Raw genomic sequence first — 283,481 nt, 5'->3', positions numbered from 1 at the left:
TGTCTCCTATCTCTACTTGTGTACATTTTCTCTGTACCTACATTGGCTTGGTCATATCATAATATACAGAAAGTGTGCAGTGCATAGAAAACAGTAATTTCCTATCCATAAATGAACTGAATATAAAACCATGAAAGCAACCAGGCTGTAACAGCAAAGTGCATCAGCATGGCTGACATCATTCAGACGTTTCACAACATTCTGAGTGTTTTACATGGAGTTCTCTGACCTTCACAGACCTCCAGGAATATACAAACTTAGTGCATTGACTCCTGTCTGTGCCAGCACCACAGTCAGAGTGAGAGCTGTGTTGCAGAACATGGTCTGCTCGCGCTTCATAAAGAAAGTAAAATGTAGGGTTTTGGACAGTTTCCATTCCCGTTTTAGCCTAAACAGGACAGAAAAACGCATTAGGTTGTGGGAATTGGATGTCAGAAACTAGTGAAATGTCAAGTACTGTTGAGGAAAAAAAGTGCTGCTGTGGAATGGAAAATTTTCAACTTTTTCCAAATAGTTTTCTCTAGAGATTCTACTTTTGACATAGGAGATGACAAATTCATGCTGAAGTAAAGAAAGTTTTAATCTTTTTTTCCCTAAAATTGAGCTCAATTGGTTTTTGTTAATTCATCATCTTTAAATTACAGGTCCTTCCCGCTCCACAAATACTCTCTGTGTCCAAAATAACTTTCAGTATAAGAAAGAATGGACATGACACTGGTTCCAGAATGGGAGGAATTGTAGGAAAGAATGTATTGTCAGTAGGTTTCAAATTGATTTATAGGGACCCACGTTTCTGCAAAAAAACGAAAAAAGCACAGAGAGGCAAAAAAAAAGGACTTCTGCTCTACTTGTTTCTGCAATAGGCACTCTTCTTACATGTCCAAGTCCTATTTTTATGCCTTTGACACAACCCACTCCATCGGGGCTGAGTGTATGGTTTCAGTTAGCAAGTGTGGCCACCTACTGGGGAAAAAAACAAGGTAAAAATAAGTCAGCAATGCACAGAAGGTATAAAAATGATACCACCTTGAGCACAGGTAGAGAGCCATCTAGAAATACAACAAACACTAGGACAAAAATTCCATTTCCTGAATTTTATCCTGGGATAAAAAAACCCCAGTTTCCTGTGCCATATTATTACCATCTAATTTTTACATTACTGTACTTTGCTCTTCCTCTCTATAAATAGTTCTCCCTTCTGTCAACTTTACTAGATAGAAATTTAACCTTACAGATTAATGGATCACAAGGCAAGACATAACCAATCATTTTATTTATTAAACTACCAAAAATATTGCTTTGTTTTGCAGGAAAACTTCAAGCAACAACAAATATGATTGAAATATGAAAAGAACTGAACACACTAAGACTTTACAAGAGCTTCTTTAGTTCCCAAGTGGACATGGATGTTCCATACTAGGGCTGTGGTGCAGCCACATCTACAGCAGAAAAACACATAATATCTTTTGTAAAAGGGCATCAGCATTGCCACGGCTAGATCATAGTTGATGCTATACATTATGCTTCTTGCCTGGAGAAGACCAAGATACATTTGTATGTGCTGGAAATTCATGGATCATGGCACTGACAAGTACTGTTGGTGACTTGGACAGCTGGAGCACATCATTAGACAGCAGAGGCTGCCTGAGCCTCTCACCTTCCATTTGTAGGAAAGGAATTTAGTTTTAATTTAGCATCATTCATCTAAAGTCCTTACTAAACAAATGTTAGAGCAGAGAATAAAATGGTGACACCTGGTAATGCTTGATTAATTACAATTAAGGTCTGTGTATTTATCTAAAATTGGTTTTGCCATTGAAAGACTATAGAGAATGGATTAAGATGTGATTAAATTGAGATATTTGGCTGGGAAGAATATGATGGTTTGCTACATGTGATCTGAGAATAAAAGTCTTTGTAAGAACTGAGGGTCTGTTAAACAGTGGTGAAACTTGTTCAGTCTTACCCACGCTGCTTTTCTGAAATAATCCACATCTGTTTCTAAAAGGCAAATACAGTGGGTTAGATATACGAGGTGTTGACTCATTTAAGACAAACAGTGAGAGCACTCACGTGTCTGATACATGGGGTAGTGCTGACGGGCTTCTCTCTCCCACCTCCAAGCTGTGTGTGGGTGAGCTGCAATTTTCTCTAGAGGAACAGCCCCAATATTTTAATAGCATGTGACAACACTTGTGAAAGAGGCAGTATTTTATATTACAGTAATAAAGATTGAAAGTTTGATCAAATTTTTGACCATGTAAGACCTCATTTCAACCTCAAGAGTCAACCCACCTGTCTGAAAGCTGGTAGAGTTTCAAAGACTTTACAGTCAGTCTAAGGAATGTGCGACCTCTGCGGCTGGGCCTTAATTATTTTTCTAGATCATTACATTTACAAAACAGCCCAGTGCAATTTATTTCCTGACTTTTCACGAGGGGTGTGAGATGTAAGGGAGGTGGCGGGTGCTGAGGGCGGTGGAGGGAGGGTTGTGAGGGGAGAAGAGGTGGGCGCTACTGCGAGGGGATGGCGGAGCGCTGTGAGGGGCAGGACAGGGGGCGCTGGGTGCGAGGGGATGGCGGAGCTCTCTGAGGGGCAGGATGGAGTGCGGGGGTGCAAGGGCGCGGAGCTCTGTGAGGGGCAGGACGGGGGGTGCTGGGTGCGAGGGGATGGCGGAGCTCTCTGAGGGGCAGGATGGAGTGCGGTGGGTGCAAGGGCATGGCGGAGCTCTGTGAGGGGCAGGACGGGCGGTGCTGGGTGCGAGGGGATGGCGGAGCTCTCTGAGGGGCAGGATGGAGTGCGGTGGGTGCGAGCGGATGGCGGAGCTCTGTGAGCGCCGGCCGTACCGCGCATCTCGCACGAGGGCTGCCGGCGCCGCCGCCACCGCCGTTACCGAGCGAGCAGAGTAAGTGAGCGGTGGCCATGGCGGAGCAGCCACCGCCATGCCCCAAAGAGACGCTCCCCGAGGGGACTCCGGAGCTGCCGAATGTGAGTGCCTTCGCCAAAGGGGTCGCACCAATGGCCCAGGGCCGCGCCCCGCTTCTGTGCCTCGCTACTGTGCCTTTCTGGGCTGGAGTGTCCCCGAGGGAAGGGGCTGGAGGAGGGGAGCGTGTGGGCGGGGATGGCGCATCTCCCTGCGAGCTCCTTCTCTCCCAGAAATGAAGGTGTCTCCTTCCTACCCCCATCAAAACGGGGACAATTGGACAACGTCCCGTGCATAATGTCAGATCCCAGTTTGACTAGTTGTGTGTATTATTACGAGTTTCGTTATACGTTATTTATTTTTTGATTGCATTGTTTAGGCTGGAAAGTTGAGTCCAGCGGGCAACACGGTTGCGAGTTGTCTCAAAGAGACACCCAAGGTGAGTTGGTTTTGTAGCGGCTCCATTTTTTTTTTTTTTTCCTACATCCTTTCGCTTTTGAAACTACCGTTTATTTCAATGTTGTTTTTTATCCTGTGGAATTACAGAGACTAGCTGGCAAGACTGGAAAACACTTCTGGCTGTTCATTTTCATTCCACATGTTTTACAAAAGTCACTGTTCTTGCTTAGTTGGGACTAAATATAATTGTTTAGGCAGTTTTCCCCTCTGGTAATGCAATTGCAGTAATTTTTGGAAATTATTATTACTTCTGATGGAGGTTCTTCTTTACAAGGATGCCTGCCGGAATTGGGAATCCCACTGGCCCTTCCCCTTGGCCCTGAAGAGTCAGAGGCTACTGAGACACAAATGGATCCTGTAAATAGCAGGTCTCCCTTTAAATGATAATTAAAGAAACCCCAACAGTCTAGTTTAAATAATTTCCAAAATTGCTTCATTGATGGTGGAAATTTTGAATTGAGTTAAAGCTTTCTGAAATTTATAATTGTAACATCTAGTTTTCATCAAGAACATGTGAAGTAGCTGTTACCCAAATTAAAAAAAAAAGTAAAATATGGGAAGTGCTGAAACTTAACAGTGCTAGTTTGATAAAATTTATTCTGGGTTATGTTGACCTTACGCTCACAGTATCAGCATCTGCAGGAGTATGTGCATATACTGCAGCCCTAAAGCATCCTCATATTTTGTTCTTATATCTGGGATGACACAAACGTCTGCAGTACATTTTCTTTTCATTAACATTTTGTGAATGTCTGGTGTAAACTTGTTTTTGCTTTGCCTTACATATAGCCTGTTACTCCCACTGCTGTACGAAAGTTTCGAAATACAACAGATCCAGCTCCTGGTGCTAAAATAATATTCTACGGCAGTGCAGATGATCCCGACGTTGCAACTCACTTGACACATGGCATAAAGTCAACCTCCCAATGCAGTGTAAGAATGTGACTCCTTTACTCTTGTTTAAGAATGAACCTCTTAAGAGTGTTCTTAATAAAAGCAACTGATGTCTTCATAGTCAGGGATAAAGGTGAGTGATTTATACTGCAGCATTTCACAGCTGCTGTGAATGATCTGAGTTCTGTGGTCAAATCATAGGACTTAGTATTATTGAACCTGGAAAATATTTGAAGTTCAGTGACTGTTAGCAGTGATGTAACTTTTCATAATGACTACTAAATTGTTAATTTCATTTCAAGATTTAAGTTCATGAACAGTCTTCTGCCCACAAATTCTGCTGCTTACTTTTCCTTTTTTTTTTTCTTGTGGGTTACAGAGACAAAATCAGTTGAGCTCTTAGCAAAAGAGCTGTTATCTGCAAGTGTGTTTACAGTTTGGTGTAATTATTCTGTATGCTTTCATACCTTTGGCTAGAAACTGATTTTTTAGCCAAAAAGTGATGGTTTGCATATGTCAGCCTATTTTGTGTGTACTCTCTAGAAATGATTTTTGTAATCTGTAATCAAACAACTGATGAGATCATTGGTAGTTTTATCACACAGTTGGTGTTCCTGTCTCTAAAAATAGCAGTTGTGTTAGTAAAGTGTATTTTTAGGAAGGAAGTAAGTCCTAGTATTCTAGGATGTTGAGTAGGACATTTATTAGGCATATCCAAAATGAAGGACAACCAGGTTTTGGTGGCTTTCCTTAGAAGTTTTTTGTTGAATGGATTGATCTGTACTCAATTACTCTCTGTTGAAGACTTTGCATTATTAATTAAATATTATCTCTAGGAAGGGTTGGGAGCCTAATCAGTTTGCTAAGCATGGGTTTGGATCAATCGTATTTGCTACTAATCTTTTCAATATTTCTTTATATACTATTTAATGAGAGCCTAATAATAAATCTTCTCTAGAATCTTCTTTACTTTGATAGCCTGAAAAATCAAATCACTTTAGATTTGATCACATTATAATTTGACTATAATTTCTAATATGTGCTAAGAAAAGAAAGACTACAGTCAGAAAATGTATATATTAAAATGTGGAAAAGCTAGCAAAAAAATAAAAATATCTCACAATAAATATTTTATTTAGCTGGAAATGTAGCATAGCATTGGCTATTAGTGGTCTTCTCTCAAGATACAGTTTTGGTTTGCAACTCAATGGATAAAATTATGTCAGTGTAACCATGGAAGATCTCATTAGAATACTTATGAGCAAAATTTGTTTGTGTGGGTAGTCATAGTGATGTGTGAATGATCAAAGTTTGTTGGTTTTCCTGCCTCTGGTGTTGTTTGTGATGTCTTCAGGTAGCTTCATTGGTAAGTCCAGTTCCTAAAAGTGAATTGCAAGAAAAGATACAAGACATGAAAGAAGCAATTTACTCCAGTAATCGTGAAGCACCTTTGGGTAAATCACATGATCAATCTTTGAAGTTACCTGAGGGCTTGGATATAATTAAAACTACATTTGGAATTAAAATCTTCAAAGGTAGGAAAATGTGCCATTAAAACATATTTCTTGTAAATACAAGATAATTTGCAATTTAGTATCTAGCACATGCTCTGTGATTCCAACAACTCCATTTTAAGAGAAGAGGTATTAAATAACAACTACTAAAAGGCCTAAAAATTTTTCCATTTTGATAAGAAACAAGCAACTGAGAACATATGGTAACTACCAGGGCTTTTGGCTCTCTTCCTTTCTGTCTTTATAGATTTCCTGGGAAAACTGTAGGGTAGCTGTCAACTTACCTTCCTTTTCCCAACAACTCTAATAGTTCTCATGGAAGAAACTTCCTTGACATGTGTAGCTTTCCTCCATAGACTGGAGAAAATCACATCTGTGTTGCTGATGTAGCTTTACTGCAAAAGTTTTGTTCATCTGGGTTTCTGTGATTCTCTCCGTAGTCCCATGTCATTATGTGAATAATGAATTAGATATTTATTCATCTATTCATTAGATGAATATAGATTGACTAGCAATGTGGTAAGAAGGATCATCCTTCCACAGTATTAGCAACTTCTCTAACAAGGTATTGTTTACAATTAAGAATGAATGAAACAAGATATCCACCCCCCTTAGCTCCCCCAACCATACATTCTTTGTTTGTTTCCAGATTTAACAGCTGGAGAGCTTGTAAATCCACCAAAAACTTTTGAGGAAGTGGATAAAGAAGCGAGAGAAGGACATGATTTGTATGTTCTCTCACATGAGGATTATTACGCGGGTAAGGTAAAAGGCTCATAAGAAACCACATAAAAAGTTCCTCTTGTGTGTTCAGTGCCTACTGTATGCTATTTTTTGAGATAGAAACTATTAATTTTAACCACTGTATTAATACAATATATATTACTTTTAAAAATGATGTGAAAAAGCAAGGGAGAGAGCATGATCTCAGTTTATAGAACTGTCAATCACTTCAGGATGGGCATTTAACACAGTGTAAGAACTTCATGAAGGAGTTGGAAGCCTGATTTCTTTTGGGTGCTGTTTGAAAAGCAAAATATTTCCAGGGAACTAGAAACTCACAGATGTCCTGGTTGCTTACTGAGTTTGGCATTGTCTATGCCACTGAAAGCAATCTCAGATTCGAAGTCATACACTGTGAGCCCAACCCATTCCAGTACTTTTTCCTCTAGTTTCTGTCTTTCTTCAGGATCTGAACAGAATTTCAGAGCAGGCAGACTTTCTGATGAGGAGCTTAGCATTAAGATCTGGTTGCGAAGAATTTCAGGCTGCTGGGTGGCTCTCTGGAATGCAGGTTCCTCAGCCTACAGAATCCTCCCCGTGGATTTGTGAGCTGTGCCTGCATTGCTTCAGCCCCTGGGGGCTGTGCCTCTGTGATGTGGTCTGCTCAGGGATGGTTACCCTTTATTTCACAGGTCTGCACAGGAGCAGAGCAACAAATAGAACTCTAAAATGCAGTACTTTTTTTTTTTTGCAGCCACTTCTATTTTTCCCAGTTCCATGACTTTCACTTTGGCTGAAAATGTAAATTTTATGTGGAGACTATTACATAGATGTGAAATTATAATACTTTATTGTCTCACTGAGAAGTTATTCTATAGATAGTGTTGGTATAAATTGGCCAAACCTGTAACTTCATTTCCTCTCTTCTCTGCCTTTCTTGGGCATTTTAGTGAAATTATTCATTATCTGTTTCTGTCTCTCTTGTAACATCCATCCACCATGGAGAGGCCAAGTCAGAAGCAGACTGACAGAAAAAATGTCAGCTATTTGCCCCACCAATAGTGTAAAAAATGCGTGCTGCCATACAGCCATATGGAGCCCTTATTAGAAAACATGCAGTGAATAATATTTTTGAAAGTTCTAATTATAATTCTTTTTAAAAGGTGATTGAAAAGACCTTGAAGGAAAAGAATGACTGTTTTTTCTGTGACAAAAAGACATAGCAAGAGTATATCTGAAAATGCAACGTCAAAAACATTTTTTGCATTTTTTGAAAACAATAAATCAAATGGTACATATTTCTGCTCAAGTGTAGATATTATAAAGCAACGTTTGCTTGACCCTCACCACTTAGGCTACATGGTTTAATTTATTCTGTTGGGCTTGTCTTTAATCAGACATAAAAGAACATCCAACTGAAGCAGTTTTGCTTTTTATTTTGAGTTTTCACTTTTGACAATGAGATTGTTCCTAACTACTCAATAAACAGGGAGAATGCAAATTATTTATCTTTAATTGAACAAGTTTGTTAGTTATTTGCCTTTGTTTCTTCATCGTTTTGTCTTAAGAATGAAGATACTGGGTACAATTTTCTTCCTTAGATGTTTTACACAGGTTGAAATGCCTGTTTTTTCTGCAGGGGAATCAGTCAATAGGAAGTATAACTCACACTTTGACAAGTCTTTTGTTTATGGAATGGAAACCCCTCACTATGAAGATGGGCGAAATACAGCCAAGACCTTCAATTGGGTTTTGGACCTGGATTCGTAAGTTGCAATGAGTTAACTAATTAATTATTTAAAAAAGTATCAGGAAGAGTGGGTCTTCCTATTTGAAGAAAATTGTATATCTCACAGTGCTATCCTTAGCTGTACTGAACTGAATAGAAAATGCAAGATGTGATTTTCAGAACAGTTTATCCAGATAACTTTTACCATATAACAACTCTTGGCATGTCTTAAGCATTATGTAAAGCCCTTTGATTTTAAGTAGCAAGATAGTTTAATCACTAAGGTGAGAGGAGTTGCTGTTTTCTTTTAATATATATATAATATTTTAAAATATTATTGAAAAAAATATTGAGTATTTAAAAATATTGTGTATTTTAAAAAATATGAAGGAGTTATTTTTGTAATTTGTAGGAAGAGAGGACCACACCTTGTGTCAAAACGAAGTGACGATTTCAAGGAAAAATACCAGCCTCTGGTTGGAAAAGTTTTTGATCCGTAAGTAAGCAAAGATACCTTCTGTTACAAATAGATCAAGCACAAAATTCACTCACTTTTGCCATTTCTCCAGTATCTTTTTATGTCTTGGATAAGAAATATAACTGTGTGCTTAACGCTTCCAGTGCAGCACTCATTTAACAGAAGAGGACCTTCTACTTGCCCTAATTAGGCTGATAAGTACACAAGTTTCTAGTAAGGGCTGTACTGTGTCCATGTAGTGAAGTTAGGTCTTACTGTTTAACTGGTCAAACACTCTTTAAGACATTTTTTTCTCCCAGTATTTTGCAATTAGAAAGGTTTGAAAGGACTGACACATATCACCTAATGTTTTGGGATTTGTCCATTTTGCTTACTCTTACACTATTTTTGGTGGTCTTCGTTACGTCGTCTGTAATCTCACTGTATTACTTCCTTGGAAAAGGACATGGAACTAAATTTTATTACCTAGCAGCATTTACCAATCTCTGTTGAATCATTAGAATGACTGACATTTATGAAGCAATCTGGGACAGTTTGTAACTTTACAGAACAGCACTTATGAAGCACCACAGAAGTCATAAGGTACAGTGTGGTTAGGATCCAGGTGTGCTGCAGATCTAGGGCTCCTGAATGTATCTGAAGGGTGTCTTTGCAGATGCTCTAGATTTCTGCAAAAATATATCTGGAGGCTCACTAACACTGACTTTGGTGGCAACATATAATTTTGAACTCAAGATCCCAGGCTTAGGTTGATCTGGGGAAGTGTTCTCATAAATGCATGTGAGCAGTGAGCACAAATACAAGTCAGTTTCTTCTCTCCTTGTCACTGTGTCCCATCTTACTGTGAGACAGACTTGGAGCATGAGCAACACAAAGCAGTGTGATCAGTCAGGGATGGGCTGCACTGCCGGCTGAAACCCAGCACTAATATTACAAGACAGATATAGGTGAAACTTAATCTTATTTAATGAATTTTATGCCATCCACATCCTATGTGTGATATGAAAATGACAAAAGAAAAATATGCATAGTAGTTTTTAGATTGTGGTATTTCCATTTCTGTGTGTGGGTTTTTGTTTGTTTGTTTTGTGCTTTAGAACAAAGCACTCATAATCTTTTAAATTCTGATGGGGATTTTTAGTTCAGATAAGTGTTTTAATTATTTAAATATTAAAAATAAAATGAGCATTGTATATTTTTAAAATTAAAAAAAGGAAACAGTTCTTTAATGTCAAAAGGAAAATTTCACTTTTTGGAAAATAGAACTGAGAAAAGTTTTCCACATGGATATGGGCTTAGTTGCTGGTTTTGGTAGACAAAAAATTGCACATGGAAAAGCAGACATATGATTCAATTTTTCCACTTTATCCAAAAGTAGTTTATTTCAGACATTTCAGTTGGAGATTTTGTCTAAATATTCCCATTCTTTTACTACAAGGACTTTTCTTGCATGTTTCTATTATTTTCTTTGGAAAAATGGCATAGAGTGGTTTTCTTTTTAATGAGCATAAATGTTCAAAAAGTTAATGTTTGCATTTGGCTGTGTTATGTTACAAGCAGTGAATGTTCTAATCAGGTTGTAAAGCTTTGCTTTTCTGGTATGGTAATGTTGAAACAAAGTCCTGATAAACAAATTTCTATGAAACTATGAGTATCATCCCTATTATTAATCATTTTTTTTAACAGTAGCTGAGATTTTATTTTGGGTATTAATAAACTGTTTGGCAATTAACAAAAAATGTTCTTTTTGACAGCATAGCAGATACTATGAATGTTCCCCCAGACCATACGTTTGGATTGGCGATCCGTCCAGATGAATATGGTAAGCTCAAGAGCAGAATAAAATCTTACCTTGCTGATGAAACTCTGCTGAAGTAATAACTGTTGGTTGTATATACAATTTTCCTATAATTTTAAGAGGCAAGGTACAACAATTTGTTGACAGTAAATTTTTGAAATGTAAATTTGAGTGGATTTTAAGTTGCTAGTGGGAAAAAAGTAAATGTCAAAACTAAAGAAGTTTTAGGTTTGGGATTATCGTGCTGGGTTTTTTTTCCTTTTTAAAGCCTTTGTAGCTAAATGTAACAAAATGGGAAATGGCAGAAAATCCTTATTGACATCAAAGTGACAAACTAAAATGGCTATTTTAATCAATCATGCATATTCCCTCTCAATGATTTCTCAAGCACTTCTCTAAAGAGAGTAAAAATTACAAGCAATAAAGAGGAATAATAAGTTTTTGAAAGTTGCAAGGAGATAGAAAGTGGAGTGCAAAAAAACCTTTTTATTTTCATTATGACAAAATTTTGAAAGCTAATCAGCTCAAATAGTCAATGGGATTGATGATATTTTAACACTGTGTTTAATACTTAAAGAACACAGTCAATAATTTGGAAGAAAAAAAATGAAGTGGATCAAAGTCATACAGTTAATCTGGGCCAGAGAAAGTCTGTTCAAAGAGTGAATAATCTTTTACATGTTTTACTATGCAGTGTAATAAAGTTCATGCTATAAGGAAGAGCAGAAGGAACTGAACAAAAGAGTTCATAATTAACAAGTAGGAAATAATGCTTGTACACTGCTGTTAGAGGGGGATTAAGTGAGCTGCTCATGTTTGTTATTGTACTGTGAATGAAATTCTTGCACTCTAGAAAGTGACATTGGCACCATGGGAATTTGGATGAAGATTGTAACTCAGTGTGCTAAAGTGTTTAAAAATACTGATAAAGTTAAGATACATGAAAAATGGGAACAGTAACATAAAAATATTGCTTTGTCTTTCTAGAAACCTGTGATATATAATTACCCGAAATACTAAATTTTGGATAGTATATAGGTATATACTTATATCTCATAAGTATGTGGAATATGACAGAAGTGGTAGATCAATAATATATATTCTTTTTTTCTCAATTATCTGGACATTGAGTAAAAACTACTGCTTTTAGAAGCTTTTGGAAGCAGTGGATAGATTTGTGAATCTACATTATCACGTTCCAAAATTTTTGATATTTACTGTGTGTGAGTAAAGAAATAATGATGTGGACCATTTGATCTTGCAATTAAATGGCTGTATCAGCTGTGCAGCAGTGCTGAAAATCAGCATCTTGAAACTGAAATTCTCCTTTTCCTAATGAATGCAATCTTTTTTTTTTTTTTTGGTAAATGTCTGACTACTGTATATGCACAACTAATTGAGGAATTGTTCATTTTTATAGACGTTCATGATCTTCTTCATGTCCGAGTTCCATGTGAGTTCCTCCGTGGGAAGGACAGAGAAAGAGTTATCTTGATTGCAGTTCGAGAAAGTCTGAAGAAAGCTAACTACAAGAATTTTGATGTGTTACTAGAAGCATTAAGACATTTTGATAAGGTTAGTGCTCTCAAAAGGTATAAGTGTAAAGGAATGTGTGACATTAGCGCTCCTGTGCTATAGAGATACAGATGAGAAGAAACACAAGCATAACAAGGCAAATATTGATGAAGACTGTAGCTGTGAATATATCTTATGTCTCACTTACTGTGATATGCTATGGAATTAGACACAATAGTATTTGGAGCTTTTCGTAATGTTATTTGGAATATCCAGGTTAGAGAGAGCAAGGGACACACAAGCAGGAGTAATCTTAACAATTTTTGGGCTTCAAAATCTGGCATTCCTTTGTAAAGAGAAAACAATGGAAGGGGTTACGTTCATATTTTCTTCCAAGCTGTACTTTTTGACTGAGTTGCCAAGCCTCAGAATTTCAGGTATTTTCATTTTTTCTTTCTGGAAAAAAAATTGTAATTGACATTTCATATGTAACATTAATTGTAATGTATACAGAATGATTGATGTCTTACTTTTAAAGATATCTTGGCCTTTCCTCAACATTTATGATTAGATTGCTATCTTGTCACAATAGCCTGTCACACTTTTACTCTCAAATCACTGTATTATTTAAGTTGAAAATTACTTTTTGACACTTTTTAGATTTCTAAAATACTTAGGGTTTTTTTTTGTATTCAGCAATATTACTCTTCTTGAAATAGTGTGTCTGGTGCTATTTATATGTATATATAAATATATATACATACACCTATAAACACATGTATGTGTTTCTTTTGGTGAAGTTACTTTATGATGGCTGTTAGAGAATCATAGAATATAACAACTGTTTTGTTTTCTTTGTAATAGAATGGTGATGGAATGATACACAAGGACAAGCTACGACAGATCTTTTCTCAGCTGAATGTGAATCTGGATGATGAGCTCCTGGAATCCTTATTTGACTGCTGTGATTTGGATAAGGATGGTCTGATTAATTACCGGGACTTTGCAAACTTTCTGAACTGGAAAGATAAAATGGGTGTTAAAGAGTTTGAAGAAAAAATAATTACAAAAGGTAGATGCCTTAATACTGGGAAAATATGGGGATGATCTTGTTCTTAGGATAGCTGTTGAAAGGACACTGCTGTTGTAAACTAGGTGCTCCTTCAGAAGGGTAGGATTTAGAGACTGATTTAACTACCAGCATCTCAGGTACAGATGTGTTTCAGAATCCTGGAGTTCTGTGTTGCATGCTGAGATTGACACTGGGAAGTTTCCTTAGTAATACATATCAACAGAAAGTAAAACATCTCCTAGAAGCATTATCAGAAATGTAGATGAATTATGTTACCTCCTTTACAGTTATTCAAACAAAGTTTTTTGCCTCTTAGTCTATAATATGTTGATAATATATCTTGGCTGTCTCATAACTTTTTCCCTTTTGTAGGGAAAAAATTAGATGCCTATCTTCCCAAAGACACAAAGAAAGAGGATGAACCACTGCCAGAAAAGAAAGATCTTGAGTTAAAAGAACCAGAAAGCTCAGAAAAGATGCCAAAACCACTTACAAGATCAACAGACCATGTATATACCAATTATCAAACATCATCTTCTCAGTACAATGCTGTAGTTGGTGGTATCCCAACATCCTGTAAGTACAGTGGACTGTGCTGCTCACTTGTGAGCATTATTTAAGACAAAATCGGGAGCAAAGTTAAAAGTGTTGCTACAGGTTCTACTAATGTAAAATAGCAAATTAATTTATTTAAGCTAAGTTTTTTTTAAGATTAGGAGTTGGAAGGGATGGACTATTCAACATTGAAATTAATCTAGATGTCTTTGAGAAATTATGCTAGTAAATTTGGGAGAACCATATCTCCTTACGATCATGTAGGGGGATAGAATATAAGAAAATAAAGGTAGTATAGAAGGTAGTCTTACCCCCTAAAGAGTTGCAGCTGGGTTAATTATCAAAGATTAGGAGCAGGCCTGACTTTAACAGGCCACAGCTGTAGGCAATAAGAAGAATGTTATAAAAGAGTGGATTGGTTGGTTGAGGGGAACTGGAGCCAGTTGGCTACTGCAAGAAGAAGAAGAAAGTCAGTGCTTGGGGGAGCTGCCCGTGAGAAACATCAAGGAGATATGAAACCCTTACACTAAGGAGACAACAATGTGAAACCTTTGCAATATAATGATAACATAATCACCTAAAATAGTTTCAGCTGGGAATACTAAGTAAGTCAGTACTAGTATATTACTGCAAGGTTCCTTGTTTTTACACTTCGTGATATAGCTGAAGCCAGGATTTCTAAAAATCTGAAAAAGGATACAAGGAAGAAAATTAGGTTCAATAACAAGTTACATATGTCAAGCATCACATTTCTTCTTATTTCATACAAAATGTTTTCTCCTCCCTGGCACTATTTATCCATGCTACCTGTTGATTGATTTTCGCAGGTTATCCATTGTGTGGTGTTCCAAGTATTCGTACAGATATTCCTGCTCCTCAAGTTTGCCGGCTCAGTGACACGACTAATTATGGTGACCAGGGCAGTAGTTTTTCACTTCTGTACCCTTCTGTCTTCAGTCAAAAGGGAGTATATGAAAAACATCTTTTAAAAAAGAGACCAAAGGCAGAGGTATAGTGAATTTCTTCAGAATATTCTTCCAAGATAATGATTCTGCTAGCCATATGGGAGTGGGAAGTCATCAAGTAAACAGGTTGTAAAATTCATAGTGCAACATTACCATCTTACTTTACATCCATTCAGCTGTCTGAAAAATATGTACTCTTCACATTCTAAATTATTCATAAAGATGATAGATATTAATTTTACTGTGATCCAAGCTATTGAAATTTCTGAGCAAGGTCTCAAGCAACATGGTTTGATAGTAAAGTTAGCCCCGCTATGATTATGTGATTGGATGAATGGTCTCCAGAGATCTCTTCCAATCTAAGGTATTCCATGAAATGTCTTAAAAAGCCCCACAAGGAGATTTTTAAAGATGTATATGAATAATTTCTATCACATAGGGGTGTTTAATGGAAAATTTTATCAAAAGTGTCTCTCCTCAGACAAACGTGGCAGGTTTTGCTAATGACAAATGCAGCAAACCACTTGAGGGTACCTTTTAAGTGCTCTGCTGAGTCACAGTTGTAGGCTCAGGTCTACAAAGCATCTGTATAGTGATGGAGGACATTGGGAGTCACACAGCAATGCTGTGCTGTCTCATGATTCTGAAGACAAAGATGGGACATGAGACTCTAGGGACTTACTTGGGGACCCCATGATTTCTCTGATACATCTGCAGCCTCCTACCACTCTGTTTTCTCACAGACCAGAATTTCTCTCACATAAATACTAAAATAACTTTGCTGTTTCTTCTTCAGTATTGTTTACCGCTTTGTTTTTACATTTGTATACAATTCATAGGGAAAAAATATTAAGAGAGAACTTCATTACATGAAATACAGTTTATTAGACAATTGTGATGAAATGTGAAATTCCAATCTAAAATGAGAAAAGAAGCTGTGGCAACCTCTTCTTCATTACTTTAATGACCTCTACTCATTATATTAAATATTCAGCAGTCATGTTTGCAAGTGGATCTAGAAATTGAATATATATTTTACAAAAAATAGTGTTGCTGGTTGGTGACTGGGGGTAGAAGGTGTGGTGTCATGCTCATCAAACACCTTGTTAGAATGTTGTGTACATGTACCACTTTATAATCTAGCTCTGAAAGCAGGAAATGAGTGCATGCAGCAAATAGCTAATGGTAAATGGAATTCATGCTTCATTGAGAAGCCAATAACATCTGCCAATTACATCTGTCAGGCACTAGATAGAGCTGTTCTTTGAAGTTATAACATGTCCTGAGATGTCATACTCTATTGTAGACTATACCAGCTATATAGAATTCAGTGCAGAACCACGTCTGAGTCTGTTGAAACACCCTATGTTCATGAAATGGGATATTTGGCAATTTTATGATTATTGTTTTGATATGTATAATTAATATTTCCAAAAATTTCATGGTTAATGAAATTATTCTATGATTATATGATATTATTATTAGATGAAAGCTCAGAGTAATTTAATATTGTTTTTGTATAGTGTGGTAGAAATGAATGCAGATTCTGACTACGAAAGAGTTTCATGAGGTGACTCATCTTATTGTAAAAGAACAAAATAGTTCTTTGGCTTGCTGTTTTCTTCACTGAAATTCTCTCCAGTCTGTTGAAGAGAATAGAAGTTATGTAGTTGAGGAATAGTATGTGATTTGTATGCAGCATGTTGATCATAGGTGAGAGTGAGTTTTATCCTGTCTGCAGACAATAGTCTGTGGTTTGGTCAGTGGTGATTTTACAGCAGTTGATGAGTCAGGACAGAGCTCTCTCTTAACATGGTGAAGCCAAATTATGAGAACATGTAGTCCTTTATTCTTCCTGCTGTGGTGTCCTGTGAAGGAATATTGCTTTTAGTTTAATTTCTATATTTCACTAGCTTCTTGAAGACAATGGATCTGATCTGGTTTGTTTTACTTGTGGGTAGTAAAAAAAAATGATTGATGTAACTGAAACAACACTTATGCTTAAAGAAGCAAAATTCAGTCCCTTTTTTCCTCCTGCAATTTCATCTTGCACAAACTAAAGATTTTGCACAGACTAAAGATTTTCTCATAGATTTATTGGCTAAGATGAAGCTGAAGATTTGCTCTATTGGGGATCAGGCCTATATTTATACAAAAATATAAAAGACAGTATAACAAGGCTGATTTGACTGTATTAAAGGTCTTTATCAAAGTGTGCATAAAGTCTCCATAGCATAAATGTGTACAAACACATATATGATACAATTGAAGAAGCCAAATGTTTGCTGATACTAACAGAAGCACAGAGTGCATCAATATTCTTCTAAAGTTACCTTCCTCTAATGAGTCAATAGGTCAGTGTAATGGAGCATGCAGCAGGAAACATCCAAATGAGAAAGCATGGAAAAAAATCCCTTCTGCTGGATTATTTTGGTGTAAAATTATAGCAAGGCTCAAAGTTGATGTGAACCGTTTCATTTTAGTCACTTCACCCACTTATCTATACCAGCTGATGACCTTGTGTGTAGTACTGTTGCTGTGAAATGCAGATAATAGAATCTGATTTGTGTTGGTAACTGTAGACAGCAAAAATAGAGTGGATGAACAGAACTTAGGGCTTTTGAAAAACATTTACTTTTCCCTTACTCTTCTGTATTTGATTTTTGTCCCAGCATTGAAGCAGTGCATCAACATTACTGTATTCATTACAGACAATTTTGTACAGCTTTCATTGCAATAAGATTCAGATTTACTTAAATAGGAACTTCTTTCGTTAAGGATGCGGGATGTGGTCTGTAGTTTTAACTTAAGAGGGGGAAAATATTCTTTGGCAAATAAAGATTGCTAAATATGTCAAAGCCAGACACTGTAGAGTGTAACAAAATGCTGACTAGAATTACATTAATTGCATTATTTTGTATTATTTTTATAGATTAAACAAATTCTCCACAATATGGGCATGAATGCTTCAGATGAAAGGTTTGAAGAAATATGGAAGCAAGTGTGTACAAAACATGAGATAAAAGAGCTTTGTGATTGTGAAGAAAGTATGTGGAATATACTGAATAAGATACATGAATCAGGCATAGAATTCTAGTCTCTGGGCACTGCCTTTATTTAACATTAGTCATAATTCTGGTGCTGAATAAAAAAATAAACAACAAATATTTATATGTGTATTGTCTTTCTGAGTAGTGGGTTCACCACATATGTATGAATCATTGCATTTGGTAGGAACTGGTATCCATGCTTGTAAATGTAGTAAGAATATATCCCATTTTTCAATTTTTAAATTTATTTTTTTCTCTTATAAATGGAAAAACACTTCTGAAAGTGCTAAAAATAAATGTTTCAGATACTCAAGGCTTGTCAAAGATTACTATCATATCATGGCATTTTCCCTTTCTTCTCATGTTCCATAATTCTTGTCAACAGAGATCTGCTTGTGGCAAAGTATTTGAGATGTTTGAGCATTCGTGTGAGAAAGTGCTTTACAGTCAAATAGTAAGAAAGGTAAATAACAATAGGTGTGGGATCTAAAGTGCTGTCATGAAATAGACTCCATAAAAACCTATAGGTTAAGGAGTGTCAGAAATGAATGTCCAGTTTGTGGCAGAGGGCTCCTATTCTTTATGCAAGTTTATGACTATTACTTAATAGTATTCAGCTTTCACAATGAGCAAAAAAGTATGGATATTGAGAGGTGTTTATGTAATAACCATTACATTGCTGAGCAGTCACAAAAAGTTTGTGAGGGCTTTCAGAGAGCTAGCTGTTCGTTTGTGCTTGGAAAGAGGGAGAGTCATTAATAGAAAACTCTTAAAGATTATTATGCAAATCTCAATGGATAGATGTAAACTCCAATAAGAGTAAATAATGGAAAGAAAATAATATGAAAACATACAACTGTGAGTTGGAATGTTCACTCTTCTACTACAGTACTGAACTTTGATGTAAAACAGATGAAAATTGTTCACTATTAACAGGGAGAAATACTACTTTTAGACTTTCAAATTCAAATGAAAGATCCTTGCCCAATGTAATCTTAATATACAGGATTTCAAGAAGGATGCTATTTTGTCACCTATTAGTGTTTTAAATACCTTAGTAAGATTTGGAGAATGTTGCCAGCCAAAAGTGTTACTGAGTTTTACAATGAAAGTTTTGTTTTGTTAAATACTAGAAATGCACATGTAATGCCAGCTTAACATTGTAGCTCCTTCTTCTGTCGTGTTTAAGGTTTCTCTTTTGCCTATGTTCTAGGAGCTAGTCATTTACATGTAACTAGCTTGTTACATGAAATCTGCGAGCCAGACTCTTTTGCACATTATTTTTGTAGCATTAACAGTAGCTGTCTTAACAGTGGCTTCAAGTAAAAAGAATTTGCTTTGTGGTATCTCCAAGGAGCAGGGAGTGGAAATGCTGCTTGATGAAGGCAGTTTCTTTCCTGCTGTGAATGAATGTTCTGCACTGTTGCCACCTTGCCTCCCCATCCTTCTGGAACTCTCTGCATGCACTCAGAAGCATGCAGGAAGCAGACTGACTCTTCCAAGCGGAGCCATGAAAGAAAGATAGATGTACAGCTGTTTACAATTGAATTTACAATGTTAGAATTTTACCATCTTCAGTGAAACCCTCTAAGCCTTATTTTCTGCTCATATTATGTGGGAAGGAAGAATCCTTTACCTTTGTGGCAGCGAACTTTCAAAAGCACTGGAGAGAATTACTTTAGAATAAACAAAATATTTTTCCTCTTCAAGAGAAGATTTTAGATGAAATACTCAAGCTCATGTCAGGGGAAAATGAAAAAAACTTGCTGGATCTGGGTGTATGTATTTATGTGTATGTATGTGTATATATATGAGATCTGTTGTGTTTGTTCAGCAGCTTAAAATTCTGTGAACTCTTTTTTTATTTTATTCTACCATACAGACACTCACTTGCACTCCTCTTTCAGTAGAATCTTTTCCTTTGTCAATGAAATCGAATTAATGTTGTTCTTGGCTAGCCTGCTAAATAAGGTCTGAGTAAAGAAGACTGCTAAATCATGGTTTAATTTTTTGTGAGTATATTTGTAACCACAGACTAAAGATTTTCTTTCGGGTTTGGGTTTGAAATTACCCCTCTGAAGCTTGAAGAGATAAATTACTGAAAAGACTTGTAAATTCTGCTTGTAGGTGCTTGTTTTTCATCACCATGCTGATTAGGAAGACCCTGAAAGTTTTAATCGCTATGACACAGCAACTTCTCAGGAGTTCCCCAATTCTTTTGCTACCTTTCATGAAACAGTTTGTGTACACAGAGCTTTGGTGCAGGTTTTTCTGTTTCATGTCATCACTTCCCAATGTGAATTCAATGACATGTTTTTAGGCTTTAAAGTTGCAAGTTGTGTTCTGTAATTTTGGTGGGTCCCTCAATGTATTCCAAAAGACAGAAAATATAAGGTTTGCTTTCATCTATATTTCAGTGTGATTCTAGGTATGGAGCTGGTGTAACCAGGACAGCACACTACCTTGCACTAACCCAGGGGCTGTATCCAAGGTAAAGTTTTTGGGAAGAGATGTGAAAATAACTCAAAAGCCATGTCTTCTAAGAGTAAATGTATAAATTTAGTGCTTGAAGCAATTTATTCTGTTAACGGTTATATTAAAAAAATCACATGTTGACTGAGACGGTGGATAAAACTAATAAACAACAAATTGTAGCAAAGGTAAATATTTTGTCAAAAATTGGTTAGTTCTAGATATTTTGTGTCAAATTTTCTTAATAGAGTTTTCATAAAAAAGACACTGGATAAAAGACACAGCACATTCAGATACTTGTGTGTTATTTCTTCATTAATCTCTGTTTCACTGTGATGAGTATTCCAAAGAATAATGTACTCAATAGTGATGCATTTTTAATTGGTTCTGTCAAATGAACGAAGTTCATTTTGGAGCAGAGGTATTGGTTTTCAGGAGCTGAGCAGGGAGCTCTTCCTATATACAGAGATAGAGACCAGTGTTTGCTAGTCCCCAAAAGCCATGACAGGGAAACTGACTTTCAATACCTAAAGACACCTCTAAAAGATAAGGTTGAAGATCTGAATGTGCAAAATTACTTTTCATTCATTCTGTATTTCTGGTACTTTAGAATGTGAATATTGGCATATATAAGAATGTGAATGTACACAGCTAGTATGCCTTACTTGGCAGTGACTTGTGCTAAGTAAAGCAGATGTTAGACTAGATTACTCTGTAATTATTACTGTTATTATTTCAGTTCTCTAATGAAAAAAAAATCATCTGCGCAATGACTTTTGTTTGACATGCTGGAAGATCCAGCCCACTGTCTTACATAGAAATGTATGTACAAATAAATGTAGGCCTTTCCTTGGTATTATTACTAGATAACATTATTGTATCTGTCTTAAAAAGATTTAGTGTTTCTGTTCTGTACATCAAGAACTATTGTTTTTCAGTGATTTATCTGATCAAGTAAACTTCCTGGTCCTTGAACTCATTCCTTGAAGTGAATGGCCAGTTTTGTTTGTTTACTTGATTTGGTTTCTAAACAGCTGTATGTAATTATTTGTGAGCTAAATAGAATGCTAATAATCTTTTATACTAAGAAGAGTACTTCAAATGGATGCCTAAGCAGAAAAGGTACTGGGGGAAAGTGCCTAGAAAGATGGCTAAAGTCTGTGTTGCCAACAGATGGGAGCAGGTATGATGTTTTTTGGAACTACTTACACAGCCTAATTAGTTGATGCTTACCATTAGGATGCATTTCTCTGGACAGTAGTTATTTGCATTTGACAGTCTGTCACAGAGCACCATCTGCCTGAGTGGCTTCACCTTGCTGGATGGCCAGAGTGCTTTTCTAGCAGCTAGCTACAGGTTTAGGCGTGCCAATGCTGCCATTGTTAAATAGTTCCAATAGGATCTTTATTTCTTTACTACTCTTTAATACCCTACTAATTTTGGAGATGTCATCATAGATTATTCAAACCTGTAGGAAAGATTTTGAAATCTTTGATCAGGACTAATCTGCAAGGAGAAGGGTAGTTAAAACGGTTGCCAGTAGGTTCTGATTTCCTAAGACAGGTGCTTGCTGATTTCTGCCAAATGTATGTGGCTTCTCTGAGGCCTGGAGGATGTAGAGAACTTGTGCATCCTGGGTCCACATTCTTAGTTCCAAATGTGGAAATTGATATTCCTGGGGACACAGGTATGTGCAACTGTGTTGTGAGATTATTCCCTAAGAGATGAAGTGTTAAATTCTGTAATAAAACTAAAGAGTAAATCTGCTGTATTCTGTGTGTTTTCAAAGGTGACTTCTTATTCCAGGGCCTAGATATAGATGAAAATGGCAAAATTAAGACTTAATCTGAAAGAAAAAGAGATCCTGAGTACCACTGACAGGTTTTAGTCATGGCTTTTGTGAAGGCTCTCTTCTTCTAGTAATAAGGATCATATGTTCTGTATCCTAAAAAAATAATCCTGTGTGTGGTGTGTATTCACTAGATAAGGTTCTACCACGCAATCAGATCAAAAGTAGACAGAGGAGCTTAAAAACATGTACTTCTAGAAATAGCTTTCCTATAAACCTTGACATTTTCTGTAGATTCTAGAAATTGTCAAGTATTTCTTTGAATCTGGAGTGGTACAAAGGACTAAAATAAGAGTGAAGGGTTTTCAAATGGTACCAGTTAATCACAGGGTGATGACTTTTTTTTTCGGTAGTTGTCAACAGATTTCAAAGAGAGACATAGAGAATCCCAAATGATTGCTTTACTAAAAGTGTGTTCCTCAGTGTATGACAAAATGTAGAGTTTTCTGTTTGTGAGCAATGAATATAACATGAGAATGTAAAATGAGTATCTGCACAGTGCAGCCCAGGGTTTCTATCTAGCCCAGTGTGCCAACTGACAGCGGTCAAAAACATGTTTATGGAGAAGTAGCCCACGAGGGCAAATGCTTCAATGTTTGTCCAAGCAGTCTCACAGTGCTCCAACTACTTGAGCCTGAAGTGGTTGAAAGGAAGGAAGAACTCTTCTGAGAGGCATTCTTAACCTTCAATGATCTTAAACACGTTTCTCTTCATGAGCTTCCCTAGTGCAACCTTGAAACTTTGGGCTGCTCTACCTTCTGCAACATCTTTTGTCATGGATTTCCATAGTTTTAGCAATACATTGAACAGAAAACCTAGCTCCTTTGCTTATTTTTAACCTGCTTTCTAAGGTCTTAATATGATGTAAGATGATCAGAAACAACAAACAAATCAATTTCCAAATGCTGTCAGTCATACAGATGTTTATAAACCTTTGTCGCATCCTTCCTAAGTCTGGACTGGGAACTGCTTGCTTACCTGTTGCCTGCATAGAAATGATTCTGAAGTCTTCTTTTGATAGGTTGTCTTTTTCTGAGATATTTCTGATTCTGCTGCACATTTTCTGAGGTACCGTGAGCATGGATTTAAAAGTGGCAGACAGGAGCTTCCTCTGCGCTGTTAGTTGATTTCCCCCAGTAACAGTATTGGGAATAACTACTGTATTTCAAACATGGAAGCGGGGCAGTTTCAAAGGAGTGCAGTGATTTTGCACTGAGTCAGAGGTCATTGCTGAGGCCAGCAACCATGTAATATATGGGTGTATGCTTACTGCATACATAGTTCCCCATGACCTGCTTTGCTCTTATGTAGTGAGTCAAGTAGGTTTGATTCCAGGTTGCGTGTTGCTTGGAGAACAGAATTTGGTTCCCTTTATACACCTGGACAGTCTACATGATTTCTTTAATAAAATGCGTTGGAGGTGTAGGATGGAAGATGAAACCTAAACTTAAATGGCTTTGCTTCAATAAATACTCTGTTGTTGTCCAGTTGCAGTGGGAATATATACTAGTGCTATATCTGTATTTCTTGGTCTTATTCAAGTGGATTCATATCAATAACAAAATATCACTCATACAGTGTTTCACTCAAAGGATAGTCCAGTTGAAAGCCAAATGTAAATGGATTTCAGACTTCTGATGTTTCAATAAGAATGTCTTTTGAAGTCCTTATTTGCGCCAACTTTAGAAGAGAACGCATTACAAAGAATTTCTGAGAGATAAAACAAACTGGCGATTAATTACTTCATTGGAACTGGACTTAAATTGCAGTTAAAATAGTAACATGAATAATAGGGATGTAGGATTGGAGGGGTTTTTGTTGTTTTGGTTTTGTTTTTTTTTTAAGTCTTCTCCTGTGCTTATTCTACAGGTGGGGAAACAAAGACTCATATCACTATTTTTTTGAGAAGTGCTAGATGCATTTGTATCTGTGCAGCCATATAGTGAAGATAGTAGGCAATTGTCTCTGTGTACATGCAGGCATATAATTGTCTGTCACAGACCTGGTTTTCTTTTCTAATTTAATCATACAGGTGGCTAAGTCAAGCCTTGTTAAACCACTGTAAACCCTTATTAAACCACCATCATCAATGATTAATACATCCTTGCTTAAGAGAGTTCACTTCTTAAGTTGCTTTGATGTGAAACCTAATGCCAGTAGCAGAGATAAGATTGGGACCAAAAGCTTAGATATCATGCCAAGTATTTATCTTTTGAATAATAGCTGTTGTTCTTAAAATTGTATTTGTTTGCGTTGGGTTTGTTGTTGTTTTGTTATTTTGTATTGCTGGAAACAATATCAGTAGCCTGAGTATGTTGTCACAGAAAGTGCTGGTACTTTGTTACTGGCTCATTTTTTGCTTCATTTCCCACCATTTATTGTGTTTGTCAGCTTTTCTGTTCAGACAATTTACTTTGGGCTTGTGAGATTGACATTGCTGGAGCACACAGCATAATAGTGTTTGCAGGTGGTCAGAGATGTGCTAACAATGTTCCAGTGTCATGATTACTGGTCTTATTATTTGAGAACAAAATGAACTGAGAGATTATTCAGTAAAATTCTGCATAACAAACATTTGTAAAACTAGGCATGGTTCAGATGAGTGATGAGTGCTTCCCTTTCCACTGCTGCTTCACTAGAGAATTAGGGAAGCAGATTGCTATCCTGGAAAGAGCTTTACATGAATTGAAGATTTTCTGGCCCTGGGGCTTGAAAGATGTCAAGTGTCATGTCCAATTCTCCCTCCAGTTAAAAGTTAACAGATTTCATAGGGAAAACTGACTCTGTTTGGAATGAAAGGAAAAGAAATTAATGTATTTTATGCTCTTACACAGTTTTTGTGGGTTATTTCCTTCTTAAATGCAAAACCAAACCAACCAATCAAAAAGGAGTGTAGGGGAGAAGAGTGTCTCCTTTTTCATTTTGTTCTACTGAACAAGTGGAAAAAATATAGGAGAATATTGGGAAATTGGACATGAGTAACGTATGAAAAGGCCTGTTTTTCTTTTCAAGAAAGATGTGCATCAAAAGGAGTTTGCTTGTTTTTTTTTTTTTTTTTTAATAAGAAGAACAAAAGTATGAAAGTACTTTTTGGTCAACTCCATCCATTTCTGCCAAAGAGCCTACATGGAAGAAAGCTGTAATTCCCTAAAGGGAAATTCCTGAAAGGACATTGACCCTTTCTTGAAATATAGCAAGGGGTTTGAGAGAAAAACATACTGTAGCTGTCTGTAGAGTGGTAGCTGTTCTGCAGTATTAAAAGATGTTTTGAAACATTGAGAGGAATGTTGTGTATTGGATTGTATGACAGCAGTGTGCCAGTACAGTGTGTTCCTGATTCTTTATTTTGAATGACTCTATAAATATAATAATAAATCACCATTCCTCTCTAAGTTGTTAGTCATGCAATAGAAGTATAGTACTTTATTATTCTCTTTAATTTCCTTGGAAACTGTAGGAATATTGATAATTATCACGTTATTGAGTGACTGCTGTTGGGATGATGTAGAAAATATTCTTGCCTAAATATTTTGTAGTGTTTCATACAAGTGGGAGGATATGTTGTATTACTTCAAATCCATTTTCCTGTCAGAACTGAAAGCTGCAACCACTAAATTTCTGACAAGCAAGCCGTTTGTTTGAATTTCTAGATGTCATTCACATTTTTAATTCTAGGATTCCAGGTTAGTAATGATATTCTGGAATGGTGAATCATACAAAATGGTTTTACCCAGCATTTAATAATATATTTAATTTTAAACATAAATATTATGGTAATTGAGGTATGTATTTGTGAGATAGGGTCATTGGTGATATTAAGCACAAGATCTCTCTTTCTCCTTAACTTCAGGCAATCTATTGAAGCACCAACTTTCCTAAAGGTTCCTTCACATTAAACAGAAGGAAAGATGTGAGTTTTGTGGCAGTTGAGTTTCTCAAAGATTTTTCTCACTATTGAAAGACTAAGAGGAGATTTAGAATCTCTTGAAATCAAGCATGTGAGCTTGGTGAATGTTTGGGGCTGCTCAGTGTGAGGACTTCAGGGATACCTTAAAGCAGCCTCCCACTACTTAATGGGGGCTTACAAGAGCTGGAGAGGGACTTTTTACAAGTGCAGAAAACAAAAGGACAAGGGGTGGTGGCTATAAACTGAAAGAGGGTAGGTGTGGATCAGGTATTGGGAGGAAATTCTTTACTGTGAGGGTGTTGAGGCACTGGAACAGTTTGCCCAGCAAAGCTGTGGATTTCCCATCACTGGGAGTGTTTGAGACCAGGCTGTATGAGATTTTGAACAACCCGGTCTAGCGGATGATGTCCCATGGCAGGGGGGTTGGGACTGGATGCTCTTTAAAGTCTCTTCCAAGCCAAATCATGTTTCTATGATGTTTCTGGACTCAGCACTAGATTAACCTTCCTCAGTCCATAGGCTGCATTTGCGCCTTCCATTTCCATGTACATTATATTATCATGTGGAAGAGAGTATTTTTCCTTAAAATTATTTATGAGTTTGACCTACAACATTATTTAAAAAAAAAAATCTTCTCTTGTAGGACGATGCTGCCTCAGCATGTTCTTTTAGTGACTGATGCGATTTAAATCCATTGACTTATTTCTCGATGGCAGGGAAAGGAGCGGGAGGAACTCCTTGTCCTTGCGGGATGCAATTTAGCAGTTTCAGCTCTGTCGCGGCGGCAGCGGCCGTGCCAGCGGCAGGCGGCGCTCCAGGATTTGCAGAGCCGCGGCCGGGGAGCGCCGGACCCGCGGGGATGCGCGGCTGCTGCCCGGCAACAGGAATCGCCTGACGCCGTGTTTTCCAAAGCCAACACCGTCACACTGGGTTTCCCTCTCTGTCGAAGCCCGGAGTAAATGCCGCCCCTTCCTCCGCATTGAATTCTAAGGGTGGGGAGGGGGGAGACAGTAATTTGGGTCTATTTCATATTGCATGTTCACTCTGGTCTGTGTAACCTTCCCTGGGAGAAATGCGATTCAATAACACTGAAGAATTGTGATGTGTAAATAAATACCTTATCTTGCTTCCTCCCCTGCTATACATCTGTGTAAGTAATCAGGGTGGTTTTTGTAGTAGATATATGACAGGATTTCAACATAACAGGTTTATACAGGTAGAAGATTTTCAGTCAAGTTCAATAAGTATTAAACCAACACACAAATGTCCAGAATATTTTTATCTGTTAGGGTTAGCATAGCTACTCTCTGCAGCAGACTTTGTTCATAGCTCAGAGATCCTCCAGATACAACACATTTTGTCATTGATGCAAGCAACAATGCAAATTTTATAAAAATCTGTAAATATGTACTTTAGTATCTATGAAATATATAAGTTATGTGAAAAGTTATTATTCCTTTAATGGTAAGATTTTTATTTGATGTCTATAGCAACCACAGTGAATGACAATTAGAATGGGAAAAAGGAAAACTCCAGAAAAGATTCTTCAAAAGCAACTGCAGGTTTTATGGTGGTATTGCAATAATAATTTACAATAACCTAATAAAGATGGAGAAAGATTCATTAGTAAGTGCATGTATTAGGGAAATTCTTATGTCTTCAGTGTTAATATACAGGGTTTGATTATCAAAAGACAAAAAAAAGTGGTTTTTTTTTGGTTTTGTTGTTATTTTTTAAGCATTGATAATTTAAAATACTCTTGGAGTAAAATAATGGAAAAAGTACTTTAAAAATTGCTATTTCTACTTTATTAGTGATGTGACTGGTAACAAACATATTTTGAACTAAGCATTTGGCTGCGTAATGCTAAACATGGTGTTTTCAGTAGTGAATCATTCACTCTGTTGCTTGAACACACATTGGTAATGTGTTTTCTTTTTTATTCTCATATTTTCTCAATGTTAAACTTACTTCACGGTAAAATATACTCCAATTTGAACAGTAATAGGTTCACTCTAAACACCTGGCCCCAGGAACTGTTGCAGAGCATGGGAGCAGAACTGGGAAATGTCACATCTTCAGCTCTTGAAATTGAACTATATTAAAACCTATCAGTCTTTCTCTGTAGAAAGCAAAATGAAACCAAAACAAATTGAGCTGAAAATCAATGGAATTCTTCCTGTATTTAACAAATCTTGAGACTATACAACTTTTTTTCTCTTAAATCCTCATCTCACACTCCTTTTTCCAACAAACACCCAGACTCTAAGCCAAAAGATATCTTTCTGTAACATTAGAGAGAGATGGAGAAAGAAAACCCATCTGAGTTTAACAGGAGTTCTTTTACAAAGGGGTTTTTTAAGCACTGGAGATTTAACCTGCTTTAATTTTTTTTCTGGGACTACTTGAATTATTTTTAAGAGATCTGGTGTTTAAAATGATAGGCTACCAGTGTTTCATAAAACTAAAGGCCATTAAAATTCCTCACAGAGTAACAAGATATGCTGTCACTCATAGGCGGGAGACGTTACAAGCAAAGCAATATGTCATAATATTACTTCATCCAGAATCTTCCAGTGATTCATACCCTAAATTTGTAAAAGGCATCCTGAATTTAAATTCTGCTTTTAAAGAAGTGAATAGAAAGCAATAATCAAATTATGACACTTTTGTCTAATGACAGAGGAATTGAATCAACATCACAATTCTCTATTTGTGTATTAATAAATGATATAAATAATTTCGCAATTAATGTAGGGAAAAAATCAAGTCCTAGTCTTGATGTTGTCAGGTTACCTGATATTTTAATTTTTTTCCTTAAAGGTTGTTGAAAATTCTAAAATTTCAGCTGAAAGAGCAAACACAGCTGTAAGTGTATTTGGACTAAGTTTGAGTCTACCCTTAGGGGTGAATGGGAATCATGCTTTGCTTGCAAAAGCATATCCTCTCCAGTGCCATCCAGCAAAGCACAACACTGCCAGCAAATCCTTGTGGCCCTTGCAGAGAAGCGTCTGTGTTAGCAGGAGCTCTTGCCGCTGGCAGTGCTGCAGAAAGTGATGCCAGTGACACACAGGCTGCTGACAGGCTGACACTGTGCATTAGTCTGTGGGCAAAAGGTTCATGGTCAGACCAGTGTACAAGTCACTCCAGCCACGTCCCATCCTTTGTTCAATGTGTGGGCTTGTACGTGGAAGTGAAGGTATTTAATTAAGGGTTATACACCTGCCCACTGTTTTCTTAGGGTTGTTGAAAATTCAGATGCCTTCCTAAGTATAACTGATTGGGTTAAATGGAACTATTCTCTTGGAACTAGCAAAATGATGCTTTTCACTAATTTTTGCTGTTAATTATTTGCTACCAAGGCTGTCATCTTTAACCATAATCTTAGACTCCCAAACTGATGCTAAATTTTAGTTCTTCCCCTTTTCTGTAAACTCTTGATTTCTGACATCTATCCCAAAGCTATGGTCTCAGGATGAAGACTTGTCTTTACAAGTCTTCCCTCTCAAACTGCTCTTGTACTTTCACTTTGTTTTCTCTCCTGGGAGCACAAATGTACCAACTTACTAAGGACTTTTCTTCCTTCCTTGAGCCTGTCTTACATCACAGCCCTTTATATGGTCCTCAGAAAACATTCTAAAGCCTCTCTTCCACGCTTACTGTGGCTTTTGGACAAAACGTGATGAAGATGAATAAAATATGTTGAAATTTTGGGCTTAAACTGGTTACTTATAATGGAGTAATTAAGTAGTTGAGCTCATGCTTTTGTAGAGATTGCTGGAGTGACCAATGCCTCTCTGTCTAGAGGGTGAACTGTAGGACATGTGAGACCCTCACTGATCTTCCTTTGTGAAAAATGGGTCTGCTTTGTCTAATACTTAAATGCATATTTTGTATGTGTTTTGACAGACAGAAAGTGAATAAGTCAGGCATCTGTGCTCAAGAAAAGGAGGGAGAAAATTATTATGTTTCAAAATAATTTGTGGTTAGTTTCCCCAAAGAAAAAAATGCCAAAAACATAAAGAAACCTCAGAAACTCAGGGAAAGCTGCTGGATTTCTTTGTTTGTTTCATCTCCATTGAAATGCTTTAAAGCAACATTTGCTGTTGAGATCTCTGAATGTCACTTCCTTTAGGTTTTAACTACCCAGGCAGATGAAGCAGCATCGACAGATGCAGGGGACTAAGATTAGTATTAATTCACAGGTGTAAATATTGTAAATGTTAAGACTAATAAGAAGAAATTTCTATTTTAATTTCTTTAATACTAATTGTGTTTTACATGTGGCTTCTGCAATGCTTTTTAATTTATTATTTTCCTATCAACTTTTTCTAATTTTATTTTAGAAATCCATGGTAACTAAACTTATGCTCTAGGTGCAATATTTCATGCTGTGTCCAGCCACCTCTTTTTTTATTGTATTCACCTTATTTACTTTCACCGTTCTTCAGAACAACATGCTTTAGTTCAAATACAACATGGTTTTGTACTTGAATTACCCATCCACGAAATCCCTAGATAAGTTGAAATCATCAGTAAGTCTCTGTTAGTATGATTTCTGTATCCTTAAAGACAGATGTGATCCTTATATACCTTTGTAATTTTAAATGAGATCCAAAGCTATATTTTCTGTACTTACATCATTGTTTTAAAGACTGAAGAAAAATAGGTTTATTGATTTACATGGCTAGGCTTGATGTGTGCCTAAGAGGTGAAAAAAATCTTTAAAGTAAATAAAGAAATTTTACTACTTCAAATATACAAAGGTATTGTGGGTTCATGTTCTATTTAGTAAAATTTCATAAATATGGAATTTTAGAACAAAAATTAACAACATAGAGAAATCAGTAATTTTCAGCATGGTTAATAGAAATTATGACACACTTCTGCTGTTTTACTGCAGTCCTACTGAGTCTTCACTAAGACTCAGTTCCCTCATATTCCCCTGCAATCTGTTTTATTCTTTGTGCCAGGTATGTGTGCTTTAATTGCTCTGGGATGGGGTTTTAGTTTGAACAGCCTGCCCTCAGCCAGAAAGAGAATATGGTAATGTTTTTCACATGGGAAGAGTCACAGTATTAAATGTAAATAACACTCAGGTGAGAAGATGAAAACAAGAGAAAGGTTTTCTCTCCCCACAACCCCTTGTTTCTCCTCAATTAGGTGGTTGGGATCTTATTCAGCTGATGTTTCTTTTATCTCCTAGTCTTGTTCACGGAGGGGGAAAAGGTAGAGAATTCTCCATCTCTGTGGTATGGCAGAACTAGGCTTCTGCTTTCCCTTGGTCTGATGATTTTGCATTTTTGTGGTGGGATTCCAGCTAATGCTGCAATGCTTTCATGTTAGATGGAATGAAAAGAGGTATGTGATGGTCTTTTTGTTAATTCTTGTGGTATCTATGCAGTTTATTTGCTTTTGGTCAAGCGGCAGTTCTAGAGGTAAATGGAAGTTTTACGTCTGACAATTTTTTTTTATTTAAATAAAAGCATTTCAAATCCTTATAACTTGAAAGGATTACTGCAATGTGCTATATGAATACTGTATTGTAGAGCTATTTTCCTAAGACTAATTAATGTTGTTTTTATAAAATATGCTATGAAATGCATCAAATTCATACACAGGATCATGAAATATTCTGAGTTGGAAGGGTTTTAAAGTCATGCAAACAACCCCTGAAACTGGAACGTAGGTTTGGAACTTCAGGTTCAAGGATATATTTCCTTGTTTCTGCTTTCCCACTGGGACCCAAGAAGTTGCCTTAACAAATGTCAAAACAGACTTCATCAAAATTTATGTCTGTTCTTTCTCCTAAGCAGTTTTGTTTGTTTACTGTCAATGTTTCTGAAACTCTCAGCTGCCTATTCTCTGCAACCTCGCACCATAAGTGGCACTACAAAACACTGCCTCTGGATTTCAGAGGGCCTTCAAAACTGCTGACTTACAAATCCTCTGCACTTCAGTGCTGCTCGGGTCAAGAATTTGGTTCTGCCTCCAGCAATGCTGGTTATAAACTGGTTGCAAACTATATGAAGCTAGATAATTGAGGAACCTCTCAAAAATATGAGAGTAGGGCTAATCCTTAAGTCTAGCTAAGACCAAATGCATGATAAAAGTGGTGCAAATGCTGAGTGTGTCTTGATTGGTGCAGAACCAGACAGTGCTGGTGTCCTCAGTGGTGTCCTAGATGAGGAGTTCAGCTGCACAGAATGAGGACACTTTATGATTTTCAGCATGATCCTGGGAGACAGAGGATGCCCAACAACTCATTATTTAGTGCCTCTGAGCTCAGTGTCTGGTCTCCATATGTTTAGGAGATTTGAGCACTGGTTATTCAGTTTAAGAGAAGGGACTATAATTCTTTAACTGAATGGCTGCCCTGGCTTTTTATAAACTGCTGAAAACATTCATATCAGGAAAACAGTGAATCTGTTATGAATAAATGTAAAATGAACAGAAGGTGCTCAGACTTTTTTAGCCAGTAATGATGAGAAATCAGTAAACACATGAATAAAGTGATTGCAGAGCATTCTGTAGATGAGGTTGCAGAAACCCAGCTGACATGTTCCTGAAATGTTCCTTAATTATTTTAATTTTTTCCTATTACACCAGATATCTCTCACCAAGGGTAAATGCTTCAGTTAATGTCACTAATGGCCTTAGGTTTTAAATCCACATTTATGTAATATTTTCCCCTCTTTCTATCTAAAGACAAAAAAAAGTATGAATATTGGCCTTCTCTAGATAAGAAAAGTACAGAGGCATTATTTTTTGTGCCTCCTTCCCCTAAAGGAAGGGGGTGGAAAGAATGAAGTTGATTCCAAATACTCTGTCTGAAATGCTGCAACTGTTCTTGCAACAAGCTTCCTAAAATGAACTATTGTAGCTATAGCTTTTGTATACAGTTTTTCTCTCTCAGAAGAAAAAGATTAGGAGCCCTTTTATGTAATTTTGTTTTGTTTAGTTCTGTTCTCAAGGTTTTGCTATTACTATGGGTTTCTTGATGTTTCAGAGGGAGTGATGTCACACTGCTGTGATAAAAGGTGTGATTTGACAATTCTTCCCTTGTGCCCCATGAGGCAGAAGAGAACAGAATGAAAGTGCTTATTCCCATTTCATTGCACGTAGGTGCACAGGAAAGGCAGGCAGCCATTGCTTCCTGCAAAGCAATCTGCTGCACCTTGCCCATCCAGGAATCATCTCTGTATCCTCCTTGCAGGTTCTGCTGATGTTACTTATGCACAATGGCTCCTCAGCCTCCTGAATGTCTTTGTACCCAATTCAATGCCTAGACCCTTATGTTTCAAAAATATTTCCTGCATGAATGATACACGGTGACTACTTAATGTTTCCCTAGTACTTACATATACTTAAGTCCCTTAGGAAATTACCTCTGAGAAAACTAACCAAGGTTTATTCAATGAAAAGAACAAAAGGCACCGCTCTTCTAAAATAGAGATTGCATGGATGGGAAGCAGTGTTGATTAATTCACTGCTTAAATAGGATTGTGAGCTGTGCTCCTTTTTTTTTTCTTCACTAGATATGTTTTGGATATTTCTGAAACGATATTTACTGAACTTTTAACATTTCTTGAGGAATTTAACCTGTCTTATAGCCTGGAGTCAGAGGTGCAGGTATCTGTTGCCTACCTCTCTCTAGATCTTTATTCCCTTAGTGACTTCTAAGGGGTCTCACTGAATAATGGGTGATAACTTGGGGATTTCAGGCTGGGATCTTCTGAACTACAGGTCAGAGTCCAGCTTGCTGAACTATTTATCTTTCTGTAGTAAGAGGGGAATACTGAGAATAGTATTGAAACAGTCCTAAAATTAAAGGTCAATGTTTTAAGCTTCCTACTCAAAAAAGAAAATCTACCTGATATTTCAGAGGTGGAAATGGTTGGTGTTTTGGGTGTGCATGGTCAAGCTTTTGTAGCTGGAGGGGCTACAGGGGTAGCTTCTGTGGAAAGCTGCCACAACTTCCTTCATGGAACAGCTCTGCAGACTAAGGTCAGTGGAGGAGAAGGTACCCCAGGCACTGGAGCTGAGATTCCTCTGCAGGCTGTGGTGCACCTGTGCCCCTGCAATGCATGGAAGTCAGTGGGAGTGCAGAAATCCACCTGGAGCCCATGAGGAACCCATGCTAGAGCAGGTAGACGCCTGGAAGGAGGCTATGACCCCATGGGAAGGAAACCCATTCTGGACCAGGGTCCTGGCAGGGATCTGCAGACCTGTGGATAGACGAGCCCACACTTGAGCAGGCTTTCTGGAGGGACTGGTGACCCCATGGGGGCCCCATGCTGAAGCAGCCTGTGCCTAAAGAAAGGTCTGCACCCCATGGAAAAGGGAACCATGTTGGAGCAGTTTATGGGGGACTGTCTCCTGTGGGAGGGACCCCATGCTGAAGCAGGGGAAAGACTCCTCTCCCTGAGCAATGGGAAAAATGACATGGAATGGATTGACCATAATCCCCATTCCCCATCTCCCTGCTCTGCTGGAGGGGAGGAGGTAGAACTGGGAAGGAGCAGGGGGTGGGGGAGAAGGTGTTTTTAAGGGTTTATTTTACTTCTCATTATCCTGCTCTGATGTTGTCAGTACTAAATCCAGTTAATATTCCAAATTCAAGGGTGTTTTTCCTGTGGTGGCATTTGGTGGGTGGTCTTTCTTGGTCCTTAAGTCATGAATCTTTTATTTTCTCTTCTATTCTGCTATGGAGGAGAGTGAGAGAGGCTTTGGTGGGTCTGGCATCCAGCCAGGGTCAGCCCACTACAGTTGGAAAAGACCTTTAAGATCAGCAAATCTAGCTGGAAGACTAACTGCTTATCCAAGAGAATAAAGACGCTAGAAATCACAAAATATTAGTGAGAATGGGATTGTCTGTCTCTAGTTTATATTAAATTTTTCTTTCTTTCATCTAGTGTTATCTGTCACCGAGAAATAACTTGTACCAACAGAAGCAAATGAAATTTTTGCCAGAGTTTTCAGCAGCCTGCCACAAATTTTGTAAAAAAAAAAAAAAAAGGCAGCTGTAACAAAAGCATGTGCAAGCAATTTGCATTTGCTTAGTGATGCTCTTTTTCAAGGCTGAGAAGTTGTGTTTGGGTTCTTGAACACAAAATTCACCTGTAGTACTAATGAAATTATTTAAGTTACTCTAAGATTTTGGCATGTTAACTTGCCGGTTTTAATTCCTCAGGTCAATATGGGATATAGAAAAAAAAATTAAAATTCCCTGACTCTTTCATAATAATACTTTGACGCTCCAGTAAAGTCAAAACACAGACTTTAAATTTTATAATAGGAAAAAAAGTGTTTCACTGAAAACATTTGCAATAAGGCAAACCCAAATTAAAATATCCAGATCTAAACAGGAGCCAACTTGCAGAACAACTTTCAGGGAGCAAAAGGGGACCAAAAAGCTATTTGGCCAGCAGCTAGTATGTAGCAGCTAGTGGTTTCCAAACACCATTTCTCTATTAGGCCTCTTGCAAATGTCTCACAAAGTAAATATCTGTAGCAGTTGTGTTCCTCCAGCAATTCCCATGCCCTCTCCAGTGTAAGAGGAGAAACTTGTGTAGTTGTGACTCCAGGGTTGCACTCAGTGTAAATGGATGTGAACTGCCTAAGACAATATGCTGTGGACTGTGACAGCTGGGCTCTGGGTGCTGCTTCTGTTTTTTTGAGTTAACTCCTGCTATGAGGGCTGCAACTGCAAGGAGCAAAATACAGAATGAAGAGCTGCAGAGAGTAACACAACAAACTACTGCAACCATATTTACCAGTTTGGTGCACCTGTAATATATTTCTACTATTCAGGAGTAAGGGTAAATGCATGTTAATGTATATCAAACAGAGATATTTACAGGGCTGTGAGAACTTTTCCTTTACTATTGTTTAAAACCTTTCTGAATGTTCACAGAGAAGTTTTACTAAGAAGTGCAGCAAAAATTAATATTGGTTGCGATTTTCTTTTATATAAAAAGTCTTGCAAGTCTGGAGAATTTCCAGGAAATGGGAAGATCTCATCAGCACTTAAACAAAATAGACAAAATAACCTCGGTAACTGGGCTGGTTGCCTGGACACCGCCACTAGACAAGATGATTGAGACTGATATGGGAGGCAATCAGACAGTAATGTTAGCACAGCTAATGCCAATCAGCATGGTGCTATGGAAAGCAGGTTGCCTGTTGTATTTTCTGTTGAGTTGGATTGGAGGTGCTAAGTGAGACAGTCTTTGCTTACATTCACGTGTGAAATGGAGCTTGTATGCAATGTGAATTTATTGAAGCAACATATGTGCTGACAGCAGATATGAAACAGAATTATGTCAATGTATATAAAAATAAGATGTGGAAGCATCCAGTAATGTGGATATTTTTCATATTAGAGTTTTCAAGTAGGACTTGTTCCTTTAGTTTTAATGGGTATTTTGTTGTGGAAGCATAAAGTCATTGCTGGTTTAAAGGGGGCAGGGAGAAAATGACAAAAGCTGGCCTTGTGTGCTTCTGAAATGGACAGTGAAATGGACTTGAAAGCAGTGAGGTTTTGGAATGCAGTGTATTAGCAATAATAATTACTTAAGAGACTATTTTTGGAGACTAAATACATAAATGTGCTACACTGAAATAGAAGCCTCCAGGTACACCTATAAACACATTTATAAAAGCACCAGTGGCAAGCATTTGATCAAAGTTTCTCCTTATAAATACATCAATGCATTATTTCTGCATGCAATGTGATTTTCATTTTCCCATTTGTATGGGCAAGCAAGTCACAGAACACCAGCAGTATTAAGAATGACTATGTTCTTTAGACATTAATTAGTAGGTAACTCTTAACTTGCTCACACCTTCTCTCTAGTATGCTTTGTGGGCCAACCCAAGCTGGATGCCCAGAGGCTGTCAGACTCCAGAGACCTTGTTTCTAGCAGGCACACAAATATCCCTGTGGCTTTGTCTGCTTTGCACAGCTCCTTGCTGATGCTGGTGTGTGCTGGTGGCCTTGTACAGGTTGGGCTGATTCTTGTGGCCTGATTTCTCCAGTCATTCTAGATCCAATGGGACCATCAGTCTCTGGAGCTTATCAGTCTTTGGGAGATGGTCACACACTACCTTCCAGCAGAAGCCATGGAAACATGAGTTATTTGTTTTTCAGAGCCTTCAGTTGTACCATGTGTTTTGTCTCTTTCTGAAAACATAACATTATTTTTCAAGACAATTTTTATTGTGTTTAGAAAGACTCAAAAACAAGCACCTCTGCTGCCCGAAGCTTAACTGATGCTTTTCCAAAAAAACCCCCATAAAACTACAGTTTTGTTGTGATTTTTGCTAAACAACAAAAAAAATAATGTATGCTGCTGACAAATTGGAGATCTAATTTATATAGTTACGTTTGTGCAAGGAGGTACAAAAGCTTTCAGATATATTGAAGCCATAGTAGAGACATTTTTCCATTTCAGAGAATGAACAAAAATAACTTTGGAGAAAGAAAAGCTGTGTGCTTACTGAAAGAGTTGACTCATTCTTTAAGGGAAAACATCTCTGTTATAAGTTACCTGTCAGTCTTTCCATTCTGTGGTTTGTTGGTTTGGGGATTTTTTAATGTTTAAATTTTGCTTCAGATTCTCAGTCTCATCTCAAAATTGGGTTTTGAGTGGTTACTAGTTGTAGACTGCCAGATCATGATAATCCATCAAAAGCCATGGGGAAAAGGTTGGTAGCATCCTAAATGGGACTGCCTGAAACAAATCTCTTCAAATTCTACAGTAGCTGCTTCAAGTAGGAACAGCTTCCTCAGATCTTTGTGGACTGAATAAACCCACCCCAAAGGTGGTGTCATGACTGTCCATGAAGAGGTTATGAGTTCCTTTGTTCAAAACACATTGTCAGACATAGGGCACTGAAACCCTGGCCAGAAAGACACCTATAAGGAGATAGATAGATAGATAGATAGATAGATAGATAGATAGATAGATAATAGCACAGAGGAGCTACAGAAAACAAAATGTGCGGTCAAAACAAGAGCTATAGAAATGGCCGTTGGGGAAAAAAATTTAGGATGTCATTGGGGTAAGTGCTGTCTGGAAAGGTCCTTGGAGTAAGGAAAACTAAATTATAGTATGCCTCTTTTCCCTGAATGTGGAAGAATTTGGACTAGGGTAATTTTTTTTTTTTAATGAATGCAGTGAATGTAGGAAATGACTACATAAATATCTTCTTTTTGAGAGTGCTTTGAGGGAGCTAGGAATTATTTTCTGAAAACAATAGAAATAAATTGTTGCGTGGCTCTTAAATGGATCAGATATGCTGAAGCTTTTCAAAAATTGTGGAGAAAGGGTGAATGAGATTGTGTTGCATATCTGAATTTATTAATGATATAATGTCCATAAACATCTTCAACTAAGCATTGAAGTTTTAAGCTTTCATAGGGATCAGGGAAGTTTAATTATATATTTCTGAGATATGGAAACATGCTATAAAAGTGATCCACAAGAGTCAGCTTAAAATATAGACAGCTTGCAAAAAAAAAAGTGAATGTCACAAGGCATGATTTAACCTAGCTTGAAAATCCTTGCTTTGTTATAGCTTTAAGAAGATGGCAAACTTTAAAGGTTAAAAACTGGATCTTACAGAAAATAATTTTTCTGTAAAGCTGATGTGGAAAATTCTGGTATCAGTTATGGTTGGTTTAATACATCTTTGGTTATTTATGATTACTGTTATTATTAGCATCTTCAGAAGTATTTGCACGTGATATAGTTCATAACAATAAATTGCAGACACCAGTCTTCAGAGCAATGTGAAATCACTCCAACACTTGTAAAGGTTACTACAGCCTGGTTGAAGAAAATGATCCCAGGGCCCTTCATTGCCTTGAGAAAGGCTGTGCTCTGTTTGCTGGGTCTGTCACCTCTAAAGGAACTGTGGCCTTCAGATGGTAGCAAGAGCTGCTGCGGCCACAGTCACTGTGTCTTTCCACCCCCTTCTGGCCTAGTCCTGCAGCAAGAAAGAACACAACCCATCCCAGTGCCAGCTACTGCTGTGACAGAATGACAGCTGGCAGCCACAACCAGGGGACAAATGGGAGCTGCTACTTGTGAGCAGCGGCTCTCTGAGGCAGGTGGGGTGCAGCAGAAGACAGGCCTGCCCTAATATGAAACTTCCTAGAAAAAGGGTTTATGTCGCTTTTCCAAAATCAATCTCTAAAACAAAACAAAACAAAAAAAACCCCAAACAAATCAAAAAGCAAACCATTTAAAGGCAAACATCTGCCTTTACCAACTACTGTAACAAGACTGATTGTATTCTCTTCTACTGTTTGTTGTAGAAAGTGCTCAACTTTAAGCCTCTGTTCTCCTTTTTCCTGAACTTAACTTTAAACCTAAATGATGTTTTACTTCAGAAATGTGGTTCTAATCTGAATAGAATCTTTCGTAGAAACTGGTGAACAGGACCATATGTCTTCCTGTAGACAACTAAGTATTAGGTGTATAATTGAGAAAAATCCCTGGAATATCAGCTGCATTCAACTGCATTTCCAAAAGCAATCTCTAAACCCCTCAACATTTAGTGTGAATGTTTTGTTTCCTTTTGTGATTTTATTCTGCCTTTTTTTTTTTATAAAAAACTTAAAAAGTTTTTTAAGTTTTTTAAACTTAAAGAGTGGGATATTTTGAGGAAGGGATTTTTAAACACAAAGAGTGGGATATTTTGAGGAAGGGATTCATATCTAAGCGATGCCGAGGCAGATTAACTACCTACAGGAGTTCTTGCAGCTCGGGTTTTACACAAATAGCAGAGGTCAAACTTGTTGGAAGGATAAATGTGAGAGCTCCATGGCAATCACTTGGTTATCACATGGTTATCACTTGTAGTGTCCAGGATGGATTTAACTGCTACGTGTATGAAGGTAAGGCTCTGTTACCCCTTGTTATCCCACACGGGGGGCATTATTCATTCTGGGAAAAGTGGATGGCTTTAGATTTTTGATGAAATGAGGTGGGTGAGGGGACAGCTGTGGTTTGATTGTGGCACAGAAGCGTTCCTGCATCAAGCAGGACCAATGAGTAGGGGTGAGGGAAAGGGCCAGATCTATATTCCTCAGTAAATCCATGTCTGCATAAAAGAAATTCTCTGAAATCCCGTGGACTGGAACTGCTGCCAAGAGGCAAGAGCTGGTGATTAAAGAAAATAATCCTTGTCTTTTGATGGCTTGTTCAGAATTTGTGCAGAGGATGAAGCCGAACATCAAGTGCACCTAAAAGGCAAAATAGATATTTTCTGTTGGCTGACATTTATTCTTATTTTCTTTCATTAGAATGGCTTTAAACATCCATTTGCTCAGGATTTTGTGTGACATTATGTGTGTGCTTCACATGCCTGTAAAAAGAGAGGTAACCTTTAAATCCATCACTTTTGCACAATATTAACTCAGCAATGGCCTCATGGGGGTAAAGGCGCTGGAACTTGTAAATGAAAGGGTTGTTGTTGAAATTCCGTATGCTCTGACTTAATTCCTTCTGCATTGGAATTACACATGTTCCTAGCTTAAACCATGCTTTTCCAGTGGCTTAGAATGGCCTTGCTGATTTTAATAACTCATTGAACTGGGATGTGGATGTATAGCTAAAAAATTAGCAGTATAGTATAGACTATACTGTATAGTATAGTATAGACTTTTCCTATTTTTCTTTCCATTGGGAATGTGGCTATTTTCTACCATATTAGAAGTCGCTGTTACCTTACCTGAGGTGACACATTCTATGTTTAAAAAATGGTAGTTAGGTACTGAAAGAATCATTAATTTTTTGTATTTGCTTTTATGATATTTATAACCAGGGTGATTTTTGTCTGCCTTTTGCTCTTTGTAATTTGAAGGCAGTAGTGTAGGGTTAAGGCTCTCAGGCTACTGCTCCCTATAGATGTTAAGAAATCATTACTGGAGATACCCAATTCTGCTAAAGAATGCTGCTTCTCTTGCATTGGGCTGTGGTTCACTGAACGTCTGCTGTGATCCATGCCAGCCAGAAAACAAGCAGTCTCCGCGATATTGTGCTACAAGGCTTGGAGGGACGTGAGAGCATCTTTATTACCTGTCAACTGGCTTGGTAGGGAATCCACTCAAATTAGCAGATTGATTTTATGCAGAGGAAGATGGAAAAAATCTGGCTTTCTGTTCTGACATCCTGTACCCCTCAGGTGGGCTGAGTTGGCCCTACTTCATGTTTTGTTTTTCTCTGTGGCTTTGGGGGTATGGGAGTGTTTGTTGTTGTTGTTGTTTTGTTTTGGTTTTTTTTTTTTTTAATAGGATTTGGCTGTCTCCCAGCCCACACTCTGTGAGGACAGGGTAAAGAACACCCTACTTGCCATTTGAAAGATTTTTACTCTGTTCAGAAAATTTTTCAAGCTGAAAAGTTTCGCTGCAATGACAATGCATGAAACTCAAGAAGATGGTGGGCACAAATTGTACAGGACTGTTCCTGCATCCTGTTGCTGGTGATCTGAATCCTGCTGCACATCTCAGTCCAAACTGCATTTCAATCTCTTTTCAGAAGCTGCAGCATAAGCCTCAGCTGTCTCAGTAGGAGTTGAGCCCTGAAAGGACTCTGCCTCCTAAGATCAGGGTCCTGGGGAGCCTATTTGTAGTCAAAGGCTTTCTGCAACAAAGGCAGCTGATCTTTGCAAATGTGCAGTAGGACTCCCCTCCCCCGCCCCTCCTTTTGAGAATGATGATTGCCTACAATTAAAGGTCTTGCTTTCTGGTGTGCTTCAGAGAGCTAATGTTGATTTGTTTGGTTTTGTGTTAGGTTTGTTTGTTTGCTTTGTTTTTTCCTTGGTTTTGTTTTAAAATTCCACCTCCCCCACCCCCACCTGTTTCCTCAGTCTGGAAAATAAAAGAGTAGATGAATCATCATTTCAGCGTTCCAATTCTTGTTTTACCTGTGATTTTTACAGCTCCTAATAAGCTATAGGACTAAACTGTTGAGATTCCTAATAGGAGGACAAGACATTGGTATGACAAAGCAAATCAGTGGTACTGTCTCTCATGGGGAAGGTTTCACTGACTCTAACTCCCAGAATAAGCATCAGTAATTTTATTGATACTGGACATCAATAACTTAATTGGATTTAACTGCATACCAGTTAAATCCACTGCTATGTGCTTGCTGTTTTTCATAGTATGTCTTGTTCACAACAGCATCATTAGCTGTACAAATTTAATTTATATTAAATTATATTTCAGCCTTGTGGATAGTTGCCTACAGGAAATATCCAAGCAATTTTTTCCTTCTTTCTGTAAGAATGGAGTGGCAGTGTGGGTGCTAATGAATATTTAGAGGGCTTTTATTAAAAAAAGAACAAAAGAAACAGCACCACAACCAAACACACTTTTTGACAGCATTCATTAGAATTTAATTGGAATTTTATCAAGATGAATGTGGTTAAGCACTACATTGCACTAAAGGCAAGGGGGAGCTTCCAATGGACTGTGGAAACCATACCAAGAATGGATTTGACATGTTTTCCATATATTTACTTGAGGCTGTTTGGGGCAAGGATACTCAAGAGTTAAAGGCGTGACTTTAAGACAGCACAATGGAGAGAAAAGTACATCTGTGGTCCTTGTGACACTTTACAGAATTCTTAGGTTCCATTTTGCATTTGTTTTCTGAATACACATGTAAATAAGCGAGTTCTTTTCTGGAAGCATTTTACAGGCAAGGAAAACCTTAGAGCAGCTGTGAAGGGACTGCACATAACCCTGGAGCAGTACCATTTCTGTACCAAGAAATGCACTGTAGAGGAAGTGGTCTCCTAAGACTGTGAATCCATGGCAAAACTCCTTTGTGTTTAACCTTTGAAACAAATAATGGTTCCCCACGTAGCAATAATATGCTCAGCAAAATTTTGATTTACATTCACAACTTTTATTCTAACCTGTAAAGCCGTGGGAGCCTTGTGAGGGGTGTAAGTGACCTGATGAAAGGCTGGAACTCTTTAAACAAAGCAGATCCTGTTCTTGTCAAGCAGTATGGTCTCAAAGTAGGGCACTTGGCTGCAATGCAGACAAGTCTGGTTTCTTGCCATGCAGCAATTCTGTGATGTTTGGGAAATCTCTCCTTCCTGTATGGTTTATCTTTCTGAAAATTTGTAATGATCTCTCTTGTATGACCACAAGCCTCACAGCTTAAAATCTAGATAAAACAGGATATAATCTTCAGAAAACCTGCTTACAGGATTTCATGGAACAAGGGACTTTATGCATGACAGCCTGTTGCTTTGGAGACAGACAGACATGTTCTGAATCCTGCTCAGTTTCTTGACTTAGAAGAGTCAAATATTCTTATGATTAAGAATCAATATTGTACATGTTTGAGCAAAACACTCTGATCTAAGGCTTGCAGGCTGTATGGCTTGTCTAAAAATGTACTTTTAATGGTTTTAGACAGTTTCTTTTTGCCTTTTCTGGGACTCTGCTTCTTAAAGATGTGTTTTCTGACATCTCCTGAAATTTGATTCCCAATAAGAAGTTAACCTTTCATTTCAGAGCGTCACAAATCCTAATGTTTAGCAAGGCCACCTTCCTTCCTGTCTACCTAACCCTTAAAAGCCCTTGTTGTGCAAGTCCTTTTAGCATTGCCTTTACCATCCACTTATTTGAGGAGATCCCAGGGACACCTTATGTTCCCCTTCTCCAGCTAAGCCACCTGCTATTCTTTTTTGAGGCTGTCTTATCTTACCTCATTATCTGAAGCCTTCCTGAGCAAATGTTTAGTTAATGAGGCTCTGGCACTGCACAACAAAAAGGGGCTGCTTAAGTATTTTTAAACAAATGTTTAGGTTTTAGTAACTCCAGAAAAAAGCTAGTTTTCAGTGGAAGCAAATTCATACTTTTTTGAGGAGGAGAGAATTAAAATTTGACACTAAAACAAGTAAAAGTCCTTTATGACGTTACAGATGGACTGCAGCATCAGAATCCTAGAAACAGCAGTATGATTATTGCTAACTTATTTTTGTGCTAGATGCTACATGTGCCAGTAAACTTGTAAGCTTTTTAATCACATAGATATTGTCTGGATTACATCTGGAAGAAGGGTAGCAGGATGTTGATTCTTAGAGTTTACCTTATTTCCTGAAAAGTAACAACTCATATGGAAAAACTGTTGCAAAATTCAGGTTGTTCCCAGCTGAATTGCTCAGCTACCCTTTACTAGAATAAAGTCTCTCAGTCATGGCTGTCCTCGGGATTGTACTCAGCAGCTGTGTGAATATGTAATAGGTTGAGGAATTCCTCTGTCTTGAAAAGTCAAATTGCTCAATTTCTCATGAAACAGAATTAGTTCTGTGAGTTTTAAATAAAATGCAATGAATACACTCATACTGCAGTGGCAGTAGTGGTGTTGTACCCTCCCTTTTAGCCAGTGTTGGAGGACACTCAAGATTAAGAGCAGATCAGCTTGGTTCACAGATTTTTGTGGCCCGAGTCAGAACCCAGACCAAAATGCCGCTTTACTCAGATAAATGGGGACTAAACCCCCACGTTCTCTTCCTGAATTTGCCAAATATTTGGTTAAAAATGAACTAGAGGGAGTTCAACACAGGAATACCATGTGTTCTGTGGCAGGAATATGTGCTGAGCTAGAGAGAGATTAGTCAATTTCTCAGCTTAATTCTGTGAGTTTTGTAAGTGTTGCATGAAAGGATATCAGAAGGCATCTCCACAGCACTGCATTTCTATTCAACCAAACAATTCCTGAACTGGACTTGACAGTTCTTGCAAAAACTCTGGATCGGCCATTTGTCATTTTTAATGGATGAACTGTTTTCTAAAACAGGATGTCTATTCCTAGCTATCCTAATTTACAATCTAAACAGTTCTGTGCTAAGTACTAATGATTGTATAATGTTTTATCACAGTTGAACATGATTTTTTGTACTGACATCGCCATGACATTGTGATTGATCAAGTTGGTGATATTATAATTTTTTAAGCTTTTGTGAAGCTTGTGCTCTTTTTTCAAACTAATCAACTTTTCTCATTTTTTGAGCTCTCAAAAATACTTGCAACCACAATTGGATCCTTTTTATGATACTAATTTTGTATTGCAGAAAACTACTACTCTTTGATAAGGTCTAAGATTTACTGAAATATAATCCTACTGTAGAATCACACAGAATCAGATATTAATACTTCCTTGTTACATATTACTTCCAAAAATATGCCACTGGAGAAAAGAGAATGCTCTACTCTCTGAAAATGAACAGATTTGTGCTAGTTTAACACAGGCCAGAAATTAAATTTCAAATAAGCCATGTCTCTTTACCCTGCTCCGTCTGATAAGAGCGGGACAAAGGTAGAGACTACTGGTTGAGATAACAATTTGCCGAAAGTAAAGCAGCAATGGTGTAAGAACCACACTCTCTACCCCCTCTCTGCAACCAGGACAAGCTTGTAATACAGTTTCAGTCTTACATAGTGGCACAAAATCCCTCAAGGATAAGCCAACATCTCTTTATGTGGTCAGAGTCACCTAAGCAAGTTCACTGTTATCTCATTTTTCCATATTTTCTTGTCTCCCCTGGTTTAATAATGATTAAAACTGTGTGTTATAAAGCTCTTCACACATCATGTTATACATGGATAGATTCCTGTGAGGCAAAGCTACTTGGCCCATAAGATTAAAAAAAAAAAGAAAATAAAAAAATAGGAAATACCAAATCAAGGCTCTGGGAAATGCACATTCAGTGGTGATATCAAAATAACTGTAAAGGGAGACTATCAGAGTAAAATCTATTTATAGAAAGTACGTATCAAGAGCACAATGCACTGAATAGAAGAAGAAATCTTTGAGTTAGCAATGTGCACAGTGGCAGATATATATATATAGCAGTCTTCTGTGCCCTGCAGAGGTTTTGTGACTTTTTAAAAAATGAATTTATTTTTTGAGAAAGTTGGTATAATAACACCATTAGAAATAAAATTCCTTTGGCTACCTGCAAATGGGAAAGTATGAAGAAATGTCATGTTCAAGCTTTCTCTGTTAGTGCTTGTTAATCCTTTTTTAAAAGTGCAGTGTAACAGATGAAACCTTGTGAGTTTTACAATCATTTTACAATTCTAGAATTTCAGGGTGCCCACGGAGAATGTATTTGACCCAATGCTCTTCTATTTTCTTGGCTAGTGCCCATGGTTTTGGAGGAGGAGCATCTTAGAGCACTTATATTGGTGACTGAAGAGAACTTCAAATTTGAAGTTTGTGTGTAATGATTATAGTGCTGTGAAGTAAGCATCTAAACAACAAAAAGGTGTTAGAGGAATTGTGATGTCTCCAGTTTACCAGACGTAATCTTGCTTTTGAAGGTATTGGAAGGCTTAAAAAAAGCTTAATTTGATAATAAGTGTCTCTCCTCTTCCTCCAAAGGCCCTAATAAAAGAAAGGGGCAGAGTCACAATGTCCTGTCTCTAAAATAACTTGGAGGTATCCCCTCCTGAAATGTTGCTACAAAAGACTAGGTCTCAAAATATTTCGGTGCATTTACAAAATGAGTAGGAGTGATCAATCTGGGGTCCTGGAGTAGTGCACAGTCTGAACATTTCTGCTGGTTTGCCAAATTTCTTCAGACCCAAACCTAGTGGCTGTCACCTGTTAGGAATTGGATTATTTCTGAAACATTGTACTATGAAAACAGTTAAATTTGGCGTCAATGAAAAAAACCAGAACTTCTGCATTTAAAAGAAGCCACTGAGCATTTTTCTTTCACAGTTCTCTCCTCTTATGTGGACTACATCTTTGCATATTGGTTTGGTTACAAAATAAAATTCCTAGTTTTTCCTTTTTCTCTTTCAGCCAGGTTAGTGCTCATGTTTGTCTTTTTGCTGTGTTTATTTTTAACTACTGCAGTTGCATGAATTAGTCTTAACATTATATTTTTTTTACTATGCCTATTGTGATAAACTAGTACAGAGGTCAGTGCTCTGCACTACAGTTAATTTTGCAGCGGGTGGGTTTCAGCATCAGTAGTACATCTGCGCTCTAAAAGATAGCAGTGGTGTTGTTTTACAACTGCAATTGCCAATGAAGTATGAGACTAACTTGTGAAGGCATCTGATAACACCTGGATCCAGATGTTCATTTTCTGCTTTTTGCATCCTTCCCTTCAAAGATGAAGTTTCAGTGTCTGTAGTGCATGAACTGACACACTGTGTGGGAAGTTCTTGATCCAAACAGCTGCCTTTCTTCAAATTATTAATTAAAGTGGTCTTTACCCTACGAGTGTGGCAAAGTAGGGGATCTTTTCTCTCTCTTTTAATTAGCCCAAATGTAGTATTAACCCAATATGTTCTTAAATTTTATGTTCAGGATACTCATCAGCAATTGAAGGAATCAAAAGGCCGGTTCTTTGTCGCAAGTTCATTTGGAATGTTTACATTTCCATTGAGGAAAGTTGTTCCTGCACAAACATTTTCAGACAATCAGGAAAGATCAGTAAGTAGGACCATTAAGACAGCAGCTGAAGAAAGAACAGCCTCTAAAAGCCAGAGGAATAATTGAAAGTGGCTGAGCAAATCTCAATTTCAAGCCTATTGGTGACCAAGTCTTTTGAGATACCTTTTGAAAGGGAGAAAATGTAGCTGAGGAGCTTTAAGTCAAAAGCTCAGGTCTCTTGAGAGTCTAGGTGACTTAAAGTGCTGGCAGTAGAGCCCAGAACAAGGCACTCAAACTGACTTTCCACAAATGCAAGGAAGGCTTGATCTCCTTGGTTCCTCTTCCATAAACCACAAATATCCAGAATTTGAGAGGATAGTAGAGATGGGTACCTTAAAGTTGGATAATGTAATATGTATTTTCTATGAACGCTGTAGTTATAAACTAGAAATCTGGTGGAAATGGAACTGTAAGTCTGGCCTGGGACTGAAGTTGAATATGTGAAGTAAAGAAAATCTAGGGCTTCACATTAACCAAACAACAAGAGAACAAAATATTGCAATTAACAAGTGTCCATCTGTAGAACAGAATAATGTGTGGAGGTTGTAGGGAGAAAAGAGAACAATGTGGTTTTGCCAGACCCTGGAATTCAGAATTCCTTTCATTCTTGTGTTTCCCCAGTTCCCTTTCAGCTTCAGACTGTTTCTGAACATAATAAATTAAATTAATTTTTCTGGAATTGACACTGTTCAGTCTTCTGCTTTCAGAGGGAGGTCATTATATGAGGATAAAGGCTACAGCTCAGTTGTCATAAGGGATACACAGGTTCCCAGGATTCCTTGGTTTTGCACAGTTGAGTGAATTGTGCAGGTATTGTGGAAATATGTTTTGAAAGGAATTTGCAGCTCATCATCATCACGTGAGTCAACCAGGTAGTAAAACCTGATAAAAGGAGCCTGAACAGGAAAAGAGAGAATTTTCGAAGAGTGAGAATAAAATCCAAACTCCCTGCAAATAGGAGACAAATGTAAAGGAGTTTTTGAGAAGCTGATGAAGATAAACCAAAGGAGAGACGTACAGGAGGAGCAAGCTTTAGGTTAAATTTATCAGATAGTCAGAGAGTGCAGGTAAAGGGATCAGTACTAAGTAAGCAGGCACAAAGCTTGTCTGACACAATCAGAAGTAACACAAAAGCAACACAGAAAAAGGCATGAAGGGGAAAACAGGTCAATTTAATCATCAGGTACTTTTTATCACTGTCCAAATACCATTGCAGAATCCTTCACAAAGACATAATATGGTATAGCTTATAGTAATACTAAATTATATTATTTGAGTACCATTGGTCGTATTTGAATTGTGAAGTCAAAAATGGTAGAAATTGTTAAGTATCAGCACTGCTATAATATTTATATAGTGTTTATAATATTTATATAGTGTTTATATAGTGTTTAGTGACAATGTCAGGTCAGATATCATACAGGGCACTTGAAGTCACAAAAGGAAAAGCTTACATTTTTCTCTTCTTCCAACCCTCAGTTATCCTAAATGTTAAATGGTATTACAAAAGGGTTTTTTTGGTATCCATGCGGCAGGAGATTTAAGAGTTGGTCTTGGACAACAGCCTTGATGAACTGAGTCCCTTGGAATGAATAATTTCTTGCTCATGTTAATTTTCCTTGTGTATCATTTGTATGAGCAATGCATCTCTCTCATAAACTGGCAACTTTCTGACTGGTGAATTTAGAGGAAATGCTGGATTGGCAAGATGGGGAACAAGTGAGACAGAGTGGTGGGTAGGAGCCTTGAGCCCTGCTGGTAACAAATGTTTTCTACTATGTGTTTTTGGCTGTTGTCTGTCCTATCCTTTGTTCTTCCTTTCAGGCCAATGAAGCAGAAGTGAAAGAAAGAAATACATGTGCAGCTCAGAAAGGTCCATTAAAAATAAAGAGGTTGAAATGAAATAATGTTGAAGTTATCTCCTTTTTTATTTGCTGAACTAATAACTTTTCTTGAGCAAAGTTACTTGAATAACCAATATAAAAGATAGACATGAACACTAAATCCAAACTCCTATAAAAAACTGAAATGTTTAGTGACTGGAAAATATCTTTTGATTTACCTAGGCATTTTACTTCTATAAAATTCCTTACCTTCTCTGGTTTCCATGGGTGCTGGATTGTTTCACTCTTTTGTTTTTGTAGCTAACCTGACTTTTAAACTTCCATAAAGAGGAAATCAAAATTAATTCAAGCTTCCAGGTCTGATACTGTCCACTTGTTCTCATACAAGCCCTATAATTTATACATATCAAAGCAGTTCAGCTTATGGGTGAAAAAAATCAGATTACAGCTGCAGAGTGTTTTATCACAATATGGAAAACTCATTTTATTGCCATACCTTTTGGGTTTTTTTAAAACATTTTTTTGAAATTTAATTTCGGGTACTCTTTTTTCCTTTCCCTTGAAGAGAATGAAAGAGGTATTTGTCAACTTTTGATGCTGGCATTAGAAAAGCACAGACAATTGCATGTCTATCTCAGACCTCCATCTTCATCTGAATAAGAAATATTGATTGCATTAAAGTATTTATCTGTCTCATGTAAAGCACGATAAACTCCCTGGGGATCTGAGCTGTAGGATGTGGTATGAGACATGGGGAGCTATCTGCTCCTTTGCTCTTAAACAGCTTTTCTCCTCCAGTACATTGCTAGTTTCATATGGGAAATCTGCTTTAGGTGTTGATGAAATCTCAGGTGCTCAGGTGAGTGAGGATTCATTTTTGGCCAGTTCACAAGGAAATATGGATGTATACATATAGATGAGTCAAATTAGTCTCCTAAACAACTGTTGATGTAAGGTATGTACAATCAAACCACTATAAAATTGCTGATCCAGGTTAATGTGTTTCACATTTCTCTTCAATTTATAATGACTTTCTATCATACAATCAGGCAGACAGGAAACATGGTCATTTGGACTGGCAAAATCAAATGGGACTTTTCCTAACTATGAGTTAGAAAAATTTCTAGTTGTGAATTTCAGTAGGTTTTTGGTTTTGATCATATTAAATAGCATGTAGTGATAGCAAGGTAAAAGAATGTCTTAAATGGTTTATGAGTTTAGGGGTTAATTTTGTTTATTTAAAAGTGTGCTTCAATCATCCTATTCTCTTTCCTGGTGCCTCAGAAACTACACCTCCTGTGGCCTTCAAACTCTGATGCGGACAGTGACAAAAACCAGATAAAGTTTGTTGGCATTTGTTTCGTTTTATGGTTTTGGGGTTTTTTTAGAGTGACCAGGTAAAAAGTACTGAATTCTGAATAGAGTTGAGATCACAGCTTTCCCCATGGTGGGCCATGCATATGTTGCTTTTATGGGATGGTTGCTGTCAGACAGAGTTGGGATGTTCCTAGAGCAGGAGCTGGATTCCAGCAGAGAATTGCAAAGGTTCCTCTGGAGGAAAACATAGAGACACTGATGGTGGCCTGTGGGTGTTACACCAGCCAGTCAGTACCAGATCTCCCTTTCTGTGACTCTTGTAGGCTTTGCAGTGAGTGGGGAAAAATGAGATGGATGGGATAGGCACAGGCAGGAAAACCGTCTCCAGGGCTATCACACAGCATGCCTGGGTCTGCTGCTGACACACCAGACCTTTGATCTCCAGAATAAGGCTGCTTTGCTTTTCATTCTTCTTAGAACCATTCTTGAGCCTGAATATGGGTCAAATGCTTCTGATCTTACTTGGATAGAAGGGGATTAAATGGCATCCAGGCAAATGGTTTGGTTTTAGAGCCACATGTCTGTGTACTTCAGTATTTAAGCAGGTATTAGCTAAGTATTCTTCCAAAGCCCTGAGGCGGTGATGTACACTTTCCTAAATGTGTGCAGTTTTGGAATGTCACAATATTCTGTGTGGTCTGTTCAACTCTATATGTGCAGTGTGGGAGTGGTACAGATGGAAGTAGATAAAGATCTTGCTTTTTATTTTATGGGCTCTTCCATCTGAAACACACAACTTTATTTTTTTCTTCCTGTTTGTGCGAATTATTAAACTACTCTTAGAAAAGTTTGTTGATTTTTGACTTATGACATGACAGATTCTGTGTGTGTGTGTTTTTTGTTTCTTTTTTCCTTTCCTGAAATAAAAACCTGCTGTCAGAATTTTATATTCAGAAAAGTAATTTTGTACTTCTTAAGAACATAAATCTTTAGCTTCTTATTTTGTGAATTGTTCAGCTGAATGTATCAAATTCTTTTTGGGGTAAATCTTATATTTCAATGTGCAATCAGACTTCAACACAGAGTAAATAATCTGTTCTGATCTGTACTATGTGAGGCTTTTGCCACTAAAAAAATCTAGTTTTGTATATTTTTGGGAGGAAGTTAAAATATTTATGTTTTCTGAAAGAATACAATGTCTTTCAAGTATTTGCAGTTTTATTGCTAAAGTGTTCGAATAATACTAATGCAAATGGCTCAACAGGATTTATATTTTGAATCTGCTTCTAAGGTAGACATTGTATCCTTATTATTAATATTTCAGCCTTGTTTTTAAAAAGTTTCTTCTGAATTTTTTCCCTAAGAAGCATAAAATATTATTTTCATACTCTCAAAATATAAAAACCACCTCCCTCAAACCCTTTCAATCGTCAGAGTTTTTTATTTTATTTTTAATGTATTTCTTTGAATGCTTCTGAGGATAAAGAATTAAGAATAGATTTTTTCATTGCAAGGATTGTGAAGCTACCCAGCATTTTAACAAAGCAATTGTTAGTGCTTTGGAAAGGCTTTTCTTTAATCAGATATTTAATGCTGCAGCAATCAGAAATCAGGATAATAGCAAGTCTTTAGCAGCTTGGAAAATTGGGACAATGGCTATTGTAGTGTGTAGCAGTGGTCCTTAACTGTCTGTCTAACACAGCTAAACACCTATTGAGAGCAAAGGAAGATGTGTTTTTCTCCCATTTTGAAGAGTTTCCATCCTCTATTACTTTTTGATGTAATACATGACAAGAATTTACTTGTTATTGCAATGATGAATATCTTGTCTTGCTGTGATGGCTGAAATCTTTTCTATTTAATGGGGTAAAACATAGAAGGGCTGTGAAAATCACCAAATCCTTTTGTGACTTAGGACCATATGCCCTTTTTCTTTTAATAACTATATATTGAATGTCCTCTTCAAACTGCTTAGCTATTTGAATTACAGGTTGCAGTCTGACCCTAGAATTTTGCCAGGAAAATTTGGTTAAAGTGATTTCTACATTCTCTGATTTATGTAATATCTCCTTTGTTTGTAACTTAGGAAGTAACAGAGTACCGCCAAACTTTTTTCCTTCAACAAGCACATTACAGAAGATCTCTACTGAAATCATGTACTTTTGTCTGAAGTTTTAACTTTCTATGGCTCTATGAATAGCCACAGAAATAAGATGCCTGTGGCCATGAGGGACATAGTGAATACAGGTCTCTAAGTATTATTAACTGCATAGAAAGGAACAAATTAAAAACATGTTGTTGAAGGAGAATATCTTCTAGAATACCTTCAAGCCAAATCAGGACAAGAATTTCTTCTGAGAGCAGTAAATTAATTTTCAAAAGCTTAGGCTAAATAAAAATTTGGGGAGCTTATTTTGATTTTTAACTAGTAGTAAGTAATGGAAAGATTACATTTAATGGAAAGACATATTTAATTGATTTTTGTTTCCAAATTTGCTTCAGCATTTTTAATTGTCTCATTTAGAAATGCTGTAAGTAAAAGTGATGTTAGATTCACTTTTCATTTAGGCTAACAAAAATAACCAATGAAAAATCTCAATTCTTTTTGGAACTGAAAATGATTACACTGCTTGCAGACAATGCATTCCACTCTCTGCTACTGGGTTAAAGATCAACATAGATAAATATTCCAGCAATGAAAGTCGCTTATGCATCTCCTGCAAAAATTACAACTTACATGGCACTAGTTTGTTAAAGGGAAAAAATCTAACTAATGCTCTTGAATGACAGAAGAGAATTCAGTTTCATCTTTGCTACACCTTAAAGACCTAGGTGTGATCTACACGTATCGTATCATGTCTCCCTTTTCAACACTGGAACAAGGGAAAACAGTCAAGAACTTCAGACCAGTAACTAAGGAGGGAATTTTTTGCAAGTTTTTAACTTGCTTTATACCTTTATTAGCACTAGGATAAGTAAAAAGTCACATGCTTTGCAAATGGGAGACAAATATTATCCCAACTCTGATCCTCCCCTGTGGGAATAATTGAGCTTCCTCTGTATGAAGGCTTTCAGCTGTCATGTGGGATATTGGTTGGTCAGAGCAACATTCTAGTAAAACTAACTGGATCCTGTTGGAACAAGAACTGTAGAACAACAGCAGAATTTTCATATGCTGAATTGATGAGTTTCCCTGGCTGAGAGTGGAAACTTGATATTTAAGGAGAGATCCAGGTTTTAAATAAAAAGAGGGCTGACTGACATTGAACTCCTTCAGTTTTGTGTAAAAGTTTTCTTTTTTCAAACAGAATATCACCTTTTCTTCAATGAGACATTTGAGACATACTTTGTGTGTTCAACCGAGGATTCAAGTAGCTAGGGAAGTATCTATCAAATCACTAACAATGTTATAGGTAAGGTCAAAACCAGTGATTCACATGTTGAACTTAAAAGAAAGCATTGAGATGGTAGGAATCTGTCTATTAATGCTGTCTGTATGAACTTTTCAGTAATGGAAGCATTAATTCATCCTAAAACTTTGGCTACAGGAACAAGAAATCTGGTGTTTCTCCTTTGCCCATGCTTCTGAAATCTCAGAGTGAACAGCTCCCCTGCCATAGAGTATGTACTAGATTAGGTGGTTCCGTTAAAAAGAAGTGTGGAAAATGTCTTTATTACCTCTGGGGTGGGTTAGTGACTGTTACACATGAGAACAAATACTTATATGCAGGGTGCATATTATTAGTGCATATGTGCTGTAAACCACACACAGACAGTGGTGCAAAGGATCCTGTGAGTGGGCAGAATAGGTGTCTAAAGTGAGGTTATCAGGTGTTCCCTCCTCATTAAAGTACTGGGACACTTCACATCCAGAACATGCTGTCAAACCTCTGTTACTCCCTTTCCTGAACCAGTTGCATGTGGTCTTGAGCAAGCTTATAGGATTGCTCAAAGCAATTGCAACCCTAAAAATCCACAGAAGGAAGGATATTTAGACTAATGTTTTTTAAAGGAATGTCAAGTAAAGAAAATAGTTGTTTCAGTCTGGATGGACCAAAGAAGAGATTACTGCTCTTTAATGTAAGGTCTCTGAAAATCAGGCTAGTAAACACATTGTAAGATAACGCCATGACAGCTGGACAGCTGGGCTAGAGCATGAATAAAAAAGACTTAACCTCTAGATTTGTGCTTAGCTGAATCTAAAGAAAGCCTCAAAAGAAGGCAAAAAAGGCTTGCATTACTGTGCACATCAATTCTGTCCCTCTTTTGTGCAGGTTTGATGGGCCGTAATTGTCTTCCTGGCATTCAAAGTGAATCACATTAATTTTGCTCTTAACTCTTTTGAAATTCAATAGAAAAATATGCAAATTGTTCAGAAGGAAGCATGTAATTCAAAAGAGGTGTTATATGCTGGGTTTTTTTTTCTTAACTGAAAGAACAGAGACTTCATTGTCTTTTCAGGACTCCTTTATTTATCTTGATAAATCAGGAGTCTGTTTCCTCCACAAAATTTGAAATTAATTTTTACAGCTCCTGATTCTATTCTAGTGTTTCTAGTGTAGGAAGGAAGAAGGGGTTCTTGTTGCTGTTATTATGTAATTGCATACATTCCTCCATGACAAAATGGGTTGTTCCCTTATGGGTTTTTTTAAAAATGAAACCACCCCAGTGATATTAACTAATTTGGTTGGCAATGTAGAGACGAGATTAACTCTGCTCTTAGAGTCTCTTAGTGAATAAACTTGCTACTGTAACTTTGAGACGTCAGGGCTCCAGTGTGAGATGAAGTGCATCTTATGGAAGTAGGGTTTATGGAGAGTCACAGGCATAACAGAAAGATTACAACCCCTGAGCAGTGGGATGGTTTAACAATGCCCCCATAACTAACCATCAGATACACTCTCAGATAATTTCTGACAGTTTCTCTCACATATTGTCCCCCAGCAGTCCAGTACCCTCTGTTCAAATACTGATTCCAAACCCAAATGAGGACTTTCCCCCCTCCCCATTTTGAGCAGGATGGAATAGGAATGAGATAAGGAAGAGAAAAACACCCTACCAAACAAATCAACTCACCAAACCTTGTCCTATGCATGAATATTACCTTTGAAGGGGTGGTATGCATCTATTAAAACTCTTATGTTTAGCTTGATGGCAATGCCAATATATATTGAAATCCATTGCTTGCTGCTGACCTGCTGTGAGCAGGAGTTCAGGCCATACCGAAAGGCATTGGCCTCTCATCCTACATGAGCTCCTAGAAGTTACTCAGTCTTATATGGACACATTTGCTTTGATTTTCCAGCTTAATTCCAACAGCTGCCTTTGCCAGAATATCTTGTGAGCTGGAAAGTGAGAACAGTCTTACTGCTCCCCACTTCCTGCCAGGGAGTGTCCCCCTGGAACACTTGTGTGTTTTTCTCTTATGAAATGAAGCGAGGAAGGACGGTAAAGACACAGAAGCGGCGTAAATGGCTCTTGATAGTAATTTTAATATCTCAGCTTTGACCTAGGAGCAAGCCATTACCCATCAGCTGTACTGCAGTAAGGACAAAATAGAAACAAGAGGTTACTGTGGAGAAAACACCTTGTGCCGACTCTCCATCCTGTGGGAACTTCTGTTCCTAAAGCTTTGAGCAGAATGAAGCAATTAATGTCTGGGAGGCTAAAGTGGATATTGCTCATTAAGGTGTACTTCATGTGTATTTCTCCTGTTTGTATTTGTGACTAACATTGGCCCCTGGGGACTACCTGAGGGATAGTGTTGCTGCTTTAAGCACACTGCAGGGAAATGGCTGCTGTGGATGCCACAGGAAGCTGGTTATGAAGGGGAAGGTGGGCACTGAGTGGGGGAAAGGAAGGAGAGAAGAAGATGTGGGACAAATTGGCAATGTGCCTGCTAAATAGGCAGGGAAGCAATAGACATTTCTGCTCAGCAGGTGTGTTTGGTGTACCAAATCCCCCAGGCTGCCTCACCTAGAACCTTTTGTTTTAGCCCTGTTCCCACATTTGGAGTTGCTCTTACGAGAAAGGTGTGTCTGGTGTATTTGTGCTCCTGGGGATGGGTGTATCTTTCCGATAAACCTGCAAGTGAGGGGCGTGTGGGAAATACTGAAAAATTACTGATGCTTCTAAAAGGTTTTTAGCCTTAATGCTCTTTCAGGCTGTTTCTGCTCACCTAAGGTTCTGGGATTGGTGGTAGAAAAGGCCTAAGTGTTGTCTTTCTTACCCAGTCTGTGAAGATATACAAGAATAACAGGAGGGGTGCAGGGGGTCATATGTAAACTGAACTGAGTCAAATTTAGAAACTATTTAAAAATATTATTTTCATGCTGTGAAAAGAAGAGAGGCAATATATTACACCACTGACAAATTTGCTTCTGTTTTATTTGGGGAGTGGACAGTGAGCAGCAATACAAGGCTGACATCTCTCCAAGTTAGCATTCAAAACAAAACATTCCTGGAGCGACAGCTTACATTTGTTCTTTATTTGGGTGAGAAGCCTTTTTTGTTTATGCTGGAATTTTTAAGTGTATCACTACCTTCAGCCTTTCATGCTAACTACAAGTACATTCCTTTAAGCTTACTCTTGTGTGTTCACCCATTTGCATAAATACTTTGAAAAAATAAATTCATTGGCTTGCATCGTATGGTGGCTTATTAGTTCCTGCACGCTGCACCTATGCACAGGTGTATTTTCAAGTACATTTGTCTGAAAACTTAGATCCTGCAATTTTCCCATAGCTAAGATTGAAATTTAATGTTTGATACTTCAAAGGATTTTGGTTTTGTTTCATTTTTTAAAAAGCACTGATAAAGCCCAGGTGCATGTAACAGCTACAGTGCATAAAACTCTTTGTAATGCACAGTTATGTTCAGAGTCTTGCAGGTGGTATTTTAACATGGAAAGGTTTCTGAGAATACATTTCCAAATGTGACCAAGAAAGACAACAGCTTCAACTTTAATGTTGTAATTCAATGCATACAAGAGTGCAGAGCAGCAAAGGCAGCTCTCTGGCATCCTTATGGCCATTTTCATGCACATTTTTCTATCACAGCTATTAAAATGGAAAAATAACAGGATGAATGAAAATTGCAAAATTTTATTAAATATGTCAATCAACTTCTGCTTTTGGCAACCTGGCTTGTGGCTATCTGTGGAAGGTTTTTACACAACTGAACAGTTTGTGGAGCTGTACCGTGGTTGCCTTTTTATGTAAGCAGTGTAAAAACTGCAGATTAAGGCCACAGTTATTGTTTTGGTGAAGTCAAAGAAACCTTGAATGAGAGAAAGGTGGTAGCTTTTACCAGCGAGGAGTGGGGAGATGGGAAAGGATAGAAAAACTTCACAAACTGGGCTATTATTTTTCAGAAAAGCAACATGCTTGTGAATGGGATTTAAAAGCAGGAAGTTCACACCTGATTTAAGTGAAAGAGTGGAGTCAAACATTTGGCTCTATCCTTTCTTGGTGCATCCTTTTTCACTGGCTTTCCCTCTTTGCTCATTCTCATACATTCCTGTTTTCAATAGCCCATCTCAGGAAGGGGTTTCCTTTGGCATTCTCCTTTATTAAAATAGAAATCTAAGTTTCTAGGTTTACATAAATTTATTGTCAGCCTCCAGGCTTGTCTTGCTGCATCTATAGTTCAAAATTATTTGCTAGCACTACTAGCAGATTGAGAATACTCTTGTGTTTCATTTTTCTTTTATTATCTGCTGCAATATAGTCTGATAAAGAAATTTTGTATTTTCCATGCATAGTCATGGAAGTAAAAGAGGATTTGTCCATTCTCCTGACATGGAGGAAAGTCAGAGAGAGAAGAATGGAAGTGGAAAAACTGCTTTGGACCCCTGCAGAAACTGAAATTTTATGTCACTCATAAGTACATTCAAGCCCCCAGAAAAGGTACACTTGCTGAAGCTTTGGCATTCTGCAGTATAACAACATCCAGTGCAGGTTTCTCTTTACTTTTGTTCCTTCCAAGTATATCATTCACATTTGGTCTCTGCTTTGTAAGCAGTGTGAGTCAAGGCCACTGCCTATCCATTGGAATTCTTGCAGTGTTACTGAAAATCTCTTTACCTGATGGTGCCTTACCTGGGAGGAACATGAGCTAGAAAAATATATTCTATACCTAAAACAGAATGCAAATACATTGAACAGTGCATTGCACGGCAATGCAAATACCCCACAAGAACTAAAAGAAAAAACTCTCTGCAGTGTCAGTCTTGCTTTTGCTGTGTTTCAGCTGTGCTTGCTGGTTTTACCTGTGTGTGACAAACCCAGGGTTCAGTTTCTTTTACTTTGAGTGCAGTGTTGGTTATCAGGAGGACTTGGAAAGGTCCTTTCTATTTTTGCCTCAAGGGTTCAACGTTCCAAGTCTTTACATATACAAAATCCCTGTGTTGGTATAATTTAAGCCTGGTTCTTACTACCTCCCTTGTTTTATTTGTATGACAGGGAAAGGCCTCTGCCTATCCAGAAAATGTACCTACCAATACCAGAACATACCTGTAGCCTTTTTGTCTAGGTAATGCAGAGAAACCTATTTGCCAGTAATCTCCAGGTGAATTTCCCTGTTTACTGTTGTAAGAGGTGACCTTTTCCGATTTATAGGATTTTTTTTTAAACAAATTGGACATTTCACTGTTATTGATTTTGCTATTTCAGTCATTCACACACAAAGTACAGAATTTTGGAGCCTAGACATCATGGACTCAGTGCCCCAATGAGTTTTGTAGTGTTCTTTTTCCATTATTGTCCTCATTACAGCAGGTGGAACTATAACCTGTTGGTTGTCCACCATCCCTATTGATTCTTAGTGGGTTTTAATATATTCCGAGTTAGGTTCTTCTCTGCAAGTTCTCAATACTGAAAAAGTTGTTTCTGTACAAATAAAAAAAAAAAAAACCCAAAAGAACCCCTTTTCATTCCCCAGCAGTAATGTAACCAGAGGATCAGGTGAGGAAGGTTCCCCTGGACCCCTTCAGGGTGATTTTTCATCTTCATTAAAGGTCATGGGTTTGATTGCTTGAAGAACTGGGCTTAGGTTTCCTGTCTGACTTTCCCCAGCTTGGATACACTCCCTTTTCCAATGTTCTTTATTTGGCTGGATGCACAAGGGAATATCTCCTCTGAAATATCATGTCTGCTAAGTGCAGGAAAAAGGTCCTGTTTGGATATTTTACATGCATATTCATAGGTTTTTCTGAATACATTAACATATGTTCCCTACCCTCTGTGCATGTGTTCTTCTGCCCTGGGGATCTCTTTGGTTGTCCCTGGTGGTTGGTGACCCCAAAGTCATACCTGACTGCCTGGTGAAGTGGTAAAAAGCTGGCATAACTGGGCTGGTTGATTTCCAGTTCTTCCTATAGAATGAATATTGTGTGGCTCCATAGGCCAGTGGTTTTTGAAGAATAAGCATTGTATTAACCCACCAGGTGCAAATGATTTTTCATCTGGCAACAGCTGAGGAGTGGAAAAAATGTGCTCATAGAGGGAAACTTAAAAAGATGGATTGGATGTCCCTTATGTATTAACAGTCTGAAAGTAGATTGCTCCCCCTCAACTCTATAACATCCCATGAGTGTGTTTCCTAAACCAGTCTAGTGAATTTAGGTGAATTAATCTCAGTTCTTGAGCAGCTGGATTTATAATGTGATCTTGCAGAGGAATACATAGTCTAGTTTAATAATACAGAGCTGTCTGAATAGATGACATGGCTTTTACACAATTCTGCTTTTCCATGCGAGGAAGGCAGAGTCAGATGCTGTGTTCAGGAGCACAGCATGGGTATAACAAACCTGTACCCCTACACAGATCTACACCACAGGTCTGACAGCCTTCTCCTAAAATGGCTGTAAGTCTTCCTACTGTTCATCCAGCTCTAAATGCTTTTTTGACTCTGAAGAGGAAAGGGAGTTGTTTGTACTGCGAGATTTGATGTGTCTAACTGAGCCTTGGCTTTTAATTTACACACCTACATAATCCCTGCAGAGAAGGAGGTGCTCTGAGTTTTTTCCTGGGATGCTTATCTTCCTGTATTGACTGAGAGATGAGATGTGGAAAGAAAGGCAATCTTCCCTTATATTAAGTTGCAAAGACATTAATGTATCCCCTTCTCTCCCTCTACCCAGGCTGATGAATCTTGTATTCAAGCAAACTAATTTCCAGACCTGGAAAAAATATACGAGAAAGCATGTGGTGATTTAAAAGCCAAAAAAAGAGAGAAATGTCATGGAGAGCAGGCAAAATGTGTTGGTTGCAGCAGTAAAGCCCATGGAGAGAGCAGCAGGGACTAGAATTAAACAGCTTTGAAAGCCATTTCACTACTGGTGTGTAAGCTGCAAGGTGGAGTGAGATCCAATTCTCTTATCTCAACAGCATGAGCCTTACAATCAAAGCTGTCTGGGTTTTTAGTTGTCACCTGGACTGGTTTAGTGTTCTCACACAGAAAAGTGTTTGGATTTTTCTCCATGGTTGCATCTGGAGATAAAGGTTCTTATGCACATCTCTGATAGCAGGCTCCTCAGCAGTGCTCAGATGTGCTTCCGGAGGAATCATCAGGAATGCTTTGCACTCAAGAAAGTGCTTAATTTTTGTTTTGATTTCCACCTCCCACTTTTTAATCTTTACCAAGGCAACTGTTGATCTTCGAATCAAGAGGGATTTTTTAGCAGGACTTTTTGCTGGTATGATTGGAAAAAACAAACAACAACAACAACAACAACAACAAAACAACAACAAAAAAACACCCAAAAAAAAAAAAAAAAATTTGGTTCTAGAAATGGAAATCCAGGACCTGTAAATTTTCTTGAAAATTTAAATATTCCAGTTACACCAGAAGAATTAAGTCTTTAATTGCTTTATTGATTGATGTATGTGTGCTTTAGGAGAGCACACAGTATTAGCTCGGTGTTACTCTGGAATTTTGTGAAAAACAAAGAACTGACTATCTCAGAAAAAAAAAAAGTCTTCTCTCACTCTTTAATATTAATATCAGCCAACAATGGCTTCAGTAAAACTTTCTGATACAGTTAATATAAAAATCAATACTAAGTAATCCAGAGGACAATCAAGCCCATTATAAAAACAAGTTATAAATCTCCATGAGATCACTGATATCAATGGAACCTGTTGTTGATTTAAAAATTGGGTTAGTTTAGTGACTTTGAGTAGCAGAGGTGATACCTGTCAGGATAAAAGCTAGGGTCCACTGTGGTGAAGTGGTAGCATTCAGATTTCAAATAGCTTTTTTCTGTTTGAGAACATATATATTTTTCCTCTGCTCAAGAAAGAGTTGCATCCCCTAAAATCTGGACATTTTTGTTAAGATCACAGTTGTTTATGGGTACTTTTTAAAATTCTAAAGATCCTTGAGTTTAGTTCTATTAATCTCTGTCTTCCTACAGACTTTTTTCTTTCATGTGGTTGTTCGGGGCCATTTGAAAAACTGTTTAAAATGCAACATGGGTAAGGTGCTACCTCTATAATACCAAGAAAATGTCTTTAATTGCCTTTTAGATAAAAGCTAAAGGTCTTGATGTCATTTTTTCACAGGCATCTTATTAGCCTGTGTGACATGTGTGGGAAAATTCTGGCTTGTAACAGTCAATTTGTATTTGTTGAAAACAGTCATGTCAAACCAATCTAACTTCTTCCAGTGGCAAGGTAACTTGCTTTGCATAGAAAAGCAGATGTTTAATATCTTTAGTAAAGCTTTCTTGTTGATATGCACTATATTTCCACAAGCAAACTAGATTAATACATTTAATTGTAACCAGTAAAAAAGATTTTCAGTAGTCATGGGACAAAAAGACAAACTGGATGAGTAAGCAAAGTAGTATGCTTGAGGGATCCATCCTGTCTGAAATACAATTCAATGTTTTTATCAGTTACTATGATGAAAAAATTGAGGATGCTGCCTCCATTTTAACCTGAAGAACAGCTGTGCAGTTAAGAGTTCACTAAAAAATCTTGAGGTATTGTGGATCAGAACCTGAACAGAAACTGACAGTGTCACACAACTATCAGAAGGGAAAAGGCAAATGAAAGGGAAGAGTCGGGAAAAGTGTGAGATTCTGAACATTGGAATATGGTGGCAAGTTTTGGTTTAGAAGAGACTCATGGTGTATAATGCTAACAAGAACTACTATGCTGAGTTTCATCCAGCACAATGTAATATAGGGATAGTCCAGAGCACGAATCCTAGGAATGCACTGATTTCTTATCCTTGTTTTTACAAAACAGAGGTGACTGCTGGTTAGAATAGATATTTTTCTCTCACTCTTCACAGTTATAAAGTCAGAAAAATTACTTCAAATCACAGCAGCCTACAAAATAGTACAGTTTGGCTAAATAACACAGTAATTCAAAATAAATAGAACAATAATTCAAAATAATACAATCAAGAGTGTTCATTATCTAATATCCACTTAGGCTTCAGCAGCTCCAGAATTCTGGATTCTGCTGTTTTACTGAACTGAATGTTCAGGATAGAGGATGTGACTCCCCAACATTTATCTCTGCTCACTATAGGCAGGTTTTAAAGTATCCTAATGATTTTAACTCCAATACCTGTTAAGTAATGAGCACTGGAGGACTTAGTTTCCCCTGCTGGAGGAACCTGCTGTTCCTCCTTCCCTTAGGGCTACTGCTTGCCATGAAAACACCCACACTTCTAACTGTGTCACCAAAAAAATAGTGACTTGCCTTAAAAACTCTGACTTTAAACATCAGACATTTAGCACAGAGGGGAACTTGGGATATAGCAAAATAACCCCAAACAGTGGAAAATAATAGAAGATATTTGTGGTAACAGTCACTGAGGAATTCAGTGTTTGGGTCAGCAGAAGCCCAGCAGATGGATCTGTCTGTCACATGATGAGGGAAGTAAATGAAGTTAAACTTCCCAGTGCTCTGTGCCTCATCATTCCAATAGCCTGGCTAGCCCTCAGAGCTGCTTCTGATGTGAAACTGGAGGACTGGGCAGTCTACCAGCTGGATCAGGGAATCACTTGCACCAGGAATATGACTTTCATTTGTTGCCAAAGAGCAATGAAATTCTTCTTTCTTAGTGAGTGCCAGCAGCATTTGAACCTGCAGTGGGTAGCAGGTCCACAGGAGAGGATGTGCCAGGATTTCGCTGCTGCTCAGAAAGATGTGAATGATTAAAATTTTTTTTGTTGAGCAGCTTGCTTTCTTGTTTAGTAAACACCAAGCTAGCCAGGCTGTGCAGTACCACAGCTTACAGTTTAATTTTAGAGGAAACACCATGGGTGTGCTGTACCTGCACTAAGGGAAAGCAGCAACTAGCAAAGAAAAACAGTTGAGGCAGAGAAAAAAATTCTGGTAAAACAGAATAAGGAAAAGAGATAGCAAGGGACTGGAAGAAATTAAACTCAGAAATAAGCAAGATGTACTCAATGTTTTTCACCAGAGATTCTATGCCCAAGCTTTGGCTTGCCACCTTAAGTCTAGATGGCACTGCATGAGATTCTTGATTGATGTGGATAAATTAAAGCTGCTTTGCAATTTGGAGTATGGGAAGTCTCTCAGCACCTTTTGATACTTCTGAGTGTCGAAATGATGAAAAGTGAAGAACAGTCTTGAGTTCTCACCTCAGCCCCTGAAGAAGGGAGCTTGGGCAGCCTTGCTCACGCTGACCTTACATGACTGCCCATCAATGCCCTCAGTTGCTAGGCATCCAGAGCAGCATAACCTGTCTCCCCAGCTGTCAAACATACAAGAAGCTGCACTCACCTGTCCAGGTGCCTGGCTGAGGCAATCTTATGTTAGCGGTGCCACGTGAACTAAAATCTTTCTTTCCTTTGAGGCAGCAGCGACCACTGAGGAGAGACACCTGTTCTCATACTGTCTGAAAACACATTTGACTTTGCTAGTTCTTTCAGCTCTCATTGCTGGAAGGTCATTATGAAGGAAGATCATCATCTCTTTCACATTAATGTAATCCATGCTGTCACTGTCTTTACATTCTGTCAGGGCTCCAAGTCTGAATTGTAAGATGGGTTTTTCAAGGTGTCAGATGTATCTGCATCAAAAATGAGTTCCTTGCCTCTGTGTCTTCCTCTTCCTTAGCAAATTAAGAGAGAAGGTAAATAGATAAAGGTAAATAGGTAAAATATTTTACTTGTAGATACTTTATGGTATGAATCTGAGTTGTTATGGGATTTGAGCACAATTTCATGTGTTTCCTTTCCATACACACTCCCCAGGTTGTTTGAGTCTTTGAAGAATTGTGTGTCTGTATGTTAAAACACTTTTCAGCACCTGGGATCACATTTAGTTAAATTATGTGCTGTGTTGCTGTAAAGGCTGTCACAGTGTTTTGTGGACCAAGTATAAGTTCAGTCTGTAACTTTTACAGTGGTGTCTTCCTTCTGGGATTTGCAAATTACAATAATACTTCTTAAATTTTTCCTTTGCTCTTGGTGATGAGGAAAGACAATTATTCTTCCATCATTATTCGTCCAGTTATATCATTCAACTTTGTTTTCTGTGTCCTGTGTTATTCTGCCTACTACTCTCAGCATCCCTGCTCCTGCTGGTACAAGCTGTTGTCCCAGTCTGTTCCAGACGTTTAATCTGTGAATCTTGGTGTTTATTCTAAGTCCTCCTTTGCTACAGTGTCCCTGTGAGTGAGCTGCTATTGCCTTTTCTGCCCTCCCAATCCCCCAGATTAATTCTTTTCACTGCCATATTTCCATCTTTCTGCTGCTGCAAAGTAGTTTGTGTTCCTGGTACTATGCTTTTTAGTGAGTAACTTTATGCTTTTTATCAGTGAACCCCAGCATGGTTCCTGCTGCTTGATTGGATGCCTGTGCTGACCTAGTGCGCAGCAGCAATTTATTTCTCCCTCCTGCATTGCTATTTTTGTTTCTTGCCCTCTTGATAATTGCTAGGTTTGGGGTTTTTTTTTGAATCAGCTAATGCTCATTCATATAATTTTCTTTACCTCATCCCTGTCCAATAAACCTGCTACATTTGATTTGCTCTGCAATTTATTTGCCTCCTTTGGCTGTAAGTGTGCATATACACCTGTTTTATGTGGTCTTGTTTTCGCTTTTTCTCAAATGGCTTTTGCAAATATGGCCAATTGCAGCCATACTTTAGAGAAGTAAAGCTATCCAGGAAAATTAAGCTTCTACGCTTTCTGTGACAACTAGAACACTGGAATGGGCTCCTCAGGGAAGTGGTCACAGCACCAGCCTGTCAGAGTTCAAGAAGCATTTGGACAACACTCTCTGGCACGTGGTGTGATTCTTGGGAATGCTCCTGTGCAGGGAGAGGAGTTGGACTCAATGATCCTCATGGGTCCCTTCCAGCTTAGCAAATTCTGGGATTTGTTGTGATTCTGTTAGTGTAGCAGAAGGCACATTCTAAAGAAGTTTTTCTAATGTATGTCTCAGTTGCCAGTATATATGGAATTTGTGTACAATTGCTGTGAAAAATTATTCAAGTTTAATGATACACAGCTGTTTAAAAAAAATATATATGTTCTTTACCATATAAATATTTTTTTATTTTTCTGAAGGCTTGTTAAATTGACAGACTGGTCTTTCTGTCTTTTTTGCATGTATTTGGCAGCTGTTTTTGACACTCTTCTTGTTTTCTCCTTTATGGGCTTCACAGGCTGCTGTTGAACAATTTCCCATACTTAAGTATTCTGCATGACTTTTTTTAAACTGCTTTTATGATTTGAATTTATTTTTAACCCTTTTAATTTTTTCTCCTGTAAAAAATTGCTGGTTGAATGGAATCTCTCTTCTTTGGCTCCATCTTGCCAGAGATTATTCCGCTGAGACTGTCAGTGGAAATGCATGAAGCTGAAAAGTCTGCCACAGCAAAGTGTGGCTGTAATCCTTTAGTGTCATTCTAGAGTCAATGGGGTCTTTCAGGGCTAAAATAAGTTCACAGTTCAGGCTATAGCTATATATTATGTCTTATCCCTGGGAAACATTAAAAAATTACTTCTGTTTGAGTGCAGATTTCCTGGCATGGAGAATAGTGTTGGCATGGGTGACAGCATCTGTTTGGATGACTGTATTTCCAATTTCCAGAACTCTTCAGCAAAGCTCTGTTACTCCGAGAGTTTCTGCTACAGCAATTCTTATTTTGCTTTGCTCCATTCAAAGGTAATTTGCTTTATCATCCATTAATTTCAGTAGTGACTTTCTACATGGAAGCTGTAAGATCAGCAGTGGGGTTGTTTTAATTGAGTACAGTTGAATGAAATAAAACAAGAGGCATCAGGGTAAGGCTGTGCAAGGAAAGGTCTGTACAATATAGGCCCCTTGCAAATGGAGGTGAGGATGGTTGGCACAGGCTATAATGCTTATGAGGGGCAAACCTTATCTCTGCTACTAGATTTTTCCATTTTCAAATGGTCTGTCACATACGTCTTCCATCTCCTTGTCTGTGTTAACCTCAAATGTAGATACCTTTCACCCAAAATTTCCCACCAGTCATTTCAGGCAAGAGCGTACAACACGTTACCTGTGGGGACATGCTTAATTGTCATTCCCTGCCCAAGTTCTGTCAGGTACTTCCCTCAGCGCTGCCTCTGGTAAAAGATTATCCTTCATCACTCAAGGTAGGACTGTTCCAGATATTGTGAAATAGCAATTAGGTAATTCCTGTTGTCTGCATTGTCATAGAATTGCAAGGATTCTTTCCATCTGATGTTACGATGCTTTCTGAAACTAGACATTCACAAAATATGTTCTTCAAAATTATCATGTTGGAGAGAAATAAATTTCATTGAGTGACACTTGCCTAACTCATCTTTGCTATCTTTTGTCAGTGACGGAAAGGCTTGAAACCAAATATAACTGAAGTTAAGCTCTCTTTCTTTAGAAGAGTGAATAAATAAAAGAATGGAAATTTTTTGTATCTGGGAGTTTGACTTCAGAATCTCTGAGAGGGGTGTTTAAACACTTCCTTGCATGGTAATAATTTTTATCACTGCTGACTACTATGTTTCTTAAATTACCTCTAAATATGTCTACAGCAGTGCAAAACCATGCACATGCTTACAGAGCATTTCTTGCACAACCCAAAGGAGAATGGGGGAAGAGATCCAGGTCTAGGTTATCTAAGGAAGGAGGAAGAAGATGTTTTTAGCACCATATCCCAGAAAAGGATTACAAGAAAAATAAAATTTGATGTGTGAAAGTTGTAAAGATTTACATTGAACCTAGCTGCAATTTTAATATCCTGTTTTATCCAGATGAGCAGTCATATTGGCAGAGTACTATAGAGAGAAAAGATGTGAAAAAAAAAGGACTTAATGGCATGGGCGAGACTCATGTTTATGACAGCTTCTGAAAGCTCTGTTCCTGTACCCGGTCAAAATAAAATTTCCATGCTAAGTTGCCTGAGATACATTCACGTAAAATATAAATCTGAGATGGAGGGTGCCATAAATACAGAACAAGTTTGGCTTCTGTAGGAGAAAAATTCTTTAATCTGTAATGCAAATCTCAAAAGCTGTATAACGAACATAAAGAGCAATATAAGAAAATCATATAACTTAAAATTGCTTTGGAGAAAATTACTTTTAGAATGGTGCAAGTAGGAACAATTTAAAATTACTGCATAGTGCAAAAGATGCTTTTCCATAAGAGTTAACATTGTGGAATGCTTACATCACAGTTTCTGAGAGGAGAATAGAAAGAAAATCTGTCTAGTGATTCTCTGGAACAGGGATCTTGCCTTTCAGCAACCTTCTTAACCGCCATAGCAGAGATCTGAAGGGACTGATTATTTCAGGGACACCCTATAACACCTATCTCAGTCTCAGACAACTAACAAGAAACTCACAATTTTCCATTAACAGAGTCTAAATGAATCTGTCTGTTTTATAGCATGCCCTCTAGTAGTTAGCCTGTGAGAGCTTTCCTAAGGTAGTACAAGTAAAAGCAGCAATTTTTTTTTACAGTGATCAGCTATAGTGTGCTTTGTTTTTCCGTAAAGAATAGAAAAAAAATTTACAGATTATTATTATTATTATTATTATTATTATTATTATTATTATTTCGTTCAGCATTCCACTTTCCTGCTACTAAGTTATAGGGTAGGATCTAACAGACACCTTGATCACAATATGTCCTTTTCACCTAAATCATCATCTAGCTGCATCTAAGTTTTTGTTGTCACAACAGCTTCCACTGCTGATGCATTGTCATCCCCAGCAACTGATTTTGCACATGAAGCTCCACTGGTAGAAGCACTGGGAAGGGCAGTAACTCTGAGCCAAGCCAACAGGCTCATAGGCCACTTCCATGAGACTGACCACAGAGCTCCCATCCAGCTTTACTATAAGCATGAGCTCATTTATGCTGGGAATCACAGAGGGAAGAGTGCTTGGAGTATTAAGCAGCAGTAAAGACTGTTGATATTTCAACAGAGGATCTGTTGAAGGAGACCAACTGTGTGCCACAAGCACCCTGAACAAATTCCTGGCTTTGAGGGAATAATTTTTGTCCCATGCTTTAGTAAGTAAGATTTTGGTTTAGGTCCTGATGCAAGTTTTGCTGAGATTAAAATCGGCAGCATTGACCCAGCTGCATAGAATTTTTTCTGGCTCAGTGAAAGAAAGCAAGGATGCTGAGATATGGCAAATTGTCCCATGCCCTCCCATCAAGAGTACTAGAAGTGCTGGGAAGTTCTCAGGTATTTTCTCTGGGTGTTACTCTCTCAAAAAGGAGAGGACTGACTGCGTCTTTGGGTAAACCAAAGGAACATGTGGGAACCTAAGTTGTCAAATTACTGCTGGGAACTTTCAGATTAAAAAAAAATAGCTTAATACATATATTTTGAAAATTAGTCATTTTCAGGATTTTTACTACACTGCGATTTGGGAGACAACCAGATTGATAATTGAGGGAGAGATGCTATGTAGTTGCAAGGATGAGGATAGCAAGTAGATTTGACTGAAGTGTAGCAGCTCATGGGGTATGGAAGTACCCCTACAGCATGCAGCTGTCAACCCTTTTGACCTATGATGGACAGTTTTTGTGGCTGATACAAAAGGAAGTTAAATGATCTAATGGGGTCTTTAATTGGTAAATAAAACTCAAGTGAAATCTAAAGACTGATACCTAAACAAAATATATAGTGGTGGTTCAACAAAAATTTATTAATACAGAACAACTCTTTTGCCAAATGCAAGGTTGTCTAAAGTCACATTTTTTTCTCTTTACTATGATGCATACATGGGGAAGAACAGGTTCATGGATAATTGATTTGATGTGGCTGATATAATGCAGCTAACTCTTATTGTGTTTTCTAAGCCCTAACAGTCTTGTTCAAATATTATAGTTCAAATATTTCACTTGCATGTGTGACCTAAAAGATGGTCACACATTTTAGGCAAGTGTGTTAAATTATTTTAGGGGGGTGTATTAGTAGTTTGTAATATCTTTCCAACAATTTTGGTTTTGGCAAATGAATATTTTCTAACACTTTTCCCTTATTGTACCAAAAATAAAAGGAACCAAGGCCTAGAATATTTTGTCAAAAAGATCATGACCAAACCTATCTGACACCGTTTGTGTTTGGGAACTGATATGTATAAAAAAACATTGATTCCATGTCACTGATCTGTTTGAAAGCTGGCTCAACATCTGTTACTGTTTGGCAGAGGGGAACAGAATGTACAGATTTTTAAAGCCTTTTAAAATGCTTTCATATTTATTTAATGATTGATATTTCATTGCAATTAATAACATGATAAAATTCTTTATGAGAGGTAGGAGGATGAGAGAAGTTCACACACAAGCACATCTGTTAGTCTTTTGGAGATCCAAAAACTTTTTAAATGAGAATCAGACTTGGAACTCCTTTCGAGTCTATTTTCATCCTGAAATCTAGAGAGGATAGTAATGGGCTGAAAGGAAGCATGCTGTATTGCCATGGAATGTGCCCCAGAGGAGACTTTAAAATTGGTCTATCACCAGTTTCATTAGTCAAATGTTTTCACTGGAGAAATAATGGGAAGCTGGCTGTTTTCCTAGCAAGTGAACACCACCATAAATGACACTTCTATGCTTTAAAATATTCCATCTCACAAATGATAGTAATCATGTAGTCATAATCAGAGTGGAGAAAGACTTCTGAAAATACTGGTTAGAAATTCTGTGAGCAAGAAAGACATCGGATATATATGTATATGTATATATATCTATCATTAAATGGCAGAAAAGAGAAATTTTGAAATGAAGAAAGATAATAGTTGTTATCTTAAATGTTCAAGTGTTCTATTCAAGACATTTTTGTCTGCATTTGAGGTACATTGCCTTCAAATCAGATATTCAAACATTAATGTAATTGGACGTTATCCTCAATAAGTTTCGTAGTATTAAAATGTTCTGCAAATGATAAGTAGATATCCCCAGGCTGGTGTTAGAAGAACTCAAAACAGAGTGGTACAGTCACTCCACTGCTCTCATCCAGTTTGTAGCTTAGCCTGGCAGCAGCTGGTGGAGCTGAGATTGCAGCTGGAATCATTAGCAACATTTTGCAGTGTTCCATGGGTGACTGCCCGCTCTACCTGGGGGCAGGCTGAGATCCCCTGCAAGAAACACACAGCCCAGAGCTCCTACACTTCCCTGTGGAGCCTGCAGCAAAGGTGCTTTGTCTTTTCCAAGCCTAAACTGGCTGAACACGGCTAGATGTTGGCTGAACATCAGGTTCATGTCTCTGAATGGGGCACTTCACAGGGGTACACAGCTGTGTTCTTAGGCAACTGAATTTACAAAACTAGGGATTTAAACTTAGTTTCTCATTTAACTTAGCTAGAACTATAGCAGCCAGCGGTGAAAAAAAAAAGTGAAAAGATAAAGACAGCTGGCAAATCTTGAAAAGTACATGTGTAGGTAAAAAAAAAAAAAAAAAAGATGTTTTTATGATTATGTTTTAGAAAAAACCCTTAACTTTGCTATAATATAATGGTATGCAATTTAAGTTGACAAATTAAGCAGTGAGAATTGGAAAAGGCCAAGATTTAGGTTGCCTGTGAGCTCTCATGAGTATGCATCATGGCACAATATTTGCTCTCCATAAGTTCTCTCAGTCTCTATTACTCCCAGTATATTCTGTAGTGGTTTTGAGCTTGAATCATTGAGCAAGCAGCAGAGAGTGAGTTCTTATGGGTTTAATTTCTTTCACAGAACAAATGCAGGGGAAACTGTAACTGTTTGCACTAGAACAAGTCCAGTATAAAGAGAACTTATTGAGAACACATACACAACAGCCTCTGTTGATCATATGTGAAGTTATTTTTCTAGAATGCTAATAGTTGTAACTGTTTGAATCTGTTTAACTATTATGTGCATTTCCTCTGCTTTAAACAATAAAAATTTTACTCAGTTATGATAAAAAGCTTTCCAGTCTGAGAAAGCCATAGAAACATGGCTTCCCAATCTTGTTCTGGAAAAGGACAGAGCTTGTTTTATGGTATTTTCTTAAGTTAACAAATACTTTTTATTTGAAACACAAACAAGGCTTTGAAAATTTTGGCACTGACACAAATTTTTCTTAGATCAGTGAAAGAAAATGGGGGTGGATCCTACTACCAAATGATTGAATGGAACTTTTTCAGTAATGATATCCTCACTATTTCAACCCTTGAGTAAATTTGCTAGTAAAAAAGCTACTTAATCTGTCATTCCCTTCCACAATAAAATTTTTAGTAGAAGACAAATGAATGTTTACTAGATATTTGCAGTCTATAATGTAGAAAAAAAATTAAAATTAAATTGGAATATTTTGATTTCAAAAGCACAAACAGTTGACGCTAAAAAGTAAAAATCATCTTCCCCAAACATGGCACACATCAATTTAAGTTTAATTAAAAGTAACAGCATCAATACCATCTTGATGCTTGTCAGAATATTGAAGAGTTGTAGGCAGATGCTGGCAATACAGCAGTAAGTATGAATCTTTCCCTGTTGTACTATTTGATTTTTTAATGAAATCACACTGCTTATAGACTCTTCAGGTACATTCAGGCCCACAAGGTATTGTTTACACACAGCACAGCACAGCACAAGTCAACCTGTTTTCTTAGGTGAAATCTATGCAAGTCTAAAAATAACTCAATGAACATATGTGCTACAGTATTTTGAGGTAACCTTTGTTTTCTCACAACTTAATGTAATAAATCAAAACCATAGAGCCAAGCACATGCTGCTTCAGCTCTTCTTGCACAGCCATGCATCACTTCTCAGTGCAAAAGGAAACTTCTGATTTGTATATCGTATAAAATCTGTAGAAAGTACTTATGCTAGGGTTTTAAAAAGAAAGGGTGCTTGTAAAATACTTACCTCTTTAAAAAACCCACATGCTAACAAAAGGGGTGGTTGATAGGAGAGTATCTTTCTATTGAATTTTTTTACCACTTTAAGGGCTCTATACTTGTAGATCACCTGCTGGGTGGTCACTAACTGTTCATTATCTTGTGGTTTGTGTTAAATGACACCAAGGTCTGTTCACCACAAGTCTGTCTCAGAGAAACTTGAATAATACATGGGCCTTTCACATTCTTGTGGGTTTTCTTCATGGTCCAGTACTTAGCAACTGGAGCTGCTTTCATCTACTGAGGAATAAAGCAAATTGGTGTCGAAGATGAAGAAACATTGCTTTATTTTGGCAAGTCTAACATGTTCTCTCTTCTGTGGGAAAAAGTTTGTCAGGTTATCACTCACAATTATTAAATTGGCTCAAGCGTTTAAAACATGAAAGCAAATTGCTTGTGGAAAACCAACTAAGCTTGTGACTCTGACAAAACAAACAGCTGTTGTGCTTGACAATGAAAGGCTGTGGATGCCAAAGGGAGGCTGCTGCTCATCAGCCTGACAGAAGGACTGAAGGGAAGCAGGAAGACTCAAGGAAGATGATACTAATGTCAGCAGTACTGAGAAACATAGGAGGCAAAAGAGAGGGCTGTGTAGGGAAGAGTAATTCATTTGCAAAGTCGACAAAGGCACCACCTATGCCCCCAAAGGCCTCCATCTACCTAATTAATGAGTATTAACAGCTCTTAGAACAATAACAAATAGCGCAGGAAGGGTCCTTTGGTTTTCTGGTTTGTGTGCGTCTTGACACGGTGGAACAAAGTAGCAGGGTGGAGTTCAGCTGTTTAGTTGTTTCAGCAGGGTTTTGACTTTTTTTTGGAAGTACAGTTGGCTCATGCAATGTGCTTTCTTATGACACCATGCCTTTGTCAATTAAAAAGATCTAAATCTGCAATCTGATATTTGTCTGCAGGTGAGTGAAAGAGCAGTCATGTAATTTAGAGTTATGCCTTTTAGCTGGTTTTTCCTCAAACCAGCTGAATGAGATACTACAAATGCTCTTAAATTCTTGAAGACAGTTCTCAGTGTATTTTTTTTTCCAAAAAGGTATTTTTATATTACTGTTACGAATATGAACTGGTGTTAAAAGTATGCTTTATCCAGATAAAATGCATCAAATTCAGTTTCAGATAAAATTGCTGACAGTCAGCAATAAATTTAAATTAAGGCATGACTTACATACTTTGTAAAATGATCTGCTTGTAAGTTAAAAGTTTGGATTATGATGTGTAGATGAAAATAATGATATGGAGTTTTTGGTAGAAGACTGATTCAGCAGCTCATTGTGTGGGACTGACATTGTGCAGGTGTTTTTGACTTGTCTTCTAGTTAAGTTCTCTATTCTTTTTAGTTTTTCTCCACATTTGGCCTTCAAATATTCCTAATATCTGTGGAATGTGGTCTTTCATATGGTAGTAGCCTCTGTCTGTTGGTTTTCTCTTCCTTAGGGTGGATTCTGACCTTGATGTGTTCCCTGCAGCTGGAGTTTACTGCTAGTCTGAGTGATGAGGACAGCACCATGAGGCCAAGCCAGAACAAAACATGCCCATTTACATCTGGTTTAATGGGTGCACAAAAAGCAGAAATATTATTGTGTGAGGCTGACTTTTAGCTTTAACAGCTTTAACTGAAGAGTGTCAGGAGATTAGTCTTTTGCCTTACCAGGAACTCTGACTGGAAGTTTCAGTTTCTTCAGCAAAAGTACAACATTCCACTGGTCCTGGGACAATTTTTTTTCAGTAAGTCCTGGTCAGCGAGTAAATATTGAAGTTTGTGATATAATAAGGAAGGGAAGAAGGGGGGAATTCTTAGGTTTATTGCTCACTTGTTGGAAAAGAAGTGTTACTTGAAGGGAGATGAGAGCTAACCACCCTTGTGCGACCTCTTGGACAGCACTGGTGCTGGTCGCAGATGAGGAAGACAGGCCATCACTGTGGGGAGTGCCAAAGTTGGCAGATTTTTTTGTCTCCTATCAGAAGGTCACAACATAGTGGGGTGATGCATTACATACAAATGCCATATGGCACCTCCTGACAATACTGCTGTAGTTAAAAATAACACCTGAACACCATAAGACTACTGTGGATTTCAAGAATGTGTTTTTTTCAATCTATCCTATTAGCAAATTTTCCATTGCATTTAATCTGACTACATTCACTGAAAGGAGACAAGCTATGCTTTTTAAAACACGTTTTCTAAAGTAAGTCACTAGACATTCTTGAGTATAGTAGCTAAATAAACAAACACATCTGTTTTAAGACAGTCAGCAGTTGCTTTACTGCAAATGATGTCAAGTGTAGAAAGAGACAAGGTATTCCACTCAGAGTATTTAATCCCTTTCAAGATAACTTTCTTAGGTTAGCCTTAAATGCACCGTGTAAAATGTTAATGCAAGTAAGTCTGCTTTTGTTGTCCGTGAATAATTCAGATCTGACTATCTGCTAAGTGTGGTCTGAAAGTTCACAGAAGAATCTTGTCTAACTACTCTGACAGTCAATCATTAGAAGCTTTATAAGAAAGTATAACATGCTCAAGTACTGTAACTCAGCTGATTTGCATTAGCACAGCTCAAAGAGATAGATCTGTACTACAAAGATTATTAAGAAAAAGGTAGTTATATGTTATGAAGGTAGGTGTTTTCAAACCACAATTACATCCAGTAAAAAATTGTCATGCAAAAGTCAGTCTTCTCTAAGTTATAGTTGTCTTTGCCTCTGCTGAAATATGCCTCTTTTGAATGTCTTGCAGCTATAAAAACAACTCATCAATAAGTGGTCCATTAACAATTATTTAAAAATATTTAGATGCAGCACAAATTGATTAAAAATGTGTAATGATCCAAGACTTGGCTTGGCACACAAAAAAAGAATTGGTTGAGTGGAAACAGCAGTGAGGTGGTAGGGGTTAGACCTCTACTACTCTCCTAGGCAGTGCTTTTCACCTTTCCTGTCTTTTCACCTTTCCTGTCTTCTCACCTTCTCCTTTTGTCTGCTTGTCATTTTCCTCATGACAGAGATGACCTACATGACCTGCATGCGTGCTGCGGTACATGGTGTTGCACACTGGGCCTTGGGACAGGGGAAGTTTTAAGTCATGTCCCTGCAACATGAGAGCATAGAGTATGATGGCGATAATCAGGGTGCAGGAGGAGATGGGTGTCTTGATGGTTTTCTGGCTTTTTTCTTACCTCTTGTAACAGTCATTTGTGTAATGTGATAATGATATACTGATATATGTGATAATAATATAAAAATATTTCTGATAACAGAAATAATTTGGCATGTGGATTGCACGTGGGTGGATGTGTTTCTAGGAAAAAGATGTAAAGGAAAAAGAAAACACATGCGGAGGGTAATGTAGGAAGTTATAAAAAAGAGAGTGGATACAAGTCTGTATTTCCCACGGAAGGAAAAATGACCATGAAGTTTTTAAGGAAATTTACTTCAAAACTTTTTAATATCTTAACTCCTTATTAAAGATGGGAGAGTTGTCAGGGAAAGCAGTAGCAAGTTTGGCACAGAATTCAATAGGAAATAAATGTTTTGTTTCATTTCTGTGACTAGCATCCTAAGCTTTATTTTGAATGCAGCATTGCACATGGCACATTTATGAATGAGCGTCGTCATAATGACTTTTCTCAGAATAGGGAAGAAGCTTTTTGGGATATTTCCAGACATTCAGAGGTCTGTGTTCAAGGTACCCCAGCAGTCTGGTTGGGTGCTCCCTCAGTCCCACTCTGCATTCCAGCCTGCTGCAGTAAGCTCCACTCTAGCAGAGTTCACCTTAATATGAAGGCCAAATGCATTTACTTTTCAAACAAATGAAAACCTCAGTCTTTTCAAAAGGTATCAAACAATGCAAGCAGCTTCATGGCCTGCAACCAAGTCTGCCTCTGGTTCTTGGAAGCATTTTCATGTTTGCTGTATCTAAATACTGGTTCAGCCAGCTGATTTCAATGTCTCATTTTTGTATGTCACCATAAAAAAAATCTCTTTATGTATACAAGCCCAGGTTGTTTACCTGGTTCTGGTATCTCTGTATCTGAATTTCTCTGAATAATTTCATAAGGCAGCAAAAGGGTAAGAGGACATCACAACTCAGTTTCTAGGCTTTTTTTTATTCACATACTAGCCTGATATCTTTTCTGGATATTCATTGTTATTACAGAATCAGCTAGATTAGGAAAGACCTTTGAGATCATAAAGTCCAGCCTATGACCAAACACCACCCTGTCAATTATAATGTGACACCAAGTGCTACACCCAGTCTTTCCCTAAACATTTCCAAGCACACTGAGTCTACCATCTCCCTGGACAGCCCAGTCCAAAGCCCAACTGCTCTTTCTGTGAAGAAGAAGGCTTGGCACTTCTTCTACTGTGACTTTATGGTTCATGTAGTGATTTTATGTGGTGTTTCTCTTGATAATTGGAATAGAATTTTCAGGAGCAGATTAAAGATAAGTAAAATTGTCAGAGGCAATATGCTTTGCTCTTCAGAGAGCTTAAGAGAGGTGGTAGACACTCAAATGAGAATTTTCTTATTCAGGGTTTCTATGAAAGTGAGAGATGATAAATAGATATGTTCCTTTTGAAAACCACTCAAATGCTTCTGTAAACAGTATTATTACAAACTACTGTTACAAGTCATTCACTAGTGATGCATGAGCGAGTTAAAAGTGGCTTTGAACATGACTTATTCCTCTTGGTAACATCTACTATTCAAATAAATATTAGACAGCATTTGAGCATAAAAAATGTGGAGGAAGAAAAATGGAAACGTGTGAAAGAATTATAGAAATATAACTACATGATAAAACTGCAGTAAGGATGTGGCAAGAGGGAGGATACTAAAGAGGGGAAAAGCCATAGAAAAGACGGTTATTTTTTTTATTCATTTGTTGAAGTTTATGTGCCTCTCAAGGGACATGACAGAAATGTGCAACTTCTTTGAACCTCAGCATTATCCTGCTAGTACAAAAGAAACAAGGGTTTCTTATGAAAATAAAAGTTCAGTTGTGTAAATAAAAGTCATGTGGGTGTCATTCAGATTGCAAATGACTCCCGTAATTCATCATGGGCATCAGGGATTGGCAGTCTGGAGGCTGTGAAGAGGGCACAGTGCTCACAACATCATCCAGGAGAGGAACAGAGGCTGGAAACTTGTGCTAGGAGGAGTAAACGCTCATCCTAGAGCTATGATATGTGTGCAAGCTTTCTTCTGCAGTGTTAAAGAGAGGCTGTAAAGTGCTGCCTGAATTTAACACTGTGCTCATGTCAGGCTGAAAAAGATTTGTCAATGATGGCTTTATAACTTTAATTAACTGAGTCTTCCTTTACAAACCCCCAAAAAGTTTGAAGTTACACTACAAATGTGATATCACCTGTTTTTGCACTACATGTACTCATGTAAATCTCTGCATAAGCTTTTGATCTATGTATATCAGAGCCATATACCTTGTGAAACAGGGTGCTGTCATATTATGAATTATTTGGTATTAAAAAAAATCCAAATATCTAGATATATATGACCCTGTTAAATACCCTTATTTTATTTTAGGGTTTCTTATCACTCTCTAGGTCTCTAACATTTCTTCCTGTTATCCATATATTGACAGTGTCACTCATACATTTTTGTCCTAGGCACATACTTGTGTATTTTGACTTTTTTGCCTTTTTAAATTTTACCTGCTGCTTTCTGTGTGGCAGGGATTGGGTGTTACTAGCATTCAAAATTACATTCAGGAAATGTGCAAATTGCCTGGAGAGCAGTAGAAAGATGTTGCATCCATTTCTTACTGTAATTGAGTAAGATAACGAGGCCACAGTTTTCACCTTGAGAGTCACCAGGAACTTGGGGATGAGGATTGGTACAATTTTCATATAGAGCATGTAATACTTGAGCATTTGAATGGCTTGTGCAAGCTGTCAGGGGACTGTCTGTTGGTGTTGGTGGCCAGCCTGTTGTTATATAAATGCAGGATGTGCACTGGTACCAAGGTGGGTTGGGTGTAAGCTGGCATGTGAAGTGTTTAGCAATGTTTGGGAGATGGTATGGGCTGTTTGGAGGGGATCTGTCCTGTGAATCCAGAGAGCTCCTGCCTGCTTCTGCTGTCCTTGTCAGACTGCTGGGTATCTCTCCCTGGCACGTTGCTTTTCCTGCCTGTGCTGTTGCTGCTTTGGCAGTTTATATATCTTCTTTACTAAAAAGGAAGATTTGGTGGTATGCATTGTCACAGACTATGCATTGTCACAGGGTATGCACTATGAATTTGTGCCTTGCTGTCACAAGGCACTGTTGTGAGCTGTCAAAAGTCCCAGAGAATTTTCAGCTGTCAAAACCTTTTATAATTTCACCAGTAGAATAGTTTGCTGTGGCCATTCTGTCCATTCCTGTTTTGGGATTTTTGGCTGCTTCTTGCCATTCCCAGCAATTACCAGCTCTACTGCCATTATTTTTTAACTTACACATACAGACAGACAGACAGACACACACACACACACACATGCTCCTCCTTATTTTTTACTTATTGCTTCTCATGGGATTTTATTTGTTCCTCTCCTCCGTGTAGCAGAAGTGCCTCCCTCCCTGCAGGTTCATTGCTGGTGCTTCTTACCTACTGCTGTGACTTTGCTTTTGAAGGATTATCACAATTCACTAAAAATCTTTTGTGTAGGAAGCAAATTAAAATGGCAGCCAAAGAACACTCAGGTTATAAATGTTATAAAGATTATAAAGTCCTTTAATCCTGGACATTGGAGTACTCAGATCTGAATGACAAGACTTGCTCTGTGGGCAAAGGAGCTATTGAGTCTGAGTTAACATGGTGGAAACTGCTCTTGTTGTTAATGGGCTTCCTTAAGGAAGCTTAATTTGGGGGCCGTTTGTTTCCTTCTTGTGAGATGGAGTGTGGAGTGAAATGAAGCTGAGGGAAGATAGCTAGGAAGAATAAGAAAGTAGAATGAAATTTCAGTTCCACCTGGGCCATCTGTTTTGATTTTGCTTTGAATTTTGTCTTCTTTTTTCGTAGGTTGGCTGGACTTTTCAGACACAGATTTTAGTCTAATCCTGAATTATTTGTAATTTAAATGTATTTTAGTTATCATCGACTGCAGAATTACATAGAAGAGAAAAAAAAAAAGAAACATGCTTTTAGTGCTCTGAAAATGTAAATGCTGGGATGGAGACTATCTCACTTTGAACAAGAACAAATTCATTTTGAAATTTTTGCTGAATTGGAAATTTGAAAATAGTTGACTTTTAAGCAGATTTTAAGTGTTCTGCTTTCAGGCTTCCTACACCTGGCTTTAAAATGAGTGGAAAGAAAAGGTTAAAACAGCAAGAAACTTGTCTTAACAACACAGCTGTATGTTTGATACAGCACTGGAGTCTTAGAAGTCCTGTTTCCCTTGCTGGAAACTGTTACTTCGTGATTTTACCTGAAGTGGAGCCTACCTCAGACAATTTTAGTTTTCAGTTATAATGACATTCACTTGCTATTCAAGTAACTGCTTTCTCCACGTGATGCTTAGTGGTTCCTTAGAGAGCTCAGGGACAGAGGTGAGAGAGGTGAAGTTTTTTATTGTTGTTGTGTGGGTCTGGCCAGGGTGGGATCTGATTCTTTCCTCAGCTGATCATATAGTCTGCTGTGACAGTTCAGGCTTCTCAGGGAACTGCACCTGATGACAGAAGTATTGTATAAATAGACAAACAGAAAACTACCTGCAGGTTGGAAATTTGTGTTCCCATCCCTACAGCACATCACTTTAGAAGTGAAAAAAGCGAAAGGCAAGGAATTATCAAAAGAAAGGAAATTGTTAATAACACATAAAAGATTAGAAATTTATCTAAAAACAGTTTTAGAGAATCATGTGAAAAAGCTTTTTCTGGCAGCATGCTGATTGTATATGTAGAGGAGAGAGAGATTGATTTCATATTATAAAGCCTTAATTGGCAGCCATCTGAGTGAAAGTATTCTCTTTGGATCTAAGTTCTGTAGAAAATGTCCCTCCCTAGATAATGTGTTAATATAATTTTTCAGGTGTCCTCAAAAAGTTGTTGCTTAGAGAGTGAACTGCTTCTCATCGTGTAATAGATTAGAAATGCATGCTCCTGCTTGCACCAGAAGACAATAGGGAGTGGTATCTGTGCTTTGCAGACTGGCTCTGCCTGCAGAGAGAGCACACCCGTCCCTGACCTCCACACACCCAGCCAGCTGAAAGCACTGGCAGAAACAAAATGGTCTCTTCACAATAGATGAGCAAGGAAGGGGTAGGGGCTTTTCAGCATTCTGTAGTAGTTACTAATGGAAAAGAACAGCTCAAAATAATTTTCTGAATTTTTTTTCTGATAGAATGAGCATAGCAAAGAAGGATACTTATTTGGTGAGGCAGCATCAATAAAGTACCCCTTAGCAAGATACCTGAGAGGTAGTGCTCCAACGCTGGAACTTCTGTTCATGGTGAAATATCAGCAGCTGGTGTTTCAGCTATATCTGAAGCAAACAAGAGATTTTTTTTAAAGCTTTTCAAAATCTTTTCTTATGTAGTTATTTGAAATGGATTTATTTACTAGTGTGCATCTGACATAGTTTCTGAAACTTCAAAACTGAGTTCTCAAAGTCCTTGAGATTAGAAATTAGGGTCTAGGGCTCCTTAGTATCCATGATCTAAATTTCCAGTGCACCCACAGTTTGGCATCACGCAGGTATACACCTCTGGTGTTGTGTATAGCAGGGGCTACCCTGGAAGCAGACTTAGAAAGCCCAAAGACTATCAGGCTTACTGTCTGGACCCTGTCTTGATTTTGTTAAACATCAGTGGCAACTTAGATATTTTTAGAAAGCATTTTAGGCTCAGTGATTCTAAATTTTCCAGTTAAATTTGTTTCACCAGAAAATTCCCAGTGTAGCAAGTGTCTTTGACAGACCTTCATCATTTATAAGCACATAAAATACATTGCTGTATGTGTATTTAAGTTATTAGTCTCCAGCTTTTGGCCCACTAGTTTGAGTGGGCATCTAATTCTGGTGGTTTGGAGAATTGCATATGATTGCTGTTGAGTCACATCAATGCCAATGCAAGTTCAGCCTTGAACACTAAAGAAGAATAAGTAGAAAGCAGAAGAAAGATATCATCTTTCCTCATGATGTGAAACAGGGACTCTGTTAGCTTTAATATGATGGATAGGGATGTTCCATCTTTGATTAGCTGGAGAATATACAGTAATTTTTTTTTAATTTCTTATGGGCAACAACCAGCATGAAAGGGAACTGTGCCCTGAAGGTAAAAACAAAAAATGGAGTAACCAAACATATAGAGAAAAAATAGAAAACCCACAGAAATGCTTTTATGAAAACAAAGGCTAACAAACTGGATTGTAAAATAAGAATCTGTATGGAAAAACAAAGCAAGGACCCAAGATTAAGAAAACAGTGTCTAGTGGGAAAAAGTCTTTCTGAGTAGTTGCAGTCTGATGTACTCTAAACAACCAGACAACTTTAGGCAGGCTCTGGGTTTCTGTTATTGCCTTCCTTGGGTCATTAGTTGAAAACAAGGGCGTTAGAATTTTGGTCTGATTTTTGTTATTGACACTAACGAGAGAAGACTTCAGCGCTAAAAACTGAAGTCCTGAGGTTCCTCATTTATTTCAGACAGCTCTTGTATCCATCCCAGCTTCAGGATAATGCCACAGATTTCTGATGAACCTCACATTCATAGGCTTTTGTAATCCTCTTCCTGTGTGTTGGTGATTCTTTTGCCTCCCTTGCAGTTGGTCCGTCTTTCATTCTTGTTTTGCAGCTTTTTCTTATTAAATGTTTTCCAGCTGGCAGTGAATCATTATGTGCTACGTTATCTGCTTTCCACTGTTCTGAGGGTTTCTTTATTTATTAATAAGAACAATAGCAAACTGAAATGCATGTCCTTTTCATAGTCATTAGTTGCAAAGTACATTGTTCCAGGCCACCTTGCACCTCTGTCATAAATAAAACCTGCAACAGCCACTTAACCCACATACAATGAATATTAAAACCAGTGCTCATTTGGCACTGATTTAAAAAGAATAGATTTAGACTCTGTGTGGATCAGCAGTTTTAATATTTGGCTGAATCTGAATAGGACAATGAATTCCTTTTATCTTGCAATTAAGCCATTTATTTTATACCAATGTTGCTCACATGACAGAGTTTACACAAGCTAAGGAAACAAAACAAAACAGGCTCAGGAACTCTCCCTGTGGAGAAGAAAAAGGTTATTGCTAAGTCACCACATTCTGGTTTAAACCAAACAATAGTGGGAAAGCAGAAAGTGAGAACAGATTCACATCAATATTATGAATTAAGAGTTCACTCTGGAAAGCTCAGGCTACATGAGAGTCATATCCTGGCTGAGGAAATACAATAAAGCTGTAGTTAAGAAAAAAAAGATTAATTTCTGCCGCTGGCATTTATGACTGAAGAAAACCCTTCAATGTTCTTCCACCCTGCAGAACTCCGCTTAGAGCTGGCAAGGGACCCTAGAAACATTAGGATCTTGTCATAAACTCTCTAGGCTAGACTTGGATATGTCTGGAAAGTTCAGTGCTGTTATTTGTGAGAGAGAAAGAAAACTGGGAAACGTTTCACTGTTGGAAACTTTCACTTCTCAAATATAGTTTGGAGAACAAATGCCACTAACAGTGGTAGGCAAAACACACATTGGAGAGACAACAGCTTGCAGATTTAATCACCAAATGGCCACTGAAAAAAACAAGAGGAAGGTCCTGTACCTAGGTCTATTTTGGACTTCTAACTGGGGCGTTGCAGAAGGTAACCTTGGACCAACTGACCACATGTAGAGAGTTTAAATTAAATGGAAAATAAAAGTCTGAAACAATATGCATATGACCATCTGAAGTTAGTTGAACCTAATTGTTTAAGGATTTGAATGCTGAGGAAGCCTTGCTTTTCATCAGATTAAAGATACAACAAAATACCTAAACTTCCTATTCCTAGAAAAACCACAGTTTTTTTAGTGGCAGGTTCCAGTTTTAACATCTTCATCCACACAAGAATTTGTGTCTACATCAGCCTATTCAGCATCACCTGGCAAATCAGTCAAACAATGAATTATCCAACTGTCTTAACAATATGGAATTTGTTCAAATGTTAAAGTTTGGCTGCAAATAACCGTAAAGGACCTAATTGTTGCTGATGTGGGGAGAGTCTGTTCCCATTCCCAAAGCTGCCAGCTTTTTCCTTACCTTGTTGAGTGTCTCAGTGGATATTAAGTCATACAAAGACTATGCTGGGAGGCAACATTGAATATAATTATTTCCTTTTTTCCAATCTTATTTAATTTTTGTTACAATGTTTCCCAAATTATAGTTGATTTCTGGTTTCAGATAGGGCCTGAGGTCTTCTGACTACTGCTTGCACAATGGTTGGGGGAGAAGGTGTAGAAGAAGTGAAAGCACAGGCTGTAAAATGCCTCTCAAGGACTTGGGTGCCTGTGGTTGCAAGGTTGACTGTAGCAGCACTGTGGCTTCCACAGCTGTGCATGCAGAGTCAGCAGATGTGATACATATTGCTGGAACACGCTGTCTGCCTTCTTGCCCCTGAAAAAACTTGACTGAGGCAAACTTTATCCTCATGGGCTGGTATTTTTCAGATGTGATTTTTACGTCTGATGGCAGGTTAAGGAAAAGGGCAGCTGTGTTGCTCTCGCCAACCTGGGATTGCAGGTGTGAAATAAACCTTATCCAAGGCCTTCAGAGATTTCCTTTTATTCTGCCTTGCACACACAAAGAGGCTAATAAATTATCAGACTGGCTGTCATAATTCAAGCACCTGCTCTCAGAAACTTAATAAGTTCAGAAACTGCTGTTTCTATACAGCCCTCACTGGAGACAACTCTCCCATATGTCTTGTTTGTAGGTACTCTATTTTTCACAGAGCATGGTCCTGGGAATCCTTTAGCTTTTATGCTTGGAAACATATTCTGCTCTCCTAGGGCTCTGTTTCCTGGTGCAGCTCACAGCGCTCCTCCACTGCTGGGCAGCAGGGCAGGCAGGGAGTCCACCCCTGCCTGCTGCCTCCAGGCTGGGCAAAGGGACCCATGGAGGCAGCCAGCTGTTCTGCTCCTGCCTCCCTGCAAGCCATTGTGGGGCCTTGGATGAATTTTTCATGCTCCTTTTTCTCTTTGTGCAACTCATTTTTTTTTTTTTGTTAGGTTGAAAGCTCTCTGAACTTTGTATTATCTCCAGATACTGTGGTGAATACAACAGACCCCTGAACTCTTTTAGGTGCTCCAGTTTCCACTGCAGTGTGAATAATTGCTAAACTAAGCTCCATATGATGCCATTTATTTTCAAATACAATTTTCTTATTGAAGCAAAGGGCAACCAATGCTTCAAAAGGCTCTGTGCTGTGCTATGGCTCTGGTAAGGATATTGTCAAAAGTCCCTGAGAGTTTTTACGATTTGCCTGTTTCATTTTTCTGCTAGTAAGTACTATATAGACACCAGCTTTTGATAACAGCTGGTTGCTCAAAGTCTCTGTTCTCACCAACATTTGAAAGAACACAACATTTACATATTGGTATGAACCAGGAACAGGCAGCTTATCACCTTGGATGCCCTACACCTGTTACTGCTGAGAATTCGGTCCTGAAGGAGAGTACTAAGGATTGCATTGGGTCTGGCTGAGGCAGAGCTCCTTTTTGCTTCTCCCAGTTACCATTCTTTCCTCAAAACCCTTATACTCCTGGGTTTCAGCCCGAAAAAGTCTAGTGGGATGACCCTCTATGCCAAACTTCCTCCAGAGCTTTTCTGTCTCTCCCCTCTGCATCTGGATAGGGGAGAGAAAATATAATGAAGAGCTCATGGATTGAGATAAGGTCTGAGATCACTCAGCAAATACTGTCAAGGCAAAAGAGACTCAAGTTTGGGATATTATTTGAATTTCTTACTATGAAAATCAGAAGTAAATTATTTGTAAGAAGAAGTAAAACCAGACCTTAAAGCATCTTCCCAGTTCTACCTCTTCCCCCTCAGCAGAGCAGGGAAGCAGGGTTATGGTCAGTTCACCACACATTGTTCCTGCTGCTGCTCAGGGAAAGGGATCTTTCCCTTGCTCCAGCATACATTCCCTATGGGTGACAGCTCTCCTTGAACTTCTCCAAAGTGAGTCCATCTCACAAGCAATTCTCCATGAACTGCTGGAATGTGGGTCATTTTTCCATGGGGTGCAGTTCCTCAGGCACAGCTGGGTACAACCTGGGTCCCCCACAGGGTCAGAAGTCCTACCAGGAAACCTGCTCCAATGTGGGCTCCTCTGTCCTTGGGTCTGCAGGTCCCTGCCAGGAGCCTGTTGCAGTGTGGGTCTCCTCCCTAGCTGCAAGTGGATCTCTGCATCCCTGATGACCTCCATGGGCTGCATAGGTACAGCTGCTTCACCACAGGCTTCAGGGGAACCTCTGCTACGGTGCCTGGAGCACTCCACTGACCTTGGTGTCTGCAGAGTTGTTCCTCTCACTTATCCTTACCCTGTTTTTCTTTGGCCACGGTTACATCTATACAAGAAAATTTTTGTTCCTGCTTTTTAAATCTGTTATCACAGAGGTATTCCCACCATTTCTGGTTGGCCCAGCCTTGGCCAGTGGCAGGTCCATTCTGGAGCTGGCTGGCATTGGCTCAGCTGGACATGGAGGAAGCTTCTGGCAGCTTCTCACAGGAGCCACCCTTGCAGCCAGTGCTACCAAAACCTGGCCATGCAAACCTAATACACATATAATGTTTTACAAAAGACCAAGCAGCAATTTTCTCTTTTTTTAAAAAGCTTTTTGTGTTGTTGGAGAGGTGGGGAATAAGGAATTTTTGCCTTCTCTGTGATTGTGGTACAAGTGCCAGTAACTATTTTTATGCTCTATATATACAATCATCAGAGATTCTCTGGCACAATCTGTAACACACATTGCTAATTCTGTATGGGAAAAAAATAAGCAGGTGATTGCTTGTCTTTGAACATATTTAAGCTGCTTGACAATCATGACTCAGTAACAATTAAAAATGATGTTATGAGATAGTGTAGCATTCTGAGAATGTGCGTGTAGCTGGTGTTGTTCCTGTCCATCCTGGTCATGTCCCTGCCTCCCACAATTCCATTGCAAGCAACGGCACAGAAGAGACTTTTGCTATTTAGTTTTGAAAAATTTCAGACTACTGTGGGTGAGATGAAAAATATTTTCTATTAAGTGGTTATCATTTTCCATTCCTATAAACAAGTATAATGCAAGAAACCTGTTCATTCATTTGCATACTACAGGCTTTAAAATTCTGCTTAGAATTTATTTGCATGGTTACTGAAATAATGTTGGCATTTTTCTAGCAAGAATACCAGCTGTATTTCTGTGGATCAGTGCTGTGTAGGGGTGGGGAAATGAAATCCAGCAGCGCTAGATATATGTGTTAGGCTAAAAAAATCATGTAAGGAAAGTCAGGAAGTAAATGATTGACAATACTGGCCTTTAAAAAGGTATAATTAGTCTGTAATATTGCTGCCTATTGAGGCTTGTGCTTCCAATTTGTCTCAGGGTGCTGCAGTTTTTGTCCTGTGTCTGACTGCAGAGTCAAGAAGGAACTGGCGCGTGGGATTTGATTGTTTGTACATAGGCAGGGTAACACTGCGTGGGGTTTTTTTTAAATCTCCTTCTTGAAGGAAGCTTTGCTTTTTTTGAATGGGAAGCAAACTCTTTGAAGTGCCACATGAAGGCAAACCCCTCCAAATATGTGGATTTTTAGTCACTATAGTTATTTTGTATTGTATTAGGGTGAGAAGAAGAACATAGTCTATTTAATTCCATGAAGAAGTCAGAGGTAGACTACACTAAAAATAAAGAATCAGAATAGTTACTATGTAGGCAAGGACAGGGTGAATACATACATATAACATTACCCACTCCATATGAAATGTGCAATTTAAGTGCAGATAAAGTGTGCTTAGACATTTGGAAATCTGCATTGACTGTCCTAAAGTCCTGAGGATTTGTGGATGTTAAATGTGAAGGCCTATGAAATTTTAATTTAAAAAAAATATCCTCAATATATTTGCACATTTCTCTGAGAAGTCTTCTATTGCACTTTGATTTATTTAAAACTTTCACCATTGTTTTCTAATACCCTAAGGTTCTTCTGCACAAAGGACCCTGAGGCATCACAAGAGTTACAAACAAAATGTTTGGCAACAGGCAAAACTGCAAGTTTATGCAGCTCTTCCTACAGCTGTCATTTATGACAGTGGTAACTCTGGCACCACTTTGCGTTTTGAGAGAAATCAATGTAATAGATCAAAGGCATTTGAAAAAGAGAATGAATTCAAATAGTTGTCTCTAGTTGTCACTCTTTTAGGGACCCTGTCAGAGAACTTTGCATATGTGAGGTTGATAACACAGCATCTAGGATAATAAAATTTGAAAACTGAAGAAATACTTCTCAGAAACCTGTTGGTGGAAGCATTTATTGCATGTCATATTAATTCTGTTGATATTTTATTCTATGGTTAAATACATACTAGCCATTTACAATTGTAATGCATAATTTGTAAAATTCAGTGTTGTCAAAGAGAAATATCATCACTACTTTTTTTTCTACCTTTCCATTTCTTGGTCATGTCTAAGACCTTTGGATTTACCACAGCAAAAAAATCAGTGGGTTCCAGGAGATCTGTGAAGAGAGAACAAATTCAAATGTTAATCTCTTGGAAATAAATGCACAGACTTAAAACACACCATCAAGGCACAAATGTAAGGATCCATACTAAATCTTAAAATTTAAAACAATTTGAAAGAGCACTGGTACTTCTTTTCCTCTTGCACAACTTTTGTGGTACCAAGTTGTGACTGGCATGAGTCTTTAAATTCTTAAACATTATTAACTTGCTTATTTGAGAGATTTCCAAAGACTTGGAAACTCAAGTATCAAGGTACATAGATAAAATTTTCTTTTCATATTCCAGTTTCTCTAAATGAAAGGATCAGATCTATGGCATTTCTTTGTGGTTTTGAAACCAGAAATTGCTGTTTCTTGTCATTGTTGTTGCCACTGACAATGTATGATAGGAGAAATGAAGAGATCCTGGGAAGAGAATTTTATAAAATACACAGGAGATCAGTGGTTGGTCTTGGAATGATGATGTGATTTTTATGCTCATCTTGAAAGGGGTGAAACCAGTTTTGCATGTGGCATTATCTAACAAAAGTGCAGCTGTGAATTATTTTTTACTAGTATCTAACTATTTTGACAATTTTCAGATAATGAATGAGATGAGCTTGGATTTTTTGAGATAAGCTACTTGATTTTCTGTGTGAAACAAAGACTCAGTACCATGAGTAGGTACTGAGTACTACTCATGGTAGTAGGCTGCTGGAATTGATGGCAGCTGGGTAAATTCCTGTTGCTGAGATAGGAGAGTGATCCAGAAAATCAAGCGCCAGCCCTTTTCCTTTTCTTATTTCTTACTCCACTGCTTAATTACCAGCTATAACCTCATTCTTTTAAGGCTGAGGTAAATTGTTAGAAGTGTTTTTCTAGAACATGGGAACGTGGCTGTGCACTTTTTGTGGTAGTCCCAGCAGCAGGAAGTATCTAAAGTGTGTCCCACCGAGAGGCATATGAGAACCATATGCTTTTAAATTAAGGAAAGAAGATGAAGAAAATTTTGACATCAGTTTGTTTCAACCCAAGGCTTCATTTGTGGAACACAGGATTTTTTACAAGCTACCATGTAGGTTATTGACACAGTGTATTACAAAATAGCCTCACAAAGGGAAATGTATTGAAATCTCATGTGCAGACAACAGATGGACTCAGCGTAAGTTATTTGTGGTAGATAACCAGCCAATGGTCAAAGCAAGGTTATCACAAGAACTGGTTTTGATTTGTGAAAAAATGATAAGTATTTGCAGAATTTGTGATAAGCTGTGCTTCTTAAATTGAATCTAGTAGGTACAGTGGGCGCAAGACAAATACATATCTGTAATGATGTATCTGAAGCAGAAAACAAATTTCCTACTTTGGGTATTTTGATTTGTTTGTTTTCCAGTGCATGTTTTTCATGTTTTCCATTCTTTTTCCCATTCCCACTGAAAGCAACTACAGCATTGTGAGAATCTAACAGTGCAGGAGATGTGACTAAAGTCCAGTGGTTTACTGCCTGAGTCTTGAGAGAGACCAAATATGGCGTCCTGTTGCATGACAGAGTTCAGTAACCATTTAGTTTATTAGTGGCAGGCTTGGGATGATACTTAATAGAAAAATTACCAGGGAATGAAAGACATGGTTGAGTTTGATGACGTTAGAAAGAGAATACAAAACTGAATAAGTGAGAAAAAAGACGGGGAAACAAATAGAGAGGGAAAAAATGCAGTTACTCTGTAGAAGAAGAAATGGACAGTGATGTTAAATGCAAGAAAGGAAGGAAATGTAACAAATTTAGGAAGTAAACTGATGCAGAATTAGATGAGAAGAACAATTCATACAAAAAAATGGTTTTTTTTCTATTTTTGTAAAGCTTAGTGTAAAAAGGAATAAATTCAATTGTCTGAACTGGATGGCTGGATGTTAGAGTATGCTTGTGTTGATTTTCATACTGAGAGTCTTTTGAAGGTAACATGTAAATATTACAGTGGTTGTTGCTTTAATCCCAGGAATCCTCGATGGCCGCTTTGTGTGTAGAATTATTATGTCCATGGTAATCTTGCTTGGATACTGTTCCATTTCAAAAGTATAAGCTTTTACATTTGTCCCTGTGAATTTTCATTTCACCTTCAAAAGTGAAATTTTTTGCCCTGGTTGCAGATACTTTCCAACAAAAGCTGATTGGGGAATGCTTTCCCTGGGACTTCCATATTATGATGATGTCAGGGAGTTTAAAATAGTACAAGCCTTCAAGACCTTCCTCTTTCTTTACTTGATTTTGGCCAGGTGTGCTGGTCTTGGCTGGGATTTTTAATTTGCTTCACACAGCTCTTCATACCAGCTCTTCACAGCAGCTGGTGTGGGCCTGTGGTTTGAATTTGTGCTGAACAGGGTGATGAAAGGGTTTTTGGTACTGCTGAGCAAGGCTTACAGAGAGCCAAGGAGTTTTCTGTTCCTCCCCCACCCACCAGCGAGGGGTGCTCAGGAAGTTGGAGGGGACACAGCCAGGACAGCTGACCCCAAGTTACCCAAGGGACATTCCATTCCATATGGTGCCATGCTGAGCATACTAAATCTGGAGGAAGAGGAGGGCGGGGAGGGACATTTGGAGTGATGGCATTTGTCTCCCCAAGTCACAGTTACACATGACTGAGTCCTGCTCTCCTGGAGATGGCTGAACACCTGCTGCCCACGGGAAGCAGTGAATTAATTCCTTGTTTTGCTTTGTTTGCATACACGGCTGTTGCTTTCCCTGTTAAACTGTCTTTAGCTCAACCCATGAATTTTCTGGCTTTTACTTTTCCAATTTTGTTGCTTATTCTGACAGGAAGGAAATGAGTGAATGGTGGCATGGGGCTGGGTGCTGGCTGGGGTTAAACCACAATGCCTGGAATGAAGGTGTTCTTGCCTTGTCTGAAGTTCCTTGAGCTTTTCCTTGGAAGGCAGTGCACTCACTTGTGTGATTCCCATCTTACAGAATCTCTGCAATCCTGGTGTGTTCCTTGAAACTATGGCCAGTACAAACAGTGTTTGACTGCTTTGTTTGAGATGATGCTTGACAGTTGCAGAAGCAAGGAACAACTTAGCACAGATATCCTGGTGCTATTTCTACATAATTACTGCACATGCATTTTTTTTAAAATTTTATTTGAGAATAAAATGTACAAAACTAAAGCTAAGGCTGTGTATGCAAAGAGGATTTTTGTGTTTCCACTGACATTTTTAAACTTTCATACAAAACTGACACAAAAACTCCAGGACAAAACATCCGGTTTTAATCTTATGACACCAGTGTTTATACTGGAAATAAAAAAAAAAAAACCCAATGCCAAAATCTTAATGTATATACATAACGGTTTATATAAAATGAGAAAGCAAATGCTTCTTCCAGTTTATGTGGGCAATGGAAATTGTTAAATGATATTGGGAACTAGGCATGGTGTGTTTGCGCATTCTCAGTCAGTAACTGGCATACGGTAGGCTGAGAAATCAGGATTTGTGGACAGCTGTGCAGCATGTATCCGTGCATCCCAAGGAGCTGCACCTTGTGGTGAGGACAGGAGAGGACTGTGGCTGTAGGATGCTGAGCTGAGGTGGGCTCCTGCCCTGGGAGAGGGGAGCAGGCAGCCTCCCCAGCCTCCGGCCCAGTGCTGAAGTGGGGTGGGCAACAGCAGACGGCTAAAGGTGAACCAGGACTGTTTGCAGAAATATCATAGAACTGTACCTGCTACTGTATTTGCTACTATCTATTATTATTTTATTATTTTTTTAAATTTCTGGGATATTCTTTATTTAATCTGTACTTCTCTATTTAACCTTAAACTAAGTCAAAACTGGAATAGAGGGAAGGTAAGAAACCCTGTATACTAACGCTCACATTGAGGTGTAGACACACTGGCAACATTCAGGTAGCCCAAAATGGGAGACGACACTTCATCCCTAATTTGTACCAGTAGGAAAATGGCTGTGGAAGGATGTAAGTTGGGCACAGAGTAATCAGCTGGGGTTTGTATTCCCACACACAGCCAAATGTTAAAATATATTCCATCTTTGAAGTTTCTATTAAAAATCCCACCAAAACAACATCTTAAGGAAGTTAAACCTAAATCTGTGCTCTGTAAAAATTTTAATTTGATAACCACCAGTTTGCATGAATTATTAAATATAACTTAGTTTACTTATCCATTTTAGGACATTTATTTTGGCTTGTAAGCGTGTTTTTTTTTTTTTTAGAAAGCTTGTTAAAGGATATGTAAATTTGATGCTCAATGTGCATCTTTATATATATAAAAATCAAAATTCCAATGCAAATCTGTAGCCTTGGTTGCACTGTAGCGATATGTTTCTAGTACATTAAATACCAGGAAAAAAAAGTTGGAGGTGCATTAAGTCAGATTCTGGATTAAATAATTCACCAAACCTATAGTATTTCCTTTAAAAAAATTCTGACTAAAAATCAAAGTTAGTTTTTAGAGATAAAACAAAAAGATCAATTAATAAATAACTACTTTAATCTTAATTCTTTGATTCAGACTTACTAAAATTGTAATTTTCTCCTTTAGTATTCCTGAGTTTGCTCATTGGTTTTCATCTCTTTTAATGTTCTTAACCAGATATAAAGCCCCTAAACAGGAATGTATTTAAATGTTGACTTGGTCTTAGAAACGACAATGCAGTGCTAAGACACAAACCAATAGTACTTAATGTTAGCAGTATAACAACTCACTTTTTAAGTAGCGATACCTTATTATAGGATACAACATTCCAGCTCTTTTATTTTTTAAAATAAAATAATACCTTAATTTATTTGTATTCCACCAGAATGAGTACATTCATTGCAAATTGCATGCACATAAAAGGGAAGCCATTTGTAAACTACATGATATCTTAACAATAAATAGTATTTGATCTAATACACAATGGTAGTGCATTTCTTGTTAAAACTGCAAGCTTTTACCAAAATGAAACCAAACTCTTATTCTCTTTATAAATATTTTAAATAATTTTTAGGTACATGTTTCATACCAAGTATATAAAAATAGTATTTTTAGATAAATTAGGAGGTTTCATTTACATGACAAATAACGTGCAACATCTAAGCACTCTCTAGCAGCTCTATTTGGTTGATTGTCTAGATGACATGCAGCGAATGTCCTTTGCCTTCACAGAACTGACAAAAAGACCAGCAGGACCCACGATCACCTGAAGCAAACAGTGCCATAGATATTGTTCGGGAACAACAGTCAGACACTCAGGGAAAACCTTTGCTTCAATGAACAAAAGTCACCCACGACAATTCTTTGTGCTAGACTTCCAGCTGCTCTGACCCTCAGGGTCTTTGGACTATCACAAAAGTCTGTCAAACAGACAAGTTATATCTGTATTCAAAATGTTTTTTCAACATGCTTCTAAAATCTAGAAATTTATTGTTTTTCCTATAGTATGGACCATTACCTTTTCTTACTTTTTTTTTTAAAGTCTGAATTTTCATGTTTGTAAGTCTTCATGATTGCCAAAACGGGGATCAAATAAAGCAGTCATGCAGTACTCTCTAAATTTAAAACTGGCAGCTGGGAACATGCTTTGAGTACCACTTCACTGTTTCTCATACATCTATGGCTTGGCAGTCTTTATCTTTAACATCCCTTGTGCTTGTCACAATGTCTATTGGGAAATCTGGGGTCTGTGCAGAAGTTACTCCCTCTGTTCCTTCCAGGTCCCATGATCCTGGCAGGTTCTCGAGACTTAGTGAGCTGATTGCTCCTTGGCTAAAGCTCCCTTCCTCTGATCTGCTGGGCAGCACTAGGTGCAGTGATGTCTCTGATGAAGAGCATACTGAAGGAGAAAGTGTTGCTGAAATAGACTGAAGAGGAGTCAGAGTAGTGTCTGAATGGGGAGAGGTGCATCTTAAAAATTGCAGATTGTCTTTCTGAATTACCTGATACTGGGAGGGGGAATTTTGAAGGCCTGTTGTATAATAAAGTTCACCATCCATAGAATTTTGCAGGTTGGGTTCAGTCCTTTGGGGACTACTGCCTACAGAAGACAGATCTGTATTCCAAATGTCACATAGTGTGTTTCCACGACAAAGTTGTGCTTTGGTGCAAGTGAAGTTGCCAGCTTGCATGTGTGAGCAAGGCTGATGTGTAGTCCAAGCCACTCGAGGCTGCAGACTGTCCAGTGTGGGACTTTGAGATAGGTTGTGCACAGCACAGAATCCTGGAGGCTTCTGGGACGTGAGCAGGTTTTCCAGAAGGTGCATCACATTCTTCATATCCTTACGTAATTGTGAGACTTCTTGGCTTAAAGATGTCATCTGTTGTGAAAGGGCAAAATATCACAGTATTTATTCATGCACCATGCTTAAAATATGTACATACATCCACACCTCTTTTCGTTCTAGCAATAGCAACTCTCATCTTTGGCACAGTGTCTCTACACTAAATAAATGCATTTTGCTAGTGTAAATGTGGGATAGTAAATGTGTAAATAGTCCTTCCAGATACTTTAATTCACCTGATTTCAAATCATTCTCTATATATAAAAAACAGTCTTAGGGTCAGAACTGAGATGATTTCCAAATGACATCAGTATTTTCATGATCAATTGTTAAATATTTTAAACCATAAAACTTTCCTATTAAACAATTTCATGCTGAGGAATTACATAAAAATGAGGTCTTGTGAAATCTTGTTTAGAAATACATGTGAAGTATACTGCTGTCTTCATAGCAAAATAAAAGAAATCCATACTCTAAGCTGCTGGATGCAAATAGTAGTTAAATGAAAATCTTGTGGCCTACTACTAAAAAAAAGGGGGGGGGGGGAACTGAAAACTCTAAAACCCACTTGCTACCTCTAATTATTTAAAAATATAAGATCGTGGAACAGTTTGTTTCCATGCACTTTTGAGTATGCTTGAAAGGTACTACATATAACAGACATTAATCCATTGCATTGATTTCTCTGGTGCATGTGCAAAAGGAAGAATCAGATTTTTAATTAGACTTTTTGTCTTAAATGCTGAAACTGCTGATAGCATCCATTTGGTTCCATGAAATACATGAAGTCTTTCCTCAACACTGCTGTTTTGGGTGGGGATCAGATTGGCAAGTTCTGAATCTGTGTTTTAAAGTTGACTGGCATTTGAACATTAATGGGGACATTTTTTTATGCCTTTATAAGGATGTTTTGGCAAAGAAAAGTCTAGCTCAAACATAAAAGTAACCCATTCATAATTTCAAAGGGTAGAAAGTAAATTTGTGTCCATGATAGTTATCAATCTATTTTAGGTCAAAGGACCATCATTATCATTAAAATAGAGTTTCTCATACTGATGCTACTCTGTTGAAAAAAGACATGACTGCACATTAATCTTCAAGCTACCTGTCAAAAAGAAAATAGCTAATTCAGGGAGCTTTTCTTTAACATCAAGTAGAGACACCACTGATTAGATTACCTACACAGACTAATTTTCATTGTTCTGTCAGGATAGTTCTGAAGAAATCTGCTGGAAATACATTTCAGGCTGAGTTTGATTGTGTTATTACAGGCACAATAATTATAAAGAAATTCGGAGAAGAAAGTAGGAAGCTCCAATACAGCTCCTATAGATCTATTTATTTTTCCCTGAGCTTAGAGGTCAAACCCAATACATTGTTTAATAATTTCGTAATGATCACACTGCCTCTGGAAAGAAAGTCCTTAAAGGGAGGAGACTCTTGAGTGGCAGGTGACAGGATCTCTGTGTCTGCACTTCTTTCTGCCTTGTCTAATTGAGTCATGGTAGATAGAAAATACCATTAGATCCTCTTCTGTCAGCAGAGATTAAGCTTTGAATGCCTGGTAACTTCAGTTAATGTGAGAAATTAACATATGCTGCCAAAACATTCTATAAGCAGGCTTCCCATGGGGTCAGAGGAGCCAGTGAGGGTTCTTGGTAATGTCAGAGTGCGAGAAAACACAGTGAGATTTCTGGACAAATCAACTTCACAAGAGCTCCTATGTTCTGTTGGACCCTAGGAGATGGTATTGAAAACCTCCAGAAGCTTTTTTGGGTAGGATGGGGGAAGACAGACAATCAAACTCATGGCTATCTAATTCAGTGGTCATCAGTTCTTTTTAGGTTCATCACTGACCCCTACACCTCATGGATACAGCAATGATTTTCTGTGCATAATTTCCCAACTTGCATCATTTTTTCAGGGCTTTCTGCAGGTGTGCAAATAAAAATATTGACACTACCTTATGAGTATGTACCTTACCTAAACTATGAATGCTGTGTGAAAATATCCACAAATTTAAAATGTCTTGTTTGGTTTGAGTCTCGTTTTTGTTTTCCATTTCTCATCACTTATGAGCTTTTTAGAAGTTGGATCATCATTTAGCATGTTTCTTTTGCCAAATCATTAAGAAAACACAGCAAAAATCAATCCCAGCATCAGCACTTGTGGCAGACCTGAATTTCTGATCATTACAACTTGCTCTAGTGCCCAGATACTCTGTTTTTGATATATCAGCTAGCTCATAGAGTGTTTTCTTCTCACCAACTTGCCTTTGCACCAACGAAGGAATTTACCTAATAAACCCCTATAAAGTAGGCTTTAATCATTTCCAGTAGGGTGATAGTCAGAATAATTATGCCAAACTTAATTCACCACTTTTAGTGAGTAAGATCTGTTTGGACCTATTCTGGATGTCACATACACAAAAAATATGCAGCTTTGAGGATTTTACAATGACAGGATTAAAAGATTAAACCTCCAGTATCTATATTGCTATTAATTATCATATGTCTCTATATTATTGTAGTTCTACACATGCATAGCATACTATTAGTGTTCCTACCAACATTACCCTGTTCATGCTATTATTTTTATACCCTAAAGAGATCCCTGAGCAGATGCAAATAAAAAGTGTAACAGGGGGGAAAAATGCTATCAGTACTATTAACAATTCACATTGTTTGAGGAAGTGCAAAAGAACAGGGATTAAAAGCCAAAGGAATTTTAAGTCTGTGAAAGGGAAATCGAAAGTAGTATGGCTTCTTCCTGAGGAAAAAGGGCTAATTCCTGGCATGCCAGTAAGGCTGTACTCTTTTCAGGAGCTCACTGATTATTGCTAGGCAAAACAGTTACTGGTACAAATGGTTCCTGCTGTGCTAGGCAGACAGCTTTAAAATTATCTCCGAGATCCCAAATATACTCGAAATGCTGCCTTAACACTTCCTAGGACTTGAAAAGGATACTGCAATATTTCCGGATGTAGAAACTGGGTTTTATACAGATTTAACTTCAAGTAGCAGGAGGTGTTTCTCAAACTGGTTGAAAGCAATGTGCTGGTGCCTTTTTAGTAGACTATGTTATCAGGAAAGAATATATTCAAAATAGAGGTTAAAATAAAATTTTCAGTAGATGTATTTTGCATTTTAAAATTACTTCAACAGTTTCAGAAGAAAGAGTATTTTTCTTTACTACCAGTATCAAACTATTCAGCAGTTTGAATATTTTGTTCCATGTAGCTAGGTAGGAATGGTGTGATGCTTGTTGCTTGTTTAAATGGCTAAACAGATTTATTTTTCTTCCCATTATATATTTCAATATCTATTTTTTAAAGAAAAAATTTAAACTGGAATGCCTAGCTCTCATCACTGTTCTTCGATAATTCTGAATGTCCTAGGGTGACTTTAATAATGAACCCTAAATTTAAATAATGGATAAAATATGACTTCTTTTCTGATTAGATGCTGATTAGATTCTTATTTGTATATATTTTTCTCTCCCTGTGTTTACTCCCTTTTGAAATTCAAACTTCAGACCCAGATATCTTCCTGCTTTGACTCTTTCTGAACACCCAAAGAAGTGAAGATGAATATTGGCTTCTTGAGAAGTGGAAGCTGTATTTTGGCAGAGTGGAGGAGCTGCCTGGCTTGCACTGCATATGGCAGCTTCTCTATTCCCTTGCTTGGTTTTTCTTTAAGTCAGGGAGATTTTCAGCTAGAAAGAGTTGTCTTTGAAGCTCAGATTGACTAACTGCTGGTATTCTGTTTATTACTGACTGCGCTGTTGAATGAATGAAACAAGAATTGAGCAGGGACAGTCTCTTCATTGATCATCTATCAGCAGCTCTGTGGACATTGGTATTGTGGTGACAGATGTTTCTGATTTAATGGCTTTAGAAACAAAGCTAGTTGAAGAAAGAAAAAAAAATCCAGTGCAGCTAATCTGAGTTCAGATTAAATCTATAGGATTTGCACAATGATATGATGATTCAGTTTCAGTGACATAAATCCAGGAATCTGGAAGGTTGTGTAATTGGCTTTACCATGTAAGAGTAGAAAATTGGTTGTCTGCTGACTCTCTAGCCAGCTCTTTGGTAGTTCCAGTGACCAGTTTGTCTGGGTAAATTAGGACACCAAGATTATTGCTATTAAATACACAAGGATAAAGGAGAGAAGTATAAAGGACTAGAGTATTTAAATATATTCAAGTTAACAGGGGTCCCATGAAATTCAGTCTAGAAAAAGGGTTCCCAAACTGCAGATTTAATAATAATTTGTGGCTCTTGGAGTGAATCTGGTGGGAAGAAGAAGCAAGGCAGAGCAGTGTGAGAGGAAACTTGGTCAGAATATGGAGCACCTGTCTTACAAGGAAAAGCTAAGGTAATTGGGATTTTTCAGCCTGGAAAAGAGAAGGCTTTGAAATAACCTTCTAGTACCTAAAGGGAGGCTACAAGAAAGATGGAGAGGGATCATTCACAAGAGGATGTAGTGACAGGACAAGGGGTAATGGCTTCAAACCGAAAGGCAGTAGATTTAGTTTAAATATTAGGAAGAAATTCTTTACAGTGAGCATGGTGAGGCACTGGAACAGATTGCACAGGGAAGCTGTGGGTGCCCCATCCCTCAATGTGTTCAAGGCTAGGCTGGATGGATCACTGAGCAGCCTGGTCTAGTGGAAGGTGTCCCTGCCCTTGATAGGGGGGTGGAAACTGAATGATCTTTATGGACCCTTCCAACCCAAGCATTTCATGATTCTGTGATTGTTGGATGTGGACTCTGCCTTCAGATTGGCAAAGAATCAGGACAGTGTCAGCATAATGGTGACAATAAGAAAATCAGGTTTGGAAATTACTGCTGCAAGGAATTAAAAATTACCAGGAACAAACTGACCGACTAGCTACTGATTGAGAGAAAATGGAGGATTGTGGAAATCCCAGGTGGTTGGGAGAGGAGAAGCTGGCAATACTGATGAAAGGAAACCTGAGGTAGTATATATGATACTGGGCAAAAACATTAAGCAGACAATTTCTACAAGCATCTAAACGAATAGCTAAAAGAGGACAGGCAACATTACAGTTCTTAAGAATTAACCATGGCAAAAGTATATATGTCTTCTTTAACTGAAGAGTTGTTTGAAAATATAAGAAGAAACTTTAGATGTAATATATATCTTGTCAGAAGACTTCTAAGATGTTACTGTCCATCTGACATTCTTACAGAACTACAAGAAAATGTGAAGGGGACATAATCACCATAAGCAGGATTCTTACATGATTGGAATGATTTATGACCAATAGCTAGCTGTCATCCATGGACATTTTAAGATATTCTTTTCAGCACCTTATCCAGATCTGTTTTTATTTAATGTTTATTTTGAATGTCTAAATGGGATTCATGTTCACTTTTAAATATCAGTAATATGAAATTCAAGAAAGATAAATGTTAAACATTACATCCGAAAAGAAAATGTCAGAGGCATAAATATAATGTTCTGCCTATGCAGAGTATTATAGAAAATTGTCTATGGAGGTCTGCTGAATGACACTTTGTGGGCATTAATCATACTCCCAGGATACATAAACAGCATATCTTCTTTAATTGAACTGTATAAGGGAGTTTTCTTCACAAGGAATTACTAAGGCTGCTTGACATTGTGTACTTTGTCAGTGACTTCAAAAATGAAACCAAAGACAATTCAAAAGAAAATTATACCAGTGAAGAGCTTTTAGCAAATGTAATGGGCAAAGAAAGTCAAAAGAAATTTGGTTTGCTGGGATCTGCTGGAATAGCATGTTTGCAGAATAAATTGACTTTAGAAGGAGAACACCAATCAACTTTTTCTTATGCTCTTCTAGGCAAGAAAGAAAAAGCTGTGAACTTATGAACTTGCATACCCACAAGCATTCAAATTTAGATGTTGGGAAAATAGATGTTATGAGTACAGAAACATTTTGAAATGCCTGTTAGATATTAACTGGACAAACGTCATCATCTGTCATGGTAATAATATTTTTCATTCAAATTTGAAGTCAGCTTTTGGTGTCTAGTTGATTTTATACTGCATGGCTGCCTCTTGGTTAATTCCTTTGTCTCTGGTGCCTTTCCACCAAGGAAAAGTGCCAGGGACACACCGCAGCATATGGGACTTATACCATGTACATGCAATGTGCTCTGGTTAAAAAAATATAACCTAGGCTTCGGAGCATCAACTATTTTTGTCACCTTCATCAGCCAATACCTATTAAACTAACATTAAAAGAAGAAAAAGGTTAGCTGGAAAGGCTTCTCTACAGCTATCAAAGTATGAGAGTAGACTGACAAAACAACAAGCTTCTTTGGAAACATGAATGCCAGTGCTAAAAGAGATGTATTTTTAAAAATCTCAGTAGGCAAAGTGAATTTAGTCTGCATATAATGTTTAGAAAGCTTTTATTCCTTCATACAAATTATACTTGGTTTTATGTTTTTGCTTGAATGTGAAATTTACATGGCTAAAATCCAAAGTGGGTAGATTACTTTTAATAGGTTTCATCATCTATAAATGTCATTAGTTCACTTTTTGCCACATTTTTCTTGATTGAAGGATGTTTTACAAACCAAATCACTGGGATAGCCTTGCTGCAAAATAATTTCTCTTGTGTGCTGATAGAGTTATGAACTTGTTAAGAAGAGCATGTATTTAATTACTCTAAGTCAAGCGAGTTCATTATATGAACTCTCAAGTCGCAAATTGAACTTTAACAATATATCCCCCTATGTAAAACTAGAAGCCTGACTGGCTTCACCAAATTTTCTTTAGTGGCCTTGATTATAATTTGCATATACTTTTAATATTAAAAATGCATTTTTTCTGTACTGAGAGGAGAATGGGACTGATTTTTGGCAGCTGGAATTGAAATATATTTTAAAATAATATATGCATAAAATTTATGATTTGGAAAATAAACATATTTGTTTAGGATTGTTCCTTTTGTTCGTTGAAAGTTAAATATCCCCGTGAATATATTTTCTCTGCTCTGCATAAGTGCCAGATGCTTATTTTAAGTACTTGCATTTAAAAAACCTAAAATTAAAAATAGCTGAATTTCCACTAAGTGCTCCAATGTGGAGATAAATAGAAGGCAATTATCTAGCTCCAAACCTGACCCTATTCATATTTCCTCATGTTTGTTTGTTTTTCAGTTGAATGGGAGAAATGTGAGTACTGTGTTTATTATACTGTTTTAGTACTGTAATTGTGGCAACCACTAATGTGGTAAGACATGGAATCAGCCCCCAGATTTCTGAGGCTGAGGGAGGCTGCACTGAAGCTGGGTTGCATATGAGGAAACCAGGGGATATGACAAAGCAACCTGAGTTTTTCTTCATGCACTGTATGAGATGGCCTTTTTATCTGAGCTCAAAATCACATACCTGTGTTTTTGAATGGAGAATGTGTATTTGTAATTAGGGGGGGAAATATGGCTAAATATCGGGTATTTTTCTTATTTTAACTGATCTGTTTTAAATAATTCAGGTTTGGTTTTTCAAACTGAATCAAGGTATTTCTCTGCCCTTTTCATGCAGTGGCTTTCAAATGATAGAGAGTTAAAAGCCTTAAAGGATACAGGCAATGGGACAGTGATGGGCAAGTGCTTTAATCTAAACGCCTTGTCTGTCTGTATACCTCAGAAAATCTGCTTAGTGGTTTCCTGTTTTTACTTTGTGGGCTCCTTAGTAGTTATCTATGATTGCATCAGGTAAGTGGTGCCTCTGAAAATATGATAAATGTTCAGATACACTCATTTGATCAGCCTTAGCAGACAAATGCGTTGGAAAGACCAGAGATGTAGAGATCTCTGCAAAGGAAGGACACAGTATTGTAAGGCAGAATACTCTTCCTGAGTTCTTGCTCTGCTTAGTTTGTAGCAGGTCTTTGAATCAAGCTTTCCCCAGCTCAGAAAATGTACAATGCTGGTAAATATTCAGTAACCTAATCTTGAAACTATTGCTTAAATAACTGTGTTTTTACCAGAACAAGAACCTGAACCCCTAGCTCTCACCTGCCATATAGTGAAGTTACTGAACTATAATGAATGTCATGCCTGCCTTATTCAGTGATTATTTATTCTAAGAGGAAGGGACAAACATGCCAGGAGATAAAGTCGTCCTATTCCACTCTACCTTGCAATACTGAACTGGGAGAAAATTCCTGTATCAGCTTGAATGCTCAATGAGCAGCGAAGTTAGGTGAGGAAGTGAAGAAGGTGGTTAACTGGCTGAGCAGCCAAACCATGGAGCTGTACAACAGCAACTAGGGGTGTGTTCAAATTTGTCTCACATCTACTGTGCTGACTGTGGAGATTACTGTCCTTAGAGGAAGTCTGTGCATCCATTACTACTTAAGTTAACAAATCTGAGAAGTGAAACCAAGGCACTGACTTCTGTTACTCTCTTAGGTAAATGAAATGGGCTTTGGATTATGTAGTGAATGCCATATACCTAAAATACTGCCAAGAGTCAGCTGTATTTCTAAACTAGATATAGCTAATTTTGTAGAATTTTCTCTGGGGTAACATTTTGCTTTGCTTTGCTAACAAGAGACTGTATTGAAAGTCTGAATGGAAAGACTCATGTCTTTTACCCCCCATGAATAGCTGAAATGTTTCTGAGCTAACTAATGAACTGTTGTAATACAATTGCCTTTCATGAAAGCAGTTATTTTTGCATTCATTCATTGATTTCTGATCTCCACTGGAAAATGTATTAATGACAGTGTTTACTGCTGCTGGCTACTTGTGACCTGTTTTCTCATATTTTCTTTACCAGGAGGAGACTGCATGTCTTAAATAGAGAGCTTTGTTTCTGACTCTGCTGGTATTTTAACTACTGCTAGTAGTCTGCTGCAGCATCAGTGCTAAGTTCCCATTACTGGTCATCATCAAATGATGGAATGATGAAAGCACTGGGTCTAAAAATATTCTATACTTTATACAACAACAAAAAACTTCAAGCAGCAACTACTATGGATCAGCAAGGCTACCCAGAAGCTCCTTTGGGTAAGCACCAACTCCACACTATCACTTCAGAAACTCCAGCTGGGTATGTTTGAGTACATGTAGAATATGCAATTAAGCAGCCTTTCAGTTCATGCGGTTTTTCCAATGTAAATTTTGATCCATGGGAGGACTTGGAGGATACCCATCCATCTCTGGGATTTGAGCCCAGAATATTACCTATGAAATCTAAACCTTAAATCTAAGCCTGTGTTATGTTAATGTGAACGAACAAGTTGCGTAACATTTTGTTCAGATAGTATTACTAGGGCAAAATTAAAATTGCATGTGGAGAGAAACGACCTTGAACATGTGGAGGTTTTTTTCTTTTTTGATTAACATATTGCCCTGCTCCAAGATTTATTTATTTATCACTTTTCACCAGAAAAGCAATGAGAATCCCAGAACTGTTCCAGTTGAAATGTTTATTTAATCCACAAGATGCCTGCCTTGGAACATCTGTCACCATGATATATTTTCCAACTGCCTCTTGCAGATAGCCATATAATACATCCTCCTATTTTAAAAATGACCGTCCTCAAAAGGGATGAATCAATATGGCTTGTGTGTTTCAAAAGCATTACATAGGAAATATAGTTTTCTATCATGATGGTGGCGTCAGTGAACATCTTGAAGGTTTTCTTTGAGTTCTTTGACCAAACCATATAAAAACACATAGTTTTTCATGACCCATAGTCAATGGGTCCGGAGACTTTTTTCTGAACTCTACAGCTTGACATACAAATGAGATGATGCATCCATAGTAACTAACTAACCACACATGCAGTCTTAGCTCGGGATATTTAAGTTATCTAATCAATTTAAGCTGACTCAGGATGAAGGAGGTTTATAAGCTCAATACTTTGTAAGTGGGAAATAATAGCTAGATAAAATGTACACAATAAAGAAAGAAAAAAAAACCCCTGGACATTTCTGGTAACCAAAGAGCTCAGGGAAGAAGTGAAACTGTGTGGTGAGACTTATTTGTTTCCTTATGTGGAAGTATAAGGAACTGTCTCTAATCTTTTCACATTGAAAGACATAGTAGTATGGGAACAGATTTTAATCTTGCAGTACCACTGTGAAGTTAGTCTGTTGCTTTACTCCTGTTAGCTACAGTAGTGCCAGCGCTGTGTAAATGAAACAGTTTAGCTACAGAACATCTCCTTAGTGTTGGATTGATAGTTGATTACAGGCTTGAAGTTATTAAAACGGAGGAATAGAAAGTGTCACTGAACAATATTGGCCCTGCATTCCTCAGGTCGTATTGCTTGAGCAGGAAGAGATGAAATTCTCTTTCATCCTAAGTAGAACACAGGTAAAGTGATTTGAATCATTTTATGTAAATTTGAATGTGAATGGATTTGCATGTCTTTCAAAGAAATTCTGTAAAAGCACAACACACATCAAGACAATAAAATATGAGAGAAGGAACTTGGGGAAATAATGAGAGGAATGAGACGAATAGGGGCATACCCAGAAGAGACTAAATCCTAAGAAAACCAGATACACTAACCCCATTCTGGTTTTAGCCCTAGCATGTGGCACAAACTTTTATGTAGGTTTCATGTAGAAAATTATTCTGAGAATGAGTTAAAAGCCCTAAACTGCCCTACATGTAGGAACTCCATCCAGTTTTCTAAACTCATTTATAACACATTTATCATATTCCTCAGTTTTCTCCAGCATTCCTTGAATCATTTTTAATATCCTTCAACCCCCACAAAATCTTATTACCTCATTATTAAGCCTGCTGATCTGCTGTTTGGTCTCTTCTGCTTTGATAACGAGCACAGCAGCACCAATTTCAGCCTCTGAAAAGAATTCAAATTCATGGAAATGATAAGAGTATAATCACTTAGAAATGATCATACTGTTCTTGCACTACACCAATCCTTTAAATTTAAACCAGTTTTGCAGTTGGCTAGAATGAAAATTAAACCATGTGTTTAATGTTCATTTTATAATATTTGAGAGAAGAAGGGCAATTAATAAAGTCCATACTGCTCTCTTCACTCTGGACCTGAAAGAAATGAAGATGACAACCCTGGTCCATCCACACGACAGCTCAACACTTTTTAAAAATCATAAATATGACTAAACTTCAATTATTATTTTCCTGCTTGGATTTTAGAGAAAAAATATACATCCTAGTTGCCCCCATGATAAAGGCATTTAGCTATGTGGGAGTTGTTTACTTCTAAAAGAGGGGATGTTGGAAACAGTCCCTCTGTCTCTTTTTTTAATCTTTTTTCCCCCCATCTTGACAAGTTCCATTGGTTTGTGGTGCTTCAACAACCTTTTCAGGGTGCAAGCCATTTAAGCTTCCCAAAACCTCTTGTAATTCAAGGTTTTCACTCTTTTAAAAATCTATATAGTTCCGTACCAGTCCACTTCTCTAAATATCTTTAAAAATGTTAAGAGCCAGGTTTACATATGGCCCTTAATTAATTGGGTGGGTTTCTTGTTTGGTTGTCTTTTTTTTTGTGTTTGTTGTTGTTGTTGTTGTTGTTATTGTTGTTATTTTTTTGTTTTGTTTTCTTCTTATTTATGGCTTGGTTTTTTTTCCAGTTTGGTATTAGAATGTTCTTATGTTCAATTTTGTCCTTGTGTTTAGCACATTCCATGACCAAAGGTTTGGGAGCATGAGGCAGATTGTACAATTCTTCTGGTAAAGCATAAGGCATTAAAAACCAGTTCCCTCCACAAACTGTTTTATCATGACTGTCTGTTAGCAGGAAAACAACAAATGATCTTTGGGACCTTGCTGTATTTTTTTTAAAATTGTGGCACTGAAATGGTACTGAGAGTACAAATATATGTTTAATCCATTTATGCCACTAGTGAGGATGAAAGAAATAAAGTGGAACAAAAAGCGGTTACGAAAATTGTTTTCTCTAAAAAGTGATTTTCCCTGGCAATGCTCACCTCCAGTTGTAGGAGATAACCTGGATTCCTGCCTGAGCTGATCAGAGCTGAAGTCAAAGGTTTGGCTTTCTTCATTATGGTTTCCATCCTCAATCCCATCGACAATTCTGTTGAGAAAAATTGGAGTAATGGAGCAGTGTAATAAACATCATGTCCATAGTTATGTTGTAAAAATTACTCCTAAAGGGTACATTTTTAAACAATGGTAAATTTTTCACAAAATAAAGTTTAGAGAAAAGCAGAACCTATTATATTGGCATAACTTCTTGTGAGTCACTAAAAATGAAAATTACTGATAATGGAAGGGATGTGAGGCCAAGTGTAATTAACCGAGGTTTCAAAATTTTCATGACTTTTACAGCATATTCTGGGTCCAGTCCAAAACTACTTTTACAGCATATTCTGGGTCCAGTCCAAAACTACATGGACTATATTTTGCTTTTCATATCTACAGTAATCTGTTGCTATTCTTTCTTCTGCACAACCTAAAGAGGCTTCACTATGCTCTTGTGAAGCTAAAATCTCCTTGCCCATAATCAGGCTCTTATATTAGGTTTACTTAGGCAGAGTCTAAGCCTGAACATAAAATATTGATGAAAACATCTCTGTAAACTTCAGTCAAAAGTATCATTTCCATGCAAATAGTTATTCTAAATTTCTTTAAAATGAACTAGTTCAGGCAGGGAAATCTTGTTTGCAAATTTCATATACGAAGATGCTGAGACCAGTCTCCAGTGTACCAGGTACATTAATAATGGTATTGGATCTGACTATTAGAAAAGGTATTTTTGCCAGTTATTTCTACCCATGCATAGCAGTTATCTCTAATTTGTGATGTCAAGAAAGCCAAAGGGGAAAAAAAAGAAGCAATATTTTGTACAATAATCGATTTCTGAATTCAAAGAATAGAAAACAGGTATTGGATGAATGAATACACAGTATTAAAAATATATATAATTATGACTATTTTCTGCTCTCAGCTAAAATAAATTGTGCTATAAAGAGAACTATATTAAAGTCAATAAAAGAGAATCATACAACTGCCAGTTGACTGATATGAGGCATCAATTTCTTGTTTCGTCCAGGAACAAGCTTCATACTCTGTCTTACAGCAGACAGATGAGTTAAACACTAATCTGGAAGGGCTAAGATAGAAAATTCTTAGCCTCTCAGTCACTGGGGATAAATTTGTGACCATGAACTTTTTGGTTACTTTGTGACCATTAAACTTTTCATCTAATAAAGATATTTTCAGGAAAGCATCTTGACTGGAAATGTCTGGAGAAAAAGAGCAAACAACACAGAGATATCTGTGATGTATTGGGCTTGAAAGACCCATGTAACTCAGACTTCTGTATGAATACCATGTATTCTCATCTTTTTTGGCTCTTCCTGTGGGTTTAGATCTCCATGTCATGTCTGAGCGTTCATGATGCCAGCTGGATGTTACTAGACTTGACTCTAATCTTAGTCAACCTCTGGTAGAAGAGGAGACTCAAATGTGGTGCTTGAGCAGCCCTGTCCTATACTGCTATCTGCAGCTGAAAACCAGAATGATTACTTTGTTTGAAATTTGCTATAAAACCTGTTTAATGTCATTTGGCCTCACTGCTTCAAAAGGCAAATTTTAAACACCAATATCACTTTTGTAGAGGTTTCTAATTATATAAAATGCTAACATTTTAACTGCCTTTAAAACACACAGGAGAAAGCTTACTCAGATGTGACTTGGAATTTATAGATGCTACATTCTTTATAGTGTTTAAAGATTCAGACTAAAAGGAAATTATATTAGCACAAATACCTAGTTAGAAGTGCCAGGCTTCTATGTGGAAAATATATAATGTGCAATATGCTTATTCACATACCAAGATCTGTCTGGGGAACTGCATAACCTAGTAAATTGAAAACATGAGGGACAAAGGTAATTGGTAAGCCTCACCTCTCTCTGAATCAGCTATTGTACAGCCCTGAATTCTCTCCTGAAGACAGAAAACTTCACTCTTAGAAGCCAAAAAAAGTCAGAAAATATTAACATGTGACCTCTTCTATCCAGTTGCTTAGGGCTAGAGTGCACTCCTCTGTGCAGATCTAAGGAGATTCAATTACATAAAACCTCCTCCTAGGGCTGCCTTTATTATCACTTACATTTTCTTCCTTTTAGTGCTTTTCCACTTCATAGGCAGAACCCAAAAAGCAATTGGGAAGACCAGGGCTCTATTCTAGAAACTACAAATCTAGCTTCTGTTCCTTGCGCCAAGAGCTCTTTAAATATTTGACCCAGTCTCTGGGCTTTATTGCTTTCACTGTGGGGTACAAAGACAGAACCTGAAGCACCTGTAAAGAATTCTAATTAGTTTCCTCTAGGAAACATCCACAGTAGAAGTTTCTTAAGAAACTTATACACCTCAGAACAGCACAAACTGGATATTTCAACCAAAGCCTTGTCTTTCCATTGCCTTCCTTTGCCAGCACCAAATGTAAATGAGAATTTTAATTAGGTCTTATTTTCTCCTTAATGCTTACAATGAAACACTTCAGACTATTCTTTAAAGTGGTATTAACTTGTCAGTTTAAATATTCTAATAATATAAACTCCTTCTAGGAGACAACATGAAAATGTTTTGTCTGGAAAGAAAAAAGGGTGAAAAACATACATCTTGACCAATTTTCCAGCCCATTAGCAGGATTAGTCTACAGTTATAAAATTTTGAATGGAAACAGGAAATAATATATGTAAATATGCTTTTTTCATATTTCCTTTTGCAGCCTTGGGTGCTAATGTCTGGCTGCATAAGTTCAAACCAATAATGAGCAAGACTACATTTCAGCAGAAAATATAAAAAGTAGTTTTTCCCTGAATTACTTCTTACTATGGGAATGATAATGACCTTTACTCATAGCTGACTGAAACAAATTCCTATGAGATCTAGACAAACAAGTGAGAAAATATCACATAGTGCTATGGTTTTGTTAGCCTAGTGGTGTTTCATCAAAGGTTGGACCTGATCTTGGAGATATTTTCCAACCTAAATGATTCTGTGATTTCTATGATTTTATCAAAAAATTATTTGTTTTGTATCTGGGTACTAGTTGAAACGTGTCTGCACTATTAAAATATATGATGAGGGGGAAAGTGTTCTATGTAATCTTCTATGTCATTTTTATAATTGCATGTCTAGGGACTTGTGCTTTGACAGAGTTAAACAAATATTGTTCAAGCTGTGGGTATTTCAAATTTGGAATGGCAAGTTCCTGAAACTTCCACTGTGCCTCTAATGAATAAAGGGAGCGCTTGAACATGTAAACCACTTCAATTGATAGAAGACAAAGCTTGAGCTGGAAGATGAACTACTGCATCTCCTTGTATGTATGCTTGTCATTTCCCTAAAGAGCTGGTATTAAAACTAGGATTGCACTACAGCAATTTAGCAGCAGATTACATAAATCACTTGTAAGTAGCGTACAAATTAAAAAATGGAAATATTTTAAATTTTGCACTAGTAATACCTCAATAAACTGTCATACAATCCTTCTTTGTGTTAAAAGACACACCAAATCAGATTTGCTAAATTCTGTATTTAATGTGTGTATAACTTCCATTTTCAGATTTCCTGTCTCCAATGAAAAAACCCTCTAAATATTTTCCAAAATTGCTTAGCAATTGTTTTCCATTATAGTTCTGTACTCCAGAAATTTTTTTCTATTTTCTTGGATATGCTATAAGTTCATTCACTTGCTTTCTAAATTTTTCTACCTCTGATGGACTCAGAATGTTTCATAGTGCTATTGGGGAAATGAATATTATAGACAAAATGGTACCATAAGGCCAGACTATTTAAATAGCCATTTTTGCAGTTGCTCACTTTTTTTACTGCCCTTTTTGTGGGTAAAAATACTTTAGTTTGCAATAAACTTCTAAAGCCATAACATTCTGCATAGTGTGCAACGGTTCCTACAATAATGTGGGATGAACAGAAGTATAAACTATTAAAGAATAACTCTTATAGCGACAAAATTATGGTATTTTTAATAGGAGTCACATGATAGATAGGAAGATGACCATTCATAACCATTACCTTGGGCTCAGATCTGGTGGGCCGCTGGCAGTCAGTGCTGACAGGTACAATTTGAGGTTTTTCTCCTTCCTTTTGGAGTAGTAATGGATCTCTGTTTCATGTTTGGCTCGTGAGGGGTTTGAACTGCAAGCACGGATGGGGGAATGGAAGGGTACAGTTCCTGAGGCCAGCTGCTTCAAGTTTCTCCCTAGGTGGCTTTTGCTGCTTGCCGTCTTCTTCTGCTGAGAGCTATTTGTGCTTCGTGTATCAATTGGTGAAAGGGTGCTGCTTTCTTCTTCTCCCTCCTCTTCCTCATCTTCATCTTCCACAATTGAAGGGAGCCTCTTCTTTATATTTCCATTTCCCTTGAGCTCTGTCTAAAATAACAAATAATACGTAGTAGAGTAAAATTCAGAGCCTGATATTGCAGAAACCCAGTTTTTTCTGCTGTTCATTCTGAAACAAACCCAGACCTAACACAGCTTTCATTTCTCATTAGAGAGAGCTCTTTTGGAACTTATCCATAGCTTCAGCTATGGCTATAAGTGCAGATACTAGAAAAATACAAAAAAATTAAAAAAGGTCACTCGTGACATGGTCAGCAAACCCACTGCAATATGTTTTCTTACCAAGAAGGGGTACATGACTAGTTCTTACAAGCCATTTGCCATATGTACACTTGAGAAGATTAATTTTGCTTAGCTGAGGCATTATTTCTTGAATGTTATGCTACCAGAATCTTGGGGGTCCGCAGAAAAGATCTGAGGCTACTTATTCAAATAATACCACTTTTTCACATGGAACCTTTTATAATGTGTAAATGGCATTTACACCAGTTAGCTCAAGCCCAATGGTCTCTGTGTCCTTCTAAATTTTTGTAACTGTAGTAATTGCTGGGATGGTAGACAGACTTTTCAGTTTGCTCCAAGTCCTGTTAATGCACCAATAGTGTGATGGTTTTGGCTTAAGAACTGAGCCATCAGAATGCGGAGCTATGTCTGGTTTTGAAAAAAATGCAATTTAGATGCTTGATGTTGGAATCATGGAAATTTAGAGCCAACATAGACCTGGGTTCTGTAATTCATGTACTAATTAAAGCACAATGTAGGGGACCAATGATTTTTTTTTGGAGTAACAAAGTATGCTGATCATGAATGCTGACACGTGCCAACATAGATAAGATCAGACCTTAACTCAGAAATAGTTCCATTTATTCCCATGGTACAACTTTCTGTATTGGTAGTAGGTGAATGGCCTGAGGCAGACTCAGGTTCCAGGACAAATTAACAAACCAAATGCAACTTCATGGTTTCAAAGGGAGTTGTTGTTTTTAATTTTTTTTTTACAGGCTAGTCTTCTTAGTCAAGCTTGATTAAGGCACTGTTAGCTTTAGATAGAAAACCTCAGATGACCCTGCATAGTCAAAAATCCCACATTCAGGCCAAGTCAGATTGGCTGGGTGGAAATACAGATTTCGGGAATTTATCCAAATATTCTAAGCCCCTATTAGCATCTGTCTACATGTTCTGCAGCATAGATTTAATTCTGTTACAACACACTTTGGTTGAATGTATGCTTTTCTCTTGGTATGTGTTGACAGATTTAGTAGTATCTTTTAATTTGAGGTATATATGAAGAGGTAAGTATTCCAAGTTGTGACAGAAGGCATGTCTTAATAAAATAGAAAAGCCTTGTTGTTAACTGTAGTAGTCATTCAAAGGCTGTTATGATGATTAAATTGTACAGGACCTGGCACTGATACTGCCTATACTCTACAGAGAATGAGTGTTACCCATATTCAAAACTTTGGCTTGGGTAGCCATGTATCTAAAATGTAGTTGCTATAGGACGATATTCAAATTTAGCACCTGGGAAAAAATGATCATAAGCTGTTACTCATAAAATGGGCAGAGGCAGAACTATCTGCAGGATAATATTTGAATTCTCATTCTGAAAAAATTGAAGTCTGTTTTCAAGAAGGAAAGGAAGGAGTTTGTTCTGGTTATAATTATATGCATGTTCAAAGTGGAGCTTGGCATAATTAAAATGTGATCAACATACCTGGGATAGTGTAGGCTTGTTGGATAATTTTGATATTACCTGCAAAAAACAAACCGAAAGGTAGGAAGTATGTACATCTGTACAGTTTGGATTCCAATGGGATACAAACATCTAAACCAAAACATTTATGTCAATACAAGAAAAGACACTCATGATATTAAATAAAATGGTGTATTAAATTAAATGGTGGTGTAACACTGAACTAAGGATTATCCTTGCAAACAGGTGCTGTGAGAGTGAAAAAAGTTGTTTCATTTTAAATAAAAAGTGAGTTAATGAAAAAGAAATTATTTTACTTTAATAAAAAGTAGATCAAGACTCCAAACCTGCAAATAAATAAATGTATATGTATGAAAGCATGCCTGGTAGATTTCAGTGCTGGTTTGGTGGAAATGCAGGAGCAAGCGCTCTGCTTTGGCCCTTTTTAGCTTTAGCTCCAGCGCCAGCCTAGTCTGTATGTGAAGATGAACTAAGTATCTCCAGCATCTTTGAGGGATTTTCAGTGGTGTAACTGAAGCAAGTAGGAGCAAGGTAGTCTTGAGGGAGAAGTGTCTAACCTATTCAAGGCCATAATATTTTCTTTTCTTGAATTACACAGAAAGTAAAACAAAAGAAAAGGAAGAAAAATGATGCAATTTTCAAGAGTAACTACTTCTAATAAAATCCACGAGAACTGCTGAGTAATATCTGTTGTGAAAATTCTGCTGTTTATTTGAATGGCCACATCTTGACTGTGGGCAAGTCTCTGGCAGCCTGTATACTGTATTTATATGAATATTTCAGTCTGCCAGGTAAAATTTTGAGCGACTCTTTTTAGCTTTCCTAAATCCACATATCAAGGCAAGAAGTGCTTAACCCATCAGTCAATTAATTTTTCTCCAGACATAGGTAGAAGTTAGGCATTTCTGAAAGTCATTTGAATGTCTCAGTTTGTTTGACAAATGTCTTCAGAACTCCTAAATATTCAAATTTTAGGCACAGATTTGAAAATAATAATTGTGTGTAGTTTTATAATTTTTTATTTTGTTCCAAGTCTTTCAGGTTAACCTAAAAAAATGTTTTGTAGTGAGAGTATTAGTACTGATATAATATACAAATACAGAATTTTTAAGTTTTTGTAAGCAGAAATCCTACTCCACAACAGCCAAGCCAGTAGCAGGTGTATCATTAAATGTAGAAATACTAATAACTGCCAAAGAGAACAACTGCAGTAATGAGGCTATGCAAACAAAATAACTGCTGTGTTTTTACTGAGTTAGAGTGCTAGATGATATTAGCAGAGAATGAGATGTCAGATACTGAAATCTCATAAGTGGCATTTTAATCTATGCCAACTGAAAAATCAGTATCTTCAAAATTCAGGATGAGAGGAAACTAGAAATGTGCTAAAATATTAAAGTCAGAATTAGGAAGTACTACTGGCCTTCTTTGCACATATGTTTAAAATATTAGTTTAAAATTGTGCCCAGAATTTTGGGACATCAGTTTGCTTGGCTCCTAGGCAGAGCAGGAATGTTAAATAGCAGCCTTAATTAAAATTCCAGGCAAATCCAAAATATTAGCAGCTTCACAAAAAACATCTCAGAAAGTATGCATTTTCCCGCTGAAGGCTTTAGAAGTGACTTGTCACTTGTAATTCGTAAAGTGGGTGAAGATTTCTCTCACTTTTTGTTTCAATGTTGCTTTTTTCCCCTCCTGAATACTTCTGTACATCTTGAAAACACAGACAGACAAAGAAATCATTATGTGGGTTTTAAGCTGCATGACCAGTTGCTAGCACTGTGCCCTTGCTTCTGGACGCCCGTGCTGCTCCTCAGCACAGGAGCCACAGCCACCCATCGATCCCCCTCTGCTCTGTGGCACCCTGCCTTGGCCACTGCAGCAGGGGCAAGCTGGCTGCGCAGCAAATGGGGTTAGTGGCAGCACTTGGTTGCCTTGTGACCTTCCCAAGAGAAAGGTAAAGGAGTTTTTGAAGGCAGGTTGCTTTGTGCAAGGAGGGGAGGGAGTGTTCTCAGGAGGCCGTGTAGCAGAAGAGTAAGTACAAACATGGAGCCCATGATGTGAGAAGCTGCTTATCAGACTTCTCCTGCTCCCCCAAACAACCTCCTTTAATCCACTGGGGACTATTTATTTTAAAATATCAATATTTTCAGACTGAAACTATGGAACAATAAACTATGGACCTATAAGCTATCTTTCCTATAGCACAAAGCCCGCAGTAAAGAGCCTTTTAATTGCTTCTGTATAAATGCACAGCAGCCATAATCATTGCCTGTCCTGCACACACAACAGGGGCCAGGGCTTTATGGTTTAGCAGCTGAAAGCTGGCAAAAGAAACTAATCTGTGCCCAGAGAGAATTCTCAAGGATTTTGCTTCTAAACTTGTTCCAGCACCTCCTCTCTGTCTCTCCCTCCAGTCTCAAAGAGAAAAGATAAAAAGAACTTGGACAAAGCCAGTCAAAGTGCAGTAAATTAGAAGTCCTCATTATGCACACAGCTTTATCTTTGTAAAAATGTAGTATCAGAGTAAATAATTAGGAGGTGTTGCCCTAGTTTCTAGGGCACTAAAACCTTTTATTTAGGGCAACACACTAGTGCCCGAGTCTTCTATAAAATGCTCTATTTTTTCCTTATGTCAAGAGTGTGCCAAATACCTCACATGCCTGCCTTTTAAAAGAAGTACAACTCTTAAAGGATAAGGACTACTGAAAGAAAAAACACAGATATTTAACTTACAGTGCATGGAGAAAAAACCAGAAAAATTGATGTTAGCATGAGTAATGTGAAATACAGTCAAAGAGCCTAAGTAAAGTATGATTTCAGCCCTGGTTTCTCTTTATGTCCTGTGAAACCAGCTACTAAATTTAATTTTAAAAGACAAAAAGTAATAGATCATGTACCAAAAGCAGACTCATATAAAATTCTTCCATGTATGGAATCACAAATCTAGGATCTTCCAATTTTTTAATATCTTAATACAAAGATTTTAAAAATTCAGTAATCCTTAACATTGTTTTTTGCAGGCACAAAAAGAACATTTCCCCATCTGAAAACACTAGTGGTTTGCTGTTGAAAGCCGGTGGTCTGAAAATTTTTTCAGCGTCAAGAGGCAGTAGTCATTTATAAAGAATCTCTACCAGGAACTGGGACCAACTCGGGTAATTAGCTGTACAATGATTCAAGATGAATTCCAATGATAAAACCCTATAGAGAAAAATATAGAGACACAGCTAAATTGGAGGCTAATGCATTTGTGTCCAGTCAGTAAGTTTGCATGCTGGGGCTCAATAGAATGTGACCAGTGTTTGCTGGTCTCATTCTTGTTGCCTTCACAAAAAGTAGGAATAAAAATAAAGGCATAATTTCACTTATTTTCTTGTAATCTTTGGTACTAAAACACATGAATAATTCTTTATATTGAGGAGTCAAAAAGATAAAATACATTTTCAGGAAAGGATTTGAAATCAAACTGGAGTATTAATGTTCTTAGTCAGCATTCAGAAATGGGAAAAGCCCATTTAGTAGCACTGGCAGGGTGGGCAAAAGCCCCAAGTATGCATTCCAGATGTTCTATTCTTTGCAAATTTACTGTATGGTAATGGAAAATATACAAGTATATAACAGGAGATTATTGTACTGCTGCAAAACTTAATGCCTCACATATGCTCAGGCCTCAGTTTTCTGTAATTAGGAAATTTTTAATGAAATATCACAAGTCCTGTAAATCACAAAAGACTTGATCAGTCACAAAGAGCTTGTTAGATACAATTGTTTTACACTGAGCAATTTGCCATCCCCACCCCCTTTGTGTTTTTACTTGTTTTGTTTTCTTTTTAAGACTTTCTATTGTTCATAGACTTGTTTCTGTATTTTCTCAGGGTTATTCTTATCCCTCTTCCTCACTTAATGGACAGAAAAAAAAAGAGTATTTTGTGGAAGCAGGTGTTTTCAGCATTCTCTGATGCTTCTTACAATGCAGACTACATTGAATTGGCAGCAAAAGTTGAACAGCAGATCTGTCACAGGTGTTTTGTCCTAGGGAGACAGTAATTGTGAATTGCCTGAGCTCTGCAATCTCCTATTAAGTTGCTGTCCTGAGTGTTTTGTTTCTTTGTAATTAACTTATGAAATTGGTACAAATGTTCTGTAACTGACTGCTGGTTGTTAGCTCTGGATAGTTTTCATTTTTTTGGCAATTGAATATACTTTCTTGGTTACAAAATTATCACATGAGCTTTTATATTTGGTGTTAAAAGTTTACTTTTCATATATTTCTTTAAAACCTGAATGTTAACGTCACTGCATTCATTATTTTTTAATTAATTATGTCATTAGCAATACAGGATGTATTGCATTTCTTGTTAAAAAGATTATACAGAAAGCAAAACCTAATATCTCTGTCACTTGTGCCACATTAAGAATAAATAAATGGGAAACATGGATGGTATAATTAGTAATTTTTACTTCTATATGCTTACATCCCTTTTCTGCACCCCAAAGCAGGAGAAGAAATTAAGGTCTCAATTGCTCTGAAAATGCATCTTTCACAGTAAAGCTGCAGCACTGCAGCAGCAAGAATTAAGGAAAAAAAAAAGAAAAGAAAAAAGAACGGTCTATCAATAAGATGAAAAGAAAACAAAAGAAGGAATTGTTAAAATAGACAATAGACCTGGCACTGACTGTACTGTCTGGCAGGTTGTATTTTTGGAAAAGCTTTCAGATTACTGCAGAAAAAAGATACAGTGGAGAAAGCTTGTTAATACTCCTACAGTTTGATTACAGTCAAGTAAAGACTTCCATAATAGAAACTACAATAAAGGCTAACACCTTCCAAAGCAATAAAACTTATATGATTAACTTCAAGCAGCTCTAAAGTTTTAAACACAAATATTTGCACGATTGGCCCTGGATTGATATTCTGTTAGACTCCTCAATTTGAGGCTGTAGATACAGTGAAGGAGTTGTGTTTTATTGTTAGCTTTATCTTTAAATGAAACTTCATACTAGTATTTTTGTAAATTTGTATATCTAACTTCAGAGAGTGTCTTGAAAAGAATGGAGGGGGACAATGAAATGGATATTTCAGAATAATCTCCAGTTTAATTTATTACTGCCAATTGCCTATTTGTACATATTCCCAAAGTTGGCCAGGTGTTTTGTCAGCACTCACAGCACAAATGAGTGAATGAGTGCTAGCAAGTGCCTCCCTGAGGATTGGACTATATCCGTGGAGAATTTTTAAGAAAATTGCTTGAATTCTTTGAATTAGCATGACCTAAAAAGAAGCATAGTAATAGAAATCCAATATCAGTTTTGGACAATGGTGTAATGAACAGTGAACATAGTGTGATTAGCAATGGAATCTGCCTCTGAACACTTACTATCTATGCAGTGCTGTACCGTATATACAGTATAAGTGTATAAAATGTATGTATATATTTATTGTTACAATCATGTTATTATTTGCCACATCATTGAATGTTTTCAGTGATGTGGTAAACAATAACATGATTATAATAATATAATGTAATTTATGTCTTGGGTATCAAATCTATTTTCAGCATAACTGTATTTGCACTTATGTAGGCAGGTTTTGTAGCTCTGGTTTTACTGGGTGGGAGTATAGATGATTAAAAAAATTTTGCAGATATTTTTGATATAAGTAAAAGCTTTGGATGAATTTGTACGTAAATAATTTTTGTTTTAAGACTTTCATATCTTTGAGCAGAGTGGTGGGTCTAGATGACCTTCAGAGGTCCTTTCCAAGCTCTTCCAAGCAGCACAGAGGTCCAGAAGCAAGGACACAGTGCTAGCAACTGGTCATAGAGCAGAGTTTAAAAAAATGTTGCACTAAAAACATTACCAGCTCAAAATAGAGAACACACACTTGTATCAATGTAAAATGCCACTTTGATGCACAACTTGCACAGATTACAGACAGTTTTCTCAAAGACTACACTACATTTAGTTTTACACATTTCAGTGTGTATCCTGAGGTTATAAGGACTCTGCAAGTCATGTAGAAACTTCACCACATAAGCCACTCTGACATGAACATTAGATATCAGGGTAGTCTCTGCCCTCAGAAATAATACTTTTATAGAAGACATTGTGGTACTATCATTTTCTTCGTTAATTAGTCCTATATTAGCCAGAATAATAAAAGGACAAGTTATTGTAAAAGAGCTTCTAAATTTAAGGTCCCCAGTGAATCAGTGCTTTATCAACACAAAATAAAAGGAATAATAATATAAAATAATTTAAAATTAATCCACTTTCCAAACTGATATCATTTAAAGTTTAGCTATATTAGGATTAATTCTATTTTCCATTTTTCACAGTGTAGAGACAAAATAATATTAATATTGTAAAAGTAATATTATCATTTTCCCTAAGGCACTCTGAGACATATTGGAAAAGAGTTATCCCCTAGCATGCCTGTCTAATTAAAATAGAAATATGGTTAGACTTCAAGGCAATACTCTGAAAGCCAGGAGCTTTTCCTGTCTAAAATTCTGTTTGACACAGTGTTTTATACCCTCCTCATACAACAATCTAGAAACATCAATAAGCTGCTTTGCTAGCCTGGATTTTTTTCAATGTGTTACCCTCGGGTTAAGCTTTATAATCTGATGCAGAATGTAATAATCCTAGGAAGTGAAATGAATGGGACTGGAGAGTGCTCAAAAAGTATCAAAAGCTAAAATTAGAAGTAAAATTTCATCACTTATTTAAACATGTTAATTCTAGTTACTATGAAATTCTTTTGTATTTGTCAAGAAAGTGCTAAGGTCTACTTGTGAAAATCTTTTAATAAATAATGTAAAGCTTTTAATAAATCATATAAAGCTCATAATTCCAGTCTCTTAATCCAATCACAAAAGCAAAAGAGTTGTAATTTGGGGATGAGACACATATACTTAACATAGTCCCAGACTAATGTAAATAGGTTAATTTCCTCCCCTCTTCTTTGTCCTTTTCCATATCTTCTGTGATTCATCCTTACAGTGAATTGGCCATTTGTTTTAGTTGTAAAATGGGAACGACTTTTAAAAATCCAGAAACAAATGAAAAAATATTAATGGAAAAGATTTCATAATTGCTCAAATAAATTGTGATGGGATGAATCTTCTAACTGGAAAATGACCACAAATCAGCAGAATAAATTACCAGAGACAAAACCAAACAGTGTAGGTGTCTGTGTCATTATTTTCAAAAATATTAGAATAACTGAAGGCTACAGAAATGAAACAGGAGATTATTAGAGAAAAAAGATTCTTTGGGTAAAGATACTAAGAAAGAAAATAAAAAGGCCAACCAATCTATCTTTTTTGAATTACAAGTTTCCTTGTTGCCTTATTTCTCAGCACTGTACCATATTGAAGAATATATTAGAAACACAACAGTGAGGTGATTGTCTTGAGAGGTAGTGGGGGGAGAAGATGGCTCAGAGGCACCACACATCAGGCTCACCAGTAACTGCTAGAAAAAATACTTTATGAGCTACCAGACTAGAAAAAAAGGCATCAGACTGGCCTACACTATAGCTTCAGGTCAGCCTTGCTCCCATTGTAAGTGAAGAAGTTCATTGTCAGGCTGAGGGTTTGGAGGAAGGACCGACTGTAACCCTGCACAGGGAGGAGGCTATTACAGCACACATCCTTGTTTGAAACTAGCATCCAACTTAATAGCCAAAGACCCACCAAAATATACTTACTGTCATGAATACAAGTAGGAGACCTGTGGAATATCTTACAGAGAGTTATTGGACAGAGCTCATTCCCAAAATACATCTCATCCATTTAATAATGAAAATGAAGTGTAAAACAGGTGAATGAACTCCTTTGATTTTGTTTGCTTTTTGCCAGTGCTCACACTCATGTACAGCTGCATGATTTGTTCCATAGGAATAAAGAATTTGAGTTGTGTAAATGACATTGTGTGAGTGCAACCTTGTTCAGCAATAGAGTGACTTTTTTTGTGAAGAAGAAGGGGGTGGTGGGGGGCGGGGAAGAATGAAAAAAAAATTCCAGATCACCCCAGAAGTATAAATGAAAAATCTGAGTAGCTTGTAAGATGCAAGAGCCCTGAGTTATACTTGACAACAACTCTAATTGGAGAGTAGTCCATGCACAGTTCATTATAACTGAGGAATCAAAGTTAATTATATGTTACCAGTTTTAAAATTAATTTAGTTTTTGACAGTATGAGGAGCACCTTCATTCCTACACTATAATCACTGAGAAGTTGAGAAATTTATAGACTCCACTTCATATCAAGAGGTATAAAGGAAAAATTAATATATGGTGTCTTTTGGGCAGAAGCAGTGGCTGTTCAGCCATCACTCACTTAGGGCTTCTACCAGAACAACTAGAGCAAAGGGAACCATGTGCACGTGGAGGAAAGACCATAAACAGTTGGTTCACAGTTTAAAAATTATTTTAGTTGTTTGTTGGGTTTTGCTTTTTGAATAATTATACAGGTAAAATACTAGTCTTCCATTGCTTTAAGTGATTTATTCAATTCTATATTCTATCTGTTGTAATAATTGTATAGAAACACAAAACCTGGCATTGACTGGTCACTTATTCCGCAAGATTATACTTACTGACAATAAACACCAGCAATAATAATACATGATCTTCCACCAGATAATTTACGGACAAAGGTGGGTGCTTAATATGCTCTAAGCATATTTAAAAATTACAAGTTTTCCTCAAATTTATCCAGCCCTACTGTTAAAAAAGGACTGATTGACTTTTTTAAGGTAAACCACTTCATTTTACATGGTTGCTGGGTGGTGTGAAAAAAAACATCTCCACTATTGAAAAGTTGGTTGGAATTATTTGGGAAATGTTCTATGAAAATTACTTATTATTAAAAATATTTTGCAACCTGTGATTGTCCTACAGTGTGCAGAATGAACTGGGATCTAGGCTGGAGTAGAGGAATAGTGACTAAGTATGGCAATGCAGTTAAGAGATTATTTGGAAATTCATTTTTTCAATGCATGACTTTTATTATAAACAGGCAGGTAATGCCCATGAAATAAGTTGGTTTGGTGTTTTTTTGTTTGTTTGTTTGTTTGTTTGTTTTTTACTTTGGAAGTTAACTCATCAATAAGTGTGGCATTCACATTCTTTGAACAGAGAGACATAATTCTCTCTCTCAGGGTTTTTTCCTGGAGAAGCACAGAGACAAGAAGAGAAAAACAAGTCTTATCTCTACTTGCTGCTCCTGTTGTTTTGCACATGTGGAATGTGTTAGGAAGATTGTTTACCTGAAGTTATTTGTCAGTTGGATTCTGCTGAGGATTATTTTTTTTCCTTGGCCAATTGGAAAAAGCTGTGTCCTGACTGTCGGGAGACAGTCACGAGTTTTCTTTAGTATTCTTTGTAGTATAGTCATAGTATAGCATAATGTAATATAATAGAGATTAATTAAGCAATTGTTCAGCCTTCTGAATCAATGGAGTCAGATGCCAATCATTCCCTGTGCTGGGGGCGCCCTGCTTTTTGATAAATAAGTAATCATGTGACTGTTTCTATCAGGTTTTTTTATCTCATAAATCTTGCCAAAGTGAAAAAAAACTTTTAAAAAAACTGACTTTTTTTTCTTAATGTTTATAGAGTAGCAAATATGATAAGTTGTTTGCTCCTTTAAAGTGAAATACTATTTTCTATGCAGACAGTGCATTAAAAAAATCTGAAATTTCACACTACTTTCAATGCTGATTCATAATAGATAATGAAATATATAATAGAAATTGTTATTGCTATATTGGAAAACAGTATTCATAAATTCAGATTACCTATAGTAGAAATCTAGATCTAGAAAATGCATGACTAAAAAGGCAAGAATGAATTCCTGTCAAATATATAATCTACTAGCTAACCAAACAGTGGCAAGGCAGGATTTAATCTCAATTTTGTGCTCGCATTCAAAAATATTTTTTGCTATTCATTTTTTGACTACAAGGGCAATGCCAACAGTTTGAAGAAAGAAAGATAAAAGTCTTCAAATAAGCAGCTAAAATGACATGGAGAGGAATTACTCGTATGCTTTTAAAATACTTAAGGCTTAGCTGGAATGAACCAGAAAGCTTAGTATATTTTAGATTAGAATCTGTAGATATTTTTCTTCCCAAGCTGTGCTCTCTATTGTGTGCTCCAGAGCTTAGAGCTGCTTTCACCTTTACAAACAATTGATTTGGTCAGTTGTCAGATTTTCCAATAGAAAATGAGGAGCATCCCTTGGAATTTCTTAGATATTGCTAATAACAAACTGAGCTTTATTATATTAAAAATTCCTCACAAGTCAGTCATTAAAATTTAATAAATTCTAAACACCAGCCTCTTCAAAGGACAAGAATTAATCCCTATTTGTAAGATAATGCTTTCCAGAGGGAAGATGGGGGCAGAGTCTTTGGTTTTATTGCTTCTTGGTTGCTAGATTGCCTTTTAAAATGTATTTGTCTATTTATTTATTTTATTATCAAGGAGCCTGGCTACAGTGCACTAAGACTCTATGTTCCCTACTGGAGAAGAAATCTACCATATTTTCATGAAACCTTGTCCTTATGTTTCATTTACACTGTGATGCACTGACGGAATCAACCCTTCCTCATGCTTCGCAGAGTGTTTTCATTTTAGAGAACAGCTTCTTCTTTGGGGAGAGGGGAAGGAAAAGCTTTTCTTGGAGCCAGAACATTAATTTTAAGCCTACAAAAGGAAAAGTAGATTCTTTTTTAGTTGCAAGGCCTGTCTACAAACAGAGATTTTTAGCTCTTCAGGAATATAACTTTTGAAAATGACTCACATAGATACAGCTTTAGTGAGACAAAGATTGTGCCTGCATGTGCCTTGTCTTCCTCTGGGACTGAATTATAGCTTGATGGTATAGGTGTCAAGGAGGCTTCTTGTTCTTTTTATGAGTGTGACTCTAACGAGCCTTTTTTTTTTAATATGAAAAATGTTGTCTACCCTGTAAATTCTTTTGCGTGTATATAAGAAATAATCAGAAACAATAAACTCTCCCAAAGCCTACAAATATATTGTCCAAACAGTGACTTATTCTGAGTTCTTCATAGGATATTCATAGGATAAGTCAGAGTTATGAGCAGCTGCTGGACTCTCTAAATGCATCAAATAACATATTTTCCAAGGCTGGTGGATAACAAAATAATTTCAAGTTTCTGCCATATTAATGGATGGGTATAGATGTATCCACATACCTTTTAAAAACCTTCTTCTGAGTGCTCAGTTTTATCAAATCAGATATGGGACACTCTCACTGCCTAATACATATGAAATCTGTAATTCATAGTGAAAAATTATACAGATAGGGTGAGGCATGTGTCAAAATCTGTGTCACTCAGCAAACTATTTCCTTACTATGACAACATAGTCGCAGACCTAGATAAATTGGTTGAAATGGGTGAATTGTTTTAATGTCAGCTCCAGCTACCAGAAAAATTAGTATTTTTTAACTGTCCCTAATATTTGAATGCATTTAAAACCACAGTTGTTGGTTTATTGATCAAAAGGGAGTAAAGAAACCAAGGGGTAGAATATGCAAAATCAACAAAAAGTCTCTTTTCCTAGTTCATATTTTGCTGTGATGAAAATGTATAAAAAGATGGCAAAATAACACTGCTAGTGTGGCTGAACACACAATGGTTTAAATAATAAAACAATTAGCAATTCCTGGCTTAAGAGTTATCATGAGGAATTTTTCAAACTGTATCTCTCCGATTCTGTGTCTGTTTCTCTACCTTTTACTCATTGCAGCCTGAAAGAGTTGTCTGCTCCTATACTTGAAATCTGGGCTTTCCTCCCAAGATTGCTAAACAGCTCTTTCCGTCTATAACCAGACAGTTACAGTTTCTACTTGTTACTGGGAGAGCGGGTTGCATCTCCTCATTTTACTGGAAAGGGACACAACTATGGAAGTCCTTGAGCCTTTTCCACAGTCGTACCTTACTCGGAGTTTAGTGCAGATGAACCACATCATTGTATATCCTCTTAGACTTGCAAATGAATGAAGAAAACAAAATTAAATATTTTATTTTTGTGTTTGTGTATGTAGGGAAGATATGTAATCTTCCAAGTATCCAATTTTGATACTTCAAGAGAAGGACACTACAGATGACTTCTCACCCCTTTTTTGTCCATGTTCTTCTAATTAAGTTCGAATCTCTGATTCAATTTTAGTCAGAGCAATGAAGTGGAAAGGGGATAGTGAACAACCAGGAATAAATTCTTATTCATTCTCAGGTTTTTAATGCTGGCTTAAAGTTTTAATAAATCTTAAACCTACAATAGATTTTGTGGACTTTGACAGAAAATGCAATAACATTTTAGGTCAAGACTGAAAGACAGGTCACAAGTCATAGTAGGGAAATTCATGTTATTTCACCCTGCAGTTCACCTGACCCTAAATACTGCTGGTGATTCATTTTAAGTATTAAATTCACATTCAGCTACAGATTTACAGTCATTTAAAGCATCCAAGAAAAAGAGAGTGAGAAACAGACTTATTCAAATGAGCAGATCTACTGTTTAACTATGGAAAAGTTCTCCAAACTAAAAATCCCATAAAGAAATCACAGATACTCTCAAAAGTAAAATCTCCGTATATTAGGGAGAGGGAATTCAGATACAGTGGCCTAGCTGAGAAGCTCTTCCATAACACCATTCCTAAGTGCTGGATTAAAAAAAAAAACAAACAAACAAACAAAAAAAAAAAAACAACAAAAAAAACCAAAAAAAAAACCAACAAAAAGAAGCAAGAAGCCATATTAACACACCCACAAACTCTACATCTGAAAACTTCTTACTTTTCTCTGAGAGTAAGCATCAGATAACTCCAATTTTTTTCTGTTTGCAAGGATATTCCAGCTGAAGCAAAGACAGGGTATTTTCCTGCTGAAGCAAAGTGAGTGGTTGACCAGGAACACTTGCTACTGACATAGATATCTGCCCTCATTTTTTGAACCCTGTTTTTGTGGTAGTACAATTTTTGGCTGCCTTATTTATGCTGTTTATCCTTATTGGTAAGTAAAATGGTTGGAATAGAAATGAGATGTTCTAATGCAAGAGAAATAGTAGCTGAGGGGATAGTTAAGCAGAGGATGTAGGCAAAAGTGACAATCATAATCTGTCTTGGATTCTGTTTATCTGCCTGTGACACTGGATGCTATTCTATCTCAGGATATTTTTTTCCTTTAATTTTAAGGTAACAGATCATACCATGAACATATGGCATAGAGTCAAAAATGCTCTAAATATTTTCTACTTTAAGGCAGAAAAGTTACTTGGATGTGTCCCACATTACTTTAAATCCCTCATAGAGCCTGAGAAACACTCGCCTTCAAGGCTGCTGTAGGCTTGCTCTTAGCAGAGTCTCTACATCACCCAGCTGACTTTAATTGGCAAAAGTTGTCCCTGAATTTATTAAACCTGAATGCATCTGAGAGGGTGACCCCCAGATTTGTCACCATACAGAAAAGCATTAAGCAACACATTGATGGGATCCATCAAGTTCCATAACAAAACTGTAGAGGGGAAAGAAATAATCTTCAAACCCTATCTTTGCATGGAGTTTTACTCCTTTTCAGATCAAACATTCCTCCCTGAGGGAAAAGTGTTAAACAAACTGATCACCAGGCTCTCAGAACAGCTGTGTAGTCCCAGCTGCTGTTTTCAGCAGCAGGAAGTTTGGAGACATTTCAAGAGAAAAACAAATGAGATACCCTGGTTATTTTCCTCTCCAGAAGTACACACTTATATATGGGCTCCTTTCTGCTGCAATGGTTTAATAGAGTGTTGCTGTGGAAACACTGGCACCAAAGTGCACCTAATAGTAAGCTATGTAGAAAAATCAGCACATATATCAAACTCATTGGGTTTTGCACAGAAAAGTATTTTGGTGCACTCTTCCCTGGCATTATTTTGTCCCCTGTTTTGAGAGTATCCTAGTGAAAATTCATGTTTTTCCAATGTTGCTTCTCTCTGCGTTAGGAGAAGAACAAAACAAAACAAACACCTGAACGGTTAAACACCAAATTGAATCTTTAGCTATATTTGTCTTTGAGCATTCATGTGATAAAGTTAGAAAAAGAGAGATGTCATAAAAGCTTTTTAATATTAAAATCCAAATCTACACATTTTCTCTATAATAATGAAGGTAATCATACAATCAGTGAAAGTACTTTGGTGAGTCTGTACTGAAGCCTTTCAGGAGTGCTTTATCTGGAATTTCTTCTTGTTTTGTATTTGCTTGGGGTTTTTGTTTGTTTTGCCTTTTTATTTCAAAAATAAAGTAATCATTTAAGTGGAAAAGCACATTTTAATTGCAGTGTATGGGAAAAAACAGTTTTTTATTTTCAGTGTGTGTGATGACATTCTTTACTAAAAGCGATAACCAATGATGTATGAAATGAGTGTTCATTAGGCTGGCACATGACCTTCTAGAAAAGGTATGGCTAAAGCCCTTTATTTGGACACATAGCTTACATAACTATGATTATTTTTAGATATAAACAAAAAATATTTAAAAAAACAAAGAATTTTGTCTCATGGATGATGCTATGGAAAATGAGAAGCAAAGAGGTTGTTGGATATTTATGATCTGACTAACTGATAAAAAATTAATGTAGGTAATATCTGAATTATCAAACAAATGGAATCAGTGGTTCCTTCAACACAATTTGCGTATTATGTCTTTCCTGGGACAAAATTATAAGAAATTACTGAGGTGTGTGAAACACCTGAAAGATTACAATAACTGCAGAGACCTTTAAAGATACTTACATCACTTTCATGGCCTTCTCTTAGATTGTAAGTGAGATCATGCTGGATGTCTTCAACAAACTTGTGAGCATACTCTGGGTACAGGTCCAGCACTTCAAAGAGACCTTTGAGTATAATACATTGGAGGTCACAGTATGTTAGAGCTTTAACATCTGCGTTTGTTTTAATAACTTGATCCCTAATGGATAGGTTTGCTCCAATTAAATCTCCTTTACCTGAAAGAGAATACAAAAATAATTATCTTCAAAGAGTAAATTCTTTAAGTTTTTGAATCATAAAGCTGTTTAATGTAATTGCTATACTTGAACCTGAAATCCCATTGTTATTAACACCTTTTTTAATTAATATTATCTTAAAGGATCATAGACTAATTTTTTTTCCTCTTTTTGCAGGTGCAAACTTATACACAATTAATTGGAGGTACAAAAACTAATTTCCAGACAGGTAACTGGCTGATTTAAGAGAGGAATAAATTAAATATATATAAAATGAAGATTTACACCAGTAACTAATAACAGGTGCAATTATTTTTCAAAAAAAGATGTTGTCAGGTGTTTTTGTGTGTGTCTTAAAATGTGCAGGTGTTAAGGTAGAATTTTAAAGGTTCTGTCAAGAAGGAAAAATTGCTTAAGAAAGAATTCTTGTGCTGGTTTTCTTTTTATTTATGGGCAATTAGAATACTGGCTGTATTGAAAATCTCAATTGACCATATGCTGAGAAGCACAAATATTTTATAGTTAAAAGCTTCCATAAATATCTGATCTGAGGTATAAATTCCAAAGTGCAGTCATTGAACTAGAGGTTTTCCCCAAAAGTTAAAGCAGATGGTCTTCGTTAAAGACCTGGAGAGTGTGATGGAGTGCATTCTCAGCAAGTCATGGGCGATACCAGGCTGGGGGAATTGGTTGATGATACTGAAGGACAAAGTTGGCATTTAGGAGGACCTCAATGAAAGATGAAATGGCTGCTAGGAATATCGTGAAGTCCAACAAAACCAAATGCCAAGTCCCGTACCTGGGATGAAAATCTTCCCTAGAGCAGTATGGACTGGGAACTGACCAGGTGGGCAGCAGCTCTGCAGGAAAGCCCTGGGGGTCTTTGTGGACAAGCTGAACATGAGCCAACAATGCGTCCTTGCAGCAAAGGAGTTCAAGGACCTGCTGTGCAGCATTAGCAAGAGTGGAGCCAGCAAGCCCCAGGAAATTACTCTTTTCCTCTATATTTGCCATGCTTCATCTGGAGCATTGTGTCTACTTTTGGGCTTCCCAGTAGAAGACATAATATTGACATATTAGAGTGAGTCAAAAACAGGGTATCAAGAATCAGGGACTAAGGAATATGATTTAGGAGAAAAGGCTGAAAAAATGGGCTATTGCTTCATCTTTCAAAGAAAAGGCAAAGGAAGGATATTATTGCTGTCTTCAACAGCCCAGCACAAAACTGTAGAGAAAACAGAGTTAACTTTCTCTTCAGAGTGCATGGGGCAAGATGTACTGGGCACAGGGTTTAAATTCTCACTCCAAATCAGGACATGAAAGTCAGGAAATCATGGAACAACCAGCCCAAAGAGGCTGTGGAATTGTGAGCGTCCTTGGAGATGTTCAAAACTTGCCTGGACATAGTCAATACGACTGACATAAATTTGCCCTGCTTAAGCAGGTTTAAGTTGGTTAGCTTCTGGAGATCTGAAGATCCCTTCGATCTTACATCATTCTGTGATGAATAAATCGTAAGTTAAGACTGTCACATTGGAAAATCCACCCAGCATGTGATTCCAACTGTGTATTACACAGGAAATGGTCAGCTTGCAGAGTAAGTTAAACTGATCAGTCAACCATCCCTGAACCTTCTTAAATAGGATAGTTTTACTCTTTAAAATAACATTTTTAGTACCTTAAAATAGTTTTTTTCTTATTTATGTGGAGCTTGAACACCTTTCTCAACAGTACATATCATAATTCAAGGTAGGGAGGGATTTTCTCTTATGCTAGGAATATGTTAATGCTACTTTGGTGTCTCTTAAAAATCTGTTAGCCTAAATGAGAGCTAATATGAGATTAGGTCAGTCTGGGAAAGAGAAATTTGATAGGTAACAATAACATCTGTCTTTGCTCAACACGTGCTGCTACATAATAAAATATAGCATAAAGCTAAGCAGTAATACACTTTTACATTTTACTGTAAATATCAACAATTCCTTAGATTTCTTCAATTCTATTAAGCAAAGGGCTGTCAGTGTTAATTCATTGCGGGTTTTTTATGTGGACAAGGGAAAGAATATTTCAAATATACTAAAACTGATCCTTAAACATCTTAATTAGAAACTTTTTAGATATATGAACAGTATTAGTATCCATACTGCATAAACATTTTGGAGAAAATGATAGATTTTTATTGGCTTGTAGTTAAAATTTTGAAGTAATTTCAGGCTTAAAGATCCTAAAATTGGTCTGCTAGTGCTAATATATTTTTATTTTTCAAATGAAAATCGTGCAGCAAAGGCTCTAGGTAGTAACCTGAAGTTTCATGTAGAATTAATGAAGTGATTAACTGATTCTACCTTGAATGTCAACATTTGTTATGTAACAGAATAATTTCAGCTATTCTTAGTAGCTCTTTTCTTTTTGCTTTAATTGGATAACAAGCTTATATATACATGTTTCTCACAGACACATCTGTTTTTCGATAAATCAGGGACATGTAGTCAAAGTTATAAATGTTCTTATAATGGATATTTTTCAACAAATATTTTTAGCAAATCAAAGATATATGCTCAAACAGTCCATAACTCATATTAAAACATATTTTACCATAAAATATATCCTAACCATCATTATTAGAGATAAAATAATAGTCTCTAGAGGAGGCAAAGGTGTATTTAATGAGAGCATTTTACTGAGTTGTTGCTGCACTGCTTGTTAGTGAGAATGGTTCAGTAAACAAAAACTAATCCACTAGAATTAGAATCAGGACAGAATTCTAAAATATTCTGGGAACTGCAAGTAACTCAGCATTGTCAGGGAAAAAAACTGCTGTCTTGAATTTACATGACATCAGCAACACAATTTCCCATAGGGACCTACATATTTGATGCATTCACCTTCTGTTGGTGTTAATTAGGTTTAAATGATGAAGCTCCCATTCGCTGTAAAAAACCATTATTTTTCTGTTATGTTTATGTTTTTTGCATTATGATTTCATTAACTTCTCTCAGAAATCCTCTAATCTCTTGTTGTTTTGATTGTCACCATTACACAATGATGCTTTAATTAACACTTTCAGAAGTGCCTGAAGATAGAATCATTAATGAAAAATCATAGTCCCAATGGAACTACCTCTTGAACTCTTGCTGACTTTTAGCTTTTTTATTTTAAGTCATATTTTATGCCTCTGATCTATGTGATCCAATGAAATCAAGAGATTCTTAAACTTCCTAAAAACAAACAAGAGATGGAGTGATGTGGTCTGTCAATCGAACAGAATCAGAGTTCTGAAACAAATAGGACCTGCATCACATTTATATATTCTAAAAAAGACCAATGAAGTGCATTTTAGTAAAATTAAGGAAATTCAATTACAGAAGACCAGAAGCTTCCATTATCAACGGTCTAGTGTAATCCCACAAAACAGGAAGAAAAGCAAAAAAGGAAATGTTCTTTTTAACTCTGTTTTATAAGAATATTAAAAGTTATTAGAAAGAAGACATTTAAATCTAAAGAGATATTAAAATAATAATAAAATAATTCTATTCTTTTAGAGTAAAATTTTATACTTTATTTTGCCAAAGAACTTCATAAACATTAACTGAGACAGGTCTAATCATCCTTTAGCTGAAGATAAAGAGAATTTCTTTAGTAGGACTTAGATTGAGGCAAATCACAGAAATTTATAGGTAGAGATGCTTAAACCTCAATGAGTAAAAACAGTCATCTTGCAAACAGCAACTGAAAATTTATTAGAGCAGAATTTCTGGCCTTTCTCAGTTCCAATATACTCAGATGACTGCAGACAGCATCAGTTAGCATGAAGTAGCTTTGGGGAGCAGAGCCAGCAACACTTGTTTTCCACCACATGGCTTTTCTGCAAGGGGTGTTTATAGGCAAGTGCCAAAGAATGAAAAAATAGTCTCTTATTGCTTTCTTGACTTGGGAGCATTAGTGGGAGCATTGCCTGGACACTAATTTTCATGAAAGATTTAGGCACTGATGATCATTGTTCTTTGAGCTGTCAATACCACCACCAAATATAGCAGAAAGCAGCAAGCTGTGTCAAAAGCTTGCAAGTACCTGTTTACATGAAAAGAAGAGAGAATGAGTATAAGGAAGCCAGAAGTGAAATACTGCACAGCTAACAATCTGGTAATGGAAAGCTCTTTAGGTCAAAATAGAAGGAAGTTAAAACTAAAAAAATGAAAATAATAGGAGTGTTCATAGAATAGGTATTGCAGATTAAAACTAAGCCAATTCTTTCCCATCAGACAATTAGGACACACTTAGCCACCAGTTAGTAGTGAAGATTCTCCTGCACTGGGGGACAATTCTTCCTCTTCGAGTCTATGATTGTGAACGTACCAAGGATTGCCAGCACAGTGCTGTCCTTCAGGACTTCCATGGAACCTGAGCACACAAAGTAGATCGCTTGCAGGGCATCTCCCTGCCGCAGGAGGTATTCCCCAGGAGCACAGAAGGAGGTTTTGATGTGCAGAGACAGAGACCTGAGGCAACCACGACTGGCACACTCGAAAAGGGAAAGCTGCAAAATCTCCTTGTTCAAGTGCATGGTGATGTCTGAACGCAGCTCGTCTGGGAAGTCTTTTAAAAGCTGTCCAAAAGAAGAAAAAAAAAGGTGAAAAAGAGAAAATTTGTAAAATTATTTGTTTCCACTTTTGCAGAAGTGGCCTGATTTAGTGGTGTGGCACATGTCATACTGTCCCAAATACTTCCCTCTGCTTTTTCTTATCCCCTTGATGAGATGTGTTATTTTAAGAAATTTTAACACCATAAATTAAAGGAAAAACATGAATAAATAAATGCCTTTTAACTATTAAAAAAAAAAAATCCCCAAAAGCCTCACCCAAAAAAAAAGAAAAGAAAAAAAAACCAAACAAAAAAACACCCCAAAAAAAAAACCCTCAGGAAAAAAGGGCAACAATACTGTTTGTATGAATCCCCTCTAATGCACAGTTTAAGTTTGTCCAAGTTCTTCTCTGTGATAGAACACAGTAAGCTGCTCAGGTATACCATTTTATACAGTGATATATGCAATGAAAACAGAGAATTCTATAAAATTCATCAATATGCAGTATTACCTCTTCTATAGTGAAACCCCTGCAACAGGAATAACTAAAAGAACCACCTGCTTTGAATGTGTTTTTTTCTTGTTGTCATTTTCATTTTTAAACAATGTAACTGGACGCTGAAGGAGGGGTGGGAAAGGAATGGAGACAAGTTGCACGTTCAATGAAAGAACCTACGGAAACGAAAAGACCCTGGGGTCTCACTTTTTCCTTCCAAGCTGCAAGCCCACAAATATAGGGTTTTTTTTGTAGTTTGAGGGGATGTGGCATCTGAACAGGGCAATCAGCCAGTGCTTGACCAGGTGGGCTCAGACAAGGCGCTTTATCCATAGGAGGGAAATAATGAAAGACTGATGGTCTCTCCAGGAGCTGTGGTTGTAGTACAGCAGTCACTCACTTTCAGTGTGACTACAGGTACAGAAAGTACAAAAGCTGAAGGAGATCATTAACCACATCTAGGAAAGCTTTGACATCTAAGTCACTTTTGTACCTTTGCAAATCTTACTAAGCTCCTTCTGTTGCTAAGATGCTGTTGAAAATCCCATTCTTTGTGCTGTGCACAACACAGAAAGAATTTATCAGGAAAAGAATGTTCCAAACCCCAAATCTTTCTGCTTATTTCCACATTATCTTTAGAGACCACTGAGTTTTATAACACAGATAACAAGAAACCTAAAGGGAGTGCTCCATTCAAATAACACTCCAGCAGAGAGAAGCTATTATTTCTCCTGCAGTACAGTAACTCATAACCTGGATAAGTAATTTAAAACAAGCAAGCACAGACACCACCAGAAATCTGTCTTTTGATTTCACTCTCAAGTTACACTGTGGAATATTAAAAAAGGTAGTGATATAAATAATATAAAAATTCAGCCTAAATAATTTGTTTACAGTATTGGAATAAATAAGATGAAGGAGGAAGGAAAGGGCATCAAAGTCCCTCCTTTAAAAAGGACCTAAAATCCCCATGTAGATATTTTGTTTACTAAAAGATAGAAATGCTCATTATAGCATTTCTGCTGGCATCATCTAAAAGGTTTCTGATGAATGCCTCTTCAGCATTTGAGAATCACAGAGGACTGAATTTTTCTACATTATTTGATGTTTTAAACCTGCTTTTTCAATTGTGTACCCTCTCCCTGGGATAATCCAGGTTTATTTTTACGTATGGTTTTCTTTGCTATGTAACTTCACACAAAACACAGCATGACAAAATAAAAGTTACCACCCTCCTTGCCTCATAGTCATAGTTCATAGTCAAAACAATCAAATGCAAATCCCCCCTCATTTTGTTACCTCATTGGAATCAATTCCATTATTGACAGACCACGTGGTTTGGAAATATTCAAGCATCCTTTGCTTTAGCTGCTGTGGCAGGTGATGGACCCGTATAAAGTCCTTCAGATCCTTGGTTCTTGTGTGATAAAGGGACCACCTGGAGTACATCCTCTGAATTATGGCAGTCACATTGCCAAACACCAAGGCATGCATCAGAGCTAGGAAGTATAGAAATTACACGCAATGTGGAGTGATTTGTTGATCAATAAAACAACACAGAACATAAACAGCATCTTCATAGAGTGAAAATTTCCTGATTAAGAGATATAAGAAAGCTTTTGAATATAAGACTCCTTGAGTAATGGTATATTAATACTGTGGTATTAATGTGATAATTCATTTCGTGTGTTTGAGATGCTACAAGTCACTGTCATGGGACAGGGTAGAACAACAACTTATTCTATCTATTCAGGGTACCTAACAAAAGAATTATATCAAATTAAGTCCATAGTCTAAGAGAAAGAGAAAACAGAACACCGAATCATAGAATCATAAAATGGTTTGGTTTGGAAGGAACTTTAAAGATCATCTAGTTTCAATCACCCTGCCATGAGCAGGGATACCTTTCACTAGACGAGGTTGCTCAAAGCCTCATCCAGCCCAGCCTTGGACACAGCCAGGGATGGAGCATCCACAACTTCCCTGAGCAGCATCTTCCTGAGCCTCACCACCCTCATAGTAAAGAATTTCTCCCAATATCTAATCTAAACCTGCTCTCAGTTTGAACCATTCCCACTTGTGCTGTCACTGCAGGCCTTTGCAAAAAGCACAAGAAGAAACACAAGCAGGCAGGTATGCTCAGAAGACAATGAGATACTAATAATCAGTATGGAAACTAGACTAAAATGTCAGTTGGAAACTACATAGAATGTAACAGATTTCAGAGAACTCATATAAATAAAAGCAATCAAGAGTGCAGACCATGTGTAGAGGAAGAAGGTTGTAAATAACATTTAAAAATGTATTGTATTCTGGGTGCGATATTTTAAAAAGTCAGAAAACAACTGTATTGTAAAGCAGAAATTCAGGCTAAAAGAAATATTCAAAGAAACAACCTGATTTCTTATGTTGCTGGACATAAGATGGTTAAAATATGGTTAAAATTGTTCTGACATCCTGAAGTTTGTCTGCAATTAGTGATTGGCATAAGAATAAAAAGATCAGAAGCAAAATTGAAGACATATTTACAAATATAGGTCATCTGGGTTTGTGTGTGCAGAAATGTGTTTGATTATTTGAGTTGGAAAAATCACAGCAAAAATTGTCTGTCATGTGATAATGATCTAATGTATAGAACATACACATCTACAAATTGTTGATTTAACAAAATTACTAAAAAACTTGATTATTTCTCTAAAGAGACATCTGTCTTTATGGTGCTTGAAAAAAAGCAGATGGACTTCTCAGAGTGACAAAGGAATTGGTTTATAAATGAGACAAACAAGTTGTTGACCTTTTTTGTTACTTTAAAAAAGTGCAATGTGAGTGAGAAGAGGCAAGAAAGAGCAGGAAGAGGAAAGGATGCACTTTTAAATAGTAGAAATAGAAAATTCTGTAGTTTGGAGTGTTAGAAAACTTTTACAGACTGAGAAAAATGCAAAGGAGCTAGTAACAATATCTGTGTCCTTATTGTGAAGGGAGTGCAGGAAATAGATGAAGAACTGCAGTGTAGAAATAGGAAAAAAAAAGATTATGGATGTAGTAAGAATAGTAAGCCTAACTGGAAATTTATTTCTAAAAATAGGTAGCTATTTCAGCTAGGTGTTACTCATGATGGTGCAGTGAATTGCTAAGTCATTAATGTCAGAAGCTAGAGCAACAGAATGTGAGGGACTGGTATAATATTAGATACAGGATATTGTATCAGAAATATGGCAGCTAGGTCTGAAACAATTCAGCCAGACACAGATAAATAGGTTAAAGAAATAGTGTAACCTTTTTAAGGATGGAATAATCAATTTTAAAAGGGGCTGGGATAAAGTGTTAGGTGGTGTATGAATGCAAATCTAAGACTCACATGTGATGTAAGTCCCTCATGAGACTCCCAGGTTAGGAGCTGGACAGTGGAGAGATCTCAGTGATGTTATTATAGGCACAAATATAATCTAGAATTTTATTATTGTGGTAGAATCTGTCTTTGCCTATATATATTGGAAGGCAACTGCTTCTTATAATGACAAGCTATTCTTGGCTGTGACAGGCATTAGAATTCTTTATCAAATAATCATACACTTACCCTACTTTCTGTAACAAAACCTATTACACTTCTCTCTAAACTCAAGTAGGACAAGTTCAAAACTTCTAGGAACTATATTTCAAGCAGTGGACTTTATTTTAATAGGTACTTTAAATCACATTTTGCATAGGGAACAGAGGAACACCTCTGACCCCATAGAGGACTGGAACTACTAGAGTGGGCCTCCAATCTCTTAAATACAAAAATACACATTATTTGCTGAAAGAACATGGAGAGTATAAGACAGAATACGGTATGATCACCTGCTGGAGGGCAGATCTGGACAATATTTTAGATGCTGGGTGTCCTGGTTACATTTTAATAAGTAAATTTTCTTTCCAACTTTAAGAAGACTTACTGTATTGAACAAGATATTTTATCTTCAGAATATGACTTGTTAAAAATTTAAATTTCAAATTTATGCAAAATAAAAATTTATGTGAAAAGGCCGGTAAATATGAAAAAGGTATTCTATACGCAATTTATTTGTTAAGTTTACACTTTTTTTTTCTGTCTTCAACTTTTTCAAGGTTTAAGTAAATTTAGTTAATTTTTTTTTTCAGTTTTTAGTGCCATACATTAAAGAGATACAGCAAAAACTACCGATAAACTAACTCACCTTATCCGTTACACCTGAAATTTCATTAACTAATGGCTTGGTCAAAAATCTGAAAACTGACATCAATTTTTCTTAGAACATCACTTTCCATTAGGGAATTTTAAAATTAAATATCAGCCAAAAAGATACACTAAAATAGGTTTTAAGAAATGATGAGGCATAATGTCCCTAAGCATACAGATTAGCACCTTATTCCTAACAGAGTTTTCTAAGGCATGCTCACCAATCTTCACAGTATCATTCTACCTATTTCATGTTTCCTTGAGTTTCCTCAGAAGTATCTAAAATAAAATTCCTCAAGAAAATAGCTGCAGATCAGCCTCCTCTGCTTTTATTTTAACCTGGACATATCTTGTTCATTGGACCCTTGCAGATATAAATCCATTCTCCTACCTGCTTGCCTTTAAGCAACTTCACTTTTCAGTCATCAGTTCCCTCTTATTCCACTCACCTGACTAGTTCTTCACAATTTATTCAATGTACAAGCATATTACAAGAAATAAATGTGAAATTGTTATAACTGGGCTAAATAAATGTTTAGGATACTTCTATATTCTACTCAATTATATTTATGAAAGCTCTGCCATATTAAAGTGAATTAAATACTCATCACTGCCTTATACAGATCTCTTGATTTCTTGATAGAAGCAAAAACTCCTTCCTTCATTACAGCACATTTCATGTAGTGAAAGCCCCAAAGAAGAGAGACCACGGTGTATTTTAAAACTATAATTTTTTGCAACCAAAGAAATTCATAAACTGCTCGTGGTTTTGTGACATTGTGAAAACCAAAATTATTTCATTCTTGGATGATTCATTATATTATTGCCTCTCATTTTCAGGACTGAGGAAAATGAAAATAATTAATTGAAAAATTCTTTTACCGCTTAATGCTGCAAATATATAGCTTACAGGTAATTCGTCATGTTCTCTGACTTTCAAGTGTCAGATTTCCAATTTGTTGTTGCCAGGAGAATTTATCATGCAAAGCTGACACCCAGGGCTTTACTGACTAGCCCTGGAGAAACACCTACTAGTATTTCCAGAACAGCTAAGCCAGCAGAAATAAAAAGGGAGGATGGAGTACTCTAGCAGTGACTTGCTTTTGCCTCTCACGGCCAGTGTGACATCTTTGCGTTGTATTATGCACACATCATGAAATAGCACATCTGATTTTTTTTTGGGAGGAAGATTAACGTATAGACTGAGCTTCTGGTACTTTCTCTAAAGGACTTGGCTTGCAAATCTCTGCTTGTTGCACCCAGGTGCCTCAGCAGAAGGAAGGGGACCATGAATGAGCATGTGGCTTACTCCAACACTACAACTAGGTAATCAGCAAAAATAAAAATGTCACAAAGAGCTCCAAATACGACAAAAAAATTGCATTCTGATTCAATTCTGAATCAAATGTTTATCAATGATAATTGAACTGCAGTTTTAATTTTTCTTTTTTATGCTAAGGCTCGCCAAACAGTCTCCTGGCTCTGTCCTTTCTCTCCTTCTGGTCTGGTCCTTCAGATGAGGATACACACCAGCTCACAGACACTTTGTCCTGTGGGCTGCACACCTCCCCCTCCCCTCATCACCATTCCCAGGGCTGCTGTGGGGATGGATCTGCAGCTGGTGTGCACATCGTACCTGGCTCTCTGGAAAAGTATCTGCCACAAGTGACTGAAATCCCCAACACATGGCTGGGCCACTTCCTCTGTTAATAATGTGAACTTGCATTTCAGTGGGCAACATCATCTTTCATCACCATAAGTGAACAAAAGGTTAGAAATATATCTGCCTGAGAGAGTTTGTCTAGTGTAAACCAAACAAAGTTTCCTTCTTTTGCCATTTTAAATTAATTTTATTAAGCTTTCCACTGTGTTTGTTTGTGGTTTCTTTTAAGGAAGTTAGCAAAATTTCAGCTTTTATTTGACTTTTTCCAACTCCTTGAAAAGGTTTTAAACGACACTTAATTGTACCTACCCCCAATCAGCATTGTGCAAATGGAGAAGATCTTTTCAGCATCAGTATTGGCTGAAACATTTCCAAAGCCAACACTGGTGAGGCTGCTGAGAGTGAAATACAGGGCAGCTATATAGGCACTTCTGATTGATGGGCCTCCAAGTGTATTATTCTCATAATAAGGAGATTCAATTCGTTTTCCTAGCTCATGAAGCCAACCTGCAAAACAAAGCATAAAAAGAGTTACCTTTTTAATAATACTGACACCACCATGAAAACTTAACATTATACTAAATAAACAGCTCTAGAAACCCCCACAAATCTACTTAAAAACATTGTAGTCTTCACATAACTTCAAGAATAAAAAGACCATTAAACTGTGGGAATTTATGCAGCACATTAAGTATTGTGTCTCTGGGATATTTATTTTTATGTGCAATTTTTTATTATAAGAATTGTATTTCTGCATTGAAATCAAGTGGTTTTGAATTGCATATTACAGGTCTAATTATATAATTTATAAAGTCCATTAAGTCACTAAAAAAATTCTTCACTGAATAGCACTGCAGCAACAATGCAACATCATTTGATTCTTTCCATTAATTAATGCTTGGAAAGCTTTTTGACATTCTAAGACTAAATCATTATAATAGTAATTACATATTCAGAGCTTTTCACATGTTTCTTTTTACAGTAGAAAAGATTCAAAGAACTAAACATAACTTACAAACCAGAATTAATTTTCAAAACATGCTTCAGTAAGTATTTTCTAAATTGTTCATTAAATCTTTCCTTTCATTTTGATAAACCAGTCTATGTGTGCCAGAGAAAGCAGAATTAGCTACTGCCTCAGATATTTGAAAAAAACAACAAAACAACCCCAAAGCAACAATGCAGGAAAAAATATCCAGCTGGAAAACACAACCTGAATGAATTACATAAACACAATGCTTCACAAAAATCAAAACTGGGGAAAAAAGAAGGACAAAAATCTATTTGTGTGCCCAGTTTTGCCTGTTAAACAGCTTGCTTGGGAGATTGGGAATCTTCCTTGGGTATACAGGAAGAACTGCCAAAAGAAAATAATCCTGACAGACAGAATTTTATTTTTAGAAAAGTTCTTTGGGGGTCCCCCTTTGTTAGCTGGGACCTGACAGACTGAATCACCTCCTGAAAATTATTCTCGCTCCACCTCAGTCAGCATCCATGAATTCAGTCAGAATCCATGGATTCATCCATTTCGATGAATCCAAATATGAACTGGGGGAAATCTCTTTGCACAGAATGCCTGCAAAAGCAGGGGGTAGATTTAGAGTATCTGTCCCAGCACTTCCAATTAAGTTGGGAAAAAAATCTGCAGGAATTTAGCACCTAGAGAAGACCTGCTGAACCATGGTTGCTCCCATGCTCATCTCCATGCTTTCTGGCATGCTGTTCTCCAGAGAAAGCTCAGCCAGAAGGGCTGGGTAATGGCACAGCAAGGTCTGGCCATGACCCTGCTGATCCAGTCTGTGCAGGGCAGGGAATTTGATCAAAAACATAAATGAAAGCAATCTGCATTGTCATACAATGGCAGTACTGAGTAGGATGTTTTACCTTGCCAACAGACAGGAAAGCATATGAAAATCTCCTTGATTTTGCCTGGATAGATAGTATTGATCAAGTGGGGCTATTTTATATTTATGGCTCCCAATTATTAAAAATGAAAATAGAGCAAAATGGGAAAAAGAAAAAAAGAAGCCTAGATGAGACAATACCAGTACTCTGTGCACTACTGTTTTTCTGAGATTACACTACATTTCCCCAACAGTAGCATGGTCCTTTGTATGGCAGATTGAATTCCTATATTTCTATAGTAGGGAATGTAACCACAAACATTAAAGAGCATAGAACAAAAACACAAGAAAATCTCTGGCAGAGAGAGGACAAGTTAAAAAAGTCTATCTAAGCCTAACATAAAGTAATATAATCATAATATTCAAGATCAGCTCAAGATTGTTTCAGTTGCAAAACTGAAACTAATAACTTATTTTAAATACTGTAACTGATATGCTTTTTAGGAGAAAATCTCCTGCCTCAGAGTGTTCTAAAATCCATTGATTCTCAGCCTGTGTATTTCCATTTTTCTCGCTTTTCATGCATTTTCAGTGCTATCCAGGAAAGGTGGATGACTGCATTCTTTAACTGAGAGATATATGTGAATTGGTTTCTCCTTTACAACTCGCTTTATGTTCAACGTTTTCATCCAACCCTACTGAAAACTTAGTGCTCCTAAAGGATTCATACCACTAGTAAAAGTGGGGTACAAAGATATGTGTCTATATTGTGTCAATCCGTAGAAGTCTCTACAATATTTCTACAAAAATTCTACCACCAAAACGCCAATATAATAATTTCACAATTTCTAGCAAACACTTCTGGCCAAGATACCAGTATTTGAGATGAGTTTAGTATGCAGTTCTGTGGTATAACTGAAGGTCAGACAAATCATCCCCTTAGTAGGATATATGGCTTATCACTGAGCTAAAACAGCAGTAGTTAGCAGTGATTAGCATTTCTTAATGATTGCTAAAATAATGCCCACAATGTAAAGAAAAACTATGAAGTAAATGTATTTAGAGATTTAGACTTGGAATAGAAAATGTATTTCTGAAAGGGAAAACTGCAAAAATATGTTTCTCTGACTTGTAGATAAGACCATGTTTACAGCTTCTCATTTCTGTTTTGGCTGGCAGAGATTATCCTAATCAGGAACTTCTGAAAAAATTATATAAAGTGGTGTTCCAGCCAGAGTATATAAAATGCTGCAATACCTTCCAGATCAACTAGTTCTCATATTTGTTGATAGCACAGCATTTTATTTTTTTCAGTTTTAGGGTAGAGGCAAGACACAGTTGGGTGTAAATACTTTCATCAGCCAATGGAAATAGTCATGAGGTAGCATCACTGACTAATGCATTTTCCTCTTCAGTTCCTGTAGGTAACAGCTCTCAGCAGATTCTCTGGCAAGCTTGAGTAATTAATTTCTGCCCTCAGGGAAGAAGAGAAAAATAAATATACCTTGTAGTCAGAGGGAGCTTCCTAGAATCTAGCATTATGAATCGTGTCTGGTTCAGAATTAGCATTGTCTAGGCACAACTCTCTGACTTTGAAAACATTTTAAAGCACCAATTAGCATAATTAAGAGGAAGGCCTTTCAAAGAGAAAAAGAGCACTTAAGTAATCAAGTCCCATTGGAAAAGTCAATAGGAATTGGATATCTAGCTCCATTAGGCTACTTTGAAAATTGCTGTAAGAATCTGTATTGAGTTTCATTTACTTATATCTGGGAAGTGCTCAAGTATCAGCAGAAGCCTAAAAAAAGCTTTTAAACCTCCATAGATGACATACTTTTTAACTGGATGTAAACCACATTATTTCATTAACAAGACATCCAGAAAATCAGTCCTTCTCCTGGCTTGGTTCTTTCTCTGCCTTGGATATGTACAATACTCCCTATAATTTGGAGCTTCACACTATACTACTACTTAGATTTTCCTTTTATGCCAGACACTTAACATACCAAAATACTGTCTTGTACTTCAAAAACTTAGAAATTAGTTGCATTTTCTAATGCATTAATTAACTATAGCACTTACTTTAAAAACAAGAGCAACATTTTCTTTTCCAGTTTAAAAAAAGCCCCAGGTCTCTGGTTTATTCTGCACTACAGTGTCAAGAAGAATAAAAAGGTGTGGATAAGGAGTGCCTCTGAGAGCATCCCTGAATGACTGAAAGCAATAGCAGTGATGATGCTGAAAGAGAAAAGTATGAGACAAAGGCTGAGCTTCTCTCAGCTATGATTCCACATCAAATTTAGGGATTTCAAGTATTCCTATGGGCAACATTAAGGTAGAAAAGCCTATCTGCTCTCACATAACCACTTTTTTGATGTCTAAACAGTATTTCAACCTCATTCAGGGTCAGACAATACCTGGCCCTTTCATGTTAGTGAGGAGAGACAGTAAGCAATACTAAGGTAATAGTAGAAAAAGACAATATGCAGTGAGAAATGCTGGAATTAACTAAAGGACACTGTGGATTGTATTTAGTGAGGATTATATTTAAGGAGTATGTCTGAGGCTGTTTTGTTTGTCTGACTCAACTGAAAAGAAATAATAATAGAAAAATGTCCTGAACTGTAGCATATGAAGCCTTCTGATATGAACAGATTTTATGTTTCAATACAGAAGTCACTATCCTATGACTACTAATGTGTGTTGCAGTGAAGAGTTTAGTGCCATTAAGGAGAAGATAAAAACTGTACAAGAGAAATTAGATCCTTCATCACTGGAATGCATTTTTAAATGAAAATCACCATGTAGCCTGAGAGCTGTGTTGGTTCCTACTGCAGTAGTCCCTGATCACTGCTGATAGCTCCTAATTTCAGATCTAGAGCTGTAGTTTTGCACAGCAAAGCACATCACCCTTTCATCACTTAGCAGCACCCTCTGATCTGCAAATAACCATCTCATATTTCCATTTTAAATGGGGAAAAATGGTCCAAGTTTCTATTGATCTCAATGAACCAAGATTCTCGGTTGTATCCATCTCTATATTTCTTTGTATTAACCCCCACACAATAAACCTTAAGACAGAACAGTTGCGAAGAGAGACCAAGTAGGTGAATTTCGTTATTTTTAGGTAAAAAAGCACCTGGGATTACAGTTTCTGTGATTTTAGATGTCCAAATCACTTCTCTCAACTGCCTGTGTGGCTTCTTCAGAATGTATCATAGTTAAGTTCATTTGAAGAGGGGAGGCCACAGCTAATATCGTATTTCAGATGAGATCTTTTAGAACAGCTTAATGAATACATTTTACCATATCAAACCCTAATTATCATTCATCAGACATTAAGACAGTAGCTTCATTTTTAAAATTTCTTCCAAAGAATTTTGCACAATTACTCTCTAGATGTTGCTGACTGATATAATACATTCAGAATCTAAAGGTGTATAAGATGAAATAATTTTATTTCTTGTGTGTTTGACTAAATTATTGAATAATCATTGCCTCTGTTCTCATGGTGATTACTCAGATTCTTCACAAGAGCTTCAAAGTTTTTTATCTCTGTCTAGCCAAAATGTTTCTGACATACGCAACTTTTCCCTGCTAAAATATTTGTAGTTTTCCCCCAGACTATTAATAGACCAAACAGCACCATTCCTACTATTCCACCCTGTGGAATATTGCTGTTACTCTTTCATTGTCACAAAACCTGATCATCTGTTTGCAGGTTTGATTTATAGTGGAGCTTTGCCTGTCATGTTAGGGGAGGCTCCCAGGTACCAGAGCAGATGGTTTTAGGATTAAAGAACCTCAGAGATGACAAGACCAATCATACCACTGCTTCTGGAGGACAGTAAACATGCCAGATCTTACTGGACTGGGTCAATAAGTAGAACAGGAATCAGGCTTTTCTTTCACACAAATTAGGAAAAAAAATACCCCCCCCAATAAACTTTTCCCCTTCCCTCCTCCCCCAAAAAACCCACCAAATAAGACACAGTCCTGAACATGTGACATAGTTGCAGGCTCTGAGAGTGTGAAAACACAGCTCCAGCTGTGCTTAAATGTGCAGAATTGCACACTAGTAAAATACAGGACATGAATTTCTACTCTTTTCAAAATGAAGACAATAAATAAGTCTTGTCTGTGTAAGAGGAAACGAGAAGTGAGTCTATATGATATGTCAACAAGTACAGGGTACAAAGGAACAGCTCTGGCCAAGAGGATTATATTTTAAGAAAATTAGCTGGTATTCAAGATAAGTAAAAGTTAATTAGCAACGCATGAAATTTAAACTAGAGTGATTTTGATATTATTATAACAGACATAACTATAATGGCTGCAGGACAATCAGGAACAATTAGCATTAATCTGGTTCCCTTGATCTTTATTCTGCTAACACACTTTCCTGCAAAGAGTGGACACCTAAAATGAGAAAGAAAACAAATATGATAAAGACAATAACATATTTCTCAAGTACCGAGACAGCTTAAAAATGTTAAAGTCTCAAAATAATTTATTCTAAATACCTCTTATTTTAGCTTTGAAAAATATGGTCCTTATTAGAGTGTATTCTTTATTATGATGAATTTAATGATTTTTTTCCTTTAACTAGAAGGACATAACATGGCTATGAATGAGACTGGTAGTGTCACAGAAGTAAAAGAACACCTACTGCAGTATTCAAATTTTGTGGAGGGAAATTTTTGCCATGGCATAAAATAGAAACAGGTTTGACTGGGCCTATATGAAACATAATTTTATCTCAACTGCCTGTGAATGAAGTCCATGTGGTAGAAGTGCTCTCAAGGCTGCCCTGTGTGACCCTGGGAGCAGAGCCCAGACGCCAGCTGTGCTGACTTGGAATTGCAATGTGTGCAGCAAGGATGGGGATTAGTCCTTTGGATCAATGCAAAGCAGGGGTATCCGCCCCCCACACATAATAGCATTGCCTTTTTCTTACCTTTGAAACCCATTTTCTGTATACTTTTAAATCTAGTTTATGTCCATTTTAGTATTTCCCCCATTTTTCTATGTTAAGGTCATAATCCCTGGCAAATTTCTGGTGCATTGGTTGCATTGGCTAGCCCAGGTAATGAAGGGCTATGTTAAATTTGTACAAGCAGATTATACTTAACCTCTGGCTGAGTAGATTTTCAAGTGGCAGAATGTAGACATGTGGATATTACTTTAATGGAAACTACACAAGATTTTCCACAGACATATATGGAAGTCTATATACATTCACTTGATGCATGTGCACATCACAGACCATAAGAAAAAAAATCAAACACCTCAAAACCCCCTTTAATATGTAATCAAAGAGGAGAAAAATAACCCCTTTTGCATCAAGTGCTCCATGCCTCTTTCTATTCAGCAGATAAAGTCTTCAGAGGGGAGAGGACATTTTATAAGATTTCATGCTTCAGATCTCAGATGTTCACCTCTTTAAAGTCTAATCCACAAACAAAAATCGAGTCTCCTTTCATGTAAGTTCTATATATATCCGTCACTTAAACATCCCAGTGAAAATATGAACAGCATATTTTTTGGGAGCTTGCAAACAATGGAAACTATGAAATGGAAATGAAAACCGGAATATTTTAAAATTACAAGTAAAATAGCTGAGAATTTCAAAGCCACATCATTCTCAGAAACAAACTATGATGAGACATCTCTCCAAAATTACAGATCCACCAGTAGCAACTCTGAGGATCCTTGTCATATTAGAATTCAGATGAACAACTGAATGGATAGATTCAATAAATATGCCATTTGATTTCCATTGCAGAGAAACTGGATAGGATTTTTATTATATCTCTTCCCAAATTAGCACATGAAGAGAGAGATGGTCATGAGCCAAAATCAAAGGCACAAACACACTCCTAATAAAGCTGACAATTCAGACCCTTGCATCTACTTTTTCTTTTTTAAATTTTTTTTAATGGATGAAACTAAAAAATCAGGGTTTGAGCATATATCAGATGAAATTGTAATCTTCTGCCAGATTTTGGGAATTTTACCACTGATTTTTGAGCTTCTGTAACATCATCCAGAGAAAGTTTGAACTTGGACATAATGTAGTCAGAAGAGAAAAACAATGATAAATATTAAAGGTTCCTGCATTGCTCATGAGGCTTGGACATTCAAGATACACAATCCTCTGCAGTCAAAGGCAGGTAGGTGACATGAATACCTTCATATCTGGTTCCTTTTGAATGCCTGCCTTACCCTTTGCAGGTGCAATAATCTGGAGGAGACTGTATCATCCCCAAGATCCTTAGGGAAAGTTTTGATTATCTAGAGACATACATTGAGACAGATTTTTTAAATACTTTCAAAACCCATAGAGCTTTCCAAGCTAAATGTGTATTCCTTGTTGTTTTATAGCATTTTTAGATACAAGCTTAACCTCTGTCAGGTCTACCAAAAGTTAATTTGAGTTGAAAGGTGAATTCTTTTTTAAGACTAACGAATACTCTTTGTAAATAAATTGGCTGCTGTATTTCTACTTGAATGTGCACTTAGAAGGTAGCATTAAAAAAAATTACATTTTGCTGAGCTTCAACTCATCGAACTTGACAAAGTCATAACAAGATATTGACCCATTGTTTTCCCTGAAAATGAAACTTTCATGGTGAAATAAATACTCAATGAACTAATCGGTTTCAGTAGGAAGAGGAGCTCAATCAAGGAATTAAAAAAGGAAAAAAATATCTAAGATCTAATTGCAATGTTCCTTATAACAAGAAAAACACAGCTGAGCCCACAGAAGTGCTGAAAACCTGAAAATTAGGCCTTAATTATGTGATAAAATTCAACTCCGAATTGCGAGTATCACTACTTAGAACAAAAAAGTAGCATTTCTCATTTTTCATGGTAAAATTGGTGCCAACTTCAAGATATGCACAAAACTTCCTTGTAGGAAGTAATTTCTTGTCATTACCCAGGTGTGGTCTATTAAACAATTTACATTTCCACTTTGGGAAGCCATAAGTGTGAGGAGAGGTACCTCCTATTGGAAGGTTGTAATCCACTCCAGTGAAGGCACCAGAAGATTTGTAGTGCAAAAAGCCTCTGGTTGATCAGTCCTGGGCATATTCATGGCTTAAAAATAGTAGAACAAAAGGCTTGATATTAAATATTTACAATGATAGCATTTTATTAGAAAACAATGTTGGAAAGCTATATTTTAAAATATTTAGTTAGCAACAAGCTAGGGCAGTGTGGAGTTTGGCATATCTTCCACCTAATGCAAAATGCTACATAAACACTCTACAAAACACAGTCCACGTGAATTACCAACAGCTTCACACATTTCAAGCCCTGCACATTTCTAGCCAGAATCTAACTATATTTGAGGTATTAAATCTGAAAATTTCTAGATGATGTCCTATCTTCTTTTGTCTGCAAAATAAAGTTTTGCACTTTTTCTCCTACTGTGAGAAATCCCTGAGGAAGAGCCCTAGATGCTTCTTTGGTAGATAATTCATGTGAATTAGCTGTTTACATTTCTTCTCCACCATGTGGCATAATATTATCTTTCCAGGGAATTTATTTCATGCCTACAAATAGAGTTCATTCTGGTGAGAGAAGAAAGAAAGGAGTGGTACTGGGGGACATATCCTTTTGGGCAGAGCTTCAAGACAGTCTCCAAAAAGCCAGCAAATGCTCTGCAGGAACACAGAGGTTATCACCTCCATAAGGCTGTGGGTAAGCTGTCCCCCTCACCCCTACACTGCATTGCTGCCTTGCTGCCTCACAAGGCTGCAGATTGCATCTCTGGGACATGCAGCTGGTATTCTGTGGATGGCTAAACAAATCAGACAGAGCTGTCTCTCACATTTATGAGGAAGACTCCAATATACCTCTGTACCAGTCTCACAGTATAATGTGATAAAGATTCCCCTTACAGTAGAGATACATTTATTCCAAGGTCTATATTACATATAAGAGCTATGTATCAAGGATTTTAAGAGCTGACTCAGCAGACCTGAAAGGAACACATTCCTCTTGATATTTTATGACAGTTCTCTAAACATTTAGACTTACTGTTGCAAAGAAGCTCCAGTGAGCATGGTCAGTGCACCTGCATTCCTGCAGAACTAGGTCATAACTTCCTTCAGCCTCATTTGTCAAAGAGTCATTTAGAAAAGGAATGTTCTCGAAGCTCTTCCCTATGATAAGCTGGTACAGCTCTTCTCAACAGTAATTTGTTAGATGACGATGAAAATGTGGGAGATTTAAATCCTTCTTGCTTTTGCAAGTCAGCTGTTTACTCTCTCTTTCCCACACCTTTGAATTACAGAATCAACTAGATTGGAAAAGACCTTTGTACCATTAGGTCCAAAGAAAGGATAAGATGGGGAAATTTTCAATATCAACTTTCTGCAATAGTAGAAGGCAATACATGCAAAGCACTTAATATAGTTAACTATTTTTATTAAAAGTTTTATTTTTTACTAGGAATAGTTAACAAATAGCTTCAATGCCATTAACCTATTTGGAGTGAAGAAAAACACTTTTTAATTTTTTTAAAATTATCTTGCTTTGTTCTGCCCAGTATATTTTCCTAGGGTTCTTGTACTAAAAAAAAAATAGTAGTATAAGTAAATTAACTACTTTTTTGGTGAAATAGTATAATGTTAATTTAATTTTTAGATTACAGGTAAACCATACAAATCTAAACGTATAGGTAATTTGAGAAACAAAATTGTAAGGCCATATTCAGAAGCATGTAAATTATGTGAATATTCTCTTTAAGGAAATGCTCTCAGTGTCCCTGCAGAAAGAGTTTCAGTATTTAACATTACTGCTCCTTAGGCAATTTGGCTGTTACTGTCTTTTTCCATGCTATCAAATGCCTTGCAGCTAAGTTTGGAATTAGACACATTTGTGCTGGTCATCCACTCAGTGCAAAGAGCACGTCCATCTATGCCCCCTTTGCTTCCCTGTGCTCCATCAGTCTGTACCCATCTGTTAGAGCTTTTCAGATCTTATATTTAGACTGTAATATCCTCTTGGGCAAGAGCAGCCTTTTTATCCTGTGTTAATTCAGCAATGGAGACAAGAGGGCCTTGACCCATAAGTAGCATCCCAGGTGTTCCTGCAATAATATTGATGGTAATGAGGGGTTTTTTTGGTTTTTTTATGGTGTCAGCTAAAGAGTTAGAAACCTGTTTTGCAGCTCTATGTGTTTGGAGTCCAAATCATGCCAAAAAGCTACTACAGGCAGGCTATTCATATATTTTTAAAGGAATAAGAACCCTCCTCCATAAGCAATAGAGATGACTTTAAAATGAAATACTTATTATCAAAATATGCCAAAATCTCCCACACAACACAGACTTGCAGAATGTAAGTTTTAAAGTTGCTACCAAATCTTTGTATCTAAGTGTTCATGGCATGGCATAGTTGGTAAATTAATCTCACCTCTACCCTGCTGTTCTCACTGCTCAGTTCTCACCATCAGAGAAATACAAAATAAAGTCTTTCAGTTCTTATGACTATTTCTCAGTCCTAAGAGTTAATATATTAAAGTTCTGACTCAGAATCTGCAAATAAATTCTCATGGAAGCAGTGACAGTGGTAATCAAGATCTTAAAATCTTTGTAAAAAAAAGTATTGTTTATTTGCAAGAGCAAGATATCAAGAGGACTATATATTTTTAGAAAATCAGTGTAATTTGCTACACATATTTTATATTTTCATTCTGTCTAACTGTCAGAAGTCTGCAAGAGTAGAGCTGTTTACTTCCAGATTCCACTTTTTAAATCTGAGTAATGCAAGAAGTGGTCCCTGGCAGGTGGTACCTTCCCCTCTCCTGCCATCTTTCCCACTCCAGAAATCAAGCCAACTCTCAGCACCTACTACCTGTTCAAATGCAGTCTCCCAAACTGGCAAAACAGGGGCAGAAGCCTTAAAGCAGGGGCAGAAGCCTCAGCACAGAAACTGTTTCCTTCTGTAGGTCTAACTGCAAAGGAAAGGTTAATTGCAGAATTGCAATAAAACCATACTAATTTCCATCTGAATGGCCTGCATGATCACACAGGAGATGATAATGACAGAGATCAGTTTGGGTCAGCACAGACTGCTGCAGCCTACCTGACATCCATTTCTCCTTGTCTTCTTTATTGCTGACTTCCATGCTGGTTAGATAACAGCTAAGTGTGCTAACTCTTGCTCCAGTCCTCTCCTTGCTTGCTCCATAGATTTTACAGCATTGTCTAAACATTCCCCTTTGTGTTCTTATCTAAGGAGCCACTGTGTTGAACAGGGACCTGCCTCTGACAGGCAGCCCTATGATACATGGTATTAGCACTTTATTTGCTCTTGCTTTGTCTTAGGTTTTTTTATTCCTTGATTGTAGAACATAGGTAACATTTTTAAATCCTTTTTTTTTTATTATGTGCTACTTGACTCAAGGAAGTTTAGATCCAAATGTATTTGGCTTTTGTGAGGGGGAGATCAACAATAGGGGATCTGTTACTCTGGATTATGTGTAAAGATAATAAAAAAACCCCATGAATTTGCAGTGTAATAAGGGCTTGATGTAAAGAAAAAGCAAAAAGTAGAGAAGAAAGGTGGTGTCTTAATGGAAAAGTACACTACATTTTTAAAGCTGATGCAGTTCTGAAATAACACATCTGTCTCTGCAGACATGACAGGTCTTTTTGAAGAGTGTGACATAAGGGAATCCTAAGCATTAGCATTTTTATCTCCAGCTCTCTTAAAACTGACAATGAAAAACAATTTAGAATAATTAGGTATAATTACTTTTACAGAATGTGTCTTGTGAAAAACTTTACATGCTGCAGAATTCATTGACATACTCTCACAGCTTCACATTGGCTTCTTTGACTAAAGTAAGTACTAGGTAACTTTAAGCACTGTCACCTGAAAGGACAAAAGGAATAGAAATATTTGTCAGGGTGTACGAAAATGGAAGAGAGACTGGAAAGACTCTTGAATAATTTCTTCATTTCTGTACAGAAATGATTTTCTATTCTGTCAGCAGAAAACCCTTCTTTTATTAAGCACCTGCTCTGGTAAAGGGCAGAGAAAAAAGGATAAATAAATAGAAAATAGGAATATATGCAAAGGATATCTCTATATTAAAAATTTAAGGCATGTGCTACAAAAGAAAAGAAAGCTATTTTCGTCTTTATGGGATGTCTTTGGAACGCAACATGGCTTTCCAGCACCCTAGGATCTCTACCTAGAAATGTGATGGGGCTGAGAGGCAGTCCAATCACCTACTGAAGCAGCTGCTGGAAAGATTTCAAAATACATAGCAAAGGCTTTGTGGGTTTAAACTGAATTGAAAAATTACAGTTTGAACAGCCACGCCATGAGCTTTAAAACAGAAGTAGGAATTTCCGAGTCCTAACAGAACTTCTATAAAACCAATGTGCGAGACACTAATGTTTTAGAAAATTATACAGAGCTCTCAGAGGAGGGTAGTGTAACTCTAGTACAAGCTACCCACACTCCAGCCAAGGTTTTCAGGACTTGGATGGAGCAAGCTGTGTTGGACCCAGTTTACTGCCTGTGTTGGTCCTGGTACAATTATCTAACTCTTTCAAATAAACCCCAGAGGCTCTCTGCAGCCAAGAGATCTACAGTTCCAAGTACAGTTAAGGGTTAAAGACTCTGATGTAACTTCAAATTGATTGAACAGAGCTTCTATGCACAATATTTTCAACTTGCAATTAATTATGCAAGTTGAATATGTCTGGTGTTCCCATTACAGAAGCCATGTAGAAAGATCCTGGCATTATTTTACCTCTTGGGACCACCCCTCTTCTGGGGTATTTACTAGGCAGATTTTTCCCCTACGTATGGCACTTAGAATTTCTGTCATGGTTGCAGAAATTAGTCCAGATACAGCTTTTCCACTGAGATAAAAATTGCCTTGTAGAACTAATAAATGATACCCAGGTAATCTGTGGTTCAATGCAGCAGGACACTTTGTCAAATCTCAGGGGCTTTGTCTGCAAGCCAGATTTTTACCTTTGACTTTAAATCTGTCCAAAATTTTTTTATTAGTTACAAAATCTTGGAAATGTATTAATAATGATGTAAAAAATCACACTCCATTTAATAAACTACTTTCATGCCTGTTTTTTTCTGGGCTACAAATCCAATAAGGTATCTCAGTCCTGGGCTATTTGGTGATTGCTTAAAATGGTTCAATCAGAAGGCAAAGTACGGTGTGTAAAGGAAAATACAGTTTAATCAAGGAACTAAGCCTATAGGAAAGAACAGCAGGGAAGACTTACTAAGGCCCAGAGCAGCTAAAATACAAATTGATGTTAATCTAAATGCAAAGGGAATGCTTCAGTTCAGCTCAATAAATGATATTTTAGTTTCACACACCTGCACCTCAAAAACACTGGTTTGGGTTTAGAAATAGAAAATGAATAATTTCTACAAACTTAATTTCTATGAATATTTTAAAATATAAATTTATAAGCCCTTCCAAAACCTTAATTTGTAAGTGTAGGTGTTTACCATGTGCAGACAGGTTTCCACACATACTTCCCACATATGTTCTGGTGATTACAGTTTTGCACATGAAACTCCCTTGCAGCAGTTAAATTTCTCTCTGTCCAATCTGACCGACTGACAGACACAGAAAATACTATGTGCCTCTGCTTTTATTGTGCAAAAATAATGAATAGCTGCGTTACCTGCAAATAGGATTTCTTCAAAAGCCAGATGAACTTTCTCTCATTTCTACCTTATTCAAAAGTCTAACCCAATTAGGGGAAAAAAAAAGTTTTCTTTCATTAATAGTTCACACCACAAGCTTCTCCAAATTTGGTCTCATATATAATATTTTACATAAAAAATTATTTTCACCATTCAGGTTAGATATCCAGCAGACTTTAAATAAAGATTTTTTTGGTTGTTTTGAAATACATAGTACATTAATTCTAATTTCTTCATGATTTTAATGATTTTATTGATATTTGTTCTAACAAGGCTAGATATTGTGAACCTCAAAGAGTTCATGGAAAATTTACGCATTACGTGTACAATAAAGCCATTACTTTCACAGAGGACTAAAACTTTTAAGGATTAAAAACAGCAATAAAATTATTTAAAAGCATTCCAATGTTAGACATTCTCCTGGGATGAAAATTTTCTGCTAGAACTGCTTTAGGGTGTTTCATCACTATGTAATCCTTCAGAATTTTGGTATATCCTTGTCTTTTTCAAAGTATTTACAATGTAATAAGTACTGTTTGTAGTCATTCATAAGCTGAGTACTTTGAAAAGTTTCAAAGTGATCAACTTGTTTTGGTTGTCTACTTTATTCCTATTATTATTTCTGTATGACACTCCAGGGGCTAATTATTTTCTATAATGCTGCAAGAAACCACCCAAACTAGTTGGCTGAGTCTCTCAGATATTGATACCCCAAATACTTCACAAGAGTGGTAACCATCAATCCTTTCCTTCAAATATTAATTAGCAGTGAATTTTCAGCCCTGCTTCCTGCAAAAAAAACCACCAAAAAACTAGACAGGTGAGTACACAGTTATTTCTATTCCACACAACAATGGACCTTCAATACAGGTACCCCAGGTCAAGAGAGCATTAAAATTGATTTTACTAAATTGAAGATACCAGCACTCATGCATGACATAAGTATATTTTTAAAACTCTTTTTCTTAAAGATGCATCTTCAAAACCAGAAAGGACCATAGTTCTAGAGGAATAGGTTCTGTTATTACTAATGACTAAAAATGAAGAAAACCCATAGTTGAAGCAGATTGGAAAAGAAATTAAAAGTCAAACATTCAGGTAGAGAGATGACAGACTGAAGTGAACAATTGATCACTGCTAGGGAATGAGCTAGCACCATAATATTTTATACACTATAATATCTGTGCAGGGCTGAGCAGTGTAGTCAGCATGATGTTCTTTCTTGTTCTGCACAAGGATTCATAAATCCACACGTGTCACTTCTAACCTGATGGATGTGTGTTTGGAGCAGTGAAACCAGACCAATATTTTACAGTAGAACACAGCTCTCTTGGCTGAGATCCTTGGAAATTTACAACTGCTCTTTCTGGCAGTGAGGAGAATTCACTTAGTTCCTACAGTGCCACAAAACAAACCGAAAGGATGTTCCCACTAAAGCAGACCAGGGCATGCTGGGCACCTGTGCTGAGCCTTGCCATCTGCCAGACAGCTCGAGAGCAGGGGCCAGCTGCAGCCTTTCCCAAGGCTCCAGTTGGAGCTCATTAGAACCAGCTCTTCACAAGCTGAACATTTGTGGAAATTACTGGAAGCTGTTTTGATATAGGTCCAGGCTTAAGCTCCAGAAGGTAGGTCTAGAATACAGAAGTAGGCACACGTACCTGCATGCCCCAAACGTTCCCATCATCGGGGTCCAAAACCTCTTAATTGCTTAGCACTACACTTTTATCATGTGGCTTCTGTTAGCTGATTTTCCTGACAGCCCCACTACCTGGAGATTTGTGATCACACAAAATCTTAGTTTCCATATATTTTTTTTGGAACTAAGTTCCTGGTTGCCAATGTTGCTAAGAATGTGTTGCAAACATGAGTCTCAGAGGGTTCAAAAGCAGACTGGTAATCACACATTTTAAAAATTATCATTATTTTTCATATTTTTAAAATGTTTTTTAAGAATGCTTAGATTTAGTAAAAGTGCTCATGTCACATTCAAACCCAAATTTTTCATCCTTTAGCAGAAGGAAATGTTGTACAGGGACAAAGCTGGAATGATCTAAGATCATTAATAGTGAAGATAATTTGTATATAAAAAAAGAAAAATAAACACCACTTCTATCTCAACTTTCACACCAAGCCTTCTGTCACATCTATCCATTTAAGTAATTTTGCTTTGCAAAAATACCTTCACATTTACCTGCTTCTGCAGTACATTCTGAGACTTACTATAATATGAAAACACCAGGAGTTAAAAGTTAATTATTGCTTTGAAAAATTACGTATTGTATTGATCGATAATGGAAAAAATGGCACTGATTTTTCTCATATGATTTCTACTGTTATTTACCTAAGGGTTATGCTGTGTCTAAGAGCACCAGGAATTTGTTAGTTCACTAACATACAATATTTGTGGAAGAACTAGCAGATGCACACATACCTAAAAATAATCTTTCTTCTGAGAAGAGGATAGCCTGAGTTTTAACCTGAATAAATACACCAATGCCACAAGTATCTATCGTGAACTTTAAATCTGTACCTTCAGAATTCCTGCTAAAATTTCTCAGAACCTTGTGAAAACTAAAACCAGCTCCCTCTGGTTTCTTAGCATAAACTAGGGAAAAGCTTCCTGGCACTAAAACTTCCCAGGCTGTTGAAACTCAAGAGAATTACAGGTAAATGTCTCTCTTAATGGATATTCCAACTTGATGCTGGAATTACAAAATTCTGACAAGAGTGAAGCTATGTGGGGACCACAAAGGACATGGGTAGAATTTTGAAACTTGAACTCAAGGTTTTAGCTTAAAGTTTGCATCTAGTATATAGGACACCTACATTTTGGAAAACCCATTTCAGCCAACTTCTGCATTGGGCCAGAAGCATCACAATCCTTAGAGATTTAAGATACTTGGAGATTCTCTACTATCTGCACCAAGTGGAGATCTTTCAGTCACCTTGTCCCTCCATCTAAATTTATTGAAGAACTCAGTGGGGAAGGTAGTATTTTGAATTCAGGCTGTTCACTTCAGTCCAACATGGGACACATAACACCTGAGTGAAAGACCCTGAAGGCACAGCCTTATTTTCAGCCTTTCCTACTGGCACTACTCAGGTGCTGAGCACCTTTTCCTGTACCTTGCCACTGACAGCTAATTGTGAGTGTTCACTGGGAGCCAGCATCTAAGTCCTTTTAAAGGCTCTGACTGCAAGAGTGTGATAAACACAGTGTGTGTGGGAAGTTTTATATTGCGGAATATGTGGTCCCAGCACAATTGAGTTATTGTTTTCAAAAGTGCTGTACATTAAAAAACTAATAGAAAATGACTAAAAACCTGAGATGAAAATTAAGGTATTCAGCTGAAATAAAGATTTAAATAGCTGAAGAACAATGTCCTTTACGGACTGATTTTAAAGCTTATTCCAAAGAAAACATTTATTAACTATAAAAAACACAGGTTATTATTTTAGTATATTTTCCATTGATAAGAACCCCATCCATAGCCAGAATGTTGTGTTACTGTAGGAATAATAAAAAGTTGCAGCTAAATTTCTGGTGGATAGGAAGGAAAGTTTTTTTGAGACAGTGACACAAATTATACTTGACAGTTTTGATTATCTAAGGGAGCCAGCATCCTCACTCTTGGCCCTCTCCTAATCTCCTTGCTACACTCAAGACAGCTGGGTTTCAACAGCTCGCATGGTTCTCACAGAACGAATGCCTTCAGCAACAGGAAATATTTTCAGTATTATGTTTCCTCTAGAGTCAAGTAGAAAAATAATTTTCTTGTGTTTAATAAGATCTTTAAAGTGTATTGTATATAGCTCAGTATATATTAATACCAAAAAGCAATCAGCGAATAAAGATCCCATGCCTAAATCTGATGCCAATTAAACTATAGAAATGGGAGCCAATGGAACTGGATTGTTAGTATCAGCCAGAAACCTAAACACAGTCTAGCCCCTACTCTGTGTCAGTGAACAGAAAATTTATTTTTTTACAGGTTGGTGGGGATCATGCCATGTCCCCTGAGACATCTGTTTCACCAATGAAAACAAATGAGGGGAACAAAGTGAAATTAACAGAGAGGGACCTGAAAATGCCAAAAGGGAAAAGCAGGGCAAGAACTGTACCATTGTCTCCAGTGGGTGGGAATGATGTGTCCAGGAGCTGTGGTTTTATCAGACATTAGAGTCAAAATGCTGCACATGGAACAACTCTTTCCTAAGATGGGAGAACTTGCTGAGGTAAAGGTTTCCAGCGGCTAAAAGCAGTGCCCATGGTGCATATCTTCCGAATAATGTAATCAGTTAAATCTAACAATACTAGAGCTAAGCAAGAGATCCAGTTTTTAATGTTATGTCCCAAGGCCCCCACATCAGGACAGTTCATCAGTAATAGACCCAGACACTTCACTTTTCTCCTTGTACAACCACGTGACTACATTTGTGAATATAACCATGTTTTTAAATTGTTTGCCATGGGAATGTTGCCTGAATAAGGACAACAAGTGAAATAAAGGCTTACAGGAATTAGGTCCAGGAAGAACAAAGCAAATGCCATTTTCTGTTCTGGGTATTTTCATAGGAACAATGTTATCACTCCCATTGCCCCTATTCGAATGCAAATTAAGCACCACAGTTGTTTAAATTAGCTAGAGAAATAGATACAGGAAGCAAATGCTGCTAGATCTGGGCCATGGTGCATATCTGATGGCACAGCAAGGTTCAAAGTATTCTGTTAACAGTACTGCAGCTTTAAAATGTTTGCTTTAAGTGTTAGCAAGCCTCAGTCTTGAAATCTGTGCTACAGGTTGTCTGAGGAAGCACTAAATGGAGTAAGTAAAAGCTAATAGCTTTTTTCTCCCTTTGCCTCTACCCCCCAAAAATAGCGACAAACATAAAAAGCAAATAAATCTTTTCATTCCAGAGATAATTTTCCTTTCTTAGAACAAACCCATCCCTATATTTCAGCTATTCCATACATTGCAGCATCCATACTCATGGTGCCATACTGTTTTCAAGTGGACATCACCTGAGACATTCCAGTGAAGAATAAAAAATAGAATTTCCAAGGAAGAGACACATTTCCTTTAATAAAAAAAAAATTGGAATTGTAATTTTTGTATGTTTTTTTTAATGTTTGCCTTTAGAAAGCCTCTCAAAGGCTGAAATAAACTCTGTATATGATGCATTGATGGAAACTTGAGTCTCCAGTTCTGGTATATAGAAATTAAAAGTTAAAAAATTAAAACCTTGAAGTATAAGAGTAAGGATCATATTCTACTGCTTTGCCTGCAGTAAGAAACCTCTTTTACATGCTCTTCAAAACAGCACAAATTTTTCAGCTGAGGTCTTCCTTCAGGTGAAGAGAATATCTTCAGTGCCTTACAGTAATACTACCTTAATTATACTCCAAGCAAGATTTCTCCAGTGTGCATTATTTGCTTATGATTTATTATTATTTCCAGACCCCATTTTACTTTGCTTAATCACTCACACTCTAAATTACAACTACTATTCTCCCCTCAAATTATCCCCAGTGTGGATGCTATGAAGTGTAGTGAACTTGTCATTTGAAGTTTTCTCAATTGACAAAGAAACGTTGGCTACATATAATCACCAGAATAGCAAAAGGTACACAGAGGACCAAGACTTAATTTCATTGTGTTTCATCAGCAAGTAGTTTGCATGTAGAGAGCAGTAGAATGTACTGATTGAAAAAATTACATAATCTAAATTTTTGTGCTCATATATGCTCATAAGCTTAACCAGAAATTTTGTCAGTGCTGGAGTGGTACTTGCAAAACAACAGCTTCATGACAGATATCTGGAATTTTCTGAGCTCTTTTCTTTCAACCAGTATCTAATACCTTAACATTTTAAACCTTTAACATTTTAAAACCATTTCATAAAAAAAACAACCCACCAAGCAAACAAAAAAAAATCCAAACAAATCCCCAAAGCTATAAATTATTTAACTTAGCTCTAGAACTAATATCTGTAGGAGCATTACAGGAGTCATTGCAATATCATTTTTATTATAAATTTATAGCATCTAAATATTTTAGAGACCATCCACGAAGGTTATGGAACAACCTTCCAGGCAAAAATGCAAACTCATACCTTTAGGAAAGAAGAACCCTAAAAGAATGCCTACCTATCTGTAAGCCCAATAGAGAAGCCCTTTTTCCTTGTAGAAGGCGAAAGTCTGTGAGCACACACCACTAAGTGCTTTGGCCCATCCAATGTGGAAATGCACTACCTACAGATGTCCAGGGAATGTCCCTCATTGTCACAGGCTGAGGTAAGCTGGTGGTGAGGGGCTGTTAAGGAGCACTTCCAGCCTGGGAAGCCCACTGGAAGATGATCAGTTTGTGATAACCCAGATACAATCCCCTGCACTGGGACACAAGTGGGACTTCTGGGAAATATCTCTGTTCCAGTTAAACTGGGATTGGTTCTAGTGAGGCTGTTGGAACATTTGGTTATTACTGCTGTTGCCCAAGAAAGGACAAAACTGATGGGAGAAGGTTAATGTTTTCATAGTAATAAATGCCAAGAGCCCCACAAGGAGTGTTTTCTGAATATGGCCTTGCCTCAGGGAAAAGGGAGCATGGGGAGCATGGCCAACAGCCCTACCCAGGGAGCAAGGATGCAGCCCACCATCATCATTTGGACTGCAATGAGTGCTTTGAAAGCAGCTATTGTTTGTGGCCTACATAAGCTGACAAAGTGCCTTCAGACCTACTTCCCACCAGAGAGACATTATTATCATTATTATTATTATCTAGATTTGTTTCTCTGTTTGCGGTATTTGACCAATTTTTGCACAGTGGGCTTTCATTGTATATTCTCCCCTAGAGCTGCAGTCTTTTCTGTCAGAAGTTTGCTCTCTACAAAGAGTTTAGCAGCAGGTCACAGACCTGGTTTATAAATGAAAAGACAAATCAACAATCCACTTAGAAGAATAAGAAGACTCCACAAATCCTTAAGTAACCTTTTGAAAAACTAGAAACACATATTTCTTGAACTTTCTTCTTTTTCTCTTCCTGATCCAGCATCCTGGCTTCTCTGAGGTTGAGCACTTTTATATGATTGTTATTTTTCCCTCATATTTATCATAATTAGGTGATATTTAGAGACATGATAATGGGGGTAAGAAAAATCAAAGAAATTAAAGGAGATAAGAATAGGGTAATCTGCAGTTTGAATGCATATCACTGAGGCTTTTGTCACAGGTGTTCGCATTATTTTCCCCACATCAAATATTTTTTTTCTTGGGGAACTGTTTCACCTTTAGATAAACCTTGCTTATAGAAGATGTTTCATTTCAGAAAGCTGAAGAGTTAATGTAGAACACTTAGGTCAGAATGAAGGCTGGGGTAGAAACTAAAGATTGGACCAAAAATGAGCATTCCATTGATGAACATTATAAACATTGATAAGCATCTGCTCTGAAAAATCTAAGCCTGCAGATCCTTTAAATAGTAATTTCAAAGGGAGTTTTTAACTTGAAGACATTTCAGGGCCTATCTGTTTCAATGCATAGGAAGAAATAATCTGCACACTTGAGGGAATGTTTTGGTTGATGAATTTTCCTCATTTGCAAAACCAGGATGAGTTGTCTAATGTATTCTTCTACGCAGTCTGTCTCGTCATTTCCTATACAGATCCTGAATTTTCCCAACTTTGAATCACTCTTAAAAATCTAAAATGGTTTCATATTTTTTCCAACTGATTTTTATTTTAACCCTCATCTTCAGATTGACCTGAAATTCAGAGAGTGCCAGTCTCTTTCTTTTCTGTACAAACAGCACTAAATAATGGTATAAGATTGAGCAAAAACCTGAAATTTTGAGTGACTTATACATGCACTTTTATATATTTACACACATTTAAGGATATATACATGCCCATGTATATGTCCATACGGGAAGGAAGATCTTACCTATGTCCCAAGTAAGGGGGTTGTTCTGCTCCATCTCCCTTTTCCCTATGACATACCAGATGCAGGCCATCCAGTGAGCAAGCAAGGCAAACATGGACATGAGGAGCGTGAGGACGATTGTGCTGTGCTGGGAGTAGCGATCCAGCTTCTGCAGGAGGCGCAGCAGCCGCAGGAGCCGCACGGTTTTCAGAAGGTGGACAAGGGAAACCTGGGAGAACAGGGAGAGAAAAACCACTTGTCAGCACCCAAACAGCTTGGCAGCAGCTTACTTCTATCACACAGTCCTCTTGTTTCAAGAAAGGAAATTCTAAAGCTCTGTGAAATGTTGCCCACTCTTCATTCAGCTGCACATCTGACTGGACTAAATCTTAAGACAGCAGAGAACAGCAAAGAAGATGTTAAAAAAAAAGTGTGAAATGTTGATGTGTAAATACACAATTACTATTTCTGATATAAACCAAGCAAGCTTGAAATACTAGGAGATCTTTCATGTTATCTTTTTTTCATGCAGTTTTCTTTCAGATATATCTTAAAAATTTGTGTTTGTGAAAAACTGATTCTTCAGAGCTCTAGAAGAGAAACACAATTGTCAAACTGACCAAAGATCATTCGATTGCAATACGAAACCACAAAATAAGTATCTCCAAGCACACAGCTTCAGTTAACAGCAGACCTAATTTAACTGTGTATAAGATGAAACCAGCCTGTAATTTTGCATGGAAAAAAATTTTGCGTGGAAGAGGCAATAACAAATAGCAGTTATTTTGCAGAACAATAAAGCAGAGAAGTTAGAGAAGGCACAGACTTTTTTCTTGAGATTTAACCCTGTGTTAAATCACACAGGACCCTGTGGCCCCTGTTTAACAGGGACCTGGGCATATTTTACTGCTCTGCACTAAGTAGTAGTCCAAAAAAGCTTTCATTAAAACTTCTAATACTGCTTCTTAAATTCCTTAACTAAAATATTATTGCCTTTCAAGTTTATGTGGCAAAAGCAGCACCTAATCTGCTCAGCACCCTAAGTATACAGTAGTTTATGAGGTTTATGGCTCTGGATTTAGGGGAGTTACAGCATAAAGCAAACAGTCTCTGGATAACCCCAACCCTTCCAGAGCATCCTGCAACTGACCTCCATACCATATTGCACATAGCCCAGTTTTGCTGTGAATGTACTTGGCTTGCGCTTCAGCTGTTGGGCAAACAGAGTTAGCAAACAATATACAGATTAGGATCCAAACAGTTTTAATGTATTTGTCTAAGATTAAATAGCCATAATTTTTACTAACAGTAAGGGGTTTTTTGCTTCCTCCATTAATGAGACAGTAGGATTAAGGCCTGCTTGATGCAGGATACCCACATCAGCTGGAAAAGTAACATCAGACTTGACATGTCTTGCCGCAGCACTCCCAGAGCACAGTAAAGAGCACTCCCAAAAACAAGCCTAAAAACACAGCTCGATCAATATCCTTTTGCTTTCGCTAATCCAGAATATCCTGATGCTCAGCCTTTCTGTTACCAAAGATAACAATCTGAAATCTAAATTTTATTGGTGTGCATTCATCAACAGCTAAATCTGAGGTGGCTGACATATTTTGTAACATCAGGTGTTTTTGATTTTTTCAAAAGATTTAACAACTCATTGATTATATTCCACTCTCAGGAATTAAGTATGTGAGAAACCTGTAAAGAAGAAAATAAGGAATCTACAAGCATTATTTTTTTTTTTGTCACTACAGTTTTGGTAGTGCATAAGTAATTCTCCCATGAGACTCTTCAAAGGGCAATATTTGCACCCCGTTATTTAATGTGGGTTTTTTTTTCTCGAGAACCTTTACATTTTTTTTCATGCACGCAGAAAGGAAAAAAAGAAAACCAACAAAAATATGGCATTTTTTCAAAAAACATTGTTAAAATAAGGTCTGACATTTGAACACACAAATATTTACAAGGTTGTTTCTTGCATTTCATTTCTATGTCATTCTCCATCTACAGTGCCAGAGAATTAGTTGTGTCTGTGGCCTTAAACCCAAGAATATCTGCAAATATAGGGCAGAAGGCTGCAAAATATTTGAAGTAATTGCCAGGTTTATATTATTACAATCATATAGCTTTAATTTATAGTTATTCTTTAACTGCCATGAAACTGTACCAACCGCCTCTGTTTCAGGGGTAATTAATTTCACAAAATCTCTTTCTCTCTCATCAGCTTGTTTGAATCAAACATGGTTCTGTTGCACTTATAACATAAATGCACTTAAACATAAATTCATGACTGACTCTTCAAGGTGTAGCAGTAACATACAAACATTTGTATAATGTGTTTTTATATAATGATTGTATATGTGCTATGGCCTACACATTGGAGCCTTCATCTTCCCATGGGAGCCTATGTTGTAAAACATCACAATTAAATAATGATAGCTTTGGTGAAATTATTTCATTCTTTTTTTAAGATTCCCACAAACAGGAAATTGCAAAAGGACTTATAATTCTGTGTGCCCTGCCAGTTATCAATCTTCCATAAATTCTGACCATTTTTGTTATGCTACAGATATAAAGACACGAATCATATATCATAATATTCTTTTTAATGTGGAAGCAGGTTTCATTTTAAGGCCTAAGGACTGCCCCATTCAAAATCATTTCTTCATAAAATTAAACACAGATGTAATTAATCATGTATTATTGCACTGAATTTTCTCATTAGTCATGCCAAATGCTCCTCTGGTATTGTGCCCAATATGTCATTGGAAGATCTAAAATGCCATCAGGCAGCTTCTTTTTCTATGTCACAAATTTAGGAAGACAAAATAAGGAGTCAGCACTCATACTTGTGCCTGCAAAGATTTTTCTTTGCCCACAGATATAAAATCATCAAAATTTTCAATTTTGTTAATAATTTTAGACTAGCTGGGTTAACGTTTTTCTGTCAAAAGGACAGGGACAGAACTTTATCTGAGATTAACACAAACTCAATCAGCATAGTCCTGAGAACTACTGACAACAAATAAAGTTGCTACAAACCAATGATGAAGTTCTCTGTTTAGAAGAATCATCTCCTACACAAAAAATGAATTAATGAAGAAATGGCATACATTTTAAGAAATGACTGATGGGAGAGATTTTAATTATTTTTTGTCCACCTGGTTATTTGCTTTGCCTCAAAAAATGATGCTAATGCCCTAAAACCATTGATAGCTACTCAAAAAGGAGCAATTTAATCATTATAACTAGAGTTTAATGGCCTGGTTTTTATGGCAACATTTGAAAACATATTTCCGTATATTAAGAGAACATTTATGTCAGATGAACAAAGGAAGGAGCTAGGCATGCACTGAGGATAGGAAGGAATGTGCCTGTGGTCTCAGATCTCCCAAGAGTCCCTGATTTTAATGCTAGGGCAGAATCCAGGTAAGGTGTAAAGGCAGTAGAGCCAACTCATATAGTTTAACTTCTGTTTCTTTCAAAATATTTACAAAACCAGCAAATGACTCCACAGCATTTACATGCACTCTGGCTCCATCAATCTCCAGCTGGGGTGTGACATATCTGTGCCATATATACACTGGTATGTATGGCACTATACCTATGGCTTGCAGAATTTAGAGTGTCCCTAAGTGTTTGGCCCTTGTGCCGGGACCTGAGCAGCAAAGGGATGAGATGCTCCCTGATGCCCCTTCTCACCGTTCTGTTGAGGCAACATCTGAAAGTCGATGAAGTGAAAATCTGAGAACAGACATGAGGAAATGGCTTGTTAAATCATGAAGTCTGGAAACAGCGTAGTGTGATTAACACCTCCCCCCGTTTTGAGACAACTGATAAGTCATTGTTATCTTGAGGTTTATATTAACAGTTGCCAAGTCTTGTCACGACAGGAGATATGATACAGTAAGGCACTGTGTTCCCATCAAGGAATCATACAGAGGTCTCATTCAGGGAAAAGGCTTCAAAGTATGACAGGAGATATGTATTAATCATATTATGACAGCATTTTTAATAACATGACATTTTAATTGTAAAAATAATCATTGGATAGTACTTTCTTTTCCAGAATTAAGTACAGTCCTTCCAGTAGGGACAAAAATTTATTTTCAGGTTTTTAAATTTTTCTTTGACTGTAAAAGTAAACATGGTTAACTTAATGAAAATTATTTATAGAAATTAAGCCAATGTTATTATGCTGGCTGTTTGGTTGGAGTGTAAGGGATAAACTGAGATAGTAATATGTTGAAATAGATTACCCAATTATAAGGAAACTGAACAATGTGAAACTATCAGGTTCTAAAAAGCATCTTCACTAGCATTAGATTGGTGGTTCATTATGTAATAAATGACATGAAAAGGGAGTTCATTGAAGGAAATGAAACTAAATTATAAAACCAAGCATGACACTTTGTATGGGACCCTTCCTGGCTAGTTCTTTTCTATGTTTGTTGGGGTGTTTTTTGGTATGTGTTTTTCCTATCATCTCTGTACTTCTCTGTAACTCGCTTGTAATGAAATTGAGTGCATCTGTTTATGAAAGATCAAAATTATGGGAATTAGAAAGTGGACAGCTGACAACCTTAGTTTTTTATGACAAAAATCCACAAAATTAAGAAACATCTGCTGATATTTTTTTCAAAAATGAAACTTTTTGATTCAGAGGGTTCATTTCTGGGGGAGGATTGTTTGCTTGCTTGCTTATTGCAATTTTGCTTTGTAGATCCCTACTCTACAAAATCCAATAGGGCTAGCAGAATAAAAACCTTTGTCTTAGCATAAGTAAGCCTACACAAATATAATCCATCATGATTGTGACATCACCTAATTTTAGAACAAAAGATTTTCAAAGCAGATTAAGCTTTTTGTCATTACATTCCTAAAAAAAAAAATAGTTGAAACCAAAGTCAAAGTAAATGACAATTGTAAACAATACATGTTAGAACATACAAAAAGTTGGTAGTCATGCTGTAATTTTTTTCATGAAAATTCCCACAAGTAAAGAGAAAGAGGATTCCTGACTAAATAAACATGCTGATCATAACAATGATTTACTTTACCACAGTAAAAGAGTAGGAGTCTTGAAAAATTAAGGACTGAATTTATGCACTATAAGAGAGCAAAAGTCATAGCAAACTGTATTAGAGTAAAGTAATTAGACATGAAGCTAACATAGATGCAACTGTTTACAAAGCAAAGAGAATTGAATTAAAAATTGGTAGATCGAGGGTGAAAATACATCACAAAGCTGTAAAAGACAGCTAGGTATTTTATTTAATTCAATGTCAGTCTTCAGATCTGGGGGAAAAACCCCATATCAACGAACCCCTCTTGAAAAAAAGGGAACTATTGAGAAGACAAGTTAGTACTTACCACAGTGACGTTGAAAGCGTAAAGAAGATCAAAAGGAAGTGCAGCAATTAAGTCAATGATAAACCACGTAGTCACATAGTGGATACAAATAGATCTTGCTTCAAATATCACTTGGCCAGACTTGCTGACATATGTTGTTCGGAAATTTAAAATAATATCTGCTTGACAAAGAATGAACAGAATCAGAGACAGTGATTTCTTAATTCCTGGGCACAGCACCAGGAATCCAGAATAATGCTGATTGGTTTTCTTCTGCATCATAAATACCAGAACAATAATCTAATACAGAAACAAAAAAACCATGGTAGTAAGAGATGTACATACACGGAGTCAAACCAATGAAAGCATTTTTCTTTTCAAGGAGCAAATAAAATATCTAAAATATTTATCACTCACTGATTTAAAAGGGTGTTTGAATTAAAAAACAACATCCACACACATTGATCATTAACTGTACAAATATTGGTATTTTTCTAAATGAAAAAAATAAGGGTATTATTTTTGTCCATAAAATTTACTCACATTTTTTTGAAATAAAAAATCATTAATTATTTTATTTAAAAATGTGATTTAGTGATAGCTACTTAGCACAGATGATGAATGTCATCCCCAAGGATAACCATTTTTTATCAACTGAAAAATTCTGAACATACTTGAATAAAAGGTTTTTTGTGGTGGAGATCACAAAAGTGATATGAATTGCTTGGTGACTTGTGTATTTTGTATGCTCCCATCTAACATTCCAGGATGCGTGTCTTTCAGTATGAGATGTACTTTTGACGTCTTGCCAAAACACATTAGCACTTGGAAAAAAACTCAAGACTTGACAACAAAGTCTCAATTATTTTCATGTCCTAAAAGACAAAGACTATAATCTGTCCTCAAGCTATGCACCCTGTTTCTACTAACATTAGTGAGAACTACTCATGTAACTTTTACAGAGTCAGAAAAGGATGCAGCCAACCATTAAGGCTGGTGTTTCAGAGCAAGATATCTTTAGGGGAAAAAAAGAGATTGATTTGCATTTCTCCCTAGAAGTTCTTTAGGTAGGCTACACTAAGACTGCATAAAGTATGACCTTTTCTTCAAGCCTGTTTACCACAATATTCAAGAAGACAGGAAACAATCTTTTTCCTCCCCATTGGGGGCAAAAGAAAACAAAAGAGAGGTTCAGCACGCAGAGAAAGTCATGCTGGATCACTCCTTTGGAGTATCAGAAAAGATTCATTTAGGATAAATTTTGATCAAATCCCAAGTTCTAATGCTCTGGGTCTGAAGAATAATAATTTGTCAGGTTTCACTATCATAAAATTTTTATGCTGTCTTCTGCAGCTAGAAGCTAGACAGCCTGCTATGATCATTTGTCATACTGGTTAACCTGTACTTCGCTAGTAATAAACCTATACTATTTGCAACAGTTTGACCTTGGCTTCTACCTCCCTTGACCCAGTGGAGTCAATTAATTAAATTCCTAAATTAATGAAATCCGTAAATTAATGAAATCTTTGAGGAATTTCTCAGTTTTTTGGCACAGAATCATTTGATTCTGCATTTTTTTAGGATTTTGTGTAAAACCATAACACAAAGTGACCTAGACACACATTGGCAGGTATCTGGTTCACAGACTGAGGTCTTGCAGGTTATAATTGGTTCATGGTTTAAGGATGTTTTCCTTCAACCAGGCCCTCACGCTGAAGAGAAGATATAAGTGAAATCAGAGATATAATGATTTAGATTACCTCATGAAGTAGTCTCAGCTGTCCCTGCATTCTTAAAGCTACAAAAATGTTATGAAATTTTCAACAATATAGCTAAGATGGGAATATAGCATAATTTCCCATGGTTCATAATGATCAAGGCAGTGAGTTTAGCTCCACAGGTGCTTTGTAGAGACAGTTGGTTACTAGCCACATTTCCAGATCAGTATGGCAACACCAGTCACATACAGAACACCTTCATGAAGACTTTTTTCATAGAGATAAGAAAGATAAAGATATTTGCATCACTAGTATTTTGAAACTGCTCATTCTCATTTGTGTCACAAACTCCAAAGCACAGTAATCAAAGTCAGAAAAAGTATTTGCTTATTTATTGCCCATTAGTGTCTGTGAAACTACTAAAGCTTTAACAGTAAAGGAGACAAATTCTTGCTTTAAATCTAAGTACATCCAGTACACCAAAGGCTTATCAATGTGCATATGCAATTCACTGCTCAAGATTGAGGAAATTAGAGATTTTTCTGCACTGCACCCTTTTCTGCCATCCTATCAAAGCAATTTAGGGCAACAGCCCCAGATAATAGATATATACAAAAAAAAAAAAGGAAATGTTAAGTGCTTCTTTCTGCATCTAGTTTGTTCGATAAAAGTCCAGAGGGTGGGAAGAGTGACCGATCTTGTATTTTTTAACAACCTTCTGAGCTATACTTGGGTGTAAACAGTTTCTTCATCTGCGCAATCTTATTTACAACTAAACTGCTGTGCTAAAGTACTTACTGAGAAATCTGTAACGGAATACACAAGAAAAGAACTCCTGAGGCAAGAAACTTCTAAGAGCACAACAAAATCTTTAACACAAGTTTAGAAGTGACCATTTATTCTGAGAGATTGTTTTATTTCTAGGAATTATATATTCCACAATGTTTTTGGAGATTTCTGTTAAGAAAGTGAAGATTTCTTTCTCCTTTTTTAAATAAATGTTTTCTTACAACTAATAATTTATTTACTAATGTGAAAATAGAAAATACTAATGCATTATTTAATATTTTAGAAATTGTTTGTTAATCTTACTGTGCAGCAGCTTCTACAAGCTGATGACAATTGAAAGAACAATCTGAAATTCAACACAGGCATCAATAATATAAAACTTTGGAGATTTCAGATAATTCAAGGGCTTCAAAACTAATGGTTTTCTCTAGTGCTGAGTTTGTTCCAAATGCTCTCAGATGAGGTGAGTTTTAATCATTTCCTACAACATGAAGGGCAACAATTTTAAGTTTACACTTATAAACAAGGCAAGAGGGACATTTAATCTCTGAGCTGATTCTTAAATCATATACTACTGACCCCAAAATATTTGGATAATTAGTGACTTAAATTTTTTCTGCAAGAGATACATTTGAATATCTTTAAGTATGCTTAAAGATATTCACAAAGGTATTCAACGGTAAAGATATTCACACTATCTTTAAGTATGTTCTAACAAAAACTTCAGCCTGTGAAAACCTCATATTTAAAGCTGTGTTTGATTGTTTCAAGATGGGACAAAGACTGCAATCTCTCTTCTGCTTTAGCACCTCTCACCAAATATTAATAACAAAGATTATTACTAAAGGAAAAAAGTCTGAATTTATTTTATTGCAATTTTTTTAATGTGAGATAGGAAAGGATCATTTTAACTGGTCTTGTGAGTCACACATGTCATGTGCTCAGGAAAGCAAAACAGAGCATTTAAATAATGTCTCTGACATGAAAAATATCATTAAAAAGTCGCCTAAAACCAAATCAGGAGGAATAGCAGAAAATATCAAACTGCTTAACTCACTACACCTATCTTGAAGCACAGCACACATATATCTAAAATAATATATTTTTCTTGATGTAGAGAGGGGAAAAAAGAGCAAAACATCTTCCTTTGGGAAAATTTGAGTTCTTATTTTGTTACATAATTCAGTTTCAGTTCAAATTAGGCAGAAAAAAAGTCAGGATTCAAGAAAATTAAGGCTCAGTATAGAGTCTAGTCTACCCTATTGACTTTAAGAAAAGTCCTTAAATAATATTTAACCACACGGCCTTTTCCACAAGACTTATACTCTGTTTAAAACAGACACACATTGTATTAACAAACACCAATGTGTCTTAAGCCATCCACGATCTCCTCCTTCCCCACTCATTTCTGCACACACTGCTGTGCGTGAACCTTGAGCAAAGAATGTCAGCCTTCCAAGTAGTGAGGGGCTTTTTTGTCTGTTGAACACAAAGGTAAACTTGACCTGAAAGCACCCAACAGGGAGGACCCAAGATCTCCGATTTCAGAGTCTTGGAACTAGGAATCACATCACTCTTGCACACTGTGTAGGAAAATGGGCTTCTGCTCCACACGCCCTGTGACCACGGTTCCCTGCTGATGCAATTACTTTCCACTTTTTGAGTCCTGTTCCTCTGAGTCCCTTTTCTCTCTACCCTGTAGACCCTTTCCCTACCAACCCAATACGAAACAGACCTGAAGCCCCTTCGGGCACTAAGTCCTCAAGACGCATGCAGAGATAATAACAGTGAATTTGTGAAACCATGACTGTGATTTTTCTCCTGGTTGGATCCCATGGCTAATTAGCTCCATCTGCATGGATTCTCTCAATCTGTTATTTCCACTGGTGGTGAACACATATCCCTTAAAAAAAATCTTGTAATAAACACAATATCTCTAAAACCCATGCAAAGATACACTGAAAAATTATAGAAAATGCATTTTTATAAAAAAAAACCAACAGCTTTTTCAGCCATGAAATAAATTTAAAATTGTAATCTATATACACTTGCAGTTCCTAATTTATTTATATATTTCACTCCCGTTAAGCGCTTATGCATTAATCACAGCAGTAAACACCAGAACATGGGGACCATTCATTATCCCCCGAATGTCTTCCAAGTTCGCAATTATCATGTCTACATGAGTCTGTAAGATTTTCATTCCAAATACATGGTACATTCCAATAACATTCCAATGACATGATATAACTGGAAAGATCTAAACAATTACTTTCCTTATTTGAATGTTCTAATGGCTTTTACTCACCTGTTGGTGACTATTTTCTTTTTCACAAGCTTCCAGTGTGAAATCCACACACTAGCAACGCTCAATTCCTAAGAAAGGGCAACTTATTTCATAGCTGGGCATAAAAGAGCTGGGAAATCTAAGCAAGCTCATAAGGTTTTGAAACAGGTGACCTCTCTTGGTTTAAAGCTCTGTATGACATGCTACAGCCTTGACCAAGTTGCCTCTTTCTAGTTTCTACTATACAACACATTCACACACAGACACATTCACACAGTGAATAGTAGGAAAACACCAACTGAAGCTGGTGCTCAAAAAAGGGAAAAAAATTAGTTTAAAAAAATTGAGGTTCTACTTGGGGTGTAATGCAGATTAGTTTCCTAAATTGTATAAATGGAAAAAAAGCCACAAACTGATAGTCATCAAGCTAACGTATTAATCATTAGGATGTTTTCCCCTTGTAAAATTTTAAAAGTGCAATATGTGTTTTGTGGAATCTCAGTTTCTAATCCCAGTTAAAAAAATAGCTATCTGGAGGCCAGCTGAGCCACTTTACCAGTGAACAGGATTATTTTACCTGAAGCAGCTGATTTCCCTGGGACAAAATTTTTTTCTCTCTTTAGATTTCATTGTTTAAAAAATAAATCCTGTGGGGATTAAACATATGATCAAGTTAGAGCAGAGTACCATATCAGGATTAGGCAGGTGATTCAATAACCACCCATGACATAGTCTTAAATTTCAGAAAATGCAATGTAATATACCTCAGTTTACCTGTCTAAATTTTGGTCTCATTTAGTTCACTGGGAACTAAATGATAGCAAAAACTCTGTTCCTTTAGGGCAAGTGGCATACATATAGGCAGTAATGTTTTGTTAGACTGCAGCCATTCAAACCTGTATTGAAAACTAGATGAATAAGGTATGTTAAGCCCACTGACTGTCAGAGAAGACAGTTTTCTACATTATCTCCCTCTTCTAGATGGTATAACTGACTCATCTCTAATTTCTTGTATTTTTTTTCACTTTACTTTAAGTGATTTTACATTGGTTGTCCTTAGCTAGTAATACTTTCCCCAAAGTCCAGGCTCTTTCATGTATCTGATTGTTTTAGCAAATTTTATTTAATGATACAAGGATAATGGTATTAGAATCTGCCCAGAGAGCTTTTAGGAAAGTTTCCAGGAAATGTTAGTGCCATATTGTTTGAAGAACAATTTATCTGTCCCTATATAAACTCTTATTTTTTTATTTTACTGCTGAGATAAACATTCCTAGTAAATTGCCTAGGAACAATTTATTCAAATGGAAGTGTGATTTTTCAGTTCAGCATCTTCCTTCCAGACATTTATAACCACAATTAGCTTGATGATTTTCTGTCATAGGCTGACATGAACAGGTGAGGGAGCTGGAATTGGGTTTATGTAGGAAAAGAAAGTAATGATCATCTTATACCATTGTGTAAGAGCTTGAGCCACTATGAAATCAAATGAAACTTACAAGAAAAAAAAAAGGCACAGCAAAGGTTAAGTGTCAATAAACTAAGTACTAAAATGTAGAAATTGTATGTAATAGATATATAAAATATAATAAAATACATATTATATCAATAATATAATCAAAATTATGTCTTATTAAAAGCCTATTGAAGCTGGTGGAGGAACAGTGTTTTTTTCTTCTTTTTTAGAATGTTATATCAAGTGAAGTGAACAGATATTAAGTAACAACCAAAATAAACTATAGAAAATTTGTAATGAAAGCCTAGACCTGTTTGGCAATAGAAAGAAATCAGACTGGTTCCCCTGATGAAGGAAAAATACAGTTTTAGGAAAGAAACACTAATAGCAAACTTGAGTTCCTTTGTAAATAGTAAGAATAATGATAAATAGTTTCATGTCATTACAAGAGAAGCTAATAATAATCTCACAGAAAATCCAGAGGTATTCAATATGTCTTATATACTTCTTATCTAATTTTGGAATGAAGCAGCAAAGCAAGGTTGTGTCATATCAGATGATAAATTACAATCCAGTGTGCCCAAAATAAGAGTCAGGAGGTAGCAATAGTTTAAAAACCAAACACTTAACAAGATGTCACTTCTGCAGGTTGATGAAAAAAACCTCCAAAAATAGAAATATGGGGTTTACAAGCTGTAAGTAAATAGAGTTATGGATTCTTTAAGGACTTTGAAGAAGAGTTGATGACCTTCAGGAAAACACGTTTTATCCGAATACAGTTTCTTTAATACATGACTTAAATATGACAGCTTCTATTTAAGACCCAACTACATGGTAAAAATTTCTAGTTCTTGTCAGAATCTTTGAGAACTGAAAGATCATACAAAATAACATATAACTGAAGTCTCAGGTGCATTGTGTTGATGAGAAAGCGAGAAAGAAGAAGTTGGACCAAATTATATACTGCTGGGACTTAAAGAAATTAAGCATCCCAAGATACGATGTCTCGATACTAATGGACTGGGTATCTACAGTGGAATATCAAGACCCATCATTGTACTACCAGGATAGTGTTTTGTTAAGTAGGAAAATTTGTTCTCTTCCACTGCTTAAACAGAAAAAAAATCCATCTCATTGAGGAGTATTATCATTCAAGAAAATTATGGAAAAGGATTAGAATTAGCCCTTAAGCAACTATACATTTAAAAACGTAAAATATGGCTATCAAGTATAACTCTCCCTCCTATTTTCCTTTGGGTGCAATCTCAAATATCATTTTCTCCTAGTCACTAGCACTTGAGAATATTGTGCAAACAACCCCATTTAGTTTGTGTGGGCAGTCAGAGTCTGGGAAACACATTTAAGAGCCACATTACAACTCTGTTGAGAGCAGCTCTTTTTTAGAAGTCTTGTGGCTTTAGCTGGATGACTAGAATTCAGATGAACAGCAGGAACATGGTTAAGAACTACAAATTCTTAAAATCTTTACCACAATTCACATGATATTATGTAACATGATGGTCTTCTGAATAAGAGATTTCTGCTAGCATGGAGTAACTCTAATTCAGAGTTTTTGCTGTTAAAGTCACAATTGAATACACTGAGCTGTTTTACCAGGCAAACTTCTCCAGTGAGAAGAGTTTATTACCATTTGACACCAAGTTGCTTATCACTGCATGGAACATGAGGAGTGGCACAGTCCCTGTCCTAAGGCAGTGCTATGATGTATGTTCTAAGCCTTGGATCATTCAAGTTTGTCAAGTAAACAACATTTTCAGTGATATTAATGGAAGAAAATTCATTTTGGGGTGTGATGGATCATAGCAGCACTGACTCCCAAAATTCATCTGCAACTGACAGTCTGATTTGCTCTTCCTTACTATTTGTTCTTACAGTGGAAAGTAATGTGATATAGAAGTTACATCCAAGTGGAAATACTGTTTTTCTTGGGTAAATTACCCATTAGTACATATAAAAAAAGAAATCTGAAGGCATCTTCTGAGTGTGTATTTTTATAACAAAAGTCACTCCTTCCAGAAGGACATGGTCAGTAATATAATGCACTAACATGACATGTTCTATCAAACTCCATACTTTGGCTGCTGCATGCATGAACGACCAGCACCCCAATGTCAAGAGAGGGGGGTCATTTCTTTTACCTACTTCTTTGATTTTTAGCCTTTGAGGTTTGTCCTTTTTAGTTGCTTTCTTTGACTATGAGGGTGCCTAACTGTGATTAGCTAATCTCAGTCCCATAGTAGCTGACACACGAGAAAATCATCACATATCATGACCATTATAATAACACACTAAACTGGAAAGACTTTTTTTCTTATATACTATGCTGTATCTTTTGAAAACAGACTCAATCCCTGAACATATTGAATAGCTAAAATATGTTTTATTGACTTTTCTACAAAGAAAGACTTTGGATTCTTGAAAGAAAAGCAAAAGACTTGAAATATTTCTGAAAAATGAACTGTTAGCTCTGCTTTGAAAAGAAGCTAGTAGATGTGACTGCAGAAGTGTGAAAATTTCTTCATGGGCAATTTTCTCAATAGAACTGCAGAAATATGGCAGAAAGAAGTAATTCCAAAGAGTGGAGAAACATCAATCACATGATATAGCTTTTCACTAAATTCAACCTATGTAAAGAAGACATGGGTGTTGGGTATTTCATGAACAGATTTTCCTTCACACAAATATTGCAGCAAACAAAGTAAAGATCAAATAAGTAAACTATTCAGTGGGCAGTGGCAAAACTGCTTCATTCATTTCCAATTTTTGACCAGTTGCAAGGGAAAACCTGAAATATTTTTCTCAGACTTACTCCATGCAGTTTGACAGCAATTCACATACATAATAGCCGTAAATAATTCCAAAAATAGGGAAAAAAGACCACATGCTAATTCACAAAAAGTGTGGTAAACTATTAAGCATCAGATAATTTCCATGGAAGTTACCTAGATTAGATTATCTAGAAAAGATTTAAAGACTTTAATCTTATTGAAAAATACAATATTGTATTATCACTGTAGTATAGGATAGTAAATGAAAAAAACACTTTTTTTTCTGATTGTAGCTCTAATAAAGAAGAGTTAGTAGAGGTAATACAAGTAAAATTTTCAGGGTGCCTCCATTACCATAACACTTATCTGCATCTACCTGAAGATACAGAAATACTTCCATGAAATAATCATTTGTGGCTTGCACTTTTCTCCTTAAGGTTGAGGTTGATGTTTTTGTGCTTGGAAACAGCATCTTGTGTGCAGACAAGCATCTCTTGTCCTTACAAGTATCCAAGGAAGGTTATTGGAAAGATTTTTAACATTATAGTGGTCTTGCCTACCTGACTTTGATGTTTTGAGGAAGAATCTTTAGGAAACTTACTACTGTTTCTCAGCATAAATATTTTGCACTGTTTTTTCACATTACTAGGCAATCCATAGAGCATGAACATTTTCTTATGACCTTCTCTTTCAGATATTAGGTGTATCAACAATGTGACTCTCTCTGTTTACATGCTCTGTTCATATGCATTCACAGATGAGACCATTTGTTGCTTAGAAATAAATTCCCAGAGATAATTTCAAACCACTCCCTCGGTCCTTTCTCGAATTTTAGACTATTACAACCTGAAACCCCACCTTCAAAATTTCAAGACACTGCTATTTCCTTTCTAAATGCAATTTTCTTAGATGCGTTCCCCTGACACAGAAATTGTTGATGAAATGACATTCTGCGCACTTGCAAAGATAGGAAATTATAATCATTATAATAATGAATAAGAAGATGAAAGAAAAAAGAAAAAAACCTTCCATTTTAAAGAGATCTAATAAAATTTATAGCATTTAATACTTTCTCATCTTATTCCAATGAATTTCATTCAACATCTTATTTTCAGTACAATATGTATACTTGAATTACTGTGTAAGTCATGAATGATTGTATTAATTTCTACAAGGTTTATGCCATAGTTTTAAGTCTCTACATATTAAACATGTGAGATTCAAGGACTTCATATGATTTAAAACAGTTTTTAAAAGATTTTGAGTCATTTACATTTGTGATAGATAGTAATGGCCACACAAGTCCCCTTAGTCTACAGTGTCATGCCACACATATCAGAGTTTTAGTGCTGTTAAACATACTGCTTCAAAAACATAAATTCCTGATAAAACGCTTCATTAAATAATATGTAGTGGGACAGAGAGAAATATACATACAAATAGAGGAAATCTTAGTGTAAATCAATTTTTTCTCTTGAAATTGTAAACCACAGATCAAGTCTTGAGATGCCAGTGTGTGTGTGGAGAGTGGAGGAAGGGATGGATATAGGTTTTTTCCCCCCACAGGTGGCAAAGTAGTATACTGCAGGAAATCACTTAAAATAACTCTCCAGTCGGTTCATAAAAAGTATAATTTTATAGCCATAATTAGTATCCAGTGTTTGTCTTCCACTAAAAACTAAATGACCCACAAATAGAAAATTGAGCTCTTGTCTCTATAGTTATTCTCACTATAGTTATTCTTCTCTCTATAGTTATTCCACCTTAGATACAAAATACTCAAACCTTTTTGTACTTATTCAGCAAATAATGCATTACCATTACCCAGAAAGTCTGTGCATATTTTCACTGAACCATTGCACTGATCTCAACTCATTTTGAAGGTCTCCTATTCAAATAATCCTGTGAGTAGACAATAAAGTACTGATAATTTTTCAGATATTATTGCTTTCTTCAGTCAAGATGTTCAATAAATTTAAAAACAAACAAAATGGATAAAGAAAGGCAACATCTGAAAACTGGAATGAAACTGTTGCAGAAATTAAAAACACTTCACTGGATAGTTATGGAAGAGTAAAATTAAACAATTGGAAGGTTATTATCAATTAAATTGAATGAATTTGGTGAGATGTTCTCCTGCCTTTTTTTTTCCCAGAAGACAGAACACTTAAAAAATATTATTGAAAAGTAACCAAGATCCATTATGCTTCTTAGAAGTATTGATATTCAGGCTCCCAGACATACGTATCTAAAAATGAAAGACTCAGCTACTGTCTATGCAAATACAGGAGCATAAACTTTGAAGCAAATAGTGCAATAAAGCAGGAAATAGCCCTCACCAGATAAAACACTTCTTAGGCTATTTTTAATGAGTTTTTAAAATACACTAAAGCTAACAAGCTTTTTTTTTTCTGCACCTCTTTATGGTTTTTGAATACATAAGACAACATAAAAATTCTAAAACTAAACTAATTCTACTTTATCTTTGGTTAGAGGAAGCAAAAGATTTATTTACAGGAGGATGTTAGAGAAGGTTTGCACACATAACAAAGGGAAACAGATAATGGAAGTACACTCAAATAAAACATCACACAAGTTATCATAGGAAACATCAAGTGCAAAATGTAGTTTCATATGAGAAGCCCTAATTATGTTCTCCCTTCATCTTCTTCCCTGATAATGTCACAAAATGGGCTGTTATTATTGTTTATCTCTGTCTGTGTTTTAGAGAACTTTAAAGGCTACAGCAGTTACGCCTCTAGCTAGATGCTTTTCTTATAAATAATTTAATTCATATCAATGCTCCTACTTGTATCACCCCAAGTCAGAAGACCACTTTCATATGTATTTTTATCATGCTTAAGCACAGGTTGACACACATCACAGAAACATAGATTAAGCTGAGTTGAAAGGGACCCTCCAGGATCATCAGGTCCAGTTCCTGGCCATCCACAGGACCATCCCCAGGAGTCACACCATATGCCCAAGAATATAGTCAGTCTTGGGTAACACAGCTAAAAACCAAGACCTTGTCAAGTCCAAATGAGTGCTTATGCAAACCATGCTCATAAAAGGGATATTGCTCCATCTTCTCAGAAATATGAATAAAATCAAAGTAGATAGACTCTATTTCTTCAATCCATTACTATTTTGTGATACCTCAATCCATGACTACAAAGCTGTAATACAGCTGAAGATCCTGTATTATACAGATCTCCCCACTGCATTTCTGAGGCAGCAGCATCATAAGAAGAATTTCTCTCAACATTTCTCATTGACTTTTCTCAGAGCACATAGATCATCCATCAAAGATGTGCTTGTCAGAGCCACAATACAACAAACACCTGGAAATTTATGCTTAAATTTAGGTATGTTGTCAATCTTACTACTTTCAATATAGTTATACATGTTCTGAGACACAGTAATTCAACATTTTAACAGAAAAGGGACCCTTGAGAGATGATCATAAACACACTATTTTCTTTAAATTCTCTGCAGGGATTTAAATGCAGTATTACAATGTCTTGAAAATACTCCATAAACTTTTCCTCAGAGCAGCAGATTTTAAATCAGATAATAACTCCAGAAAAAGAAAATTATTCTGGGGAAAATTGAGCTGTTATTTAAACTCTGGGGGAGGAATATTGGTATCCTACAATACAGTGGTTACCAGTAACATGATTAATCAAAGTGTCTTCTAGTGCTACGTGTACATTTCTTTGAATGCATCTAGTTACAGCCATAGTGTGATTTCCTGGACTACAGATACAGACCTAAAAATCTAACTAGAAAATATGAAGTAAAACTTACAGAAAATCTTTGCGTTATTTTTCTTACTCAGCCATTCTATTGATCATAGACGTGTCTTTGCTTTTGACTTACTGATATAAAGACTCCATATTTCCAGCAAAATATATAACCACTGAGCATTTCACCATCTTTCATGTTTTGAATGAATACTACATCAGATAAAACAGTTAGATAAAGATTATACTCTCTTGTGCTTATATTCAAATAAACACATTTATAACACAAATCAGTTATTTATACCACTATCAAAATATTGTAATCCTGAGTCTACTCTTTTTATAAAGTCACCCAGGTACATCAATGGGTCTATTTGATTTAGTATTCTTAAGGTAACATTAATTTACGACTGATTAGAGTCACAACCTCACTCTTTTTACACAAGGCACCTCACTCTTTTTACACAAGACATCAAAGATGATCCTTGATGATCTGCATTGCAGAATACAAGCTTCTTACTGCAGTGCTTGAGAATTTTTCAATGTGAATTGTTTACATTAATGTGAAAGAGTCCAGCAAAATCTAATAGTGAACGTAAAATAGACATTTAGACCTTAAGTCTAATGACAAAACAATGACCAAAGGATGAAACAAATATTTATTCATCATAACATCTGATTCTTCCATCAGCCACATCACCTACCAGTCTTACTGTCTACAATAAAGCTGACAGAGAAAAGGAATAAACTCTTCAAAATTTTTATAAGAAAATCTTCTGAGTTATTTATAAGGGTTTATGGTGTTTCAATTTTCTTTAGTTCTAGAAAAGATTGTAATGTTTCTTTTAACGTTTGAGCTAATCTGTATTTTTTCTCAAAAAAAAGTAAGAAAGATTAAAGTGGAAAGAAGTTTCAAACCTGAAAATGATCTTATTACCTGAAAATGACGGATTATCTTTCCGTCTTAGGTTGCAAATGCAAGATGTGGACAGGGGTGTGTATTCTATTGCCATCTGTCAGAACCAAGTGAGGCAGATTTTTCTTTTAATCTCTTCCACAACCAATCCTCCCTCCAGGGAGACTTCTTCTGTTAATGGGCCACTGAGTGTCACTGCATGACTGGTGAAATCACATCGTCTCATTATGAGAAGCTCCACCCAGAGGGAGGAGCTAAGCATTCCTATCTGGATATAATCTGAGATTTGGTACACCACAGTCAGCCTTTTCTACTGGATTCCCAGAGGAAGACCAGGCCCAGCTATGCCCCACTGGACCTTCAGAGGAAAACTACAGCCTTCTACAGGATCACTGCTTCAAGAGAACCACACCTATCCCTCCTGCAGGAGGACAGCAGCCACCATTTAAAGGGACAGCTGCCAACACCCTGACCAACAGGGTGTCAGGTCATGTTCTAACTCTGTCAGTGTTGTTTTGTATTACTGCATTTTTATTTTTCCTTTTATTTTTCCGAATAAAGAACTTTTATTCCTACTCTCATATCTTTACCTGTGAGCCCCTTAATTTCAAAATTATAATTCAGAGGGAGGGGGTTTACATTTTCCATTTCAAGAGAGGCTCCTGCCTTCATTTGCAGACACCTGTCTTTTCAAACCAAGACACTTTCTCTCTCAGAACTCATCTGAACCCTTTTCATGTTTAAGAAAGACATCCCCAACTTGGCTTATTTCTTAAAAATGATAGCTTCTCTACCTGAAAGTAGCAACAGATCTGAGCTCTGGTTTGTCAGTGTGACAGCACTGAGTGTTATTATAACTGTTAAATCTAGGGGAAAAATCTGTTTGACTCTATTCAGGGATTCTTTTCAATCTTGAGAAATAAATTGAAAAAATATACCACCAAAAAAAACCCCATTTCTTTGGTATAAAGCCATTATTAGATATGACCTTGTCTCCTTTTTGATTCTTAAGAGGTATAAGAATTAAATGGATCACAGAAATAAAAGTTTAGAGAATAGATCAGATGACAGACTCAAACCTCTCAAATTCTATCCCAGTTATCAATGTAGCATATTGATTTTGTATTTGTGTGTTATTGCAGTATGAGTTTAAATCTTACATTGATATTTAAAGAAATCTATTCAGCTTATGGTCCATAACTCCTCTAAGTGTGAAATAAAAAAATTTCCCCACAGATTGAGAACAAAACTGTGGCATTTCTAGGGCACATCCCTATACTGGGAAGATTTGAGGCATCCCCAGGGTGAAACAAGAGGTTTCAATCTTCCTTGGAATCAAAAGTCCCTTTAGAGTAACAGCAGAACTACCCAAATAAATTTAAAGTTAAAAAAAAAAAAAATGGGTGATCTAAAGTTCAGATAAAATATCAAGCCATACAGCTAAAATTGATTTTCTTTAAAGTCATGAAAGGGATGATTATTTCCTTTTCTAAAGTATTATTCATTCTGTGAAAATCCTAAATGTCAGAAAAGAGATCCCAAACAATCCCCAAACAAATCTTACCGATGATAAAGAGAATTTCCACTGCAATGTCACTGACAGTTGTGCTTCGAGTTGTAGACAGCTCATCATGGCCAATAAAGGAAACATTGTAAGGTACAGTCACAGCAACATAAAACGTTGCCAGTAAAATAAGCCAGTCCCAGCCAGCTTTAAAAGTGCTAAAATGCAGCAATATGAATTTGGATTTTTTTGCATCTGAAACTTTGTATTCTGGAAATGCTGGTTTATCTACAAAAACATTCTGAAAAAGAGAGAAAATGATTAAAGGAGACAAAACAATTATTTGATTACACGGACGCATTTCTTGCAACAGAGCACTTAGGTGGTTGATGTTTTTGTAAAAAAAATCACAATAACATATGCAGGCAAGAACAAATGTTACATTTTTTTCTAACCTTGACCTCACATTCATTTATACAGATGTTCATTGAATAACTTTTGTGAATGTTGAGGCCTGAAGAAGACTAATACAGATTAAATGGAGTAAGAGGAGACTGCATCTGCCAAACTGTTTCTTCCTCTGTTGAACTAATTCTCACTGCAGAGCAATATTATTCTACTGGACAGATAGGTGAGAGCTTTGTATACACAAAGATATAATACTGTAAATAGGAACATATGGAATGAAGTAACTGGTATTGAAAAAAGCATCCTGTACACAAAGCTGTGAGGAGGTTCTTTCAGACTATCTCTAACCTGGTCCTAGGGACTGAACAACTCCAGTACTTGGAGTGCCTCTCCTGGTTTAACTTCATCTGCAGGAATCCAGTTTATGTGAATGAAAGCACAATTAGTAGGAGTAACTTTTTGGTTTTCTTTAAAATTACACTCCTGATCTAAATCAAAATATTAATCTACCATAATATGGCTCCAGAACTGACTACCTTTCTTATTAGACTATCTTTGTCTTGAATCTGTGTCTTACCACTGTTTTATGCAATCAATATTTCAGTGTTAAGCTGTAGAAATTCTCAGTTTTCACCTTTCATATCTTTAACAAAAAACACCTACCCTCCCCAAAAAGCAGCTTGTGGGACATGACCTGTCTTGCATTATTTACTGACAAAATTCTTGCTCACTGTTACTGTGCTCCTGGTTAATGCTGTTCCAGTAACAAAGAGCCTCCCAAAACAATATTGTGCATTCAGCAAGCTAAGATTACTTCTGATCTTGAAGTTATTCACTATGAAATTAAAAAGACAAAACCTGCATAACCATAGACTTAACTACAATTTCCTTGTCTGTCACAGCATTTTTCTTTGTGTTTCCTTTGAAATACTGATGTTATTGTCTTCTCTATTCTTGGTTCTTATTAATGAATTTAAGCAGCTGAATTCTCACTGTTCTTAGAGTCAGTGCATTTTTTAATCATGGAAAAGAAAGCATTCCTCATATTATTTCCAGCCCATAGCTCCAAAAATTCATATACTAAAACTAGTAAATTAGTCTCAGAATAAATGTTTTAACATAGTAAAATAACATCTGCACTAGCATTTTGACAGTACAGGTAAGGCATCAAAAACAATTCAAAAGTCATGTTCCAATATGATAAATAATATTATCATATTACTATATGATGAAAATATCCCTGGAAGATCTGGTCATATTTTGTGGGGTTTATTATTATTATTATTATTATTATTATTATTATTATTATTATTATGCTTCTTCAATATGAAACACTTGTAACTTTAAAAAAATTTTTTTTTTTTCAATATTTAATCTTTTTTCAACATTTAAGATTTAAATTCAATGGAAGTGGCTGTATGCCCTATGACATATATAGCAGTTGTGTATTTTCATGCCCTTTATCTATAGCAAGTCTTTTTTAACTTTTAATTTGTACTGCACAAAGCAGGAGAGTTATTTTTTTCTCATTAACATTTATTTAGAAGTCATTCTTTTGCTATATTGTTGGTTTGTCTATGGTTTGATTTAGTGTTAGCAACATTCACAGCATGTTTTGTGAACTTATTATTTATAGGTACTGGGAGAATACAGAATTAATTTGAAGACAGAAACATTACTACTTCAGTTAGGAAATTCACAGATAAATATCACAGCATAAGGTTGGAGAAATTCACATGAAAGCTTGCCTAAATGAAGTGGGACCTTTTGGAGCTTAACAGCATTAAGGGTTTCAGGTTTCAGATAGAGGAAGAATCAGAGCCTTTTTTTGGGGGGGGGGGGGGAGATAGTAATAATTGAGATGCCAAGGTAAATTGGAATCTAAAATTCTGAGAACCTGTGGAATCTAAGTTCTGAGAAATTTCATGATGTGGCTTTCATGGCATTAAATGTCTGTTTACAGTATGATTAAATGCACTATCTTGCTATATGGTAGCAAACACCACAGTAGGCAGAAATATGCTTCAGAGAGAAATATTCTAATCCTTGTTGCTGTAAAATTGTGATCAGGATATATCTCAAGTACTCTTTGGCCTTTTACAGCACGTTAAATTTTTCTTAAGTTAGTGCAAAGGCTACTTCTTTTTCTTTCTTTTTTTTTTTTTCTGGAGGGGGTAGGGGAAGAAAAGAGTTTCACCTACATTATTAATTTTTAATTTGTTCTTCTCTCTTCTTTGTAGATGTCCAGAGATGTGATAAAGAACAGCTCTACTCCGCCTGCGTGCCGACTCAAAATGTGATCCTGCTCTTCCTCTTCCTTTCCATTTTTCTGCAGAACAGAAGTGAGAGTGCATTAAAGATCAGGAAATAACATTTTAACCTTTGGGACCTGAACTACTGACATTTCAGACATTGGTAGAAATGTAAATATTATGCACACCTTTTCTTTTGCTTAATCTTTTGCAGCAAAGAAACAAACCCCCCCTCTCCTGAAGGGCAACTATAAACCACTGTAAAGTTTTAATTGTCAAATGCCTTCACATAACTCAGAAGCAAGTAATTGCAACATTTGATGTCACAGATAAGATAAATGTACTTTCTACTGTTTCAGACCAGAGCGAAGGATGTCTAGATGTAACCACTGAAAATATCCTTGAGGTGATTCTACTCTCTCTCTCATTTCACAGAAAGAAAAAAAATCCCTTGTAATTTTAAAAAACAGAGAGTCTGACTTGTACTAGTCTTCCATTATGTTAGAATATGCTAATTTTTAAGCTTGCTCATTAGTAATAACCAATTCTTACATTCACGTGTTTAGATTCTTTTTCTCACCACATGGCCACTGGAAAAATCGCGTGACATATTCCTTGGTGACATGAAACCCATTAAGAGTAAAGACTGAACATTATTTTGGAAAGGTTTGTGGTTTTTACCTCCATTCAAATGTCTGTAATTGTCAATCATGGGAACAAATTTTGTTCTTGCTTATAAAGCAGTAAATTCAAAGTAATTCCAGTCACTCTGATGGAATTACAGTGAATTGATGCCAGAGTAAATGAAAGCAGACTTTTTGTGATGTGTCAGGATTAAGAAAAAAGAAATTATGGGACTAAAGGAAGAAGCCGTCTGTCAAGGAGGTTTAATTAAAGTCAATTGAATGCATACAAATTAAGGGGAAAAAATTAACAAAACACAAAACTAATTAGCAGAGCCAGAATTTAGAAGCAAGCAAAATAGCTACATCTTGAAACCTGCCTAGAGAAGCAAGAAAGATTTGTATTATAGGAGACTGATGTATTTTTGGCTTAACAGCACAAAACCATACATAACAAAATGTGTAGGAGGGAAAAATCTCCAAACTTCTCAGTAAAAAAGTTTTCATGTAATTAATGCAAAAGCACTCTCTAGTTGAGGATTTTTTTTAAACTTGTCAGTAAAGAGAAGGGGAAAAAGAAAAGTAAAAAAACAAGAAGGGAAAATCTCTGTACTGCAAAGCCAAACCACTACTCAAAAGTTGAAGGGGGCAGATGGAGAAGCCTCAAACTTTTCCATCTCCAGCATACATTGGTATCAGCTACAATGAAGAAACCTAGAACAAAAAAAGCATAATTTCAGAGAAGACCCAAATAAATTAATGTTGTTTTTTTTATTTAAATAATCTCTCAATCATCAAATCACTTACACTCAAACTAAATTTTGAGTCTTCTTAAATTCTGGGTAACAAAATGCTTATTTCTTTCTCTGAGGAAAAATGAATTTAAGTCAATTGAATTGGGTCTCCACTGTAGAATTGTTCAGCTATAGTAGCCTGGTTTTGTCATATGACTTTGAAATTCTCTTTAAAACCATTTACAGGCCTCTCTTTTTTCTGTTTCTCAACCTAAACTGCCATGTTGTATGAGGCCACCCAGTTCACTCTACTGCATCCAAAAGAAGTCAATAAAACAGGCTTCAGATCTGCTAGGAGGCAGGCTGGGAAAACACTTTTCTTGAGCTTCTGGCCAGTAATGTTTTTGAGATGCTTTAGCTAAAGGCTTCATCCTCACGCTGTATTGTATCTAAAACCTGTCCTTGTCCGAAGCCTATAGAGCCTGAGGCAGTCCATGCTGGCAGATAAAACAGCCTTGGTGATGTGATCTGTTGTGAGACCCACACCGAGCTGTGTTCAGAAGGCAAGCCTGGTACCTTCAGGTGGAGTTTCCTGGAGTTCTTTCAACATCCCCAGCAATATGAGGCCTTCCAGTGTCGAAGTGGATCTCCCTACCTCTGGTCAACCTTGGAAGTCTTCTCTTTACCTCAGCTAGATCACCCAAAAATAATTTTTAATTATTCTTTAGATGTATCTTGTCAGTGGCTATGTGCAGAACAACATGCAGCTTTGAAGCTATGGATACATGATTGCCTGGCACAATGGTATAATACTACCTTCAGGATTTTCTCTATAACTCCTAACCTCAGATGTGCCTTTCTCTCACATGCTGAGCACTGAGCTGGAAGCCGTCCACAATTCCACCTTTTTCCAGAATGCTGTGAGACAATGGAAACAGTCAATGTATGCATATTCAGTTACTGTTTCCTTTTCCCCCCCAATATATTTACTGACACAGAGTTTCACTCTCTATCCACTCTTAAATGAGGACAGGTTACTTGTAAGGTTTTAAATTTTATCTGCCAGCAGCCTGGTAATTTTTGGCTTTATGCAGATTCCATCTCTCCTACCTAGGTTCAGAGTTTCAGTCACTAAGGATGTTGTACTCACTAACATGCTCAGGCTGTGGGACTTGATATGGCACTTAAAATCATACCAATTGCATATTTTCACAGCAAGTGACTTCCATCACATGCTGATTACACTATTTGCAAAGGATTAATGCTACCTCTGTGTTAACATTGGGAGTCACTCAACTCCTAGAGACAGAAAAGCATGCATCAATAAGGAAAGCATTGCATTAATTATGGAGTAGTAACCAGAAATGGCAAAAAAGATTTTATAGTTGTTATTAGAAGTGAAAAAAAATTAATTTATTGTAAACATAAGATGCCATCAGAGCACATGTCAGTAGCTTATAAATAAGTGAATGACATTTGTGAATTCTCTTACTGTCTGGTCTCCCAATGCCTTCAGGAAAGGAATCAATCCTGAGCCTTGGCAAGCTACATTGCTCAGGTGTGCATCTACATGTGTGTGATTATTTTCTGTAACTTCCCTCTTTTCTTGTCATACTCAGTTCACAGCTCACTATTCTGGAAGAGACAGCTCATTTTTCATAAACTTCCATCTGTTTCTCTCTGGTTCTTCGAAAATTTGGGTACCTGACAGACTGATTTTTTTATTTTTTCCATGGCTGATCTTAGAAAAAAAGATCCAAGAATACAATCAAGCATAAGCAGAAAGTCACTTTAATACAACTGGCTTATTTTTGCCCCATGCTTAAAATCAAAAGGACCTTTTCATCTCTCCAAATGCAATGAGAAATATTGTTCTAGAAAAATCCCAAATTTAGGGGTCTATTTCCTGGTGCTTCTACACACCCCTTCCTGTGTAATGGTAATCCCCTCCCCAAGACAGCTCCTAAAAAGGATGCTTGCAATTTAGTCCTATCTCCCCTCTATCAGAAAAGTGGTAATATATTTTTAAACTCTTACTGCTGTCCTTCTGGTTGTTCTTTCAAATGAACATAGGTATGGTACCACATACAATTGGTATGACAATTACAAAATATTTTCTAAGAAGAGAAAATAACAGAACACCTCTTTTCTAAGCTTAACATTAGCCTCCTAACAGTCTTCTTACAATCTTGTGAAGGAGGTTGCAGTAAAAGAAAGCACATCCAGGCACAAATGTCTTTGTAACTCTTGCTTTTCTTGTGTTCTTATAAGAACATGAGGCTTCAATCATCCATTTGAGGTTAATGGAAAGAAGAGGCATAACTCTTTTCTTATCCCCTTGGAAAAAAACCAAAAGATCCACTTCTTAGGTGTAAATCAGAAATATAAACCCTGACAACTTCTGACAAGCTTTCATAGGTATATGCTGCCCTAGCAATGCAGGAGAACTGGAAAGTCAGCTTAACTGACTAAATTGGCACCAAATGTATATCTTCTCTCCTTCTAAGCAGTTCATTGAATCCTAGAATAATTTAGATGGTAAAGACCCTTAGGATCATCAATTTGCAATCACTAATTGTGACCTCCACCACTAAACCATGTCCCCAAGTGGAACTCTGATGCATCTTTCAAATACTTACAGGTGTGGTGACTCAACCACTTCCCTAGGCAGCTTGTTCCAAGCTTGATAACACTTTTGGTGAAGAATTATTTCCTAAAATCAGAATAGTCCCAGCACAGCATTAGATAGACTCCAGAATTCTTTATGATTTATAATGATCTCATTCTCCAGGTAAAGTCTGAAACATTTATAGAATCATAGAATCATGGAATGGTTTGGGTTGGAAGAGACGTTAAAGATTACCTAGTTCCAACATTCCTGCCATGGGCAGGGACACCCCCTGCTAGACTCAGTTGCTCAAAGCCCCATCAGCCTGACCTTGGACACTTGCAGGAATGGAGCATTCACCACTTCTCTGTTCCAGTTCTCAGCTGTTCCAGTGCCTCCCCACTCTCTTAGTGAAGACTGAGTAACCCTGATATGACCCAGAAGCACTATGCTCACTCCATAGCAGACAACCTGTGGCATGAGACAGACCATGAAATGCATTTTTTTCCAAATACCAAAATGAACTAACCTGCTCTGGCCAGAAAGTTTGCACTTTATTTACAAAAATCTCGGCCTTGGTAATTTTTCCTCATTCTTCAGAGCATTTGTTTGAATAATTTCATAATAACTGCTCTCACTTTTCTCATTTGTGCATTAATTAAAACCACTACCTACAGTTCCCTCTGGTGTGATACATACCAAACATACTCTTGTATGGAAACATCGTCCAGTCTGATCATGGGTCATTACCCATGATTTTGTACTGAAAATTTTCAATACAAGTGTGCATGGACAAAAAATAGAAAATTAAGATCTAGCATTTCATTCATGTGATGCCGGAAAATGCAAGAGATTTGCCCACGTTTACCTAAAACATAGAGAATGAATAAAAGAAACCTGCACCTCTCAAATTTAACCAGAACACAATATCCTGGCAGAATGTGAATGAAGTAGAGGGATGATGTAAAGTAGCCTGGGATTGTAGTTATGGAAAGACATGCACAAATGAGCAACTTTACTCAGAGATGGTATTTCTACCAACAACCAGTGTGACAGGCTTATCCTAAAGGCTGTGAATCTGCAGACCTGCATCTCTAAGCAGTATTTCTGCAATATGGTGTCCAAGGAAAGACAAATTCACCACTAGGGACAGGACTGTGACTCTTTGCTGCTTTTTTCTATTTTCGCAGGAATTTTAGCTCCATGCTCAAAATTAAATTCCAGCCCCAACTATTTGATTGCCACCACTGTCCTGTTTGCTTGGCAGGTAGGGTTGCTAGGCTTAGGGTAAGATTGATTCAGGCACACTGACTGTCCTCTTCAAAGAGTGTAAATGTGACCATCTGAAGTCATGGTGTGCAACCCTGACTGGACAAAAGTGGGAAAGTTAGTATAGACATAGATCTCTTTAAATACTTTGCACAAAGAGTCCTGAAGAAAAACAGTGAGTTCCAGATTTACACAAACTCTATAGTAGGTGTTCTCTGTGAAAATTCTAAATTTTAGGTTTCTTTAGCAGTGTGGTGTACACCTTTATAAATATATTCCATAAAATAAGTGAGAATGGTTCATTTTAGCTATTTTGAGAGCTAAGCCGGGAGTATGAGGAATAAGTTTTTATTTTACTAGCATTTTACTCAAAGGACTAGGTAAATTGGCATAGTAGATAAGAACTTGTCATTTATTTCATTGTTTACAAAATTGAAGTCAATAATGAGATGAAACAGCAAGTAATGCCAACTCCTACCTAAGAAAATTTATTATAGAAATAGCATCATTTTGAGTGTGTAAACTAGATTTGAACAATAACACCAACAACAGAGTAGAACAGGACAAATGGACTCCATTGCCAAAAGGTATCCAGATACAGACAGACTTGAAGAAATCCATGATGCTGCTCCATGCTGCATCCATGCTGCTCACTGGAAGGAGCACTATGAAAATGCATAGTAACCAGGTTAATGCTGTGATTTTTAATACTGGTTGGTCCCTTCCCTGCTCAAGACACAGTGGTATATCGTCATACCTGTGTTATCTCTCCCGCTGCTCTATTCTGAAATCAGGCAGGGAAATAAACCTCCCCCACTACCTTTCCTGTGTATATCTTTATGCTGTCACAACCACAAAGCCCAGTCACGCAGAGAGATGTTTTTATCTGGAATATCTTACAAGTACTGAATTGTTCCCTTTTGAACCTGGGTTCAGTGAATGATTTGTTAAAGAATTTGTCCATCATTTATTCATCTTACAACTCTATTTATAAAAGGCTTCCTGTAAGAAGTGCAATAAAGTTCTTTTTGTCCTTTTAACACATGTCTTGGGAAACGCTCATCACTTGCATCATAAGGTAAGGAATACCACAACAGAAAGTGTCATCTTTGAAAAGGCCCCCACAAATAAGCCATGTGCAATAAAATATATATAATAATGTCTGCAGGAAACACAATGGTTTAAAACATATCCAGTATGATTGACACAAAACACGTTTCATAGGCAGTCCTCAAGAAAAGCAAACCACCAAAGGAAATTCTGAAGGACACAACTGGTGTAAAGCAACTTTGAATGAAAACGAAAAAAACCTCTAAAACCAGATTATATGGAAAGCTGGTTTAATTTTTTTCTAGTCTTTTAAAAAATCTAGAAAAAATTTCAGTGATTATTCAGGGCACAGCACACCAGCAGTTGCCAATAAACAGAAAACTGATGAAAGCCTTCTTTGGTGTTAATGACAGAATAAAAGCACTACCATGGGCAAGAGGCTGCAGGAGTTCTGTTGGTTGCATGAAACATTCTCACTGTCAACAACAACTAACAATTCACAAAACTCTCCACTGTATGATGTATCCAGGCTAGCCTGTAGCTGCTTTTTAATTCTGTTAACTGATTAATTGATTCAATAAGAAGATGTACTTAACACACATACCAGCTATACCCTGTAAACATTATTACAGAACATTTTTTAAAGGGGCAATTTTTACACAGAACCAACAGTATGATTATCATAATTTTAGTATTATGCCTTCAGAGCAAATTCACTTTGAACAGAAAAAGAAGCAATTTTATACATTACTATTAATGTTTTTATGAATTAGGAAGACTTTCAAACAGCTTATGGGATAAAAATCCTTAATCACATTTTGGTCTGCTGATTCTTCCACTATGAAGAAAAAAAGGTCTGAGGAAAGAGACACACAAAGCCAAAAGAAAGGTTCTTTCTCCTCTTCCATTTTAGTGATTGATGGTAGTATACAATTAAGTAAATAAACAAATTTTCCTTTTTAGATGCCTGTATTTGGGTCTATCTTATAAAAATCATAAAAAGAATTAGGAAAAAAATTCCAAAAGACGTAACTTTCTTTAACTGATTCCAATAGGCTGAATTTCAGCAGAAGAAGTCTGAAAGTGAATTACTTTAAACTATTTTCTCATTTATTAATACTGCTGCCAGAAGTTACAGAACTTTTGTAATGAAGTAAAATATTCCAGCTCAAAAATAATTCTGTAAAAATAGTTTATTTGCCAGTTTCTACTGTTACTACTCTATGATTGTCTCACAAATTGTCATTTTTTATCATCAAATTTGAGACATGTCTATTGATTCAACTGAAGTGAGTGGTCATATATTGCTTTTACAGATAAAATGTAGCATTGAATTTACAGCTGGGTCACCACTCCCAGCTGTTTTTAGTGACTGTTTTTTCCAGGAATAGTTTGCATTTCCCCCAGAAAATTCCCACAAAGCTCATGAGACAATGATATGCTCACATATCATTATGAACAAAAATGTAACTGGAATAATAGAATATTTGAAATATTTTTCAAGAACCCCTAGAACTGAAATAATGCCAACTATTTAAGTCATCAAGAAACTTTTCCTTCTCTTCAGCAAGTGTTAATATCTCTTCCTCTGCAAGTGTGTAGTATTTAAAGACACAATATCATGGAACCTGAGGATTTTCTCTTTTCCTTTAATTCCATAAAATTTAATAATGTATTTTATCTATTGATATTTTTCCTCCTTTTTTATATTCAGGAAAAGGTTATCATAATTTCAAAGTCATTAATTGCAGAAATAAGAAAAAAAAATTGCAGATGATGGTGTTAAAGTACACCTTGCTTACTTAAGTGAAAATAGTAACATGTACCTGAAAAATTTCCATCTTGTAATGAAAACATATCTTTTGGAAATGAAGACTTGTATTCTTAATAGATTTATGTAAGATATAGAACCAGATAAATCCCCCATAAAAATGTTTAGTGATCCATGGAACTTGCCCTGAGTTAAAACAGCAGGGGGAGGGGGAATAGATTTTTTAAAAAATAGTTTTTAAACTTAAGAAATATGTAAATTCAAAATCTTATGATGTCTGTGTATATGTTCCATGTGGCCATATAAAGACCCAGAAAGTTTCTCTGATTATCCCTCAAGGAATGATATGCTCAGCCTCTGACAGTGACAGGCCCTAAGCCCAGCCTGTTTTACAATTTTAAGTACAGAATTTAGGAGGGATAGTTGTAAATCCATCTGTTCTACAGCTATGCAAAACTCAGTTGCAAGAGATCTTACCTGCTGTGTCTGTACAGAACCTCAGAATTGCTCTGAGGAGCTGCAGCATGAACTACATGCCCTATAACTCCAATTACAGTTAAATTTTGCAAATGGCCCAAGGCCTTCTAAATGTGTTTCTGAACACAAAGTACACATGAAATATGCATTCTAGTCCTCATGGTTCCTTAATAAAGTGCAAGATACCAGGCTGTGTCTAGGCCAGTAAAAATCTTTAAAGATCTTTCTCCCTTTTCAGATTTTCGTTTTTCCCACAGAAATAAGAAAGGTTGTAGATTATACAGGAAGGTTGTAAACTGTCTGACTCATTTAAAAATCACCTACCACACACACACTGCTCTGAAAAGTGCTTCAGCAACATGTGTACTGAAGATATTCCCTGTTTCTTCCACGCTTTCTCTTGTCTGTCTTACATGGCTGAGTTTTCAAACTTTAAAAGGAGTGTCTGAAGATACTTTTCAACAATCTGTCAGCAAAATGAAAAACAAAACAAAACAGAAACCCAAACAAACAACTTCTCCCTTCTCCCCCACCTTGATAACCTTGTTTTCTAAGGAAAATCTGGAAGCAATGACGTAAATTTATCTAGGAACTGCTGAACTTTTTGGTTGCTAATGTATATATTCTCTCAACCTTCCAGAATACCCCAGAATAGTCTGCTGCTCTGCATTTGCTCAAGAATCAGACTTTGCTTGTCTTTTTTCTCATTTTCATTCTACACATATCACAAAAGACACTTTTCCCTCAGCTCCAGAACATGCCCCGTGTCTCTCTGGGAGCTGCTGGAATGGAGCTGCCACTTGCATTTAACACTCGGTGCAAGGCTAAAGCAAGAGCTACAAAGATTGATATGTCTCTAAAGGTTCAAGGCTCACATAAAACTTATTTGCTTGGATAAGAAGGAGAAAAGGTGAGAGGGAGAGCACCTACGTGCTCACAAATGCCAAAAGGAACAGGGAGAGAAAGGCAGCTCTCTTTTTGCCCCCTAATTATTTAAACTATAGTCCACAGACCAGGAGGAAAGGAGTTTTTCTTTAATGATGGCAGAAGAGATTCAGACCCTTCTTACTTTGTTGGTGAGCCAGGAGCAAAGACATTCTAGGGGGGATGTAACTGAGTCATTGCAGAATAAAGGTTTCCTCAATATGTTCTTCCTTTGGGGCAGTGGGAATATGGGGGCAAAACTCTGCTTCTATCCCATCTCCTCCCTTGATTGAACTGCATGGTGCTTGTGCATCCCGAAACAATTTTAACTGCTTTGGTTATTGCAAGTCTAGGTGACTGTATGGTTATGTTTCCCATCCCAACATACTGCCTCCTGACAGGTATAAGAAGCTTTAAAATGAAAAATTGTCTCCTGAATATTCACTGCAGTAGCTTGAGCAATCATGAAGTAGCTGAGACAGTAATTAAGCAGAATAAATCAAAGTGCACATTGCAGAATTTCTTACAAGAGACCGGTACTGCTCCAAATAGACATTTTCAACATAAAAAATCTGGAATGTAAAATGTTTGGCACATGGTATTTCACTTCTGGCACACTGAAAAGAACAACTCCTCCCTCAAACAAATGATGCATAATCAAAATAAATCTGTCTCCTCAGAAATTCATATGGACCTAAGGATTACTAAGAAGCCAGAAAAAGCCAGACAGTTGAACCATAACATGCAGCTTAGTTTAATCTGTTGTGGCAGAAGGTGTAGTCCAACTTTTAATTCATATTATTTCAAGAGTGAAGGCATCTTTACTAACAGGCAGACCAATCTAAAACACAAAATTCTGTGTAAGAAAAGCCTTTTTTTTTTTTAATGCATTGTGAAGAGTCAAACACTGGAACAGTCTGCCCAGATAAGTTGTGGAGTTTCCATCCTTCATGCTTTGGGCACATATCTGTGTGTGTTGCTGAGTAATCCATTCAATCTGACCCTGCTTTGAGAAGGGCACATTGGACCAGATAATCTCCAGACATTCCCACCTCAAATATTGTGTGATTCTGTGGTTACTATATATTATACACATTTTTATAATAATTCCGGAATAAAGTTGAGAAAATCCATCCTAAAGTAATTGCTTTCAAACAAAGAGTTCAAAATTTTCATAATACAAAAACAACAACAAAAAAAAAGCAAATAGATTACCAATATCTTTGTGAAATGAGTCAAATTAATCAGAGGAATTTTAGCACTGACTATAGCAGTGGAACCCTGCATCTATGTAATCTAAATTATTCCACATTACATACAGATTAGAGGTCTAAAAATAATCACAGAATAATTTAATTTCTTATTTTCCTACCTGGATTCCTGTATTTCCACTAAATTCCTGCATATGTTCTAGTGTCATATGCAGAAATGAAGCACTGACCAAGCTATGCCTCGCTAGAGTCCAGATTTGGAGAACAGAATTTTCAGTTTAATCACTTTTCCTCCTAAAGGACAGTGGAACGTCAAACCAAAAAGTAGTTCATTGTAAATTAGGATGTTAAAATAAAACTCCCGTAAATCCACTTAAGAAACAGTTTATTTAAAAAAAAACAACAAACAAGCAAATAAGCCTTTTCCTGTATATTGAAAAGACCATCAGTTTGCTTAAAGTGCACAATTTTAGGAAAAAAAGGTGGCAAGTTGCTTTTCAACAGCAAAATGGTTACAGATATTGTTAAGCAGCTGGAAAGCAGAGCATATTTCTACAGGAAACTTACAGGTAGGGCAAACATGTATTGTTGAAGGCAAATTAGCAATACTGAAAACCTGAAGTCTTTAAGGATATTGTCAAATTGACTTAAAAACCAAACCCAAACCAAACCAAAGAAGTGTGAAAGTTGCTGACTTTCACAGGAGTTCTTAAAGACTGTCAGACTTCTCAAGCATGTTTTTTTTCCATTTTTCTTATGTGAAAGTCTTAGAACAAAGTCTGCTTCTCCCATTGGTTGACAGAGCTCTTTTCACTGGAAGCGTTTATAGAGAGAAGAAAACCAGGAAAAAAACCCTGTTAAATTTGTATTTAGAATGACACATTCAAAAGAAAAGGTCACAGATGACATTTGACATTTGGGCTGGGTAAAAGAAAATAAGGCAAAAAAGTGGACTTTTGCAAGGCACACTGGCACAAAGGAGCAACTGAAGTTGTGTGAACAGACGAGATAAAATTGATAAGAAAATGTCTGCAGAAAATCAGACAGCACTGGCTCCTGAGATTTGCAAAAGTAAATACACAATGCACAAGAAGAAAGAGGCCATAAAATCAGAAGATAAAGTTCAGGAAGATGTCATTGTAAAAGCACAAGGAGAACAAGATTTTACAAAAGAAACAGGTGATATCAAAAGTAGGAAAGACCTGAGGAAGTTGGAGTCTGGAGAAGGCTTTTGGAGGCACAACCAGTGAAAGTGTGCTACCACAAAGTGCTGGTGGGATGTCAAAGGGGCAGATTTAAGAGAAAAGGAACATGAAAGAATTTTGTTAAATAAGTTTTCTAAGGAGTTTAGAAATTAAAGTGAGATGGAATATAACTATTAATGATCCATAAAATTATAAAAGTCAGTTCTGAGCAGAAAACAGAAGAGAGCAACTGAAACAAAAACATTGCTAAAGGGGCCTTGCATGGGCAGGATAGTTTCACACTGAGAATGTTTTTGTCTAGGTTCTCCTTCCATGCACAGTCTAATCTCAAGAGATATGCTAAAAAGGCAATAGAAAACTGTGCATGATGGCAATTACCTTGTAGCAATAGTTCAGTTTCAACAAGTTTAAAAATTATTTGATTTTTGAAAGGAAAAATTCAGTAATCTTTGAAAAAGTAAATCAATCTGTAAGCATTAAAAAGGTTTTTTCATACATCCAAAAAAAAAAAAAAAAAAGCAACAAACTCAAGCTTTTGTTAATCCAAGGTGCATCGTACATTCCTGATAGTAACTGTGGTCTAAGTAAAGAAGCACCAATTACTTCTAGAAGTTAAACATTCTGAAATTTCAGGTACTGAATGAATTGCACAGATTGTACTGGGAATTATTTTTTGAAAATAATGAGATGATATTCACCACTGGAGGATTAGTAAATCACTCTGCAGAGGAAGAAGTTTAATGTTATTTGAAAAGACCTGGTGTACCTCTACATTTATTTTTATGTAGTCAGGTGGATATACACAACATTAAAATGTTGAACTTAAAAAGAAAATTTGAATAAATGGTTAAATTCTGTTTGTTTTCTCACTCTAGTTAATAAAATGCAATAATTGCCAAGGCTCCACACTAAGTGCTACCTTTTCCTTCCACGATGCTAATAACAGAAAATGACTGTCATGGTTTTAAAATTATTATGAAGTGACAGAACAACCAAGTTTCAGGATGATACTCCAAAGAATACGTCATGGAAGAAAGCCAAGGGTCCATATTCATTCTTGTGGAATTGAATGGGCATTTCCCGGCGTGATGTAGCCCTGCACAAGTGCATTTCTGTGTCAGCACTTAGCAGAGTTGTATTAATTTGTAAACATGCTACAGGAAACAGGAGTTAAAATCTGCTTAGATTTATAATGTGATATGAAACCACGTCAAAGACCATCTTAATCCATCCTAAAATAAGCACGCTACAAAATGTTCATCAGATAAACAATAGCTGTCATTTTGCAAGTAATCAGCAACATACCTATTTCAAGTCATCCCTGGCATACTTGATGTGATTTCTCACTGAGTCTATCCCAAAAATTTGCATCACTTGTAAGTAAATCATTAGCCTTTAGAGCACAGATGTTCTTACAATCTCTCTCCTACATAGCTCCATGTATCAGGTTTTAAGAAATTACTTTCCTAAAACTTTTATAAGAGTAAGGTTTTCTGAGGCTTAAGGAGAAACAAGATGATAAAATATTTTTCATACTTTTATTTTTCTACTTCAAGAGATAGCAATTGGTTGAAATTGAATGTAAGGAAAAGCAGTAAAATGTACTCGTGTACTACTTCAAAACCATTTTTCAGTCTTCCAGCTTTGAAACTTTCAAATATATTCATTGCAAAAAGTGTAGGATGAAAAATTCCTCCCCCAGAAAACCTTCTAATACTCAGAGCGTGAAAATATTTGTCCAAACATACACAAGAGGCAGACATCAAAAGCATAAGTATTAATCAGCGCAAGAACGCATAATATTTTACAGTTTAAAGTACTAAAATTTCATAAAAGAATACTGAATCACACACCTCTGTAACTGAAATATAACTTTTTTGTTGATAAATGAACATTTAAAACCTAAAAAAGTTTAATAATAATTGTTCCCCTACTTTAGGAATCCACGAGGAGTAAATGTGTTCTAAGGGCCATAGCTATGTAGTTTTTGAGATGCAGAGATCAATGGCTATCGTGGGGTGAAAAACCTAAATAGGTCCCAGAGTAGTACCAGGTTGGAAAACTCAACACCAATGGTGTTTTAAAGAATTCTGAGACACACTCTTGGTGTCTACAGAGAAACTCTTTCTAAGCAGTACCTTAGAGGCTGAAAAATTACAAAACTAAAGAATTGGTCCATTATACCTTTACAAAATGCAAATCTGGAATAAGTTCACTGCCTTTGATGCACAACTCACTGCTCACTGCATAGCCGTCATTCCCCTACACTGACTTTGTGTCAGCAAAATTTAGTGACTCTTAATTATACTATACAGTCAAAGTTATTTTATGGCAGTTGTGAGCCATTACCATAAGACAGTTTTCCAAATTCATGGAACAGAATCTTTGCAGTGTTTCCTTTCAGAAGCAAACAAAAGAGAGAAATTATTTCTTATATTATTGGAAAACTCTGATGATATAATAAGTCTTATAACTTAAAGTGTAATGAAAATGAGATGACACAAGAAAATATATGCTTACCAATAGGCAAAATAATTTCTAAAGCTGTTTTAAATTCTGCTTATTGAAAAACATGAAAAAAGACATTCATTTGCTCTCAGCCATGCTGAAATCAAATTCATAGATGGAACTTTTGTAAAGATCCAAAGCTTCTCCAAAATACCAAAATATACTTCTGTAAATCCAGAAAGTAAATACATTAAATCATGGTACATAAAAGCAATTTTAATTTTTAGGAAAAAATACTCTGTCTCCTAAATTCTATGCTTACAGAACCTGCAGCAGTATGTAAATAATAAAAAACCCAAACAGATTATTTATCATTCCATGACATATATAAATTTCTTCTTTGGAAAAAACTAGGAGGTCTTTATATTGAATAGTGTACATGTGAGAGGTTGCTCATGCAGGTGTAATTCTTAAAAACATACAAATGTTGGTTCTTATCAATTTTTTTGCAATTCTCACAAACCTTCCTTTTTGTCTTCTGCGGCAATCTTCACTTTTGTGTCTGTTATGTCTTTGAAGGAGGCCAGAAAGAGTACCACATCTCCTTTTTCATTTTTTATAGGAACAATATCCAGTAAGCACCAGAATGAAGACCCTGCAAGGATAAAGAATGAATTTAATTCAAACAGCTGTCTTTTAGCAGAGAGAGGGGGGAAAAAAAGTGAACTGCTTATTTAGGAGGTCAGTAGTCAGGGAATCACAGATGTTCAGCTCATGTAAATCACTTTGCATCACTGGTTGAAGCTCTGTAATACTGCTTTCTCCAGACACAAGACATTAATTTAAATGCAAAATTTATCTACAGGGATCATTAATAGCGTTTAATGAAGCTGCTTACTCCTCTGAAACCACGCTTTCCTTTGAACTCGCCACTGATGTTGCTTATTTCCTGGAATAGCTTTCACTTTGTTAACTTGGCATCTGAAGCATTCATGTCTGCTATAGAACCATCCTACCTTAATCATCTGACTTGATACTCATTAAAACCTCTTGACAGAAGACCTGCTAGTCAGAGCATCATTTCACTAATTCAAAGATATTTAAATTAATCAGATATCAGACTTAGAATAGAAACAATCTCATTGCACAGTGAAATATATACCACACATAATCTCTAAATTAATATCAGCTTCACTGTCATAATGTTCACCTTTTTAAGAATGAAGGGCAAAACTGAGTTTGACAATATTTTTCATTATTGTCAACTCTTCTCTGTCCACACCCGCTACATAATGATGCAGTTTATAATAAATTCTTACTCTTTGCGAAGATATGTTGTTCAATTCCAATGAAATAATTCATAAATTTTCTATCAGCACAACTTGGAAGAAGAAAATATTTAATGCCAAGATGCAAACATCCTAGATCCCACTCCCATCCATTCTGGGGTAACTCAGCCCAGTACCTAGACTTTTGTCTCTTTCAGGTTTTAGGTTTCAATGCTAACTACTTCCACCCACCATCAGCCCACAAATATTGTTTATAAGACATATAAGTGTTACTAGAGAGTTTAAAATTTATTTTTGTACATCTTTACGCTAGTACGTGTCACAATGTACTATTTTTAGCGTTCATTTACAAACAAAAGTCTACTTAAATTCAGAAAAAGAAACAGGACTGGCTCCCTGGACCACTGCTGTCCCAGCTGACTACTGCCAAATGATCAGCTGAGCTTTGGAGGGCTCCTTGGGCACAGCAAGCAGACTAGCCACTTTCTGCTGTTCTGTCTTCTGAAGTTTTCAGTTTTGAAAAAGAACTGGGCACAGGAAGATCACAGTTAAGTTTTATAATTTAGATTTTCAAGTGGAAGTTCCCTGGCTACCTTTTGAACGCTGTAGATGAGCATGATAGGTGAAAGAGCAGCTTTTCTTTTGAAGGACCACAACACTTAAAGGTAAAAATATTTGCTTCAAAGGAAATTCATCTGGCCCTCTGTGCCCCAATCAAACTTCTCAAGAGTTACACAGGCACCTTTGAGACTAATGTTACTAGTTCAGCAATCTGGCAGCACTTCCACTTAAGTTATTTAAAAAAGGGACATGGAGAAATTGGAACAAGAGAAAGAAAAGCTGGAGGACAGAAAAACCTGCGGAGAGAAGCAGACTTGCTTTGTGTTGGGTTTAAATATTCTTATTTTGAAGACAAAGCAAGGGACGATTCACTTTTAAAAGAAGGTAAAACATGTCAGAATCAGAAGCAAGACATTTCTATTGTTCTTTCCCTTACTTTGATTCTCCATTCTCCTTTTTTTTTTTTTTTTTACAGATTTGACTCTATTAAAAATTCTGGGAAAAACTGCTCAGTAGCATTACTGGCAGAAATGTTTTTGAGCGTCACACTGTCCCAATCTGAAGTGGTCCTTTCAAGAAGAAGAAGCATTAAGAAACTTTACTGCTTAAAAATAGAAACCTAAGTCTTTACAAAATACCATCATAACTTCTAAACTGGCCAAACTCCTACTGGCAAAATTACTTTCTACCCAGCTGCATTCTACCAGTAGTTTCAGTGGGCAAGAAGTCTCTCTCAACTCCTTCTTCTAAGCACCACCAAGAGGGCCAATGGTCTTTTAAGATGTTTCTATCTCCTCCAGAAGTGGAAGTATATCTTGCTCTTTTCAATTGTTACATGTCTTTTCTACACACACACACACACATACATACACATTAGCCATTAAGGCCTGAAAGAAAGTTGCAGGTATCAGGCATTTCAAGAAAACCTAACTCAGTTAGAGTAATATTGTCTGAAATGGTAATTTGTAGGTTTAAGGGAGTTATTACAACTCCCTTAAAGTTATTATAGTTAATCATTAGAGACAAATCTATTTAATAACTAATGGTTTCATGCATTGTCTCTTTTGTATAATCAAAATACAGTTGAATTCTTTAGAGGTTTGTTAGTCACCAGTGTTCACTAGTCACTGAAATTGTCCTACATCCTGTCATCATTTAGTTTCTCTCAATCATATTTTCTTTTGTTTTCTTTTCTCATTCTCTTTCTCTGTACATATATCTGAAAATATTTTGACTAAGCAAAGCAAACATGTATAAAATATGGTGTGTGCCACTAAAGAAAACACGCATCCAATACATGCACAGGCTACTTCTCTCCTGAATCAGGAGTTCCAGGCTAATACCCTGTGTGGTGGGCTGTCAGTTCTGGCTGTATTTACACACTGAATTTTTAGAAGTTCTAAATCTGAGCTGGTGGGTTTGGTGGATTTTTTTTCTGTGTTTTAATTTTATTTGTTTTTTCTGCCTTTTCTCTGAAAGGAGCAAATGAATATGAAGTTGTTTTTAGACTGGGTGAGATGATCTGTTTTAGGTCAGGACTAGGTCAATATAAAGTTGCACTCTGTCAAGAACTGAAGAGCTCTCTCTCTTTCACTATTGAGGAGCATCCTCGGAAAAATAAACTGCAATGCAATCTGTTACATAGCTTTTACTGAAAGCCAGCATCACATAATTCTATAAACCAAAAGCAGAACTTTCTTCACATCAAAAAAAGTAGTGCCCTATTTTGTTACAGTCCTTTTGAATGCACTCGTCTGTGAGACAGAAATTCCTTCTCTGCTTCAGATGATGCATACAAAGGTTTTCCGTATTGTCAAGAGTTGCCTATCAAAGAAATTTCTTTTGGAGGTTTATTTATATACAGACTATTTTTATTGCTTCTAGCCACCACTCTTGGAGAAAGAGCCTAATCTTTCTCTTGCATTATGAAGGGTCAAAATATATTTTAATATCCTCAAGGCTTATATAAGCACATCACAGGGAAGGAGAAAAGAAACCAAATGAAGCATAATCTTATCACAAGGCAATTTGGCTATAGTCCACCTTTTATATATCCAAAAATAGAGAGTGCTTTATGGTCACTCTCTCAACCACCCTTTCTACCTTTCCTTGTTTTGACAGCTAGAAGTCTGTCCTCAGACTGAAATCAAAACAAGGGTCAACATACCACAGCATTTAAAAGGGAGATTTTATACAAAACTGTGTCATTAGAATGCCAGTAGCCTTCAAAACCAGGCACTCTTTTCACTAGAAAATAAAGCCTGCTGGAACCATGGGACAGACTGAGACCATTAGCTCGGTTGATGAGCTGTGTGCACTCACCGTATGATAAAGGTTATCTGTAGTCAACACCCCAGACAGAGACCATTGAAATACTCAGAACAGAAATATCTTTGGTGGATATTTGGGTATTGCAGAGGTTTCATAATAAAGATATGATGTGGGATGATGGTCTGCAAAGTTTACGTAATTCTTTAACAAAATAAATAAACTCTACACCCATCTTGTTAAAATTTTACTTCATACTTTTTAAGCAATACAAATATCTAAGAAATACTTGGAATGAGTGCAACTCATGCCAAGCTATGGATTCCTTTTGCCCTTGACAGACTGGGAGTAGTTTTGTCCAGTAGTTTTGTCCAGAAAAGCTTAAGGCTTCCTTTTACTTTTTGACTGGTGTAGTTATATTCACTTCCAGACCCTCAATTTCTCAGGACTTTTCTTGCCACACTGCTCTCCAGAGGGACACTGAGGCACTTTATGCTGTCCCTTCCATCATCAAGGGTCAGAAATAGGAAACACAGAAATTTCTGTGATCTATTTTCACTTCTCTGTGGCACAAGGAAGAGGGATCAAGCTCTTTTGAGAAGCTCTGAATCGGCACATAACACATCAAATTAACCAAATGCAATGGTTCCTAGACTGAGAGCCCAAGTGTCTGAAGATAAAAAGAAAGTTTAAATGGTTTGCATACTAGATATAAAAGTCTTGTGGCACAAAATAGCTTTTCAAGGAATAATTATATATATGCATAAGAGGGCAGAATTAGCCTTCACAAACCATCATAAATCCAGAATATTTCTTTTTGTTTAAGTAGGTGACTTAGTAAACTAAATGTTCTTGTAGGGAGATGCAAATCAAGCCTTAAAGAAAACTAATAACATACATCACCCTATTTTAGGGATTTATGAAGAAGATAAAAATATTTTCATGTAGATAGCTGTAATAACTTGTCAACAAGATTGATGCTCAATCCTCAGCATTACAATCCTCAGTGTCTCATTTGCGGTTACTAATTATTAGCAAAATAAACCTGCATCATAACATCAGAGATATCTGAGCCTGATCATTTCCACTTTTCCACCACAGAAAGTGCGCACTTCAAGACTGGCAGACTGGGATACCAAAAACTTTGTCTGAGGAAACCAAACTCTCTATTTCATCATCTTACCCAAAAATTCCCAGCCTCACTGATAACACGTCACTTTGAAAGTTAAGTGTTTTTGACAATATGTCAACATTTTGTTGAGGAGAGCAAAGTGAAAAGAAAACAATGCTTAAAAAAATGGCAACTGGACTGAACAGGAAAGGAAATGAGCTGCAAGAAAACTATAGCTATACATTCAAGTACTTTCTCTTTTGTAAATATCATAACTTTGACTATGATCAATTAATACCACTAATGAAAAGTTCTGCTGCTTTAAGCAAATTATCACCTCATTCTTCTCCATTGTCCCTGGGAAAATAAAATTTATAAGTTAACAAAATCTAAAATTTTTTTCTTGAATTCTGCTACTGAAGGTGCCAGTTTATCCGCTACACCTAGTGACTTTCTTTGGTCAGAAAAAATTACAAAATTAAGAACTCATGTGGGCTATGATGAAACTGACTTACATGGGAACAGATGGTTGTGTTAGATTTTCATACAAGTGGCAAAGAAGACTCAAGAACTTGTTTCCCCTACTTCTGTGTGACCACCAGATCTCATTTGTATCCTGAAAGTCTCCTTACAAGTTTTAACAATCAATGTAAATATATTCCAAAATGGATTTGTAATCCATTAATGCATCCAAAATGGATCTTTTCCAAAATTTATTTACATCTCAAAGTGGAATACAGTTGTGTCCCAAGAATTTGATAGATGAAAGATGATAGTAAGATACTGTAATAACAAAGCAAAAATTGTATTTCAGTATGAATAAGTAGGGAATCAATAATCCTATGGAGTTGATTTAAAACTTGTTAAAAATAGCTCCCCAATCCTCTATATACCCCATGGAGTACCATGTGCAATTATTCTAATCTATTACATCTCATCAGAGATACACAAACCCATACTTCCATGTCTTCCCAGCCTTTTCTGTGCCCAGCTTCAACCTGTGCTCTGTCCCTTCTGCTGCCAGGTAATCCAGTGCCTCATATGTCATATGTCTTATACTGCCCAGCACGTCCAACTTTCTCTGCCATCTCTGTCATGATGGAGAGATGAAAAGAGGGAAAAGATGCCCTAAGAGAAGACCCTTTTCAACACAGCCATCTCCTATCCTTGCCTCTCCTGCAAACTTCCAGTGTTAAGCAGAGAGAAACTTAATTCACAACCCCAAAGTTTCTGTTTGTCACTTTTTGGACACAGACTGTCAGTGTTATGGCAGCTCCTAGTTTGAGTGCACGTCTTTTCCAGCCTTAGTGGAACAGTCTCTGCATGCAACAGCTAGTACAGTCTGCAGTGAATGCTTTATACAAACTGATTTATGAGCTCCAGCACATCTACATTTCAGCTTTGTTTACTCAGCTTTCTGGTCTTTCCTTGTATAGCTCCACTACCTTCCCTAATTAATAAAACCATTTCAAAATCCTCTAGTTACCCAGAGTTTCCTTGAACAAAAGCAGAGAACTAAGCAATGCCTTTTAATGCCTCGTGAGATAATTATCCTTAAGTGTACCGCTTTCTTTTTGTCTGCCCTAATTTCCTTTTCCTATCTCCATCCAGAGTAGAAAAGAAAATGACATTTAGGGAGATAAGTACTTCCCTGATGTAATACATTTACTGGGCTGCAGTTATGACAATTAGCAAAACACACGGGATTATCTAAAAGCTAAGTCAGTGAGATGCATTCTGTTTAAATGCAAAGAGCTTCAGGGCAGACTCATAAACATTATCAGTTTGCAACTTACTTTCCCTCCCTCTCCAATGATAATTACTTTGTCATAGTTATATTAGTACAGGGCATTCAGCATTTGTCAACTAACTCCTGGGAAAATACTAATCGAGACAATATACTTACATAAACAAATATACAACATCTATGGCTAAAATGAAAAATAACCCAACCAAACAAAAGCAGCAGAAACCAAAACAAAATAGAGTTTCTTCAATATCTTTATAAAAATTGCTTCAAAAATAGTCAGGCTCAATCCTTCTTCATCAGTTTAGTCTTTACTTAATTGCTTTCACTGAAGCAATTTCCAAATAAGCCAAATTTTCTTTCCATTGAATACTGTATTTTTGAAATCTATTATTAAAACTGTGTTTATAACCTATGATCCTTATTCCTTTTTGACTTTCAGGGTCAACAGGTAGATATAAAGACAGCAGTAAATATGATTTCTCAGCCTACTGAGGGATGCACTCCTGAAAAGAAGGCAAGAAAAATTTTTTAAAACAAGATGATCATATACATTATGTATGTCTGGATATATATTTGCATATATATTCATATATATATATATTCATATATATATATATATGAATAAAATGTATTTATTATTCAGAAATTTCACCTTATATTTTCACATCTGAAGGAGTTAAAGCACACACTTACCTAAACATAAACATGTTTTCAAATTACATTATTTTGCTTTTAAGGTCCTTATTCTATTTTCTGAAAAGAGAGACTTCAAAGATAATGTGAAATTTACCACAATCAAAAACCCCAGCAATCTCTAAACAGACCACTACACCTATGAAAAAAAAAAATCACATTTTCAGTTTCAAAAAACAAGTGATAATTATATAAACTAAAATATCTGCAAAATACTTTTGGGATTCTCACTTTGGTGTCTTTAGCAGTGGCAGCCCTAGAAACAGAAGTCTGGAATCTGCAGAACGGGAGAGCTCCCAGCACTGGAAGAGGTGCTGGCTGTAGCCTCATTCTTATTCATAAAGTTTTCTAACAGCATGACATGGAGAAAAAGGGGATTCCACTGGTTACTGTTCCACTTACAGTGAAAGGCAACATTTTAGAAACTGATCAAGTCATTTTACACTGCTTTTCCCACAGGGTTTGGTCAGAAAATATTTTGCTTTATAATCCTTGTCTATAATCCTTGTTTTATCTGTTCATATTATTCAGAAGTTTTCAGAAAATTTAGAGATTTTTTGTTGAGGCTGTACTTGAACCTGAAGAACTTGAACCTGTACTTCACATGCAGTCCTTGGGCACCTTTCTGGAAGGAGGGGGCTAAAGCTGGGGCCTGAGATGGAGCTGAGTCATGGATCTGAACTGATAATTCCATCCTGTCAGGTCTGAGGGTTTTGTACAGAAGGGTTTTGAAACACACGCTGAGCAATTATGTAACATGGTAGAGAGGATTAATCTTCCCAGTTCACCACTTCAATCCATGTGAGCACATGGTGTAAACAGTCTCTGAGCCTGTCCAATGAAATTATAACAACCCGACCAGTTGGAAAGCAGCAGGTTTTAACTTTCTAGTTATTTAACTGCTCTATGAAATCAAACTGCTTTTGCAATTCCCTACCCAAAGCAGTGGGAGAGTTCAGTAGACAGTGCTACCATGAGCCTCCTATCACCTTCCAAAAACTATGGAGCTAAAGCAAGAATCCATCACAGTGGTCAGCACAGGGCATGGCAAATTGTCTGCATCATAATCCGGAACGTGGATTTAGGGATCAGGGACGAAATAAGGAAATTCCAGCCAAAGAGAGGCATATGGTCATTGGGAGAAATGACACTGAACTTTCTTTATCCAAAGAGCAGCCTAACTCATGGTGAAGCACAGGCACCCAAGTCAGCTTTTAGCCAAAGCTTGATTTAAATCTCACAAAAAAAAAAAAAAAAAAAAAAGGCAGCAGACTCAGTGTGGCCATGCAATTGTGAGAAAAAATTCGAAGAGAAAGGTGACTAGTCTGATGTCTTATGAACGTCCTACTCCAAAATTAAAACCAGTATCTCTTACTAAAAATGGATGTATAAAAAGTAGCACAATGAAATGTCTTTTAAAATCTAAAAAAAAAAAAACCAAACCAACCAGCAGTACCAACAGACATTCATGCCAGGTGCAGCTGGAAGCCCAGGGTGCCTGTGCGGAATCACTAATTGCATCTGTTAGCAGTGAAGGGCATCAAGTTGTAGCAATATAACAAGGAACAGGAAAATTTCACACAGATTTATTTACATATCAATGTGGTTCTAGAAGAACAAGCCTTTTCTCAGTGAATTATGCTTTTAATACATCATGTTGCTGCTGAAAGAAGCTATTAGCTAATATCACTGTGAATGCATCAGAACGAAGTATCAGCACTGTCAGTGAGCTGCAGTCTTGTTGATGTCTCATTAAATTCCAGAAAAAGACCTCAGATGGTTTAGATCACATTGTACACAGGGGATTTTGCTGTCTTTTTTTTTGTTTCTTTTGCATTGTAACTGAAATTCATCCCCTTGCTTTGTCTTCTTTCAGGCTTTTGCTGACCACTTCACCCAGGCCTCTGTAAAGTTTCAGCCAGGGCATTACAGAGGAGCACAAGCCTGCTCTGTCTTCCTCTTCTGCTGCAGAAGCTGGGACTGTCTCTAAAACAACAAAACCTTTCAGAGGTACACATTACCTTTCATCAGAAGCCATGGGTCAAGCAAATGAAGGGTTTGGAGAGAAAAGGAGACAAAAGTTCCTTATTTTGTGAAACAGAGGAAATTAAGGACATGTCTTCTGTCTATACTTTATACTGCTTTTTAAAGAGGAAGACTTCCCAAAAATCAGTAAAATTTTCTAATGATAAATCAGCTATATGAAAGGGAGAAATGAAAAAGAACAAGAAAACAGAAAAAGAAAAAAAAAAGAAAAAAGAAGAGAGAAAGGAGAAAATGAAAGAAAACAATAAAATATTCTTTTATAAAGTTACAAATTATTTTTTATGGCTCAGGTAATTGCAATTAGATATTACCTTCAGATTAATCTTTCAGTGTTGCTTGTTTTTTTATTTCCCTCCTCCTGTATTTTATACCACAATTTAGCAAATGTGAGCAAGCCAACCACAAAAGCGTTTTAGCATTCTTATTTTTAGATGAGGTTTTCAAGGCAGAGAAGCAGTGGAGCAGCAGTGAGGCCACATTGCTACAAACTGCTCTGTCAAGCAACTTGTCAAGGGGCTTTTTCTACATTAGTAAGTAGAAAATTGTCACTGAAAATAGTAGAAAGTAGTCACAAGAAAATTTGGGTCTCAGTACAGAATTTTTTTTACAGTCAGAAAATTCTAATAAATGCCTCTTTTCTTAATGCTGGGCTTAACTTCCAAAAGACATGGTGCATTTCAGGAGTTTGTTAAAGAAGGCAGATACTTCCTGTAGAGAAGCTTGAGGAAAATCCAATTTTCTTTCAATTCAAAAGAAATTAATTTCTCTTCAATTTCTTCATAATTCTTCTACAATTATAAATAACATTGAACACTTTGTCTAAAAAAAACACCTTTTCTTTTTTCTTAACATAAGGAATGCATTAAATATAAATGATGTTGTGTAGCCTTTGCTGTTCTCTAGCCAAGTTATTCAACCACAAACATGGCAGAGTCAATGGATGATGTCTCAGGGCCTGAGCCTTATTTCATTTACCTGTGGCTGTCATTGCTGACTTCAAACAGCCTTTTGCCTGATTAATCCAGGAGCTCAGTAAGAGGGTCTGACTTTCACCCTTGCTCTACTCATACTCTGCCCATCTGAAATACCTTAATCCCAACCTTCCAGATATGGATACAACCTTACCAAAACAGATATTCTCATGCAGTGATGAGAAGAGCTAAAATATGTTGACTTAATCTCTCTGACATGTAATAAATGAAGAAATAAGTACAGAAATTGAATACATCATATCCTCCTGACCTTACAATTTACTTACTAAGCCTTTAGGGACCAAGAACATGCCTAAGACAAAACTCAGAAAGTCTTTAAATCAGTGTACACATAGAAGCTGACAAAATGTCCCTTGAGTCCTGGTTAACTGTCGCAGACAAAGCAAACTCTGCTTGCACCAAAGTCCTGAGGCACCTTGTGAAGACAGTCCCAGCAACATCCCCTTGCTCCAGTCCTCTTACAGTGGGGATTTTTTACTATGCACAAAGGCTGCAAACAGCCCTTTTTCTGGGGTGCACAGATACGATGGGCACCACAGTGCAGTCTCTCAAACGTCCATAAATCACAAGTGGCCACTGCTGTTTACCTTGTGTTTCACACAACTTAGACGTACACAGAAAGAGGCCAATTTCCTTTCAATGAAGGAAGGCTGTGGAATTATTGCATGTTTTAAAAGGTTGTATGTAAGCACAGACCTCTTTTCAAACACTACAAACCTAATTTTGAGACAAAGGAAATAAATCTGATGGGGTCATAGGGGACCCAAGCTGTCACCTTCTCAGCAACTGAAGATGGAGATCTTAGACTGGACTAAGCCACTGATTATAGGGCTTATTGTAGCATTATCTCAGGCTGTAGTAGAAAAGCAAAAAAAATCCACATAGCTGCTTAATTGTTCTTCAGTTTGAGGGAATATGAAGGCCTCATTTAACTACCTGTACTTACTATTGACAAATTTCAGAAGAGGTCTGACAAGGGTTTATTGAAATGTAATTCCACAGCATAGTGTCCATCTGCTTTTAGATTGTTCTAAACAAGAGATCCAGGAGGGAACATTTTTCCCACAACTCCCTTGAATTCCAAAAGGTTAATTTGCATTTATATTATCATAATTGACAACTTAATTTGTTGCAGATGTTTTAAAGAAAATGTAGAAATAGTAACAGAAAAAAAAAGTTTAAAAATCAGCTCCTAAGCAATATAATCTTAAAACTTTCTGAAGAAGGCAACAATCATAAAATTCCTTGTCTTTTAATAGTCTTCTTTTCTGATTGTCTTCAAGAAACTAATATAGCTCTGTCAAAGAAAAAGCAAGAAACTTTCTGAGGAACCAAAATAAATACTGAAACTATGATGAAAAGTATATTTTGAGTTGCATTTTCAAAAGACATCTCTCTCTGAAGCTGCTGTATCTGCTGCCATGGTTCTAATATTGCTCTGTTGCTAGCATGGCAGAAAATGTTCAGGATGAGGAGTTACAACCAGTTTATCCTATTCTAAGAATTCATTAAAATTCCCAAATGAGAACACACATAAAAAAATTTCTTATCCACTTCTTGTGGTCTCAGAAGGATTGGTCAGAGCACAACTACTTAATATAATTTTTCTTTTGAAATTCAAACCCAAATGACCAAGACAATGAAATACTGTGGTTCATCCAAAACAGACAACCCACTTTGCTCAGATTCCTGCCCAACCCCTTACACACCACTCTTGCTGCAGTATCAGCTCAGAGTACTCTGGAGTTTCCATGAAATTGCATGTGGATTGCTGGGGTTGCTTTAGTTATAGCAATCATTCCTTTAATTAAGAATTACTGAGCAGAGGTGTTATGTGAATTCTTTAATGATGGTTAAATAACTGTGAAACGTCCATATTCAAGCTTAATAAATTCGGATCAAAGCTGCTTGTTTAGAATGAACAGTCTAATTTAATGATAAAAACTGAATCAGCTTTGAAATAAGTTTAAATCAAATTTAAAATATTGAAAAATGTGACAATTAAGGAATAGATGAATGTTCAGTTTTGTAACCTTGAATGTCTGCCCCGAAAAACAGGACACATATGATCTACACTTTAGACCAATCAGAAGAACCAACCAAGAGTAAATAATTGTATTCATACATCCATATCCCTCATTGTACTTTTTTATCATAATGTTCTACTAACTATTAAGATTTCAAGCAGAATTCTGTGAGCTCAGAATTACCCCTGAGGTCTGGGAGTGCTTGTTTGGTCTTGTAGTTCTGCCAACAAAGCAAAGCTGTGCTAAATAGCAGACTAAAGGCAGATGGGGATTCCCCTCTGCCACCCTAAAGCCCAAACAGGACATTGAATGTGGCCCTGTGATAACTAGGCATTGCTAGCTACTTGTCTCCCAGTGACCTATGCTCCTGGCATTATATCAGCCCAAAAATCAATGATTTTCCATATTGGATATACTGGAAAGTATCCATACAATAATTTCAGGGATATTATTCCCAAAGTTCTCAGGTCTTACAATATTTTTAAAACCTTTTTCTGGACAAAAAACAAAGTTGAATAAGCTTAACAGCTTCAGAAGTTCAATTTTTCCTCTGAGAAAAACCCCAAACCCAACCCAAAAGCAAAAACATTTAGCTAAAATGGCTGATTTGCCAAATTTGGAGCCTGCGCTTTGCAGCTCAGTTGAAAAACCAAGATTATTTTTTAAGATAAATTTAGCTTTTGTACAAGAAACTCTCATGTTATTTTAATACCTATTAATTTCTGTTACCCGGTGGTACAGAAGCACATGGAAATGAAAAATATAATGGGCAGTCGGGGAAATTTATTCTTATTCAGAAAATGTACTGGGGAAGCTTCCAGTCAAATTATGCAGAGGGATGCATGTAGGATGCATAGTGGGAATTCTTTTAGCCTCAACAATTTCTCTTTATCTATTTATCTGTGATTCAGCTACTTCTCTGATAATTGACCTGCAATCTCTTTCTGCCTGTGTTAATCATAGCTATTACAAATTTGAAGCACCCCTTCAAAATGTAAAGGAATCACAATTTATCATTCAGGACAAAGACAATGAAATTAATGTCTTAGCTTTACTTCTTTAATTTAAATACCTTGAAATATCTTCTTATCATGCTCAGTTATCACTATAGAATACTAGAAAAAAGCAGCTCTTATCCTTCCAGGTTAAAACACTTTTTCCCCTGTATTCCAACATGTTTTACAACTTTGAACTACTTTATTTGCATAACCTTCCTGAAACTATTTCAGGAAACTGTATGAGTCTCTTCTATACGCTAAAAAACAAAACCAAACACACTCATGCATTCCCAAGCCTCCTCAAAAAGTCAAGACTAGAAAGCATTTAGCAGAATCTTCCAAATTAACTTCAAACTTTCATGCTATGAGGAGCAGCAATCAGGAACACAAGTCAACTAAGGAACATTCTTCCTTTTTTTCGTTAGTGAAACTGAAGTTGCCTTCTCCTAACATGCCAAATCACTTTGTTGTCATGCAGTAATCACTTTTAGAAAATAAGTTTTTAAAGCATATAATAGCAGTAATATTATTTGAAAGGAAAATATTTCATTTATAAAGACAGAAGAAGAGAAAACCTATGAGGAAAATGTGGTCTAGACATATGCCTATAAACTCTAGCCATAAAATAAAAGAGAAAGTGATACTTGACACCCATGGATCCACTGAGTCCATGGATCACTCTGCTTCTGTTATCATGGTTGAAATCCTGTCATTATCTCAAACTTAGTGTCACCTGTTTGAGGATCACATGAATGTGGCAATAGAAATATATGGAATAAGTGCACTGATATAAACCAAAGGAGCTGGGAAGTGTACATCGTGGCCTGCTGTCTTCTGCGCCTCATACAACTTGACTATGAAATTTTCCTTATAAATGCCTTGCCATAAGAGTCAGAACTGCTGGTGCAAATTGAAATTTCCAATAATCTATGGGGTTGCTTAATGCCTGGAAATTTTCTTTATGTGTCAATAATACTTGAATATAAATTTTTCACTATTTGAAAGTTGGTATTATTTTGTTCATGTGTAATAGCTGTTGAGAAGAAATCACATGGCTCATTCAGGCATCTGAACATTTTACTGATGGCATTGAAAAATTTACATAGCTTATTTTGTGGTGAATATGAATACTTTCATTCCAACTCCAACAATAAGAGGTAAAAACTTCAGCATAAGAAGAAGAAATAGCAGAAAAAAGAGTGTAATAGTGATTGCAAAAAAGTCTCACCATGTAGTTTAGAACCCTGAATTTAATCTCTGCAGCTTTGTAACACATTTATATAAAATCAATAACACCAATATAAACACGGTCTCAATTGTACCTTACTGTCATTATTCAAATCTATTCTCATAGGTTCAATGATAGACAACTAAATTATTACTTAGAAATGAACATTATATATTATATGCATTTATGCTAAGTTTCTTTCTTTATGACTAACAGAACAGGAAAGAAAGACTTACCATTCTTCTTATAGAACATGATTTCTCCTTTAAATTCTATCTTTTCCTCCAACGATTTCTCAATTTGAAGAATCATCTGCTCATTTGTTTCAGCACCAAGTAAGAATTTACAGCTGCAGCTCTTCTGCATGACTTCAGTCCGTGCAAATCCAGCAAGCTCACAGAAGCCATCAGAGCAGTAAACAATGGGGAATCCCTTAGCCACCTGAGCATTTGCAAGGATAAAGTTACTATCTGCAGAAGAACACAAAAGTAAAATATGAATTAAAGTCTAAATTCTGCACCACTTGACACAGTACTTTCTATAAGATCATAAGAAGGCACAACTGGACAGATATTGTAAAGCAAAGTCCAAACTGTCTGCAAACAAGGATATAACTTCTGGTTTCAGACTAGTATTCTGAAATTAAGTCAAAAATCTAGTCCACAGATCATATACAATAGCTCTTCATGGCTTTGTACAGTTTGCCTCATTGTCTCCTCAAGGAATACTTTATGATAGTTGCCTCCGAGATAGATGCCAACACACTGAAACAACCACTTGACCAAAGACTGGCGACAAATATCAAAATTTTGGAGAAATTTCAAATGTTATGCTGTCACTCAGACTACTCTGCAGTCTGAACAGACACGGCTACATCATAAAGCCTAAAAATATCCATGGTCTCAATAAGATAATGTTGACTTATGTCAGCAAACTAATTTATTCTGTATAATTTTGCAAGGGAATTATTAAAAACACATTGAGTGAACACACCAGGCTATGTGGAATTAGGGACATCTTAACTACAAGGAATCATTTGTCCTTTATGGGAGGTGGGGTAGATTTTGGAGTCTTTGTTTGGTTTGTTTGCTTTGCTTTTTTGTTCATTTGTTTGTTTTTTGTTTTCTTTGTTTTTGAGAAAAAATATTTCATTCAAAATCAGTCACCTGTCTTTTAGAGCCCCACCATACTTCTCCCATATGAAACAGGTGCATCAAAGATTCACCATTCTGTTATACTTAATGCTCTTTATATTTTTTCAGTGTATTTAAGCTGCAGCTGTTGTGTTTGATACATTCAAGAGTAGAATATTGACATGGACATCAATCAACCAGATGTGGTGTCCTAATTTGATTTCAAATCTTTGGTAAATCTAACAGTTGAACCTCTTGGCAGCCTGAAAGCTCTCTCCCATCCCTCTCTGAAATGTTTTTGAAGGCTTTGCACCTCAGAACTTCATCTTCAAGCCACGTCAACAACTCTGACCCTTTACCATGTTTTTCAGTTATCAGGGAGACCCTTTCCAGATAACATATAAACTTCTCATACAGGTTTTTTGCCTGTGTGTCCTTATCGTGAAGTAAAAAAAACAAAAAGTTTTATGGGCAGAATCTGTCTACATTTCCCATTGAGTGAGGAAAGACTATTTTTCACCCATTCCTTGTTAAGGAATGTTTACCTTACAGCTTCTGGCAGGAGCTTAGGAGCAGTCTAGTCCCAAGACAGACACCTCGCATTTTTCAGACTTATGTGCAAGTGAATTCATGTGTATGTATTAAGGGGAAATACTATTAACTAATCCATAATCCCTTGATAAATATTCATAAATTTAAAAAAGAAAGAAATTAATTATTTTAATGGAAAACTCAGGTTGATATACCTAATCCCCATACAGGTATGTATTATTTATGATCAGGAAGGGAGGAACAGAATCCATACACTAAAATAGAGGAAAAATAAGTCTGTTTTTCAATCTGAACTGCCACAAGAGTTCTACATTTGTGAAATCCCAAAACCCAGCTATGTTACTCTTTAATTACCCAAGGGATAAAACACTATGTCTTATACTGCTTTCAGTATTGTAAAGACAATGGAGGTTTATTAAATGACCAATTTTCTCTCAAGACTTTCCTTCAGTTACCCACATTTTGTACAGATTTAATTAAATGCTTTCAATAAATGATTGTTATGTTAAAAGAGTCTTTTCCCATTTACCAAATAATGTGCTTTTAAAATCCATTCTGGTTCAGTGCAGTTCTTGACTTAGCCTGTCATTTTTATTTGCCTAACTGGGGAAAAAGTATCATTACCATTCATGCACTAACATGCTGCTGCCCCTGTCAACACAAAACCAAATCCCCACACTGCCAAAAGAATTAAAATCATATGCTTGCAGTGCATAATGAAAGTGTGACAGTGCAAGACCAGCAGATCATTCATACCAAATATATTTATAGCTGGCAAATTAATTTACTGCTCTGATTCTTGTAGTTTATAATACAATTATGTGATGCAAAGACTGCTGTGGGGTTTTGTTTTTATTTTTAATTCTAATTGTTGAGAGTCGTATGAAGCAGAATCTGGAACACCAAAAGAACACAAAAGGTGGAGAGGATGTGCAGTAGTGAATGAATGTCATTATGAACAGGAATACACTGGAGCTTAGCAAGGATACCATGGCTTTATGAAAAATATAAGGTGGCCAAACTCTATTGTCAGTTACACCAAAATGAACCTGGAATAATTGTGGTTGCTTTAACATTCATGGAATAAACCATTTTACTTATAAATGCCAATCCAGTACCAGCTAGAATAACAATGTTTCTCTTAATATCAGCAGGGTTGTAAGCCTAATTTTACTGACCTTTTTGGAGTACAACAGCAAAGCATCAGGAAAATGCAATCAGAATTATAGTTACTGCTCTTCTTGAGCTTGAATTAAAAAAAAAAAGAGATGCACCTATAATCCCAAACTAAAGGACATATCTAAATAATTTGTTGAAAAAATTCTTGTCATACCAAAAAGGACCAAGGAATATTACACCCAGTAATTACATGTATCATCCAATTCTTCTGCAACATTTATAAAGTGATTAATATTTACCTATTGCCTAAAGAAAATTTTAAAAAATCCATACCTTAAAATATTCTGGTTAAAACTTTGTTTAGTTCTGTAATTTATTTTTATAGGTTCAAATCTTTAATATCACTTGCTATTACTTGTGTATGTAAAACATTATAAAATATTTCAAAAAACAAGTATTGAGGGTGAAATTTGTATCATTCAGTCTTTGTTGCAACACAAATAACAGATCCAGCATTTAATTTCATCATCTTCAATGATAACTAGCTGGATTTTAAATCTAGAGTAAGATAAATGAAATATTCTTCAGAATAATTTATTAGAAACTTATGGACTGGAAGACAACATATTTTCTTATTTTTGAACTTGCAGCAGGAAAGTTGCAATGAGTGATACTAACGTGTTGGTTTGTATATTTTGGTATATGTTTGTGTGTAGATTGCAAAGCTTCCATAATAATATAGAAGTTGTTGAATTCCATATTATGCCTGCAGCACATTGGCTTGAATATTAAGTTATTTTATTGATCAGGTTGGTTGATCAGCAGACAATATTAGATTACTGGTGGATGTTTCCTTTTACTTTCATTATTAGATAAGAAAATACATCCAAGCAAAATACTTGATCTGTTGAGAAAGATGTAACCCTGAGCCTTTGGAGCAACAGAGTAGAGCTGCTGAAAATCTGTGTAAGAAAGAACAGATTTGGAGTATTGAGGAATAAATCTGGTGCAGTAGCTCAGTTTGCCAACTGCTCACTGAGATGCAGATGGAGCTTCAAGTCGGAACCAGAGATAAGAGACCATGAGCTGCCAAGCCTTTGACTAGCAAAGGGTGAAAGATGGGTGGATGTACTCTGGGAGACGCAGCAGGAGCAGAGGACTCAGGAGAAAGAGAGACTTGTGTGAGGAGAGACTGTGAAGGTACAAAATCCTTGGGTTTCCTTTGCTGAGGGTCCTCCTTGAAGGCATCAGCTGAGGCAATTTCTGTGTTGCTGCACCAAGAACAAACAGCTTTAAGGAAAGAGTCATCTGAGCTCTGCTCTGGGAGAGCTGGGGTGGATCTGGGAGGGAAACCTGATCTGACTGTGAGTGTGGGGTGGGAAGAGAGTCAAGCAGGCACCTGTCAGGTCACTGGAGCCACCCACAGGGAAGGGGACTCGGTTCCAGCAGTGAAAATCTCTGAGCTGGGAGTGAGACCGCCAGAGAGTCCAGAGAATGGGGAGACTGGATGCTTTTTTAACCACTTAACCCTAGGTTTCAGCCCAGAAATTAAGTGGTGTCTCTGCAAAATAAATTTTTCAAAATTCAAATTGGATATTTGTATATTGGCTTTGGATAAAAATTCTTCATTGCTTGTTTGAGCCTCCTAGAGCTGTGTGAAGGATGATTTAAAAGTGCTTCTGCTAAGATGAGAAGAAGCCTAAACACAAAATATCCAACATTCATGAGGTTTTCCTTTAGCAGCAAGTCAGCAGAAATGGAGGAATGTGAGAGAGGTCCTTGGCTTGCCAGCGCAATTTAAAAGCAGATTTCTTTCAGCTGTGATTCTTTTACTTTAAGCTCATTTTCCATGAAGATCAAGTTACTTGTTACCGACTTTTTCACATGAAAGTTTGAAGGAAGATTATTAGGAGCTTGCATGCCTGCCTTCATTTCAGAAGTAGAACATACAGGAGAGGATAGGACATTGATCAATGGAAGACTCATGTGGTTTTCAGAAATCTCTGCCAGAAACACAGCATAAAGCCAGAGACAATCAAATAAGACGAGCCAGAACCATGACAACAGTACCTTCAATCACAGGCGTAGACAATGTTGCCCTGTTTCAATGATGTGAGACCCAAAACTCATAACTGAAGCAACAGAAATTTAGATCTCATGCTATCTTATATAGAGAATCTTATTCAGCAAACATCCCATGATAGAGTTTTAGAATAGAGATAATTAAAGAAAAAGGCTTTATGCAATACTCTTCCCCCTAATTAATGCTTACAACTTATCTGGCTGTTTGTAATGACACTGTGTTACATTTATACTCTGCACTCCCTTCATGAATCCTACTGTCACATCCAGCAAAAAATGACAAAAGTATTTTTGCTTTAATACTGTGGCTATGTCTGCTGTAAATCTCATCATTGTGCTTCCCCAGTTCTTTTCACAGTTTTCAACCAAAGTCCAGAAATTTTCATGAGGAGAACACGACTTCTTTTGCAACTGACAAAATCCAACAAGCATTCTGATTTTAAAAGTTAAATTATTTAAGAATTAAAGAGGAAGAAAAAATGCTACAACAGAAAAAATCTTTAGCAATCGAAGAAGCTGCATTAAATAAGCAAGTGACGTACATAGTTACTCTACATATTGTAGAGCAGTCCACAATTCTTCTAGATGAAAGGATGTACTACATTTAAATTTGATTCCACAGTTTGTACAAAGGCAACTTAACAAGGGAAATCTCATTCCAGGTTCATGCAAATTACCATGACGGAGAACACAACCACATTAACAGTTAAGATTACTGATTAATTGAATGATTAAAACAGTGCATGAAAACATTTAGCTTTATGTCAGCACATTTAGATGCAAGTGAGTTTAATTAGAGCTCAAAATCATTTGCCAGCTAGTGTCCTTTGAATCTGATTGAGACCAAGATGATTTTTATAATTCATACACTTCCAGACATTAAAATTCCTTTTGAAACATCTCAGTACAGTTGACTGGGTCACTAATGTGAGGTGAAGATTGATCTATATCTAAATTAAAAAAACCCAAACTGATTATAATGATATTTTCTCCCACTCTTCTCTAGAAATGAATTCATATTCCAATGAATTTATAGTAGTACAGTGAGAGGAAAAACTATTGCATTATAAAGTACAAGTATGGACTTATGAACAAATACCTACTACTGTAACTCACTATAACCTTTATAATTGATTTAATTGGTCTACTCATTTCATTACAAGAATTCATAAAATTGGGTAACAGCTACAAATTTAGAGTTATGAATCAGTATTTGAAGTACCCAGAGCTATGGACTCAGCTAAAAGGGTGAGTTTCCATAGGTCTCACTTGACCTGATCTGACAGGAATAACTTACACTAAGTGGAAAAGTTCTGAATTCAGCAGCTAAGAAATAAACTTTTCACTTTATATTTAAAAAATAATATTTAGTCTGACAGTGAAAATTCTTTACTGTATACCATATTTATAGCTACAAGAGTTAATGTGCCATGCAGTTCAGCATGGAGATATCTAAGCAAAATTTGGGCATCTGGTTGCTCAATGATTTCCCTGTCTTACTGATAAACACAAGATCTTAAGCCACTTAGGAGACTCAGTGTTTAACGATGTCCAACCCAACTTTCTTTGTCATTAGTGCATCAGGTCAATACTGGAATAATGACTGCAGCTTTCTGCATGACCAGTAAAATTACCTACTCCTGTAAGAAAGCAGACCAAAAATCCAGACTGTATCAGAGAGAAACAAAGTGAGAAACAAAAGCAGTAGTGAACCTCGTGGTGAAGAGGGCTTCTGGCATCTTAGCAAGGAAAAAAATAATTTGTTCCTCCATTAGAAATCTTTGTGCATGTTCCTATTGCTTTTCCAATCTCAATATCATTTGAATCTACCTAAACTCTAAAATACAAGACTGAGAAGGACTTGACTGAAATAGTAGTACTGCTGTGGCTGCTCATTTGTCATCACAGAGCACCTTTCAAATAAACAAGCAGTGCAATTGTAAAGGGTAGACTATAGTAAAGGAAAAAAACTTTCAGTAGAGATAACTTTCAAATTCTTCAAAATTAGGTTCCATTAGCAGAAACAAATATCTACATCTTTTCCTCAGAAGGAAATATTAATTAGTCTAAAATAAATCTTTGCTTTTGGTTTTATATTTACCTGGAATTACAAACTTACATATGTCAGCTGAATCAAGGCTGCAACAAAATATTTCTTTTCCCACTCTTTTTGGATATTAACAAAATTTTATTTTTCAGCAAAAATCTATTACACTATATCTGATGAACTTTACTTGTGTTATTGATTGTGCAGTGACTGCCAGTACACAGTGCAGATGTACAAAAAAAAACTATATTGCAGCTGTCAAATATCTACATGCCAGTTTCATAGGCATTGAAATGTTGCAAGTAAAACAGCACATGGCACTGGGGAAAAAACCAGAAAAATGAAGACATTACCAATCAAGAGACACTGCAACTCATGAGTCACCAGCATGTTGTGACAATGTTCAGTGTCAACCAGAAGTTACTCACTGGACGCTTGTTTTCCTGAAAGAACTGAACCCTATATCCCTCATGAGGGAGTTCAGCTGCTGTACAGTGCATTCTGTGAGTGCCCACTGCACAGCAGGATGCACAGGTTCACATTTCCAAGGGAATATTGTTTTGTAATTTCTCCAATAAAATACATGGAAATTTTAAGTTCATCCACTAGGCAGAAGAACCATTTGTTTAGCTGAGCTATATTCGATTTGCTGTTTGTTTTGTTTCCCCAGCTGTTCCATTGATTTAAGATTCACCTGGAATTTAGAAATGGAATTGCTATAAATCAAATTAACACATAAGGTTATCATAAGCTCAAATCATATAGCCCAATGATTTAAGAGCCTGGGACCATGACTTGCTTTCAAGTGTTCAGCTGAGAAAAAGATTTGCAGAAAACACTCTTCCTGAACAGAAATATTTTCAAAGACAAGGGCCACATCATCAGCAAATATTTATTAATGTGACCCTGTCCATACTTTCCTTTGTCGCTTGTCTGAAGTAGAAATTAAATGAGGAGTTGAAAACTGTTTTGTTTGCAGCTGTATTAAGCACTATGCCACCTACTCACAGTTGGTGCTCGGTTTACAGAGGTACTAAATTTTCACCATTTCATAATATTTTTGTGGGTTTAGTATCCTACATTTGCTTTTACTACACACATGCCTGATGAATCTATTTAAAATGCTATTGCAGTGGATAACCATTTGAATATTTGCACTCAATATATGCACTGCTACTGAGAGTGCAATATATGAGCAGCCATATGTTACAGATTCTGCTAAAACAGCTAGTGGAAGAATACAAGAAAAAAAAATTATCAGGTATTATTCTTGCACAACTGAGAGGAAGAGCATAAGGTAGACATTTTGAAGCCAGTTTGAAATGGCTTTGAAAGATCATGTTCCTGGCTCTTTGAAATCTAATGCTCCTTTCTTCTTATGAGACTGTGTTAATTATGGAGTGGTATCTCAGGGGCTATATTCCATCCATACTGGAAACAAGAAAGTTAATTTCTTTATAATGTGATGATATGAGGTTCAAGGACTATTTACCTGTCATTGGGAAAGTTTCATCCTATCACTTGAAGTGGATATGGTCTGGAAGACTCAGAGAATCTGGAACTTTTTGCAGTAAAGGACCACATATATGAACACACATTAAAATTGCCAGGGTTTTGAAATTAGTTTTAAGATTTCATGGAAATTTTTTTCCCCTTTAAAGTGACTGTGTTAAAAAAGGTGTGGCTTCTATAAATCCTATGTAAAAGAATGTTATCAGTAAGGACATAAAGCAAATCTTTTCAACAGAGAAATATAAAAAGATATTAGTGCAAAGGGAGTGGAAAATCTTTATGCTCCTTCCACTTGCTTCTACCATGCATGGCCAGAAGGTGTTTACTGTCCACATGCTGAGCAAAGGGAGCTTTCAGCCACCATTCCCAAGAATGAAGGAGGAGAAATTCCACTTGCAGCCCTGGAACTGACCATGGAAGAAATAGACCAAGCTGTCCCCTGAGCAGAGACTCCAGTGAGTCATGAATCATAACCACACTAATTCTCCTCTGGTGACAGTGGGCCATTTTATACCAAGTTTCCTCACCTGAATGAAATTATGTATCCTCAGAATAAAACCAGATCCGCATCTAGGTCTTAAATTGAAGGCAGAAGGGACAGTGGTCATCCTTCCTCAGCATCATCTGCCTAATGCAGCACTTGGGCCCCACAGAGGGTGATGCAGGATCCTCCATTTTGCATATGATTTTCATTTTCACAGGCAGGATACACAAATGACAATGTCAAAACCACAGATACCACATGCTGCTATTATATTCTCTGAATAAGAAACTTTTTTCTATTTTATACAAGTGCTGCACTAACCTGACGTTGTTACTCAAAGAGGCTCAAAGCTGATTTTCATGTATACTAGCCCTTACACATAAATTCTGGGCTTTTCACTGTCATTTTTATAATCCCCTATGACTCCCATGACAATTTCATGACAGCTAGTGGTGAGTTTTACTTATTGATTTTCCCTTATAAATATTGTATTTCAATATTAAGGTGTCAGAAATTTAAGAGTAACTGTTTTGAACCTTTGTAGTTTATATGCTCATCTCTCAATCCCTGAAATTAAAGGATAATCTTGAGTTAATTTTAATGGGGAGAAAAAGCAGACTCCCTTGTGCCTATTCCAGTGAAATGAGTTCTCTGCAAACAGCAAGGATTTCTGCACACAGTTTTCTTAGAGTAGGAACACTAATCTGAAATAATGCCTTGGAAAAGAAAGCCTATTCCAAGAATGCTCTTCTGAAAAATTGACACAAATCATATTAAAAATGGTTAATAAAATAATGAACAGTGTCCAGGAAATGCCATTTCCAGAGGGGAGAGTTGTATACTGCACTATCTGCCATAATAAAAAAATTACACAGTATATCCCAAACTCACCCTTTCTGAATAAAAATATACTAAGAATTTCAATATGGGGATCACTGACATTGTCTTGAGCAAGATCTGTAAAAAAAACAATATTTTGAGGTTGGAAAATGATGAGAGGGAGGTTACAGATGAGAATGTAATTAAGTTATCATATTCAAAGGAAAAATAACCATCATGTAGTGGATTTCTCAACTAAGAATGATCTCATAAAAAATCCAGAGGAAAAAGGCTAAAAATGTGTGGAAGGATGAGTTTTGTTGTAGAATAAAAAAAGTGGAATAACCTTAATGGAAAAGCCAATGTGGGAAGTAGACATGGGCTATTATTTCTTATAATAAAGTTTCTATGGATCTCCTGAAGGACTGGCATAGTTTATCTCAGGAGTACCTGAGCTTGGACCTCCTGATTTATGCCAGGTATACAAATAATTATGGTAGAAGCTGCTTGGAAAACCAGATGTGAACACTGCCATAAGATGGTCTTTGGAGAAAAATCCAAATTTTGGCTGAAGAAATGAATATGATCTGAAGATACAAAACATCGGGTACTTTGCAATAAAGGAGTCCATATATAAATACACAGTGGAATTGTCAGGGTTTTGATTACCTTTGAAGGAGAAAAAAACAACTTTGGACTAAGTATTGTCTCAATGAAAGAAATCAGGTACAGGAGGAGGTTGCTATAAAAAAACTCCACTGAACTGAACCCCTAAGGACTTAAACAGTGCAGATAAGAGAAGAAATACACCAAAATAATGACAGGACTGAAGATACCCAAATCTAGACCTTTTTGCGTCTGCTTGCTTTGTTCTATTTCAAGACCTTTTTTACAAGAAATAAAGAGACTAGGTATCACAGAACCAGCTTTGGCATTTCTAAAGCAAAAGTTTCATTCTGCCATGGAAAAAACCAATACCCCTTCCCACCTCTTTTCCCCAAAGCGCTGCCTAAACATAAAAAACCCTAAGCCTTACTTCAGAAAGAGACTCTCAGGAGAACAATAGGGCAGTGCTCAATAATTAATGCAAGTCCCAAACCTCCAAAATCCCAAGAAAATGTTACCTATTAACTGTACTGCAGTGAATCAGTATCATTAGGGAGCCAGGTAATGTTTCTGAGAATTCTATCAGTCAAAGCATACAAATTCCACTAGAGTTTTTAATTAAATTCTTCTAACTGGTCCAAAATATTTTAAAGTAAAAAAAAGAAAAACAACCCAGTTGCTGGTGCTATACCTGCTAGACAAAAGCAACACAACTTTTTTGTTCCACAGGAAGAAGGTATAAGAATGCTGCTGTCTAATTTCAGTGCTGTTATGGGAGGTAGTTAGAAGTCTTGCTTAGTTTTTCTGGAACCCAGTCTCAAGAAAGTGATGAAAAGTGTCTTTACAAATGGCAGCAGGTGCTTCTATCTGGTTGCAAAATTTTCATGCTATAATCTTCAGAATAATCTTTTCCATTCTGAGAGTTTGGAAGTAATTTGTAGAAAGCCAGATATTTATATCTTTATCTCATCAAGTAAAAGTGGCACTGAGCAAACAGAGAAAAATACTAAAAATACAGAAATAATGTTCCATAAATTACACTTACTGAAAACACCAAAAATAAAAGAAAGTTATAAATTACAACATGGTTATACTGCCACATTTCCTATGCAATCTGATGCTATAAATGTGGAAATTTATTTCTGCTCTAAATACTGTTTTGAAAGAAAAAAAAGTAATTCAGAGATTAAAAATCAGTTGGAGAATTTAACCAACAGCATCATATACACCAGCAAAAATGATATTTGCAAAACAGGGGGTCAAACCACCAAAGCAGTGTAAAACCCTTCCTTTAACCTACTCAGCCTCAGACTTGAGGTCAGAAGGTTCAACTCCATTGGAATGGTAGGAAGTGATATCTTCAAGGCATTACCCAGAATAAGGACTTGTATTTATCATATGTGGAGGGCATGGTGACTAAAATCCTTCAGATCTAACATCATCTTAAAGCACAGGAAGTGGGTAACATCAACATCAAGCCAGGATAGAAATCACAGCACTTCTGTACTACATTTACACAGCCAGTCTCTAAATCTTGAGTGAATGCACCTGACTGCGCCAATGTCTTCCCTTCTTGCAAATAAAGGTCAAAGAACATCTGTTGCTGAGATACTGTAGAGCTAATTTCTTAATTTGACATTACTGTGAGGAAAGAGAAAAAGAGAAAACATTTTTTGGTTGCTGGTTTTGGTGTGTTTTTTTTAAATACTAATTAAATAATGTACATGAAGTAGGAGTCTGAACTTGTGGATTGTATTGTGATGTAAGAAAATTATTCCATTTCAGACCACTCCATATCTGTAAATATAAGTAAATGGGGTAATTATACACACTGTTCAAAGCAGCATAAATTAAGTTACAACAGCAATAATGGAAACTCTGGGTAAAACTTCACAAAATCTACAACTCTTGATAAAAAATAACAAACAAAAGGTATGAAGCATGACCTTTAAAGTCAAATAACGTCACACGAGCAGAAAATGTGACTCAGTGGATTTACATCAGAAAGAGGAACAAATGTTTTGTGGTGTCTTTGGTACCATAGCCTTGGCAATACTATGGCTTTGTAACCTCTATGTGCATTATTGAGGCAGTTTTCAGCCACTGTAGTAGTATTTTACCTTTATTCTCCACATACTGAAGCTCTTATACCACACTTCTCCCAACCCTGTACCTGCAAGGCTGAATAGTGATGGCTCTCTCAGTAAGCACCCAACACTGGTTTAAGAATGACCCCTCCATTCCCACTGCCTCCTTATCTCACTTCACAAGAAATCAGTTTATCAGATAGAACTGAAACACCGTGCACATGCAAGTAATTAATACTGATCTATGTATCTATAAATGTTAACCTGCAAAATGTGTATACACAAACTTAACAGGCAATAAATACACATCACTGCTGGCTAATTCATCAATTGGCACTAATGCCTCATTTAATGATAACAACCAGTGGTGAAGAGAGGGAGGGAGGGTTAAACAAGGTTCTGATAAAAGTGGATAGCAATAGAGAAAAACCAGTTGAAAAATCATCTACCTCACTGCCAACCACTGCATTAGAGAACTGTCCAGAGCTCTTCAATGAACACTGTCACTGCTTTCCAAGGTGGCTACTGAACAGTTTTCCTTTTCCCCCTTTTCCCATTGCATTCCCTATCCTTGGTCAGTGTTAGTAACTACTTGCACTTTGTTAGATGCTTATGTTCTAGGGTGCTTTATGAGCACATCCACACAAAAATTTAAAAAGTCCTCTAAGCTGCTTTAATCATGAACCAAAATTTAAATTAAGATACTAAAGAAGGGAACACAGGGAGAAAAAATTAGAAATAGGGGAAAAAATGATTAAAAAATGGGGGTGAAACCAGGAAAGTTGTTAGTGACATAATTGGCTTGCCAGTTCCAGAGGACACCATGGGATACAGATATCTGTACAAGTCAGATTGTTAACCTCTTGGCTTCACTTCCTCACTCCATTTCATTCAAGATATTTCAAAGAGAAAAGTGCATAAACAGTGAGTTTTAGATATAATTAAGATATTCTTATTATTGAAGCCATCATAAGAGGTATTTTTTACAATATTACCTTCAAATTTATTTTTCACTATATAAAAATATGCGATTGATTAGAAGCCTTCAAAATTAACTGGAATACTGCCATAGGATGAAGCTTTGGGCCTGTCCCAGAGCAGTTTCCCCATGTTTCTAGCCCACCAAATAATTGACTATATTTCAATGGGTTCTTCAGAAGCAGGAGTATTTCTCTGGAAGTACTACTAACTAGCTTTTACTTAACATTTAAATTTGCTTTTAAAAATACCTTGTCCATATAATCTCTACATTGTAAGAGCATGACTTCAAAAAATTATTCAAACACATCCATGCATTTTAAACTAAGACTAAAATGAAATAAAAATTTAATCAAAGTTTCAAGTAAATGAATTTTTATTATGAAAAAAGGCCTTTATAAAGAAAAAGAAGAAACCAAAGGTAATAAGGATAAGCTATTTTTTTACTATTTCATGCACCATGATAATGAAAATATAAAACAGCACACAGGGAAAAATCAATTAAGAAAAGAAATAAAGAAAACCATTTCCCAAAGCTTTTGTTCTTCTCAGGATATAGCCTCAATAATGCATTAACCAACAGTTTTGCAGCATGCAAGAAAAGTAAATATGCTCGGAGCTCTGGAAAGTAGTACACTGGTGATATTTCAGTAAAGGATTTTCAGTTTGGCATTTTATCCCCACATTTTAATGAATGAACAAATTGATAATGTATAAATGGCATTTAGAAGACCAAATTCCATGACACAGACACTGAATTTCATTCTCCAGAGGCACTTTTCAGCAGTTTCTTTCAGTTGTAGAGGTCATCCAGGCCCTCTGCTTTAAACAGTGATCAAACTTGTTTCTCATCTTTTTACCCACCTGTTCCGGCCTCCACCGCCACTGCAATTCCCAAAATTATCACTATTTCTTTGGGTGGTCTGAATCCCTAGGAAAGGGTCTTTATGTAGATTATTATGGTGTCTGTCTCTGACTGGATTTGAGACAGGAAATAACAAGAGTGGGACAGAAATAGCATTTGCCTCAAACTTGAATTAAGCAAGAATCTGAGAATCATACATTCTCAGTCTATGGTACTAAAAGGTTATAACACAAGGTTAGTCATGTGGACCTTTGCCTTTGCAGCATTTAACAACTAATCTCCTTCCTGAACAGCTTTCTCTTCCATTTTGGCTTTCCCAGAGAAGAATGAATAGCCTCATTCAGAGTTTGAGTCCCTTGATCTTATCCCAGCCCTCAAGAGATACAACTAAACCAGATTATTCTATCAGCTATATGCTCACAGTAGAAAAGTGAGTAACCTAGCAATCTTTTGTACATATTTCAGCTTCCACAAGAAGTGAAGGAAACTGTGAAATTTACATTTAACATCTTCCTCTGTAAAAAAAGAGAATGTTAAGATTTCACTTCACAAATATATACCATGTTCCAACATTTTCAATTAAATCCAGTGACATTCACATTTTTCAATACATTTCTATGAATTATTTGAATATTTAATTTCTGATTATTAGTTTCTCCATTTGTTACTGACATGCCAGACATTTTCAGGTACTGTTCTTAATTATGCTGAAGAAGTGGGAGCTGATGGTAATTGACCCAGTCCAATTTAGCTGTTGAAACTAAAGAGTAAGTTTTCACTTTCTGTAACTCAAACCAAACTAGTAGAGACAAATGGCCCATTTATTTTATTTCACTTCCAAACCCAGTATGAGTTGTTTCTAAAAAAACTTACAGAAAAATTAAAATCCATATCTAGCCAAACACTTCTGTTGCATGGACATGTAAGCAAGATTTGTATTGATCATGACATCCTATTTTTGTAGCTGAGGTGTTTCATTTCCAAAAGGATTTTTTCTCTGCAAAGTCACAAGTAAACAGAGACCACATTCATGGCAAGATTAATATGCTATCTATAAAACTTTTCAGGAACATGATAATTCACAAGAAACCTGTTTCCCAGCTGTGAGACAGATGTGCCCCATTGATGTTCCACTGTATTCAGCACCCCATCTCAGAACACAGAATTACTGATGGTTGACTGGCACCATCAGTGATACTTTCACCCAAACAATGCTTGTTTTGAAAGGCAAATGAAGTGCATGCAAGCTTTCTGCTTTGTACTTGTGTTTCCTGGAGTTGATTTCAAATTTCGGGAATATTTGCGAGGGAAAAAATATTCCTAAGGAGGCCTTTCACAATAGAGTTATAGGTAGTGAGTTATAGACATTCCTTAATTATTAGCCATGAAACAAAAATTTGGGTTTCTTTAATGGGATTTATAATAGAATTGTTTATAATGGAATTGTTTAGATTGGAAAAGACTGTAGGATCATCGGGTATATGGATATGCAGCTCCTAGCCCCTGACTTTGTAACAGCAGTCCACTATGAAAAGAGCATCTTCCTAATTCCTTTCCTTATGCCCTGGTACTTAAAATCCTCTTCTTTCTCTATTGCAGTTTTCCTTACATACTCCCCTCACAATTCCTTCCTTTCTTCTTGAAGTCCCTATTTCAAGGTGAGTAAGCCAAGTCAAATTTCTCAGGTCCTGAGAGCCAAACAAATGGCTGGGAATACTTTCTATGGCTTCTGATTGTTTCTTCTACAGGCCAGCTGCACACACTTAATATTTTTTAATTCATCCTGCAAGTTCCCAAGATTACTTTCTGGGGAAAGAGAGCTGACAGAGAATAATACAGCACACAGCTTGTTTTCTTGGAATCAAGACAAAGATAAGTGTTTGCATTATGGTATTAACAGAATTGTAAGATGATGCAATGGTATTGCAAAACGAAAATTATGAGAGTGAAAAATCTCTAAACAACATCTTTTTCTTGATGCAGATTTAGATAAATTCAGATTTGGTAAAGTCATTGATAGAGAAAATGCTTACTTTTGGTTGGAATTGTTATGATACACTGGTTTTCCTCAGTCAAAGGTGTTAGCTTAAGGTCACTGCTGTACCATGCTTTGCACAATATAAAGGTCCAGTGTATCTACTTTTGTAATCTTACTGGGCAGAGGAGCCCAAATCAGATGTGACTCTCCTATTTCACCACTGGGCTTTTTAGCCAGTGGCTCTTTAGCCAAAAACAACCCCACTGTATTTTGTAGTTGTTGTTTGGTTTTGGTTTCACATTTTTTGTTTGCTTGGTTGGTTTTGGGGTTTGGGTGGTTTTTCTTGTTTGTTTGTTTTGTTTTAATTTTTTAATTAAGAAGTTTTGAACCTAATTCTTCTTTTGGGTTGTTAATCTGCTCAAAATTAAATACTGTTGATCATAATTCAAAGACACCATATCCATAACTAAAAAGTAGTAGCTAGAATAGAAACTCTTAAGATTGCTATTGGCTGGATATGTAAATTGTAGTTACAATCCTTCATAAGATTCCTACAGGAACTGTGAGAGCAGTGAAGTCCCCTTTGTTTCCCATTATTATTATTTCTCCCTCATTTTTTTTCTTTACTTTGATTCCAAATGTATGCAAAAGCTGTCTCATATCATCTTGTTTTTCTGTCACAATATACATTAAGAAAGGTTATTCTTGTCAGTGTGATATTAGCAACTCAAGGTTAAATTCTATACTTTTGCTTCCCATAGTTATTCTCCATTTAATTGATTCTGAATCTGTCTGAAAATACTCATCTGAATGGATCCTGTTAAAGGCTTGTTCAAGTACAATCTCTTTGGTTTCCCTTGATGTCTCTTTGGAGTCATGAGTGTTCACACCAAAATCATGTTATCAAAAAAGAATAAAACAAATCTGCTGAAGACACTGAGATTTGCAGTTGGCATACCTGAAGAGTGGGATGCCATCTAGAGAGAGGTGGGCTGGCTCAGGAAGTGGGCCCTGGGAATCCCATGAGGTTTGACAGGACCTGGAGCAAGGCACTGCCTCTGGGCCAGGATGACACTCAGTACCAACACAGGCTGGGCCATGAGCAGATTGAGAGCAGCTCTGTCCAGAAGGACTTGGGGTGCTGCTGGATGAGAGGATATGACCCAGGAGGGTGCACTTACAGCCCAGAAAGTCAATTGTATCCTGGGCCAGCAGGGCTAGGCAGGTGATGCTCCCCCTCTGCTCTGGTGAGACCCCATCGGGAGCAGTGCATCCAGCTCTGGGGTCCCCGGCACAGGAAGGACATCAACCTGCTGAAGAAGGCTACAAAGATGATTAGAGGGATGGAACACCTCTCCTATAAATAAAAGCTGAAAGAATTGGGATTGTTCAACATAGAAAAAGAAGGATCCAAAGTGACTGAATCGTGGCCTTCCAGTACCTGTAGGGAGCCTGCAGAAAAATGGGGAGAGACTTTTTAAAAGGGCATGTAGTGATAGGAAAAGTGGGACTAGCTCCAAACTGGAAGAATGTAGGTTTCTATTAGAAGGACATTCTTTACTATGGGGGTGGTGAGACACTGGAACAAGTTGCCAAGAGAAGTTGTAGATGCCTCATTCCTGGATGTGCTTCAAGACCAGGTTAGGTGGGACTCGGAGAACCTGATCTAATGAAAGGTGACCCTACCCATGGCAAAGGGATTAAAACTAAATGAATTTTAAGGTCCCATCCAACCCAAGCCATACTATGATCCTATGATTCCATGGTTCTGTGTACTACTTGAAATGTACTTAACTACTTAATATAAATTTAAGAAGCAAGATGGGAGGGAAGAACCAAACAAAACCCCTTCCCGATAAGCAGCATAATTTCCTCTCCTTGATTCCCTAAAAAAAACAATTGATAATGCGAAGGAATTAATATCATTTTTATCTATATTTTTTTTTTCCACATTCAAATCTTCATCTTCAGAAATACCTATATTTAAAATCACATTCTCCATGTTCTCAGTTACTCTGGTACATCTCCAGGGCAACTCATTTAACAGTAATAAATTTATCTTATTCTAGAAGAGATGGAAATCTGGAAACCTGGATTAAGTTTTAGTACTTTTGAAAGATATTTCATTTGAATCCAGCACTTTTACCCTGGCAGCTGGCAAATTAGATTCTGATTTCAATAATATTCATTTGCATTTTGGGCAAAATATTTTCTCTGCATACTGAAGAAGAGACAATGATTTTAGGATCACAATCTAGCAATTAACCAATTTTATTGAATTGCAATATTGCTATAAAAGAGAACCAGTGAAACAGCAACTAAGGCAACAATCATTTTAGGTTGATGTTTTACTGTCAATAAATAGAACTTGTTTCTAAACTTCTACATTCTCTCTTTTATAAACTGTTTTGTTCACTTTACAACAGATGTTACATTATTTATTCTCCTGCTATTTTTAGCTTGATATTGTTTCATTTTTTAAATTATTTCTCCCTGCAAAACAAGGGTGCCAAACAGCATGCAATTGTCAATCTGAAAATATGTGAAAAGCTTGAAACATGTATCAATAGGTTTTTCACCTTTATCTGTAAAAGAGAGAAATTACAATAGAATCAAAAGGACTAATTGCTTCATAAGTTAATACACTTAGAATATTTATTAACTATAAAAGAAAAGCATCAATGGCATCTCTCTAAAAGCATGTTAATAGACTATTCAAAAGATTTTTCATAGAAAAGACATTCCAAAGAGATTAAAAGTGTTATGCGAATTTTGAAATTTAATTTATAATATGATTTTCACCAATCATTAATGCACAGACCATTACGTAAAGTTTAGAATGGAGTTTTTGTGTCTTCTGAGATCTCCCCTGCAATTGCATACTGAGTATCTACTCCCTTGATTCAATCCCTTAAAAATCCCCATTTTTTTCTCTATAAGAACTATAACAAATTCAGGGTTTTCCCAGACACCACATCAGAAGTTAATTCAAGATTCATTCATGTCAAAGCTCTGCAATATTGCATGTTTCTTCAAATCACTAACAGCAGAAATATGAAAAGATTTCAGAGAGCAAAACCATACCTTCATTGCTACTTTTAAAAGAAAAGAAAACTTGATGGATTTTGTTATGTGACCTGCCCCTGCATGGAACTGCTGTCTGAGCTGATCCTGCTCCAGCATACAGGGCCTGCTGGAGGAAACTGTTGTTTAATACTCATTCTACAAGTCTGATTATTATTTCGCAATTTCAGCAACTGATCTTTCACCAGAAGTAAAACAAAACTGAATAAACATGAAATTCAAAACCAATGAAAACACAGAAACAATTACAGTAGATTTGTGCATGAGAATCAGCCCCCAGATTGAATGATATAAAAATGGGTTTTAGTCTTCCCCAATAAAACCCACTGGATCCATATGAATCATTATAGTGGGGACAGGGATAGTTCTGGGGTTTTTGTCACATAGGACAGACTTATACTTCTGGTTTCCCTCTCTGATTTTTAGTATCTCCCCTTTTGCCTCTCTAATTTTTCTCATTTTTGTCATTCTGACTAATTTCTCTAGCTCAGTACAAGCCATTTCTAGTCCCATATTCCCAGTCAGAAGATTACTGAAAAAGGATCCAAAGATGCTGCCTGCAACTGAGATGAAAGACTGAAGGTGTGAGTTAGTTTTTGTGTGTGATTTTTGAGCTTGGAAATTATTTGTTTGTGACCTATTTGTGCAGCCAGTTATAACGTGCAATATAACAATTTTGGAGAACAAAGGGTAGGTAACTTTCCTGAGAGCCAACTGTATAATCCACTAATATATCTCAACAGATCTGTGGTATAGACACAGGACATGTGGCAGCTTTCCTTGCCAGTACTAACCTTCTCTGCCTTGCAAGAAGATTGTCACCTTGAAGAGATTCATCAAGACTGCAAAAAGCTGACTGAAGTTTATAACTTCCTTTAAGCTGAGACATTGTTCTCAGCCTCAAGATTAAAAACACAATATCTAGAATAAATGAAGCTGGCTAAAGCTGAAAATGTGTGCTTATATTTCTTCAAGCACATAGACAGAAATAAGTATTAATTAAGCAGTCATTATGTCACTTGCAACAACTACTTACCAATTATTTAACAATATTTTCCAAGTCAGCTAATAAAAGCTTAGAATCGTAGAACTGTTTCAGTTGGAAAAGAGCTCTAAAACTGAGTTTGACCATTAACCCATTACTGCCAAATGCACCACAAAACCAAGTTCCTGAGAGCCACTTCTATTTCAAATACCTCCAGGGACAGTTACTCCACCACTTCCCTGTGCAGCCCATTCAAATGTTTGTCAGTCCTTTGATGAAGATATTTTTCATGATAACCAATCTAAACCTCCCTTGATGCAACTGGAGTTCCTTTCTGGCTGTTCTGTCACTTCTTACCTGGGAGAAGAGGCCAAGCCCCATTGGGCTACAGCCTCTTTTCAGGCAGCTGTAGAGAGTGATAAGGTCTCCCCACAGCCTCCTTTTCTCCAGAATAAACAACCTCAGCTTCCTCAATCCAGATCCTTCACTAGTGCTCCAAACCCTTCCCTAGCTTTATTGGCCTTCCTTGGACAAACTCTAGACATATGTAGGAATGCAACAATGATCAGAAGTAAAACAAGTATATAAGCAGAAATATCAATAAGCTGAGTCTGACAGGGCAGCATATTTCTAAATGAACAGACTTCCCATTATGGATAAAGAGCTGTAGCAGGCAAGCAGGACTCCCCTACTCTAAAACTGACATTTATTTGTTCTGGATTTCATTCTATGAGTGAATGAAATCAGGGTATTTCCATCAACTAAGCATACATTTATCATGTATTCTACCCTGCCGGTTCCAATTTAAAAGCAATGTTTATGGAGGGGCTGCATTTATTAAGCATGCTTTGAAAGTGGTCTCTAGGTACAGTGATTCAAGTTTATTACACTGTAGGAGCATAAACTTGAGTGGCAGCATGAGGCCTACATAGAAGAGTCACAGCAGTATTTGTCAATTATAACTTCAGCAAGCTTGCAACAAGATTAAGACTTTAAACTCACAGCCCCGTGGAACTGAGTGCCCTGAGAACAGAGAATCAATTTCATCAGAAATGCTATAGTCTAGAAATTCAGATTTTGTTCAACATGAGGTGCCTCCTTTTCCTAGTTGAAAAGGAGATTTGCATGCATCTCTGTCTTGTTGCCTTCCTTCTTTTTTACCAGTAATCAGAAATTAAGAAGACTTATTCCGCATGCAGGATTTGACCCCAAATGGGTTGAATCTGTAAAATACCTGGATTATTGAATTATGTGTTTCTGTCCCTCAGTCCTTTCTACCCTACACGAAAGATAACATTCACTGAGTCAGAGAGTGACTGAGCTGACCACAGTCACCAATATCCCAGGATATTACACATTTTGGGTTTTAGGCACCCCTAACTCTTTCTCCAGAATTTTTTTCTAATGTTAATAGACTGACTGAATTTCTTAAAGAGTTCATGAGAAAAAGCTGCCTTCCTTTTAAGAAGAGGGACACCACCATAGTTTCAAATGTACTATTAATTGGAGTAAAGGAAAATTTTAGCCATCTTTCTTTTAAATTACCTCCTTTTGTGACATGGCTGCCATTGTAGACTCCTATTTCTCCTTCACAGGTCTGACACCATAAAATCTATTGCCAGATCTAAGACAGAAACAGCAAATACTTAAGAATTTATTAGTTTTGATATTAATTTTTTGCAATTCTTGTATTATGAAATAAGTATTATAAAGAGAGACTTCAGGATTCCATGCCCTTGCCGCCCACAGAACAGTATGTTCTGGCGTATTTGTGTAGCAGAGTCTTTGAAGGTATTCTTTCCCCAGAGATACCTAGACAACACACATACAGGAAAGAAACAGCAGCCACATACAGGAAAAAAAAGGTAGACTGTATATATTAACTGTACTTTTTTAAAAAGTCCATTCCTTAAACCTTGGTGAAGTTTCCCCTGACTAGATATATTTCAAATCTGAACTAGACGTGTGGTCTAGCAAAGACATCTAGAGGAATGATGGGTGTTTCCTGGTCACCATTCATCTGTTTTAATGTAGATGTAACAGAGAGGTCAAATGAATCATTCCCTGAAGTTGTCTATTTCTATCCACTAATTATAAAGAGACTTAAGGTGGATATTTAGATAAGAGGAGCAGCATATTTAATACAGTCCAAAAAGTCATGGAAAAGCAGAGGTCAGCTCGCTTTTATTATTACACTCTACTACTCTTTTAGAAGGTAAACCATGGTCTATGAAAATCTGGATTACAAATTTTAGAAGAGTGAAACAGTTTATAAACTGTTGAAACTGAAAAACAATTTAAATTCAATCCTTTGAAAGGTTAAGCTCCGTTTTGTGCCTGCTTTTGCTTACAGAAGACACCTGTACAAACATTTCAGGATTCTTCTACTCCACTATAAATGGGAAAGAGGTTCAAATATCCTCTGACTGGAGGTCACCTGTGACAGGTCACCTGTCACCTGGAACAAGTGTAGTCTATAGAGAAGCACCAGCTAATATGCGGTCAAGCTTGCTGGTTCATAGTAATTTCCTGAAATATTTGGGAAGGAAAATGCTTCTCTGGTCAGGACACCTGATTCCTCTTGTCCGGGAGACTCCCCACTGTCATAGCACAGAGCTTCACATTGCCAAGGGAGCACACAAATAATCTACAAGTTAGATTTTTTTCCATGAGCAAGAGCTAGCAGCCTAACCTTACCCAGTACAGTCTACATGCAGTTATTCTCATGAGTCATCTTATGTGATTCATGTTGTTTATAAATAGGGGCAGAAATTCTGAATGTGCCCTTGTGTAAAACTGTTTGCAGAACAGGTCCTACATAAAATATTTTCTTACAGGCATATGAGGCCTGGCAAGGCAATGGACTCAATTTTAGCTATATATGGCCTTGTTTGCTATGCACTGTGATTTATCTGCACCAAATTCTCTGAAAATAAGCTAATTTCAAATATTGACTTTAAAGAATCTAGGGCTTCTGTATATCAAACAGCTAGATATGGCAAAAAGAAGACAGGAGAACAAAGAAAATATTCCTTAAATTTGTTTAGCATCACAAGTTCCACTAGTAACACAAGTTCAGGTTTGTGTTGTGGCTTCCCACTGTCACCTACAGCATGCAGTAAAATTCAGGTTGTGCTCACTGACAATATCTTGGCTTTCCCAACAATCTAGAGAGTATATTGGCTATTGAGAACACACTTGAAACACATTTCCTTTTCTGTCCTCAATACTTTTAACATACGTGGCTATTTGTCAGATACACCAGCATCCTGAATTGAGACCTGTCTTCTCTGGCAGAAACTCTCTGCACCTACAAGCCAAAGAGGAGGAAGGGCTTGGGTGAATCATACTCTGCAAACAGTTGGCTCAGGACATTATTTACCATCCTCTGAAACCTCTCACTTTTCACTAATGACTGAAAAATACACCTTTCAGGAATTTTAGTAAAATAAATTACGTCTTAAAATACTAATGAAGAGTAAAACTTGCAATCTGACTAAAATATAGGCAGGGTTGTTTTTTTATTTAAGTGTTTTTTGTTTGTTTGATTTGGGTTTGGTTTTGTTGAATTTTTTTAAATCTAGAACAAAAAAAAATAAACTGAGAATGAAAAAGCAGTGGATTAATGATTTGTACACATTTTCTTAGAGATGATACTTTACATCCATGAAATTAATATTGAAAAATTTAAAAGCAGTTCTGATAGCTTATGATATTATACTGAAAGACTGCAATGAAATAAAAATCTCAAATCTTACTTCTTATTATTATAAGTTACTGTTCTTTTAAAGTCATCATGAGTCTAGATTTATAGGGAGGAAATTAATTCCACACTTGCTGACAATTCTTTTTTCAATGTAAGAGTACAATAACAATAATGATTTCAGTGAAAGACTATAAAGAATCCTCTAAAATGAAATGAAATGCCAGTGTAAGATATATTACTGTTCAAAAATGAAAAGGAAATTAAAGCAAATAAAAGCCATGTAAAGCTTATTATTAAGATTTACAGGCATATCTGCATATATGTTCCATTCCTATTTTCCTGGTATATATAACAAAGCATAAGTTTACCATCAACCTGAGGAATATACATACAAAACCTGAACAGAGAGCTTCTGCCTCAGCCCTCTGACTGGGGGCTGCACCCTTTCACAGGTTTGTTACAGCCTGTGTTGAACAGTTTTTTAGATCAACTGGATTAGAAAGACTTCAATGTTAAAAGAAAATCACTGAGAAGGATTTCCTGGTTTATGACTGAGCCTAAGTGCAAACAGCTTTCAAAAATTAATTTCTCAACTAAAACATTTATGGAAGGTCATCACCTGTTCATGTTTGAATGAGATTCTCTTCCTGTTTACTTAACATGCAGTCTACAGCAAGATGCCAGATTTTGGCTGCTGTTGGCCAGGCAAGATTTCCTCTCTTGACTCTCAAGCAAATATAAACAGGGTCAGTACCAACAGGCTACAGGGTCCTACCCCAAACAGAAAAGGTGTTTGAAGGGAGCATAAAGTGGAAGATTGCAGCTATGTGATGTTAATTTTCAGCAGGTGTTGAAAAGTCCACATAAAGATCCTTTAAACTGCTTTAGTTAACATCAAGACCACAACAACAGCACTTTCAGAATGAGAAGGTTGCATATGGCTTTTAAATTGTGATTGCTTCATCTTCAGCATTAAACAACTCCCAGTGAAACACACAAAAATGTGATCATTTATCTTCCTTAATTATGCGCAAAAGGTTCTGTAACTGAGTATGTCTGATATCTTCAGCTCTGTTTCTGGCTTATGTTTACTTTGAATATGTTCTTACACTACTGTAGTAATTTCATATCACTTCTGCTGACTTGAAATGTCAATGCATTACTTATAGAAAAAAGGGATAGCTATCTCTTTTTCCCCACAAACACATCAAAAATAGAGACATTCTAGAAAATAGTTTAAGATGCTCAATAAAAAGTATTCTACCTTCAACAACCAGAAAAAGACCCAATCCAAGAAGCTATAGGGCCTTACCTGCCCCTGATGAACTTGATCAAAGAGTAACCCAACAGAAGTTGAAGTGGATTGCAGCAGCAAGAGAGGAAAACAGGACAGGTACCTCAGCATCCTGCTGTAACATTCTGTCTCATTAATGGGTGACACCAGCCTTGAGCTTCTGCTCTCTGTCTGGATGCAATAGAATGACTTTGCCTGGTTCTGTTTTCCTCTGACAGGTCTGGGATAGCTCTGCATTTGCAGACTCACATAATTTTCTTAGTACATATTGTTTCAAAATAAGAAAGATCCACTATAAATAACATGCTGAAAATTAGTTGTAATCATGTAAATTATCTTGGAAAGTCAGCAGCATCCTATAAAATTGTCCAGTCTATGGCAGTTGTGGTATGCATTGGAGAACATGCATTTCATATAAAAAATGAAATATCACTAGAAAAATACAAGAAATTTTAAGGTGGTATTTGTAATACCACTTGATCTTTTTTTCAGTTCTTTGCCTGGTGAGTAAACTCAAAGTGTATTTGAGATGACGCTGTATTGAATGTGGGAATTGTCCAGTGGGAATTGTCCAGTGGGAATTGGGTCATAAGCTTAAATGGGACAATACTATATGCTATCCTTTTAAATTAAGACATTTACAGTGAGCTTAATTATGAAAGAAATGGGCATGTAGCTTTCCTGAAACAATCTCCTTGGTCCTGAACTCTGATAGTAGCCACAAGATCCAAGCCAAGTTCAGAAAAGTAGTGGCACCCATGTGGCACCACAGAGCAACCCCTAAAGGCATGGGGATTTGATCTTGAAAAGGAAAATGTCAAAAAAGTATAATAAAAAGGAACTTAGAAAAAACTCTAATGCATTCAAATGAATATGCTTGGACATTTTACTTCTTACCCTTATGTTTCAAAAACTTCAGATTTAAATGAGTGAAAGATTTTATTTATCATTATATTTTCCTGCAGAACACTACAAGATAATCAGGAAACCAGTAAGTGCACATAAAAGGACAAATCAAAACAAAAATAATCCTATTTTCTTCAACTCAGTGAAGTCATGATATAATTCATGTAAAAGCAGAGGTAGATAAGATACTGTAAACAAGTACCTACAGACCTGTGTTCCATTTCCTTGGCAGAAAATGGTCTGGAAACAAGAGCAGCAGCATTAAAATCTAATACCAAAACCTGAACATGGAACTTGTCAGGTGCTAAGAACTGACAAGTTCTTAGCACCTGACAAGTTCTGCAGAAGCATCCTGCAGAATTTTCCACTCTATGGCACACGAGGTACAAAGGAGGGGTGGTAGTGTGCTCATTTCATGTAAATACAGAATTCTTAACAGCAAATGTTATACCACTTACATGAAATACTGAATGCATAATAACATTGAAGAGGATTTCTATTTATTTTTTGAAGTTTGTTTATACTGTTCCTGAATTATTTTCAGAGACAGTTTTGATGAATGCAGCCAAACTGGCAAACCAAGACAGGAAGAGCATCCACTGTTCCATTCTGGTAATTATGATTTAATATTTTTTTGTGATGACAAACATAGGTGATTTCAACTTTTTATAATATTGTTTCTTTTTCCTTCCAATTGCTTCAACTACAAATCTCACAGGGCATGCCAGTCCCCTCTGAGTACGCTTGGATTGTATTTACCACAACAGCTCTTTCCCATTTTATTGTGCTGCACTGCTGAAATATATAGCTTGTATTTTTGTCCTGGAGACTCATTTGAAGATATAGCTGTGTCATAGCTTCCCGAGTCTCCTATTTCAGAATATCAATGTAATTTTATTTAAGAGTTGGGGAAAAAACTCTAACAATAATTATACTTTGGAAATGCCTGTCTAGTCACAAATTACCTCCTAGTAAGTGTAGTTATTTACAAGCACATAAAAGAAATATTTCATTGAAATGTATTATAATTTCATATTTATGAATTGAATTGCCTGCATAGCTATTTATGTTAAAATAGGTCAATTTTATGTAATGTTCTTCACGTATGACAAATCCTTACTTGCTACAAAGGACACAGGAGAAGAAAAGTTCATTGTACTTATGATACTTAAAAAAATTAAATAGTTTGAAGACGAGTTTGATATAGGATGGAAGATGAAAATTCCAAACTCTTGAATGAGTATCCAAATGAAATGTAATTTTTTTTGAAGAAGAAGAATTAGAAAAATGTTAACTATGTAGAAACAGAAGGCAATTTAGCAAATGTATAAATCACAGTTTATACCAAGGGTCATAGTGAGTATTTTAACTTAGTGATTCCAAACTCAATATTTTTCCAAAACTACTCTTTGGCTCATTGTAAGATGCATTAATATCTCATGTGTATAGACAGAAGGGATTTTGTAATCTACTTTAAATAAAAGTTTTGCTTCTAATATTTGTAGTTGTTAAATCTGACATTGACTTTCATACTTCTATTTCCATTTTCACCCTCTTGACAAAAAGACAGACCCATTCATATACTGGACTTGCATAAAATCTTCTTATTCCTCTTTCCTGAAGAGAAGGATTCTCTCCATCCCTGTGGCTCCTAAATTGATATTATCCAACATGACACAGAGGCTTATCTTTGCACAGACACGTATAGTCACAAGTCAATACTCAGCAGTTACACCACAGTCCCTTATCTTATTCTATGTTACCTGATCATTATAACCAAAAGCCAAAGTGGAAAGAAATAGAAAAAACTGCAAATAAACTGCATTTTGGCTGTGCAATTTATTAATGTATTTATTTACTTTGAAAGTAATTACAAAAGATATCTTAAACGTTGTCTATTTAGTCTTACACACTCTATAAAGAAGCAACTAGTAACAGAGGAAGAAATGTGGGAGTTTGACAGACACCAGCAGATTAAACTGAATGTTTGCCCTAGTGAATTTTTGCTTATGAAAGAGGTGTGGATTCAGAAGAAATCTCATTTTATACCTTGAAGGAAAGAACCTCAAAGACATGACTTGAGATTTTTGTTGCAAATCTTTCGCATAAACCCAGACCAAATTCTATTGCATATGGTCAAAAAATCCATTACTAATAAGTTAAGTACAGTGGAAGGTTTGCCTGGAATGAACAAATTAATGGAAGATCTAATCAGATCTTCCATATAGGCAGCAATTTCCTACAGATTTCTTCCCTCATGAATTGGAACATTTTTCTGACTGGGACAGGACTGGAACTTTTAGTTAGCACGATTCAATCCTGTTCTCCGTGTATATTAAACACATACATCAGGATTGTGCTCACATTTATCTCCCATACATATTTCCTCAAATACACAGAGTACTAAACACAAAATGCTTATAACAAGTTGCATATTCAATCAGCTGGGCTGGTGGAGTTTTGCCCTTGGTTCACAGCCTAACCCAGTCTGTGATAAGCGGCTTATTACAGGCTGAATCACCAGTCACAGGAGTTTTCGGAAGTTGTGTATTCTTGGACAGTCAAGGTATTCACTTTTCTTTTAGGAGGTCAGCACCTCTTTTCCAAATAGGTCTGCTATCCTAACAGAAAGACGTTAGGGAAAGGATTGACACTTAAAATGTGATGTAGACCTGTTGCTGTTGGGCTTTGTGTTTTTCTATTCAAACCTCTCCAAGAACATTTGCTTAATCACAGTCATCCATTGCATTTCAGAGTTTCAAGCCTTTATGTAAAATGCATATTTTCCTGATCAACAGCTAAAATTGATCAGTCTGTCAACACTTAAACTTTCTTAAAAAATGTCAGTGGACCAAAGCCCCCACTTCTAAATATTTCACTGGACAGTACTTCAATAGGTGTCACTAAATTACATGTAGGTGAGAGGCAGAAACTGTTGTTTTCTAAACATTTCTCCTCCTTACAATAAGGAAAACCTTCCATCATCTCTAATCCATATAATATTTTATTTCATCTGCATGATGCAATCCGTCAAAGTCACTCACAATTTTTTTTCAAAGAAAAGCATACTCTCCAAGTCAAACACAAGACATTTTTATATAATGTGAAAATATTTCAAGGGATTTTTCCTCTTTTTCAATATACTAAATCTTTCAAGACACTAGTTAACAAGAAAGGTTATAATTATGGACTTCTCAAAGGGTTCACTAGAATTCAAAGATATTTTAAAAAATGGATATGTACAGAGGGAACAGTAAGGATAAAATCTTACAAATACACCTTTTAAAGACTGGTAGCAAAACTTATGTTTGCAAGACTCTTCATTCTTTGTATGGTTATTGTTTTGTCTCTTGATTGTATGGCAGTTTGTTATGTTAAACTAACTAGTTAATACCAAAAAAAACCAAAAAAGCGAAAAAGACATAGTATAACAGCTGTAATGGAGTGATTTTTAAAGCTTGCAGAACTGGAAAGGCAATGCTTGAGTCTACAGTACTTCTGAAATGACCTCTATAAACAAAACCCAGATCAGCCTTGCCCATTGCTCTGTTTGGAACACAAGACCTCCTAGTGAGAGACACCTTCACAAACACATGCTATCTGACACTATGATGCAAGTTTCATAAAAATAATGTTTAGCATGTCTATTCACTGTTTCTCATATCTTATCTGCTAGGAAAGACTATCCCCAAGAGCAAACATTAATCAATTTTAATTCTTTCTCTCCACCAGTTCTAATAGCATGGTAGGACATGTAATAACTCAAAACTATCTGTTCAGTGTACCTTGCACTAGCACTACATATTTTTCATATTAAACTAAGTAATGTTTTTTTGCCTCAGAAGCAGCTCTGCAAGAATTGGCTGATGATGTTGTTGGTTGAAGGAATAGGGGTACAGATTTTTATATATATCTATATATATATATCTCTTTAATCTTGTGTGCTTTAGAAAGATGACAAATATGTGAACTTAGCAACTTCTGCTAAATAAAATATACCAAAATCCTTTGTACAAAATTCAGTTATCTATTAAAACTTCCTAAAATTCAGCTAAAATGTAAATCTTGTAGTTTTTTTTTTTAAATCTCAGAATAACACCTTAGAAAGTCTTTAAATCCAGTGCCTTATCTCAAAATCTCGAGGCACCACACTGGTATTACTTTAGGCACCTTGTGATGCTGTTTTGTGCTTTTACCAAGGCAGTTTCCAGTAGCTCTTTCCTCTCCTTGCCAGTAGGTGTATGACCACTTCAGTTGCTGCTCATTTCCCCTACTTATGCCAGGAGCACATGGTTAAACATTTGAAGAGAAGCAGAGACTGATACCACTGCCAACAAGAAATTAAATGAAATCTGAACAGGCTAAATCCTGCTGGTAACAGCAGACAGATTTCCCATTTTCTTCAATGGAACTGTGAATATCTGTGCTTTGTCTAGTACTTGCATTCATTATACTTGTAACCATAGCTGCATATGCTGTAAACCTAAGAATATGTGTAGAGATGTTTACTTAGAGACACAAAATCTCGTTTGCATGAACATCTTACATGCCAGTTTGCAGATTTAAGCACTTTGCTCAGTGTAGAGAGAATTTTAAAATAAATTTTATTCTAATACTGTGTAAACAAGTTCCACTGAAAAATAATTAAGTTATACCAAAATAAAACTGACATAAAAGATTCACCAAAGCATGTAATTCATAATGTATTTTTCCATTGTTCCTCCTTCATCTTTTGCATCTACATCATTGCTGACAGTCTGCTGTTCAGCATAATAGATATGTCAGTCCTTATTCCTACCTTTTTTGAGTCAGTAATTTTAGGACAGGTATAGAAGAATCTGTGCCTTAAATTTAGATTGTGTACTTCTCTGAAAAAAATCTGGGATGAAATGGAGAAGGATCTAAAGGAGGTAATAAAGGCAACAGAAAAAGCTTAGTTTCTGCATCAGAATGTCTACATTATGTAAAATAATTCTTTTCCCTTTTTACATAGCATTTTAGTCAGCTGAAAATGACACAACTAGCTTTGTTTTGCCCAATAGAATAATTTTCAGCAATACTATTTTAATGCTGAGCATGTCTTCAAGATACAAAAACAAGCAAAAAAAAAAGTGCTAAGTTTTTTAAATACCATGTGGAATCTAAATAGGAAGAGTTCAGATGACTATATCATTCTACAGCCAGATTCTTCTCTGCGATGATACATCCAAACACTTGGAGGGAAAATGAGTAATTCCGTTATTTATCCTTTTTAAAGGTATGTGTAACCAATATGTCTTTCATTTCACATTTTCATCTTTCTTTAAAAAAAGCTCTTACAAGTTTAGCTTACTATGCTAGGACTACTTTCCTCAGAAGCAGCTTCTTAACTACAGTCTTCAGTTATTAGTGATCATAGCGACAGGTCACAGATTCATAACCTTTCTGCTCAAAACTGGAAAAGACAGAATGAAATATTTTATGTACTTTTCTGTGACTTACAAGCATGATATGGAAAAGTAATATCAAGTTCATAGATTAATATTTACTCATACATCACTTCTGGGACCACAACACTTCAGTTTTAGGCAACATATTATAGTAAGAAAATTAATACTGTATTCCATCAATTTTATGATCACTTTACATAGATCTTGCCAGATAATCAGGATGATTATTTTAATTTACACTGAATATGGAAAAAGATCTGGCAACAACTACATTTGAAGTGTTCTGTGTTGTAATTAGAGCAGGGTGAAAACCACAACAAAATTATTTTAATTACTTCCTCAGACTGAAAAATCAGTGGGCCATACTCTGCATTTTTCCTTCTACACCAAATAGGTATGAGAACTTAGTAAGTGCTCCTTCCAGTATATAAAACCTGGTTTCCATCCCTCTTGTCTTTGTGATTTAGGGAAAGAAATAGAGAATTGGAAAGAAAGAGGAGCTGACCCTTTTCTTTTTTTCCCCTCACCTACAGCTGGTGATGTATGACAGAGAAAGGAGCTCTCAAGGCTTCATTTGCTCCTTACTATTTTTCTCTAACCACCTGCCTGCCTCTGCTGAAGAAGACCAGCACAGAGAAAAAGCTGCTTTTTCTGTCCAGGATTCTACTGGGAAATGGGTAGAAACTGAGCCCCACATAGATAATTTACTACAATTGTCCATCCTTGTAATTTCTGCCTTGTGGTGTATCTGCCCTGAAAATAGCTCCAACTGAAATTAGAGGAGTTCTTAGTGACATAAGGTACTAAGCAGAGTCATTATATGATCAGTACTGAGTTTCTGCCTTCCTCTTTGAATCTGTCTTCACCTGGTGAACCCACAATCCCTTGTCTCAGTTGCCATGTATTCCTCCTGAGTATTCCTCACCATCTCTCTACAAAGTAGGAAGAAATTATATTAATCTGTGTTAGCTGATTTTTGCACAAAAGCATATCAAGAACACTAATAATATCCATTATACTGGCTGCACTGTGAAGATCCTAATCACCCCCCCCAGAGAATATAAACATTGTAAATCAACATGGCTGTTTGTGAAATAATCATTAAACCGTGGCTGAAGGGAATGATTGCAGACTCTGGCCCTGTTGTTATTATTAGTTAAGCTGGAATTAATTTAAAACCATTCTCCAGCAGAGTTAGCTTGCTGGGATTGTACATGAAATGCAGACTTGACCTGAAGAGCAGGTTTTGTCCTTTTCTATAGAAATGCCATGCATGCTTCTAGCTGAAGCTGAAATTGCAACCAGCAGTGCACTGAAATAGTTCCTTTCACCACATATTGACAGGGAAAGCTCTGTAAAGAAGCTTTAAAGAGCTAGCTTGAGTGCTGAGGTAAATGACTTGTGGTGGCTAGTGTACAACTCAAAAATCAAAACTGTATGGAAAGGAAATGAAAGAAAAAAAACCTGAAAAACCAAATTAAAATAATTTAAAGCAGACTTTGTTCCAAAAATAGAAAATTTCATATATTTGGAGAAAAAAGAATATCAAAATAAAATTAGACAGACTAGAAAAGAAAATAATATTAATCTTTATCAGCATTTAGAACCTACTTAAAGAAACAAATTTATGACCACTATTCATGATTATATATTTTTAAGTCTGTTTTCATAGACTTTTTACCTCCTAAAGTTTATATACCAAATCAGAATATTTGTGACAGATTCCTGTCTATTAAATATGGGTTTTAAAATAGATTCACAATAATATAATCTAATCCAAGTTATATATTAATATAAGTACACATGTTCATTTTCTAAAAAACCTTTGTATCTACATCTAAATGAAACAAATAATCATACATCATGGACTAAAACCAATAATAATATCTTTTCCTGTTTGAGGAGTCTTTTGTCATTTAGGACTCTTTAGTTTTATATCTATTTAACAAATCTGAAGCAGAAAACGACCATTGTGTTATTGATTTATCTCCACTTCAACAGAATTTCTTAAACTTTATATAATTACTTGCATTTATCATAATCTGTCTACCATCTATGTAGCTCTCACAGAAATGCTAGAACATCATGCTGGGCTGCTGTGTTGACGGCAGGTTGCCTTCAATTTCCACCTGTTACACTGTATTAAAATAGAGAAGAGAGTATTAAATACAGTGGCAACACTACTTAGTGTAGTTGCTGTGGGGATGTTATTCCATCATTACTGAGACACACTGCAGTGCAGAAGATAACCTGGGATGCAGCAGGAAACTGGTTCTGACATGTTCTGTAACTGAAACTAAGCCTAACAAAAACTAAATTACAAACAAGTACGTAAGCTAAGTAACAAGTGCTCCCTGAACCACGTTTTCATAAATTTGAGCTAACACCCCTTACTGTTTGAATTCTGTGGTTAGTTTCATCCCAGAGACTGTGAGTGAAAGGGGAAAAATTGTTCAAAATATTTTGAAAGCATTTAAGATCACTACAGTTCTGGAAGCTTTTTCACAAATGCTCAAAAATTCTTTTTTTGTTTAGTTTTTAGACTCTATTAGGCTCCCCAAATTAAAAAAAAAATCTTTCATTTACACAGGCTCATTTCTAGTATTTCATATAAATTCTTTATACAAAATGAAGTTACGAAATGTATATATATATACTTACACATACATACACAGTAAATACCTAATCATCAAATTGTGATTGCGACCAAAGAAATCTGTCTGATTAACTGACCCTGACTAACCGAGAAGCACCCAAGTTTATTGAGTTAAATAATACGGAAAAGTTAAAAAAAGAAAGATCAGACAGATATATTAGGAGGACCATCTATTTTGTGGGGTAAAAAACAAAGACCTAATGGCCACAGAAGTAATATCTATCATTTTCTTGATGAAATAAAGGGATTTATTACCTATATTATATAGTTCCACATTTCAAAAAAAAAAAAAAAGTAAAAAAGCTGAGTAAACATAATGTAGTAAACCATAAGCTTGAGCCACAATCAGAAGAAAAAAGCCTATCACTTAATGTAATGTCCCTCCTTTTCCACTCAAGCAGAAACTAAAGAAAACAAAATAGAGGGAAAAGAGAAAAATAATGACTCTAGATTTGGACATACATTTCCTCTCAAGTTTCTGTTTCAGTCCTTTCTTAAATCAGGGTTTTGGCAAGTAGTTTAAGCAAAAGAATGTGATTTATCGTCCCAAAGATGTCCTCTTCCCCTTGGGATCTGATATATACAGAAACCTATTCTTAATCTCCCTACAGAGAGGACTGGAAGATACTTTGTGTGATGATAAAGCATAAGGAACAAAAAGAAAAACAACTTGGTGAGAGAAGCCAGTGTGATAACAAGGCCACTTATCAAAGGAGCCAAATTGCTGAGCAGAATTTAAAACCAGCCACTGGGACACAGAACATAGGCAAAGGATTTGTCCTCTGACAAAATAATCAGAGCCCCACTTTTTTTTTTTTTTTCTAAAAATGTAGGATTTCACTGTGCTTTTCAGTGCAATCAATCCCAGATGAGTGTTTCCCCCCCACCCTGATTTTGCACGCACAGCACTGTCTGGTAGAGAAATACTGTTCTATTCAGGAGCCACATGTACATCTGGGTATTTTTTTGCTGCAAATTTTAGAAACACTAAGAGGGGTAATTTCACTTTGTGCTGGTTCTTGTTACTCCTTTCAGCATTTAAAAAACTATTAATAAACAGAATATCTTTGTAGCATTTTTTCTACACTATAATTAATCTAAGTGGACAATCTGACTGTACAGGTAAGTAGAAGGTGCCTAGTGCTGCTTCAATTTTCAAGAGCACATCTGACCTACTACTTCTAAATCACACACGAAAAAGGAAGAGGAATGATCCTGTAGTGATAAACAACAGGAGCATTTGGAGCCCTGCATGTCATTACAGTATGTCATGATCACAGTTTTACTCAGTCATACCAGAAGTTAGACATGATACCATTTGCTGATAACTGCAATTGATTAAATAAAAGTGTAATATATGCCTACTTAACAACATCCATAATGCAAGATATTTAAACATTTCTTGTTCTTTACTAAAATCAGGTATCTCCATGTCATTTAATGGAGCTGGAAGACCCTAAGACATGATGATATGTTATATTTAGGAAAACTTAACTTACAACTCCATTTATAATAAATTGCTCACACATTTTTTTCTCTGCCTCTAGTTTTAAATTGTGTATTTTTTCAAAGCAAAAATGCAAACATGAAGATAAACTGTTAAAATTATCAAAGGGGTTTCAGGGAGAAAGTGCTACAATTTGCAAAATTTCAGAAGTGAATGGAACATATCATCACTGGAAGACATAACTGGGAAAGGAATGGTTTTCATCAAGAAATTCTACATATAAAATATTCTTAAGAAATCAAAGTAGTTAATTACAAAGAAGTAGTCTGGATTCAAATTCACACACACAAAGAAGAAAATTATTTTCTGTGATAAATCAATAACAGTAGGGAAAAAACTGATGTTACATTTTTAATCAATAGCTGAGCAGAATTATTTTGATTATACTTTTGCATTTTGATATGTTTATCATCTGATGATAATACACCCAAAAAAGTTTTCATAGACTATTGCACAGAGCACCATTACTTAACATCATGATTTTCAGAAGTGGGGTATATATCAGCTTTTTTCCATACTTGATTTATTAATAGTGTAGTAAGACTCTCACCTAGCACTGCAATAGCTTAAAAGAAAATCATAATCTGTATTCACAACTAACAGTGTCTGCAAATACTCTTTTTTCTGTGTATTAACCATTTGCTTCATCTCCTTACTACATCAGTGTGTAGCTGTTATAATTTGAGAATACATTTTACAAATTTTTGTTGCATATATTTATCAGTGTTTCAAAAGGTTGCCTTAGAAGTTATGCTTGCTCATTCTTGTCACAGCCATACATTATTTATTAAATGTCTGTATAATGATAGATTATTTATACTCTGATATTTATGGCACATCCTGATCTGAAAGTCTGTATGAAAATGTTCAAGAAACAGTACGAACTCTAGCACATAATATGAAAACCTATTACTAAAAATGGATGGCAAGCAAGACTTATAATGTTGTTTTTTAAAAAAACCCATATTTTCTCCTATCATCTTTCAAATAAAAATCTGATTTAAGGTTCACCATTCATCATTTTTTATATATATTTTTCAGCTGCACATAGGTGTAGGAGTATTTTAAATATTTCAGTCTGAACAGTAAGCTATTGCTGAGCTATAGTGTCCTGTAGATACTTTTCCTTCCTCCAAGGGTTTAAAGGTTAATATTTAAATAAGTATGAACTTCTGGAATTTAGCCCCATGAAATAATTATTTACTTTACAATTCAGAAGATATTTTTCTTGCTAAGATTACGTAAGACCTTGTTTTTATATGTTTCAAAAACTATTTTTGGTGAAATCTTAAAGAATATGTTAAGATAAAGTGCCACCACTCCCATGATTTATAGACAAAAAGTTAAAGAGGGGGCCTGGAAAAACTCATAGCACAAAAAAGGAGAAGAGACTAAGTTATGTCCCATGATAAGCTGGGAGTCAGCAGGGTTGAGTACACTTCTTTATTAGTCAGTGAACAATTAAGTTCCTCCTAAACAAGAGTAATGGATGTGATAACTGAACAGCAGCTGGAGTGACAGCCAGCTGTGCAGCTGGAAAGGATGAGGGCCATAGAGATTTGTGATCATGCTCTCCACTGCCCATGTACACCCAGCTTCTATGGGAAAGCAAAAAAGGCATTATAAGAATGTAAAAATATACTGAATAGTATGAAATAGATGTTAAAAAAACCCAACCAAACAAAGAAAAATTAACCAAAAGAAGAGACTTTCGGAAGTCAAGGAAAGGAAGAAAATGGAAATTCCAGGAAGAGGCTTTCTAATAGGTCCATGACGGTAGAATTTCTCCACAATAAATCCCTGAAAGAGTAATATATATGCATTTTTGGCTTAAGATTCAGCAGTCTTTAACAAATAGAATCTCTGGTCTTCCAGCTATTAAGTTCTCCGATCTTTCTCATCTATGCATCACTCTGACTCCTAGAAAGTGGGTGTGGAGCATTCACACATAGAATGGAAGAAAATGTAAGTACTATAACTTTAAAATGAAAATGAAGTCCCTAGAAGGAAAAAAAAAGAAGTGTTTATAATTTGTTTCTTATTGTGATGTTTTCAAAATAATTACATTGCATTAAGAAAGAATGGATAACTCCAACTGAAAAAAAAATTACAAGAAAACAAAAAGAGAGTATTTGAGGCACAAAATGATAAGGAATAATAGCAACATTATATATTAACTTTGAAAAGAACATGGAAATAAACCCTTTTCTACAACATGTTTCTGTTTCAATTAATTCGGCAATGATATCTGGGGAACATGAAACTACACAGATACCATAAATCTTCTTAAAACAAAACTGGCATCATAACTGAGAAACCCAAAGTTTTGGTTAAGCTGGAGTTAAACAAACAAAATTATAGTGCCTGTATTGCTCTGTGGGTGACATTTCACAGCAGCAGCTGGAACTCACCACAACCCTACCGCTCTGCCAAACAGGGTGGGGCTTTCATGGAATTGGCCACTCACCCCAAAGGAGGTTTAGGTTGGACCAGAGTAAAAATAATTTTCTTTTTTAAGTTCAATTGATATCTTTAAAAAAAAAAAAAAGATATTCATTTAGAGCAGTAACCAAAGATAAAATAATAACAGATTTGGAAAATGAATAATTTCTTAGTAATTAAGGCCAATATTTGCAGATCATTGTACATCTTCAAGATGTTTTAAAAGCATGAAATATTCTTCAGAGCTCACTTGCAAGTGTACATGAAGTCTCATTTCAAGGATGGAAAAAAAATTGATTTAGGGAATTTTGTTATTTACTCAACCTTGTAACTGCCTTGAGAGCCAGAATGAAGGTATAATTTGAATCATCCAAAATGCTACCTTTCTACTCAGCCTCTAGAACTATCAGATATCTTAATTTCCCCTCAGATTTGCCCTCATACCACACTCAGTCTTCCTACTTAGAAAGAATTTAGTTTCCTATATTTTTGTGCAGTACACTCCTATGGACTTACTTCTGAAGGGTCAAGATAGAAAGCATGACCATGGGAAATCCAGAAATAGTGGGCAAAGCCTTTACTGAGGGACAGACCCCCAATGCAACATGTGGATCACCACCTTCAGAAAACTGCAGAAATGCAGTCTACTGTGCGTATTACTGTGGTGTCACCGAATCTGGCACATTGCTACAGGACATCATGCACAGTGCCAGCAATGCTTCCTGCCATTCCAGACCAGGAATGAACTAGGTCTCCATGCCCACTCTACCTGTCCCACAGACTGCGTGGAATTAGCAGGGCACTCTGGTTGGTGGAATACATCCAGCAAATGTGAAACACTCTGCAGATACCAGACAGGGGTCACACATACAGGTTTTATCTAAATTAAAGGACATACAGGAGATCTATCCTTAGAATCACAGAATGATTAGGGTTCAAAAGCACCTTAAAGTTCCAGCCCCGCTGTTATGAGCTATTCAAACCACTCCTCATTTTTAATGCAAACTCCTTAACAAGAGGCAAAGATGTATGTTAGTTTGAGTTAAAGCAATAATAATGTTACAAAGCACAGACATCAAGTATTTCCTATGAACCTACTGCCTGTGTATTTTCCCATTATGCAATGAAACACCTTGCACAGCTGCAAGCAGTATCAGGAGAGATGAGGAAAACATTCCCATGGAAAATATTCTATCTGTGAATGATCTGATCTGTGGAGTGACATTTTCAGCCCTCTTTCCTTTTTGAAGTCTCGGCTTGCAAGTTCCTGAGGAGCAGTGAAGGAGAGCACACACAGTGGCAAGCAGCCAGTATTTCCAGGCTGAGAGGGCTTACCCTGAAAAGGCTTATGGTTTGGTGGGTATACAGAGCTCCTTCTGTTTACTGGGAAATAGGTTTTTCCCTGATTATGACTATGAGAAGCATTGCTACAGGACTGCTCTGTTTCATAGTAATCTCCCAAAGGCTTATGGGATTATGAGCTAACATGAGATAAGTGGGAAACAACAACCCAGTCGCTCCCGACCCACCTGAGTTTCCTTTTAACCTAGAGTGGGCAGCCTCTCACATTCATCTGTTTCTACATCTACTCTATTTACCCCTGCATTGAAAGCCAAGAGTTATACAAGGGTTTTAATTTGCAATTTAGCTTCATTAAAAAACAGAATTAAGTTCAGACCTAGAGTAAAATCAGACCTACCCTATGAAATACCATTCCCAGTTTTAATTTGGCACACAGCTTTCAATACATTTCTCTGCAGATGTAACCTACTATTGATGACAATTATGGCCAGTAGACTTAAGCTCAAATATCAATACTAACTTGGTTTGTCAAAAAGAAATTTTATCTCTGAACTGGTTTTGAATTCAGTCACTGCATCAATTAGAACTTGCTGTATATATATATATATATAAATATATTTAAAACTAATTTATTTAAAATAATCAGTATTCTTCAATGATTGAACTTCATAACTGTGACCTTTATGGCCATTTAAACACAATGAAAAAAGACCACTAGTGGTCCATTTTGTCTTGTCATATTTCAGGCCTTTTTTCTATACTTCTGTGCTCTAATCAATGGAGAGAAGGACACTTTTCAGATGGTGAAAACACCATCTGGACCCGCCTATCCCCTACCTATGTCTGGCAATCTATTTAGTAAGTGTGTTCCTAATAAAGACACTGAAACATTTGGTCCTCTAGAAGTTTCAAATTTTAGTTTAAAATTGACTTCATTCCTTGGACTTATCTGAAAATTATATTTCCAAGAATGAAGTCACTTATAAAAAATAATGCACTGCAAGTTATATATAACATGCTGACTCATCAGATATGGATGATTTTGTATAAATAATTTTGTATCTATACTTTGAGATTTGTCAGGGGAACTTGTTCCTTATTGGCCCATTTCTACACATGGGAATACGAATGCAGGCCAAGACAACCAAACTGGAGAGTTATTTTTCATTGTTAATGATAAAGCTCTGGCATTTTACAATCATCGAATCTGAAGGAATATTTAAAGTATTTCTGTTCTGCTGATTTTTGCGTTATAAATGCATAACTTCATAACTCATCCTAACAGTGGATAAAACTATTTTGAAGTACTTAATGGCATAAAATGTTATAAATCAATGGTTCCGTTTATACGGAAACTGCTCTGATATAATCTTTACCATTGCATGCAACAACAGAGGACACAGTACGTACATGATGTTCAGACACTGCATGCCAGATAATGCTGTTATTTTAGAAAGAAATTGTTTTCATGGGGAAAACCACAGCAGACTGCATGAAAGATTTGGAGTATTGTGCAATGTGTGATTCATTGGCAATTACATTAGTGATTATTCCAGTATTTTAAAAAACCCAAACAAACTGCAACCAGATTGTGATTCTAATAACAAAACCAGCTAAGTTCATATTACTCAAGTATTTTTTTGGGCAAAACCAAAACTGTATTCAGCAATGTTAAAGATATTAAATAACAGAATATATACTCAAATAATTGTTTCATTATCAGAAAACACATGTGCATATTAAGACTGCTACCAATATCACACATATCTAAAAAATATTCTTCATACCCAGATGGGTTAAATTTATGGCTACAAATTTGGGTATTTTCTCAAGTGTCAGAACTATCTCCAGCTGCTTCATTTTGTGTGCTAATATATGATTTAGCTGAAACAGTGTAAAAGTGAATGTTGTTAGAAAATTAATTTAAGTGTCATTTATTTCTAAATTGTTTCAAGCAAATAAATTATTCTGCTTAGGCAGTAATTTCTATTGATGAAATTAGTTCAAGTCCATCTGCATAGTAAAAAATACAAGACAAGAAATTATGTGGCTCTGCTTTTGCCTACTCTTTCACTTTCTGCATCAGTTCTCTTAAGAGGTCTGCTCCTCAGGGTGTTATGCAAGATCCTTCCATAAAAGCAGAAAAAGGCAACTCTTAAACATAATTGGTTTCACTATTCCCAGATACAAGAGATTTCAGAGGAGCTATTATGAGATTCTTATAAGTTTTATGCAGTTATGAAGGGGAGTTATACAGTCTATTTTAGACCTCTAATTAGAGTGCATCCAAGAAGTACTAAAGATTAGGAATGTAAGATTCCCTCTGCAGACAAAAGAAAGAAAAGCACCTTCCTGTACTCCATTCTGCAAATAACTTGAACCAGTTCAGCAAAGAAAAATAGTGCCACTTTCACCATACCTTTCAGAGGTATTCAGTGCTAAAAAACCTCCTGTCTAAAATAGTGAGAAGGACAAATAGCATATATGACTATCTTCTGAGCATTTCAACTGATTTATTTTCTCCCTCACAGCAATAGACTCAGAATTAATGCACTCACATTTATTTCAGGTAACTGAAGCCAAAAAAGCCTTAAATTGGAAAGCTTCAATACAGAATCAGTTAGGTGTCTATTTCAGAGTGTTCTAAAGGGTGATATTTGAACTGCAATGGATTGCCCATGCTTGCTGAATCTCTCAAGAAAGTTTTAATGTACTGCTGCTTTTTGTAATAAACAGGACTTAAGCGACTGTGTTTCCCGTACACCTCAGATTCTTCTCCCCATCTCCTCTCTTCTCAACACTAAATTCCCAGCCTATTTTCAGTAATATTTATCAGGGAAGAAGAGATACAATAAGTTTTATAAAACAGCCAGGAGAAAAATGGCTAGTGCCCCAGTTTCACAAAATTTCAGTGTCAGCTTGACTGTACTGGATTACAGAATATTCACGTAGCAGCTCAACTGCAAGGGTAAACAAGGATTCTTTGGCACAAAGATTCATTTTTTACCCCTTTCATATATTTGCAAGAGCTGAAGAGATTTTTATCTCTGATACTTTAGCAAATATTAAATGTTAGAATTTCAGCACTTTGTGAAATTAGGAAGCAAAATTATTAATTAAAAACAAAGAGAAAAGGATTATCCAAAGAAATTTGCCAGATATCCAGATATTTGAATTGGTACCATATTCACTGCATAATAAAGGTGACCAGTCCAGGGCTAGGGTCTAAAGGTTTTCATTTCTCATTACTGATTTTATATTTAAGTTATGGAGAAAAACTTCGGCTTGCGCTGTTGTTCTCACAAAACAGTTTGGAACCCGTGTATTATTTATGGAAATAAAGCCTCCCGGTCCTTTTACAGTTAGCCTGGTGAATGAGGAAGCAACTAAATGTCCCCACGCTTCAAGGACAACTCTCTCACACTTGGCAAAAGACATTTTCCAACTGATCTGAGCTGGGTCAAGAACTGTCTTGGGAGAAAGTCAGGTTGGGTCACTGGTATCCATCTGGAATGGAAGGAATTTGAAAAGATACTACATTGAAGAAGCAGCTAAGTGCACTTGGTTGAAGTGCTGGGAGGTTCTGGTCTTGATGATTTAGAAAGCAGGAAAACACACTGTGACACCTTAGAGTATTCATAGTAGTTCTATTTTTACTTTCAGTAGATTGAAAACAAATTCAACTGTCCCTCAGAAAATGCAGTTAATACCAGTAAAAGCCACTCTGTTTTTGATGCTTCCCAAAATGTGATAGAACATAATATTGCAATCCTGAAGTTCCGAAATAAAAATATATCAATGTGATAAAATACATAAATTTATTTTTGCCACATTTTCAACAATGTAAGTTTGTTTGACTTCCTCTTTTAGTTTTAGGCTTTTTTTTTCTTTTAAACATTTATGCAATTTGCTTTCTGATTTTGGTCTGAAAGCCACATGAAAGCTGTGTCATTAGAACAACTTTCTGGAAAGTAGAGTACATTTTTAGAGGGACATTTTTTTCCTCCTGGACATTTAAAACCACATTTATATGAAAAATTTTTGTCTTGCTGACTGAGCTTTAATGTTCTGAAAGATATGCATTGCAAGTAAAGATAGAATTGCTCTTTATAGACGTGCTGTTTCATCATAGTGTAGGTTGTTACAAATCTCCTGTCATGAAAAATCCTCTTCATTTCTTCAAAGTCTGTGATTGAGACCATTATAAGATTAGAAAAAGCAAGATATTTTCTGCTTCTAATGCAAGATGAGTTTCTGTGACCTAGACTATCTAGTACCATGCTTTGTTCCTTCCTGTTTGTCATCAGTACAGTCTAAGCCAAGTTTAACATTTCCAGCTAGTATGGTCTTGTCAGGATGTCATTTTATAAGAGTAATTTTGGAAACACAGGGATGGAAATATGCTTCTCATGTGCAACAATCCATTCATATAAAGGAACTATGCTGGAAGGATTAAGGGTGTGAAATGTGTCCCTTTCATGGCAAGAATAGGATAGATATGGAGCAAGGGTGGTTTTTAGTGGTGAAAGTCTCATATCTGCAACTCTCATAGTAATTTCTGAATACAAGATACAGCCTTCACTTTTTTACTTCTCTATTTCTCTTCTGCTGTAGCTATTATGTTCTCTAGCACCATATTTTAACAACAGAAATACCTAGATGCTACAAGAGATCTTGAAATTATTTTGGTCATCATGACATTTCTTGAGTAACAAAATGTGAAAGGTTACTGAAAATTACTTCTAAAGCTTAAAACTTGACAAAATTTCAGGACTGATCCAAAATTTCAGATAATTAAAAACTGAAGAATTTTTTTTTTGCCTTCAGAAATATGTTTTGGTTTTTTTCTGTAATTACACCACATGTTTGATTTTAAGTGCAAGTATAAAATTTATGTAGGAGCTATTAAGGATTTAACAAGTGTACAAACATATGCCTTAGTGTGGAGCAGCAGTGCTATCAGAAAGAAATTAAATTTCTGTAGAAAATTTGATTTATTTCTGGGGACTATTTTACTTTCTTGATAATACAGAGAACAGCTCTTGACTCTTGCCTCATAATCCCAGCAGACAGGCCTGTGACCATCAGACAGTGCTGTAATTTAGACCCTTTCCTGTCAGGGGTCCACACTGTTTATGTAGATGCCAGCTCTGATACTTCATTTGTGATTCAAGGCCTTATCTGGAAAATAGGTTCCCAGAACAAGAGAAGTATTGGTGCTTCCCTGCAGTAGAACAGCAAGCCCTGCAACTAGACTGAACCTGGCTGAAAGACATCCAAATTTTCATCACCAGCCCCAGAGATATTCTGCATCATGTGGCCCAAAATGGCATTGTATTTTGTGCCAAAGAAAATACCGGTCTGTCAAAAAGGAAGGATTCCATTTCTTTGCACAGCCAAACTATTAGAACACTCACTGCACTATTTTGCTGCCACAAACTTTGTTTGCCAGGCCTGAAAAACCTATCAGGAAGCACCTGCTTTCAGGAGCAAACTATTCTGTTATTACATTTAGTTTATTGTGCCATTCACAGATCCTCCCTGGAAGCCATGAATTAGCCATGATAAATGAACACCAAAACATTCAAGTGCTGTGCAAACTGCTACGATACTCTAAGCATTAAAACAGATGAAATAAAATCACTGTTCTCAGCACAGCAATATGTCAAAATTTAATAGCTAGAAAAACAGCTACTATCAAACTAAGAAACAAGGATTCTTTCTCATTAACTTCACTTTAGAAAAATAGTTCATTTAATAAATAGTTGTGTACATCTTAATTAAATACAAACAATCAATTTTATAGACTTCTGAGCATCAAAAAGATTAGAAGCCAATGCCTTCATTCTATAAATGTAAAAAACTTCCTTCTTCTTCATTCTTGCTTTTCTTAGAAAGTCATACCATAAAACAGAACATGTAAAGCTGGCAGAAGTTGTCTCATAACCTTTAGTAGAGCACCTAGAGGCATTATTTCAATGACAGTTCATATAAACTGACATATCAACCATATCAGGCTGGGGAAAAACCTAATAATATTCTCCCAATTAATTCTAACCTCTTAGCTTTACTCGTAATTATTTCACTCAGCTCCTAAAATTCAGCTTATTAAGATCCATCCATTATTGGTGTGGGTCACACACTATTTCTACTGTTGGGCTACCTGGCCTTTGTCTTCCTTGTCAGAGGAAGCGAGAGGACCTTGCCTATACTGACCTCATGAAACTTGTTTTTAAATGAAGAATAAAGTGAAACTGGAAAATAATTACTATAATACCAGATTATTTCTTTATTAAATGACTTTTATTTCCCTGTACTTAGTCTGCTGCTTCCCTGGAAGAGACATTCCTCATGTTTATCACTTGTGAGAGTGTCAGTTGAACTATTCACCTGCGCTTCACTATCTGACTTATTGATGCATGAAGTGGCTGTTTTTATTTCCACCTTCTTCTTCGAGTGATCATACCTATTTATATAAAGTTATAGCTTCAGTAATTTGATATATTCCAGATGAGATTGATACAATGTGAGGTTGTGATTGTTTAGGTTTAAAAAGCATACCCACAAAGAAACCCAGCAGAAATTAGCAACATTACAATAATTCACTACAAAAGACAGAAACAGAAGGTCTGTAGCTCCCATGACAGTTCAAGCAATCATTCCCAGGAGACACATATCAGCAGAAAAATTAATAAATTAAGTGCTTATCCGATCTGAAGAATGATTTCTTTGGTAATTGAAGCAGAATCAGCCTATATGTTTCTCTATTTATAAGCTTATTTAAAATACTAAGTGTTCAAATGTCCAGATAGATAATTGCTTTTCTGAAGATACTGCTGACATCAAAAGAAAGCACATTTTTGATACATAACTGTCTTATTTAATCAGAACAAAAGCAGGGGGGAAAACTGCAATTCAGATAACTCCAACTGGATGCAGGCAGCAAAGTCTCCGCATTTCTCCAAGAATTACTGCTCCCACTATCTAATTTGATGATTAACACCAAGTTGTAATTGGAACCAAAATCCCAAATCCCCGTCTGGATCCTGCTCACAGCAGTATGAACACAGTTCAACACCTGCCTGTCTTATTTATATAAGACTCATGACTGATGTGTTTAAATGTCTGCAGCAATTTCCACCTGTCCATCCTGACTGTTGTTGATCGCTGCCTCTGCTGCAGGGATCGATCAGCAGCGTGGGCAAGCATTTGGTTCATTCCAGAGCAATGCCTGCTGCTCACTCAGCAAGCCCATCAGTCAATCCATCTCTGCTTCTTCACAGCTGCTCCCTCCTTTTTCCTTTCTTGGCCAAACATCACTTGTACACTTTACCACCCAGGACTATCCCTTACCTCTGAAAATAAATCACCACTGTTCATTCTGTAAGTAAACTTTTTAAAAAAATAATCAATTTTGTGTTTAAGGTTGCTTATAATCTGGGTTTTTTAAAGGTTCTTAAAGGATAAGAGACTGCTTTTTCAAAATTCAGACATCACTTATGGCTACTCTCTACAGGTACAAAATTTTGTTAATTAATTATTAACTGTAATTGCTAATGAATTTGAAGAAAACAAAAAATCGCTGATTCAGACAGAAAAATAGCAAGATTTTACAGGGAATTGAAAATATTTGGATGCAAACCTCTACCCTACCAGAAGAAAATCTAGAAGTGTTCTTTAACCTGTAAGTGTGTAAAGGATGAATCCTGTCTGTGGTCCCACACTGCATTGCAGTGAGTTCACATGACTGATGTGGGTGGCCAAGCCTCCCATCCCCCTTAGGGAAAGTGCTCAGTGCAGTACAATGGAAGAGCATCACCTGCCTAATTCCAGGCAGGAAGACCAGGCCACAGATCCATAGACCAGGCTCTAACCACTCTCAGGCGCCTGCTCTGCAAGGCATGTCAGCAGAGTCTCTCTCCTGGTGAATCTAAACATCTCATACACATCAACTAAAAAACCCTAAACAAACCAACAGCTTTGGGTAAATATTCCTGTAAACATACAGAGGTAGCAAAGACAGTCAGGATTTCTAATGCATCCTGGTTTCTGTTGTTTCTGTTTCCAGTGCAGAAGCAACTCTTGAGCATGACTAAGAAGATAGCTTAGTCATAGTTCTGCTTCAAAGAGGGCCATTAAAACCATGCTTTAAAAATCACTAAGACTAATTTAGAGTAAGACCTTGAAAGGCCTCCAAAATATAGTGCATAACCACACTATTCTCTCACCTTTTTCCTCCCATGCTGTCACCCAATTATTACAGCACTGAAGCAGACACAACTTACAGCTATATATATTCCTCTGTAAATCAGTGATCCTGTTAATTTTCCTTAATCTTGGCAAATGCGTAGCTCAAGACCTTTCATTAATATTTATTAACTATTCTTTTCTACATTGAACTTTTAATTATTTAAATCACTAACATATAATTCTGTAACTACACGTTTTATGAGGTGCATTCTTCTTCCCACTGTTCTGGAAGTTAAAAAAATAAAATGTTAAGTCCAAATTCCAAACCTCAAGATCTTTTAAAGCAGTAAAGAAATAATCTGGTTTAATAAATGCAGTGAATGCCTTATCATGTCACAAACATAATTCATATGGTAAAAAGAAAGATGTGGATTAAAATACCATGTATTTTGATTTCAACCATTAAAAACACACAAAAAAGTAGAGAAAACAGCTTGTGAATGATACGTTGTGATTATTATTGACTTTTGAAGATTTTTTACTCTCCAAAGAGTCCTTTTGATCTTCCACAAAGATTGTTTTTTCTGCAAAAGTGTTTTCCTCTAAAACAATATAGTTTCCCTATTGTTTTTCAATCAGTATAAATTCCTAAACTAGATTGTGAGAAATTCCTAACTAAAATGTAAGAAAAGGCAGAACTCATGCAAAAACACACTCATCACTTGTCCAGGAGTTATCTGACATTTAGAGGGGGAAAAAAATATCAAGCTATTTGTCCAAGGCAATTTTTCCTCATTCTAAACATCAAATAAATGACACAAGGACCAGCTCAGAATTCTCTTTCATACCTTTGGAATAAGATGCCTAGTCACATATCATAACTAGCTATTGAGTGAGATGGAAGGCAAAAAGAAAAGGCCACCAAAAAAAGCTGTAACAATGAATTTCAGATCTATTCAGCTCAGAATGAATCCTTCTTTATTTCCATAGGTTTAAAAAAGAGAAAAAAATAAAATAATCCTAGACTCCCAGTCATCAGAAGTAAGGCCTGAGGAGAAAGCTAATTGAGTGCTGGCACACTGGAAGCTGTTTTCTCTTCAAAAGATCAACAGGGAAGACAACATATTTTTCCATAACACAATTGTCTTCAGCTGTCCCTGAAATGATTGACAGGCAGCATTAAGCTTTAGGGATGCTCAGACGATATTTAATGTCAAGTTCAACATTGAATGCGCTTGTATTTTAAGAACAACACCTGTTCCATAGTCTTTGAATACTACTATCAGTCCCAGAAAACAGAAGGAGCCAGAAGCTCTTGGCAAGATAAAGCCCAAAAGAAGATTTTTTTTTTTGCTGTTAAGGAAATCTCTCTCCTCTCTGAGATTTCAGAATGCTGTGTTTGTTTCTCATCTTGTTGTGCTTCCCCTTCCCCCAGCTTCTTCTCTTGCCACCCTTTCTTTTTTCCTTATTTCTTATTTATTTATTTTTAAATTGAGTGGGCAAGAAACAAAATTACTCTGTGAGCAGGTGGTTCCTTACCTGCCTCTTTCTTTTAGTCACTTTAACACAAGGTAAGATGAGCTTGCTTGTGATGATGCAAAACTGCTGTAGCAACTGTCCTTTTTAACCTTTTCCAGGCTACAGCACATGTAATACGTGTACCTTGTTTTTCTCTCAAAAATTCATTTCCTCAGCCTAGTACTAGGAGCAGTGAATGCTCTGTAAACCCCTATCTTGCTTGTTTTATTTTAATATATTCATGTACATCTATTTGTTTACACTCCTACATGTGCTTGAGGCGGTGTTTTTGTTGCATTTCTAGTCTTTAGGGCCCTGAAAAATACTCTGACCATCTTTCCTTTACATCCAAAAAGGCTGGGAATGCATATAGAATTGCTACCTGCACAAATAAAATAAAAATTGATAAAATAGAAGTTGAATGTACAAATGTAATGATAACAATAAGAGAAATGTGTTTCCAGGAGAAATCTATTTACTCATTGAAATGTGCATACAGAGAAAAAAGTAATATATGTCTGGGGAAAGGAATAAAGGGACATTTACACCAACTCTCCAGTGGGAATCTAGATAATAATCTATGCTTTAGAAACACTAAAATATTTCTTCCACTCACACAAAGTACCCGTTCATTCAAATATATGTAACTTCAAATATACAGATTTGATTTGATCACTGCGCTGTGAATCAGATTTCTACCCAAAAACAATACAGAAGATAATATTCTTCTGTTACTCAGGAAAAAAATATCCCTTCCTTAATGAATATTTTCACTCTTAAATCTCAAATGCTTGCCTTGAATTCAAATACAGGGTTTATTTCTGAAATAATGATGTGTGCTATTAGTCCAACTTTATATTTATAATACTAATCTAAGATTAGTGTGATTACTGAATTATACAGCCTCTGAAAGGAGGAACTACAGAATTGTCATCCTGCCTTATTTGTGTCTAGCAAAAATAAGAGAACATCACCCAAGAATTTGAATACATCAGTATTTTTTCTAGCAATAACATGGACTCTGAATAAAATATACAGTAATGATCATTTTTCATGGTTTTAAAGTGATTGCACATTAAAAATAATGCCTGAATACATTTTTGTTTTCTTGAATCAGATCCTTAGGACTAGAACTGAAAAATTAAGCAAAACATGGTCTTAAGATTCCTTGAAACCCTTCCAATCCCATCTTTCAGGTCCAATTTTAGCTGAAGCTAGAATCAGAAGTTACTCTAACTGCTGAAAGTGAAGAAAAACAGATAAAGTGACCTTAAATTATGAAGTTCTACACCCCCAAAACTTGTGCCAAAAGACGAGGAAAAGATTTTCCAGTTAGCTGCCTAATCTAGCCACTTGGTTACTTCCAGCAAAGAGCAACAATACAAAACAGGTTCCAGCATCCAATCCCTGGTTTATATTAAAAATCATATTTGTCTTTTTTAATAATGGAGCTACAGCGAGGTGCAGTGCTGGTCACATTTTACAGAGAAAAGTCGAGACAGGCAAGGTCTGCTTTTTTGGGGCTCTGAGCTGGGAAAAGGCAATATTCTTTCCAGTGTTGACTGTATATTTTTCCAGTGACAAATAATTAATTCTAAATACCACATTATTTACTTGTTCAAGGATATGAGTAAAAGCACTAAACAATTCTGCATTAACATAGGAGCAAGAATAGAAGTATATTTGGAAATTCCCCTCTGGCCAACTCACCCCATTTTTATGACAAAGAGTTTGACCAGCTTCCCTGCTCTTATTCCTTCAGAAGGACAGTTTGACAGACCACCAGATTTTCCACTGTCACTGCTTTGAAGTCTCTTTGACTTTGATCGGTGCTTATCACAGTTTGAGTCACCCTTCCTCGGTCACAGGATTTTATAGAATCTCAGAATCAACTCAGTTGGAAAATACCTCTGAGATCATCAAGTCCAACCTAGGACTGAACACCACCATGTTTACACCAAGTGTCACATCCAGTCTTTCCTTACACACCTTCAGCGATAGTGATAAATTTCTTTCTAAAACCCAACCTAAGCTTCCTCTGTGACAGATATGTCCTCTCATCCTGTCACTGGTTGCCTGGGAGAAGAGACCAATCCCCACCTGGCTACAGCCTCCTTTCAGGCAGTTGTAGAGAGTGACAAGGTCTCCCCTGAGCCTCCTTTCCTCCAGGTTAAACAACCCCATCTTCATTAGCTTCTCCTCATAGGACATTCTCTCCAGACCCTTCACCAGATTCATTGTCCTGCTCTGTACCCACTCCAGCACCTCAATGTCCTCCCTGAACTGAGGGGCCCAGAACTGGACACTGTGTTTAAGCTGCAGCCTCCCCAGGGCCATGTATGGTCTATGATCACTGCCCTGGTCCTACTGGCCCCACAATTCCTTACACATGCCAGGATGCCAGTGGCCTTCTTGGCCACCTGGACACACACTGGCTCATGTTCAACCAGCTGTCACCCAGCACACCAAGGGACCTTTCTGCTGGGCAGCTTTCCAGCCACTCCGCTCCCAGTGTGCAATTGGAGCATGTTTTGCCTTTGTCAGGTGGAACATTCTGATCCTGGAGTCTGATGAAAAGCTTCCTCCCCCTGGAAACTCAGCTGTTGCTTCCCTACATCTGACACTGCTGCAATTCCTTGAGCCTGTTTGAGGGAGAATCCCCAGGCAGCCAAGAAGCACTTTTCTGCTTTTGAAGTTTCTGTGATACAATTGAGCAGCACATTGACTGGTGTAGAGAGGATAGGATTCACCCTGAGTGAGAGAGAATTTGACAACAAAGTTGCAGAAAGTGTTAGTTCATTGGTTCAACTTAGCAGACATCACCAGTTTGTTTGTGAGACAGGAAAGCAAGTGCTGGGGGTAGCTGGGAAAGAGTGGGGGAGGAATCTGACCCTGCAATCTGGAAAGATCACTGCACACAAAGGCTTTCAGCTCTCTACCAACCGACAATGATGTAAAAGAGACAACCTGGTTCTACCCACAGTGCCAGCAGAAGTATGCTGACATCACATTTGGTACGCTTAAATCTGTATGTTCTCATCAGGTGCTTTTCAATCACACCTCAAGGGTAACTAAAACAATCAGAAAACTGATTCCGTTTTATCAGGAAGGAAAAAAAGCAAACAATCATGAAAATTGCTGTTTAGGTGCAAAGATCCTTTTGTTAGTACTTGAGCACGACTTTAATTGGAAAATATATTTGAAGGTAGAAGTTGTTCAGCAAATAGAGAATTAACAAATTATAACCATTGACACTGAGCAAGAAGGAATTTACTCAGCTTGATCTTCAGGTTAGATGGATAGTGTAAAATTGTCAATAAGAATGTGAAGTACACACTTCATTTGGAATCTGATCACATATGACAGACAGGAGATAATTATAGAACTTCAGCTGTCATTTCATAATATAACCATACACAAAATGTTGTTCTTTTTTAAATAAAAATTAATAAGGCTATTTCCTGAATCTCTGTTAACTTTACTTCCTGAGAAAGTCTCACAAATTTCCAGAAACCACCACTTTGGTGTGTATTTAATCTATTAAAATAAATAAATAGTGCATGAAGAATATTTATGTGTTTATATATATATGAAAACAATAGAACATAATTTCCTGCCATGCAACTATTTCTGAATACTTTGCCTAATCTAAATAGGGTTAAGAAGTAACAATATACAAATTTTCCATTCAAAAGCTTGAAGTGTAATAACTCACTTCAGACATTCAGCTTCATAATATTTCGTGGTGGGTTAATTATAGGCTTATATTTGAAATATTTTCGCACTTTAAAATGTTATTTTGTCTCAAAAATATCAAAAGCAAAACAAAACTAAACCAACCAAAACCCTTAAACCACACACCACTCATTTAAAATGCTTATGTTTGTTTTCCACATAGGCAATAAACACATTGTTAACAGAGGGGGCAAAAAGTCTTTGGATGACTTAGTGTTTACATTTTGGATGGAGAGGAAAACATTGTGAGAAACCATTAACTTAATTTAAGATGTCAGGACCACAAAAGATATTTTTGAGTTGGAAGAAGGTGTCTGTATGACAGCATACAGGCAGAGCCAAGAGTTCTGCCATGGAAATCCAGAGAAGCAAACCTTTAATGCTGCTCTTGCGCATGTGCAACACAGGTAATGAGAAATTTGCAGGAGACTTCTGCAATCTCCTGCACAGCTAATAGCAACCCCAAAATTAATCTAATTGCTTTATTTAGCACATATTATTGGTTTTATTCATAAAGAATACTGATGTGTAACATACTGAAAAAAAAAATTAAATCTACTGGGAGAATTCTGAGCAGCTGAAGCACCTGCCAAGGACTTGTTTTATATATTTTTTGAAATATGCAGTATTTCATAGTGCAATTTATAACTGCTAATTAGACATAAATCATTGCAATAGTATAGTTTAGAAAGTTCTGTCAATGAAATTTTGAAAATTCCGTGCAAAGCAAAGCATATTTTCTAATATTATCTAGAATCCCTTCTTGCACTTTTGCCCGGAATTAGAATTATCCCTCTTCTGGATTAAAGATGCATTGGTGGATTAGTCTATCACTGATGACAACATAATATATCCTTCCCAGAGGCTTAAACTGAAAAGAGGTCTGTTAACTACAGAGTGTATTAAAACAACAAAAAAAAAAAAAAAAAAAAGAAAAAAAAGACATTGGACATGAGACAGTATTTTAACATTTAAATATCAGCATGTGGGAGGTCAAAGGTTGTGAAACATAACCTCAGGTTCAGTGCCGTGTATCAAGCCTACTTTTTCAACAGTTTCAGTGACATTATCAATCCTACTCTTTCCACAGACTGTATCACCCATAAAACTAGTAAGGCATGGGATGGATTCCTGCAAGGATTAGCCATGGGTACTACTTCTAGCTTTAGCCACCTGAGCAAGTTCAGGAATACCAGCCACACAGGCAATTTGAATGAAAAATAAATTGGTTTTAATTTTTCTACTTGATGGTCAGATATGTACACATATTTTGAAAAATTGTGCTTTTTTATTTGAATTTTTTGACCAATTAAAGAAGTATTAATTTTATATTTTAATTTAGCATTTCCAAAGCAACAAAGCAGGTGAGCTGTTTCTGAACTGAAATCATTTCTATTTCTGAAACTTTGTTTCAGATGACATGAAGCTGATTCATCACTTTAACGCTCTAAAGGAGATGTTACATTATTCCGTATTTTAAGAGACATGCCAGCAGTTTTCCATGGAATAGTATCTTCCTGCAAAGTCTTTCGAGGTGTAAAACCACATAATACATAAAACATCTTTCTGTGTGAACGTCCAGGAATAATTCACAAGCCAATAATCATACAATGACAACTTCTAGAATACACCTGTTTAATATTTAAGCCAGATTCTGGAAAGCTAACTAAAAAGAAATATTTCAATGACTCTAAAATATAGATAATGGGCTGTACTCTCTGGTGAACTTAAACACCTAATTACATTCTTTTTCAATTATATCCCAGGAAAAAGCAAATTATTTGATAGCATTAAATTTCAATGTAAGATGATGGGGTCTGTTTTTTGTTTAAGAAAAGGTCAGTCCTTTGCTTTATGAAAGTCAGCAAAATCGTTGTCTTAAAAAGGAGCTCAATATGAGTGCAGAATCCAGCTAAGAAAAGAGCTTTCTACCACACTCGTCTGTTGGTGTCATTGAGAAAATGGGGATTAGACATTTCTCTCTCTTGTGTTTTATTTAATAAGAGACCTGGATGTCATCACTAATGTTGCTTGCTAAATTGAATCTTTGAAGAACAGTATAGAATATGTGAAGTGTTTGTGTGTACAGCTCACAGGCTATGTGATCAATCCTTTGAGAGGAAACCATTGTGAAGGGGGAGGGTCTTGAGCACAAAGAGGGGAAGGATTGCTTTTCTGGCAAATGCCAGTATCAGCAACAAAACTCTAATAAGAGCCACATGCTCCAAAACGCAGTAAATAATGCCCATACACTTTGTAGAAATAAAAGGTTGGAGGATGGGGGGAAAGGACTTTGAGTTCTGTAGTCCAAGGAATTTAAAGGTACATCTAAGTAGTCTTACGAGAGATTGCTTTATAGTGAAGTATCAGTTACACACAACCGTGGATCATAATTATCTGTGTATCCTCAGACTAGCAGAGCAGTTATAATGCAGTTCTGTGCTTCTCTGCAATTGATCTCTGTGACTGCATCATTTTCTTGACGTTTTACAACTTGCTGATTCAGTAATCACAGTTCAGCTGTCTTAATCACACAGTAATTGAACCATAGAGGGAATGCCAATAATCAAGAAGGTACCGAACCAATTAGATAGCAATGTTTTCAGTCAAGAAACAGCCAACAGCAACTCAAATCTGAGTTTGTTTATTCTCCACTACCGATGTCTAGATTTCTTAAAAGGGAATTAAAGGGAAGGCAGTCCATTTTGGCCCAAATCCGCTATCTCCCGACTCCTTTTATTGTGCGTGAGCCCCGTTAAAGAAGAAACAAAAGTCAGGACACAGGCGGGTCCCCCCGCAGGGCCGGAGGGGGAGCACGCCAGCCGTGCCGGCGGAGGCAGCGCCCGGCCGGGGAGCAGCCCGGCGCGGGCGGAGCGGAGCCGAGCCGGGCCGGGACCCGCCCGAGCCGGGACCTGTCCGTGGTCCTGCAGCCGGGCCGAGACCGCTGCCGGCGCCGGGGGACCGTCGGTCCCTGCCCGCCTGCCTGCCTCCACCAACGCCCTGCAACAGCTGCTGCCACTGCCCAGCCCGACTACGGAAATTCAGCTTTTGGGCAGATTTCGAACCCCCTCGAGGCTGGGGGTACTTAACGAAATAGATTCCTCAACCGTCCTAGCAAAGCCCTGCCCAGGCTCTGAGCGTGCCTTTCCCGGGCGGTCTCGGCTGCCCGGGACGCGGGGAAGCCCGAGTCCAGCGCGCAACTTTCCCGCAGGGAACCGGGCTTCAGCCCCTTCCGAGCCCCCGCGCAGGGCAGCGAAGGCGGAGGGGACCTGGCGCCCTCCTCGCCTGCAAGGCTGTGGAGAAGCCAGGCAGGAGAGAGAGGTCGGGAGCTCCCTCGCCTCGCCTTCCTCATTGCCGGCTTTGGTACCAGGGAACCTCCGAGGGGCGGAGGGAAGAGGAAGCTCCCGCCGTACGCGCAATGCTCCCCGTGCATCCCCTTCTCCGGCAGTCCGGAGCCCCAGCCCGGACTCACGTGTGCCGTCAAACCGGGTGGCGATGGTGTCGAGGAAGGTGTTCTGGGGTGCCAGTAATCCCTTCATAACCGGCATTTTTCCAGCGCGGTGCGAGGTTCCCCATCAAAGTTTGTCTACGAGGGTGGCTCGAGAAGAAAGTGCAGAGGGCGCCCGGGGGAAGGTAGGGAGGGAGGAGGCGGAGGGATAGGGAGGAGAAGGAGGATGGGGATGCCGCCGCGCCGCCTCCGGCGCAGGGAGCCCCCCGCACGGCGCTGCCGCCCCGGGAGCCGCGCACAGGTGCGGAGCCGCGCACAGGTGCGGGGCCGCGCCCCCGGCCGGCAGCGCCCGCGCCCCCTCCCCGCACCCCTCCCAAGGCGAGGGGGAGGGGGGCGCCTGGGGAAAGCCGCCGTGAGGAAGGACGGGCTGGAGGAGAGCAGGGAGCCGGGGAAGAGCCACCTTTATCCACCTGTAGCTGAACCGGGTGGGGCGGGGCAGCGCAGGAACCGGCGGTCCCAGGGGGCTACGGAGCCTCCTCCGCCCCCGGCAGCCTCAGACACATTTCGGCTCCAGCACCTGAGAAGGATCCCAGGCATCTCAGCTCACAGGAACCCTGTTTTATGAGTAACGATATTGCAGGGTAAAGCACAGGCTCTTTGCTGCAAGGAGAAGAAACACCCTTGATAGATAGCAAATGCTTCTGGAGATGCTCACTGGAGAGTGAGACTAGGACTTGGATAATTCTCCACCAGTTTTGTGGCCTCAGATATTATTTGCATGGTTAGGGTATTTCATTTAAGGAATAGGTATTTTTCTGTGATTGTTAGTACATCCTATAACATTCTTTCAACATTCTTCCCTGAAAAATTCCTGTAATATTTTTTTCTGCCAGCCAAAGATAGAATTAATACATATCCTAGCCCAGAAGGTCTATTGTGTAAATTCCAATAAATAAATATGGAACAATAGTAAGAAAGAAGTGGCATTCCACATTCAGATGAGTAACCTGCTCAGACTGGTACCATGGCTCTTTAAATGCTGCCAGTCAACTCTCCATAGTACAGTCATTTCACTCACTGTAGCAGCAATGGAAAAACTTCCCCATGTTCTTTCAGGATTAAAAGACCCTAGAGAAAAGAAATGGGAGTACACTCCCTAATCTACCAAGTCACTGTGCAGAGGAAGCCTGTTGGGTTCCTGCTATTTTACAGTACTGTTATTTGTATTTTTTGCTATTCCTGTTTATTTAGGATTCTCACTTTCTCCGGATGGTTAGAAGACTTTGATTCCCACTTTTAGCATAAGCATCACAGAGAGGTTACAAAAGAGAAAAAATGGTCTTTATTTACAACAGATAAGAAACACAAAAAACCCTCAGAAAATGCTGATACACGGGGTGTCTAGCACAATATAAAGCCTACCTATGGTAACCTCACCTTGGCTCTGGAGAATGCAGCAGTATTTTGCTGAAATCATGAATCTGTCTATTTGCTCTTGTACTGGCAGCCTTTCACAAACTAGTTGATATAGAGCTGCCAGGTCAGTTTTCAGAAGCAGCACATGAACTGAGAGACTGCCTGTACAGTACTTTGGAAGTATTCAAGATCTCAAAGTACTATCAGTTTCTTGCTACCTGATAATCTTCAAATTCATGTCAGCCTTGTCCTTAAAGTATACAATTTTTAATACCAGCAATTTTTAATTTTCATTATTATTCTCATATCTTCCAGTTCAATATAGGCAGAGTCACAAAATTAATTTCTATTTATAATTTTCCATTTGGCCTTTCTGGCTACTTGGGTTTGATGGTACACGTACTCACTAGTGAAATAAAGAAAATCCTATTTCAAATACCTGGAAAACTCTGAAAAGCATGATCAGGTTTTCACTTCTGCCAAAGTGCTCAGCAACAGAGGTTGTTAAGATAAATCCAAAGCTTTGAAACCTGACAAAAGGCTTGCCTATGTTGTAGCCTGCGGTGCTGCAATTGTGTTTCAGTTTGCATTTTTTTCCATGGCCTGACCAAACACCATTTAAGTAGGGATGCAGTGAAAGAGAATGGAATGCATTCTTAGTTCTAGTACAGACAGGCAGGAGAAGCAAACCCACATATACATTTAAACATATAAATGTATTTTTCAATTTTGGTCATCACAAAAGGCCAAAGAGACAAGGGGAGTCAAGTTGTTGCTTGATAAGTCTGCAAGGCCATAAATGGCCACACCAAGTCTGAGCTGTAATCATAGCATTTTGAGGGCTGTATGGCATAACGGCTTCAGTAAGTTTAGAGCTCTATTGAGAGCTCCTAGAAACTTCTTAATCATGAGACAAAAAATGTTTAACAAAGCCTTAGGACTTAACTTGGACAAAGAATGCCAAACAGTTATGCAAACACACAGCTCAGAAAGGATGGTTAGGTGCCAGAGGAGTTACATGGCAGATTCCATGTTGATAGTGGTGAACACAGATTAGTTATTGAAATTCACCACTAGCCAGAGTGATGTGGTAGCAATGGCAGTGAAAGCTTTACCACCAGGGAAATTCTGCTGATGCACAAGAGGGAAGGATACCAAATGCTGCTGAAAGCCTCTTCATCTCTGAGAACTTCAGGAAAGAGGAAGTTTGCTGTTCTTCACAAGTACTCACAATCATGCCATACTGTTATAAATTGCTTGTGGAAATGGCTACATACTATGAACAACTAGTAACAATTAAGCTCCTAAAAATTTTGTTTATGTTCTGCGTGTCACAAAGCAACCACCCAAATGCCTTTGAAGTAGAGCTAATAAAATAAATTACAAAAACAATGTACATAGAAAGGCTCAAACTACAAAAGATGAGAAACTGAAGTGCAGTATCCTATTTTGCACTTGTATTCAGCAAATTCCAGAGACTTTTACTTATGAGAGTAATCCTCCTTAATACAAAGTGGTACTTCAGAGAGCTTACTCCAAAACATGGTAAACTCCTAAAGTTCCTCAAAGCAGACAAATTTAACAGGCTGAAATTTTGGTAAGCAAAGAAGAAATAGTTAAGAAAAGCAGACAAGAGCTGAGCATATGTAAAAGGGAGGTAAAAGGAGGAGCTGAAAGTTTGCAGTCAAAAATTATTTGGAAAACTATTTTTAAGCTTTAAATGGAAAGCAAAGGTAATCTGAATAGTCACAGACACATATATTATATATATGTGTGTGTATATATATATATGTGTGTATATATATATGTTTAAGGAAAATTAAAATAAAAACCCAGGTGATTTTTATCTTGTTTTAAGAAAGCGGCTTACAATTTTGCTGTATCAATTTCTAATATCTGGAATATCTGGACATAGTGCCTAATAAAATACTTATTTTTGCTGGCAAGGACAGGTAAGCAAGAGTTGGAATCCAACTTTGATTTTTTGTGTATTAGTCTATATCCAATTTGCGTACATAGCCCACTCCCCATATTCCTTTCTTTTTCGCTGTGGAGCATTTTGCTGAATTCAAAAGCATAAATATACGTAAAAATATATGGATAAGCATTACAGATAAACAGTACCAAAGCTGAGAAATTAAGTATTGATAGCACTGCTGCTACTCTTCAGGATGCCATTAACATCCAGAAATTGCAAATTAACTTTATTCAGGGGCTTAGAGTTTAGACCAGAAGGACTGTCTAAGAAAATAAGTTTTGCCACTTCAGATTACTCAACAGTATATGAATAAAATCTCAGCATTACATTTGCCCCTACTTATCCACAGCTACTTCGGCACTCAACATATCACATTACATTGTGAGGCATGGTATAATCTCTATTATTGCTTGTTACCCAGAAATGTGGGCATGGGCAGAGTTTTGCACAAAATATAAGCAAGGAGCAGCGTGTTGTAGCAGTTTTGCTCATAACTTTTCTTCATTTATCGTTTAACCAACAGAATTTTTCCCAAATCTTGTTATTAATATTCCAGATTATCATGAATTACCTCATGAAGCAAGAAGTCAGGAGTTGCTTCCCTGGCATAACCATTTGACCTCAACTTACCTGCTACAATTATGCAAATGAAAGCAGATAATGAAAATTAAATTAACAAGGACTGCCTGCAGCTTACTTTTGTGCTTGAAATTGCCACCCACTTATTTGTTTTTTAACCCTGGCATCCAGTGGGAAATAAAGAAATTATAAAAAAGCCTGAAAATACTAGAAAATTGCAAAGAATGGCAACCTGCTGTTCATCTGCAATGAACAGGCTAATTTAGTCTGAAGTAGTGCATGTTAAGAATATTATCCTGATAAATGATTGTTGCACTTCAAGAAATGCTGACCCTTGCCTTTTGTTGTGCATAAGCCAACAAGAGAAATTTTCAAGAATAGAGCTACATAATTACAGCTCTGACAAACAAGGGACAGTTTGGGTTGAAGTTTAAATGCAAAGCCAGCACCTCTGGCTCAGGAGGAGACTGAGTTGGATGAAGTTGCAAACAAACAGGAGAATCCATACACGGTGGTACTTTGAATGAAGTTAAAGATTTAAAGCTCACTTTTTCTCTGCTCCTGGCAGACACCCATGAAACCTTTTGGCAAAAGCCTCATTTCTTTTTAGCACTGGTGTTAAAGGATGCAAACCTGATGCTCAGAGATGTGCCATTCACTAAAGTACTGAAAAAGCACTGTGGTAGATGCACAAGGTTCTGATTATACTGATATCACCATCCTATTAGGCTGCAATTTATGCTTTTGTTTTCTTTTGAAATATATAGGTAATCATGGATGAGGTTTAATTCCATTATACATATTGCCCAGCTAAGTAGATTAATGATTTATACAACATTGATTTGTGTTTTGTATGGTTAGAAAGCTCTTCATACATTCACAGACCCAGGTTTTGTGTGTCCATTAGATTTACAATAAGAGAAAATGACGTCTCTTGTTTTCTACAAAGTAGAAAATTAATTAAGATTTAAAGGTAGCTCTGTTGTTAAACCAAAAAAAAAATATTAGGCTAATAGACTATCAGATCTCAAAATTAATAAGACTATAAAATTTGTTTTCCACTTTCCTGTCTATAAAAGCAGAATCATAATTTTCACCTCCAAGGATTGTGTGGCTATGGTTAATGTTCACAAAACAACAAAACTTCACAAAAACCTCTGATAAAGCTAGAAACAAATTAGCAGTTGTTATTGAAGAGATTGGATAGCATTCAGAAAGTTATTGAATCACATTTCAAACAACAAGGAATTAAGAAGACACCCAATTGCTCTAACATTAATTGAGCACCATCATGTGGGGAAAAACTCATTGTTTACTGGAAAAAAGTACTGCATAAAGGAGCTATACACAAAATTAGCATCTAAAGCTGAATAAACAAAATCTGTTTTCAGTGGAGTTTGGTTTTCACCAGAAAACAAAACCAAATCCCCCAGCAAACTAAAGCCAAAGCCCTCAAAAATAATACTACTAATATTAAATAAAGTGTAAAATAAAATAGCTACACTACAATCTTGGTGACGAACCTTACAGTTAACTAAATAGGAACAGAATTTTCTTCTTATAATTGTTGTAGTAAAATAAAGATTAAAAGAAAGTTAAATTCAGAAGAGACTGAGGCATTATAATGGCTCATTTTGTATTTCCTGCGTATGAAAGACATCATAAGCCTTTCACTCTCACTGTGGCATTACAGGCAATGCTGATGTTAAAGGATGTTGTAGACTATTCCACATCTCAAAAAATCTGGCCAATTCAGTTCACCTGTTAATAAGGAGTGTTAATTTTCTTCCAAATTATCTCTTTTAAAAAGGAATGAATTCACTTACTGAATATCAAAATATCTGTTGACAATATTCTTTGTAGTAATATCAGAACTTCACTTTTTTATGACCTGGAGTTTAAAATAATTTAATTATAAAATGCAATCCATTACCATTTATCTGCTTGGATTTAAAGAGTATGAAACCAGAATTATTTGCAAGGCAAGATTGTGCTCATAGAAAACAAAGGAGAACTCAGTCCAAAAGTTTAAGAGGTGATACTGATTGTGTAAGAGACACAGAAGGATGCTTTGAATACAGAATAATCACAAGCACAGCTCTAGATATGGGATTTTTTCTTAAACCTTAAACATCATCTTCCTACATGCAGGTGTAAAAAGTGATTCCTCCCACAGATCCCTCCAAGTTAATTAGAAATTGTGCTACCATGCTTCCACACAGCTATCCCCTGAACATTGGGAAATAGCTATCTAAATTTCATGATCACCTTCTAAATACCATTATTGAAAAGCAACTCCAAAGACAGAACAAATATCTTCATAAGTACACCTATTTTAAAATCCCTAAACCAGATCAGTCTAAAACAATTTCTACTGTTCCTTGCCTGGTATTTTTTGAGCACAATATTGTTCTTAAGCTTCTTCAACATCACCAAAAAACCTTGCATGACTCAGCCATATTTTTCCTGACTTGCACCAGAGCAATAAAGAGGAGGCTGAGACACACAAGCTGGTTTGACTTTATTAATTTTTCTGACCTGCAGAGCGCCACAGATAATGCTAAAAGAATTAAGCAGTACAGCTATGCTGGTCCCCAGCACTGTTGTGGTGCTGATGTGAATTAGGATTTTGTGACCATCCATGAAGTGACAAGAGAGCAGGAAGTGAGAGCAACATTGTTTGTTATAAATCACTGCAAGTCAGGAAAGACTACCAAGACACAGAACACTCAAAAGGAAACAGAATAGTACTTCACTAGATGTCATCTTCAGATTTATCAGGGCAATTGCCTTGACAGAGGATTCATTAATAAAAAGCCTGGGTGGCATTACTAGGTCTTATTCCTTCTTTTCTCTTAGATTTTACTGCATTTTAAAAAGTGAAAATCTAATATTAAAATATAAGATTTATGTTTAAAACAAGTTAAAAGCATTGGAAAATTCCAAGCTCATAATATACAGATATTTTTAATCACTTCATATCATAAAGACAGAAATTAGTTCTATGATGTATGTACTTTAAATAGACCTTTATATTAATATATAAATTAGACCTGACATGTAATTTATCTACCAAAAACATCCTCCTAGAGAGAAACAGGTGAAGTTCTCTGATATTTAGGGATTTTGATGACAAATATTAATACCACTCAATTATATGGCTTGTTTGGGTGTTAACAGTAATAGCACATTTTCTCTAAGGTGCAATTGGCAAGCTTTGCAGAAGTCAACAGCAATAAATTGAAATAATATATTAAATTTTGCTTTAGAAAGCTTCCAACAGAGAAAACAGAAGTTCTCCCCATTACATAAGTGTAATCAGCATATTTTTTAGTACCTTTCATAATATCTCAACAATAATTGGACGATGTGAACTTAATTATTTTAGCACTGTTTTACACATAAATAATTCAAGACCAATACTTATGGCAGGTCAAATGTACCTTCTACTCCAATACATATAGTAAGTGACCTTAATTGACATGTACTTTAAAGGTATCTTGAAGTGTTTAATGTTTGCCATAGAAGATGGCATTGTAAATACAATGATCACAGAGACAAAAAAGTGTATTTAATGTATCATTACAATGTCATGAGCAGTATCTTAAGAAAATTCCCAAATTGTTAGAGAAAAATGTGTTTAAAATATATTCCTATAGTTACAAAATGCCTGTCTATAAAGTGTAAATGCACTTTAAAAACCCCAAGATGATTTATTAGTATAAGTGCAGACTCACCAAGATCAATTGCTTTGCCAAGAGTTAGTTGAAGCAATAATAAATTTGTCAGACCACTGAATGTAATAATACCTTCTCCTAATTGAAGAAAGAGTGAGAGGGACAAGGGAAAAAAAAAAGGAGTACTGCTATAAGGGTCTCCTCAAGCCAGGAGATTTTGGAGATTTATATCACACCCAATATAGCTCAGCCACCTCAGATGGCATAAAATCAGCAGGATGGCTTCTGTGGCAGTGTTGGAAACAGAAAAGTTTTAATAAAAGGCAAACTAGCAAAGCTCTTTACAGAGAAAGATCGAACCAGGGCAAGAGGTTCTTGCTCCTGGTAACACCTCACAAAAGTGATTATTTCCTTTTCTTCTCTTCCTTTTCTAGTAAATTGCTTAGGCAGGACTTTTTGGCTTCTGTCCAATTGGCTATCCTTAAGTTTTAGGTGAAGTTCCCAGCGTCCTGTGAGGTCCCTAATTGAGGAGAGAAACTTCTGGGCTTTTTTCCTTTTTTAGGAGACAAAGGATAATTTTGTCACGCCATCAACAGGGGGCACATTCCTACAGAGTACTGATTAAAAAATATTTGAAGTGGGCTAGAGTTTTTTCAAGAATCCTTGCATCAACTAGACTAGGTAAAATTGGTTAAGATACTGCAACACATACATCTTTTCAGAAATAGAAGAAAAGCACCATTTCCCACGGATTTTAGATAAAACCTTTGTTAGCTACAGTTCAGGTTACATGACTTTTTGATTATAACAGTGATAACTGAATTTTCTTCTACTTAAGTCAATTGCATCACTGTTTAAAAATAAATTGAAAACCCCTAAAACACAAGAAATCCTCCACGACCCTTTGTTTTGCAGTAAATCTTACTTCTACGTAACAAGTTCTTTAGAAGACAACAGTTAAACAGCAAGTAATTAAGGAACAGGAGTCTAACTTGATCCATCAAGGCTATAACAGATCAGCCTTAATACAGATTGATTTGCTTTTTAATCTTCTCCAACTCATCAGCTTCTTTTCCATCTTAATAAGAGTTTCATTAGTTGTTCTTCTCATGAGGCCATTTAAACAGGAGAACCAGTAGATACTTCAGTAGTCAGAAGTAATGTTTCTCTGCCGAGAAGATACTTCAAATCTTCACAAATAAATCATAAAAACTACCCTGTTTTCACCCTTATAAGAAAAACATATATCTTACTCCCTTATTTTGGAGAGATTTTCATAAACTTGTGTACTTTGAGTGAGACATTTGCAAAGAGGAACACTGCAAAAGGACAGAGATAGAGAAAGAAGACTGCAGGAAGGAAGTTTTACTGTTCAGACAAAAAGAACCTCAATGGCTAAGGCAAAGAATTGCTAAAGAAATCCTATGGAAGTAGGCAGTTAAGGAAACGTCTAATAGGTGAAAGTTACTGTGTTTGGCACAGGACTGAGCTTTGGGCTAAATCTGTTGTGCAACACTTGTGACAACAGGCAAAACAGGGTTTAAGTAGGAGGAGATGAAATCAAGGGACAGCAGAGTGGGCAGCACACCAGGTCTAAGAATGAACGGGAAGATTCAAGCAATGCTTAATCATGCAGAGGCCAGGAAAACAAAGACAGAAAAGGAAAAAAAAAATACAGCATTTTTGCCTGTAACTGAAACAGTTGTGAGAACGTGGAAATCAGGAATAAGGGGAATTTATCCATCTAGTTTTTGTGTGCTCTTCCTCCAGCAAACCTCCATCAGGGCAGAAACAGGTTATTTTTGGACTTTGTCTGAAGAAATGAATCTTGAACTTCAGTCAGCTCCAAAATACACTGCAAAATAATCTCCATGACACTTTGAACCTGAAGAATTTTTGTTTTTATTTAGATTTTGATATATCCCAATTTTTTTCAATATTTCAAAGAATTTGGGATTTCAGATGCGTCAATCCTCTATTAGTTTACCTTCTATATAAAATATTCCTTATACTCTTATATGTTCCATCTATAAGCAGTGCTCTGATCCCACAACTGATCCAAGCAAGTAAAGCCTCAGGTACGCAGAGCTCTCTGCACAGGAAAATTAGTGTGACATAATAGGTAGGTGTAAGGATTAGACTGAGGATCATATTACAGGATTAGGACACATATACATGCAATGGATTTTGTAGGAAATTACCAGCCTTGCATTAGTTGCAGCCTCAGAGTCCTATTTATAGTATAATCTGCTCCCTAGTCAGGTTGAATTAATATCCTTATCCTTTTTGCATAGACTAGTTGGTATATTCTTGGTACAATTTTCAAGACTAATCTTTTATCTGGGATGGCATTTGCTGTTACAGTGCAGTTTAAAGCTCAGTACAGAATTTGTGTCAGCACTTTTTGTCCCATGAAGAGCTGAAATTAAAACATTAAAGTAGATAATATAGCCATGGTCCAGAAAAAAGCTCACAGCTCTTCCAAGCTCATAATAACTGAACAATATAAAATCCATGGGCAGTTTCTAAGTATTGTTTTGAGATTTCACGGCCATGGAAAAGGTTTCGCAGGTGTTCTTCCAAAGCACATTTATTTTACAAGAAATAGCATCTTATTATGCTGCTTGTACTAAAAAACTCCTCAGATTAAGGCTTAAATTAATTTGTTTCATATTAAGGAACAGAAACTTGTGATCATGTTCAAGTATTTAGTTTAGTGTCAAACAGCAGAGGTGGGAATTATACTATCTAGTGATTTAGTGGGATCAAATAATGTGGAATCAAATTCAAGGTGAGCTGAAACATTCAGTTGGGAATTCAAGATTTGGACAGAATTAATTTTTCCACCTTTTGGTATAATTTTTTTCTACTTAAGTTGTTCTACCAGGTTATTCACAGGAAACAACAATCATAAGCATCACAAGCTTACTCAACTGAACTAAGAAATATATGAACATTATGGACTTTATATATATCTCCACTACCTGATCATCTGACAAAAGATGAACACGGAAAATTAAGGGAACCACTATCCAATTTTTCTTGATGATATATATACACAGGTAAACATGTAGGTGAAGTTTATGGTGTTATCTCATTGGTATTAGCTTACAATTTTCCTAAGTAAATTTAACATTACTAAATATACATGCCAAATAAACTTCTAGGCTCCTGAAATCTAAATAGCTGTTTTTCTCTTTAGAAATTTAGATCAGATATTTACTAGCCTGGTAAAGAGACAGATATTATCTATGCTCTGTAAATGGTTAGAAATATAAATTTACAGCTGGAACGTTCTAGAGTTTACTGCCCTGGGCAGAGAATCATCACTCACAGTAGTTTTAGTTTTTTATATTCTTTCAGCAGTTGAGATAAGCACTTTTCTATTTTTTCCCTAATTGTCAAAACATATAGCATTTTTTTATATTTATGATAAACTACGTGCAGAATAAACACTTGAACAACTTGTAAAGAACTGAAATGTGATCATAACTATTGCAGAAACCAGGGCTTAAGAGGTTTCAGTTACAAGACAAAAGGAATTATTATAATAAATAATAAGCAAACAGTCAATGAAAATGCCTGCTGAAAACTACAAGGATTGTAGTGATATAACTGAAATAATATTCTGTAAACAAGAAAAGAAAGCATTTGGCAATCAACAGGTCATAGTAGGTTATTAGATAAGTAAAAGGAGAGTCCTATTGCCTTATTCTATCATTTTCATTTAGTAATTTTCTTGTACAAAACTGAGAAAAACAATGCAAAGTCTAAGTTGTCACTTAGTAGTTGCCAACCTGCCTTTGGAATTAATTCTCTCCTCTTTGAAAAGACACGCAAAGATTATGAATTGATGCTGTGGTTCTCAGGTTTATTTTAATAACTTTTGACTAATCCTGTTGTTCTTCACAAGCATTTAATTTCAAAACTCTGAATGTGTTTTCCAAATTTGGAATATTTGAATATTTGAGTACACTTCCAGACTTTGGAATGAATATTGTACATTTCTCATAGCTGCTAAATATGGATATCCTTCTCCTAAAAGTTCATCTCATTCAATTTCACATAGTAAAAGCTTATTCTAACATCTCTGATATTTGGGCCTCTTATCCTACCTAAAATAGCACAAAATGCAAGATTGCATTTGGATTTTCACATTCTTTAAACCAAAACATGGACAACCATTGCATTTCACATTAAGTATTACCACATTTTCTTACTCTGAAGAAGACATGAAATAACTTTTGCAATTTACTTTTTGTTTATCTTTGGAATATTTGTATCTTTACTGCAGCATCTTGTGACTAATAGGTGAGAATTACAAGAATTACAGTAGAGAATCTTCTCATATTTTGATTGAGATTGCAATATCATATTGACTAAAATAAAGGGCATGGATCAACTTCAGCCTGTTCAAACTTCAGTTAAGGTCAGGTAAAACACTGAGTTCAAGGTACTAACAACCAAAGATCAAATTTTTAAAGGTTTTTAGGTGATTAAAGAGGAAGGTTGGAAAGGTAGAGGATTTACAAAAATGTTTATTTGCTTTGTGTAATTTTGCCTCCTGAGGATCACTTGGCTTTTTCTGTAAGTTCCAATGGAGGCATGAGAAGTTGTTCTCACTTTCTCCTCCACTGTGCATGAAGCAAATTATTTATAGCCATCAGGACTCCCATTCTCCTTCTCCCCAGTCTTAATATTTCCCTATAATCATTCCCTCACCTTTGCTTATCCAGCCCATTTTGATAAATCTGAGTGAGACAGGCTGCTCCAAGGACCACCATCCCAGGCAATGCTGGACAAGTCAGCAGAGACCAGAGATGAGTGATTAGGGGCAGGAACTTCTTCAGCCATCCAGCAGCAGCTGCTGAAGGAGGATGCAATCAGACCCCGAACACTTTGGAAGTCTGGCCCTTGCATCATGTGTGATCTGGGCCCTCACCCTCCAGTGTAGTTACATCACTAAAAGAGCAGCCTTACCACATGAAGCGATTTTAATCAACATATAAGAAGCATGTGAAAGATTCTGGAAAGAATTAACTTTAAAAATGTGCTTTGAATTATTAATTTGGAGCAGATGCTTTCTCAGGGGAAAATACAAGCTATCGACCTGCTGATTGTTAACCAGTTCCATCATTCACGTGGCTTTAGGTTATAGAAGTGGGGTAGAAGGGGTTGAATATTATTTTAACAGCTAGATCTGCCTCCATTTCTATACTTTAATTGGGCAATATGTTACTTTAAATGATATAACTAGCTGAAATTTGTTCAAATTAATATTTTTACTGACCACAGGTTGAATTACAGGAAAGGAGTTTGTATGAGCATTTTTTGGCCCACTTTAATTCAGCAATATACACAGCTGCTGCAAATATTTTGAATACAGCTTGTACTCAAGTAAGTACATGCTTTTTTCTGTACTTACTTTTCTGAAAAAGAACTTTGAATCAATGCTCTAGTACTGTAA

At 36.6% G+C, this 283,481-nt stretch overlaps 2 protein-coding genes across 3 annotated transcripts; one reads left to right on the top strand and one right to left on the bottom strand.

Annotated features, from left to right (window-relative positions):
* Positions 1 to 2,780: 2,780 nt before the first annotated feature.
* On the top strand, positions 2,781 to 18,099 carry EFHB (EF-hand domain family member B). Of its 2 annotated transcripts, XM_030971838.1 has the most exons (13): positions 2,781 to 2,988; positions 3,303 to 3,362; positions 4,172 to 4,315; positions 5,631 to 5,811; positions 6,440 to 6,550; positions 8,153 to 8,279; positions 8,655 to 8,738; positions 10,475 to 10,542; positions 11,939 to 12,093; positions 12,898 to 13,105; positions 13,478 to 13,681; positions 14,488 to 14,669; positions 17,558 to 18,099. In XM_030971838.1, the coding sequence occupies exons 1-13, from the start codon at positions 2,923 to 2,925 to the stop codon at positions 17,720 to 17,722; spliced, it is 1,755 nt and encodes a 584-aa protein (XP_030827698.1). In that variant the 5' UTR covers positions 2,781 to 2,922; the 3' UTR covers positions 17,723 to 18,099. The 2 variants fall into 2 exon arrangements, with proteins under 2 accessions (XP_030827698.1, XP_030827697.1); XM_030971837.1 differs by lacking the exons at positions 2,781 to 2,988; positions 3,303 to 3,362 and having other exon boundaries at positions 4,183 to 4,409.
* Positions 18,100 to 94,090: 75,991 nt separating this feature from the next.
* KCNH8 (potassium voltage-gated channel subfamily H member 8) lies at positions 94,091 to 270,511 on the bottom strand. The gene is made up of 16 exons (XM_030943733.1): positions 270,389 to 270,511; positions 214,137 to 214,370; positions 199,461 to 199,592; positions 184,567 to 184,694; positions 182,018 to 182,258; positions 166,774 to 166,931; positions 161,419 to 161,626; positions 139,237 to 139,434; positions 134,366 to 134,565; positions 132,345 to 132,594; positions 127,774 to 127,988; positions 112,961 to 112,999; positions 110,921 to 111,276; positions 106,842 to 106,948; positions 105,651 to 105,727; positions 94,091 to 94,915 (listed from the first exon to the last, which is right to left on the bottom strand). Exons 1-16 carry the CDS (start codon positions 270,462 to 270,464, stop codon positions 94,205 to 94,207), a joined length of 3,330 nt encoding a protein of 1,109 aa, XP_030799593.1. The 5' UTR covers positions 270,465 to 270,511; the 3' UTR covers positions 94,091 to 94,204.
* Between the last annotated feature and the right edge of the window lie 12,970 nt (positions 270,512 to 283,481).

Source organism: Camarhynchus parvulus, chromosome 2, assembly GCF_901933205.1.
Source record: "Camarhynchus parvulus chromosome 2, STF_HiC, whole genome shotgun sequence".
Classification (NCBI taxonomy): Eukaryota; Metazoa; Chordata; class Aves; order Passeriformes; family Thraupidae; genus Camarhynchus; species Camarhynchus parvulus.
Note: the sequence above shows the minus strand (reverse complement) of the source record. Positions and strands in the feature narration are given on the sequence as shown.

Coding starts and splice junctions, on each gene's coding strand:
- EFHB (XM_030971838.1), top strand. CDS start 2,923: ATGGCGGAGCAGCCACCGCCATGCCCCAAAGAGACGCTCCCCGAGGGG. Junction 2,989..3,302: donor GGACTCCGGAGCTGCCGAAT/GTGAGTGCCTTC, acceptor TGCATTGTTTAG/GCTGGAAAGTTGAGTCCAGC. Junction 3,363..4,171: donor GTCTCAAAGAGACACCCAAG/GTGAGTTGGTTT, acceptor CCTTACATATAG/CCTGTTACTCCCACTGCTGT.
- KCNH8 (XM_030943733.1), bottom strand. CDS start 270,464: ATGCCGGTTATGAAGGGATTACTGGCACCCCAGAACACCTTCCTCGAC. Junction 214,371..270,388: donor CACCCGGTTTGACGGCACAC/GTGAGTCCGGGC, acceptor GTTCTTCTGCAG/ATAGTAACTTTATCCTTGCA. Junction 139,435..161,418: donor CCCCCTTACTTGGGACATAG/GTAAGATCTTCC, acceptor TTTGTTTTGCAG/GTTGGCTTCATGAGCTAGGA.